This window comes from Meriones unguiculatus, chromosome 4 (assembly GCF_030254825.1).
Source record: "Meriones unguiculatus strain TT.TT164.6M chromosome 4, Bangor_MerUng_6.1, whole genome shotgun sequence".
In the NCBI taxonomy this organism is placed as follows: Eukaryota; Metazoa; Chordata; class Mammalia; order Rodentia; family Muridae; genus Meriones; species Meriones unguiculatus.
In genome coordinates this window covers 113,249,321-113,532,875 of record NC_083352.1, presented here as the reverse complement: position 1 = coordinate 113,532,875, position 283,555 = coordinate 113,249,321, and the positions used below count along the sequence as shown (strand labels likewise).

The 283,555-nt window shown below is 49.5% G+C and overlaps 2 protein-coding genes and 2 long non-coding RNA genes across 16 annotated transcripts; 3 read left to right on the top strand and 1 right to left on the bottom strand.

The window, feature by feature from the left end:
* The first annotated feature begins 23,165 nt into the window (after positions 1-23,165).
* LOC132653526 (uncharacterized) lies at positions 23,166-27,943 on the top strand. Of its 2 annotated transcripts, none has more exons than XR_009591258.1 (4): positions 23,166-23,333; positions 23,544-23,606; positions 25,986-26,116; positions 27,349-27,943. It is a non-coding gene; the product is annotated as an uncharacterized LOC132653526 (long non-coding RNA). The 2 variants fall into 2 exon arrangements; XR_009591257.1 differs by having other exon boundaries at positions 23,167-23,333; positions 25,971-26,116.
* A 62,706-nt stretch (positions 27,944-90,649) lies between these two features.
* On the top strand, positions 90,650-169,237 carry Ncoa3 (nuclear receptor coactivator 3). Of its 3 annotated transcripts, none has more exons than XM_021637960.2 (23): positions 90,660-90,785; positions 127,943-128,020; positions 142,255-142,359; positions 142,575-142,747; positions 143,277-143,377; positions 144,879-145,053; positions 146,184-146,369; positions 146,477-146,578; positions 149,069-149,209; positions 149,463-149,610; positions 150,799-151,172; positions 151,335-152,203; positions 153,494-153,623; positions 155,228-155,422; positions 155,763-156,059; positions 156,308-156,434; positions 157,636-157,807; positions 161,279-161,572; positions 163,310-163,399; positions 164,052-164,268; positions 165,003-165,177; positions 165,664-165,802; positions 166,056-169,237. In XM_021637960.2, exons 3-23 carry the CDS (start codon positions 142,274-142,276, stop codon positions 166,065-166,067), a joined length of 4,203 nt encoding a protein of 1,400 aa, XP_021493635.1. In that variant the 5' UTR covers positions 90,660-90,785; positions 127,943-128,020; positions 142,255-142,273; the 3' UTR covers positions 166,068-169,237. The 3 variants fall into 3 exon arrangements, with proteins under 3 accessions (XP_060238792.1, XP_021493635.1, XP_021493626.1); XM_021637951.2 differs by having other exon boundaries at positions 164,049-164,268; XM_060382809.1 differs by lacking the exon at positions 127,943-128,020 and having other exon boundaries at positions 90,650-90,785; positions 164,049-164,268.
* Positions 169,238-169,871: 634 nt separating this feature from the next.
* On the bottom strand, positions 169,872-243,318 carry Sulf2 (sulfatase 2). Of its 10 annotated transcripts, none has more exons than XM_021637995.2 (21): positions 243,138-243,318; positions 222,355-222,618; positions 208,753-208,992; positions 188,819-188,970; positions 188,115-188,284; positions 184,003-184,153; positions 182,274-182,449; positions 181,026-181,154; positions 179,923-179,979; positions 179,414-179,543; positions 178,363-178,570; positions 177,318-177,546; positions 177,136-177,232; positions 176,593-176,687; positions 175,738-175,797; positions 175,157-175,326; positions 174,784-174,926; positions 173,676-173,799; positions 171,850-171,883; positions 171,575-171,628; positions 169,872-170,763 (listed from the first exon to the last, which is right to left on the bottom strand). In XM_021637995.2, exons 2-21 carry the CDS (start codon positions 222,527-222,529, stop codon positions 170,733-170,735), a joined length of 2,625 nt encoding a protein of 874 aa, XP_021493670.1. In that variant the 5' UTR covers positions 222,530-222,618; positions 243,138-243,318; the 3' UTR covers positions 169,872-170,732. The 10 variants fall into 10 exon arrangements, with proteins under 10 accessions (XP_021493670.1, XP_021493662.1, XP_021493645.1 ...); XM_021637987.2 differs by lacking the exon at positions 243,138-243,318 and adding an exon at positions 242,713-242,986; XM_021637970.2 differs by lacking the exon at positions 243,138-243,318 and adding an exon at positions 242,582-242,718.
* Positions 212,218-216,866, top strand: LOC132653737 (uncharacterized). Its single transcript, XR_009591574.1, has 3 exons — positions 212,218-212,816; positions 213,227-213,353; positions 213,631-216,866. It is a non-coding gene; the product is annotated as an uncharacterized LOC132653737 (long non-coding RNA).
* Positions 243,319-283,555: the final 40,237 nt, after the last annotated feature.

Sequence of the window (283,555 nt, the reverse complement as noted above, 5' to 3'; positions counted from 1 at the left end):
GAAATAAACACCTTTCTTTAGGGGCTGGAGGTGCCGCAGCCAGACACCAGGAGGCGGACCCAGGAAGCAATAAAGTCCCCCTCGGCTCCTGAAATTAGGACTCGGTCCTGCCTCCCTGCGCCATTCCTCAAAGAAATTGAAGAGCTGAGCTGACCGCTTGCTCTCCCTGCCCCCCAAGGACAACGGATGCCCGGCAAGCCAACATGCATTCTCCCTGACTGGGGATTGGCTATCAGGCTCCAGACCCAGCCAGGAATCCAAACACTACTGCGGAGCAGACCCTGGCTTTGGAAAGGGATTTTGTTGTTTTAACCAGCTGAGGCCAATATGCTGGGAGGACACCTCCAGAACCACTAGGCCTGACGAAGGCATTCAGGTCTGGCCTCACCCAGAGGGAGGGCTCAGCTCTTACTGGGGAGGGAAACCTCCTGGGAGCAAATGGGGAGCCTGAGGCCTGGTTTATCGGGGCACACTCTCCCGACTCTACCATGGCCCATAGAAAATATTGCTTTAGGGAGAATGATACACAAGGCTGCTGTTGGGCACCTAACTTCACAACTGGAAAAGGAAATACATGCACAGCCTGGGCACTCAAGGATAGTCCCCGATTAAAGCTTGTTGCATAAGCAATTGCAGCACACACACTCACCCTTTCCCTCCCTCGCTCCCTCCCTCTTTCTCTTTCTCTGCCTCTGATCACTTGAACTGTTTTCTGGGGCAAAGAGCAGGAAGCTGCCGACCTATTGGAGCAGCTTTGTTTGAGGAATGCTGCTTGCCATTCAGGCTTGTCTGGGGTTATCTGGGAAATGTAACTGGGCTGCAGACAGAGACAAAGGTAGGGTGCAGACGGGATTCTGGGAAGGACACAGATTGAGGAGGAAGCCTGAGGCCCGCCTACCAACCGAGGCTGATCTTGGGCTTAATGGAATGTGGCTGGCTGATAGGCAAGAAATACAGAAGGCCTCTTAAAGCTTCGGTGGCCACATTTTCTTCGGAAGTGGCTAAATTCATCAGGGCAGGGACTGGTTACAGACCTTGAACTGGGCCCGGGGAAGAGGTGTGCGGTGCTCAAGGTCACACAACTAGCAGGTGCTGTGGTGTGACTTCCACCCCACTAGTAACCCTGGATCGCTTTGGCCTCTGGACAAAGACAGAGAGACACGAGGCCACACTGAGGCGATCTTCTCCCAGCAGCAAAGGCCCTTTATCTTTATCTTAAGAGACCCACCCTTAGGTGGGTTTTGAATTGAGCCACAGAGCTGGGAGACATCGGATTCAACTGCTGAAACCTTCCATTACAGATGAGGCCGGGGAAGCCCCCTTTCCCATCCCAAACCCGCCTGCCGCCTCAAATGAGGCTTTTATAGTTCTTAAAAATCTGTGCATTCTGAAAGACGCAATTTTGTCCCCTAACCTGGGTGACAACTGGAGACTTATGGGCTGTCACAACTGGAGAAGAGCTGGCTGCTGACATCCAGAGAGTAAAAGCCAGAGATATCGTAAAAACACTGCAGGATGCCCCCCCACACACACACACACACACTGCCAGGAATTTTAAAATCCAGAATGTAAGCTGTGCTGAAGTTGGAGTCTTTGGCAATGGAAGGGGAAGGGGAAAAGAAAACAATTAGGAGGCTCTGCACAGAAAAGCAGACACAGGCCTAAACAAGCAGGCTCCTCGATGATATTACTAAGTAATGAGCTAATAAAATTACACTAAAACACGTCTCTTTCGATAGGCCTGATGGTGCGGGCCTGTAATCCCAGCTACTGGGTGGTGCCAGGGGCTGCGTTAGGAGGATGAAAAGTCCAAGGCTAGCCCTGAGCTTCATGGAGGATGAGTTCAAGGCCAGCCTGGGCAACTTAGTGAGACCCTGTCTCAGGATAAAAAGTAAAAAGAAGCTTAGGCATGAAGCTCAGGGCTGTGGCCCTTGCAAGGTCAGAATCTGGCTTCCAGGAAGCAGCAAAGTGTGAAGGTGGCTAGCCTTAGAGCGAAGGAAGGGCTGGTCCAGCTTCCCTCCCCTGCGCCTCACTTAGCAGAGGCCAGGCCTCCCTGAGATGGTTCTCAGAGCCTCTGGCCAGCAGCCAGGCAGCAGCAGGAGGAGCAGCCTCAGCAAGCTGCATCCCAAGATAGCTTAGGCAGCAACTAGGAGACAGACGCCCTGGACTTATCTGTCTTGGGCAAGCGGGCAAGCAGCAGGCTTCTTGTCCATTATGTGAAATGATGGGGATTGAGGCAGGGGTGAGGGTGGTGTTTAAAATGTCTTGGTTTTGTGTTGTTTCTGTTTGGCCAATTAGAACAGGAGCCAACCTTGGGGGACAATGACAGCACGGCTCACCTCTAAGGATGAAGCTGACAGCATCCTGTTACAGCCACAAAGAGGCAGGCAGAATTTGTGTCTCTGTAGGACAAGATGTCCGCCCCGGGAGGAGCGTACTGGTGTGTGCGAGCGCGCGCGGGGGTGTGTGTGTGTGTGTGTGCGTGTGCGTGTGTGTGTGTGCGTGTGTGTGTGTGTGTGTGCGTGTGCGAGTGTGTGTGTGCGTGTGTGAGTGTGTGTGGTTTTTCTTCTTTCTAGAAAGGGCTAGCAGAATTAGACTTGTGGCAAGAGAGAAAATACAAAGGGTTGGGGCAAAGGGCAGATGGAAGGATGAACAGCCTGTGCCCCATCAGACAGATGGCCGACGGCACAGGGGTGGATGGGGTGGGGGTGCGCCACAGGGTCAAAACAAAGTCAGAAGAAAGGCAAGTCAATCTTACCCAACCTGCTTTTCTGCTGTCCCTGCTGCATTACTGTTTGTCTCTCCCTCCCACTAGGTTTTCAGTGGAGGAAAGCGTTTGCTTCCCAAAGCTTTCCTGACTGTCACATCCAGGAGCTGAGGACGCAGATGCTCCAGGGATCTAATCAGGGGAGTCTAGGGATACTGTGTATCACATCCTACACTGCACAGGAGGGCCTACCAGACAGCAGCCAGCTTCAGTGTCGGCAAGCAGGACTGAGGCTGGGAGTCCTATGCTGATTTTAGGCCCTTCTCTTCCCAGTCCTTCACCATGCTGCCCCAAAGTGAACCCAGTGCTGGTCCTAGATTATTAGAGCTCTGTGAACCATCACCTAGCCAACCAGGCGCAGTGGCACAGGCCTGTAATCCCAGCAGTCAGGGAGGCAGAGGCAGGCAGATCAGTGTGAAGTCAAGGCCAGCCTGGTCCACACAACAGGCAGGCAGCCAAGGTTACACAGAGAAACCCTGTCTAAAAAAAAAAAAAAAGCCATGGGGGTGTAACAGGTATACAATACAATAGGGTGAGGCATAGTAACCCACACCTTTAATCTCGGCAGTCAGGAGGCAGGCAGACCTCTGTGAGTTCCCAAGCTAGACTGGTGTACACTGAAAGTTTCAGGGACAACCAGGGCTACATAGAGAGGCCCTGTCTCGAAAATAAATAAATCATGAATGAACGAGACACCTGCCAGTCTCCTACCAAAACCTCTGCTCCTGTCCTTGCAGATGCTGAGAACACACATACACACACATACACACAAACCAGGATATCAGCAATCCCTGTCTAGGTCCTGTGTCCTCCTTACAGCTGACCACCATCCTCACCAACTCAGTACCCATTCCCATCTCTGGTTTCCGCCCCTTCCGGGCCTCACTCCACTCTGCATGCCCATCTGTCCTGTCCACCTGCTAGCTCATGCAGCCCCCTCCTCCGGCCTTTGCACTTGGTCTCCAGCTCTGCTTTGTAACCTCCTCCCCTCAGCCCACCTCTCTGCTTCCCCAACCCACCTAACACTAAGCCATTTCCTCCTCAGGGCCTCAACATGTCTGCCTCGTCTTTCCGGCTTCTGAAAGGACTCCTCCAAATCCTGGTGTGGTGCAGCATGTCTGTAATACCTTCATTTCATTTGGAAGGCTGAGTTCAAGGCCAGCCTGGGCTAGAGAGCAAGTTCCTGTCTCCAAACCCAAAGGCTGAGGGTGCGGCTCAATGGTTGGGCAGGCAGTGGGCTCTCTCATGAGCACAGCAAAAAGCAAAAACAAGAAAGGATTCCCAGCAGACAGACACCAGGGTCTGCCCCTCTGCCCCGGCTACGCCAGGGCAGGCCAGGGCCCCATTTCTCTCTCGAATTGTTCACCCTTTCTTCCCCACATCAAGGAGCAGACTGGTGCAGTGGTTGTGTGGCTGCCAGCACCAGACTGATGGGTGTGAATCCCGGCTGCTCCACTCAGCAGCTGCAAGGCCTTGCCCGGCGTGCCCAGATTCCCTCACCTACACAGGGGAGTGAGTGGTCACAGCTTGCACCTAGAAGCAATGGGACTGTGGCACAAAGCCAGCCCAGGTCCAGTTTCCTAGCCTGTTCAATCTCTTTTTTCTTTTGCTTTTTTTTTTTTTTTTTTTTTTTTTTTTGAGACAGGGTTTCTCTGTGTAGCCTTGGCTGTCCTGGAACTCACTATGTTAGTTAGACCAGGCTGGCCTTGAACTCACAGAGATCTACCTGCCCGTGTCTCCTGAGTGCTGGGATTGATTAAAGGCGGGCCACCGACCCCTGACCCTCTCATTCATATTCTTAAACTTGAGCATCCAAAGTCAACACTGACCCAAGGATCTTCCCTCTGCAGGTCTCAGATACTGGACAGCCCGTCCCCTGTCACCACCCCAACCTGTCTCCACCCATGTGGTGTCCCGTCCTTCCCACCGTCTGAACACGATGAAACTGGGACTCGTGCAGGCAGGCTCTGGGGTCAGCCTCATACAGAGAGGCTCAGTTTCCCTCTTTACTGCCTATGGGAATTTAAGCCTATGGGGAGGCCATTCCCAGGAAAACCCTAGGTTCAAGGCCAGCCTGGGCTCCACAGTAAGGTAGAGGCTGTAGTCCCCTCCCCACAGTTGCTGTCACATGAATACATACATGCTCATTAGATGTGAGACTTGTTTTTCTCTTTCCTTAAAACCTTTTCATGTAATCCTTTTACTCATAGCCAGAGAAGATTTTAACTGCCTGCATCTAACCTCTCCCGGCTAGAGGACAGACGCTTGGGAGTCTGTGTGCAGCCACAGATCTGCTCAGCATGCCCCAGCCTGTTCAGTGCCAGGCCTGCTGTCTGTTCATTCCACCTGGAGGAAGCTGACAGCCAAACAAAAGAGGCAATGAAGGAATAAAGAAATCCACATACAAGGTAAAACATCAGATTGTGGCAGGCCACTGTAAAGAGGGGCAGGGGACAGGGACAGAGGGATGACATGGGGACTGAGAGGGGGTCCGCTCCAGAAAGGTAGGATTGTTTCTAAGACTGTTTCTAAGCTCCGGGACACGGGAGCTTAAAATGGACACAGGAAACACAGACAAAGGCCCTGAGTCAGGCCTGAGCTTGGCAGCTTGGCTGTCAGTGAGTGAGTGAGGCTCTGAGATCCTCGCAATCATCATGCCAGCCAGCCATCCGTGACTCAGTCAAAATACCCTGGAACATTCTTTCTTTCCCTCCCCACTCTCCTCCACATCCCCATCTCCACCACCCCTGATTCTACTGCCAATGAAAATCCCATGAAAGATAAATCAAAGGGCTAGGGATAGAGCTGAGTACTGGAGAGTTGGGCCAGCATGCGCAGAGAGAGGTCCTGCCCACAGCGCATAAGCCAGATGTGGTGTTAAATGCTTTTAATCCTAGCACTTAGTGGGGGGGGTGGGGAGGAGATTCAGAAGGATCTGGTATTCAGTCGTCCTGGCTAAACTGTGGGTTCAACACCAACCTGGGCCATGTGAGACCCTGCCAAAGAAGGAAGAAGAGGAGGGAGAGACAGCCAGGGATGGCCATGTATACACACAGGGATTAAGCATTTCCTCAGGCCTGGCTCTGGATCTTTCCGACCAGCTGCAGAATCTCAAGTAATGTCCGTGGCTCATGCGGGAACACAAGTACCAGAGAGTCATCCGGAAGATGAGACAGATAACAGAATGCAAGCATCTGTCTTCTCCAAGCCCAGCCCTGAGCTATGCTCCTACACAGACAGTCACTGCCTTGCTGACACCCTCACAGCTCCCTACAACTCCAGTGACTAGATGATGAGCTCAGTGAGGCAGGCTTCCCCTGCCTCCAAGCCTCATCTTCCTGCTCCTTCACTCCCAGGGAGCCGGATGGCACTTCTACTCCCAGAGGTGCCACCAGGCTGGGTCCTGTCCTCTCGGGTCCTCCTGATGAACAAAAACCCAGATCTCCAGTCGAGAGCCCTTCCTACCCAATTCCCACCTGGAAGACTTCTTGGTTCCAGAAACCTACGGTGAGAAACACATGGCCTTGCCGGTGCGATCTCTCAAAGCGCCTAGTTACTGGGGCCTGACAGCGAGCAAGTCACTGCCAGCTCCCTCCTGCGTGCCAAGCAGCGACTCTGGTCCAGGCTCCCCCCTACCTGACTGCTCCAAACTCACCCCTCACCCTTTCAGGCAAGCCTCAGATTCCTGTGATCCCCCACCGCCGAGGCTTCAGCAGGCCCCAGAGCCCTGCTTCCTAAGGGGGCCATGGATTCCTCCTACCTGCTGGTGTGTACTCCCTCACTCTCCTCTGAGCCATCTGGGGACACTGCTTTGCGGTTCATCCAGGCCAGCTGCCTTGGGGATCCTATGCACAAGGTGACACAGGTCGCCTGCCTGCTCAGGACCTCCAAGGCAATCAGGCTTGATGGTGCTTCCAGTTCCTTAAGAGGATGAGGCAAGGATGACAACCAAAGGCCCAGGCTACAGAGTGAGATCCTGTCTCTGAAGAGAAACGGGGTTCAGAGTGGCATGAGGGGGCACACACCTGTGACCCCTGCACTCAGAAAGGGGAGGAAAAAGGATCCGTTCAAGTTGCTCCAAGGATCCATGAGTTCAAGGCCAGCCTGGGCTGTATGAGACTGTCTCGGGGCTGGAGAAATGCTTTGGGCTGCTGCTGTGTGCCGTTAGGAGGCCAGGCACCCGCAGAGACAGGAGGCCCATAGCATCTAAAATATCTACCCGAGGGACAGAAGTAGCTCGGTGGTTGCAAGCATTGCTGCTCCGACACCCACATGGTAGCTCACAACCTTCTGTAATTCCAGTTCCCAGGGACCCGGCACCATCTTTTGGCAAGCCTGAACATGAGGCAAGCAGTGGCAGGTGCACACATGCCACACATGCATGCAGGCAAACACTCTTACACATGAAATAAATATATAAGGCAGTTGTGCCCGGAAAACATGCTGAAGAGGCAGAGGCAGAAGGGTAAGTGTGAGACCAGCCTGGGCTAAAGAGTGAGCTCCAGACCAACCCCCTTGGTTGACCCTGTCTCAAAATAAATCTTTGCCAGGCATGGTGGTGCTTACCTTTAATCTCAGCACTCAGGAGGCAGAGGCAGACGGACCTCTGTGAATTTGAGGCTAGCCTGGTCTACATAACAAATTCCAGGCCAAGCTGAGCTACATAGTAAGACCCTGTCTCTCAAAAACAAACAACCAACCAAACCAAACCAAATCAAACCAAACCCTCTAGGGCTATTTTCACAAACACTTGCACCTGTCATTTTGGGAGGTTTTGCCCTCATCGCCTCTCCCTAAGCTCAGGTTGGCCGGCACTTGCCTGCCTCCTACTGAGCTCCCAGCCTCCCGAGAAGAACCCACTTCAGGCCTGAAGTACCCTCTGTGCCCTCCCACAACCACATTTCCACAAGTTGGGACCCAGCTTTCTCAGACACGCTTGTGCATTTCCATCGAGGGCCCAGCGCGCTCTCTGAGCATCGCTCGGCGCTTATTTTGAATCTGTGCGCAAAAGCGCAGACTTGCTGGCATAGTAGTTGATCAACAAATATTTGTCCACGAGCAGCCTTTCCCTTGAATAAAGTTTCTATGCAAGCTGTCAGTCCAGCAAGCCAAGCATGGCGCCTCCTGGCACCTTCTGGCTTAGAGATGACTGAACCATCCAAGATTTTCTCTCCTACACAGCACATCTCTCTGTGACCTGTTGGTTTACGTCAGTCACTCTAACCACTCTGGCCTTTTCTGAGATCCCCAAAATGGAGCAAATAGTTCCCATCACATTAAAATCTTTTTTCATTGGCACCACTTCTTCTGCTTCGGTTCCAGGACCAAATACCACCTCCTCTTGGGAGGCCTCTGGGATCACAGCACAGGGAGTTTCATTTTTCTTCCCAGGGCTTGGTATCCTTTAAAATTGTCCTCGGAGGTTGCTTTCCCGGGAAGGAGCTTGATCATTCACAAACACTGCTATATCCCTGGAGTGTCCCACAGGCTAGGCAGGAGTCTCGAGGTCTGTTATTCCAAGTCAATACACGCAAATCTTTCTTAAGAGCTCTCTTGTCACTGAATACAGGTGACTTAATGTGGCTTGCTCAGTACTGAGGCAGCATCTCTGGCCTTTACCACTTCCCAAGGAAACAGCCTTGTTGTCATGACAACGCTACCATCCTCTTTCCCTTTAGGGATAGCTTGTCTTTGCTCACCATGTACCAGACACTTTTTTTTTTTTAAAATAGGGTCACCCTAGGTAGCCCACGCTGACCTACAACTCTGTGCTTCCCCAAAGCTGGTAAGGTGTGTCATCACCACACTTTACATGAGTTGTTTGTTTGTTTGTTTGTTCTTTAAACTATGTATCCCAAGCTGCTCTAGATCCGTAATCCTTCTCCCTCAACCTCCCAAGGGTTGGGATTTCACCACACCTGGTTTACTCATTTACATTTTTCTCTTTTGTTGCATTCATGTGTCCTACTCGGGTTATCAGGTTTGGCACCAAGTGCCTTCACCCACTAAGCCATCTCACCAACCATTATTTGTTTTTTTTAACCCTGTAACCCAGGCTGGTCTCCAACCTACAGTCCTCCTCGCTAAGCCTCCTGAGTGCTGGGATTAACCCATGGACATCTTGCAAATGAGTGAGGCGAACTGGCCTTCCAGGCTGGCACTATCTCAGCTCACAGGTAGATGACTGAAGGAACTTTATCTACCTGCAAAAAGGAAGGCAGTGCGCCCCAACAGTGGAGCGCTTCCCGGGCAGGCTCAAGGCCCTGGGTTCAGACCCCAGCACCAGGGAGTGAAAAAGCCATTGGTAAGAAAAACGAAGAGGACACCCTCTCCGCCTCTAAAACTCCAAGAAGCCACCTATGGGAAGAGGACCCAAAGTCACTCGCAGGAAGCCATTGGGAACCAAGCGAACATTCAAACCGAGAATACACCAACGACAAAATGGAGACCACGGCGGAGCAGCTTGATCACAACTCAGAGCCATTCCCATCCGGTTCCCCCTCCAAATACATCCAGGTTCCTTCCACCCCACTCTGGCAAGTGCCCAAACAAAACCCTTGATCCCGGCTCCAAGGCCTTCATCCTCCAGCCCTCTGACACCTACCTTCCCGACATCTTCCACCCCTGGCTCCTGCGACTCCGAAGCTCCATGGGCAGGGCCACACCAGCCCTAAGGCCTTAGTTATCTGTTCTGGGGTAGGAGGGAGCAGCCTCCCATCAGCCTCCAGGCCCCTGGCTCTTCCCATCCCCCACACCCTCCAGCTACTGGGAGCTTTAGAAATTTCAATTCTGACCAGGTCACTTCCCCTGTCCCCAACCCCCACCTCCAAAACCCCTAAAAGGTCTCCCTTTGTTCTCAGGCCACCGTCTCAAATTCTTCTCCCAGCCTTTGGAGGCTGCGAGGTTCCCTCTTCCCACTCTAGCGTCTAGCTCTGAGCTCAGGCCAGCCTGGAAGGCTCTGAAGCTGGGTGGTCAGGATTCCCATCCCTCTTCTGGAAGTTAACGTCTCTGAGCTTGTGAATTAGGGGCAAGGGTACCTTCCAGAACACAGACGGGATTAAATGGGTTCATGTCAAAGTGCTTCCTCGGCACAGCCCAGGAGCTGTTAGCCATTGTTCAGCCTTCAAAAACAATCACAAATTCATGACTTGAGGGCAGCGCTCCTCAGTCGATCTGACTGGATTGTTAACTGTCCTCTTGGTGTTTATGACAAACGTAAAATTAACACTTAGAGATGCCTAACAACGGAAAGGAAGTTCTGAGCAGTGATACAGCCCCGTGCATCCCAGTACCACACAGGAAAAGAAGGGATTTGAGTCCCAGCACTCACGTGGTGGCTCACATCTGTGTGGACTCCAGACCCTGGAGATCCAACGCCCTCTACTGGCCTCTGCACCAGGTGCACAAGATGTACATTCAGGCCGAACGCCCATAGGGATAACAAGAGATGTGTGAAAGGAAAGGAAAAAGAACCAGGGGACGGAGGCACATGCCTTTAGCTCCAGCACTTGGAGGCAGAGGGAGGAGGATCTCTGAGTTTGAGGTCAGACTAGTCTACAGAGCAAGTTCCAGGACAGCTAGGGCTCCAGAGACAAACCCTGTCTCCAAAAACCAAAAAAACAACAAAGAAAGAAAGAAAGAAAGAAAGGAGAAAAGGAAGGAAAAAAGCACATAAGTGACTTCTCACTTAATTCCTGGCTCAATTTTGTATTTCCCTGACACACAGTAGGTTCTTTAACACATGGCAGAGCACGGTAAAGTGCTTGCCATGAAAACCTGCTCTCTGGAACCACATGGTGGAAGGAGGGAAGTTTACCTCTAACCTCTACAATCATGCTGTGGCACCCTACTCCCCGACACACAAAAAAATGTAGTGAAAGGTCTGGCAATTGTGGTGACACACATCTGGAATGCAGGAAAATTAGGAGCTAGCCTGGGCTGCCCATAGGATTCCGGGCTATCCAGCGCGACAGAGAGCCTATCCCAAAAGGCAAGCAAAACAGAACAAATCTGGTGAATGTCAATGGCTGAAAGTACAAACTTTAGGATTCCCAGTTCCTTGATTTCCAGTCAAAAGTAGCAAAGTCATAGTGGGGCCGTGAGAAGACCAAGGCGTGGAGAACCTGCTCTAGCAAAGGCAGCAGCTGCTATGGGTGTGGACGACAACATGGGGGCACAGGAGGAGCCAACCAGAGGCATCAGGGTGTAAGCCACCGAAGAGCTGGCCACTCCCTGCCATCACAACAGCTCAAAGGAGAGAATGCTGAGCCCAGAGAAACCCAAAGAGAAAAATGCCCAAAGCTGACAACGAGCGAAGGTGCCCACAAAGGTGGAGGTGTCGCTCTGTAGACTCTAGGCCTTTCTGTCCTTGTCCCTTTCCGCTACTCAGCAGCCTCAGAACAGTGGCATCCCATGATGCTTCTGGTGCTGGCTCAGGCCTCCTCCATCCTGAGATCACACACCAGGGAACTGGAATCTCAGATTAAAAAAAAAAAAAAAAAAAAAAGCTGGGAGAGTACACCCTGTATCTTTTTGCTGCTGTTGTCGCTGTTATTTATCAAGACAGTATCCCTGGCTGTCCTGGAACTCACTCTGTAGCCTAGCCTGGCTTTGAACCCAGAGATCCGCCTGCCTCTGCCTCCAAAGTGCTGGGACTAAAGGCATGGGCCACACCACCACACCCCAGCTTCCACTCCTGAATCCTGCCGAACCCATCTTACAGAAGAGGAAAACTGAGGACTCACCATAACACTGGAAAAAGCTATAACATGTCTGCACGGTATAACAGTGTCCGGCTCTCTTCTGACAACACTGTTCAGGTCTATACAATTTGCAGCTCTGTAGTAAGTCGTCTGCTGCAAACTTTTCCTGGAGAGCTACAGCACGAATCTACTCTCCCTAGACAGGGAGCCCACAACAGACCAAACTACGGGTACCACGGATACCACCAAAGTCCAACGTGGTGATCCAGTGGGTTTTACTGGGGCTGCACACAGGAGCGGAAACACACCAACCAGCCAGCTTCATCACAGGGCAGTGTGACGTGTTATCCCAGCACTCAGAAGGCAGAGGCGGGTGGATGCCTGCATCACCGAGTGTCCACCCTGGCATGGGTGCCAACTCATCGAGCTCACTGCGCCGTTTGCCTGCAGGCGGCTCCACAGGCTGGAGAGTGGCCTATTCGGTGCCTCCGTTTGTCTAAACTGCCGCCAGGCAGCTCCGGTGGCTGCTGCTTCCTGCGGGTCTGGTCTCTGTCGCTTGACTCAGTCTGAGAGGGATTTCCAGCTTTCACGGCTTACCCTGGCAGGGAGAGCGGGGCCTAGTCGGTTTCAGGGACTTCCTGAAGTTATTTTGAGTTGTTTACCTTCCTACTTAAGCTTTCCTGCAGTTTCAATCTGGGCGGAAGCTGTTATACAACCCAAGGGTGACTAACTCCTCTTTGGCATCTCAGGGACTCTTAGAGCCCAGGATAACAACAGATGGCCTGTAGCAGAATTTAAAACAGATTCTGAGCCTTGTGGTGGTAGTGGTGACGGCACACGCCTTTAATCCCAGCACTCAGGAGGCAGAGGCAGGTGGAGCTCTTTGAGTTTGAGGCCAGCCTGGTTACAGAGCGAGTCCCAGAACAGCCAAAAGGCAAGTCCCAGAACAGCCAAAAGGCAAGGCTGTTCAAAGAAACCTTGCCTCAAAAAACTGAAAATTAAAAAAGAGAAATCTCAGCACTCGTGAGGTGGACAGAAAAGAATACTTTAAGGCCTTTGCTACATAGTGAGTTTAAGGCTAGCCTGGGCTACGTGAGACACTGTCTCAAGAAACTCTAGAAAATCATTGGTGTGGTGGTGGACACCTCTAATTCCAGTACTTGGGAGCACAGGCAGGTAGATCACTATAGAGTCAGGGCCAGCCTGGTCTACAAAACAAGTTCTAGTACAGCCCAGGCTACACAGTAAGACTATCTCAAAACAAAAAAAAAAAAAAAGAAAAATAGAAAATCAATTACTGACAGGATCTTGCCCCTTTGGGGGAGAGTTACAGAGAACAATATAAATTTTTCTTTTCTTAGCTGAGAGCATGGTGGTGCTTTTATTTTAATTTTTTTTTAAACTTTTTTATTTGAGACAGGGTTTCTCTGTGTAGCCTTGGTTGTCTAGGACTAGCTTTGCAGAGCAGGCTGGCCTCAAACTCATAGCAACCCACCTGCCTCTGCCTCCCTGAGGCCTGGGATTACAGGCTTACGCCACCAAGTGTGGCTAAAGGGACTCTGGTCTTTTCACACCCTCTCCAGAGCCCCCGGAATTAAACTGTCTTCAGCTGGCGGAATCACGCCCCTGCCAGAGCACGAATGAGGGAAACAGTCTGGTCTGCTGCTTTGGACAATCTGAAGCAGCCCACACCTGGGGTTAAAACAAAAGCATGTTTATATAACGTAACTGGTTTTTTTTAATATATATATTTTATTTATTATGTATACAATGTTCTATCTGCATATACACTTACATGCCAAAAGAAGACACTAGATCTTATTATAGATGGTTGTGAGCAACCATGTGGTTGCTGGGAATTGAACTCAGGACGTCTGGAAGAGCAGGCAGTGCTCTTAACCCCTGAGCCATCTCTCCAGCCCCGTAACTGGGTTTTTTAAGACACCAAAATTCTCACTACATGCGGAGCCGAGTGCTGCACACCTGTAATCCCAGGGCTCAGGGAGGCAGAGGTAAGTGCATCTCTGTGAGTTCAAGGCCAGCCTCGTCTACAAAGCTAGGCTGGCAAGCTGCTAACTGAGCCACCACTCCAGCTGTTTGTTTGTTCGTGTTTATGAGGTCTCTCATGGCTCGGGCTGGTCGCTGGTCGTGAGTTCCCTGTGTAGCTAAGGATGTCCTAGAACTTCAGCCTGCACCTATCAAGTGGTTGCTTGCGCTTGGAATCACAGGCTTGCTACAATCACACCCTACTCAAAAAGGTAGAGAGTCCGGAGCAGCTTCCGGAACCGAGCCGGCCTATATCCCCTTGACGCTGTGCCTGGGTTTCTAGATGGGCCTGTCCCTCAGTATGCCTGGAGCGTCCTTTCCTTAGATTGTTGGTGTCTGTGTCTGCCTGGCTCACTTCGCTTTCTGTACAGGTCTTTTCAAATCACCAACCTAGGCGGGTCTGCCTTGACCCATGACTTCTCTCTCTCTCTGTCCCCCCCCCCATGTATTTATTATTTATACTGCATTCTGCCTGCATGTGTGACTGCACGCCAGAAGAGGTCACCAAATCTCACTATAGATGGTCGTGAGCCACCATGTGGTTGCTGGGAATTGAACTCAGGACCTTTAGAAAAATAACCAGTATTTTAATCTCTGAGCCATCTCTCCATTCCCCTCTCCTTTTTTTTTTTTTTTTTAAATAGGGTTTCTTTACTTAGTTCTGGCTGTCCTAGAACTCATTATGTAGACCAGGCTGGCACAGGCTGCAGGTTAGTTCACCTCTGCCTCCCAAGCGCTAAAATTAAAGGTGTGTGTCACAACAACCAGTGACCCATGAGTCTCTAATTCCATTGCTACTAGAGGCCAAACTGTCACCTCCCTCCCCTTTAAAAATAAATAAGTAGGAACTGGAGAGATGACTCAGTAGTTAAGAGCACTGCCTGCTCTTCCAGAGGTCCTGAGTTCAATTCCCAGGAACCACACGTGGCTCACAACCATCTATAATGAGATCTGATGCCCTCTTCTGGCATACAGTTGTTCATGCAGATAGAGCACTCATATACATTAAATAAACAAATGTTTAAGAATAAATAAATAAACACTAAAAATGTTGAGAGTGGCTTGTAGTGGCCCCTGCTGTAATACTGAGGCAAAAAGATTATGGCCTTTGCTACATGATGAGTTTAAGGCTAGCCTGGGCTACACGAGACACTGTCTCAAGAAACACTAGAAAATCATTGGTGTATAAGCTCAGTGTAAGCCCAGGCTACATAACTAGTTCCAGGCCAGCCTGGGCTACAAGTAAAACCCTGACTAAAAAAATCAATTACTTAAGGCCAGCAAGGTGGTTCAGTGGGTAGATTCCAATAAAGAAATGAAGACATTGTATGATTTGTTTGCTTTTTTAACTAATGTATGAAAACGCCAAAATCCCAACCCTCTCCTACCCAGGGATGACCTTTTTTGGAAGCAGAGCTGTTATGTAAGTAATGAAGTTAAAACAGGACTGTGGGTCCTACCCCAATGGGAGCATCTATTTTTGTTTGCTCGAGTATAATATTTCTTTTTTAATTGTGTGAGATTGGGTGTGGACAGGTATGTCTTCCATCCAAGTTCTAACTGGGCCTGACCCTGCTTAGCTTACAAGACCAGGCACATTCACTGTGGTGTGGAATGAGGCAGTGTTTACATGTAGATGCCCGGAATCTGAGACCCCAGAGCCGTGAACCCTGATGTGGGTGCTGGGTTTGAATGCAGGTCTGAAAGAGCAGCGAGCTCTCTTATCCACTGAGCTATCTTTCCAGCCCCTGAAAACCTTGTCTATCTATGTATCATCTATCTATCTATCTATCTATCTATCTATCTATCTATCTATCCATCCATCTATCTGTTGTTTTTTGAGACAGGGTTTCTCTATGTAGCCCTTAGCTGTCCTGGAATTCACTCTGTAGACCAGGGTATCCTCCAACCAAGAGATCTGCCTGCCTCTGAGCACTGAGATTAAAAGCGTGTGCCACCACTACCCAGCTCTGAACATACCTTTCAGAGGGGCATTTTGCCCTTGAAATTTTGAAACAGGGTCTTGCTCTGCAGCCCAGGCTGGCTCTAAACTGGCAATCCTCCCACCTTACCTCTGCAGTGCAGCTGTGAGCTGGAAAATTTGACCAAGAAAGACATGTGGAAGGCCAAGGCCTTGGAGGGAGGACCATGGAGATACGACAGGAAAGGCCAGGGAAGGCTGGCACTTAAAGGTAACCCTGGTTTCCAACTCTGCAGCCTCTGCAGTGGTGAGACAGCCCCTCCCAGGCTTGTATTTCTTGGTGTTTATTCCTCCCAACCAAATCTGGAGAACAAGTCTCTTGAGGTCAAGGTATCCCCCTCATGCTTTCATCACAAGGGCTGGCATTTATTTGCTCGTTGGAGACCTGTCTATTGAGGGCCTACTGGAATGGGCCCTGTCGTCAATCACTGGAGACAGGAAGCTAGACCAAACTATTGGCTTCTGAAGCCTGTGTTCTGCTGAGGGGCAGCAGCAGGTCACCTGTCAACTGGTGCTGAGCTGGAGGGAGCAAGACAGCAGGAAGGCAGGGTCAACTGGGACTGGGCAACACTGACAATGATAGGGGTGGAATGAGACAAGCTGGAAGGTTTGATGGTGCCTAGGGAACTGTATACCAACTTGGGCAGGGGTTGGGTGGGTGCCTCCTGGGGCCCGTGGCAGTGTCTGGAGGTCCTGGGGAATGGAGTTTGCTTTCACCTAGTAGACGACTGCCAAGAGCACACCTCGATGCCATGTCTAGAACAGCGTCCCATTCTCAGGATCCTCAGGAGGACGGAAGACCTCATGTCCAGCCACTGCACGACTGTTGTGGGAACTGTGGGAATGGAAAGGGCCCAGTCCTGGGACCTGCTGTGTCCTGGAAGGAAACTGGGAAAAGACCACAGCGTGTCAAGGAAGGGAGAACAGGAAGAGATCTCAAGCCAGAGTTTGGTTCTAGCCCAGTGTGGTAGCACATGCCTGCAATCCCAGCAAGTGGGGGTCCAGCCTGGTGTGGTGGCATCCACTCAGGTTGTCATAATTGCTTCTAAGCCAGGTCTAGGGGATGTGATGCCCTCTTCTGGCCTCCACGGGCACTGCACTCACATACACTTCCACACTTCCTCCTCCATATTGATATGCATACACAAAAGCTTTTAGCCAGGTGCTGTAAAATGATAAAATCTTGAGAAGGAGAATAAAAAATCCCTCCAAATTAGAGGTACAGCTCACTTCTTAAGAGTCTTTAGCTACCATACCCACAGCTCTGATTTTGATCCTAGCACTTTGGAGGAGGGTGAGAAGGATCAGGAATTCAAGGTTATTCTTGGAGATCAGTAAGTTGGAGGTCAGCCTGGTCTATAGAAAACACAAACAAGGAGCTAGAGAGATGGCGCGTGCCTGTGTTGCTCTTTTTCCTTGTTTGTTGTTTCTTTTAGTTTTTGATACAAGGTCTTTCTGTGTAGCCCTGGCTGTCCTGGAACTTGCTCTGTAGACCAGGCTGGCCTCCAACTCCAAGATCCACCTGTCTCTGCTTCTCCGGTGCAGGCAGTAAAGTATGTGCCACCTCTGCCCATCTGCTTTCTTTTTCTTTTTAAAATTAGTTTACTATTACTTATGTGGGTGTTTTGCCTACATGTAAGGCTATGCGTGCCTGGTGTCCCCGGAGGCCAGAAGAAAGGGTGTCAAATTGTCTAGTACTGGAGTTACAGTTATAGTTGAAAGCCACGATGTGGGAGGTAGGAATCGAACCCAGTTCATCTGGATGAGCCAACAATGCTTTTAACTGCTGAGCCATTTCTTTAGCCCTACTTGTGGCTTTTGCGGAGGACCCAGGTTTGATTCCTTTGGCTGACCTCTGGCCAACAGGCCTCCACATACAGACACACACACACACACACACACACACACGAGTGTTCCTGTTTTATTCTGGACTAGAACAGAAATCCCGAAGGCTCTCAGCAGAGGAGACATGGAGGCAGTGCTTGACTGTGTCAGAGGCTGAATCTGCCCAGAAAGAGGCGGAGCAGGTTGCAGGGAGCAGCAGCAGTGGGGATCACAGCTGGAACACTCCAGGCCTGAGATGAACAGATTCTAGACTAGGGTGGAAAAATATGACGATGGCTAGAACTGATAGGTTCTGGATTGTTTAGAAATCCAGCTGACAGAGTCAGGGAGGGAGAGAGGCAGAGGAGACAAGACGCCTTCTGAGGTCCCCCTCGGGCTGATGGGAACTTCGGTTGGTGCCAGCTGAAGCATGGGTAGTGGTGGGGTCTGGGTGGCACTAGCATCCAGTGGCTACAGAAGCCATGACTGGAGGTGACATCACCCACAGCTGGGAGTGTGGTGGGGACTCAGTTCGGATGCCAGTCCGTAAGAAATACAGATGAGAGAACTGTGTCATGGTGGCACACGACGCCTTTAATCCCAGCACTCAGGAGGCAGAGGCAGGCAGGTCTCTGTGAGTTCGAGGCCAGACTGGTCTACAGAGCTAGTTCCAGGACAGCCAGGGCCACACAGAGAAACCCTGTTTCGGGGTAAGGGTGAGATGGGGGGGGGGGGGGTGAGGGGTGGGGGGAGAGACAAGACAGGGGTGGGGTGGGGGAGTGATGGCTGGAAGTTTTCAGAAAAGTGAGTGGAGAACCAGGCCAGAGGGGCACCTGACTACCCTGAGGGGGTAGGGGATGGGGAGTGTGAAGGAAGAAGTGATTGACCAAATCAAGGTTCCAGACAGATCAAGTTGGCTAAAGCCTGAGAACTGACCAGTTAGCCATGATGGTGACAGGAGAGGGACCCAGTGATGTCCTCAGAAGATGGCCACTTCAGGTCACCACGTGAAGGGAGCAGGGGAAGTCTGTGCCTGGCTGGGGCATCTTCTGCTGTGACTTTGAGCAGGTTCCTGCCTGCCCTCAGTGACTCCCACGCTATTTGGGGCGGATGAGCTCATGGGAGATGAACTGTGAAGTGCTTTTTAAGGACCCAGTGACAGTTGGTCCCTGGGCATTTATGTAAAAACACCTCCAGTGACATATGGGTTCTTGAGGCCAAGAAGCTTCTGCTCGCACTTGCCTCAGAACAGATGGAGGCTTTCTAACTTCCGCCCTGCCACAAACAGTTGACCACTTCCCCCAAAGGCAGGCAGACACCCTAACAGTTAGAAAACATACTAGACAAATGCCTGGAGACAGAGCAAAGGAGACCAGGATAGATGGTTAGCAGTTCAGATGGTTGGGTGGGGCCGGGGTTGGCACAAGCTTGGAATCACAGCATCTGAGCAATTGAGGCACGAGAAGCAAAATCAGCTAGGTGGGGAGTCTGAGTACAGCCTGGGTTACAGAAGACAGGGGAGTCTGGTGATGGTGGTGCATTGGCTTTAATCCCGGGATTTAGAGGCAGAGGCAGAGGCAGAGGCAGAGGCAAAGGCGAGCAGATCTCTGAGTCCAAGGCCAGCCTGGTCTGCAGAGCAAGTTCCAGGACAGCCAGAGCTACACAGAGAAACCCTGTCTCAAGAAACAAAAGAGGAGGGGAGAGGTGGGGAGGGGAGAGGAGTGGAGGGAAGAGGAGAGGAAAGGAAGGGAAAGGAGACAAAAGAAGGAAGGAAGGAAGGAAGGAAGGAAGGAAGGAAGGAAGGAAGGAAGGAAGGAAGGAAGGAAGGTCGGTCCTGAGCAGACAAGTCTTTGGCTGAAAGCTGGAGTGATGAGCTGTGGTTTGCACAGATACCTGAGGGGGTGATACAGAGCATCTCTTCTAAGGTGATGCGTGCTCTTGCACTGCCAGGCAGCCTCTCCCAAACAAAGCTACACAGACTCCCCGTGAGGCTACGAAACAGGATGACAAGGGCAAGAAGCCTGGCCCCAAGCCTACTGGTCAAGCCTTCAGTAGAGGCTGCCACTTCTGTTGCTGCCAGTAAGAGTGTTTGCACACACTCTGGAAAGAGAAGAAACTCAGAACTTTGTGGCTGCTCAGCATCCTGATAAACAACAAACACACGGTTAAGTGAGACAGCTGCAGACACGCCCATGAACACACCCCTCAGGAGGCTGAGGCAGGCTGAACCAAAAAGCATGGTTTTGTTTTTGTTTTTTGTTTGTTTTCTATGCAGTGCTAGGGAACAAATGCAAAGCAAGCCAGCACTGAGCCACATCTTCATCTTCCACCAGCCTAACACACACACACCACACACACACACACACACACACACACACACACACACAATCTTCCCCAGGGTCAATGAGATAGTTCAGGAAGTAACCCGGTTTGCTGCCAAGCCTAAGGACCTGAAACCGGTGCCTGGACTCATGCTAGAAGCAGAGAAGGAGCTTCTAAAACTGTCCTCTGCCCTCCACATATATACATCGGAAAAGACATTTAAAATAAAATGGTTCTTTTTTTTTTTTTTTTTTTAGACTTTATAGCAGTTTATTGGTAGAGTGCTTGCTTACATGTAGCAGGCCCTGGGTTCAACTCCAGCCCCACAAAAAACAGGCATGGTGGTGCACCTCTATGATGGCGCACCTCTATGATGGCACACCTGCATGGTGGTGCACCTGTATGTCAACACGTTAGTGAAGGCAGTAGGTTCAGGAGTTCGAGGTCATCCTCAACTACTTAGTGAGTGTGAGACCAGGCTGGACATGAGACCCTTTCTCAAGATAAAATAAAAGTAAAGAAGGAAAGAAAAGGGGGCTGGAGAGATGGCTCAGCAGTTAAGATCACTGGCTGTTCCTCCAGAGGACCCAGGTTCAATTTCCAACACCTGCATGGCAGCTCACAACTGCAACTCCAGTTCTGGGATCTGACACCCTTACAGAGACAGACATGCAAGCAAACCGCAATCAACATTAAAATAAACAAATCACACACACACACACACACACACACACACAGACTCCCTTCAAGGGTTTGGAAATTCAGCTGGGTGGTAGAACACTACCTCAGAAGAACCCTGGGTTCAGTCCCCAAACTGCTTAAGACTCACGCTAAGACCATTGCCTTTCTGGGCCTACCCATCCAGAGCTAGTGTGTCTCAAAGCTGCTCTGTCTGCCAACTCCAGCCAGTTTCCTACTTGGCCAGACCGGTTTGAGAGCAACCCACTTAAAGTCATGAGTCTGGTGAGGACGACTGTCTCCCTATGGCTCACATCTGGGGTGCCACTGGCTGTGCCAACAGATGTCTCTGCTTGAACAACAGGTTTTTCAGGTGACTGCTCTGGGCAGGCTACAGCTGATGCTGGCTTCTCTTTAAACAGCAATTTAGCTTTTATTTCAATTCAATGACTCTATTACTAGATACAAGAAAAAAAGCACAGGGGTGGATTTTTTTTGTACTCTTATTAAACATAAATCACGCCAGGTGTGTGAATACATACCTGCAATGCCAGCACGGGGAGGCAGAGGTAGGAGGGGTCAAGAGTTGCCTTGATATGTAATGAGTAGGAGGCCAGCCTGGGATACATGAGACCAGTTTCAAAAATTAAAGATAAATAAGCGGGGTGGTGGTATCTCTAAGTTGAATGCCAGCCTGGCCTACAAGAGTGAGTTCCAGGATAGCCAGAGCTAGAGAGAGAGAAGGGGGAGGGGGACAGGAAGAGAGGGAGGAGGAGAGGGAGAGAGGGATAGGAAGAAGGAGGGGGAGAAAGAGAGGGGGAGAGGGAGAGAAAAGGAGAAGGAGAAAGAGGGAGAGGAAGAGAGGGAGAAGAAGAAGGAGAGAGAAGGGGAGGGAGAGAGGGAGGGGGAAGGGAGATAGCAGGAGAGAAAGGGAGGGAGAGAGAGAGAGAAGGAGAGAGAAGGAGAGGAAGAGAGAGAGGAAGGGAGAGAGGAAGGGAGAGGGAAGAAGAGGAGAGCGAGCAGCACTGGCTGCCTTTGCACAGGACTTGGGTTAAGACCCCAGCACCCACCTGGAGGCTCACAACCAACCATAACTCAAGTTCCAGGGGATCCTACACCCTCTACTGGCCTCTACAGGCACTAGGCAGACATGTGGTTCACTGACATACATTCAGACAAAACACACATAAATAAATAAATAAATAAATGAACAATTAATCTTACTCTGCATGCTCCAGTGCCTTGCTGTGGACATCATGGTGGAGCCCCTGCAGGGACCATCTGCAGGCCTGGGCAGATTCCCCACTGGCATGGCAGAGTCAAGTGAAGGGTTTGCTTGAGCCCTGCTGGAAAAAAAAAAAAAAAAGGATGCCCTCCACTAAGTTTCTCACTCAAAACAAGTTTAGTCTTGAACCGTGAGATTCAGAAGGCTAAGAGAGGGGAGAGGCAAAGGTCAAGGTCACTCCAGGCTACGTAATACAAGACCAGCCTAGGTTACATGGCAAGACCCTGTGCCCCACCAAAACAAGAAAAGGGTCTGGAGAGATGGAAAGGCCAGTTACATGCCTACTGAGCAAGCATGAGGATCTGAAGTAAGAGTCCTAGGTTCTCAGAAAACAAGGTGGCAGGCTGGGAAGATTGTCCAGGGTGCAGGGTCCTTGCTGTGCAGGCCTGAGGTCAGGCTCCCAGAATTCCAGGGCAAGCCACAGGGATGCAGGAGCACACGTGTGCATGGTCTCAGTGTCTCCACAGGAACCCCACCGCAAACCCGCCCACTAGCAAGCCTTGACCCTGTCTTAACTAGCCTTGACCCCACAAATTATGTGGACGGTAAGGACTGGCCCAGAAGGCTGCCCTCTGACCTCCACAGGTTCACCGTGGCATGCACACATCCCCATTCGTGGACACAAACAAGCACACTAAACAAATAAAAGAGGTGAGCAATCGAGGAAGACACTGGATGTTGACCTCTGACCCCCACCATGCGCACACACATCCACACATCCAGTATACATACACAAAACAAAACAAAAACTCAGGAGTAACTCAGGCCTGCTGGCGCAGCTACTGGGAGGGAAAGTTGGAGTAGCTGGGCTGGATGGTCTTCATTGGGTAAAGTCTCCACATTGGATGTCCTGAACTTTATACCCGGAATCTACAGGGTAGAAAGAAAGAACCAGCTCCAGAAAACTGTCCGCTGAGTGCCACACACTAGCCATGGGACACACAGACACACGCTAAACAAACAAACAGACAAATAAATAAAGGTTAAAAAAATTAAAAAGGCCAAGTGTGGTGGCCCACCTCTTTAATCCCAGCACCTGGCAGGCAGAGGCAGCTAGATCTCTGCGAGTTCAAGGCCAGCGTGGTGCGTTCCACGATAGCCAAGACCATGCAGAGAGACCCTGTCTCAGAAAGAGGGATGGGGGTTAGGCTGAAAGTCAGCTGCAGCGCACAGTGGCCTTGGCCCTGGGTTTGAAGCACAGGTCCCAAGGGCTGAGTGAATCATACAGGCAAAGCAGCCAACGTGTGGGTCTCGTCAATGATCTTCTACAAGCAAAAGGAAACCTATGTGATCTTATTTCCTTCCGGGTCCAGGAAGCCGGCTGTATCCAACACAGGCTAAAGGAACTCACTTTAGGACTGCATGGGCTTGTGGACTTTTCCCGGAAAGCGGGGACTATGGATACATGGCGCCCCCTGGTGGCCGGTCAGAGTTCTGCTCCTGGCAGGCCGGGCTCTTGTCTTGAGTCCTGCCCATTCTTGGGTCTCCTTGAGAACATGGAAAATATTATTCAGCCCATTCCATCCTCAGACAGAACGCAGGGTGTCGAAAGGAGGTGGGGACCGCAGAGCTGAGGAATGCAGAGGAAGGGCGTGGACAGGCCCTGGGGACTCCAGGGATCAGGACGTGGAAGGCGCACGGATGACCAGGCTCTCACCTTTGACCTTCCCTAGGAGCTTGCTGAGAAGCTGAGAAAGTCTGGCCCAAAGCTCGCCAGGAGCCTGGGAGGTTAGAAGTCCGGGAAGGCTGGTACCTCTTGGAAAGCTGGGTCGGCTTATCTAGTTCAGGTGTTCTTTGGGGGCTCACTGCGTGCTGGGTGATAGTCTCACTATTGGGGACATAGGAATAGACAGACTCCTCGCTTTGGGCGCTCCTGATTCCTGCCTCCCACTTTATTCCTTCTGATGATATTCCTGCCGTGATGCCCTTGGCCACCAGGCTCCAGAAGTGGAATAGATGTCCATTCGCCTGGTCTTGGATTTTGGCCCTGAAGAATGTGAGGTAAATGAATGTTTCCTACGCATTTAAAAGAGAAAGAGACCTTGGGCCAGGTGGTGGTGGTGGCGGTGCATGCCTTTAATCCCAGAGCTCAGTGGGAAGATGGAGGCGGATCTCTGTAAGTTCGAAACCAGCCTGGTCGAAAGAAAGAAAGAAAGAAAGAAAGAAAGAAAGAAAGAAAGAAAGAAAGAAAGAAAGAAAGAAAGAAAGAAAGAAAGAAAGAAAGCTCACCAGCTCAGCAGTCACGGTGGCTCACACTTATAATCACTTGTGGGTTGGCTGAATACACTTGGGAGGCTAAGGGTTGCAAAGTCTGAGGCCAAGCCTGGGCTGTATCGCAAGTCTCTGTCTAAAAAGACAAGGAAAAGAGAAAGAGAGGGAGGAGGTGAATGGTTCTCCAGAAATTGGAGGTTCAAGTCTCTCCTGTGCGAAGACACCAGCGAGGCTCTTTTAGGCTTTTTGAAATTTACTTTTTATGTTTATGAATGTTTTGTGTGTGTGCTTATCTGTGTACTACACGTGTGCCTGGCATCCAAGGAAGTCAGAAGAGAGTGTCGGATCCTGGAGCATGGAACTGGAGTTACAGACAGTTGTAAGCCACTGTGTGGCTGCCGGGAATTGAACCCTAAACCTCTACAAGAGCCACAAGTGCTCTTAACTGCTGAGCCAGATCCCAGCCCCCTTGGACTATGCCTCTTTTATTTTCTGATTTATTTATTTGTTTTCTTTTGTTTTTCTAGACAGGGTTTCTCTGTGTAGCCCTGGCCATCCTGGTGGACTATGCTCTTGATAGTAGAATGGGATCCGTTTTTTGTTTGTTTGTTTGTTTGTTTGTTTGTTCAGATCCAGGAAGCAGTTGTCCTATTGGTCATTCAAAAAAGTTTTTACTACAGCAGATGAGACAGTTTACTGTTTGGATGTGCCTGCTGCCAAGCCTGAGAACCTGAGTTCAATCCCTGGGCCCCACTGATAGGACAGATCCGACTCCCAGGCTACACACACACACACCATTAAAAAATAAAACAAAAAAACCATTTTACTACATTGAATCATTTTTTTTCTTTTTGTTTTGTTTTGTTTTGTTTTGTTTTGTTTTGTTTTTTCAAGATAGGACTTCTCTGTGTAGCCTTGGCTGTCCTGGACTCACTTTGTAGACCAGGGTGACCTTGAACTCACAGAGATTCTTCTGCCTCTGTCTCCCCGAGTGCTGAGATTACAGGCCTTACATTTTTAAATAAGGCCAGGAGTGATGATTGTTTAGCCCCCGCTTTTTTTTTTTTTTAAGATTTTGTTTATTTAATATGTGAGTTTTCTATCTGCATGTATACCTGCACGCCAGAAGAGGGCACCAGATTCCAGTCTTGTGGTTGTGGGCCACCATGTGGTTGCTGGGAATTGAACTCAGGACCTCTGGAAGATCAGGCAGTGCTCTTATCCACTGAGGGGGATCTCTGTGAGTTTGAGGCCAGCCTGGTCTACAAAGTGAGTCCAAGGACAACCAGGGCTACATAGAGAGACCCTGTCTCAAAATACATTCATTGCATTTTAGTTTAGGGTTTTATTTGTTTTAAACAGTAGTTCTCGGAAATATAAAAAGGAAAAAAAACAAAAGTCTTTTTTGTTCATTTTTAAATTTTTACTTAGTGTGTGTGTGTGTGTGTGTGTGGTGTGAGGGAATTCATGTCACAAAGCACTGATGAGCACATGACAGGTTTGTGGCTTTGGTTCTTTCCTTCCACATTCACGTGGATTCCAGGGGTCAGACTCAGGAGTTAACTTTACCCAGTGGTCCATCTCGCTGCCCTCACAGCTTAGTTCATCAAACCAGGAGGTGGGGACTAGTTTAATACAACTACAAGCCCCAGAGGGGCAGAGATAGGCACTGCCAGGGACCAGCTTCTCCTTCAGGAATCCCCAGGACCAGTGCTTGGATGCCTCCAGACGGAAGTCCTTGGTGGTCACCGGCTCCGATCCTCCCATAGTGTTAAGGTCTATGGCTTTGTACTTATGAAAAGCAGTAAACAGACACCTGTAATCCCAGCACTTGGGAGACTGAGGCAGGAGGATTGCTCTGAGTCTGAGACCAGCCGAGTCTGCCTAGCAAGACACTGTTTCAAACAAAGAGAGTCACAGAGGTGGCCTGCGGTAATCGAAGCACTCAGGAGGCCAAGGCAGGACAAGGCTGGCCTGGGAGACCGCAGTGACCCGTGTCTGAATAGTTTTGATATGGTTTGAATAGTCTGAATGGTTTGAATAGGTGTGGCCCCATAGACTCAGGAGTGTGAATGCTCCGCCCACAGGGAGGGGCACTGTCAGGAGGTGTGGCCCTGTTGGAGGAAGTTTCTCACTGTGCAGGTGGGCTTTGAGGTCTCCCCTGTCTAGGCTTCATCCAATGTAGGAGAGAGTCTCCTGGCTGCCTTTGGGTCAAGATGCAGAACTCTCCTCCAACACCATGTCTGCCTTCGCACTGCCGTGCTTCTGCCATGATGATAATGGACTGAAACTCTGAAACTGTAAGCCAGCCCCAGTTAAATGTTTTCCTTTTAAAGAGTTGCCCTGGTCATGGCGTCTCATTGCAGCAATGAAACCCTAACTTAGACACCTCATTCCAAAACAAGGAAAAAAAATGGTTCTTGGCCAGCCTGGGCGACATGAGTTCCTAAGGCTGGGCTAGTGCTGTGGCGCATGCTGCCCCCTAAAGGAAACCTCTTAAGGGGCTGTGGCCGACCTAAGGGGCCAGGAGGGAGGAGGAGGGCAGACGGGAAAGGAGAGCCTATGCCCACAACGGCAGCGTCCCGTCCACCAGACAGATCCGCACCGTGGACGATAGGACAGAGGGAGGTCTTCGTCATTTTGGGGGAGATCTTGCTAACTTTCCTTCCAAGAGCCTAGTTCAGTGCGTGCTTGTGACAATGGCCTGGCCCAAAGGTGCCACGTGAGATTCTGAAGCAGGATGGGTGACATCTGGCAGGCTTCGGCACTGTGGCGAAGAATAACCACCTCTGGCACATGCTGGTGGAGCTATCCAGGCCCCTGAGGCACCCAGGGTCACTTATTGTCCTTGGTGAGGGGAAAGGAGAGGCCCTAGATAACCGGGCTTTAATTAGCCCTCATGGCCCGAGATGATGTCAGAACAGCAGGTGCTCCTATGGGAGATCACCCAGTCTGGCCCTGTCTTATAGTTGGATATCAGCTAACACAGGGCCAGTGAGTGACCCTTTTTGGGCCCTTACTTTTAGCTCAGACTACTACTTTGAAATTCACTGTGTAGTTGAGGCTAGTCTCGAACTTGTGCCTCAGCCTCCCATGTACTTACAGACACAAATGGCATAGGGAGCAGATATACCGTGTCTAGGAGTGGTGGTTATCTAATTATTTACATTTGTCAGCAACACTCAAGAAACTAGGCTGGGCATGTGGCTTGTGGCATAGTGCTTGCCTGGCATGCACCAAGCCCTGGTTGTGTTCATCCCCAGCATGGCATAGACTGGGCATGGTGGCTGCCCCTGTGTAATCCTAGCAGCCAGGAGGTGGAGGGGTGAGGACAGAAGTTCAAGGTTGTCCTCTGCTGCTCTTTGTAGTAATTTCAAAGCCAGTTTGGGCTACATGAGACCTTGTCTCAGAAAAACCACATATTGCTCATCCAGAGGACCCAAGTTCCGTCCCCAGCAGCACATCAGGCAGCACATAGCAGCCGGTAAGTCTTAACTCCTGAGGATCTGATGCCATCTTCTGTCTTCCACAGATACCTTACCATCATAGAAAGCTTGACAACGGACCTCAGAAGAGGAAATGACACTTGCTTCATACTCCATCACTGACCAAGTGACCCTGTCCTGTCCTAGGACTCCAGCCCCTTACTTCTTCCATTGTCCCAAAGTGTGGTACTATCGAGGGCATGAGGTTCTTCTGCTCCCAGATAAACACCGGGGGAACCAGAAATGCCAAACACGCAGCTCGTCTCTTTCACAGAAGGGATGTGTGGTCCTGTTTTCCACTTAGAAGGCTGGGAGTGGACGTTGCTAATAGCCTGGTGATCTGAGCTATCTGCAGGGCCAGGCCATACCCAAATCCCCCAGAATGTTTATCCGAGACTCCTTCTCCTTAGACCTTTATCTTGGGCATTGTTTCTTGGCCAACAGAAGGCATCCTTATGGGAAATGTCACATGTACTTCGTAGGTCGGTGACCTCTACACTATCTGTAACCAAGATCACGCCAGATGGCCCTACACCGCCTTAAGCTTTATTGACGCACATTGGATTGAAAAAGTTGTTTCCAGAAAACTTTTTTTCACCCCAAAAGTTGCACTGTATTTAAATGCCTAAAAAAATAAATTGTCCGATGTCAGACTCTAGATGTTTGAACCAATACCAGCTACTGGGTTGATTTGGACCAATCTCCTTCTTGCCTCATGAGGATCAACACGCAGCTGGCCCCGGTGGTCACAGAGATCCCCTAGACCGTGCTGCCACCATCTGCCTAAGGGTGTGCTACTAGCAAGACAGGTTGCCAGAGGCTGGCTGGATACAGCTCTTCCCAAGCCCAAACTCAGTGGCGGCATGTCGGTCCTTCACACCCGAGTTTGGTGAGAAGGCCGCTTGGGGCTTTTTTCCAAGAATTGCTTGCTGGTCACTTGCCAGGCCCTGCCGCTGGCAGCTGGGAACCTCTGACTACCGGGTCCCCTTTCCGGGACTGATTTCTTGTTTCAGATTCCTTCCTTCCACAGAAAATAGTCATAGATGTCTGCCGGCACTCCCAAGAGGCTAGCCACCGAACAGACACACCCAGAACACAGAGGTCTCTAATCCATTTTGTGTGGGGAAAACCTCTTCCTGTTCCTCCTGCTGTCTTGCTTAGGACCTGTGGCATTCCTTTTAGGGTTGCTGCTGTGTCTTCTCTGCTGACAGGGGGTCACGAGGCTCTTGTGTTCCAGGCTCTCAGCTTCTTTCGGTGAGGTTTTTTTGTTTGTTTGTTTCTTTGTTTGTTTGTGTTTACATTTATTTCTTTAGGTATTTTAAGTATGAGTGCTCTCTCTGCCTGGACACCTGCACACCAGAAGAGGGCATCAGAGCTCATTATAGGCAGTTGTGAACCACCCTGGTTTGTTGCTGGAAATTGAACTCAGGACCTCAGGAAGAACAACCACTGACTGCTCTTAACTTCTGAGCCATCTCTCCAGTCCAGTTTTGTTTTGAATTTACATTTAGAGCCTGGAGAGATGGCTCGGCTGTTAAGAGCCCTGGATGTTCTTCCAGAGGACTCATATTTGATTCCTAGCCCCCCACAACCATCTGTAACTGCAGCTCCGGGGGATCCAGCGCCCCTTTCTGTCCTCACGGTGCTCTGCAAAGTGCTCATACACAAATTTTTCTTTCTCTCTCTCTTTTTTTTTTTTTTTGGTTTTTCAAGACGGGATTTGGAGCCCTGGCCATCCTGGACTCACTTTGTAGACCAGGCTGGCCTCAAACTCCAAGAGATCCATCTGTCTGTCTCCCAAGTGCTGGGATTAAAGGTGTGTGTTACACACTTGGCTTTTTTTTTTTTTTTTTTAATTTACATGTATGTGTGTCTGTGGAGGGGGGCATATGGACATGCCTGCAGGTACCTGCAGAGGCCACAGGAGGGTGATGGATCTCCTGGAGCTGGAATAACACACGTGTTGTGAGTCCCCTGATGTGGGTGCTGGGAGATGAACAGGCGTTCTCTGGAAGATCAGCAAGTACTCACTGAGGCATCTCTGCAGCCTCCACAAATACATACATACATACATACATACATTTATTTATTTATTTTCAAGACAGGGTTTCTCTGTGTAGCCTTGGCTGCTCTGTACTCCCTTTGTAGACGAGGCTCGGCTGCAATTCACAGAGATCCACCTGCCTCTGCCTCCCCAGAGTGCTGGGATCACAGGTGTGCACCACCACAATTGGCTTTGTTTGTTTTTGTTTTTTCAAGACAGTATTTCTCTGTGTAGTCCTGATTGTCCTGGAGCTCACTATGTAGACCTGGTTGGCCTCAAACCTGAAGACCTGCCTGCTTCTGCTTCCCAAGTGCTGGGATTAAAAGCCTGTGCCACCATCACCCAGCTATTTTTGTTATGTTTTTAAAAATCTCTTTCTCTGCATTGAAAAAAAAATATCTCTCTCTCTCTCTCTCTCTCTCTCTCTCTCTCTCTCTCTGTGTGTGTGTGTAGAAGCTTCCTCTTAGGAGAATTATACGAGAATGGAATTGGCTCAGGACCTCACAAAACCAAGTTCTCAGCACAAAGATTTATTTGCCCCAGAGGGCAGAGAATAAGAGACAAAGGCAGGAGATAGAGGGCAAGGAAGAAAGGGAAGGGAACAAGGGGAGGGGCAGGGGTATTTGTCCCAGAGTGGCACAAAGGACTGCCTCTGGATAGAGAGGAGACAGAAGTGTCCCATGGGAAGGTGGGGGCCTAGGGCCTACAATGTGGAGGGGAAACCCCGTGTTAGAATGAGGTACTTAACTTTAATTGGGCATGTTAATTAGCTGAGCCAAAGGGGGATTTTGATTGCTTAACTTCAATACTTTGATATTTGGTGCTCAACCTCAGGAGGAGGAAGTGGCCTAATAAGGAATAGACCTGGTGGCTAGCTTTAGGAATATAATCAAAGCTTTCAGCAAGGCAGAGGGCAAGGGGGACAAGCGCAAGGCCTGCCAGAGTCCCTCCAAGAGTCACATCCTTGGACCAGAGTTGTGAACTGGCATTCGGGTGCCGGAAACCGAACCTGTGTCCTCTGCAAGAGCAGTAGGTGCTCTTTTTTATATATAATTTATTTTTATTTTATGTCCATTGATGTTTGGCCTGCATGTATGTCCATATGAGGGTATCAGATCTTAGAGTTACAGACAGCTGTGAGCTGCCATGTGGATGCTAGAAATGAACCCAGGTCCTCTGGAAGATCCAGCCCCACCCCATAAATAAAACAACAGTGGGCCACCAAGATGGCTCAGTGGGTAAAGGGGCTTGCCACCAAACCTAACACATGAGTTCAGTCCCTGGGATTCACTTGCTGGTAGGGGAGAAGACACTGTCCTCTGCCCTCCATCTCTACATATGCATTCCATGACACGAACAGGTGTGCACTCATAAAAATTAGCAAATAGATAAAAACACAACAGGACCTTTACAACAAAATGGAAAAGAATTAGCAGAGAAAACTGACTTCCTCTCTGGCTGGCTGTGTTCTTTCCTTGTTTTTCCACTGAAAACCGCTTCTCTTGGTTTCTTGGGGGTGCTTCCTCTTTTTCTGGAGGCAAACACAACCCCTTGGGCCCTTACAAAAGGTGACATTCAGTAGCCACTCCCACCCCTGCCTGCCTTGTCTTCATTGGACCGTGTATCCTGGAGCTGGGTCCCTGGACCCGGACAGCCCTTCCTCCTTTCCGAGCAGAGCAGTTCCTGTGTTCGGTGGACTCCCTTCCCCACCCTACCCCTGGAAGTTTAGGTTGTTTCCCCCTGGTGATCACGGACGCCACAGACACTGCTGCACCCACTCTCCCACTGCAGTAGTTAGGTCAAAGCCAAATGCCTATCCTTGTGTCTCCCAGGTCACGCGCTCTTGAGGCAAGCAGATTCCATCACTGAGCCACACCCCAGCCCTGCTATTGTACAAACTTTGTTTTGTTTTAGTGTGTGTGTTTGAAAATTATATTTCTTTATTATGTGTGCATAATAAAGCCAGTGCTCTGGCTGCGTGTATGTCTGTGCACCAGATGTCATTACAGACAGACATGAGCCATCATTTGGTTGCTGGGAACTGAAGTTAGGATCTTTGGAAGAGCAGCCAATGCTCCTAACCTCTGATCTATCTCTCCAGCCCTCTCCCTTTTTTTTGTTTTTGTTTTTGTTTTTGTTTTTGTTGTTTGACACAGGGTTTCTCTGTATAACAGCCCAGCCTCAAACTCACAAAGACCCGCCTGCCTCTGCCAGGCTGTTTATTTTTTTAGAATTAATTAATTAATTAAGTTTGTTATTTAATTAGTTTGTTTGTTTTTAGACAAGGTTGCTTTGGTTAGTCCTAGCTGTCCTGGAACAATCACTTTAGACCAGGCTGACCTCAAACTCAGAAATATGCCTGCCTCTGCCTCTGGAGTACTGAGATTAAAGTCATGCACCACCTCCCCTGGCTGTTCATTCTTTGAGACAGGGTCTCCCCATATAGCCTGGTCCAGCCTAGAACTCACTCTGGAGACCAGACTGGCCTTGAACTTACAGAGATCCCCTTGCTTCTGCTCCCCTAATGCTGGAATCAAAGGTGTGCACCACCGTGGCCAGCTTACTGTGTGTTTTAAGATCTTTTACATTTGTTTTTGTTTGTATGCGTATGGGTATGTGCATTTGTGTAGGGACAGATGTGCCACGCGCTTGTGTGTGTGGAGATCAGAGGACAACTGACAGGAGTCTGTCCTTTCCTTCCACCACGTGGATCCGGGGGTTGGGGGGGAAACATCAGTCACAGAGATTGGCGGCAAGCATCTTTTACCCACCGAGCATCTCCCTGGCATCCACATATTTCTGATGCCCATTGGTAAATGACCTCCAGAGAGCTTGTGTCCTTTTGCCGTGACGATGGAAGGCAGTCTGTTTTCCTACAGACCCACTGATGGCTGGAAAAATATCATTTTGGTTATTGTTGAAACATTGCCTGTGCAGGAAATACAATTTAAGCATATTTTGCTTACTGATGGAGCACAGTCCTCTTCTGCCTTATTTGAGGAGGACAGTTCCAAATGAGGACAGACAGACTGGCATGGGGAGAAAAAAAAAAAAAAAAAAGAAGACAAGAAATTCTTGGAAACTAAAAATCAGATTGCAAAACTTGGTGTGGTATGAAGTGCCTGTAGTCCCAGCCATTCAGGGGCTTGACGCAGGAGGATCCCTTGAGGCCACAAGTTCAAGACCAGCCTCAGCAACACAGCAAGACCCTTTCTCAAAAATAAATAGACAAGCCAGACATGGTTCCATCATTTGGGGAGGCAGATTCAGGTGGATCTCTGTGAGTTCAAGGCCAGCCTGGTCTATAAAGGAAGTCCCAGGACAGCCAGGAGTGATATACAGGGAAACCTTGTTTTGGAAAAAAAATAAAATAAAATAAAAAAATAAATAGGCAAGGCATGATGGAACATTTTGTGTCTCCAACACAAGGGATATAAAGTCAGGAGTATCAGGAGTTCAAAGTCATCCTTGGCCCAACACGGTGGTGCATGCCTGTAATCCCAGCACTCAGGGAGTCAGAGGCAGGGGGATCTCCGTGAGTTCAAGGCCAGCCTGGTCTACAAAATGAGTTCCAGGGCAGCCAAGGCTACACAGTCTCCAAAACCAAAACAAATCAGAACAACAACAACAACAAAAAAATCAACCTTAGCTACTTGGCAAGTTCAAGGCTCCACAAGAGTCTGTTTCAAAAAAAAAAAAAGTGTGTGTGTGTGTGTGTGTGTGTAGTGATGATACGGGGAATAGGGGAATACAGCTAAAAAATTGTGTCTGAATAGCCTTGATAATAAACAAAGCTAGGTGCTAAATTATTTGGGAATATGTATGAAGCTATTTTTGTTGTTGTGAGCTAAAAGTGCTTCAGGGGGTCCATGTTGTTACAGGCATGTCACCCCAGAACTCAGGAGGCAGAGGCCAGAGGGCCCTGAGTTCACTGCACAATGAGACCCCGTCTTCCCTCCCCACCACAGCTGGAGGCGTGGAGGCTTGGAGGCTGGAGGCGTGGCTCAGCAGGCAGCACTAACTGGGTGTGTGTGAAACCCTGGGTTCCACCCCCTTCAGCGGCTCCGTAAAGTGACGCAGGCCTTTAATCCCAGCACTCAGGAGGCAGAGGCAGGCGGATCACTGAGTATGAGGCCAGCCTGGTCTACACAGGGAGTTCCAGGGCAGCCAGGGCCACACAGAGAAACCCTGTCTGGAACAATAAAAAACAAACACATCACCCAACAACAACAACAAAAGCGTGTTTGGGAACAGGGACGGTTATTCAGGAGCCTCCAGGTGAAGAGCCAGGTCTGTGTTTTTCTTGCCAGCCCAGTATCTCTTGCCCCGCTTGTTCAAACAGAATCCCAGGAGCCCACCATCCTCCATACACCTTCTTGGCAGCTGTGTGTTTTGGGAAATTTCTTTCTGGCCTCTAGTCTGAACACGCGACCCCAATCTGACCAATCAGAGCATAGATTTTCAGGACCGCCTTGATTTAGGAGAAGCTCTTTTGAGCCAATAAGAGGTTTCTGGAGCTTCTATTGGCTGAGGCTTTTGCTCTCTGTAGGTTGCTGACCTGGAGAAGGCATCCCTAACCCGCTGGTTGAGAGAGCTGCAGAGCCAAGCCAGGTAGGGAGAAACAGCCTGGAAGTCCCTGGGTTCAGGCAGGCCTTATAGATCCGTTTCTCTTCTCCAGTTTTTAGAAACATCATTTTGTGGAGGAGGTACACGTGGCGGTCACGTTACAACTTGCTGGTTCTGGGAGCTGAACTCTGGTTGTCAGGCCTGGTAGAGGGCGTCGTTATCGGCTGAGCCATCTCGCCTGCCCAGATTACTTCGTTTAATGTGCTTTGGGTTACCCTTAGATTTCTCGCAAGGGAATGTAAAAGCATTGAAGCAAAAATGCTCTGGTGAACCGGCTTCCAAGAAACGATCCGTCTGCTTAACCCTTTCGTTATAGCTGAGTGGTTGATAGCCTTTGGCTCCAAAGAGAACCGGATTCAAATCACAGTGCCACTGTGTACCAGCTGTGGGACCTGGGGGACACTGAAGCCCCCATATCGGATGATTGATCCCCTAGTCTATATTTGCTCAAGGTAGAAAGTCGTGGACTGACTAGTCGTGCGGACCAGTGAGAAAATAAATCCAGAATCGCAGTTCCCGCTGTAATCTGAGTGTAGCCAAAGTACCTGACTTCCAGTGTAGCTGTATTAAATAGTTTTATTATTTATTACTGTTCAGGGAAGGGGATTCAGGATCTACCAGGGGGACTCACACACGCTAGCCAAGCGCTGTCCACTGGGGCACTCACTCAGCTGAGGGTTAAGAACAATTCATTTTAGTAGTCGAGGGGGAGCCGGGTGGTGGTGGCCACGCCTGCCAGGGCTACACAGAGAAACCTTGTCCTGAAAAACAACAGCAAGAAAAAGTCCCGGGGATGAAACCCCGTTGCTAGGTGCTTGCCTAGTCCAGCAGGAAGCCCTGGATTTGATACCCAGCACAGTATAAACCAGACAGTGCGGTTCATGCCTGTTATCCCAGCACTAGGGAGGTGGAGGAAGGAGGATCAGTTCAGGGTTCAAGGCTACAAATACTAGCATTTAGGAAGCAGAGGCAGGTGGATCTGAGTTCAAGGCTAGTGTGGTCTATATAGCGAGTCCCAGGCCAGCCAGGGCTACATAGTAAGATGCTGACTGAAAAAAATAAAGCCTTTTAGAAAGCCAAGCTTGCAGATGTGTTATCCCAGCACTTGAGGCCAACCTGGGCTACGCAGAAAGACCCTCTGGGGCCATGGAACCACCTAAATAAGAATCTTGATAGACAAACTTGAATTTCTGTGTTTGTGAACTGACTCGTTTATTTGCACCGACCTTGAGCCTGTCAACATGGAAGAACGATGCTTGGGTTTAAATTTTACCTCTGCCTGGTGCATCTTGGTCAAGCAGCTTAACCCTAGTGAGTCCAGTTTAGGGATGAGGAGGAGGTTAACGGCTGCTTCAGAGTGTAGCTCAGCGTGGTGGCCAGCAGCTAAGTTCGCGGTCAGCCTGGACTAAATAGTGCCGGGTTAGCCGGGGCTAAGGTAAAACAACAACAAAAAACTGTAAAACAGTAAAAACTACTACAACAAGAGGGTGTCAGGAGGGAGGAGGGTTGCAAAGAATAAAGGAAATTTGAAACCCAAAGGTTTCTAGGGAAGAGAGCTCTATTAGGGCAGCAGGCAGTAGCTATTCTGGGTTGTTTGTCCTTCCCGCCCTCTTCTTGGATCAGACCCGAGCCACACTTTGCCTCTGGGATGTTCTTCCTCTGCTGCTGCTGCTGCTGCTGCTGGGCTGAGCTGAACTTGAACTGCTTCCGCTCTCCTTAAATATCCTTTCCTCTGGACAGGATGTTCCCAACCAGCCCAAGACACGGCGGCCCTGCTCAGCCCAGCTAACTTTAGGTTGCTATTTACAGCCAGAACTTGCCCTTTGCATGTCATCCTCCCCGAGTGCCCTCTCCAGGTGGGACTGTTCTTAGGTGATGAACCAGGATTGTGGGTTCCAATGCTTATGGGTCTGAGGCAGGAGGCTGACCTTAAATTTGAGGCCAGACTAAGCTACACAATAAGGCTGTTTTGTTTTTCTCAAGACAGGGTTTCTCTGTGGAGCCTTCACTATCCTTGGTCGCTTTATAGACCAGGCTGGCCTCGGACTTACAGAGATCTGCCTGACTCTGCCTCCCTGAGTGCTGAGGTTAAAGGCATGTGCCACCACCATGCTTGGCTAAGAGACTGTTTTTAAAAAGCCCAAACCGGAGGCTGGAGAGATGGCTGAGAGGTTAACATAGGATGCTCTTCCAGAGAACCCTGGGTTTGATTCCTAGCACCTGTACGGCAGCACATAGACTGTAACTCCAGTCCCAGGGTTCCAACACCCTCTCCTGGCCTCTGTGGGCACTACAGGCATATGTGCCCAGCCATACATTCAAGCAAATGCCTGTACACATAACACACACAAAACAAAACAACTGACCCTGGTTAGGCCTGGTGGCACTTGCCTGTAACCCTAGCACTTGGGAAGTGGAGGCAGCAGAGTTCGGAGTTCAAAGCCAGTCTTAGATACATACAGGTTTTAGGCCAGCCTGAACTACAAGAGATCCTGTCTTTAAAAACAACAACAAGGGCTGGAGGGATGGCTCAGAGGTTAAGAGTACTGGCTGCTCTTCCAGAGGTTCTGAGTTCAATTCCCAGCAACCACATGGTGGCTCACAACCATCTATAATGGGATCTGATGCTCTGTGCTGTCATGCATGTGTACATTCAGCTAAAGCTCTCATATACATAAATAAATAAATATATTTAAACAACAACAACACAAAATAAAAACATTGGCCTGTGTGATTGGAGGTGCAGGGCACACTGTAGTTTCTGACAGCGTGGGATCAAGAATCCTCTCCCCCCAAGGCTCCTTAGAGCCTTGGGCTCAAAGCACAGCAGTTTAAGATTCTGATCAGAACACAGTACCTATGTCCCAGCATTCCTTGCTGTCACTCATGCCTGCACTGAATAATGGCTGGGACACTACAGCCCTCTCACTGACCAGACCTGACTTATTTACATGCTGACAAACCTCTAACACTGGCAGCTTTGATTTTTAGTTCTTGGTGACTTCTGGGGTCTCCAAACTCCCATCAAGGCCATTTCAAATTAATAATGTCATGCCAGATAGCTTTCAGAACGCCCCCAAATGGCAAACCTCTGGCTCCAGACCCTTGGGGCAGGGGGGTTGCAAAGACAGCATGTGTCTATCAATCGCATAGGTAGATCATGTCCCCCTACAAGCAAGCCTAGGGGTCCCACTGGGCAGTATGTGTGATGGTAAGAGGTCCCAGTTGGCAGTATGTGTGATGGTAAGAGGGTCCTTACCAGATGTCTGTACCTTGATATGGGCCCTTCCAGCCCTAGGACCATAGAAAATAAATGTGTTCACTCACTCTCCCTCCCCCTCACTTCTCTTCCTTTTCTCCCTCCCCCCTCTCCTCTCTCTCTCTCTCTTACATACACTTATACACACACACACACACACACACACACACACACACACACAGCATACACTATGTAGCCCTAGCCAGCTTATATTCTCAGACTCTTTTATAGAGCCAAAATGGACCAAAGTTGAGGAGTTCCCTTAACATTTTAGGACAATGAGTCTTTATTCTCCTGTTGCTGTATCTGCAGATACAGGCTGGGAGCTCTGCTTCTATCTGCAGGTGATCTGGGCTGACCTGAACATTGCTAGTCCTTCTAGGGCTGGTGGCAAGGCCTACCCCGGGGCGTGTCCTTCCGAAGGTGACTGTGGCAGCTCCAGGAACAAAGTCAAATTATGTAAGCAGGGAGTGTGGGCGGATCTCAGTGGCTGGGCACTGACCTGGCATGTGCAAGGCCCTGGGTCCATGCCCAGCATCAAAAAGCCCAAAGCCAAAACAAACGAACATCAGGAACTGTGGGAGCATGGGGCAGGCTCTGCTCACAGGACATTTGTTAATATCGCATGGGCCAAAGCGAGCCACACAGCCAAGCTCAACACGGGTGGGAGGCAAAGTGCGTTCCTTCCTCAGCTGGAGAGTTACTTAGCATTTCCAGGGTTGGGGAGAAGCCACTGCATAACACTGCTGATAGCCTGAAAAATCTGTCTACCCCTCCAGATCAGCAGATGTAGGTTTCATCTGTTCTGAAAAGAATTACTGCATTTTATTTAGTTATTCTCTCTCTCTCTCTCTCTCTCTCTCTCTCTCTCTCTCGTGTGTGTGTGTGTGTGTGTGTGTGTGTGTGTGTGTGTGTGTGTGTGATGTCATGCATGTACAAGTCAGAGGATGACTGTCAAGAGTGTGTTTTAACTTCCACTACATGGGTCCCAGGGGTTGAATTCAGGTCCTCAGGCTGGGCAGCAAGTACCCACCGAGATAGCTTCTTAGCCGCTATCATTATTCTTGTGAGTACTTGCATAAAATTCTTCAGTGTAAACACGTCAAAGTTCGTGGATTGTTGCATCCTATGAATTAGCTAAGGATGCTTAGGATGGGTTAGATCAGGTCTTTTTTGTTTGTTTGTTTTTGTTTTGAGGCAGGGTTTCCTCTGTGTAGCCATGGCTATCCTGGAACTCACTCTGTAGACCAGGCTGGCCTCCAACCCCAGAGATCAACCTGCCTCTGTCTTCTGAGTGCTGGGATTAAAGGTGTGTGCCACCACCACCCAGCTAGGTCTTTTTCTTTAACTAATTCTGAGGCTGGAGATGGATCTAAGTTTGTGGAGTGCTTTTTTTAATTTTTATTTTTGTTTGGTTTGTTTCTTGTTTTTGTTTTTGTGACAGAGTTTCTCTGTGTAGCCTTGGCTGTCCTGGGCTTGCTTTGTAGACCAGGCTGACCTCAAATTCACAGAGATCTGCCTGCCTCTGCCTCCAGTGTGCTGGGATTACTTACAGCCGTGCACCACTGCTCCTGGCAGTGGAGTGCTTTCTTAGCAGGCATGGAGTCCTGGGTTGGATCCCAAGCCTCATGGAAACTGGATATAGTGGCACATCCTTGTAACCCTAGCACTTTTGAAGGAGGAGGCAGGGGCATCACAAGTTTAAGGTCATTCTCAGCTACATAGGGATTCTGAGCAGCCTGGCCTACATGAGACTATCTCAGACAGAAAACACAACTATGATATAAATTATCCCAGAAAAAAAATCTGGAATAAACATCCCAATACATATGTTCTGTTTTCTATCTTAAGGGTCAGCAAGCTGAGGCTTACAGGCTAAACCCAGCGAGGTACAAACTAGTATAGATAAAGTTATATTAAAACTCAGCTGAACTCAGTTACTTGCGTAATATATCACTGCTGCTTTGCCCTATCTCAGAAAAGTTGAATCATGGACACAGAAACCCAGTGGCCTACAAAGACTAAACTGTAGACCTTTAGAGAGAGAGAGAGAGAGAGAGAGAGAGAGAGAGAGAGAGAGAGTTTGCTAGCCTCTGCTTCATACCTTGGAAAACCCCATTATGCTTTTGTGTTTGCTTTTTGAGACAGGGTCTCACTTCATAGCCCTGCCTGGCTTGCCACTTGCTATGTGGACCAGGGTGATCTGTATCTACCTCTGCCTCCCCAGTGCTGGAATCAAAGGTGAATGCCACTATGTCTGGCATGAGGAAAAGGATATGGATATATTTTTTTAATAGTTAATGTGACCGAAGGCATTGGAGAGATTGCTCAGCGGTTAACAGCACTGGCCACCCACTGGTGGCAATGGTGCTGGCATCAGCAGCGCACGCCTGTAATCCCAGCACTTAGGAGGCACAGGCAGGTGGATCTCTGAGTTCGAGGCCAGCCTGGTCTACAGAGTGAGTACTAGGCCAGCCAGGGCTATATAGAGAAATCCCATCTCAAAACAAAAACAAAACAATAAACAATAAAAACAACAACAACAAAACAAAAAGCACTGACTGCTCTTCCAGAGGACCTGGGTTTGACTCTGAGCACTCACCTAGTGGCTAACGCTAACAAAACATCTGTAACTTCAGTTGCAGGGGATCCAGTGCCCTCTTCTGGCCTCCATGGGCCCCCAAAACACATGTTGTGGTACACAGGCATACATGAAAGCAAAACATCTATACACATAAAGTAAATGAAAATACAACAACAAAACCCCTTACATTAGCTGGGTCTACCTGCCCACACCTTTAATCCCAGCACTTGGGAGGCAGAGGCAGGTGGATCATTGTGAGTTCAAGGCCAGCTTGGTCTACCCAGGAGACCCAGGGCTACCCAGAGAAACCCCTGTCTGAAAAAACAAAAACAAAAACAAAAGAGGGGGCTGGAGCGATGGCTCAGAGGTTAGGCACACTAGCTGCTCTCCCTGAGTTCAATTCCCAGCAACCACATGGTGGCTCGTGACCATCTATAATGGGATCTGATGCCCTCTTTTGTCTGAAGCTCTCTTCTGTCATGAAAGAACATTGTATAGATGTATGAAAAATTTGAAGCATGAATAAATATGTTGACACAGCAGCAACTACATTAGATGTAACACTGAGTCCCTGAAAACAAAAATCATTAAAAATAAATAAATAAATTGAGTATAGTGGAGCTGGGCACCCACGCCTGTAATTCCAGCACTCAGGAGGCAGAGGAAGGTGGATCTCTGTGAGTTTGAGGCCATCCTGGTCTACAAAGGGAGTCCATGACAGCCAAGGTACACAGAGAAACCTCATCTTAAAAAATAAATAAATAAATAAATAAATAAATAAGATTGAGGATGGTTGTCTAAACCCATCCCAGCACCTTGGCTGCTAAAACAGTAGAATCTTGAGCTGGCGCACGCTTTGGCTGCACAGTGAGACAGAAACAGAACAGCACAGAATGAAGCCTGTTTCTGACCTCCTGTCACCCAGGTGCGGTCACGCTAATCTGTACTGTCAGCACAGCTCAACACACGAACACACTTTCTTTATTTAATCTTCTTGATGTTGGGTATTTTACAAGTCTGGCTAGGCTGTCCTTACCCGAAGATCTTCCTGCCTCAGCGGCTGAGGTCTGGGATCATCACACCCTAAACTGGTGCTGAGGATTAAGCCAAAACTGCCAGGCACATGCTGTACAGCCAAGCTGTTCTCACCTTGGCTCTGAATGACTTATTTATTTTTATTTCATATGCATTGGTGTTTTGCCTGCATGTCTGTCTGTCTGTCTGTAAGGGTCCCCTGGAATTACAGACAGTTGTGAACTGCCATGTGGGAATTGAACATGCGTCCTCTAGGATCAGGGTCCAGTGTTCCTAACCTCTGAGCCATCTGTCCAGCCCCTCTCTCCTGCTCTTTATTTATTTATTTTATTCTTCTCACTTGGCAAATGTGGCGGTGCACCCCTTAAATCCCAGCACTTGGGAGGCAGAAGCAGCCTGAGCTCATTGAGTTCCAGGCAAGCTAGGGCTACATAGATACTGTCAAAACAAACAAACAAATAAACAAAAAAAGCAGCAGCAACAACAAAACCAAACCACACAAACACACACAAATAAAACCCACAGGAAATCAACAAGAAAAAATAAACCAAACAGTGCTGATATAGTTTAGCGGCAAGGCACTTGCCTAGTTCATTTAACAATGTCTCGTATGAGCCCAGCACTTGGGGAGGCTGAGGTGGGCAGGTCTCTGTGAGTTCGAGGCCAGCCTGGTCTGCAGAGTGAGTTCCAGGACAGGCGAGGCTACAAAGAAAAACCCTGTCTCAAAACAACAACAGGGCTGGAGAGATGGCTCAGAGGCTAAGAACACTGGCTAATCTTCCAAAGATCCTGAGTTCAAATCCCAGCAACCAAGTGGTGGCTCATAACCATCTATATAATGAGATCTGGTGCCCTCTTCTGGCCTACAGGCACACATGCAGACAGAATACTGTATAAATAATAAATCTAAGCTGGGTGCGGTGCACACATGCCTTTAATTCCAGCACTTGGGAGGCAGAGGCAGGTGGATCTCTGTGAGTTCGAGGCCAGCCTGTTCTACAAAGAGAGTTCCAAGACAGTCAGGGTTATTACATAGAGAAACCAATAAATAAGTAATGAATAATAAATATTAAAAAGAAAACAATGACAACAACAACAAAAAAAAACAACAAAAACCCAACACAACAATATCTTGTATGTACACAAAATAATGAAATAGCCAGGTGTGGTGGTAGACACCTGTAATCCCAGCCAGTGAGACCTGAGAGGCAGAGGCCAGAGGGTCAGATCAAAGTCAGTCTCTCGACTACCTAGAGAATTTAAGGGCTGGATTGTAAGAAATCTTGTCTCAAAATCACAAGTAAATAAATCATTCAGTGAGGCCAGGATAGACACCTGCTTTGTGAACCTGGCAAACTGATTGAGCCTGGAACCCATGTAAAGGTTGAAGGAGAAAACTGACTCCACAGAGTTGTCCTTTGACCTCCATATTCATTCACTGGCGTGTGCCTGTGTTTAGAAGCCACAGGTCATCTGATATCTTCCTTATCTGCTGTAAGGCCATTTCCTTTCTCTCCTTGCACAATGTGTTTTCCAAGGAATCGAACTCATGTCTTCAGGCATGGCAGCAAGTGCCTTTTACCAGGCCTGTCAACCTTTCTTTTTGAGACAGGGTCTCTCACTGAGCCTGGAGCATGCTGATTGGCTGGACTGGCTGGCCATGAGTCCCAGGAATTCTCTTGTCCAGCCTCCTCCACACCTACCTTCTCACTGGGGTTAGATACACACTGCCGCACTTGGCTTCTTACCTGTGTGCTGGGGGCTCGGACTTGGGTCCTCCTGATGGCAGGGCAAGCACTTTACTGCCTGAGCTGTCTCCTTAGCCCTGGATATTTTGTATCATTCTGTTATCTTAGTTAGGGTTTCATTGCTGTGAAGAGACACCATGTGCACGGCAGATCTTATAAACGAAAACATGTGATTGGGGTTGGCTTGTGGCTCAGAACTTTAGTCCATTCTCATCAAGGTTGGAAGCAGGGTGGCATGCAAGTAGGCATGGTGCTGGAGGAGCCAAGAGTTCTATATCTTCATCTGCAGGCAGTGGGAGGAGACGGTGCCTCACATTGGGTGTAGCTCAAGCATATATAACCTCAAAGCCTGCCTCCACAGTGACACACTTGCCTCGCCTCCAACAAGGCCACGCCTCCTAATAGTGCCACTCCCTATGGCCAAGCATTCAAGCACATGAGTCTATAGGGGACATTCCTATCCAAACCACCACATCTGTCTTTTTTTCTGAAGGCTCATAACAACAACAACAAAAAAGATAATGCAGGTGTTTGCAAACAAAATCCTGTCAGCTGGTACCCTTCACACCTGTGTAGACAATCTGAGCCCCTGAATGAAGAAGCCACCTTCAAACAGGTGTCATGCATCAGACCACTTAGTGGCTACTTGGGTCACTGAGGTGGCTTCTGGGGTCCCTCAGGACCTGGCCCTGCCTGATAAGGACACTCTGGCTTGTTCTGAATTTAACTATGAGGAGGGACAGGAGAATGGGAGGCAGAGGAGATAAATGAGAGAAGTCACTTAACAGCCAGTTAACTGACAGCCCAAACCAGAGAAGACTTTCTCACACTCCTTCACTCAGGGTGCACATGCCTGTCATCCTGGTACCTGGGAGGCTGAGCCAGGAGGATCGTGAGTGCCAGGCTAGTCTATGTTACAGACCAAGACAAAACAAAACAGACCACCTCAAAACAAAACAAGGGGGTTGGCTCAGTTGGTAAAGTGCTCACCACACAAACTTGAGGATGTGAGTTCTAATCCCTGACACCCATGCCTAAGTGCCCTGGACAGCAAAGATAAGAGGATCCCTGGGGCTTTCTGGCCAATCCATGAACCTTAGGCTCGGCCAGAGACCCTGTCTCCGAAAATAAAGCTGAGGGCCTCGAGAGATGGCTCAGTGGGTAAGAGCACCAGCTTCTCTTGCGGAGGACTCTGGCTCGGTTTCCTACACCTACATGGCAGGTCACAACCATCCGGTAACTCCAGTTCCAGGGGATGGAATGTTCTCTTCTGACCTCTGAAAGCCTCAGGCGCACAAGTGATGCACAGACACACATGCCGGCAACACATGTATGAACACAAGATAGATAGATAGATAGATAGATAGATAAGGTGAAGAATGATTAAAGAAGTCACAGGCCAACAACCTTAGACTTCCATAAGCACACACTGCTCTGCACATAGTTATGTGTACACATTTACTCACAAACTAAATCATACCTTCTATTTAACTCCCATGATGAAGCCATGGTTGCCGTGACATCATGCTCACAGATCCAGCCAACCCAGAAGGAGCCAGTCCTTCTTCTGTGTACTGCCTGACCCATTCCCAAACTATCCCGGATTCATGCTAGCCCATCCCTGTCCCCTATGTAGGTTCAGCTTAAACTTGTGCTTTCTTTGCCCCAATTAAAACATAAAAATGGGGAAAAATATTCTTTAAAGCCTGGGCATGAGCCAGGTAGTGGTAGTGCAAACCTTTAATCCCAGGGAGGATTTCATCCTTTAATCCTAGGGAGGCAAAGGCAAAGAGCTCTGACTTCCAGGCCAGCCTGGTCTACAGAGTGGGTTCCAGGACAGCCAAGGCTGCACAGTGAGACCTTGTCTCAAAAAACAAAAAGCAAAACAGCAAACCTGGGCATGATGGCATACGCCAATAATCTCAGCATTTGGGAGGCTGAGCCTTGAAGAGCCTCAAGGCTAGCCTGAGCTACATATCCAGTACCAGGCCAGCCAGGGCAATCTACCTAGGGAGAGCCTGTCCCAAAACAAAATAAAAACAAAACAAAATGTTTGTTAAGATTGGGTGATGCCACACGTGGTAGAATGCTCATCTACCACATATGAAGTCCTGAGACCAATCTGTGTGTGTATGTGGTGTATGTGTGTGGTAGGTGTGTGTTTGTATACATATGGGAGCATCTGTGTCCCATAGTGCACCTCTCAGGGTCAGGAAAGCTTTCAGGAGCTGGTTTTCTCCTTCCACCATGTGGGATCCTGGGACTGAACTCACATTATCAGGCTTGGTGGCAAGTGCCTGTGCCTGATGAACCGTCTCGCCAGACTCCAGCACAGACCTTCTTCAAAAAGCTCTTAGACACGGGAGGCAGACTTCCTGTTTTCCTCTTTGTGAGACAGGGCCTCGTGTAGCTCGGGCTAGCCTCAGACTCCTGCTTCTACCTCCCAAAGGCTGGGATGAACCGCCATGGGTGCACCGCCATGTCTGACTTCATTCATTTTGTCTATCCTTGAGATAGGCTCTTACTTTGAAGTGAGGCTGGCCTGCAACTCCAGAAGAGACTCTGTCTGGGGTTCCCAGTGCAGGAACTCTCCAGTCCAGAGTCCTCACACCTGGCTGGCAGCCATATTTCCCCTTGCTATGTAGCCCTGCTGAAGGAGTGGTAGGAACCTCTGTTGGCCCCAGACCCTTTTCTGGCTAGAATTTCCGACAGTTCAATACACCCCTCTATTTCAGAGATACTGTGGTTTCTAACAGCCTGTAGCCTTTGGGGGGCCCCTCTTCTTCCTGGGTGCCGAGCCTTTTTCACTTCCTCAAACCCCACCAAGCCCTTTTCTGGTTTTGTTCTGGCCTAGTCAAAACTCACAGATCTCTGAGTTCAAAGCTGGCCAGGGCTATATGATGAGACCCTGGGCCCTGACACACACTCAGCCTGGTCCTTCACCATCCCAGAGTGCAGTCTTGGGATCCAGGTTTTTCAAGCTCCAGCTGGTTGTGTTGCAGCCCAGAGTGAGGGCCAGGGCAGAGCAAGCTTCTTGCCATCCCTGCTTCTGCAGTGCCAAGGACCCCAATCAGTTCAGTTCCTCAGCGGACCATAGTGTCAGTCCTACGGTGACCAGGTTCTCGGGGCTTGCAGTATGAACAGCTCTTTCGACTGTGAACAATGAACATGGCTGAAGGAGCCAGGGACATTTGTTCCGGCCCAAGAACAGCCTTTCTCTGACCTGCCGGTCAGAGATGCAAACCCTAACACTTAACCAGGCCTGCTGTTGCTGGCCTGTAAGCTCAGCTCTTGAGAGGTACAGGGAGGAGCATCAAGAGTTTAAGGCCAGCCTCAGCTATGTGGAGAGTTGAAAGCCAACCTGGGCTACATGAGACTGTCTCAAAAAAAAAAAAAGAACGAGAAATAAAACAAGAAAGAGCATGGTGTGTCACCATGACTGAGCTCTAGTACACAGTACTGACGCTGTGAGAACCATTTCTGCTTTCTTTCCTTTTCATAAAGCAGGAACTACAAGCTGAGGCAGGAGGATTGCTGTGAGCTCAGGGCCAGTCTGGTCTACAAATTGAGTCCAGGACAGCCAAGGATACACAGAGATGCCCTGCCTCAAAAACAACAACAACAACAACAACAAAAAAAAAAAAAACAGAAAACAAAACAAAAGCGGGAACTACTAAAACTGGAAATGGCGAGAGCTTCTCTCTGTTCCACGACCCTGAGGGCCCCCAGCATGTCTTTCAAGCTTCCTTCCATCTTCAGTCAGCAGGGAGCACAGAGGTGGAGCCTGAGGGAAGCTGGGGTCTTGGGTGGGCTTTCTTCCTGAAGATTTCTGAGCAGGGACTCAACTGAAGCAGGTTCCTGAGAGACCTGGAGGGGGAGATGAGGAAGCCGGGTGGGGAAAGAGAGGAAGTCATCACGTGTGACAGCAACAGGGTGCAAAGCTGTGGGGACCTTTTTAGGCAGGTGATCTTAAGAAATGGCCTCATGGGGCTTGTGAGATGGTTCAGTGGTTAAGAACACTCGTTGCCTTTTCAGAGGACCCAGGTTCAATGGGCAGCACCCTCAGTGGAGGCGCACAATCCCCTGTGATGCCAGTGTCTTTTTTTGATGCTTTCTTCACCTCTGTGAACACGAAGAACCCATGGGGTACACACACACACGCTAAACACTCATACACAGAAAAGAAATACTTTTTTAAAAAAGAAAAGGGCAAATCTGGGGGTGGTGGCACAGGCCTGTAATCCCAACACTCTGGGAGGCAGAGGCAGGCAGATCTCTGGGAGTTCGAGGTCAGCCTGGTCTGCAGAGTGAGTCCAGGACAGCCAGGGCTACACAAAGGAACCCTGTCTTGGAAAAGAGAGAGAAGAGGAAAGAAGAATGGACCCCACATCCTATTGTTCTTGGTAAAGTCCATGCTTTCTTGAAAACATCCTCAGGTAGAGAATTCCAGGTGTACACATGAGCCTCCGGACCTATTGCTGACACTCAAGTTTAGGTGTGTGTGTGTGAATAAAACCTCGGGGTTTTATCATTTTTATAACAAAATCAATTCAGAACTCTCTCTCTGCCTCTCCACTCCTTTCTCTTATGTGAATGTTTTATTTGCATATGTCAGGGACCACCTGAGGGAACTCGCCAACTTCAGAGACCACCTGAAGGAGCTCACCAACTTGCCTCAACTTGCCCGTTCCCTTACCTGCAGTAAACATACTGCTTGGAGATGTCAGAGACCACCTGTAGAAACTCATCAACCTGTCTCAACTTGCCTGTTTCCTTACCTGCGGTAAACATACTGCTTGGTAACAGCAGAGATTTGCTGACAGAACCGTGGCTCATCACAAGATGTTTCAGGCCCCTGGCCGAGAAGAATTTGTAATTTTTCACCCACCCTACTTCCTCATCCTGAACCCTATATAAAAGCTGATTCTGCTCAGTAAAGTTGGTCCTTGACAAGCACCTGTTTGCTTGGACTCATTTCTTTCTCTCAGCCCATCTTTTCACAGGATCGGATTCTCTTCTACCCCCGCTAATAACAGGCTCCGCTGGCCGGAGCATGCATATATGTAGATGTATCACATGTGTGTCTGAAGCCCTCAGAGGCCAAAAGAAGGCAGAGTCCTCTGGAACTGGAACCACAAACAGTTGTGAGATTCCATATGGGTGCTGGGACTAGAACCCGGGTCCTCTGGAAGAATAGCCCAGGCTCCAGGGCTCTTAACTGCTGAGCCATCTCTCCGGTCACACCGTGCATCTCATAATAGCCAGAATTCTTTTGTTATTGTTGATGCTTGTTTTTCAAGACATGGTTTCTCTATGTAACAGTCCTGGCTGTCCTGAAACTCTCTTTGTAGACCAGTCACCTGCCCCTGCCTCCCAAGGGCCGGGATTAAAGACGTGAGCCACCCTGCCCGGCTAGCCAGAATTCTCAGATCTGCAGTTGAGCTCAACACCCTGAAGCTTCAGCAAAATATTCTTTGTAGTTTTAGCCTTTTGGCAGAAAATGGGCTTGGTGTGCCTCCAGGAGCCGCTCTGCTTGCCCTCTTGTGGGGTTGGGGCTCACCACGAAATGCCTACTGTGTCTGCAGGGATGTGATCAGCCTTCTGCACTGGGTGCTGGAAGCTCCCCCTACTGGAGCCTGGCTGGCAGAGAACGGACATGCGCGGCACTGAAGACCACGGCTTCTGTCTGGCTCTCTACAGGAGAGAGCCGTGCCCATGAGCAAGACTTTCCGAGCCTCTGGGCCTGTGTTTCTCTCTGGAAATTACTTCTTTGGTGTTTGTTTCTCAGTTTCTCTCTTAACCTAGCCATCACCCAAATAATTGCGATTCTGTTACATTACTGGTTTAACAAGCATCATGGCAAAATCCTAAGCAGTTTTAGCTCTATTTTTCTAACTCTCTAAGCTGATCTGGCTTCCCCTCAGAGTAAATTCCCGAGATACTTGCACTTTATAGCTTTTTCTGCTTCAGCTCCTCTCTTGGATCTCTCTTGGACTTTTGCCCTTGAGTGAATCCCCTACTTCCTCCTCTGACTCCTCCTCCCCTGGGCGGAAAGTTATCCCTTTTCTCTACCCTGCTCAGCAATTGTCTGCCAGCTGCCTTATTGACATACCAGGGGACAGCTGGGAAGCAGTGTTTTTTGTTGTTGTTTTAAAATTTATTTATTATATATACAATGTCTGTCTGCATGTACAGCTATATGACAGAAGAGGGCACCAGATCTCATTATGGATGGTTGTGGGCCACTGTGTGCTTGCTGGGAATTGAACTCAGGACCTCTGGATGAGCAGCCAGTGTTCTTAACCTCTGAGCCATCTCTCCAGCCCTGGAGAGCAGTGTTTATACAATATAGGGACAGGAGAGTCTCAGAACAAGGATTGTAATCAGATATGGAGATACAGAAACCAGCATTTGACTTACACAATAACCTTATGCCTACAGGGCGGTGGTGGCACATGCCTTTAATTCCAGCACTTGGGAGGTCGGGGTAGGTTGATCTCTGAGTTGGAGAATTACCAGTGGAGTTGGTTTACAGATGGAGTTCCAGGATAGCCAGAACTACACAGAGAAATTCTCTCTCAAAAACAAAACAAAACAAACAAAAAGTTGTTCAGAGATATATCCACACAAATGAACAACAGCAAAAAAGAAAAATAATGGTAGACCTTCTCCTTGTACATGTGTGCACACACCTGCATACTCAGGAGCACACAGGCATACCACACATACACAATCTAAAATACCTTAGTGATAGCACAGAGAGGGAGCTGGGTGTGGTGGAACACGCCTTTAACCCCAGCACTTGAGAGGCAGAGACAGGTGGATCTCTGAGTTCAAGGCCAGCCTGGTCTGCAAATGGAATCCAGGACAGCCAGGGCTACACAGAGGAACCCTGTCTCAAAAAAACCAAAAGCCAAACCAAAACAACCAACCAAACAAACAGAAAAAAAAAGAAGCATAGAGAGGGTGGTCTGGAAAAAGGGTCAGTGGATAAAGGAGCTTGCTGCCAAGTTGATGACAAGTTCAAGTCCTAGGACCTACATGGTGGAAGGAAAGAAGTGACTTCTGCAAGTGGTCCTTAGACCCCCACATGCTAATGAAAGTACCCACCCCACCCCCACTAAATAAATGAATGAAAACATCAAGTGCTTGCTACATGAGCATGAGGGACTGAGTTCAGATTCTCGGCCGTCTAAGAAACTGGGCATGGTGGCTTGTGTTTGTAATCCCAGGGGAGGAGGAGACTGGAGGATGGATCCCGGGGTTTTACTGGCCAGCTAGTATAGCCAAACTGGTGAGCCCCAGGTTCACTGAAAGACGCTGTATCAAACTAAATAAAATAAAATTAGATTTTAAAGTGAAACACAATATAGAAAGATGTTGGATGTTGACCTCTGACCTCCACACCCATACCTATAACACACACACACACACTCACACACAGAGAGAGAAAGACAGACAAACAGACAGACAGAGAGACCTGGCCTCTCCATATTCAAGCCAGTGTCTCTTGGAGTTATCCTTCCTGTGTTGTCCTGAGCAGGGCCAGTGGCTGAGGACGTAGCCACCAGGGCCTCCAATTTGAAAGCCTTTTCTTCTACTCAGTTTAGTGGTTTAGTTTCTCTTTGATGCAGGAGGGCTATGATTACATTTCCATAGAGGCTGTGTTAATTAATGGTGGCGATAAGATTTAATGAAAGAGGGAATTAGGATCCAGCCCCTGGCTGCTTTTAAGGAAGGCCGTGCTAACAGGTAATAATGGCTGACAGGGAGCTCTGTGCTCCCCGGTTGCATGCCACCTACGCTACACCCTGACAGCTCCCTGGAGACTGTTCTGTGCAGCCAGTGCTTGCTCCTTCCCAGTGTTCACGGCCTCTCTGTGATGCTCTGAGTACAAACCCCAGCGGTCCAACACCAAGAAATAGACTCAGAGGAAGCAGGGTATGATTGTCATCCCAGTACTCAAAAGGCAGAGTTTGAGGCTAACCCGGTCTACATACAGAGTTCTAGGCCAGCCAGGGTTTCAAAGGGAGACTTTATGTCCAAAACAAAAACAGACAAACAACTCCCCAAAATGTCAAGTATGGTGGTACGCACATTTAATCCCAGCGCTGGGAAGGCAGAGGTAGGAGGACCTCTTTGAGTTCTAGGCCAGCCTAGTCTATATAGCAAATTCCAGGACACCCTGGGCTATAGACAGAGACTTTGTCTCAAAAAAAGCAGAATGGAAATTAGGACCAGTTTAGGGATGGACATGGCTGTACAGGCCTATAGTCCTAGCACTTGAGTGGTGGAGGCAGGAGGCTAGGGAATTCAAAGTCATTCTCAGCTATATAGAAAGTCAGAAGCCAGGCCCTGCCTCCAGAAAACAGACAAAATATGAACCTAGCCTGGAGAATATAGCATATGTGACATTATATATATGCACATTTGTCTGTTATCTATTAGCTGTATTAGTATTATCCATGGCCTAGGCACTCACTATGTGAGGTGTGAGGTGGGCTAGACTAGAACTCATGACAATCCTCCTGCCTCAGCCTCCTAAAAGCTGTGATTACAGGCATGAGCCACCCCATCTAGATATGCTATATGATATATGATTTATTATGTACATGTATGTGTACCGTGCACACATAGGCTGAACATTTCTACTTCCCGTTGAATTATATATGTATATATGGACTCCACATATGATGTTTGTTACATATAACATACCACGTGTCATATAGATAGTATTAGCACCTACCCCACTGACTAATGGGAGAGCTGAAGGGAGAAAGTTCAGTAAATGACTGAGAGTCTGGCTGGTTAGCTTGGGTGGTTAGAACATGATGCTAACAGGGACAACACGCAGTTGATTTTGTCTGCACGACTTCTTGGTTTTTGGGAGCTCTGACTTCGTCCTGACAGATTGATCGCAGAAACGTCTGTCTGTCCTTTCCTCCTTTCTAACACAGTACAAACCCCAAAACCGATCAACTGGAATTCCAGTTCTCAGCAGGGAGAGGAAGGAAGATCATCATACTAGCCTCAGCTACATGGCAGGTTTGAAGCCAGCCTGGGCTGCATAGAGAGACCTTGTCTCAAAAAGAAAAGGAGAATTGGTCTTAATGCTCTGCTTAAGCGAATTAAAGAATTTATAACCAGCACATGGCATTCATCTTAAATGATGGCAGTCATTTGTAATCCCAGCACATAGGAGGCTGAAGTTTGAAACCAGCCTGTTCTGCATAGTGAATTCTGGGCTGGCATGAACTGCAAAGTGAGATTCTGTGTCAAAAAAAAAATATATTAAAGGCTGAAAAAATTTAATATGACACCATATATGAATATATGTGTACACATACTATATTATATATAGACATGTGTGTGTGTGTGTGTGTGTTTTCAAGAGTCAGAGCGTGCATGTGCAAGTCAGAGGATAACTTGCAGAAGTCAGGGCTCTCTCTCCATCATTAGGAGATCAAACTTGGACCGACGGGGCTGTGAACAGCCATTTTTTGCTGGCCCACGTTATAAATTTTAATATGCTTTCTAGCATCAAAAATAGAACCGCTCTTCTAACCCATAGAAGCACTGTTCGACCTCCGAGCCTTCACGTCTTATTTTTCCGGTAAAGCTGAAGGTTTCTCAGAGCTGTTACTGCCTGTCAGTCCTCTCTGTCTGAGAAACCCTGGGGTGGGCCTCCTAGCATTTTGTTTTCACTTCATCGCTGACAAGCAGAATCAGATCAGGCTAAACTTCCTGTGGAAGAATTCACAGAAAAGTTATTTATGGCTACTTCATCTTCCGGCTCTGAGACAGTGACCGGGGTTAAAGTTGGAGGGGTGCGGAAGTGGAGAGAGAAAAAAAAAAAGGCGCGGTCAGGGCGCAGCTGCCTAGATGAGCTGCTTAAATTGCAGGCCGGGTGGCATATTATATTTAGTGAGTATTGCACTAATGCATTTATTAATGTATGTGAACGTGCTTTCGCCCACACGCACGCTAGCGTGCAAGTAGCCGTCAGGAAGCTTGTGGAAGTCAGTTCTCTGCTTATACCATGTGGTCCCAGGGACTGAACTCAGCTGGTCAGGTTTGGCCACAAGCATCTTTACCCGCTTAACCAACTTCCTGGCCCAATGCCTAATATTTGAAAATCTGCCAGAAAATGAGGGAAGAAAGAAAAATGTCTCCCATTTGTTGTGAGATAAGAGTCTTATGGAGCCCAGACTGCTTTCTTTGTTTTTGTTTTCCGAGTCAAGGTTTCTCTGTGTAGCCTTGGCTGTCCTGAACTCCCTTTGTAGACCAGGCTGGCTTTGAACTCACAGCAATCCACCTGCCTCTGCCTCCCTGAGTGCTGGGATTACAGGCGTGCACCCCCAGCCCCGGCCGGGAAGGAAAACCTGGAGCTTCCAGCAGGGAGACCTCTATCTCTCCAGCCTATGTCTGCACTGCAGGAACCCTGATCAACGCACTTGCTCGTAAGTAGCAAGGGGGTTCCAGTCTCATTTGCTCACCTCACTAATCCAGTTTCTTCCTAAAATTTATCGCCACCAGGAGCCTGGGCATTTAAGCTCTGCAGGTAGAATCTTTACGGCTGGTAGCCAAATTAAAGTCAGCCTTGATGAACCGTGGGAGCCCTAAATTCCACACGGTAGATGACTTTACAAGAGAAGAGGCATTTGGGGGGTGTGGAAGTAGCTCAGCTATAGATGCCCACCTCGAGCGCACTCGGCCGTGAGTTTGATCTCCAGCCTGGTGGTGCGCACCTGGGATCCCAGCACCAGGGAGGTATGGAGCAGGAGGATCAGAAATCCAGTGTGTCATCTTCAGCAGCACAGAGTCGGAGGCCAGCCTTTGCTACACGTGGCAACCTGCCATTAAAAGGCGCGGGGGGGGGGGGAGCGTACAAAAGCACAGACATGAGCACATCTGGGCTTGGGGGTGCAGGCCTGTCATCTTAGCGCTCAGGAAGCTGAGGCAGGAGGACAGCTAGTCCTAGACTAGTGAGAGCCTGTCTCAATAAGATAAAATATACAGAGTCCTAGACACACAGGGGAGAGAGCCAGGGGAAGGCAGAAGTTAAGGCTAGGGTGAGGAATCAATATACTCAGACTACCAGCAATTCTGGCAAACCCCAGAGACGGGTGACCCGGAGGATTCTTCCCCAGGGCCTTTAAACAGTGCTGTCCTGAAGACACCTTCATTTCTGCCTTTTGTCTTCAGAACTGCAGAAGGACTTAATTCTGTTGTTTAAAGCTATCAGGTTTAAGGTCAGCTATTATCTGAGCTCCAGGGGAACCCATCCACTCACAGAGAGAGAGAGAGAGGAGAGAGAAATGAAAATTAAAGCCACATTATTTTAACCAGTTTGACATAGATCAGAAGGTCTGATAGCAGCGAGCCAGCCAGTGTTCTGAGAAGCCCGAGACCTTCTTTCTCTGCGGGCAGGAAGATATGTAAATTGATGTAATCGTCGTGGAGTCAATATGACAAATTCTGCCAAAATGACAAATGAAATTTCCTTCTGACTCAACAGTTCTGCTTCTAGGATTTGCCCAATACATGAAAAAAAAAAAAAAAAAAGCATCCATGGAATCTGCTCACTCATACCTGTAATCCCAGCAGGGTCACTAGTCTGAGACCATTCAGGGGTTACATAGCAAAGATGGGGGTGAGCGTGGAGGAGGGGTTGTGGGCAGGAGCACATTGAGAGGCTGAGGCAGGAGGTTTGCAGCAAATTCAAGTCTAACCTGGACTACATAGTGAGTTCCAAGCTCATCTGAGCTATACACATCTGGGGCCTACCTGGAAGAAAGGAAGAGGAGGGGCAGTTTGGTAACCCGCACCCAGGATCCTAGCACTCCAGAGCCAGAGGCAAGAAGAGCAGAAATCCTAGGTCATGGGGTATTACTACTTGTGGAGGTCCTGTCTGGCTTGGAACTCTACTGTGTAGACCAGGTTGGTTTTAAAATCAGAGATCCACCTGCCCTCACCTCCTGGGATTGACCACCACACCTGGCTATGCTGCATTCCCTAAGAAGGTGTCTCCTTTCCTGACCCTCTGGGCATTTTCACTCTTTTCTCTGAAGACTCTGCTTCTGTCACACAGCTGCTCCGAGACCTCTGTGCTCAACCTGCCAGCTTTCTTGGACTTGAATTTCAAAGATGTGGCCTTCTCTCTTCTCCTTCTCCACCTGCCTCGTCCTGGCAGCTGCCAAGATTCACAGCGTGCCTGCCTTCCAGACTCTCCCTGACTCTAACAAAGTGCTTCTCAACTCCTTCCACATTTCTTTTAAAAATTATTTTATCAGCTGGGTGTGGTGGTGCATGCCTGTGATCCCAGCACTCAGGGAGGCAGAGGCAGGTTGTGAGTTTAAGGCCAGCCTGGTCTACAAAGTGAGTCCAGGACAGCCAAGGCTACACAGAGAAACCTTGTGTCAAAAAAAAATATTATCAATTAGACTAAAAACTCATGAAAGGATCTCCAGATTCCATGGTAGCATGAAGACACGAGTTCAGATCACTTGATCCCAGCACTGGGGAGGCAGGAGCAAGAAGATTTTTGGGTGACAGGAACTCCACAAACAAACAAAAGAGCCAACCAACCAGGGAGCTTGCTTAAGACTGAAGCATCAACCAAGGACCATGCATGAGCTAGACCTAGGTCCCCTACAAAGATGTAGCAGATGGGCAGCTTAGGCTTCATGTGGATATGGTACTCTCGCAAGGAAAGTGGGGACTGCATTGGACAAGAACTCATCAGCTTTTAGATCACTTGCCCCTGGTGGGACTGCCTTGACAGGCCCAAGGGTAGAGGACATGTTCAATCCTGATGCAACTTGAGCTGGGGTGGATGGGAAAGGGAGTCCCACTTTTCTGAGGAAAAGGGGATGGGTCTAGGGAGAGAGGGTGGGACTGGGAGGGGAGGAGGTAAGGGGCTGCAGGGATGTAAAGTAAATAAAATAAGCAAGAAAAAAAATTAAGAAAAAGATTCTGAAAAAAAAAAGTGTTTCCTATGAACCTAATAAATGAGCCTTATTCATTTGTAAAAAAAAAAAAAAAAAAGAAAGAAAAATATTTTGGGGTTTACCGGCCAGCTAGTTTAGCCTAATCGATGAGCTCCAAGTTCAGTGAGAAAACCTTTACGCACACACACAGGACACACACAGACATATATACTACAAAGAAGGAGAAGGAAGGAAGACAGGGAAAGAGACAGAGAGAGAGAGAGAGTCAGTCTAGTAGAAGGGATGGGAGTGGAAACAGATTGGCCTTGGCCAGTTTGGGCCACATCGCTCTGTGAAAGAGACAAGGGTGAAGCAAGCATAGGGGTTGGGACAGGAAGTAGAATTGGCACTTCACACTTGAACTGGGACTGAGAGGGGTTAGCTCCTAAAAAAGAAAAGTGGCTAGGCATGGCGGCCCACACCTTCAGTCCCAGCACCCAGGAGGCAGAGGCAGGCAGACTTCTGTGAGTTCAAGGCCAGCTTAGTTTACACCTGGAGTTCAGCCTAGGCATAGTTGTCACTAGTTGCACGGTGAGACCCATTCTTTAAAAAAGAAGAGGAGGAGGAAGAGGGAAAATTCTTGTTTCAAAGAATGGTCAATGGAGGTGGGGGAATCCAGTTCTTGGATTTAGGCATCACAGTGGCCAGAGGCCTTGATGTGATCAAAGAGGTGGCTTTGAGGAAAGACAGAAAAATCCATTCTCTTTTGGGAGTCTAACTGACTCCCATTTAAGTCAACAACTTTATTAATTTATTGGGCATTTGATATGTCCCAGAGTAGTGCTCAGTGCTGTAGGGACTTGTGAGAATAAAAACTCACTGGATTAGCCCATTCATTTTCAAAGGCTTAAGTTTTGTTTTGTTTTTTGTTTTGTTTTCTGTGCAGGTTTAAAAGACCTTAAAAGTTCCACTTCTTCAAAATCAAATTACACATGCCTAATTAGAGTAGCTATAATCCTGCTAAACCCTTGCAATTTCTCAGAGAATCAGAAGCCAGCACAGCGAGACTCACCTCAACCCCCAGGCTACATGGGTGTTTGGCTGACTCCGACCTCAACCAGCTACAATGGGAACGTGCCATGTGCCATGCCAGGAGCCGCCCCTGGTGACTGCTTGAATAGCTGGACCCCAAACTGTGTACGTCAGACTGGAGACAGAGTCACTGTTCAAAGGAGGGGTGCCAACCACTAGTTAATTATTTTCCCATGGGCTTTTCAAACCAACACAATCAACTTTGTATTTCTTTATTTTTCCTTCTTGCAGCTTCTTAATGTGAAAAATGAAACAAAACTCCTTTTGTCCCAATTTTTTGGTCTGCGGGCACTTTTGAAGTGGTTTTGTGTTTTGTTTTTCTTAGGTTTTGTTGAGACAGGGTCCCACTACGTAGCCCTAGCTGGCCTAGAACTCAAGATGTAAGCCAGGCTGGCCTCGAACTCACAGATACCTGCCCGCCTCTGTATTGTTTTTTGGTTTGGGCTTAGGTTTTCCAGGACAGGGTTTCTCTGTGTAGCTTTGGGTGTCCTGGACTTCCTTTGTAGACCAGGCTGCCTTGGAACTCACAGAAATCTGCCTGCCTCTGCCTCCCAGAGTGCTGGGATTAAAGGTGTGTGCCACCACTCCTGGCTGGTTGTGAGTGTGTGTGTATGTATGTATGTATGTAAGTGTGTTTGTGCACATACATGGGAGTTGAGCACCCTATTTGTAACCCACAGCTCTAGCTGTGGGCGTGATGTTAAGTTGGTTATTTAATGTTCTGGAGTGTCTGTTTCTTTTCTTTTTAACTAAAACAAGCAAACCAAAAACAACAACAACAAAACATTTCGACACGCAGTGGTGGCACATGCCTTTAGTCCCAGCCCTTGGAAGGCAGAGGCAGTTGGATCTCCTCGAGTTCCGAGGCCAGCCTGGTCTAACAGAACAAGTTCAGGACAGCAAGTTCACGGAAAAGCTCTGTCTTGAAAAGCAAACCAGCCAACTGTTTCAGCTTTATAATTGCACTATCTTATGTGTATGGATGTTTTGCCTGCCTGTGTATATGTGTGTGTACTTGGGTTCTCACAAGAGCAGTGCGTATCCTTAAACTGATGCATCTTAGCCCTTGTTTTGTCTCAAGTAGCCATCCCTCGTGGTGAGTTTGCAGCCATTCTGTTCCTGGGGGCTGGGCTTGAGCACAGGTTATGCTAGGCTAGCTCTCTACCACATATGCTGTGTCCCAGCCCCATTAAATTTATTTTTCTAAATTCTATAAGTGTTTTGCCTACATGTATGTGCACTGCATGCATGCCTGGTGCCCGAGGAGGTCAGAAGAGTGTAATGGAACCGGAGTTACAGTTTGTGAGATAAGGTTTCTCCGTGTAGCCCTGGCTGTCCTGAGCTTTTGTAGACCAGGCTGGCCTTGAACTCACAGTGACCCACCTGCCTCTGCCTCCTGTGCTCTTAACTACTGAACAATCCCTTCAGCAACCCCTATTGTTTTTTTGTTCGAGCGTGCCAGGGTGTGTGTGTTTGTTTGTTGACCATAAAAAGAGGGTAGGGAGCTGGGGCGTGGTGGTGAATGAATGTTATCCTTGCACTCTGAAGCATGAGGCAGGAGGATCAAGAGTTATAGGCCAGCCTGGGCTACCTTGTGAGAGACCTTATCTCAAAACAAAGGGCTGAAGATATGCCTCCCCAGCTGAGCACTTAGCATGTGCTAGGGCTGGATTCAAGCTCCAGGATCACAGAACAAAACAAAGGAGAAGGGGTGTAACTCAGGTAGCCTGCCTGGTGAGCAAGCAAGAGGCACTGGCTGCCTCCTCCAGCATCTTCATGAGATAGTTATGGGGTGACTCATGGCTGTAACCCCAACAGTCTCCAGATTGGGTCTGGAGAATCAGAAATTCAAGGACAACTGCAGATACTTAGAGAATCTGAGGCCAGCCTTGGCTATAAGAGGTCCTTCCTCAAACAACAAATCAAAGAAAGAGAAGCCAAAGTGACATGGGGTACCAGCCTGTCTACCCAATGCAGCGGTACACAGCCCACCCTGCACGCCGGGGACATGACAAAGGAAGCAAAGGGTTGGTGGATTACTAGCAGACGTGTCAGTGTCAGAGTCTGGCCCACTCTAATTCCTTCAGTGTGACCTCTGCTGTCCCCTTAGATCACGTTTCTCCTTTACACCTGATGGAGCAGGAGAGCAGGGGACATACACAGCGAATTTATTTTGTGCGTTCTGACTGCAAATTTCATCTGAGAAAGCGGAAGAGAAAGATGCTGTGACAGGGAGCCTTGGAAGCCTTCTGGGCCACACAGGAGTGTCACAAAGGGCAAATCTTAGACTCTGGGGATACAAGACCACCCGGAGTCATTGGGCAACTGATAATTGTCTTTTCTTTCTTTTCCATTTCTTGAGACAGGGTTTCTCTGCCTGGCTGTCCTGAAACTCACTCTGTCAACCAGGCTGGCTTCAAACTCAGAGATCTGGCTGCCTCTACAAACAAAGGCTGGGATCAAAGGCGGGTGCCACCACACACAGCAACCATTGCTGATCTTAACCACCTCCATCATTTTATACTTTGTGGGGCAGGTGGCAGGGCCTCACTGTGTATCCCTGGCTGGCTCACTTTGAAGATCAGGGTGGCCTTGAATTCAGAGACCTAATTGTCCCTGCCTCCTAAGTGTTAAGACCAAAGGTGTGTGCTACCATGCCTGGTGTTTTAGATATTAAAAATCATTTTTACGTGTGTATGGTGGGGACATGTGTGGAAGTCAGAGGACAGCTTTTGGGAATTGGCTCTAAGTCCCCTCTTTCCATTGTGTGGGTTTCAGGAATTGAACATAGGTCCTTGGCCTTGTGCAACAAGTACATTTTCTGACTGAGCAATCTAACCAGCCACATTTTATACATTTTAAATTTTATTTATTTATTTATTGGGTGTTGGTCCTAGTTTCTAACTTTATTTTGTTTGTTTCTTATGCCTCTTTCTCCCTGCTCCACCCTAATCCTTTCCAACACCCAGTAGGAGAGAAAGGGTAGTGGGGAGAGGGGGTGGAGTTACTTTAGTTACTTCCTGCTGGTTAGGGTTGTAGGGTTCCTTGGAGAAAGTCCAATCTTCTTTTCAGGAGATCTCCAACTTCTCATCCAACTTAATCAACAGCAACCAGGAGCCTTCTTCTTTCCTGGAGCATCCAACATTCTGGGCTCTGGCCTTTATTCCCTCTCAGAGCCCTCAAAATTAAACTATCTTCAGCTGGGAAAGAGCCCCTCTCTGAGCCTGCAGGAGGCAAATAGTTTGCTGCTGTGGACCATCTGAATCAGTCCATATCTCACACCTGGGATCAAAACAAAACCGAGTTTACATCCATAACAATTTTTTCTTTCTTTTTTTTTTTTCTAGACAGGGTTTCTCTGTGTGGTCTTGGTTGTTCTGGACTCACTCTGTAGACCAAACTGGCCTTTCAAGATCTCACAGAGATCTGCCTGTCTCTTCCTCTCCAAGTGCTGGGATTACAGGAGCGAGCCACATCGTCTGGCGTTATGTTTTATTTTTATGCCTTAAACTTTTGCATGTGTGTTTATGGCGTGTGTAGGTGGTTCTCAGTATGCGTCATGGATGTGGCTGGGTGCATACGCAGGTGTGTGGAGGTCTGAGGGTGATGTCAAGCAAACATCTTCTTTTCCTCTCCTGTATTTAGGCAGGGTCTCTAACTTGAACCCAGAACTTGCTGACTCAGCTAGTCTTGTCACACAGCTTGTTCCGAGGATTCCCTGTCTCTGCCTCCCAAGTGCTGGGGTTGGAGACTGGCTGCCAGGCCCGCCTGGCATTTATGTAGTGCTGGGGACTCGAACCCCTGTCTTCATGATTGTGCAGCAAGTACTTTACTGGCTTAACTGTCTCCCCAGCACTGTTACGCTTTATTGTTATTATTATTATTTTAACTGAAGATACTCTTGCCGGTAGAAGCATCAGCTTTCTCAAAACCAAGTCCTTGCGTTGCAATTGCAGTCTTGGCATGCGCCTTTAATCCCAAATCTCAGCACTCAGGAGGCAGACGTAGGCAGAGCTCTGTGAGTTCAAAGCAACCAGGGCCACAGAGTGAGACCCTGTCTCTGTCTAAAACAAACAAACAAACAAACAAAAAGCCAGAAGAGAAAAACCAAGTTCTACCATGGCCCTAAGGCCAGTCTTGCACTTTCCTGACAGGGGAACTGTTTGAGACGCTGCTGCGTGCCAGCGGGGAAAGGGTTGGAGTGGGACAAAGTCCAGGATAAATTGGCTGAGGACCTGCCTTGCCCAGGGAAGGTGTAGGTTTCCAGCCCAGCCTTTCTGTCAAAGCTCATTTGCAAGCTTAAGCTGCTGGAATTGAACTCTGGGTTCAGATGAGTGGCAGAGAGAGAAAGGGCTGTTTGCACACTGTAATGTGTATCTAAACATTGTGACAAGGAGCAGGTGAAGGTCCCGCTGCTATTGACTAGGCGCCTCTGAAAGTGACTGCTGGCAGGAGAGTCTTTGCCACATGCCTGGAGCCTCCTCACAGGCTAATTGACTCATTTGGTCTTTTCTTCTTAAACCATGGGAGTGATGAAATGCTTCTTTTCCCCCCTTCCTTTCATGTTCTTTCTTAACATGCCAGGAAAAACAAAGCTGGCTTTCAAACCCTACTGCTCCTGTCAGCTGTTCAGCTCCAGCTAGGAATTAGCAAAAACAGCAAAACAACCAATTCAGAAATCTCTGTGATTTAGGAGAAACCAGACTCCGCTTCCCCGCCACCACCCCCTCCCTAACGCAGAGACTGTGCTGAGATCTGGTTAATGAAGGAAGTGGCTACCGGTGAGCTAGGTGTGCTGGCTTATGCCTGTAATCCCGACCCCCAACACCACATAAATGCCAGGCAGGCCTGGCAGCCAGTCTCCAACCCCAGCACGTGGGAGGTGGAGACAGGGGATCCCCAGAGCAAGGTGGCTGGAGAGACTAGCTGAATCAGCAAGTTCTGGGTTCAAGTCAGAGACCCTGCCTAAATACAGGAGAGGGAATGTATGTGGGGCAGGAGGGTTGTCACAGGTTGGAGGCCATCCTGGACTACATAGGGGAATCCCAGAGTAAGAGAGTGTCTCAAAATGAAAGAAAAAAACGCTTCATCATTTATCGGCTACCCATTGCATTCTATGTGTATGTACTGTCTCACTTCCTGCTCTGAGGAAGGGTCACACAGCACATGAATGAAGTTGGGCTTAGAGCAGTTGCCATGTGAGGCAAAGGAGGCTCTGTTTGCTCCCCAGCGGCCCTGTGCCTTCCCCAGATTGGATCAACTCTATGATGTGATCATAAGGTATCCTGGGACTTTATGTCACCACACTTCTTATACTTCTTGTTTTTTTTTTTTTTTTTTTTGAGACAAGGCTCCCCTCCCACTCACACAATTCCCCAAGACAGGGTTTCTCTGTGTAGCCCGGCTGTCCTGGAACTCATTCTGTAGACCAGGCTGGCTTTGAACTCAGAGATCTGCCTGCCTCTGCCTCCTGAGTGAAGGGATTAAAAGCAAGTGCCACCACCTGGCTGAGACAAGGCTGTTGTAGCCCAGCCTGATCCGAACTCTCTGTGTAGCCAAGGCTATACCTGAACTTCTGATCATCCTGCTTCCCAAGTGCTGGGATTGCTGGTGTGCTCTCCTACCCGTGGCGCTGTGCTTCCGGGGGAACCCAGGGCCAGCACGCTAAGTGAGAACCTTAGCTGAGCAGTAGCCCCCCCCCCACAGTGTTTTATTCCTACAGGTTAACTGTTACAGCCTTTCTAGAGGCATAATGTATACTATCTGTCATCTTCTTAGGGTGCCAGAATGTGTGGGGATCCTCACTGTTCTTGCTACTCAAATTCCCAAATTCCCTCTATCCAAAAACAAAGGTGCCTTACCAAAATAGCAAGGAGGCCCACCTGGATGGTATATAGCCTTAGATCGTTAGGGCTCAGAAGACTGAGGAAGGAGAATTTTGGTTTGGAGGCCAGTCTAAGTAGCCTGTTGGTATGATGTTTTTATGGAATGTATACAATTTACCCTTGTTCATTCAAATGCTGACTTCTCTACCCCACTATTGATTTCAAACAGGACATTGCATTGTGCTGTTTATTCTAAGCATCATCAGTCTCAAGTTTGTGTAAACATGCCACCATTTGTTCTCTGTATTGTCAATAAAAAAACCAGCCAATGCTGAGCAATGGAGAGAATAGGGTGGGACATCCTGGTCCAGAGGGGAGGAGAAAGAAGTGAGTGGGAAGAGAGTAGGAGGAGAGAGATCTGAGAGTAGAGGACCTGAATACACCAGGAGAGATGAGCCAGAACCAAGATATGATTAAAAAACAAGTATAATGTGAGATATCGGAATGGGAGGAAGCTATGCAGACTTGGAGGTTTAGGATGGAGTAATTATTGCCCAGTATTGTGCTGTAGGTTAATTAAATAAAGCCTAGTCTCTGTGTGGTGATACAGTTGGTTTAGGAATAACCACTGTTTAACTAAAAGACAAGTCAATAATAAATATTATTATTTCAACAACAGTAGCCAGACCCAGACTCAACAAATCAACAAACAAAAAACCAAGAAGCCGGGATGCACAGGTGGTCAGCCTAGGCCTTTAATCCCAACCCTGGGGAGACAGAGCAGGTCAGCCAGGGATACACTGTGAGACCCTGCCTCAAGACAAAGCAAACCAAAACAGACAAACAGAATCCCATGAGGTTTAGGAAATAAGCAATAGAGTAACAAGCATGGCTGACTTGTACACATGTACAAGTTAACCTTCAGGCTGTAGGTGAAATTTAGCAGCAGAATATGCTTCCAGCATGCTCAGGGCCCTGGGCTCCATTTTTGGGGGAATAATTTATTTATTTTTATTTTATGTACATTGGTGTTTTGCTTACATGTATTTGCCTATGAGGGTGTTGGATCCCCTGGAACGAGAGTTACAGACTGTTTTGAGCTACCATGTGGTTGTGGTTGCTCAAGAACCCAGATCTAGAAGAGGAGGCAGTGCTCTTAACTGCTAGGCCATTCCCTTACCCCACCCAACCCCTTTTCTTTTTCAAGACAGGGTTTCTCTGTGTAGCCCCAGCTGTAGGATTAAAGGTGTGCACCACCACCACCTGGCTTTTTCTTTCTTTTTTTTTTTTAACTAAGATTTATTTTTATTTTGTAAGTGTTTTGGTTGGGCAGTGCTGGCACTCAGAAGGAGAGGCATTGGATATACTCAATGCCTCTGAGTTTGAGGTCAGCCTGGTCTACAGAGTGAGCTCCAGGATAGCCAGGGCTCCCCAGAGAAACTCTGTCTTGAAAAATCAATCAATCAATCAATCAATCAACCAGTGTTTTGCCTACGTCTACCTATTTACATCACATGTATGCCTGGTGCCCAAAGAGGCCAGAAGAGAGCATCAGATCCCCTGCAACTGAAGTTAAAGACAGTTGTCAGCTGATGTGTGGGTGCTGGGACTCAAACTCAGGTCCTCTGTAACAGCAGCCAGTATTCTCAACTCTTGTGCCACCTCTCCAACTCCTGGGTTCCATTCTTAGCATGTGTGAGAGGAAGAGAGACAGAGACAGCACACAACCCTTTCTCAGAGTCCATCAACACTTGTGAAAGCTGTTCTTCTCTGCTTTGTCCAAGTCTTCAGAGACTCAACAAAACATGAGTGACTCCTGCTTGAAATCCCAGCATATAAGAGGTGGAAGTGGGAGAATCAGGATCAATACAAGTTCAAGGCCAACCTAAGTCTGTATAATGAAGCCTTGACTAAAAGAAGAAAAGTTGGACCCAATGCTGGGCATTTGGGAGGGCAGTCTGGCCTGCACCATGAGCCCCTGTCACTAACTAATGAAGACTAAGAAATCCCTTTCCTATCAGAGAGTTAGGAGACTCTGGAGGTCTATGGCATCCTAGCAGTGTCTAAACAAAATCTCCTTTGGTGTGTGTGCCAGAAGAGAAATCTGGGGCCTCCTGCCTCCTCCTTTCTCCTCCCCTGCCACCACTCTAAGCAAACAAGCAAGAGGCCCCCAGGGACAGAGGAGGGCTGTCAATCAAGGGGCTGCTGGCTGGCTGGCAACTTGAGCAAGAGATAAATGCCTATTATGCAAAAGCTGAAGCCGGGGCTTTACTTGCCACAGTAGCTCTAATAGAAGGTTCAACCCAGGAGGGGAGGGGAGCGGGAAGGAAGGGGGAGGGGACAGCAGTTCTCCCAAGGCGGAACTACCAAGGGCCGGTAGCCTCACTTGTCAAGCAGGCAAGAGCAGGCCAGTTTCCTTTCATTTTGACACAGGGTCTCTCTATGTAGGCCTGGTTGTCCTGGAATTCACCAAGACCAGGCTGGCCTGGAATTCCTGGAGATGCCCGCTGCCTCTGCTTCCCTAGTGCTGGGATCAACGGTGTTGAAGTTGAAATCTCGGGCCCTTCATGCCTTAACAAAAGCTGTCTGTGCAGCCCACCAGCCATACTCTTCTCCTTTTATTCATCAAAAGTCACACGGCTCCCTTGTTCAGGAGAGAGCTCACCTTATTTGTAATCAGTCCAAGCATCATTTATGGAACAAAGTAAAACTCCACCTAAATATTATTGTATGTGTGTGTGTGTGTGTGTGTGTGTTTTATGTGTGTGTGTTTTATGTGTGTGTTGTCTTTGGGATAGATGAGATGTGTGTGTATGTGGGTCTTGTGGAGTGTGTGGTTTGTGTGAGTGTGTGTGTGGGGGGTGTATGAGTGTGGCGAGTATATACAGCATGTGAGAGTATGTGCGTGGAGTCTGTGTGGTGTGTTGGGGCCTGTGTGTGTGTGTCTGATGTTTGTGTGTGGTGTCTGTGGGGGGGTTTGTGTGTATGTGTGTCTGGTTTGTGTGTGTATGTGTGTGGTACTAGAGAAAGAGCCCTACAACCCATAGTTCTTAGAGTTAGAGCGAAGCTGACCAAACACTCCAAAATTTGGCTTCCGGTTAGCTGAGTCATCAGTGGACAGTATTTCCTTAGCCTCAGAGTTAGTTACACACAGCATGTGACCAAGGGAGGCAAGGAGGGAAACAAACTCACTTTTTCTCTCTCTTTCTCTCACACACAGACACAGACACAGGAACTCTCTGACATTTGCATTTATTTAGTCAGTTAGCTATTTGTGTATGTACATCTGTGTGTGTGTGTGTGTGTTCAAAGACTAACTTTTCAGGAACTAGGTCTTCCCTGACAGCATGTGGGTCCCCGAGATGGAACTCAGACTGTCAGGCTAGAGAGCTGGCTCCTTTATCTGCTGAAACAGCACGCTGGCTTCCTTTCTCTTTAACTTTCCCTTTTCCTCTCTCCCCACCCCCCTTCCTCCATCTCCTTTCCTCTCTTCTTTCTTTTTTTTTTTTCTTGGACTAGGGACTTAAGGCTGGCCTTCAATTAATCAGGTAGCTAAGGATGACCTTGAATTCCTGACCTTGCCTCCACCTTCCTGGAGCTAGTAACACAGGCTTTCTCTGTCACACCTGGTTCCAGGGAGTGGTACCTGATAGGCTGCGGCCCAGCCCTACCATACTTTCTCTTTCCCTTTTTCTTTGTTTGTTTTGTTTTTGAGACTGGGTCTCTCTGTGTAGAGTTAGTTGGCTGTCCTGGAACTCACTATGCAGACCAGGCTGGCCTCAAACTCCCAAATGCTGGTATTAAAGACAACACCACCAAAAAACACCACCAGCAAAAACACTGTTAAGGAGAAATGTGCTAGTATGCATGGCTCAGAAGTGCAGAATTGAGCTCCTTGTGTTTTGGTGTGGTATCCAGCACCTTTAATCTGACACTCCAGAGGCCGAGGCAGGCGGATCTCTGTGAGTTGGAGGCCAGTGTGGTCTACAGAGCAAGTTCCAGGAGAGCCAAGGCTACACAAAGAAACCCTGTGTCAGACAAAACAAAACAAACAACAACAAAAAGTTCGGTACTGGGAGGTGGATGCAGGAGGGCCAGAAGTTCACCCTCAGATGTCTCTGCCATTTGAGGGCAGCCTGGCATACACAAAACCCCCTCTCTAAAACCAAATCCACCCAGCAAAAGCACTTGACCTAGATTACAAGTGCATCTCTGGAACAATCACTGTGCCAAAAAAGGAGTGTGAAACTCTTAATTGGTCAGGGCAAAATCTCTCCAGCCCATTGAACCCAAAGGTGAGGTTATTTTCTGAGCCAAACAGAAGAAGAGTGTAGATGAGGGAGTTGGGGTAAAGTGGCACACGTCTTTGATCCCAGAAGCAAGTGGACTTCTGAGTTTGAGGCGAGCTGGGCCTACATGGTGACTTTAAGGACAGACAGAGCTACATGGCGAGAGCCTGCCCGGATAACAAACAGACTGGAAAGAGTGTAGGTGAGGGCCTGGAGTTAACGGCTCAGTGGCTCTGGCCGGAAGACCCAGGTTCGGTTCCCCGCACCCACACTGTTTGTAATTCCAGTTCCAGGGGATCTAAAAGTGCCTGATAGTACCAAGTACACACGAGCTGCACAGATATACAAGCAGGCAAAACACTCATAAAACAAATAGATCTAAAGGAAGGAAGGAAGGAAAAAGATATGGGGGAGGGGCCAGCAGGATGGCTCAGTGAGTGGGTAAAAGCACTTGTCACCAGCCTGACAACAGGAATTCTACCTTTGTGATCCACAAGGTTTGGAAGGACAAAACTGAAGCCTGAAGCTTTTCCCTAACTCATATGGACACCCTCTTTTTCTAAAAATTTTATTTATTTATTTATATATGAGTGCTCTATCTGCATGTACACCTGCACGACAGAAGAGGGCATCAGACCACATTATAGATGGCTGTGAGCCATCATGTGGTTGCTGGGAACTGAACTCAGGACCTCTGGAAGAGCAGAGCTGTGCTCTTAACCGCTGAGCCATCTCTCCAGCCCAATGGACACCCTCTTGAGCACATGAACAAGATAAAAAGTGATAAAGTTGAGAGAGGGTGTGTGTCTGTGTGTGTGTAAACTTCAATGCCAGCAGCTTGGATTTTGAATGACCAAATGGCCATCTGCCAATCCCAGCATGCTTTGTGGCTGGGCAGCAGAGTTTCTTGGGACTCTTTTGGTCCCACCATTGATTCCTGTAGGGTGGTGACACTTGTTCTCTGCAGTTTGTCTTTTACTCCTGATCCACAGAGGCAACTTGCTTCTGAGTCACGAGGGGAGGGAGGGAGGGAGGATCTGTAAGATGCCGATTCTGGCTTCAGGAAGGTCCGTGCACTTTTCCAGGCCTCCCTCTGGGCAGCAAGAGGTCAGAGTGTTTCCCGACATTGTCTCAGCCTCCCGGGAAACCACCATTGAGGAAGACGGGCACAGCTCTTCTCTTTTCTCTTTTCCCAAGACAGTTCTCACTGTGTAGTCCTGATTGTCCTGGAACCAGCTATATAGACCCAGATGAACTCGAACCCACAGAGATGAGGCACAGCCAGCCTCTTTCCCTTTTATTTATGATCTGCATGTATGTATAGGTACACTACCTGGAGCTGAAGCTGTAGGGAGTTGTGGGTGGCCGTGTGATGCTGGGAACTGAACTCGGGTCCTCTGCAAGAGCAGCCAGTGCCTGTTACCACTGAGCTATGATCTTTCTGATTTTTGCTAGCTTGTTGATGTTTTGATATAGAGTTTTGCTGCAATCTCCCCCCTTGCCTTTGCACTCTGAATGCTGAAGTTGTAAGTATGCATTATTAACCTCTGCTAAAGTTTCTTCTCAAAAGAAATTTAAGCCTGCATGCTTGGAGCTGGGCTTTGTGGGAAGGGTTGAGGGAGCGGAGGCATTTAAGCCAAAAAGTGAGTTCATTTGAATATATTAAGACAGTCCTCACTGTCTTGGAACTCACTCTGTAGACCAGGCTGGCCTCAAATTAAAGTCATGTCACCACATCCGGCCAGAAAAAAATAAAAATAAAATAAATATTAACAAGGTTATTTGAGGCCACGACAAAAACCCTAAAGGCCGGGCAGGGAGTGCTGGTGCAAGCCTCTAATCCCAGGGCTTGGAGGTAGAGGCAGAGGTAGGTGGATCTGTATGAGTTTCTGGACAGCGTGGTCTACACAGTAAAGCTGCAGGCCAGCCAGGGCTACCTAATGAAACCCCATCCCAAAAGAGAATAAAAAGATCCTAAAGGCAGGCTGCCAGGCTATAGCTTGGTAGTAAGTTGTTTGCCCAGCAGAGAAAAAGACCTAGAAAAAGTATTTCTGGTGCTGGAGTTGGGGTGGGGCACGGGGAGGGAGATGGAAGGAAGGACAGAGAGCAGAGAGAGGGAAGAAGAGAGAGGTGCAGGGAGGAGGGAGAGAGAGAGAGATCATGTGTGTGAGCCAAATTGTGCCAGTGTGTGTCCTGGATTTGACTCAGTCAAATCCAGCTCATTACCAGTGTGTGTGTGTGTATTGCTGGACACTGAACCCGGGGGGAATTCAGCCCTGCTAGGCAGGTGTCCTACCGCTAAACTACAACTCCAGCAACCAAGTAGTTTGTTTTTCTTTTTTTTTTTTAATTGAAAAAAAAATTTGAGACAACCTTTCCTATATCCCTATGGGCCTTTGAAGTAGCCTCTGCCTCCACCTCCAGCGCCTTGTACTACCCACATGGGTGTGCGAGCTGCAGGGGACGGAACCTGGAGCTCAACTTGCAACAGCCTCAACAACACACAGAAGGAAAAAAAATGTTGAGTCCAGTTTGGTGGTGCACACCTGTAATCTTACCACTTGCGAGGTAGAGGCGAGGAGGATTGGGAGTTTGGGACAACCTGGCCTGCATAAGTTTGGAGCTACCTGAGATTTCTGTCTTAACAAAAACAGAAGGGGTGGGAAGCCCTGAGATAGTAGTGAATCCTTATGCAACTGAAGAAAACAGTCCCTTTACACCCAGTAGGAGCATTATGCAAAAGAAACTGCAGCAAACTGTGGAGTGCCATTGAGTCCCATCCCACTGATAATTGTGTGTTTTAAAGTCTGCCATTTTGCCACATGTGGTTTGGTGCACCAGCGTCCACCGTAAGGGGGGTTTAGAATGGGACCCACATCTGATACAAACATGTTTCCCCATCTCACGGGCTTGCTGTCTGGCCCTCCCCCTGGCCTCTGAGGACCTATAATCTGTCCACATGGGGGGGGCAGAGAGGCGGTGCTGAGGGAGGTACTGGAGAGAAGGTCCAGCTGGTAAGAGCACCGGCTGCACAGCCCTGAGCACCTTCAATGGGATTTCAGCACCTATGTAAAAAGCTGGGTGTGACCATGTACCCACTGTAACCCCAGCGCTGTGGGGTCCGGGAGACAGGAGCATTGCTAGGGCTTCCCAGGTGGCTGGCCACCAGTTTCACTCCAGGTTCAGTGATAGACCCTGCCTGAAAGGGAAAAAGTGGAGAGTGATAGAGCAGGACACAGGGTCTCCTCTGACCTCAGAGAGAACACTCATACAGATTCAGATCTATACATGCATGCCACACCAACACCCGAAACCCTGCACCCACAATACACAGCTCCACATGGTGTCACACATCTGCAATCCTTTGCACTTAGGAAGCTGATATAGGGGGACTGCTCTGCATTTGAGGTGAGCCTGGACTATTCAGCTTGAGCCTATCTTAAAACAAAAACAAACAAACAAAAAACAAAACGAAACAGTGTCCAGGTATATGATACAGCCCTGTAATTCCAGCACTGAGGAGGTGGAACCCAGTAGGATCAAGAGTTCAAGGCCATCCAAGCAGTGGTGGTGCGTGCCTTTTCAGAAGGCAGAGACAGGCAGATCTCTGGGAGTTTGAGGCCAGCCTGGACTATAGAGTGAGTTCCAGGACAGTCAGGAATACACAGAAACCCAGCCTCAGGAGTTTAAGGCCATCCTTGGCTACACATCAAGAGGCCAGACTGGGCTACACAATGAGACCCTGCCTCATAAAACCAAAAACAAGGCCAGGTGTGGTAGCACACGCCTTTGGTCCCAGCTCTCAGGGAGACAGAGGCAGGGGGATTTCTGTGAGTTCAAGGCAACCTGGTCTACAAATTGAGTCCAGGACAGCTAAGGCTGCACAAAGAAACCCTATCACAGAGAAATCCTATCTCAAACAACAACAAAAATCCCAAAAACTAAATAACAAAATCCCACCGAAACCAAGAGCCATTCATGCAAGCAGAAACACACAGCGTGTGGCCTTTTGTGTGTAATTGTTCTGCAGGCTAAATCCAGGGCCTCCTGTATGCTCACATCATGCTCCAGCCCAGAACGTACCCAATTCCGAGTAAGTAACCTTTGAGTATTATCCCTGTTGGGACCAATGAAAATGATGATGATGATGTGCACAGCAGATTTTATATGAAAGAGGTTTATTAGATGGAGACGAAGAGAGAGAGGGAGAGAGCGAGACATGATGGGGGAAGGGGGGTCACCCCGACAGAGAAAGAGAGGGCAAGAGAGTAGAGGGCAAGCACCAAGGGAGAGACAAAGTGGTGGGTTGATCCTTTTAAAGACTTAACCACGCCTGCCAGGTGTGGCTACCTGGCTGGCGATACATGATGACATCATAGGTTGCTAGGCAACCCAGAAGCACGCTGCCTAAATACCAACAATCCCTAGTAGGCCACATAGTCACCAAGACATTCATCCAGATTGTTGTCCATTCTATAACCCTTTTGATTGCTGGGTAGCCTACCACTGTAGGGATGTACATTTTGTGGAATTACTTCCTCATTTGGGCTTGTGCTAGCTTCTGGCACTACCTCTTTCTGTGGAAAACAATTTTCTTGGATCTCAGCTAGGCCCAGCTTTCTTGTTTATTTCTTTGACACTGTGTCTTCCATGTAGCCCTGGCTCAACTAGAACTGCCTAGGTAGACCAGGCTGGCCTCAAGTTTACAGAGATCTGCCTGCCTCTGCCTCCTGAGTGCTGGGGTTCAAGGTGCACAGGGCTTGGTTGGAGCTGGAGATGGACGCTAGGGCTTCATGTACGCCCAAGAAGCAGACTGCTAACCGAGCTACAGCTTAAAGTTTTTATATTCTTTTAAATATTTCTTTATATTATTTTATGTATGCGAGCGCTTTTTTTTATTTGTTTGTTTGTTTTTCAAGACAAGGATTCTCTGTGTAGCCTTAGCTGCCCTGGACTGGCTTTGTAGAACTTGAACTCACAGAGATCTCCCTGCCTCTGTCTCCGGAGTGCTGGGAGTATATGAATGTCTTGCTTGCAAGCATGTCCACATGAACCATGTACATGCTTGGTGCTGGTGGAGGACAAATGGGCTGTCCAGTTACAAATGGAACTCCAGTTACAGCTGGTTGTGAGCCGCCATGTGAATGCTGGGGAACAAACCAGTCCCCTCTGCAAAAACAAGTGCTCTTAGCTGCTACAGAGCATCTTTCAGCCCCTCCCAACTCCCCTCTTAGGGCAAACTTTAATGGAAGGAAGGAACTGGGTTTTGTTTTGTTTTCTGTACTAGGAATGCACCAAGGGCCTCCTGAATGCTAAGTAAGCACTCTCCACCAGCCTTTTCGGGTGGGGCTTGAATGAATATGCCAAACTGGCCTTGAATTTGAGATAATCCTCCCATCTCAGCCTTCCTAGTGACTTGGATTATAGGCAAGCACGAACGCCCCACAAGTTCCTTTTCTGCCCTTACGTGGGGTTTTCAGATGTGTCACGAGGTCAGGTATATGATGGGAACAGCCAGGTCCGCAAGAGACTGTGTGAGTCCCGGGGATTTGGTGTGGTCTTGATTTCACTGGCATGAATGTTCCACTGTGACCCAAGCTCCCTATGAAGCTTGCCTCTTCCATCTCTCCTAGGCTGGTTTACCTACTCAGTACCCTCTCTTTTAAACAGGTTTTACCCGGGAGCCACCGCAGGTGCAAGTACTCCAATTGCTCTTATTAATTATTAGTATTATTAGTAGTAAAAACTTCTGGAGCCGGTTGTGGTGGCACACACCTATAATCCCAGCACTTGGAAGGCAGAGGCAGGCAGATCACTGTCATCTCAAGGCCAGCCTGGTCTACAAAGTTAGTCCAGGACAGCCAAGACTACACAGAGAAACCCTGTCTCAAAAAACCAAAGGGGAAATAAAAAAGAAAGAAAGAAAAGAAAAACTTCTGGACTCTTGAGGTAGCTGAGCAGGTAAACACTTGCTGCCAAGCTGGAGGACCCCAGGTTCAACCCCTGAGACCTGTAAAGTAAAAGGAGGGAACCAAGTCCCACAAGTTGCCCTGTGACCTCCGCAAGTGAGGGGCACATATACTCATTAAATAAATAAACAAGTGCAAAGAGAAAAACCACCCCTTTCCCTATTACTCTTATTCACACTCAGTTCCCTACTTTAGGGCCTGAACCCTATTGTTTGTTTCAAACTTCCTCTCTTCAAGATAAGGCCTGTTTTTTTCCCCTGGGCTCCAGGAGCCACACCTACAGGGAGTTGATCCAGGCAAGCCCAGTATTGTTCCGCTGCTCTGATAAGCCTTCCTCACCGAGAACCGCGCCTCTTTACCTGTCTTTGGGATGACCTGAGCTCTGCTTGGGTTTCGGTCTCGGGGCGGCAGCATGGTTTCTGTGAACAGTTAGTTAATAACCGGTGTACTTCCTGGGCAGCTTTGTAGCTAGTGATGATGGAGGCTCCCCAACGTTGGAGCCTGACCCGTTGTCACGCGGAGGTTTTCTCAGTCTGCTTATCCTGGGACAGAGGTTTTTGAAACCAGGACTCTGGCATGCAACTTGGAGTTCCTTGATTGGGCTAGACTGGCCAGCCAGTGATCCCCCCCCCCCCAATCTATCTGTTTCTGTGTCCCCATGGTGGGCGCTGCAGATCATAACTCAGGGCCTCAAGCTGGCTTACTGTGCTGACAGAACCATGCCCTCACCTGTTTTTGAGTGGGTGTCTCACTTGTGGCCTTGACTGGCCTGAAACTCACTATGTAGAATAGGCTGACTTTTGTATTCGAAGCCATCCTCCTGCTTCTGCCTCCAGAGTGGATAGAGTCAGAGTGAGTGGGCCATCTTGGTGCTAAAGTATTGCTTTAAAGATCTATCTATCTATCTATTTATTTATTTTCCAAGACAGGCTTTCTGGGCCTGGAGAGATGGCTCAGAGGTTAAGAACACTGGCTGTTCTTCCAAAGGACCTGAGTGCAATTCCCAGCAACCACATAACCATCTCTAGTGAGATCTGGTGGCCTCTTCTGGTGCTCAGGTACACACATAGGCAGAATGCTGTATAAACAAACAAACAAATAAGACAGGGTTTCTTTGTGTAACATAACAACCCTGGCTGTTGAAAGGGACCTGGCTGTCCTGAAACTCACTCTGTAAACCAGGCTGGCCTCAAACTCTGCCTTTGCCTCTCAGTTACTGGGATCAAAAGTGTATACCACCATGCCCAGCTCATTGATTTTCAAGACAGGGTCTCTCTGTACAGCCTTGGCTGTCTTGGAACTCATTATGTAGACTAGGTTGACTTCAAACACAAAGATAGACCCACCTTCCCTCCTGACCAAAGACATATACCACCACACCCAGATTTTTTTTTTAATTTTGTTTAATGTGTCAGTGTTTTGTCTGCATATGTATCTGTGCACCATGTGTGTGCAGTGCTCATGGAGACCAGAAGAGGGCGTCGGTTCCCCAGGAACTGGAGTTACAAACAGTTGTGAGTCACCAAGGTGCTGGGAATTGAACCCTGGTCTTCTGTAAGAACACCTAGTGCTCTTAACCTCTGAGCCATCTCTTCAGCTCCCTGAAGAATTTTAAAGTAAGTTATTAATGCTATGTCTCACAAAAACCGACATCTCCACTTTTCCAGGTTCAAGGGCTCAAATCTCTACTTTTCTTACTCAGAACATTTATTTTGTCACAGGTTTTTCCATGTCCTGAATTCATCCTTGTCTTTTTCCTTCCCTTTCTCCCCTGTGTGTGTGTGAGAGAGAGAGAGAGAGAGACAGTTTGAAGTTTTCACAGTGTAGCTCAGGCTAGCCTCAAACCCTCAAACTTACTGTTTGGTGTACCTCAGACTTTCTTTAAACTCTTGGCAAGCTCCTCAGTTTCCCCAGTGCTCTAAGCTACCACTTCCCCAGGCCATCCTTTGGTCTTTTACACTACCTTTGGCCACACCCATCAGCCACTTCCTACCCAGTGCTCCCCTCCTGACCCCCACTTCAGGCTTTTGAAACTGATCTTTGAGAACTGCAAGTCAAATCATGACAGCCCCCTAAATACACACCCAGTGGCCTTTGCTTAGAGTAAATTGCACGCACCTTTTACAAGGGACCTGCAAGAACCTGCACGCCTTGCCCCCCCCCAAACTCTGCCCCTCACACTGCAGGCTCTCCCAGACTTGCTCGTCACCCCCACCCTGGACTCTGCCTATCCTCGGATCTAAAGCGTTCCCAGAACTACCTGGAGATGGGATGTCAGGTGAAAACAAACAGGAGGAGGAAGTATGGCGAAGGTATGTCTTCACCTAAGAGAAAATAGAGAGAGAGGCTCTTCACTCAGATTTAATTAGAACCTCTCCACCTCTCCGAAAGGATTCGGAGCTAGAGGGAACCGCTTGCCTCCAGGAAGGGAAATGCCAGATGGATGGGGGGAAAGTGGAAGGAAAATTTCTCACCTTAAGCCGTGCATTCCTTCTGACTCTTGACCCACCAGAGGCAAAGTGAGAAACCAGAGGGGATCCAGCCTATTTTAGGAAAGCGGCCAGCCGTCCTTACTCAGTCTTAGCGCTTTCTTTAGAGGCAGTAATTATCTCTCTCTCGTTGCCGGCTAACGTTTTCCGGTCTGCCCTCTCCTGAGGGCTCCATCACAACCTCCCTGAGAACACAAGTGCCCTGGGGTGGTTTACCTGGAGTTACCCAGAGAGCCCCGGGCCTAGCCCAGGTTCTAAGTGCTAAAAGCGAGAAAAATATTTGCTGCATGAATAGGGACAAGGTGCAAAGGACTATGGGGTAAACACCGTCCCCAGGGGGATTCAGGAACCTCCCCCCTTGGAATCTCTAGGAACTCATTGCTGATAAATTCACTTTTTTCTTTTTGGAGCAGGGAGGGGGCATGGTTTCCTATAGCCCCAGACTGGCCTCAACTCACCGCAATCCTCCTGCCTCAGCATCTCAAAGACTACATTTCAGGGACTACAGGCATAAGCCTCTATAGCCCACTAGTCATTTCCTTTCCTTTCCTTCTTTCTCCTGTGTGTATATGTGCATGTTTGAGGGCAGCCTGGGTAACGAGAGCCTGCCCAAAAAATAAATTTAAAAGGCCCCCCAGGAAACCCATCCTTTCTTAGTAGAAAGCTGAGCCGCCATCTCCTGTGTGACATGGCTCCCGCACTAGCTATGTTTTGCACAGGTCAGAGAACAGCATTCCGGTGTGGGTGCTTTCTCTTTCCCACGTGTGTTCTGGGGATGGGAAAAACAGTAAGTGTCTTTCCGTATCAGGTCACCCGGCTGTCTTCGTTCATTCCTTTATTTTATGAAGATTTTTTTATCTGTGTGTTTATGTACACTTGTGTATCCAGGTCCTTGCTTGATGTGCGTCTTCGTTCTGTGGCTTTTGTTGAAGTTTTTGGGAGCCACCAGGTGGTTTTCCAAATGCCTACACTTCTCCCAGCATCCCACAATGTCCCGTGTCCTCTGTTCGTTCTGGGCATTTGTGCTAATAAGAGATGGTAGCTTGGTGACCTGGTTAGGAAAGGAGGAAGGGGCGCATTATTATTATTATTTTTTCCCCTGAGATAGGGTTTCTCTGTGTAGCCCTGGCTGTAGATCTACCAGGCTGGCCTTCCCTTGTTCCAGGTGACCTTGAATTCCTATTCTTCCTGCCTCCACCCCTGGAGTGCTAAAATGATAGTTGTGGACAACCACACCCTCTTGGCATGGTGCTGATGAATTGATGGAGCTCAGGGCCTCATGTTCGCTAGACTCTACCAGCTGCGTGACATCCGCGGACTTTTTCCTCCTCTCATCTTCTTTTTGAGACAGGGCCTCGCTTACGTAGGCCTGGCTGGTCTGCCAGGTGCTCACAGAGATCCACCTGCCTCTGCCTGCCAAGTGCAGGGAATAAAGGTGTTCGGTACCACACCCTGCGTCCCACCCTTTTTTTGAGACAGCGTATTGTATAAATTGGGTTGAATGCTCACCAGATAGCCTAATGCACCTTGAATTCTAGGCCGTCTTCCTGCCTCAGCCTGCAGAGAGCTGCGACTGTGAGCTAATGTCGCCACACCCCCTGCTTTGTGGCTTTGAGGCTAGGTACCCCTGGCCCTGAACTAAGCCTCTTAAACGCCCCTCACAGGCTCTTGTCGCTCTTGTTCATTCATTTGCTTTGGAAAGTCTGTTCCTACCTTGATGGAACTTTGGGAGATAATCTGTCTTGGTCCTCATTGTCAGCAGGGTTCTCAACCTGTGGGACCCCGTTGGAGGTAAAATGACCTTTTCATCCGGGTCCCCTAAGACCATCAGAAAACACATGTATTTACTTTACCATTCGTAACAGCAGCAAAATTATAAAGTAGCAACAAAGGGGGTGGGGAGGGGCGATGGCCCATGCCTGTAATCCCGGCACTCTGGGAGGCAGAGGTAGGCGGATCTCTGGGAATTCGAGACCAGCTAGGTCTACAAACACAGAGAAACTCAGTCTCGAAGGAAAACAAACAAACAAACAAAAACAATAAAAAAGCAACAAAAATAATTTTATGGTTGGAGGTCACCATGAAAGACCAAAAGATAAGCAGCGATTGTTAACACTATGTAGAGTAGGCGAGGTATAGCAAGAGCTACCTCGCTGCATTCTTTCCCACCTTCCGGTTCCGGGTGGGTACATGATTCGGCTCACAATCTGCCTTCCCGCCTTCCCTGTTCTGGGTACGTGACTTAACTACGGCTTTGTTCAAACCACCCAATCAGACCCCTGTAACTATGCTTCTCGCTTCTGTAACCGCGCCTCCTGCTCCCGAGCCCTATAAAAACCCGTCACCCCAACCAAGAGGCGCGCAAGTCCTCCGATAGGCTTGGTCGCCCCGGGTACCCGTGTATCAAAATAAACCTCTTGCGGCTTGCATCTGAAGGCTGGTCTCGCTGTTCCTTGGGAAGCGGGGTCTCCCCGTCTAGATAGGCTCCTGGGAGTCTTTCAACCACAGCGTGAGGAATTGCATTAGAGGGTCGCAGCTTTAGGAAGGCTGAGAAACACTGCCCTAAATCCTTGAAGTTAAAGGACTTCCTCCACCGGGAATTAGCAATGGAACCCAGGGCCTTGTGCAAGCGAGGCAAGGTGTCCACCAGGGACACGTACCCAGCTCTTCATAGATGGCTTTTAGACAGGCATCCTAGCATCTGAAAGCTAGGGCTCACCCTACCTCTTCTCAGCCTGCGCAGGCAGGGTTGCCATCTCCAAGGATGGGAGCCCAAGGTCTCCCTCCCATCCCGGGCTAGGGTTTGCATAACCACCCAAGCCCCTGCCTTCCAGAGCCGGGGCTCCTCCCTTTCTGGGAGCCTTCACACAAACAGGCTTGGTTCTCGGTTCCATTTTTTGTGTTTTTGACTTCTGGGGGGGTTTCCCTTACTTTCTTGTGAACTCAGTTATTCATTTGAAAGAACAGTTGTTGTCCTTTTACCTAGAATTTCCACTCGTCTGCGTGGGGGGCAGAGCGTTCAAGGGTTGTCTAGTCTGAGGTGTTGCGGGAAATGGCCGCCCCGTCTCTCAGGATTACGCTTCATCTGGGGCTCTTTGCACCACTTGGCATCTCTGCAGAGTCTCGGGTGTTTCTTAACAGGTGACCCCAGGCTCTCCTGTCTCCTGATGCCCTGCATCTCCTCAGCTCCGGGTCCTTTAACGAACCAGCTGATTCATCTCAAATTGGAAATCAGACGGGTCAACCTGGTTCCTGTTTGGTCAGATATTTTTGGGCCCAGCTCTCTTATAAATCACTGGCCAGCCGGTGCCTTGGCTGTCCCTGGGGTGACACCCAGGCCTGACCCAATCATCGGTAGTCTGAGCAGAAGTAGGCAGTCACGTGATTCCGGAGACAGTGACTTCTGCCCTTCCTGTGGAAGGCGGTGTGGGTGGGGCAGGCTCCCGGACTGATGGGTACAGACACAGACTCGAAAAAGGCTCCACAAAGCACTTGATTGACAACAGCCAGAGGGCTTTTTTTTTTTTTTTCCCCAGCTAAATTCTTAACTTGGCTTCTACGTTCAGCCCTGGCATTGACACCGTCTGCCTGTCTCAACATATCCTCTCCTCCTGCGTGCCTTCTCTGTAATTAATAAATAATGGGAAAAGGATTTATCCTCTGAAATAATTTCACTGTCTTCACTTTAAGAATTCAACTTTCCACATTGTTTTTTTTTTTTTTTTTTTTTTTGTTGTTGTTGTTGTTGTTCCTTTTTGAAAGGAACTGTGTGATTCTAGGTCAGAACACCTTTAAGAAGCAGAGCCTCTGCCGACGAGAAGTCGGGACTCCCGAAGCTGCTCAGCCTGTGAGAAGCTCCTCACAGCTGAAAAGCAGCGAGGGCCGAGCGGTGTGTGGAGGGTGAGGCCTGTGGTACAGAATCTGCGTGTGTGTGGAGGGTGGGAGAGTGTGCCTATAATCCACTTGGTAGGTGGAGGCAGCAGGAGGCTGAGGTGAGGCTCTATCTCACCAAACAAAGGGAATTATATATGTATGTTCTTTAGGAATACATATGGTCTTTGATGCACAGTGACTATGATATCTGGGCTTTAGAATGGCGTGAAAGTGGTACAAGTTCGCCAGTGCTTTGTGTTTTTTTTTTTTTTACAATGATAAATTTAATTTTTATGTATTTATTTTTATGTGTATGGATGTTTTGTCTGTGTGTATGTCATGGTTTAAATGACCATAAGCTCCTCTATTTTGAAGGCTTGGTCCCAGCTGGTAGAACTGTTTGGGAAGGATTCTGAGATGCGCCCTTGTCGAAGGAGGTGTGTCACTGGTGTCCTGCTTTGAGGTTTCAAAAGAGTCTTGGCGCTTCCAGTGCTCCTCCTCCGCTTCCAGTGCTTCCCCTCCGGCTTGTGCCTGTGGGTCCTGATGTGAGCTCTCAGCTGTCCCTTTGCTCCATCACCACGGACCGTAAACCTTTGAAACCATAAGGCGAATTTGACTCTGTCTTTCACCAGTTTTGTTCATCATGGTGGCTTATGACAGCCATAGGAGAGTAGCTAAGACAGAAATCTATATACCAGCTGTGTGTGCCTGGTGCCCAAAGAGGCCCAAGAGGATATAGGGATCTCCTGGGACTGGAGTTACAGATAGTTGTGGGGTGCTGTATGGGTGAGGGGAGTCAAACCTTGATCCTCTCCAAGATCAGCAACTATTCTTAACCACTGAGCCATTTTTTTCCAGCCTCAACAACTCTACTTAGGTATTTGGGGTGTGTGTGTGTGTGTGTGTTTGAGACAAGCTCTCACTAAAGACTCTAGTCTGGAACTAGATACATGTAATCCAGGCTGGACTCAAACCTGAGGCTATCCTTGCAGCTCAGCCAGTCGAGCTTTTGGATTACAGTAGTGTGAACAGGAGCTACAGTGCTGTGAGTATTCACCACACACTGGAGGCCAGCGAGGGTGGGCCACAGGGTGTTGAAAAGAACAGTACAGATGTCTCACAGAGATTCTCTTGAACAAATCAAAAGCAACACAACAAAGGTTTTTTTTGTTGTTTCCTTTTGGTTTTTTAAGACAGGATTTCTCTCTGTAGCTTGGGCTGTCCTGGACTTGATCTGTGAGACTTGTGGTTGCGGGGAGTTGAACTCAGGACCTCTGGAAGAACAGGCAGTACTCTTAACCTCCGCGCCATCTCTCCAGGACCTCCCTACCCCCACTACCCTTAATCCCCCAGACTCAGGGTAGCCTTGAACTCACAGAGGTGTGTCAGCCTCTGCCTCCCAGAGTACTGGGATTACAGGCATGTACCGTGGGCCCAGTGCTCTCTTTCTTTTTTTTAAAGAGTATATTAGAATCTAAATCAAGATAGAGGGCTCCCTGGGGCAGAAAGTTCACTTAGTTTTTGTCTTTGATTGTTTTGTTTTTCCAACAATATATACATGTTCCTTGTTTTTTGTTTGTTTGTTTTGTTTTTGGTTTTGGTTTTTTTTCAAGACAAGGTTTCCTTGTACTCACTCTGTAGACCAGGCTGGCCTCAAACTCACAAGATCTGCCTACCCCTGCCCCTCTGAGTGCTGGGATTACAGGTGTGTGCCACAGTGCCCAGCTGATCCACCCAATATTTTTATGGATTATTTGGGAATTTCACACCATTTGTCCTGATCACACTTGCTTCCCGTTCCTCCCAGGTCCACCCTCCCATCCTTGTGCCCTCCCTCCAAAAAAGTAAGAAAAAAGATAAAATAAGCCAAGCCCAGTTTGTATTATCTATGTATTTATTGGGGCATGGTCAAATTCCCAGTGACTAGCACCCTAAAGAAAGCCGAGTCCCTCCCTCACCCCCCTACTCTGCCCTACCCCCACCCCACCCCATCCCTGCCACAAGCTATCAGCTGTGAAGAGCTACGCTTCAGCATCCCTATAAACTATTTTAAGGACTTTCTTCAGTGGCGTCTTGAAGCCGCTGTCTTGACTCTTCCATTTTTGGGGGAGGGAAGGGAGGGTTGTCACAGAGAAGCCTTCTGTGTCTCTCATGCTCAACTGTGGTCTGCAGTCATAGATACCAGTGCAAAAGAAGCTTCCTGGCCCATAACAGCCAGCAGCAGCACAGACTATGGACCTCAACATGGCCACACACACACACACACACACACACACACAGGCACATACACAGGCACCACCTCAGCCCATGGACAGCAACAGCCTCAGGTGGCAGTACAGGCCATGCACACCAACATGGGCTCCACTGGCGATAAGGACCACGGACACCAGTGTGGCCCCAGGTGGCACCTGAGACCAAGGAGGGGTCACTTAGTTTTTATCCTAAGGTGGGTGGAACTATGTCTCATTCCCTCTCACAGGCTGAGTCCAGTTGGGGGGTTATCTGCCAGCAACCCCAGGTCATCAAGTTCTGGGAAAGGGGGCTTTGTGTAACAAGTTTGCCAGGGGAGAGAAAGATTATAAGATTTGCAAAGAAGTTTTACAAGGTGGAAGAGATTTATAGAATCTTGGCCCTTGGCGACCTAACCACCTCTGAAAGAAAAAAACAAACAAACAATAAACAAACATTTCTCAGGGATGTTAACACAAGGACCTGAGTTCAGATCTCCAGCACCCACATAAAAAGCTGGATGGAAGTTGGCATTCAGCCTCTGTAACCAGCACTGGAGGGAAAAGAAGGTCATAGACAGGTAGATTCTGGGAGAGCACTGGTCTGCCAGGCTGGCTAGATCTATGCTTTTACAGCTCAGGGAGGGCCTGTCTTATAAAATGAAGGTTGAGAGTGATTAAAAAAAAAATGAGGCACAGGCCTTGATCTCTGGCCTCCTTGTACACCTACATACACATGTGCACATAATACTCACACACACACACACACACACACACACACACACACACACACACACACAGCTTTTAATTCCAGCATTAGATAGAATGCAGAAGACAGCAGGAATTTAAGGCTAGCCTCAGAAAGAGATGGAGGCCAACCTGGGCTACTTGCCAGCCTGTCTCAAAACAAACAGCAACCAACCACCACCAGGAGGAAATGGCTTTTAGGAGAGAGGAACAAGGAAATTCTGTGTAATCGAAAGAAAGGTGAGCACTCTGGGTGACTGAGAAGACACAAGGACATCACAATGTAGCAGCTATGCAGTCCCAGGGTCACAGCAGCTGCTCCTAAAGCCAGGCTGGCTTTCCCAGCTACCCACAAGGAAGGCCGCTCCTAGCTTCGGTCCTGTTGCTGTGCTGAAGCACTTAGAATAAAGTTCCCCTGCTATGGGCCAGGCATGCTGGTGCGTGTCAGGAGGCAGAGGTAATAGCCAGGGCTACATGGTAAGACCCTCTCTCCCTTCTAAAAATTATTACCTTTTATCTCATGTGCATTGGTGTTTTGCCTGCATGGATGTCTGTGCGGGGGTCCTCTGCATGTCAGATCCCCTGTAACTGGAGTTACAGATGGTTGGGAGCTATCATGTGGGTGCTGGAAATTGTACCCAAGTTGTCTGGGAGAGTAGCTAAAGCATCTCCCCAGCTTTGAGACCCTGTCTTAAAAACAAACCCTCCACAGGCATACCCACAGTCCAACCCTAGTCTACCCAGTTTCCCATGGAGACTCTCTTTTCAAGTGATACTAGAATGTGTCAAGTTAACAGTTAAGACTAATCTGCACAAAGCCACTTGTGGGAGTGCACACACACGGAGGCAGGCTGTACAGACATGGAGCACACCTGAAGAGACAGAAAGACAGTCATATGGTATCCCTGAAGACAGAAAGATGAGGATGGGAAGGGGATCTCTTCCCTTTTTGGACTGTTTGCATTGTTCCCATCGTTACTTCTAGTCTTCTGGCGCTGGGAATTGAAGCCAGGCCCTGGTGCAGACTCTGCCACTCTTACCCCCTTCTCATTGTTATCTTGTTTTGACACAGGGTCTGATGGAGACAGGTTGGCCACAAACTCACTGCATAACAGAGGCTGGCCTTGATCCTCCTGCCTCCACCTCCCTCTCAAATGCTAGAATTAGAAGCATGTTGCCCCATTCTGGGATAACACTTTGTAAAATTTGCTTCTGACCTCTGCTACATTGTTGTCTTCTTTCTTTCTTTCTTTCTTTCTTTCTTTCTTTCTTTCTTTCTTTCTTTCTTTCTTTCTTTCTTTTTTTGAGACAGGGTTTTTCTGTGTAGCCTTGGCTCTCCTAGAACTAGCTCTGTAGACCAGGCTGGCCTTTAAACTCATAGAAATCTACTTTCCTCTGCCTTCCAAGTGCTCTGATTAATGGCTTGTGACACCACTGCCTGGCTACATTGTTGGTGTGGTTTCCAGCTCCTGGATTTGCTGTTGGAAGGTGGTGTGGGACTGTTAGGAGGTAGAGCCTAGTGGAAGAAAGCCAGGTCCCTGGGGACATGCTAGTGAAGGGGATGCTGAGACCTCCAGTTGCTATGAGGTAGGGCAAACTGCTCTGTCATGTACTTCTGTCTTGGCCACTGTTTGGCCACAAAAGCAATGCAGACAAATGACCATGGGCTGAGCCTCTGAAACTGTGAGCCAAAAGAAACTGTTCCTTCTTTTAACCTTTTCCCTCACTACGTAGCTTAAGCTAGACTTGACCTCATTGTAGTACTCAAAGAGGCCTTAAACTCCTATCTTAGCCTCCTATCTTGGCCTCCAGAGTGCTGAGACCAAAGGCCTGTGCTACCATGCCTACTGAAGTTTTTATTTCACATGAGTGTGCATGCAGGAGAATGTGCACATGTTTGCTCCTGGGCTTGAGGGTCATGCAGAGGTTGATGTTGGAAGGTGTCCTCCATTGCTTCCCCACCCTTTGGTTGCTGCTGTTTGGTTTTTGTTTTCTTTGTGGAGCCCTAGCTGTCTTGGACCTCAAATTCAGAGATCCACCTGCCTCTGCCTCCCGAGTGCTGGATCGAAGTGTGTGGCACCAATGACCCTAGTTTGTTTTGAGATAAGATCTCACCATCTAGCTGTCTGCTCTCACTAGGTGGACCAGGCTGGCCTGAAACTTAAGAGAGCTGCCCGCCTCTTCTTCCTTAGTGCTGGGATTAAAGACATGTTACCATCTCAGGTTCCCCGCCTTACTTTATGAGATAGAAGCACATTGATTCAGCTAGACTGGCCAGTCGGTCATCCTCAGGGCTTCCTGTCTCTGCCTCTGCAGTGCAGGGATCACAGGTATGCACTGCTGAACTCTTTATGCAGGTGCTGGGGTTTGAATTGAGGTCTGAATGCTTGTATGGCAAGCACTTTACTGAAGAAGCCATTCCCCCCCCCCCCTTTTTTTTTAATAGGATGTTGTACAGTTCAGTCTGGTCTGGAACTTACAATGCTACTGAGGATGAATGAATGCCTCCTGCTTCCATCTTCCAAGTGCTAGGATTATGGCATGTGAATCCAGAGCTGGCCAGTCCCCTTGAGTATATCCAGCCCTGGAATTGCTGGGTCATATGGCGACCCTGCATTTACCATCCAAAGTACAGCTCAGACATTCATCTTGCAAAATGGCTTCATGCCACATTTTACAGTTCCACCAGTAATGCATGAAACTTCCACATTTTCCACAATCTAGCAGCACATTTTTATTTTATTTATTTATTTATTTGAGACATCCTACAATGGGCGCCGTTTTAGTTTTCTCTTCTTGTTGCTGTGATAAAATACTCTGACAAAAGCAATTAAAGGATGAAGTTTTTTATTTTGGCTCACAGTTCAAGGGGAAGCTCATAGTCTTTCAGGGGGAAGTGGAGGTTCTGCAACAGATCCTGGCCCATCCCGTCCAAACTCAGGAAGCAAAAAGCAATGAAGGAGCACTACTGTTCATCTCCTTTTCTGTATTTATAGGATCCCTCTGGGGAACGGTGCCACTCTGGATAAGCGGGTCATCCCACCTCGGTTAACACAGTCAGGACAACCCTCCCAGGCAGGCCCAGAGGTCCACCTCCCGAGGGAGTCTAGATTCCTGTCAAGTTGACAGTGAACACTAACCATCATGCTTGGGAGAGAGAGGCAGGCAGATCTTTGTGACTTTGGGGCCAGCCTAGTCTACATGGTGAGCCCCAGGCCATCCAGAGCTAGTGAGAAACTTGTCTCAAAAGACAGAACAATGCAAATTAAACAACAACAACAACAACAACAAAAAAAAACCAAAAACCAAAAAACAAAACACTTAACCATCACTGGTACTTTTAGAATATTTCATAGGGAGTGATTCCCCACTTCCTGCAAATACACTTAATCTCTCTCAGGAAAGCTGGGTGACTTGGTTTATGCCTGTAATCCCAACCCTGAGGAAACAGAAACCGGAGAATTGCCATGAGTTTGAGGCCAGTTTGGGCTACATAGTACTAAGTTCCTGTTCAACTTGGCTACAGAGAGAAACCTTGTATCATTAAGAAAAACACAAACAAGCAGACCAGAAACCAAAAAGCAAGCCAGGCATGGTGGCACTTGGAAGGTTGAGGCAGGTTAAGGGGGGAGGGAATACAAGGTCATTTTCAGCTATGTAGAAAATTCTAGGCCAGCCTGGGCTACAAGAGAAGCTGTTTTAAATAAATTGAATGAAAACAACAACAACAAACCCCGAACAAACAAGAAAAACAAAGTTTTAGAGAAGAGAAAAACAACAGCCAACCAGACAGGAGTTGGCTTTCCAATTTAGCCAGCTAGGGAGAGCCACTCGCAGGTCACAGGCAGGGCAAGTTGGCTGCAGGGAGCTCCAGGCCAGTTGCAATTGGCTGCCAGGCCGTCCATGACACACACACACAAAATCACAGGTCGTCAGAGCCGATTTTTAAAGAAGGACGGGGAGCGGCCAGTTTGGCTGCTCTTGAGGACTGGCGCTTCTCAGACGTGTTTCCCCAACTCTAAATGAAACAGAGTCTCCACCGGCCCTAGACCGCCTCCGTCTGTCCCCGGCTTGCTCCCTCTAAGCCAGGATCCCCGCACGGCTGTGAAGCGGTTCAGACAACAGCCTGGGGGGAGGTGGGCCGGTGCCAGCGCACTTTCAGCCCCGGTCTTTTCAAGCGGGGTTCTTAGACATGCGCAGTACTCCGGCCCGAGTCGCTCAGTTTCAACTGCGGGGAAACTTCAGACTGTAACGACTGCCGTGAGGCAAGATGGAAGGGAAACGGGGGGGTGGGGGGGGAATCACACCTTCGCTTAGTAACGCCTGCTAGCCCCAAGCCTGGAACCGGCACATGTAATTGTAGCTTAGTCAGCGCACACTTCAGGCTTGATGCGGTTCTTGGGTCTCCGTTGAACCGTGTCTCCAGCTGTTGCTGCTATTAATCAGGTGAGGCGCAGAAAACTCAAGAAACCAGCCATTATCGCCCAGCTCTGAAAGCAGCAGAGCAGGCTTAGCCTGTCGACGGGGTTAAGGGCTAAAAATCGTTATTTGTTTATTCATTTAACCAATCAATTAGTGATACCCGAGGACTCCATCATGCCTCAACCTCACTGAGCTACATTCTCAGCCCACTTTTTAATTTAATTTTATTATTTGCTTTTTTGAAAAGTTGAGAAAAGATTTTGCTAAGTTGGCCGGCTGGTCTTGAACGTGTGATAATCCTGCCTCAGGCTCCCAAATACCAGGGATCTAGCACTACAGTTTTTTTTTTCTTTTTTCCCCCCCTCTTTTCCTCAGTGCTTGAGATTAAGCCTATGGCTTTGTGCATACTAGGCAAATGCCGTCTCACTGAGCTATCTTCCCCTCAGCCTATAGCAACAGCATAAAAGAGAGGATGAATTGGGGTACATACAGGGACAGTCTTTGGGATCCAGGCACAGAGGCTCACCCCAGCCATGAGGAGGCAGGGCCAGGAGGAACACTGGGGGGTTCAGGCAAACCTGGACTACTTAGCAAATTCTTAGACAGCCTGTGCTAAAGAGTGAGACCAGACCCTGTAACAGTCAAACTGAAGGGAAGCAGAGCCCCTGGGCCAGATCACTCAACCAAGAGGCATTCAGTCACCTGCTCACCTGAAAGCCCAAGGCAGAAACATTCACTTGCGCTCCTGCATTCCAGTGCATCTGGAGATGGCCAGGTGGCCGGGTTTCCCGGATTCCCGCTACCGTGAGATACCAGGGATTGTTTGTTTGAGCTAGGGAGAGTGGGATATTGAGAGAGAAACAAACAAACAAACAAACAAACAAACAAACAAACAAACAAAAAACGTGTGTGTGTTGGGGGCAGGGGCAGTATAGTATCCCTCCTGACTGATTCCAATGCTGACTGCATTTGAAGCTTAATTGTGAGTTGACGGGATGTTTCAGCTGTGACAGCCACCTGGTGACCACAAGACTTTAGGCTACAGTAGGAACACCAGCATGCCGTGATGGGCGGGGACCATTTTAACACTCTCAAACTCCATCAGCAGGCTCTGTAGCAGGCTGCCTTTAGAATTGTTGTCTGCTTTTATTTATTTATTTATTTTATTTTGTTTTTTCAAGACAGGGTTTCTCTGTGTAGCCCAGGCTGTCCTGGAACTCACTCTGTAGACCAGGATGGCCTAGAACTCAGGAATCTGCTTGCCTCTGCCTCCTGAATGCTGGGATTAAAGACATGGGCCATTACTGCATGGCCCTGTTGCTACTCTTGATTTTAGCAAAAAGGCCAAGAACTGAGCTACAGGAATGTTCCATGAGATGGTTAAATGTCTTTGTTGCTTGTGCATTGGTGGAGAGGTACAAACTGGAAGAGCCTGAGAGTCTTGGCCAGGTATATATCCTCAGTCAAGTGACTGATTTGTTCAAAGCCTCCATTTACTCATCTGTGAAATGGGGGTAATCAGCATTCATGCAATGATTAAATGGATGGGGATGGGATGAAGAATTACAAACAATTCTTGAAAAGCTGAGTGTGCTGCTTCCCTTCAGATCCCAGGAGGACTGCTGTTTGAGACCGGCTTGGGCTGTAGTATAAGACCCTGCCTCAAAAAACAAACAAACAAACAAACAAACAATACAAAACAAAACAAAAAAACCCCACAAAAACCTCATTAGGAAAACAAAAATAAAATCCCAAAGTACTTGAAACATTTAAGTGCTCTTTAGGTGCTGTCCTCCCTTCTTTTATTTTTCTTTTCTTTCTTTATTTTGAGGCAGGGTTTCTCTGCATAGCCCTCCCTGTCCTGGACTTTGTAGACCAGGCTGGCCTCAGGCTCACAGAGATCCGCCTGCCTCTGCCTCCCCAAGCGCTGGGATTACAGGCTTGCGCCACTGCACCCAGCTGACTACCTTCCCTTCTTGACCTGAGTCCCACAACACCCAGCTCTCCTCCTTTGGAAATGTTCGAGTGTACAGAAAACTCGAGAGTCTGTGAGAAACTTGGGTTGCGGGTACAGCTCAATGCTAGAGTACTTAGCTTGCGGAAAGCTCCAGGTTCAATCCCAGCACCCAAAGCAGCAAGACCAAACTAAACATACTGAGCGCTTTTTGTTCTTCACATATAGAGCATGAAATATGACCAGTAGAATACCTTCCTCTTTGAAATTTGAACTAATTTTCCTCCCTCCCTCCTTTCTTCCCTTTCTCTCTTTCTTCCTTCCAATAGGGTCTTACTGTGTAGCATGCTTGGCCTGGCACTCCTGACAAGCCTGCTGCCTCAGCCTCCGGAGTCCTGGGATTACAGGGCACCACGTGCAGGCTGGCCTGGAATTTCAGGCGTACTGGAGGATAACCTTGAACTCCTTATCTTCCTTTTACCTCCCAACTGCAAGGATTAGAGGTGTGTCCTAGCAGGCCTGGCTCTAATGCTAATCTTGTCAGGCAAGTAAGCGTCGGGGCACTCAAAGGACAGGAATGTGCAAGGAGGCTGTTCATAGGGCTGGCAGCTGCTGGAGACTCCTGCCTGGGCCCTCAGCCCCTGTCAGCTTCAGTTCCCTCTGTGGATTCTCATAGTGGGAGAGCTGGGGCCGGGAAGGAGGAAGTAGGAGCTGTCCGCCATGGTAAGCCCTTCTCACCTGTGCTTCCTTGGAAACAGTCTTAGAATCAACCGTAATTCAAAGAAGGGGTCACAAGTCAACCCCTTCTTGGAGGAGTGGTCTGGGCAAAGGAGGAGGAGGGTAGGCATCTTCGCCGGCCTGCCGGATGCTACTGCGTAGTGCAAGACCACCCACATATCCCAAAGTAGCATGTCTGGCTTCTATTTGGATCTTCTTCAGACACACTTGAATATGTATTTTTCATTGTCCATGTCAGTTACACTTGGAATATATACATATCTATGATGTGTATAAATATGTATACATTTCAGTATAATACTGCACTTGAATCAATAATTATCTTTTAACGTACTTTTATTATATTATTACAAAATTATTATTATTATAAATTTTAAGAGAGGGTTTTTTTGTGCAGCCCTGGCTGTCCTGAACCCCTTTTGTAGACCATGATGGCCTTCAGCTCACAGAGATCTGCCTACCTCTGCCTCCTGAGTGCTGGGATTAAGGGTGTGCACCACCACCTGACCGGCGTGGGAAATCCTGGCAGTGACGTGGGGGGAGGGGGGGAGCTAGGGTAGGGTTAATTTTACTCACTTGAAGACATATCCCAAGATGTCTATTTTATCCTACGAACCCACTAACTCCAAATTTCTTTCAAAGTCCATTTTACATAAAAACTATCCAAAAGCCAGGAACGCTGATGCCACGCCTTTAACCCAGCACTAGGGAGGCAGAGGCAGCCTGGTCTACATTTATTGCATTTGCCTTTGACCTTTATTTATTTATTTATTTTGGTCAGATTTAAACATTTTTTCATAATTTTTTTTTTTTTTTTTTTTTTAAGTCCAGGCTGGCCTTAAATCCCTGTTTTGGCGGATGGCTTTGAATTTTTGTTTTTTCTACCTCTACATGGTGTTCTGCGTTTGTTTTTTAGTTTCTTTTTCCTGTTACATTCAGGTCACTTATTTTGGTTTGTATTGGCAAGAACATTATCTAGCTAGCCTTCTCCTCCCTGCATCTCATCCTATCAGGAGATAGGTAGTGACAATTTGAGCCACTTTCTTGGTGACAGCAAGTTTACGGCAGGCACACTCGGGTAAGGTTGTGTCTCTTGGTTCTCTCCACTGTAACGCGACTGTTTCCTGGTGTAAATCACGATGCCAGAGACCACACCTGGGGACTGAACACCTTGAACACCTTGTGACCCAAAACTCTTTCAACCAGTGACTTAGCAGGACTCTTGACCTTAGTTTGCTCGTCTGAAAAGTAAGGACGACGCCCCCTCAGCTGCTGATCTTGTGGACCCGTGCTTGGCGCACAATGAACACTCCGTAGATGTCAGGAATTCCAGGATGGAGCCAAGCACGCGGGAAAACTAATGCAAGACGCCCGTTCCAGCTCTTGGGAGGGCTGACAGGGGCTCATGCCGCGTGGCCACGCCCCTCGTCGCGCGCACGGCCCCCTGGGACCCGTAGTGCTGGGCGTGGCCGCGGAACTACAAATCCCAGCGGCCCCCGCGCCGCAGCTTCAGCGGCAGCCGCCTTAGCTCCTCAGAGCGCCGGCGGCGGGCTCAGCGGAGTCGGTGTCGGCGGCTGGGGCTGAGCTGTGAGTTTCCGATCGAGAGCAGCATTGGGGAAGATGGCGGCTAGCGGTGAGTAGAGAGAAAGGCAGCAGCGGACGACGGGCGAAGCCGGCGGCATGGCCTGGGGCGGGGGTCTCTGGGTCGCCAGCAACGGGCGGCGCAGGCGACAGGGATCGGGGCGGGTGGCACTGGGCTCCGGGGCCCGCGCAGGGTCGCGAGGAGTTCGCGGCCGCGGCCTCTGCCGCTGGAGCTCCCCCCGCGGAGTCCCGCGGTGGTCGGAGCGGCTCAGCGCAGCCTGCCCTTCCCGCCGCCGCCGCCGCCGCCGCCCCGGCGGGGCGGACGCGGGCGGCTCCTCGGGCAGGAGCTGCGGCTCCGCTGCGCGGCGAGCTGCGAGCGGGCGCGGCGGACGCGGAGTCTGCGGTGCGCGCCCGGGGACGCGTGGGGCGAGCGCGGGGTGTGTGCCTGGCGAGGGCAGGGTCCGGCGTGTGCGTGTGTGTGTGCGCGCGGAGGGGACGTGGGGTCCGCGGGATGTGCCAGGTGTGTGGTGCGGCTCCGGAGCCCGGGAGGTGTGTGGGGCTGGCTGCGGGGCGAGTGCGGAGTCTGCAGGGTTGGGTGCGGGGCGTGGGAGAGGAGTGCGGTGTGCGAGGTGTGCGCCGGGCGAAGGGAGGTGTGAGAAATGAGTGCGGGATCGGTGGTCCGTGTGGGGCGAGCGCGGGGCGGGTGATGCTCTGCGGATGGAGAGTTGGGAGTGTTTCTGGCGTGGTGCGGGGTCTGCTGTCCGGGTGGGGTGAGTGTGGGGTCTGCCCTGTGTGCGGCGTGGATGCGGGCTCTGCCGCCTGGTATCGCCTATCACCGGGATCACTTTCACCTTCCGAAATCCCTCGCCTCGCTTCGTCCATTGATTCTGTTTGCAATAGTTGAAACAACCGAGCCGCACAGCCTGGGAGAGAAGTGGGAGGCAGCGTTACTTCGTAGACAGTTTGAGGTTGTCCAGGGTGGAAAAGTTAACCAGAAGAGTAGCTGGGAGAGGCCAGAGCATCTTGGGCCCACGGAACAGGAGCCTAGAACTCTAGAACTCCACACTGTATGGCAGGGAAGGTTGTAGACAGTCTTGAAGTCGGGAAACTTTACCCCCTCCCAAATGCGAAGACTTCCCTTTTTTTTTTTTTTTTTTTTTTTTGCAGTTTCTGAATAGCGCTTCAAAGCCAACTTGTTTTTGTAATTAAGCTTGTGCGGTTTAAAAAAAAAACACAAAAAAACAAAACAAACAAACAAACAAAAAAAAACCCCAGGAAGGCGAGCCCCCTGTCTGCTGCAGGGCCAAGAGGACCGAGTACTGTGTCTGGGTTGCTGTGGCCCCAGATATAAACGCTCGCCCTCGGATTGGCTGGCCGATCTCTGCCTCGAGAAAGCCTCAGCGTTTGTTTCTGCAGGTTGTTGCAGAAATGAGATGCTGGAGCCAGGGCTGTGTGGATTCCAGTTCTTCAGCAGTACTGCTGTGGACTAACACGGCAGTGCAAACGTTTATGTTCATTTGTTCTTTTGAAAAGTTAAATGACTAGCATTATTTTTTTAGCATGGGTTTTTCCACGTCTCATACCCAACTGAGAAGGTATAAAAACACCGAAAAAGGAATCTTTTGCATTCTAGAGCCTCTCTGAGGCAGTGACTGTTAGCATATCTTGGAGTATGTGTGGCTTTGGGATTAAAGACTTTAACATTTTTCCTTCCTTCCTTCCTTCCTTCCTTCCTTCCTTCCTTCCTTCCTTCCTTCTTTCTTCCTCTTTTATTTCTTTCTTTTCCTCCTTTTTTTATTTTATTTTTTAGAGACAGGTTTTTCTGTGTAGCTTTGGCTGTCCTGGACTCGATTTGAAGATCAGCTGGCTTTGAATTTTACAGTGATCCTCCTGCCTCTGCCTCCCTGAGTGCTGGGATTATAGGCAAGGGCCACCACACCCTGCTAAGACTTTAATATTTTCATTTGAAATAAACCCCAGTTAATATGTACTGAAAGCAAGAACAGGGAGAAATGAGGTGGGATCGTGTTTTGCTATCTTAAAACCTGTAGGAGCTGGAGAGATGGCTCCCACCTGAGGACCTGGAGTTGAGTCCCAGCATTCAGCAACCGTCTGTAGCTCCAATTCCTGGGATCAGTCGCCCTCTTCTGGTGTCTGTGAGCATCAGGCGTCCACCTGGTGCATGGATTTACATAAATTAAAATAAATCTTGGTAACTGTTAGAAAGGCTTTTTGAATTAAGTGCTTCTGTTGTTTGATGTACTAAAAACCTTAAAGAAATAACAGTTTGTGGGATGTAGAACCCTGAGGCTTGATTGTAAGGCGAAGCCTCTGTTTGTAACCTGTAAAATGATACCTACCACTGTAGCTCCTGTGTCACTGGGATTTACTTCAGGTTCTGAATGTAAATGAGCAGCAATCTAAACTGCCTGTGATCCTAAATTATAGGGTATTTTATATGTTGATAGAAAAGACTTAATTGTTCAATCAGCATTAAAAAACTCTAGCTTTTGGCATATAGGAAGAAGTGCATTTCCTAGTTGGGAATTGTGGACTGGGTTGGAGGCTATAATTGTAAGCAGTTACAGGGAATGTTTCTATTGGAAAACAGCCTTTAACTGAAGAGGTCTTCAAAGCACTAACTTCAGCATATAATCAACAAGATTGTATATATGTGTTTTTTAAAGATTATTTTATTTTATATGTGTATTTTGCCTGCATGTACACACTTGTTGCCTGAAAAGGTCAGAAGAGGGTGTCAGATCCCCTGGAACTGGATTTAAGGTTGTTTTGTGAGCTGGGCATGGTGGCATACGCCTTTAACACTAGCACTCAGGAGGCAGAGGCAGGTGGATCTCTGAGGCCAGCCTTGTCTACAGAGTGAGCTCCAGGACAGCCAGGGCTACACAGTGAAACCCTGTCTTGAAAAACAAAAACAAAACAAACAAATGAAAAAAGTTTGTGAGCCACCGTGAGACTGTTGGCAATCAAACCTGGGTGCTCTGCAGGGACAGCCAGTTCTCTTAATCACTGAGCCACCTCTCCAGCCCCCCAAATTTCCATGTGTAGGGTGCACCACATCTGTGCCTGGTGTCTGTGTAGGCCAGAAGAGGGTGTTAGATTCCTTGGAACTGAGTTACAAATAGTGAGGTGCCATGTAGTTGCTGGGATTTAAACCCTGGTTCTCTGAAAGTGTAGCAAATGCTTTTAACCACTGAGCCATCTTTCCATCCCCTGTGTTTTGTTTGGTCTTGAACTCATGGTCTGCCTTGCCTCACCCTCCCAAGTGCAGGTATGATGTCTTATCTAGCTAGGATTACCACTTTTTGTAAGTCTTTGAATCATTAAATTAATTAGTTTAGGATAGCTACTGTATCTGTAGCCTAGATAGGCCTTGATTGAGCTCAGCCTCCTGCGTCAGCTGCTCAGGTGAGACTGTAGGCATATTCCACTTTGTTTTGCTAGAATGGTTTTTAAAAATTACGACAGGGGAGTTGGAGAGATGGCTTAGTAGTTAGGAGTACTTGCAGCTTTTCCAGAGGGCCCAGTTTGGTTCCCAGTACCCACATGGCAGCTCACAACCTATTGAAACTTCAGCTCCATGGCATCCAGTGCCCTTCTCAGTCTTCCCCAGGCTCCTTCACATGCTGCACATACATACATGTAGCAAACAGTCATACACATAAAAGAAAAATAACATTTGCACAATTCTGATAGTTCATTAAACTGATTTGATGGGCACCGGAGAGGAGGCTTAGTGGTGAAGAGAGCTTGCAGCTTTTCCAGAGGACTTGGGTTTGGTTCCCAGCACCATTAAGGCAGCTCATCCGTCTGTCGCTTCAGTTCCAGGGGATCTCTTGCTCTCTTTTAGCCTCCATAGTTTCTTGCATTCATGTGGTGGACATAAATTCACGAAGGCACACATACATTAGGACATGATCTTAGAAAACAACAACCCAGGAATGATAATAGAGCTGGGTTTAAATTTATATAGCTTTATGTGTGTAAATATTTGCCTGCATATATATCTGTGTACCATATGTGTGCTTGGTGCCTGAGGAGGATTCCAATCCCCTGGGCCTGCAGTTATAGACAGTTGTGAGCTGCCATGTGGTTGCTTGGATCCGTGAGTGCTCTGCAAGAGCAGCCAGCACTCTTAATCCCTGAGCCATTTCTCCAGCCCTATGTCTACATTTTTTTGAGTGCTAGACCAAACCTATGCTGTACCCACTGATCCACACTCCTAGCCAATCTCATTATGCTTTGAAAGTGATTTTAGGGTGCATTTTCCCTGGTATAAAAATTTCTGTGGGCACCTCCACCCTCTTGGGAAGGAAGGAGGGCCGTGGATCTTCTTTCTGTGAGATGTGTGAACAAAATACTTCTTTGAGATGATCACTTATAACGAGTGTTTATTTTGGGTGCTGGGCTGGAATCCCGAGGCAAGGCCGCATGCATGCTAGGCAAGTGCTCTGCCACTAAAGTGCATCCCCAGCCCATTCATTCCTTTTTTATATTTTTTCCCCTTACAATAGAGAACAGAGTAGCTTTTAATTCAGATCTATTTGTAAGTCATTTTATTACTTTATGAATATTTTGTCTCCATGCATGTTATGTATCACAATGCCTGCTGTGGTCAGAAGAGGCTGCTTGATCCTCTGGGAGTGGAGTTACAGATGGTTGTGGCTGCCTCTGTGCAGGTGCTGGGAATTGAACCGAGATCCCCTGCAAGAGTAACAAGCGCTCCTAACCACTGCGCCAACTCTCCAGCCCCAACAACTAAATTTTTTTTTTTTTTTTTTAATGTGTGTGTGCGTCCGTGTGTTCATGTGCACCACTTATATTTGCCAAGAAGTCCATTTTGGCCCATTGGAAAATAAGGTTTCTTGCTATGTCAGGGACGTCCTACTAATGAAAAAGTAACTTACAAAATCAGTCTTGGGTAGAGAGGTAGCTCCGTGGGTGAAGGTGCTTGGGCAACCTGGCGGCCTGATTTCGGTTCCTGCACCTCATTATTGGATCAGACTCCTGAAAGTCTGTGCGTATGCGCAGACACACAGCACAGCCATCCAGTCTTCGGTGCCGTAGCCGTGTGATGCTAGAATAGCTCCTGTGAAGTTGAAAACTCCTTCTTGAGAATAATTTTAAAGTCTCTTTTAGTTTGGGTAATAGGGTTGGATGAAACATGTCCTGTCTCTAATTGGTTGTTGATGTAAATGGCTTTAGGGTTTCTTTTTTGCATTTTAAAAGTCTGTGATTTTAATTCTCTGCCAGAGGATGTACTTTTGAAACTTTTAATTTGTTGGAAGTTTAGAATGACTATTGCCTTGGGTGACAGTTTGTCCACATAGCAAACTGGCCACAATTTAATACCCTCCTTACTCTGCCGATGCTGCCTGGGATTGGAAAAACAGGAGTTCGTGTTGCCCCTCATCCACTGAGAAGGGCTTGCTGCCGCAGCCGGGATTGCCCTGCCGTGAGCACACACAGTAGCACGGCACAGGCTCTTTGCTGTGTGGATTGGCTAGGGGCTCCCGGAGCCAAACATTAGCGCTGGAGCTGAACGTTCGCTTTTCCCGTGGTAAATTGAAAGGCTGTGACTGTTGCGGTGCAGGGAGTTCTGAGGTGGAGTGCTGCTGCCAAATGTGGCTCTCTCTGAGTGCCTTCTAGGATGGGAGGGGCCTGGGAGGGGGCGCTCAGCGGTTAGTGTGGAGGAGGGGCTCTGTGGACCCTAAGCGGGCTTAGTTAATGTTTGTTAGGTAAATATATATCCATTGTTTTCTGAGAGGATGTCTGGGGATTCTTTTGGGCCAAGGATACATTTTATCCATAGCAAACCTGTTTTCAAACCCCCAACAAATGATGGAATTGACTCGATTTAATCACTTTTCCTTTTCCCATCTCTGTTGGAAAGTTGTTAAAGAACAGGAAAATGGCCAAAGGATGCTCAGCAGGAGTGAGGCCAGTTCACCACACACTAGATAATCTTCTTAGCCTGCGAATGCAGCATAAGAATGCAGTTGCCAATTTGTCAGCATTCATTTAGCTTGGTAGGAATTGCTGTCTAGGTCAGTTTACAGTGGGGCAGTAATAAAGGCATATTTAACTAATCATACCTTAGTCACGTGGGGAAGGAGTCTCACCTGACTGACCAGCCATGTCTTGAAAAGAAATGTTCTCAGAGCAAAATGGACTAGTGTCCTTCCCCAGTTTGTTAGGAACACCTGTGTCCTGTTTTTCCTTCTCTGCTAATATTTGTGTTGATGGATTCAAGAAGAGCTGTGGCTTCTTGGTAGACTCTTCTATACTGCTGTTGTGTTGACAGGTCAGATTTCCTTGCTTAGAGGTTGCTATGAGGGCTGAAACGTCACTGTACTACTGAATTAATTTTTGGTTATCCATGGAATGGTGGGAAGAGAACCCTGGCCCTGGGTTGGAGTGGTGATGGATGGTGGATGGGAAGGCTGCAGAGGGCTTCACTGTCCTCAGGTGGGTGAGCCTGATGGTTGGTTGAATGTTAATTGATAGGTTAAATCCCATTATACTAAACTCCAGGGGACTGGCTGCATTATTTTGTTGTACCAGAGTAAGGATTTATTAGATATTGGTCCTTTTGTGTTGCTATAAGGCTAAGGTATGTTGAAAATTTTCTGTTTATTTTACCAATTTGACAAGTTGTTACTCACAAACCTTCCATTTTTACTGCTTTTGGACAAAGGGCGGAGAACCCACGGTCTTTTGGGGAGATAATTAACCACCTGTGTTTGAGTCCCTTCATTGAGCTAGCTCAGCAACCTATCTAGTAAGATTTTACTGAATGTTGCATATTCAAATGTGATCAGAGGAAATGAGACTCCAGGTTGTCAGGCGATTGCTGGTAATCTAGTCTGTTCTTGGAAACTTAAGACTAATAAATGCCCTTTTTTTTCTGGTATAAAATGTCTTAAGAAGGGACATCCTGGCCCTTTTCAGAGTTTGAGACATTTAGATCTCTCATTAGGGTAGTTCTCCCCTTTTAACATTTGATGGTGATATCCCAGTCTTTACAGTTGACAAATTTGATACAAAGTTGTTTTTCAGAAGCTGGTTTAATTTATCTATGAGAAAAAGTCTATCCTGTATTTAGTCAGAAGTATGCTTTATCTCCTGTTATGTTCATTTTACTGGCGTTTTACCAAACTAAAGCTATTTGTAGCTCACCATACCCAAGGTTGGTGACTTTTAGTTTGCTTAGAGTTTTGGTTGGTTTAGCAAGACATTTTCGAAAGCATTCTTTTCAGTAGATGGTCCATGAAGGAGGGAAATCTGAAAGAGGGATTTCAAAGCAACCCAAGCAGCATTTGAAAGTCTCTGGTCTTGAGAATAATGACTGGCGGGCAGGCAGGAAGCCTGCAGCTGTGCTGTGGCATTGTTCCTCCATTGCTGGCATGTGAGACCTCCACTACAATAGAGGAGAAAGCCTGGAGAGGGAGAGAAAGGCAGCCCTAGGAAAAGGGGAGCTTTCAGCGTGAACACTGTGTAACCGAAATCCAAGACTGAGTTATTTTACTTAAGAGCAATTGTTTCTCATAATCTGTCCCAAACTGACATTTTTATAATGAAAGTTAAATGCTATTGTAAGAGCAGCAGGATCTTTTACTCAGTTTCAAAACAGCTGAAAAAGATACATGTTAAGAAAGCCTGGAAGTGGTTTCCCTCTTCTGCTGTCTGGGCAATATTGTTTGTTGCTTTGAGGAGAGTTCTGGTGTGAAGAGTTCAATACTTTGTAAGCTTAGGGCACTCTCTTTCTAGGGCTGGTTTATTTCATTTTTGTTTGAGACTTGGATACCTATGTAGCTGATGTGGCTTGAAATTCAGACTTCATACATGGGAACAGCCTGCCAGGTTTTCCCTTCTTATTTTTTATATTTGAGACACAGTCTTGCCAAGACCTGGCACTTGCTATGTAGAGTAGACGGACTTCCATCTTGTGGTCCTCCTGCCTCTGCCTCCCAAATGCTGGGATTACATGTGCACACCTCAGCTTCAGCTCTTTCTGTCAGATGATGTAAATGTGGCCACAGCTCTCCATGCTGACTTACTATGAAGATTTCCCAATAAGCTGTGGACTTAAATGGTGTGTGCTGTCCAGTGGGGGGACGGGAGTATGAGAAGAGACAGGTTCTAACACCTCGCTGTCACAAATGAAGCAATTACTGAATTAAAGTCACCCCGTGAAACAGCCTATGTACTTGATTCTGCTTCCTGATTAAAATTTGGCAATTCAAGTTGGAAATGTTTAAGAGAGTAGTATTTTCTGTAGATTGTATCTTTGTAAAAAAAAAAAAAAAGTTTGTATTGGATCTCCTGGAACTGGAGTTACAGATAGTTCTGAGCTACAGTGTGGGTGCTAGGAATTGAATCCAGGTCCCCTGGAAGAGCAACCAGTGCTCTTAACCTCTTGCTAAGGCATCTTTCCAGTTCCATGTAGACTGTGTCTTTTCACATCCTCTGTTTCAAGTTTGTTTGTCTGTTTTCTTGTGTATGTGTGTGTTTGTGTGTTTTCTTCTTTCTTTCCTTCCCTCCTTCCTTTTCCATTTCTTTTCCTTTGTCTTTTTTTTTTTTTTTTTTCTTTCAAGAGAGTGTTTCTTTGTGTGGTCTAGGCCGGCCTTGAACTCAGAGATCCACCTGTCTCTGCTTCTCTGCTGGGATCAAAGGGGTGCACCACTGCCTGACTCTGCTTTCTTTCTTTCTTTCTTTCTTTCTTTCTTTCTTTCTTTCTTTCTTTCTTTCTTCCTTCCTTCCTTCCTTCCTTCCTTCCTTCCTTTCTTCCTTTCTTTCTTTCTTTCTTTTTAAATTATTTTTAACTTTAAAAGATAGTGTTTATGTAGCTCTGGAACTAGAACAGGCTGGCGTTGATGTGCTTGCCTGGTGCTGATAGACGCTCCCTGCTGGCAGTTGTGTTTTGATGACACAACTCTTGTCCTAGCAAGTCTCCCCTGCTCTTGGAACCTGAGTGTGACAGCTACTAGGAAAGCCTAATTCCAATAGAGGTCAAGTCTCCACATCTTGCCTCCACCGGAGCATCAGTGGTACTCTTCCCATGATAGACCAGAGTATTTATTACCATGTTAACTTTACAAACTCATTTCATTAGTGGTGGTGCACACTTGTAATCCCAACATCCAGGGAGGCAGAGGCAGGCAGATCTCTGAGTTCTAGACCAGCCTGGTCTACAAAATGAGTCCAGCATAGCCAGGGCTACACAGAGAAACCCTGTCTTAAACAAACAAACAAACAAACAAACAAACAAACAAACAGGTAACAGGCAGGAGGATCTTTAGTTTAAGGCAGCCTGGGATGCTGTTCATTACAGTCCTGTCTGGGGGCCTGGTGAGGTCGCTCAGTGCACTTGCTGCTGGTTGCCAAGCCTGATGACCCCACGTGGTGGAAGGAGAGAACTGACATCAATAAGTTATCCTTTGACCTCCACTGTCTGCAGTGGAGTCCATCTGTCTGTCTCAAATTTAATAAGTAAACAGTGGAAAGGAAGAGAGAGAGAGAAAAGACAGACCATACCTGGAAAAAACAAGACTGAAACACGAGTGGCTTAGTGTGCTGTGCTGTGTCTGTCGATCTCAAAGCCTTGACGTGACCCTCAGCCCTCTACCCCACCCCCACATTTTAGAAGGTTTCCACTTTTTTTGGTCTTTTTAAAAAATAATTTATTTATTTTGTGAGCTGCCATGTGGGTGGTGAGAATTGAACCTGGGTTCTTTGGAAGAGCAGACAGTGCTCTTGATCACTGAGCCATCTCCCCCCTCCCCCTTTTTCTTTTCAAGTCAGGGTTGCTCTGTGTAGCCTTGGCTGTCCTGGACTCACTTTTTAGACCAGGTTGGTCTCAAACCCACAAGGATCAGCCTGCTTCTGCCTTCCAGAACTCTGGGATTGCAGGTGTGCGCCACCACGCCCGCCTTCTCTCTCTTTTTTTTTTTAAAGGCATATTTTCACTTTAGCCCTGTTGGCCTTTAGTTCACAGTGATCTGCCTGCCTCTGTCTCCTGATTGCTGGGATTAAAGACTTCTGTTAAGTTATTTATTTTTAAAAGTGTGATTATAAGCAACTGCTAGGTAGTGATGGATGCTTGTAATCTCAGCCCTTAGGTAGGAGGATCAGGAGTTCAAGGTTATCTGTGCTTGTATAGCAAGTTTGAGGCCAACCTGGGCTATGTGAGACCTTCTAGCTCAAAACAACAACTAAACCCAAACAGGCAACAAAAAAGTGATTAAAATAGTTTGTTATATCTATCTGTCTGTCCATATTATAGGAATGAACCACCATACCTGGTTTACTTAATAAAATTTTAGTTTTGAGTAACTTGTTGCTAGTGTGTAAAAATGCAATAGGTTTATGTGTGTATTTATCAAATACTTTGTGATCTTATTAAGTTCATACTAGTTGCTTTTATGTAGTTGCTTTTTATGTAGTTGCTTTTATATATACTATATATTGTCATTTCTCATCAACCCTCCCAACCCCAAGTGAGGCTGAGATAGGACCTTGCTGTGTATCTTAAACTGGGCTAGAGCTTTGTTGTCTAACTAGACTGCCTAACGAATCCCAGATCCTCCTGCTTCCATCTCAGAGTGCTTGGATTACAGGTGTGCTCCCTGGGCTGGTTCCCCTTCGTAATTTCTCTTTGTGGTGGGATTGCTGGTGGTTGTTGAACAAAGGATGCCATGCAGGCAAGTGCTGTGCCTCCAAGCAGCATTCTTGGCCCAATTTGTGCCATCCTATCATGTTCAGCCGAGCACTTTGACATTCATACTGTTGCATAGACCACTTCTGTCTATTGCTAGGTATTCTCTGTATATGGCATTGCCTATTTACCACTCAAGGACCATTTTATGGTATCCAACTGTTATGAATAATGCTACTGTAAACATTTGAGTACAGTTTGGGAACATAAGGCTTCATTTTTCTGGGAGGTAGGATTGTTGATCTTATGGCAAATGTATGTTTAGCTATTTAAGAAACTATGAAACTGTTTGCAGAAGAGGCTGTGCCATGGTGTAGCCTGTTCAGTGTTCTCACCAGTATTTGATATTAATACTTGTTTAAGCTGTAGACATTCTGGTGGAGGTGTAGTCTGAATCTTATTGCAGTTTAATTTAAAATTAGTTTTACCTTTAGTGAAATGCTGTGCTCTTTTAAATTTTTTTTTCTTTCTTCCCTCCATTCCTCATCTCCTCCACCACCCGTGTGTGTGCGCGCGTGCGTGCGCGCGTGCGTGTGCCTATGTATGGAGGCCAGAGTTTAACCTTGGGTGTTGTTCCTTGGGAGCCACCCATCTGGTTTATTTATTGATTGATTTAATTTTTATGTGTGTGCTTGGCCCATGGCTGTGCTTCGGTACCAGCAGAGGCTAGCAGAGGTCAGGGCAAATTCCCTGAACTGGAGTTACAGGTGGTACCACGTAGGTGCTGGGAAACAAACCCAGGTCCTCTGCACGAGCAACACATGCTCTAACTTAACCCCTGAGCCACCTCTCCAGCTCCTCCATTCCCTATTATTGCCAAATAACTTTCAGTCCTATTTGTTCCTTATGTAATCTACAGATAAACTGCATTTCAGGTGTTAGGAGGGAAGGCTTTCTGGTTATCTACCCGGATCCATGAACTACCTAAGAAAGCAGAGATAGTGCTTCAGTTCACAGCTTGCTTGAAGTGCTGTGTCCTTCCCACACTCCAGTGAGCAGATCAGAATTGAGCAGAGAGCAGTCCAGGGCTTGACCCAAAGGCTTAGGCCAATAAGACAGACTGAGGCTGGCTAAAGGTTATGTGGCAATGAAAAATTAACCCACAGCCATTGGGATTAAGAATGTGTGTGGAGCCAGGTGCGCTGGCACATACCTTTAATCCCAGCACAAGTCCGGGACAGCCAAGGCTACATAGGGAAACCTATGTTTTTGTTTCTCCAGAAACAAAAAACAAAACAAACAAACAAACAAACTAAAAAGACTTACTGTTATGTGCATTGGTATTTGGCTTGCACGTGTGTCTGTGAACTGGAGTTACACACAGTTGGGAGCTGCCATGTGGGTGCTGAGAATTGATCCTGGGTCCTTTGGAAGAGCAGCCAGTGCTCCCAACCACTGAGCCAGCTCCACTTGTATAACTTTTTTTCCATATGTATTTAAAAATTTTTATTATTAGTTACATTTTATTAACTCTGTATCCCAGCTGTATCCTGCTCCCTCATTCCCTCCCAATCCCACCCTCCCTCCCTAAACTCCTCCCTGCCCCTTTCCAAGTCCACTGATTGGGGAGGACCTTCTCCTCTCATTTGTATAACTTTTATTCAAACCCTAAAATATTTATTTTTCCTACCATCAAGACTTAGTTTTTTTTTTTTTAAGAAAAAGCATACTAGATTTTGTTTTTGACAAGATCTCAGTATGTAGTATAGGCTAGCCTTGAACTTGCCATGCCCATTTGCTTCACCACCCGAGTGCCATAATTATAGGCATACCACCATGTCCAAAGGCTTTCTTTTATTTTTGAGATGGTCTTATTTTACAGCCTTGTTTGACCAAGCTGGCCTCTAACTCAAAGAGATCCACTTCCTCTTGAGCCCCGGGATTAAAAGTGTGTGCTATCCTTCCCTGTCTCAGATAATGTTAAAGGTTTATCTATGTGTCCTGTGTTAGTGTGGGTGTGTGTATGTATGTGGAGGTTAGTGGCCACCTTGCTTCAAGTAGGGTTCTTTGTTCTTGTCCACTGTACAAGCCTGACTAGCTGTTTCTAGCTTCCGGAGATTGTCCTGTCTTTGTCTTCCATCTTCCCATAGGAATGCCGGATCACATGCATGGCACAGTTGGCATGTAAGTAGCTTCTAAGGATTTGAACCCGGGTCCTCATACTTGCACGGCAGATTCTTTTCCTAGTCCACGTGAGATCTTAAGCATAAATTATTTTTATTACATTTGACCACTAAAAGTCAATTTTGAATGGTCTGGAACTTAATCTTTTTATCCCTTCAATAAAATGAATCAATCAGTCTTTGTCTGGCTCAGGACATAGCCTGGTTAGAGTTCTTGCTTAGCTAGTGGGAAGCCCTGGAATTGGTCCTCAGCACTTTATAAACAGAGCTTGGTGGGACAAGCTTTAATTCTAGCACACTGGGAGGTGGAATAAGGAGGGTCAATAGTTCAAGGTCATCCTCAGTACATAGTGAGAAAATTTGAAACCAGCCTGGCCTACAGGAGCCACTGTTTGAAAAGGGGGAAGATATCTCTGTCTATTTTCTCTCTTAATATAAATTAAAATGTAAAACCTTACATATGTTCTAGTGTGGTCTCAATGAGAAGGTGCTGAAAACCTGTCTGAAAACACTGGCTTTGCACATACCTCCCAGGAGTGACGTTCTCAGCCTGCCTCTGCTGTTAACGGTGAAACACTGTCTTGCCTATGAATTATTCCCTTAAAATCACCAAAACAAAACAAAACCCACACAATTTTTTACCAAATTTTTATTTTTTGAGTCAGAGTCACATGTTGAAGGCTTTCTCCTCCCAAGTTCTGGATTACAGCCGTAAACATGCCTGGATGTGTGGTGCTGGGAATCAAACCAAGGCTTCATGCTTGTCTAACAACACTCTGCCAAGAGAGCAGCATCCTATCTCCCCTCCCCCCCAGCGGTATTGTTTTCTTTTTAACGCTGAAACCACTTGCCCATCTTCAGTTCTAGGAATCAGACCCTTGGCACAGGCTAGGCATTTGCTCTGCCACTGAGCTATATGCCAGCCTTTAAAAATACGGGCTAGCAGGTCGTGGTGGTTCACGGCACCCAGCCCTATCCTGGCAGAGGAAGGTGGGTCACTGTGAGTTTGAGGCCAGCCTGGTTTACAAAGTCCAGGACAGCCAAGGCTATGCTGAGGAACTGTCTTGAAACAAACAAACGAACAAACAGAAAAGAAAGAAATACCGGCTATATAGATGTGTGGTCTGTATTTCTGCAAAGAGACGTGTACTCCTTCCCTTCCCCTCCCTTCCTTCTCTGATGAGATCTTGTTGGCCATGCTGGTCCTGATGTTGTCTCTTACCTGACCCTTGCACTACAGGCTCCCACCACTGCGCTGGTCCTCAGGTTTCTGGTTTCACTGGCTACTGACTGAGGTCAGCTTGCAACATATGCTAATGAGAAAGCCAGCATCTCAACATGTTCGTAGCATTGTAGTTTTTATATTAACTTACCGTACCCTTAAGTTTCCTGCCTGTCTCACTGGATGGGATGGGGACCCCCAGTTTATTTACTATTGCCATCACTTAAAGATTTGTATTTTAATTGTTTTTTATCCGAATCATTTCTGTCATACTGGAATTTTGGAACATTTTTTTTTTTCTGTTTGCATCTAAAAGAATACTTAACAAAACAGTGGAAATTTCCAGCTTTAAAAAAATTGGACTGGTCTAATAACTGCTTTGCAGGAAGAAAGAAATATGAAAAGGAAGCGCCGACGTTCTGGATGTCAGCCTGTGAAATTTTCCACTATTTCCCATAATAACATGCAGGCACACTTATATTCCTGATTCGGTGTGACTGCAGTTGCCTGACTGGAATTTGAAGCTCCTGTCAGTGAGGAAATGGCATCTGCCACTTGCATGAGCAGCGAGAAGCCACACATCCTGGGACTGCTTGCTCTAGGGTTGCCTGGGGAGGCTCGTCAGAAATGCTGAGCTTGGAAGTTATTTATGCATTTCACGATTCCAGAAGATTTCTGATTTTGATTATAGTGGATTTACACTGCATCTGATCCATTTTTCTATAGTTTTATGTAAATTTATAGGATTTTTTTTTCTTTTGTATAGAATACTCAGAGAAGTAAGCATAAAGGTTTGGTGCGATTTCATTTGGTGCTATTCAAGAACTATTCATTGAGTTACCTTGTTCAGGTCCCTGTTAGTGCTGTAGAAGATCAGCAGGCTTCATAATGAAATTAACCGTTCTTTAGACTCAGAGTCAAAGGGATCATCCCACTTGCCCAGCTTGCTTGGTTCTGTAAGTCAGCAAAGGTGAGTATGGAGGAGCATACTCACAGATACTCTGTAACCTAAGCCTGTCCTGCTTAGTCTCTTATATGTAGAGTGGCATTAAGGAAAGGCTAGTCAGGGTTTATGAATTAAACTTTTAAAAAAATTATTTTATTTTATGTGCATTGGTGTTTTACCTGCATATATGTGTGTGGGTATCAGACTTGGAGTCACAGACAGCTGTGAGCTGCCATGTGGGTGCTGGGAATTGAACCTGGGTCCTCTGGAGGAGCAGTCAGTGCTCTTAGCCGCTGAGTCATCTCTCCAGCCCCTGTGAGTTAAACTTAATTATTTACTTTTGAGAGATGGTGTCACTATATTAATAGCTCAGGTTGGCCTGATGCCCAGGCAGGGCTCAGAGGATTCAGCTACCTTAACCTAAGTCACTTGAACTGTTGCTTCACCATGCTGGCTGGCTTTAAGCCAAACTGTTTGTTTTTGGTTTTTGAGGCAGGGTAGCCCTGGTTGGCCTGGAGCTCACTTTTTAGACCAGGCTGACCTCTAATTCAGAGAGCATCCTGCCTCTGCTTCCCAAAGTGTTGGGATTAAAGTGGAGGGCCATCACTTCCTGGCTTAAACCAAACTTTAAAAAAAATTCTCTTTTCTTTTTGGGAGACAGGGTATAATTTTATAGCTGGGTTAGAATTTGTTATGAATCCCAGCTTGGCCCTTGGAACTCACAGAGCCACCTGCCTGTGCCGGAGTTTTGGGATTAAAGGTGGGTGCCAGTCTAGAGAACAACATTCAAAAATCTTTGTACTGTATATTTGAAAATGGAGCTAGGAGTGGTAGCTCAAACTGTAATCTTCAGCACTTGGGAGAGCAGAGGCAGGAGGATTAACATTGGTTTGAGGCCAGGCTAGTTTACACAGTAAGTTCCAGGATAGTAAAGGCTATTCAGAGATCTAGTCGCAACAAAATACAAAATACAAAGACAAACAAAACATTAAGGAACAGTTAAAACCTCGCCCTGCAAACTAAACTTTAAAACCACATGCACTTTTCTAGTGAAGAATTTGAGGGTGAGAGTGATAACAGATGTGCTTAATACTAGTCGCTTCCATTTATAAATACAGCCGTAGTAATGAACTGTTCTTTGGGCTGGAGTAACAGCCTCTATCCTGTCATCCTGTTCTCCCTGTTCAGTCTGTCCTCTCTTGGCTTCTGTGTATCTTCTGACCTCTTCATGACTTTCCTTCCCATCCCTCTCTGAATTTTCAACTATTTATCCCTTTCTTCTCACCCTAACTCCCTTCTGGCCTGCAGCCTTCCCTGTCAGCCTTCCAGCCCTGCCTCTGGCTGCTCACTGTGAACTGTGTCTTTACCTTTGGAAGCCTTTCTTGCTGAAAGTCTTCTGCCCTCAAACTGGCTGATCCCAGTAACTCCACAACCCCTTGGACTCAGCTCATTCTCTCTCTCCTGTGTGTGTGTGTGTGTGTGTGTGTGTGTGTGTGTGTGTGCGCTTGCCAGGGCTTTGTGCAGACTTGGTAAGTGTTCTGCTATTGAGCTTTATCCCTAACACTTGAGTTTACTTTTAGTTGGGTAGTTATATTACTTTCACTGAGAAAGTAACAGGTGAACAAAGAGTTAAGAGAGGAAGCCTAGGAGGAAGGATTTGGAAGGGGAAGCATTTTGTATAAGAGAGCCATTGGAGCAAAGGCCTCTTAGTGGAAGCATTTTTGTGTCCAGGTGAGTGCAGGGGTTTGAACCACAGGCCTTGTACATGCTGGGCAAGCACTCCAGGCCTGAGTTAGGCCTCCAGCATTTGCATTTTGAGATGGTCTTTCCATTATGTATCTCAGGCTCGCCTCAAACTTACTATCCTCTTGTCTCAGGCTTCCAAGTGCTGCTAACGGGCCTGCCCCACCACACCCAGCAAGACTTCTGCTTTCGTTTTGAGCAAAATTGGGAACCTTTGATTTTTTTATTTTCCTCTTAAAGCATTTCTTTTTTTAAAAAATTATAAAAGTAATTAATTTGTGTCTGTGGAAAACAGGAAGGTGCAAAGAAGAAAATAAGAATTATTAATAACTTCCTGTACAATTACAATTTTTTTCTGGGGCCTGGAGAGATTGTTCAGTGGTGATGGGCACTTACTCTGGCAAGGGAAAGTGGCACACACCTTTAACCCCAGCATGTAGGCTGCTTTCTTGATTTTGAGGTGGACCTGATTTACATTGAATTCCAGGAGCTCCAGGACTACATGGAAAGACCCTGTCTTAAACAGAAAGAAGGAAAAAAAAAGCACTTATTACTTTGGCAGAGGACCCAGGTCTGGCTTTCATCCCCACTTGGGTGACTCACAACCACCTGTGCCTCAGTTCTAAGGGATAGGGTGCGCTCTTCTGTCCTCTGTGGCACTGTGTGCACATAGTGACGTAAGCCCACGCAGGCACTCACACATAGGTTACCAAACATTTACAACTTTATGTGTGTGCACACACATGTGAGCGCACCCATGCTCTCATACATATGCATGTGTGCCTGTCATAGTGTGTGTATGGAGGTTAGAAGACAATGTGTGAGAGTCTGTTCTCTGCTGTGTGAATTCCAGGTGCCTGCTTGCTGACAAGCTCTTTGCTCAGCTGCTCATCCCTCCAGGCTAAGTTCTCTTTTGTTTTTGTTTTTTGAGACAGGGTTTCCCTGTGTAGTCCTGGCTGACCTGGAACTCACAGAGATCTGCCTGCCTCTGCCTCCTGAGTGCTGGGATTAAAGGCTTGTGCCACCACCGCCTGGCACCAAATGCTCATTATTTCAATAAAGAGTTATTGGTTTCTTGATGTCTGTAGTATCACAAAGGCTTATTTTTAAGTAATGAATGTTGATTCTCTTCTAATGTGGTAGGTATAAAGATGTATAGACAGAGCAGCACATATTCAAATGTCTGTCTTCTTCCTGAATATGTAATGATAGAATGACTTAATGAAAACAAATTATTTTTAGGTATTTGGCATTATGGAGATTAAAGAAATTATGTGCTGTTAGATGATGGGGTCAGGGCACGCCTTTAATGTCAGCACTCCCAGGGAGGCAGAGGCAGGTGGATCGTTGTGAGTTCGATGCCAGCCTGGTCTACAAAGTGGGTCCAGGACAGCCAGGGCTACACTGAGAAACCCTACCCTGTCTTGAAAAGCCAAAAAAATTGATGTCCGTGGGCTTGAATATTTGTGAGATGAGGTTAGCCTTGTATTCTCGTGTAGGCTAGCCTTGAACTCTTGCTCTTCCTGCCTTTACCTCTCAGTGCTCAGAATGTAGGTGCATGCCACTATGTTTAGCTTTCTTCTTCAGGGTTGACTGAGATACAATGTCATGTAGGTCTGTAGTTTTATGTGTAGCTCACTCAGGTTGCCTGGAGGGCACTGACTTATGGGAGGCACCACCACACCTGTGGAACCGCTGCTTGGTATTGTCAAGCATTCCGATCCCCACTCCTCCCTTTTGCAAGGGTCTTTTTGAGCCTTGTATTCTGTCAGTATTCTTATTCTTCTTATTATTTTATTTTTATTTTGAGACAGGGTTTCCTGTGTAGCCCTGGCTGTCTGGAACTTGCTCTTTTGTAGACTATGCTGGCTGTGAACTCAGAGATCCACCTGCCTCTGCCTCCTGAGTACTAGGATCAAAGGTGTGCGCTACCACACCAGGGTCAGTATTCTGTTTTAAATCTCCCTTTCTTGCCCATAATCTACAACTTTTAAAAATTATTTTTTTTAAAAATTTTATTTGTCTGTCTGTCTGTGAGGGTGTCAGATCCACTGAACTGCAGTTGCAGACAGTTGTGAGCTGTCAGGTTGGTGCTAGAAATTGAACCCAGGCCCTCTGGAAGAGCAGCCAGTGCTGAGCTATAATTACTTTTTCTGTTATCTATAGGAGTATGTGTTTCCTCAGACTTTTAAATTTGCTTAATTCTCCACTTAAAACACTTTTAGTGTGTGTGCTCTGTGTGCATATGTTGCATTCATGTGTGCATACTCTTGCGTGAAGTGTTGTTCTTTGGAAAGATTACAGAACATAGCTGGGGCTGAAGCGCAGTAGGAGAGCCTTTGTCTTTATGTCAAGGCCCTGGGTTTGCTCTCCAGCACTGCCGTCCCCGAGACAATACAGAGTTAACTTGTGCTTATATTCAACATGGCCTAGCTATTCTAGCAAATAGCTGTATTTCAAAACAGAGAGGACAGAAATGCCTTATTTAGGTTACTTTTAGTTGATTTGATATGTCTTTTAAAAATGATTTATTTAATTTTATTACATATGCATTAGTGTGAAGGTGACATATCCCTTAGAATTGGGAATTGGCATTACAGACAGTTGTGAGCTGCCATGTGGGTGCTGGGAATTGAACCCGTGTCCTTTGGGAGCGCAGACAGTGCTCTGGAGCCATCTCTCCAGCCTTGATTTGACATGTCTTTAGGTCTAGGAATGCTATAGTATGTGATATTTAGGCATATCTTTAGATATATGTAATATTTTAGAAATATGTAATTTTAAATCATTTGGATTGGAGAGTAGTGGTGTTCTGTTTTTGCATTGTTGTGTTCAAAGAAGCCTGTGGGTCAGCTCTCTAACTACAGTTGTAAGGCCTTTGGAAAAGTGATTACTGGGCACATTGTGAGCTGACTTTAAAGATACATAATTTCCTGTCTCCTGAGAGAGGTTTTTTTTTTAAGCCATAAATAATAACTCACAAGTGAGTTTTGTTTGTAGAAACTGGGGGCCATCCCTGTTTATCTTGAGCACTTGCTCTGGCTGTTCACTTTTTCTAAACTTTTCTGTTGGCAAGATTTTTCTCTAATGGCTTGCCTCAGTTGCTGTGTTTTTAACTTTATTCTTGGCTTTCTTACTGTACACTTGTTGGGGAGAACGTTTTAACTTCTCTTTTTTTTACTTTTTTGATAAAAGGTTGCCTGGATCTTTCTGTGTAACTGGGGATGACCTTGAACTTTTTTTTAAAACATGTTTGTATTTTGTGTGTGTATATGCATGAATGTGCCATATTGTGTGTGGAGGACAGAGAGCAGCTTGTGGGAGTTAGTTCTCTTCCTCCGCCACGTGGGTCCTGGATTGAACTCAGGTGGTTAAACTTGGGCACGTGACCTTTACTTGCTGACTGTCTTGCTGGCCCAACCTTAAACTTCTCATTCTTTTGTCTCTGTCTGCTGAGCAATGGGAGTACGTGGTTGGTGCTGCCATGCCAGGGATGATGTATGGAAGGACTTCAGTGGTAGGAAAGCATTTTGCCATTGATTACATTCTCAGCTGTGGCTCAGCTTTGTTTTATCAAACCCCCTTTTCAACTTTTGAGACTATGCATTGATTCAGTTGTGAGTTTAAAAGAAATGTATTTTAAGACTTATTATAGCTGGGTGTGGTGGTGCTCATCTTTAATACCTGCACTTCGGAGGCAGAGGGAGGCTGATATAGTGAGTTGGAGGCTAGCCTGGCCTAAAGCGAGTTCCAAGATGCTCAGGACTACACACAGAGAAAGAAACTCCTTTGGGGGGAAAATAATAAAGCAAATAGTTGGCATAATGTTTCAAATACCTGTAATTCTAGAGCTCTGGAGGTGGACACAGGATCAGGAGTACCTGTGAGACTCTGACTCTATGAATGAATGAACGGACGAATGAACGAATGGAAGAAATGAAAGTAACAAGGCTTCTATAGGGCTGGAGAGATGGCTTGGCAGTTAAAATCACTTGTCTTGCAGGTTCCGTTCCTAGCACCCTCATGGTAGTTTACAATCTTTGTATCTCCAGCTCCAGGGAATCTGATGCCTCTTCTGACCTCCATGGGCTCCTAAATGCGTGGTGTATATATACTCGATCAGGCAAACAATAAAAATCTTTTAAAAAAGAACTAATAAATTTATGTTGTCCTAATTGTTCTTTGCATCTTTGTATAAAGCCATATATAAGCATATTCCTTCCTTTGCAGGAAGGGTTAGGGTCTATTTGGGCACATGAGAAAATAAACAAGAAAGCTAGATAACTACAAAAGAATCACTTCAAGGAGCAGTGAGAGAAATTTAACAAGGAAATGCAAGATAACTTTCCAAATAGTTGCTTCCGGATGAGGAAGGAGAGAGCGCTTGAGGCTGGTTCGTCAAGATTAGGATTTAAATATATTTCTGGGATATATTTTCAGCTAGTGAAACTGCTCTGCTTGTGTGTGTTAGTGGGACAGCTAGCAAGAGTCGATTCCCTTACTACGTGGGTTTCAGGGATGGAACTCATGTCAGGTTTGGTAGCAAGTGTCTTTACCTGCTGAGCCATCTTGCCAGGCTCATTTCCTTTATCTGGGCCTCTCCTTTCCCCTGTGGCTGGATGTTGCAAGAAATTTCAGGTGAAGAAACAAAAGCAGAAGGAATTTCTCTGTGTTTATCAACTCAGGTGTGCATGTGCATGCATTGTGGACACGTTCATCTATTCACACAGACACAGCACACAAATAAGTGTTTAAAAGTAAAAACAAGTTTAATCAGGTGCACGAACAGAGCATTCCTCAGAGAAGGTACACCCTAAGGCAGGAATGGTTTAGCCTGCATGTATGAATGTGTACCTGTTGCATGCCTGGTGCCCTCAGAGGTCAGAAGAGGGTGTCAGATCCCCCGGAACTGGAGTTAAGATGGTTGTAAGCCATCATGGGGCACTGGGAATTTAACCTGGATCCTCTACAGTAACTGCAGAGCCATCTCTCCAGTCCCGGAATCATACCTTTTATCTTCAAACTCTGTGGGTTATATTAAGGAAGTCTCTCTTAATTTTAGTCATGGTCTGTTAGGGCTGGCACTGTTTCTAGAAATACTGTGACGTGCTGGGCCAGTGGACATGTGTATGATACTAGCACCAGGAGCTAGAGGAGGGAGGGTTAGGAGCTTAGGGTCGGCTTTGTCTGTCGTAAGCTCAAACCTAGTCCGGAGTACTGAGTAGTGTGTCTCCAAAAGAGAAAACTATCTCAGATGCTCTGAATTTAATTACAGAATGGGCCAGAGTGTGAGAGGGCACGATAAGGGAACCTAATGAGATAATTGCTGTGGTCTGGAACCTTGATTTGAATGCTACCACAGGGCCCTTTTTATACAAAAACCATTTGTGCTGTCAGCAGCTGCCAGTAGAGAAACAGTTCTTGTTAAAGACCACCCTCCTATCTTATGGCTTCTCTGTTTCATTATTGTACCCTTCTTATCTATAGCCAACATATTTACTTTGCTTTTCCTCCCCAAAATGGTCTTAGATCCAATTTTCATGTGCCACCTAGCCACAGCACCTAGCCACACTGCTGGTGGTATGGTAGCTTGTTCTGAGACCTGGTCTTGCCTTTCCTGGCTGGCATCTGCAATGGTCCAAGAAACCCTTCTTTTAGTTAAAAAAAGTATTTTTAATGTATATTATTTATGTGTGTGTGTGTGCTTTTCCTACATGCATATTTGTGAACCACATGTGTGTCTGGTGCCCAGGAAGGCCAGAAGAGGACGTCAGATCTCCTGAGACATGCCATGCGTGCTCTTGGACAGGAAGAACAGAGAGGGTTGGTGAGAAAGAGGCTGAGATACTGTGCAAAGGCTATGGCTGAGAGAGAAGCTGCCGCCAAGTCTGGGGACTTAAGCCTCAATTCATGCCTCTGTGCAGCACGCTGTTTGACTCAGTGTGGAGTCTCAGCAAGGGGATGGAGGTTTTCATTTTTTTGAAAATTCCTTGTCTATGTTTGGATGTTTTGCCTTTATGTTTGTCTGTGCACCACTTGTGTGCCTGGTACCCGAGGAGGCCATAGAAAGTGCTGGGATTATAGTTAGTTGTAAGATGGTATTTGGATGCCGAGGCTGACACCTGGGCCCCCTGGAAGAGCAGTAGCCAGTGTTTTCAGTCTCTAAAGCCAGTGGTTCTCAAGCTTCCTAGTGCTAGACCCTAATATAGTTCCTCATGTTGTGGGGACCCCCAACCATAAAGTGTTTTTGCTACGTCATAACTGTAATTTTCCTAGTTATGAACCGTAATGTTGATGTGCAGGATATCTGATATGTGATCCCAAAGGGGTCATGATCCGCAGGTTCAGAACTGCTACTCTGTGTCATCTTTCTAACCCCACAAGAATTTATTTATTAAATAAATTAATTAAAAAATCTTTTGAGACAGGGCTTCTCTGTGAAAGCCTGGCTGTTCTGCCACTCACTCTGTAGACTGGGGTGGTCTCCAACTAAGATCCCCTGGTCTCTCTGCCTCCCAAGTCCTGGGATTAAAGGTGTGTGACACCACTGCCCCGGTGGGAATTGAATTTGAAAAACAACCTCTAGCTAGGCACGGTGGTGTACCTATCCAGTACTCATGAGGCAGAAACAAGCAGATCTCTGTGAGTTCTAAGTCATCCTGAGCTACAGAGCGAGTTCCAGGCTAGCCATGATTAATAGTGAGAGCTTATCTCAAAAAAAAAAAAAAGATATTAGTAAGTTATCATGGAAATGCTTACTAAATTAGTGTTAATTTTCTGGAGTTGCTTGTAATGCACAAAAAGAAATATCAAAGGGTAAAGACTTATAAAGTTTATATCTGTTCTCTATAGATAATAGAAAGTGTTAAAGAAAAAAATGAAGGTATGTAATTTTAGTGTATTCTCTTTTGGCCTTTTAAATACCAGTTCTCAGTATATAGCCTAGGCTGGTCCTAGAGTCTCAGTCCTCACCGCTCAACCTTTCAGTGTGGGACTGCAGTCTCTGTGATTGGCATAAGAATTTTTATGTCCAAATTTTATAATATGTTGTGAACCTTTTAGAAACTATATAGTATTTTATGGTATGGGTGTATATAAGTCAATCAATTTTATAATTATTTTGGCAATATAGCATTGCTGTCTTTTTCTTAGTATGGAACTTTTTTGCCAGGTGTGACTCCTTTAGTCCCAGCACTTTGAGGCCAGTATAGTCTACATAGAGAGTTCCGGGCAGCCAAAGGCTATAGAGTGACCCTGTCTCAAAAAAACAGCAACAAAAACCTGCATAGTATCTTATTATGAGGACCTGATCGGCCTGCAACCCGCCATGCAGGCTAGCTTGACTATGTGTGCATGACATGCATGTGGAGGTCATGAGGAGACCTCTCTTTCCTTGTCTGTCCAGGGGCTTTAAAACTAGGTGGGCAGTTTTAGAGTGAAATCCCTTTACCCATGGTGTCATTTCATCACCCCCTATGTTTTTGTAAACTAATGATAAATGGGGTGGAGTAGGGGAGAGTGAACAAATAGATTCATATCAATCAAAATGGAGAAAACATGTATAGCCAGGCATGGTGGCACCCACCTTCAGTCCCAGTGCTTGAGGGGCACAGCCAGAAGGATATCTGTTTGAGTCTGAGGCCAGCCTGGTGAGTTCCAGGATAGCCAGGGCTATACCCCCCCAAAAAATGCACCTTCATGCTTTTATCAGCATTTATAATAATTTTGAATGGTCATGTGGTTATTGAGTTCTCAGCCTCTATGTAGATGGAGTGTAGTGATTTCAGTTTATATGCTCTTACATTAGGGTGGACCTAGAGGATATTTTTAAGCATAACATGATATCTTCTTTTGCTTTTTGGGACAGTCTCACATTGACGTCCAAGACAGACCGGGGTTCACACTGTAGCTCAGGCTGTCTGGCTTTAGACTCCCCTTCCATAGCCCCCAGATATGGGGATTCTGAGCAGATCCTCTGTCAGAAGGGACAGGAGTTGAAAATTTCTTTCCTTTCCTGTAAAATTTTTGAATTAGACATGGTTAACAATCCCTTTGAGGACTGGAGAGATGGCTCAGAGGTTAAGACCACTCACTGGCTGCTCTTCCAGAGGATCTGGGTTCAATTCCCAGCATCCACATGGCAACTCACAACATTCTGTAACTCCAGTGTCAGAGGATCCAACACGCTCACAGAGACATACATGCAAAATATCAATTCACATGAAATAAAAACAAACTAAACCCAATCCTTTTGACTGTGTACAAGTGATGTTCATCTTATTGAAGAAGTAGATATGCGATTACTGCTTTGTACTTAGGTTGGTGAAAACATTAACTGTTCGGGGCATACAGCTTTTCAGCAAGATTTTGGTGGCTATGTTGTTCAGTATCTGGTTGGTGCTGAGTTTGTGCTGACTGCTGTGATAGTAAAATGACTCCTCCCAGTTTTCCTAAAGCTGCTGGAGGGAAATGTGGACAGTTCCCTGAGTGTAGCAGGGTTTGGTCTGCGCAAACAGTCATAAGTGCACTTTTATGTTTAGGGTTGAAATCAGCCTCCCTTTGTGTTCTCTTCATTAAGTGCCCTCCGGAAGGTAATGTCTTTCCCCACTGCAGTGTCCTGCCCCTGTGTGGCCCTTCTCTCTCTCCTTTGATGCACTGCGTACCCCAGGGCTAGCGTCCTACTGTCTGTCAGACTGCCTCAGGCTTCTCAGTGCTGGGATTACCACTGTGCTGCCATGCCTGGGTGATTTAAAGAACAATAAAACAGCACGGATTGTATTGAAAAATTTAAACTTTATTTTTCAAAATGAAATGAATTAGATATTTATTTTTCACATTTAGCAAATAAAGAGAAATAAGAGTAATTTTTGCCAGACCTAATGCATGGGTGTGAAGCTAATTTGTGTTTTCTCTGGAGAATAAACAGGAAGGTTGAGGTAGAGACTTCTTAAAAGAAACGGTGTCTCTGCCTCACTGTGGGTGATGGTCGAGGTTTTCTGTTTTAAAAATCCTTATGCTCTGGGTTGGTCCTTTTGCTGAGGATGAGGCACTTTTGTGGAAGCGTTGCCATGGTGACTGCCTTCCAAGTGCTGCCTCAAGGTCACTCATCACTCTTTGCACTGAGTACTCAGATTTTGTAGATCAAATAACGTTAATTATTATGTCGACTTACTGGAGCATTTCTAGAAAACGTAGCCAGTACTTTGAACGTTGAATTTTAACCTGCCAGATTAGGTTAGTGGCAAATCTGTAAAACCATAGATCGTAATAGCTTGTTCTAAAAATGCAACACCTTAACTTGATTGCATTTGGAACATCTGAGCACACCTCCTGGGGTATTTGTTTATTCACCAGTGTGATAGCAGAGATGCTGTAGTATTTCTTTTCTATGGTTTCTATGCGGTTTGGTTGCCCATGCTTTCTCCAAACTCAGTTTTGGAGACCTATTGTCCATTTGGCTTCTGTGTCATGGGCTCTTTGTCTCATGCTCCTGTTAATTTTTCTTGTCTTCAATTTCTAAATTGTAATCTTTTAGTTATGGATGTCATGTATAATATGGTTTATGGAGCTGTTTCTTGGCGAAGGAAAACATGAAAAGAAACGTCCCCTCACATTAGTCTTTCTTGTGGGTGTTGTTCTGGGCATGGAGAAATCAGCCATGTGCTTCCATTAGTGCTGGAAGGTGACTTTGAGATCAGAGCTGAGACCGCTTCCCGTACAAAGGAAACAGACAGTAAATGCCGTTCACATACCTGGCTGACTCTGTGGTTTGTTTTTTGTTTTTTTGGTTTTTTTTTTTTTTTTTTTTTTGGTTGTTAGCTAACTACACTCTTACTGGTAGCTGTGCTTTCAGAAGGATTTGTTTTCACAGGGCTGTGTCATCTCTGTGTTTGCAGAGCTCACTCCCATGCAGTAGTACCTGGTCAAGATATTTCACATTGAACTCTTAGTGAAAGAGATCTGTAGATAGTGTTATAAATATTCCATGGAGCATGCTAATGAATGTCTCCTTTCTCCCATGTTTATGAAGCAATGCATTCTCATACGATTATTTTGCTAAGTTGGAAAAGTGGAGTTGATTTAAATCCATCCAAGCTGTTAGGGCTGTGGGATGGCTAAGTGGGTCGAGGCATCTGCTGCCAAGCATGACTGATTGGGCTTGGTCCCCACATGACGGAAAGAAAGAACTGCCTCTCATGTGTGGTTGTCCTGGTCTCCGAGTACATGTCTCCCAAATACATGAATGAATGAATGAATGAATGGAATTAAAACAAACCAAAACAAAACCAAGTAAATTGTGGTATGGGGTCATATGATCTAGAAGAGAGAATACTGGACAGGCCAGGGTCTTGTACTGACCCTTCTTGTGTCTCTTGTTGTGGGAACCTGCTTAAGTAACTGCACTTCATTTTCCTATAACGCATGGTGGTCCTATGCCCATTGAGACTTTGCAGGGTCATTAGTTTGTGTAGTAAAATTTGGATTATCTTCAATTGTGGAGAACTGCCTTCTATACAATGTAGAGTGCTAAATCTTCCAAACGGATTAGTCTCATAGTGTCTGACAACTTATTTTATGTGTTCTTGGTAGTTAGGGCGATTTTGTTTTTTAGGTGCATTTAGGGAGAGCAAGTAAAGGCAAGTAAAGGCTGAGTGTGGCTGGCCATGTAGCAAATAGCAGGTTGTTTTTCTTTGGACTTTTGAGACTTACTGTGTAGCCCAGGCTGGCCTTGAATCAAGAGGCAGTCAGTATTGGGATTTATAGGTATGTACCACTTCACCACTTGGCTAATTAAATTAGCAGTTTGGAAAGTATTTTGTGACCAACTTCAAAAGATTAGAATTAGCTACAGAAATACAGAATCTGCATGTCTAATATTTAACCTATGCATAGGCATATATGCGCATATATGTGTGTCTGTCTGTCTGTCAGGCTCTCTATGCTTATCTGTGAGGCCATGAGGCAGGTTTAGGAAAATGCCTTTCCCTGTTGAGCAGTCTTCCCCAGAAGCTATTGAGTAAGAAACTAAAGCCAGGCTAAAGCCAGGCGTAGTTGTGCACACCTTTAATCCTACTATTCAGAAAGTGGGAGGCAGGAGGATCAGAAGTTCAAGGTAGTCCTTGTCTAATAGTAAGCTTTGCTTGAGGCAATCTAGTATAGATGAGAGGCTATAAAACAATAATGAAAGGGAAAAAAAGCTATTTTACAATTATTCCTTCCTCAGTATGTGTACCAACCATTCAATTATAAGATATTTCCAGGGTGGCCTTGAACTCATTATGTAGCCCAGGCCAGCCCCAAACTCAGACACCTGTCTTAACCTCACAGAGCACTGTTGTTACAGGCATGTTCCCATGCCTTGGCTTTCTTAACTAGATTCATGCATTGCAGTTTTAAAAACGCAGTGGATCGTTGTTTGCTTATTCTTCACATCTTTCCCAAAGATTTCCCCAAAGATTTGTATTTGTGTTTTGCGTGTGCACCGTATGCGTTCGGCACCCTCAGAAGCCAGAAGAGGGTTTTGGATCCCCTGGCACTGTAGTTACAGATGGTTTGAGGCATTGTGTGGTGCTAGGAATCTGAGTCTTCTGGAAGAGGAGCAGTGCTGTAAACTACTGAGCCATCCCTCCAGCTTCTAAGCCAGTCTGTGTGTCTGTCTGTCTGTCTTTCTCTTTTGCCTTCTTTCTTAGGAGAAAAAGTAAAACATTTCCACTCATCCTTTTTGAGTATGGAGTTCATGTGAGCGACAGGGACAAGTGAAGGCCGGAGGACAACGTTTGGAGTTTGGTGGCCCCGGCGTAACCCGGTGCCAGGGTCGGTAGCAGGCGCCTTTACCCACGGAGCCACCTCACATGCCCCTCATTCTTTTTCTATTTAAACTTTGGTGGGGTACAGTGTGGGGAAGGGAACCCATGGCTCTGGACATTCACCATATTGTCCCTCCTCCCATTTACTTACACAGTGCTGTGTGTTTATTGTGCTAGCTCTGTAGCTGAGCCCGCGCAAGAGGTGCAGAGACTGCCTTCAAGAAGGAAGGCATGGGACAGCAGATAAGTGCAAGAGGCAGCCTGGGTGCTTGCTTTATTCACAGCACTCCGAAGCTGAGGGACGAGGCGCACGAGGCAGCTGGTACATTCTGAGTTCCAGGACACACTTCCCTGCCGCTGCTCCTGGGCAAGGTCACCTGTGAGGAAAGCAGACCGAGATCAGAGTCAGTGCAGTATCTGGCTTTTTTTTTGCATTTAATTTTATGGCATGGGTATTTTGCCTGTATGTATGTCTGTGCAATAGGACTGGGTAGGGTATGAGTCCCTTGGAACTGCAGTTAAAGACAGTTGTAAGCTGCTCTGTGGGTGCTGGAAATGAAGCCTGGGTCCTCTGCAAGCACAGCTCCAGCCCTCAACTTGGTAGCTTTCATTGACTCTTTATTTGTTTAAGACGTTATGACAGGAGTTAAGAGAATTAACTTTTTAAAAATGCAAGTAGACTTTGGTCTAATTGGCTGCATAGCCAGACTGATTTAAATCTGCTTAGGATACCCTTGTTGAGCTATGCCATGGGAAGACAGATGGGATTTTAGCATATCTGAGAATGGCATTCGTCAGAATGCTTCATCAGCTGCTGGAGCTGACATGAGATTCTTTCCTAATAAGTTAGTGTGTTACTACTGCAGTTTTATGGTTTTGTAAACATTGTGTTATTGCCATATGATGGAGAGTTTAAGCTTTAAATACACTTTCTTTTTCTTTTTCTTCCCAGTTTCTGTCCTTACTGTCAGCATACTAAAGCCCCTTTGGTTTGCATTTTTTTCTCAGCATTTGGCATTGTTGATTAGTATGTTTTAGCCGATCTCTTCAGTGCATGTTAGTATTGGGCTCATTTTGTAGACCAGGCTAGCCTCACATTCATGGAGGTCCGCCTGCCTCTGCCTCCCTGAGAGTGCTGGGATCACAGGTGTTCCTCATCATGCCTGACTAAGTAGAAAATCTTAAGACAAGTGTAATGACACAGCTTATAATCTTAGCACTTTCCTGCAATTTCAGCACATGGGATCTAGGAAAAAATTTTTTCTAAAAAAGTTGTTAGGCTTACTCCAGCTTCTCTCTTTTTATCAATCAATCAGTCAGTCAGTCAATCAACCAACCAATTAATCAATCAGTTAACTTTGGTTTTCAAGACAGGGCTTCTCTCTGTAGCCCTGGCTATCCTAGAACTCACTATGTAGACCAGGCTAGCCTCAAACTCAGAGATTTACTTGCCTCTGCCTCTTGAGTGCTGGGATTAAAGGACCACCACTGCCCACCTATTTCATTAAAGATTCACTTTATTGTATTTTAGTTATGTGTATTGATATTTTACCTATATGTATGTCTGTGTACCAAGTGTGTGTGTGGTGGCTGGGGAGGTTAGGGTGTTAGGTATCCTGGAGCTGGAGACACAGACAGTTGTGACCTGTTGTGGGTGGTGGTTCTCAGCTAGTGCTCTCAGCTTGGAGCCATCTCCAGCCCCTTAAGAGTCAATTGAATCTGTGTTTACATGTATGCGTCTTGAGTGTCTGCCATGGGTGTGCAGACAGCAGAAGTCAGGGGATGCTTCTGCTTGGCATTATAACTAAAACAAATGCTTCTCCAGTGGATTCGGGGAGAAGATGACACATTGAAACTGCAGCTGTTACCCCCTGAATTTTGGTTGGTTGGCTAGGTAAGCACATGATGTTAGGAATGCACGATGGGCAAACTGTTCACCTTGCTCTAGAGAAGTGAAGATAGAGGAGGAGGCCAGCATAGTCCCATAGTGACCTAAAGACCTCCTTCCTGTTGCTGCCCTTAGAGCTTCACCACACCCCAGGATATAGGACACTCGGGGGCTGGCTGTGCTCTGTCACATGCTGTGGTGGGCCCACTGCAGGGCTGGGCCTGTTGCTCAGTCTCCCACTCAGTCTCGAGTGTCATGGAGAAAGGAGCAACCACAAACCCCGAGAGCAGCGTGTTGTGCTCCCAGTTCTTGGGAGTGCTTTCTCACCACAGCCACGAATAGCTCTCAGAGTCCAGGGCCGCCTCCCTGTTTGGAGACGTTTGACTTCCTTTTCCTAACATGAGATAGAGAGTCTTTTTGTTGATTATGTTACTAAGTTGTCAGAGAAAGCATGGGGCAGCCCAAAGATAAAGTTTTGTTCTCAATATATGTAGAAAAGAGAAATGATGTGCTTTTGGGTATTGGCAGGATGTTTTGCTCTGTCTTAGGTGGTTCTGGGTATGTAGCCCAGGCTGGCTTTGAACTTGCTGCAGCTCCTTGCCTGTTTTCAGAGGGCTGGGCTTACTGGGCAACAATGTGAATTTCTGCCTTTAGCATTTTTTATTTTTATTTTAAACTTTTTGTTTTGGTGTTTTATCTGCATGTATGTCTGTTTACCACCTGTGTTCCTGGTGTCTTCAGAGGCTAGAGGAGGCTGGAACTGGAGCTAGCAGACAATCGTTAGCCACCATGTTGGCGCTTTGAGCCCAGTCCTCTGGAAGAGCAGTAAATGCTCTTGACCCTGAGCCATCTATCTCCCCAAACCCCCTCTCCAATTTTTTTTTTTTTTAATTTAATAGCAGAACTTGGGTGTGATGTTATTGATGTTATGCACTTGGGAGGCTAAGGCAGGAGTATCATGAGGTCAAGGGCAGTCATAGCTAAGCAATGAGTTCAAGGACAGCCTGGTCTTCATAGTGAGACCTTGTTCTACATAAAGCAAGAGACACAAGACAATAGAAACACTGGGAATGCAGCTCAGAGGTAGAGCAGTTGTCAAGGCCCTGGGCCGCACTGCCAGCATGAAAAACAAAACAAAGACATTCAAGCCAGAATTAGTGGTGCACAGCAGATTCTAGATCCTAGGAACCTGAGGCAGGGGCATTTCCATTTTGAAGCTAGCCTGGAAGACAAAATGAGACCAAATCTCAAATCTAAAACTATAGGGAGGATTTGTAAGAAGTTGGGGAAGGGGCAAATATGATAAATATATTGTATACTTTTTTTTTTAAATTAAAAATAAAAAAGCACATTGACCAAGTAACCAAGAAAGCCACATGAGTGCTTTTGCTGATTACAGGTATCTGGAGCATCATAGTTTGTTGTTATTTGAAAAGTACAATGAGACACACAATCCTTTTATAGATGGCCATTATAGAAAATTACAGGAAGATGCAGGTTTCCTGACTCTGCCTGGCATGTTATCCAGTTCACTGAGCTGTGTAGGACACAGTTTCTACGGGCATGCAGTACTTAACGTTTCCTAGCTGGGCTACTGGTACATTCTACTTGCTGTTAATGTATACTTTGAGGGTTTTTAAGACATAGTAACATTTGCATAATGCTGAGAAGTAAAAATGTTTCCGAATAGGTTTTTATGAATTATTTTCTCATATAAGTTTTGGATTTTTATCCTGGTTTTGGGTGAAGGAACTGTGAGTCAAGTTGTGCCTCTGTGAGGGCTTATATCTTACTTTTGGCATTTAGACTTTAGGTTCAGATCATCTTATATTGCTAGTTCAGTGTACTTTGGTATCTGGCATTATCTGTATTGTTTCAAGCAGTTAAAATTTTTTTTTTTTTGCATGTTATCAGGAAGGGCCTTTTGGATATAATTTTTGACATGAACATTGTGAATACTGATTTACATTTCTGTGTTTGAATATTAAGGAATAGAATATTTTTTATCATAATGTTCCAGAGTCCCAGGATCTTGCCAGTCCTTTCTTGCCGAGATAACTGTGTGGAAATGGAGTCTATTTGATTATTAGTAAATACCCTTACTCTCTTCTCTCAGCCTCATGGCAGTCTTTGCCTGCAGCTGCAGTGGTAGGCATCGTTCAGGAAGTGACCTTGGCTTGTATTAATCAAATTCAGAACACACAAAAAAGAATCTTGCTAACATGCTGACTTGATGTAAAATTTTGTCGCATCCATTTTCCTTTGAAATGAGGCCATCTTGTAAAAAGAGAAGACTCTTCAAATTAAATGCGCGCGCGCGCGCGCGCGCGCACACACACACACACACACACACACACACACACACTGCCAGCAGGCTTCTGTAAGCCATGTTAAAGAGAACAAACTAGATGTATTTTAAAATTAGACTTTTATTCATAAATTTATATCATGGGGGTTTAGAAGTTACTAGTAGAAAATTACTTGTATCATTTTTTCTCAACCTGAAATTATAGTGTCATCATTGACTTTATTCCTGGTCTGAACATGTACACGCTGTTGCTCTGTAGACTCTCCGTGTAATGAAGACAGGATGCGGTGCTCTGGGCCGTTGCCAGTGTGCAGTAAGTGAGGTACTCTAGCATGTTGGTTACTCATTGCAGTTCAGAAATAGCCAGTATTTGATATTCTTGGTTTGGATAAAACCCATTATCCTGTATGGGATCGTTTTAGGAGCCAATGGTGGTGTCTGTGTGGTTCTCAAATCTAAACTTGCAAAACTGCTAGAATTCAACCAGTTGTATATCAGTGAGGAAAGCATTGCTGTCTGTAAATTGCCTTATCTATAGATTTAGCATTTAGTAGATCACTCTGGTAGGAGAGTGTGTGCTTCAAGGATTGGTGGCTCACACCTGTAATCTCAGCCCTTTGAGGCTGGGACAGGAGGATTACTGCTAGATTTTGGCCATTTGAGGCTGTAGAGAGACTGTCTTAAACTCCTCCCACAACCATCCCTTCAACAAAACAAAACAAAAAAAAAACAACCCAAAAAACCAACAACAATAAAAAACCCCCCCAAACCAAAATTGAAACAATAAACCCCAAACAGCCGTGGTAGCTTCAAGCTCTCAGTCTTCAATATCTTGCTGCCTCATTGCCCTGGGGAGAAAAGAAGGGTGGGAGGCAGAGAGAGAATGGCTGTGCCTGCTCTGCTTTCCATCTTGATCCTGCTCACTCTTAATACAGAATGCTGAGAACAGTAGTGAATGGATTAGTGTATTGATTTTTTTGCATTTGTAGGAAATTTATATAAAAGCAATCAGGAGGACAGCTCTGTCTATTGCCGGAAGGCTTTACTTTTGAGTTTGTTACACAGAGGGCTGCACTGGGTCCTGGAGGGTTGGAGACAAGAATACAGGGAAACAAATGCCCCTTAGAAGCTGGAGCTGTATTCTGTAGACTCCTCTTGTGAAGAGTATGGCACTCTGCAGTTTGTATCAGTGCCTGGAGGGAGTGGGCCCTAAACACTTTAATTGATGGCCTTTGTTATCGAGGTTCTTTTTAAAGCGTTTACTGGGAACTAACCGGGGATCGGCTCCTATCATCTGTAGGCTCTTAGTAGAAACAAGCCTCATGGAGGAAAATCTTAACCTACCCTGATTCTTTGTCTTCATCTCATTAGCAGCGATTGGTTTGTTGGATGCTACAAGATAAAGAAACCTTGTACGTGAAGGAGAAAGAGGACAATTACCAAATAATTTTCCTTCTCAAACACCAGTTTAAAATAAAATTGTCAGCTAAACTTAGGGTGTCCGCGGCCTTTTTTACCTTTCCCCCTCAGGAGACCGCAGAGGAAGGACAGCAGCAGTCCTGGGAGCCCCGAGTTAACGCTCTTGCAGCCTGAGGGTCAGCGCTGTCTCTGTTTGCTGATTGGCTGTTAAAAGGTGAAATTGAAACCACTGTAAACTTTTGACCCTGTAGCAGTTCCTGTGGAAAGCCTTCTACTGGTGGAGAATGCTCCCCTCCCACCCCCACTCCCACCCTTTTTTGCCTGTATTTATTTTGTGTGATCCTCCAGGGCTCTTACACAGCTTTTCAGAGGAGAGAGTGGGTGAGACAGAGGGAAGGGAAGACAGGGGAGAGGGAGGAAGAAGGAGCCGCAGAGCAAGCAGCTGCCAGCAGCTTGCTGACAAGCCTGCTTCCCTTCCATAAGCAGGTCCTGACTGACTTCAGCTCAGCCAGGAGAGGCCAGTTCAGAGGCCGATGTGCCTCTAGGATACTGTGTCTCTTTAGTCTCTCTGTGATTAGAAGCAGAATAGTGTGTCCCCACAACTTTTTAATTTTTTTGAGACAATGTCTCACCGTGTAACTGGCAGTCACGATGTTGGAATTAAAAAATAAGGCATGTGGCACCACACCCAACATTTTTTAAAATAGTTTTTTTTTTTTTTTATGTTTGGGTCAGCATGCACAGTACTGGGTTCCCTTCACTGTGGCATTTTCATGCCTGTACTCTTCTGTAACTCACTATCCTCCCCTACTGCCCTCCTCCATGTGCCCCCCCCATCCATGTATTCTGTGTTTGAGCAGAATGGATGGTATGGATGTGCTGAGCTAAAAAAACCTTCAGCAGCCTCTATGCATTTCATGTATGTGTCCTGTCTTCCATGTAATTTTTAGATGGCCACTATTATATAAAGTGTTATTGGAGTTGGGGAGATGGCTCAGTGGGTAAAGGTGCTTGCTGCCAAGACTGAGCTGAGCTGGGGCCCAGGAGGAGAGAGCAGATTTCTGAGAATTGTCCTTTGTCTCCTACATTTCTGTCATGGGGCTCAGGGACAAACACACACAGACAGTTGTCCTGATTTCCACATTCTCTCATGGAGTACAAGGACACACACACACAGAGAAATTCTTTCAAGTGTTTTAATTCCCTTTATCTTTTTGGTGGGTGGTGGTCTTGGGATTGAAACTAGGTTTTTGTGTATAAAAGGAACTTCTATTTGCCTGTTGTTGTCTGAGAGACTTACTGTCTTCTGCTGCTAACCTAGGCCTAGTTCTGGAAGCTTCTAGCCTCCATATAATCTAACCTAGGCCTAGAAGTTTCTGCCTCTGAGACTTCCTGATTAATAAGCTCACCCTTTCTTGTTGTTTTTTTTTTTTTTTTTTTTTTAATTCTGGGCTGGCTGACTCAACTCAGCTCTTCTGGTTCAAACAAGACTCCCAGCTGACTTATTCAATCTGGCTTCTCTCTCAGGCCCTGAATTGCTCTGTTTGGCCTCAAAGTAACTCCAGCCATCCGCTCTAATAATCTCCTGCCTCCTTCCCATTCTCTGGTTCATTCGGTCTTCACCTGAGTTCTCTCTCTCTGAAACCTGTGTGTTAGTGTCCTCACAAAAACTGTCTCCTTACTTTGCGTTGCCCTTTAAGTAGCTTCTCTTTCCTCTTTCTGCTCTTGTGAGTTGGGTGTATCCTACTTTTTGTCAAATCTTCTCTGATTTGTCACCCTTTCTGCCACTTAATTAGATATCACTTTCAAACATGGGTACTTTCTTTTACAAACTAACTTTACCTCCATTGTTTGAGATTAAAGGTGTGTACTATCAGGCCTGGACCTAAGGGTTTCTTTACCTAAAACTTGCTCTATACCGGGCTAGCTTTAACTCAGGTCTGCTTGCCTGTTTCCTGTATTCCAGCCGGATCGCACAGACCTAGAAGATCTTTGGATGTGCTCTCTTGCCAGAACAGCTATGTTCTGAATTAAAATTCCACTACTTTGTGGGTGATGGCAAGCCCTCACATTGAACTATGTCCCGACCCTGTTTTGTTTTTGGGAGAGGATTCGGTAGTGTAGCCCAGGCCGGCCTGGAACTAGCTATCTTCTGCCATAGCCTTTCTCGTTCTGGGATTGCAGATGCGTGTGCCTGTGCTTGTCTCTTGCAGTGTGAGGCATTAACACACGTTTGGATTATAAATCTAGGTAATATTTGCAGAGATTGCCTGATTTCATTAGCTATTTTTGGCAGAGATAAACAGTTTTGAATTTGTCTTAATTTCACATAGTGCTTCAGGGTTACTTGTTTTGTGGTGCTGATACCTCCCACTTTTGTTCATCTTTGCCTGCAGCACAGGCATTTGGTGCTCCTCAACTGCTTATTTCATGGGTATTCCCCACCCCCCTTTGGCTTTTCAACACAAGGTTTTTCTGTGTAGCCCTGGCTGTGTTGACAAGACTGGCCTAGAACTCAGAGATCTGCCTGCCTCTGTCCTGCCTCCCAAGTGCTGTGATAAAAGGTGTGCACCACCTCACCTGGTCCAAGGTCACTTCAGGAAGCTGGCTTTTCAAAGGCTGTTTTGGGAAGCCGAGGCTGTTGCTTTCATTGTGTCATTCAGGTTTTCAGGGCCGCTTTGTGTAGAGCTGAACTTATATTTGTATCACTTTAATGACTGTGTAGTAAAGATTTGAAGTTAGGTGCATCCTTCTGCATGTCCATCCGAGTGAGCGGTGGCGCGCAGTGTAAGCCCTGCTGTTCTGTGAAGACTACATAGTGAATGCTGTGCCTAACTTTTTTCTAAAATTTTCAAGTATTAGCATGGCAAAAAGGCATCTACTTGGATTCCCAGAGGAGGCTGTGTGCAGGTAGCTTTCTCATACCGAAGGGAGAGGTGGGGGCAATTTATATGGGACTAATACAAATGCTTAATTTGAAGAAAAGACAATAACTCCCCCCCCCCTTGTCCTTAGGATTAAAAGATTTGCCGAACACCGGAGTCAGAGATCGGTAAAAATAAGCTCCTCCGAACCTTACTGACTGGCCATCAGGTAATTGATGTACTTTCCTTGACTTGATCGCTGTAATTTTCTTTTTTACTTGAACTGCCTGAAGGCTCTACTTTCTGCTTTGTGGCTTCAACTTGCTTTGTGCTTAATGCAGTTCTTACAATGATGGCTGAGTGGACCTGGGCTGAGCACGTGGGTGTGTGTGTCTGTAGTATGCAGTCAGACACGCTGAAGTGGGGGGGGAGGAGGGAAACGGCCCTGCCTGCCTCTCTGTGAGTATTTTAAAGGTTTTTGGTTAAAACTGGAATCTGCCTGACTTGGCGGTGCATGCTTTAGTCCCTGAAGAGGCAGGCCAGCCAGGGCTACAAGGTGAACCTTGACTAAAAAACAAATTGGCATCAGCCCCAATCCCTGTTTGCTATTTTCCTCAGACTGCTTGTGCAGACAAATGGCATTTTATCTAGCTTGCTCTTACACTTTAATGTTACATCAGAATAGCAACAGGAGGATAGAAGAGCCGGCCTGATTGTCCAGAAAGCAGCAGTGCTTTACCCAGCGGAGTGTACTTACTATCCTGCCAGTTCTAGTTTAGCTGGTCCTGAGATCTGGGTCTTTGAATCCTATCCTGGCACATTTACCGAACAGGCCTTATCTGCTTTACTATTTTACTGTTTTGCTTTTGTTTCACTTCCTGTTTCTAATTTTAGCCTTCTCTAGGTCACCAGCATAGTAATTTCACACTTGCCTTTACTCACGTCTCCTTGGTGCTTCTGTTATCTGCTGTTTCTACCTATTTGTAATTTTGCTACAATTTTTTTTTATGTTCCTTTTCCTGTTTATAGAAAAAAGGGCCAGTAGTTGGGGTACTATGACCCAGTGTTACTGCCACCTGCTGATGGTGCTCAAGGCTTCATGTGTTTAAGCCATCACCCAAACACCGAAATTAGTTAGGGGCCTATCTATTGCTTATGCTAATGAATTGGTCCCGAGCTTGTCCTGCCCTTGTAGGTTCCCTCCTGGCTTTCGTTCTCCCTGGTCTTCTGGCCTGTTGGGTGCTGATGCCACCTACAGGTCTTTGCCCTGTTATTTGCTGCCCACTTGCCAGCTCTGGGAGAGTTCACAGATGCACCAGATGTGTGTTGTGCTGAGTAAAGCCCCAGGCCCTGGTGGCTCAGCCAACCAAGCTGCCAGTCAACACGAACCCTCACAATACAGTGGATACAGGGATACAGTGTGGGTACAATAGATATTTGTCTTTTTTAATATAACACTTGACTAAAATTCTAGTTCTAAAAGTTTGCCTGAGATAGTTATGGTACCTGCTGCCAAACCTGACAGTTTGAGTTTGTTCTCTGAGATCCACATGGTGAGAGATGTCCCCAAGTTGTCCTTTTTTTGACTTCCACACACGTTATGTCCCTTTCTCCATGCAAAGTAAATATTGGTAAATTCCGGTTAGAGTGAATCAGTGTGAGCAGCGATATCACTGCCTAGTGACCACGAGCTTGTGGGGGCTGTGTTTATCCCTGTCCTTCATTTTAATTTGAAAAATTGCTTTGATTATACACTGCCTTACTAAAACACAAGCCCCAGTGACGGGAGCTTATAAAAGATGCTGCCTTAAAGCCAAACAGTAACTGTTTGAAAGCTTATTTTGTTTTGGGTATATGGATCATTTAATCTTGCCAGTTGCTTGCCTCCATATAATAACTCTGTGAGCATGAAGCCAGAAAGCACAGATGGCCAGTTCTGTAGTAGAGAAGCTAGTGGAGTAGGGTTGTGGTCTTTCTGTAAGTTCAAAATGATCAGTTTGTACATGTTACAGATCTCAGGTTCTTACAACTGTAAGTTTTTGTGGTTGACAGATCTGGTTCTTCATGTAGATATTCTTGCCTGCTAATTACTTCTCCACATTGATAAAAATGCATGATTGCTAGTGAGATTAACAGATAACAGCCTCTTACTCTGTTGTCCAGGCTAGAGAAGATGATAGGCCCTTACTGTGTATCTCAGGCTGCCCTTGAACTCAGTGGTCCTCTTCCTTCAGCCCTTTGGGTATTGTTATTACAGGTGAATACCACAGTGTGGAATGCTAACATTACCTTTTAGAGGAGATGTTTTTGGGATAAGTCGGGATGCATAATCCTTTTTTTTGTGGTTTAGCCCATGCTGTAACACTAGCATTTGAGAGGGCTCAGGTGGATAATTGTAAATTCAAGGCCAGCCAGGTCTCTATGATGAGTTCCAGGCCAGCCAGGGACACAGACCTTATATGCAAAAAAAACCAAACCAAAAAAAACCCCTTCATCCTAAACTTAAATGAAGAGTTCAGTCTTCAGCTTGTCATTGACCTGCTATATTCCATACTTTCTATTTTCTATTTCTCTCCCACCAGGTGGTAGGATGAAGTTTGTTTGTTTCCTCTGAGACAGGGTTTTTCTGGGTAGTCCTGGCTGTCCTGGAACTCACTCTATAGACAAGGCTAGTCTGGAACCTACCGGGATCTGCTTGCCTCTGCCTCTTGAATGCTGGGATTTAAAGGTGTGTGCCACTATTGCCCAGAAGGTAGGATGGAGTTTTAGTAGATATGGTCATTACTGGGTATGTCAGGCTTCTCCCCCAAGTTAACAGCAACCACAGCAAAATTATACAATATATTCTAGTCATATATATTCCCCTTCCTGATCCGCTTTTAGTTTTCTTCCTCTTAAAAAGAAAACCAGAACAAAGAAAAAAAAATCTAGCCAGTTGTAACAGCAATTCTTTAACAGCATTAAGTGGCTGGCTTCTACGGAGGAAGAGGCTACGAGGAGGGGTGAAGTAGCTGGTATTGTGGCTTCAGCATCCAGCTCTTGTTTTCCTGTGCTGTTTGATGGGTTGGAGTGAACTGCATTTTCTTTCTGTTAGAGCTGAGCTCTTCCTTCTAGCCCGCTGTCTTTGAGGACTAAATGGGAGTAATAAATGGTAGGTATGTATCTGCACCTGAACTCAAACATTCCATGAACTGTTCATATCATGGGTCTTAACATTTTTTTAAAAGATTCATTCATTCATTCATTCATTCATTCATTCATCTACTTATTTATTTGTTTATTATGCAGAGTTCTGCCTGCATGTACACCTGCAGGACAGAATAGGACACCAGATCTCATTACAGATGAGATCTGAGCCACCATGTGATTGCTGGGAATTGAACTCAGGACCTTTGGAAGAGCAGTCAGTGAGTGCTCTTAACCTCTGAGCCATCTCTCCAGCCCCCGAGTTTTAAAATTTAAAACACTAAAATAAGCAATATTTTGTATGTTGTGTGTCATGATGTGTCTTTTTGAGCTTAAGATTTTTATTTTTTTCTGTTGTGTTTGTCCGTGAATGCTGTCCATTAACTTGCTCTTAAAACTTAAATCACCGCACATGTATGTATTCTTGAATATTTGTTCATCTCTAAACATTTAGTTATTTAATGTGTTATGGGGGATTTGTCTGTGCCCCATGTGCATGAAGGCCTGCAGAGGTCAGAAGAAGGCTGTTGCTCTCCTATAACTGGAGTTACAATTGGGTAGTTGTGAGCTGCCATATGTGTGCTGACAATTGAACCCCGGTCCTCTGCAAGAGCCAGGTCTCCAGTCTGTTGGTTAGCTTTAAAACAGTAGTAGTAGTAATAATAATAATAATAATAATAATAATAATAATAATAATAATAAATGATGGGTCTAATATATTTGACTTTTAAATTTAATAATGGCTTATAAGATTGAACTGTATTCTGCAAAATTAGTTTTTCTCATATATATTTGCATGGCTTCATTAAGATATTCAGATCTGGGTTTGGTATAAAGTTCTGTCGTTGCTGACGTAGCAGCACATTTTGTGCTCCACCCTCCAGTTCTGAGGATCAAGCCTTTCCTGGGCAAGCACTCTGCTGCTGAGCTGTACTCCCTTAGCCTTCACCTCAGTTTCTTTTTGACACAAGGCCTCATAGTTCATACTGACCTTCAGCTAGTTTATAGCTGGGCTGACCTTGAACTTCTGTTCCTCCTGCCTCCTAACTGCTGGGATTACAGGTGTGTGCCACCACACTTAGCTTACTTCAGCTTTCCAAAACCCTTAAAACCAGTTTTTACACTCAAGCTTATAACTGCAGTTTAAACTTTGCACTGTAATTTTGGTGAATCTTCTATTTAAGGCCAGTAAAGTGGTTTTGTTACAAATGGAAAAGCCACAACTATTTTGCTTGGAATGATGTCACTGCTTTTTTTTTTTTTTTAACCTTTTTAAAAAAGACTTTTAAATTTATTCTTTGAAAATATATTCTTTGCATATGCAGTGATTTTTGGTCATACATCTCCATCAACTCCTAATTGCCCTTAGATCTCCTAATACATCCCCTCCCAACCTCCTTTTTAATTTATTTATTTCACTATTATTGAGACACATTGTGATATAGGATGGCCTGTAACTCGCCATATAGCCTAGGCTGTCAGGGAATCTTGACAATGCTCCTGCCTGAGTTCTGGGGGTTGGGGTTGCAGGTGTGAGCCACTCCCCAACTCTCTCCCCCCCTACCCCCCCCCCAGTCCCAGCTCCAGGAGGTTGTCTTTCAGGAGAAGCGGGCTGCTCATAGTGATGGATAGATTTGGAATGGAGAGCGAAATTTGCTAAAGGAAGAGTGTTGCTCCATTTATTAATTTGTTTCAGTATTTTGAGTACAATGTTGACAATATTGTACTTTGGGGCCAGAAGGATGGCTTGGTGGGTAAAGGCCATACCACCTGAGTTCCATAAGCCCCCATAAAAAACCAGGTGCAATGGTGTGTACCTGTAATTCCAGCATTCCTAAGCTGACATGGCCGTGGAGACAGGAGAATCTTCCTGAAGCTCCAGGGACAGCCGGATGCAGAAGCAGAAACAGGAGACATTGCCCTAACACTGTGTGCCATGTTGTGCTGTAACATGTGCTGTGGCGTTTGTAACAGCCCCTTACACCCGAATAAATTAAATGATGGCAGCTTATGTAATTGTTTCTATTTTTTAGGCTTGTGAGATGCAGTTTTGGCTATGATGTCCTGGCTAGACTGGCACTTGCTCTGTAGCTCAGACTGGACTCTTGAACTTGGCAGTTTTCTGCCTGAGCTTCCCAAGTGCTGGGGTTATAAGTGTGAACTTCCACAGCTGACTGAGCATAGAGACCTACTGTACAGAATGCTTTCTAAAGAGAATCCCAGTCAAGAATTGTGTTTTGTTACTGAAGTCAGACTAGTAGTTGAGGCTGTTTCCTTTAAGTATGATGCTTTTGGAATATGTAATGAATACTTTAGAATTTATGTGTATTTTTTTGATACAAGGTCTTTCTATAATAGCCCAGCTTGTCCTCAAGCTCAGAATGTTTTTATCTCTTTATTCAAATGTGGTATCACTCCTGGAATGAAACATTTATCTTTTTAAGGCTTATTTATTTTATGATTATGAATATTTTGCCTGCGTGTGTGTGTGTGTGTGTGTGTGTGTGTGTGTACCCTGTGTGTGTCTGTTGGATGGGTCCCCTGGAATTGGGCTTACAGACAGCTCTAAGCCACCCACTGTGTACTGGGAAACGCACCCAGGTCCTCAGCAAGAGCAAGTGCTTTTACTCACTGAGCATCTCTCTAGCCTCAAATTCATATTTGTTTAAGAGCACCCATTTTTCTTTTCAACTGCTTAAAATTTTAGTTTTTGTTCATAAATGAGAGTTTTGTTTAGTATGGACAAATTAACAAAAAAATTAGATCAAGGACAGGAGTTAGCTCTTCTTGGTAGTTCAGATGGTAGAATTCTTGCTTTGCATGTCTGTGTGGGGCTCTGACTGAGTTCAACACACACACATACACACCAAATGAATACACATACAAAACAAGCCTTCAGGTCAGTGATGATATTCCTCTTTGAGTACCTAATTTTGAAAACTGAGAAATGTACTTGGCCTCAATATCAGCCTAACAGCTTAAAGAGTGAAATCATGTTACAGCTATTTTATCAATGGCTGTACCTTTTAGGGGCCAAACTTGTAATTACTTCTTACGATTCTTTGTTTCTAAATCTATTTTCAAAAGAATGTTAGGCTGGGCATGGTTGAACACTCTGTTAATCCCAGCACTCAGGAGGTAAAGGCTAGCCTGGTCTACATAGCAAGTTCCAGGCCAGCCAATGGTACATGTAGACCTTGTCTCAAAGGAAAACAAAGGTATAACACTGTTTAGAAGTTGATATTGAAAACCTGCACTTCTGACCTTGGATAGAAGTCGATGTGTGTGATCAGTGCTTGCAGCTGGTGGATTCAAAACTGCCTCTTGTAGGTCTTTGTGAGAAAGTATGTATCAGACAGGAATGCATGGCAGCTGACGCTGATCAAGGATAGCAGGAGCCTTATTCATTTTCACATTTTCAAACAACTTTTAAAGCTTTTCAAGTGCACACATGTTTAACATATGTTTCTAAGCTTTACATGTATTAGTTATCATTATATGAGGTTATATGAGAAACTCAACAAAAATTCTTAATGGGTTTGTATATTAAACACATTGTGAGTACCCAAGTATCTGAAGATGAAATAGGTTGTGTGATTCATTTCTGTGAAATTTTCTGTTTGGTCCACTTTTAAGAGCATTAGAGGAAAAACAACATATAAACACAGTGAGCTTTCATTGTCACCTGTAAGCCAGCCCTGCTTTAATTTCCATCTCCTGAAATGTGACCAGAATGTAGAAGAGGGAATTACAGGCATGAAGCCTGTAGATCAACTGTGGAAAGGTGTTCTGAAAGATGGCATGAGCAGATTTGAGATAATTTTTAATTTTGTTTCTTAGCTTTTAAAAGTGTGGTTGTGCTAATAGCTAAAAAGGGTGTTAGGGTAAGCATAGCAGTCCATACTGTGTTGGCAGGCTTATTCAGTAAAGGAACAGTCTCTATTGTTAGCATAGGCGTCACATGCCAGGACCGATTGGAGTCCCAGGACCATTGGTGTGCAGATCACAACTGGCTTGCTACAGGAGCAGGAGCATGCTCTGACTGCAGAAGATACACTTGCAATACACAGAGCAGTTCTACTGTCTTTGCACTTCTAGACGTGACTCTGCAGACTTTGCTTCTTAGGTCCTGGGAAGAAAGCTAAAGCTTAGTTATTTGTGTGTATGAGTTTTTATTTAGGTTTTTGATAAGTTGTTTTATGAAGAAATGTAAGAATCATGAGTCTCTTTTGGCAGTTAATAAGGAAACCATCTTACTAAGGATGCTGTATAGGGAAAGATACTTTTGGTTTAGTCATGTTAAATTGTCAGTGTCTTTACTTTTTTTTTTAATTGGGAGGCTTTCCTGGAACTTACTGTGTGGACTAAGCTGTCCTCAAACTCACAGAAATCTCCTCCCTGTGCCTTCCAAGTGCTGTGATTAAAGGCACCATTGTGCCTGGCTTTCTTTCTTCTTCTTCTTCTTCTTTGTCTTCTTTCTCTTCCTCCTCTTATTCTCTCTCTCTCTCTTTTTTTTTTTAAATGATTACCTCTGAGGAGCCTGGAGAGATGGTTCAATGGTTAAGAGCACTGACTACTCCTCCCAAAGACCTGGATTCAATTCCCAGTACACGTATGGTGGCTTACAAATCATTTGTAGCTACAGTCCTCCCCTGTCCCTGGCTCTGCATGCATATAGTACACAGACAATGCAAACAAAATATCCATGCATATTAAAAACAACAACAGAATCGACTGTGAGCATTAACCCCAGTTTTGTTTTGTTTTGTGTTCTGAGACAGGATCTCACTCTGTGGCCCTTACTGGTCAATCTGTAGAGCTGGCTGGCCTGCCTGTCCCTCCTGGGTGCTACGATTAAAATTACACACCAGCATTCCGGCCTCAAAGATCTGTTTTTTAAACAACATCGATAGGTGGCAGTGTTGTTGGGGAGCTAATTTGCAAAAGCCACACCTGCTGAATACTGAGTTGTAGCCGATCTTCACCACTTTGTGGTCTCTTTTTCTTCCCACCCTTTATTGCTATCCCCTTTTTGTCCCCTATAACTAGGTAGGAGAGAAAGGTTGAGAAGAAAGAGAGATATTGAGAGAGAGAGAGAGAGAGAGAGAGAGAGAGGGAGCCCTGAATCTAATTTCTTCTTGTTTGTTCTTTGCTTGTAGCTGATCTTTGCTGCTTTGTGGGTTCTTATTTTTAAGACCCATTATTACCCTGCCCCCCCCCCGCCCTGTTTCACCCTTATCACTAGATAAAACATAAGGTTAGAGGGGAGAGAGAGACAGAGACAGGGAGAGAGAGAGAGAGATCTAAATCTGATTTCTTTTCCTTTGTTTCTTCTTTGAGCAGGACTACTAACAAACTGCATCCAAACCCCTTAATGACCAACAACTACCAACCTCACCTATGAGGCTTTAGCATTTATATAACCCTGAAAAGTTCCCAGAATTCCAAACATCACACAATCACAGAAACTATCTGCTGCTAGCAAAACCATGCCTCTGCTAAAGCATGAGGCAAATCATAGTCAGCTGCTGTGGACAGTCTGAAGTGGTCCCACATGCCTACACGTGGGATTAAAAGAAAAGCACATTCTTATGTACTATTTCTGGTCTTTTTTTTTTAAGAAACAAAATTTCCAGAAATTGTCACCGCACTGAGTTAATTTTTGCTATATAAATAGGATTTTTAATTACTTTCACCTTGTAAAAATGGTGGCTTTCCATTTTTAGAAAATGTAATTGAAATTCAAAGTCGTAATTTGGTTTGATCCTGCTGGTATTGAAGTCAACTCTGAGATGAATTTGAGGCTTTTCCCTTGGTCTCGTTTGTCAGTATGCATCCGTGCTGAGTATGGGGATCAGCCTTCTCTAGGCGTTGACTTTAGATGCTCATCTGCTCATCAGCTCTGCTAGATCTCGTGGTGCTCAGATCTTGAGTATGTCTTTTTTTTACTCTTTGTGATTTGTGAAAGTTTATAATTTTATGTCCACAATTTCTGTGTGTGCACACGTGCATGTGCAGCTCTCTTTGACCATCAGTTCTTTCCTTATTAATCCTGAGCAGTTATTTTTTAATTTGATTAGCTTTTATTATATAGGTGTTGAATGCCTTATATTCAATTTCTTGACTATCTTAATTCAGTTTAAAAACATTGTGTGGGAAACAACTTTTTTTCCCCTTGTTTTTGAGACAGGGTCTTTCTTTGTAGCTGTGGATGGCCTGGAACTTGAAATGTGGGCCACCGATGGCCTTGAACTCAGAGGTCAGCCTGCCTTTGCCTCCTGAGTGCTGAGGTAGAAGGACTGCGTGACCACACCTGACTGGCTCCTGAGTTTGTGTTTGTTTAGTGTATTGGCTTGCCTGTGCCCGGGCACATATGTAGAGGTCACAGGACCGCTTTTAGGAGTGGGTTCTTTCTGTGAACCTGTGAGTCGGTTCTCTTTCCACCCTGTGATTTCTGGAGATTGAGCTTAAGTCATCAGGCTTGGTAGCCAGGTGCTTTTACCTATTTCTGCCATCTCACTGCAGTCTCTGCTCTCCCCACTTTGTTTTTTGAAACTGAGTCTTATATAGGCGTGAGGCTAGCTAATTAGTCTGGCCAGTGAGCCCCAGGTGCCTATTTGCCTGTTTGTCCCATCCCATGGTGTGTGTGTCTGTCTGTGTGTCTGTGTCTTCTCCTCTGTTCCTACCCCAAGCACGGGGAAGATTACTGGTCCACATCATTGCCCCTGGCTTTTATGTGGGCTGAGGTTTTGAGTTCAGGCAAATGGTTTACTGTCTGAGCCATCTACTCAGTACTGAAACACTTAAGATTTATTAACTTTTTGCTTTATGGGTGTTTTGCCTTCACATCATGTCTGTGCGTCATGTGAATGCCTGGTGCTTGTGGAGGTCAGAAGAGGGCTTCATATCCCCTGAAACTGGAGTTGTAAGCTGCCATGTGGGTTTTGGGAATTGAACCCAGGTCCTCTGGCAAAGCAACCAGTGATCCTAACTGAGCCATCTCTCCCAACTCCTGAAATACTTTAAAAAAAATTATTTATTTATTATGTATACAATATCTGCTTACATGTATGTAGGCCTTCTCATCAGAAGAGGGCACCAGGTCTCATTATAGATGGTTGTGAGCCACCATGTGGTTGCTGAGAATTGAACTCAGGACCTCTGGAAGAGCAGACAGTGCTCTTAACCTCTGAGTCATCGCTCCAGCCCCTGAAATACTTTTTTTTTTTTGTTTGTTTGTTTTTTTTTGAGACAGGGTTTCTCTGTGTAGCCCTGGTTGTCCTGTTATTCTCTCTCTAGACCAGGCTGGCTCCTGCCTCATAAGTGCAGGGATTAAAGGTGCACTCTACCACGCCCAGCTTAAAAAATACTTTTTTTTTTTTGAGTCACAAGAAATTCTTTAAGACTTATTTTACGTATATGAGTGCTCTATCTGCATGTATGCCTGCATACCAGAAGAGGGCACCAGATCTCATTATAGATATGGTGGCAAAGCCACCATGTGATTGCTGGGAATTGACCACAGGACCTTTGAAAGAGCAGGCAGGAAGAACCACTGAGCCATCTCTCCAGCCCCAAAATACTGGTTTTTAATTGAAACAGTGACTGACAGTCTATGGGTTTTCAAATTTGTATATTTAACAGACAGTGATTTGAGAGCAAGTTAGTTAAACATAGCACGTTAGGGCCAACATCTTACGGTATTGTCAGTGACGAAATCTGAGCTTCTGCCTGAAAGCATAGTGTTGATGAACTTGGTCCTCAGACCATGAGTGCCCTTTCACTGCTGAATGACTTTTGATCAGTAATTGGCGAGATGAATAAATGTAGATTAAGAATTTGTGCATAATGAGTTGGCACACACCTTTAATCCCAACACTGGGGTTCAAGGCCAGTCTGGTCTACAGAGTTAGTTCCAGGGCTACGCCTTGCCTCAGAGACAAACAAACAAACAAACAAACTAAAACACAAAAACAAACAAAAAATACTGTACAAAGAAATTTTATCTATTTGAAAATAAACATATCTAACTTGAAAGGTCAGCTTCACCCAGTGCTTGGCACTACAGAATCAGGCTCGGAAAAGCCCTGTGGTACAGTGAAGTCATGCCATGCATTTCAGTGGTGCAGCATGGAAGTTTCTTGATAGGATCCCTTCTGGTCTGATTGTCAGCTGCAGGCAACCAGAACGTGCTGTTTGAAAACGTGCCTCTTCGAGACAAATATTATTCTGAGACACAAACATGTCATGAAGAAGTAAGGGTGGTAGTGTTAGACCTGGCAGGGTACGGCTTAGCCCAGGTCTTGGGCAGTAGTGGGTAGGGGGAGACCTGTGGAGGTAAGCCCTTATTTCCCAGGCCTTTTTACCTCGTGGCCCTAACCAGCAAATGTTACAGTGTCTTATGTTCTTGGAGGGCTGAGAAGCTCTCCGTTCGCTGCTTGGAGGTGGTGTGACTTCTGGCATACATTCATTGTTTATTTGGTGATTGTGGGGAATAAATCGGGGTAAAGGAGATAAGAAACATGCCTTTTGTTGGTTATGGAGTCAGTTATAGCTCTACCATTCAGGATCTAGTTACGATGCTATTTAGCCACTTCCCTGTCTGTAAGACAGAACTAATCACATGCATTGGGTGGGGGCAATGATTGTGACTAACCACATTGAGAAGTTCACTGGCATGCTGCTGTCATCCACTCCCTCCTCTTTACTAAACCAGGCAGAGGGAAAGACTGAACCAGTCTGCTATTATCATTGGGTAACCTACCCCCTCTCATAAGGTTTCCTTAGGCTTTAAAATAACTTGCTCAAACAAAACACTAGCATTATTGATATTTTTCATTTAGTCATTTAAAAAAATTTGTAGACCTCTTTGTGCGAGCATGCCTCAGTCCATGTATGGAGTGCAGAACACGCATGTTTTCTTTCTAGCTTGTGGGTCTCAGCAATGGGTCTCTGGTTGCCAGGAACAGGCAAGCACCTCTGCCCTCAGAGCCCTTACCCTATTTCTTCCTTTTGGTTGAAGAGTGCTTGGGGCTAGTTTGCAGGCCTTTTTTCTTTTCTGAACCCTGAGATAACAAAAAAGGGAAGTTGGTTAAGGTTAAGCCATATAACAAACTTTAATGGTTTTTTTAGGCAGCAACTGTCAGTTTTTGTATTCAGGTACATTAAGTTGGTATTACTCCACTGATGTTGGTGAATATGTGAGCTTCAGCAGGGTCCAAGCTTGACTATGACCTATAGAAAGACGGGTAGTGTTTGTATATGTCTACATAGTCTCTTTCAGATTCTTGTTCATTTTGAGTTTTGTCACAGATGACCCTTCTGAGTGACACAGAAACAGATTAGATTTTGACAGTGGAAAGGTGTTGTGAACTCCATTCTGTACTGTTTGTGTTGTTTATGAACTACCTTATGTGCTGTGCACTGGCTTATGTTTCACAGCAAAACCAGGCCTAGTGTGCAGAGTACAGACCAAATTGTCTCTTCACAGACAGTCCACCACTTGAATTTACAGCTCAGCCCATGTTTAACATCAGGGCTAGAAGACGCTGTGTAGAATTCTGGAATAAATTAAGTAAAAATAGACATGCTAGTGCTCAGTGCTGCTCAGTTTGCTGCTTAGTTTAAAAATAATCTTTGAATGGAGCACATGAAGAGCCAGTTGGTAACGTGGCTAGATTTGTTGTAGTTCTGTCCTTGAAAGAACCAGACTTGTGATGCTTAGGGAGTCTTGTGAAAAGTGGAGGAAAGAGAAAAGGACCTGTGGGTGACAGGGTCTTCACAAGAAGACCAACAGGACCAACTAACCAGGGCCCAGAGTGGCTTGCTGAGACCGAAGCATCCACCAAGAACTGTGCCTAAGCTGGACCTAGACCTCTTACAAAGATGTAGCGGATGACAGCTTAAGTGGGTCCTCTAGTAAGGGAAGTGGGGACCGCATCGGACAAGGACTCACCAGCTTTTTTATCACTTCCCCCTGGCAGGACTGCTTTGTCAGGCCACAGGAGAAGAGGACATGCTCAGTCCTGCTGCAACTTGATGAGCTGGGGTGGATGGGAAAGGGAGCTCCCTTTTTCTGAGGAATAGGTGAGGGGTGATGGTTGAGAGAGGGAGGGTGGGACTAGGAGGGAAGGAGAAATGGGGTCCACAACCAGGATGTAATGTGAAAAAAAGTAAATTAATGAAAAGGAACCAGACTTGATGGTTTAGCCCATCTACATGATGCTGTAGTCTGACACTCCTGACTAACCATGTGATGGTTCCAAAGGTGTGTAGGACTGCAGATGTGAGGGCAATTGCTTATAGTCCCAGTGTGAAACAGAGGCAGGAGGATCAGGCACTCAGGGCCAGCTGAAACTACGGGTTCCAGGCCAGTCTGGGCCATGAGGCCCTATCTCAAAACAAACATGACCTACATAAGTTTGATCATGTGTGGGTTTTTAAAATTAGCTTTCTGGTAGTATTGTGCCACCTAGCGGACATATGTCTCGTAGGCAGAAATGCTAGATATATTTTAACATTGGGATTTGGGATTAGGCCATTGTTATGTTCGAGAGTTCACCACACATGAGAGTCTTAGTAATTGAGGCTTAATAGAACCCTCCCATATAAACTCAAGAAGAAATACCCTGTGCTTATTGTCTTAGTGTTTGAAACTTAACCATGATACATTATTTTTCCACCAGTCAGTATGTAAACAGTGATTATGGTGTGGCTTCTGGCAACCCCTGTCATGTACAAGTGTGTAAGGCTTTGCATCTATGCTTAACATAGAAGGCAGGGGAGTTTGACAGTCATGTTTATATAGTTTGGACCTAACAGTGGGATATTAGGTGGTAAATATTAGAGAAATGATCCGGGGGACAGAAATGCGACCTAGGAAGAGTTGTATCAAGATTGTATCAGAATTGTATCAAGATTGAAGTCTTGATAGTCTCTTACTAAATATAATTTATTTTTGTATATTTATATTTATGTAATTTTGTGATATGATTGTTGATATAGGGCCCGGAGTGGCCTGAAACTTGGTGTGTATAAATCCTTGCTTGCTCAGAATCCTGAATCTTCCTGTTTCAGCCTTTGGAGTGCTGGGGGAAAAGGCTCGTACCACCATGCCCAGCATGATTACAATGCAGCCGAGCTCTGAGCTTGCGTGAACATACCCATTCATAATCAAAATAGACTAAGAAAGTACTTCCGGACCTCAGAATACTATAAGACACCATCATAGAAAATGCATATTTTAGTGCTTTTATCCTGTTATCTCTTCTTTTGTAGTTGCTGATCTGCGGTCAAAATGAGTGGACTAGGTGAAAGCTCCTTGGATCCGCTGGCCACTGAATCCCGAAAACGCAAATTGCCTTGTGATCCTACAGGACAGGGGTAGGTGATTCGTCTCTGCTTCCAGATGAAGGAGCTGGGGTTGATCACAGTAGAGCTGAGTGAGGCTTTGGGAATTTCTAGTATATGCTTTGTGCCACCACATTTGAAAGTTCTTGTTTAGTTTGTTTCCACATGAAATTAATGCACAACATGGGGCAGGTTCTGCTCAATGCTTTCTTGAGAGGTGTGAGTCATGGCTTTCTCCCTCTTTCTAGTCTTGCCTACAGTGGTGAAAAGTGGAGACGGGAACAGGAGAGCAAATACATAGAAGAATTGGCTGAGCTCATATCCGCAAACCTTAGTGATATTGACAATTTCAACGTCAAACCAGATAAATGTGTGATTTTAAAGGAAACAGTGAGACAGATCCGTCAAATAAAAGAACAAGGTAAAACAAAGCCAGAAAAACACCCAAGACCTTGGAACTTCTAACATGTGTCATTTTGTATCAGGGAAACTGAGTAGGGCCTCACGCTAAGCAAGACTCTATCACGGAGCTCTACCCCAGAGTCCTGTGAGTTGGCCAGCTTTGCGTTTTAGGAAACAGCTGACAGAATTGGTGATGAGTGTTCCTCAGCACGCCAAATGCTGGTGGAGGGAAGCTGGGCTCTAAAGACCAGCGTGTTAGCAGGAAGTGGATGAGTGTGTCTTCACCCCCCCCCCCCCCCGAAAACCATGCAGTTTCATATTTTTAAGTTGTGGCATTCAGGAAGTGAGTGTTCTGCATGTATGTGGACATGCTCCTCCCTCCACTGTGTGTGTGTGTGTGTGTGTGTGTGTGTGTGTGTGTGAGTGAGTGTGTGAGTGTGAGTGTGTGTGTGTGTGTGAGAGAGTGTGTGTGTGTGAGTGTGTGTGTGTGTGAAGGTAAGGGCTGAGGGAGTGCTGCTTTACTGTGATGCTTTCGTCTGTGTCTTCAGGAAAAACTATTTCCAGTGATGATGATGTTCAGAAAGCTGATGTGTCTTCTACAGGACAGGGAGTCATCGATAAAGACTCGTTAGGACCGCTTCTACTACAGGTGGGTATAAGGATGGCAGTGTGCTGTGCTTGGTTGTTTTACCAAGTATATATTTATATAGGGTGGATACAGGGGATTTTGGAAATGAGAAAATAGCTTTTCTAACTGTCAAGGTGCAGAGCTTAGTATCTACAGCAATCACAAAATACCCCCTCTTGATACTATATATAACAGTGTATAAACACTGTATACAATCTGAAAATATAGGAGCTCTTTGTGATAGAGTAGCTGGTAATTTCACAGGTCAGTAGCAGCCTTCTGTGAATTTTCCCATGATTGCTTGCAGAGGACACCACAGTTTTACTTTTTCCTTTGTCCTGCTTGAGACCGAACCCAGGCCTCACACACGACAGGTGGCCACAGCAGGCAAGCATGTTACCACTGACATCCTCAACCTCAGCTCTGGTGCTGGGGAGGGGAGCCCAGGGCCTCATGCATGCTAGGCAAGTGCTCTGTGAGGGAGCTGCACCCCAGCTTGGGAGGCACTTTCACACATCAAACATGCATGTTTTAAAGTAATTACCTTGAGAAGAGCGGATTAGCCATGGCGCAGTGTCTACTTCAGGCCGGCAAGCGCTTCAGCAAGTTTACTTGACAGCTGGTCTTTCTTTCAGTGAGTCATTTCAACTACTTTAGTGTTCATTCATTTAAAATTCTTGTCCAGGAACAGTATGGCCAGTCCTATAGCTTAACTTGGGGTCAGGTGGAGAACTGGGGAGCACTAAGAATGTTTTTCTTTCTTTCTTTCTTTCTTTCTTTCTTTCTTTCTTTCTTTCTTTCTTTCTTTCTTTCTTTCTTTCTTTCCTTTCTTCTTTCCTTCCTTCCTTCCTTCCTTCCTTCCTTCCTTTCTTCCTTTTTTTTTTTTTTTTTTTTGAGACAGGGTGTAATGTTAGCCCAGGCTGGCTTTGAACCTGCTATGTAGTCTAGGGTAACCTCCATTCCTGCCTCCACCTCCTGAATGTTGGGGTTCAAGGTGTGTGCTATATCATTCCCTACTTGCCTTGCCTTTTTTTTTTAATTCTTTTTTATACCCTGAAATAATCATACTAATGTTAATAGAACCAATGGTTTGCAGTTCACTCTAATTGTTAGTCTAGGGTTTTCCCCCACTCTTCAAGAATGCTATAGTCTTAGTCTGCTAAGGCTGCAGTGACAGAATATCATGGAGGAGGTGTCTCAGACAACAGAAACTTAATTCTTCAGTTTTGAAGACTGGAGTCCAAGATCAGAGTGTCCAAGGGCAGGGTTGGTCTCTCCCTGAGTCCCCTCTCCTTGGTTTGCTACTGTGTCTTAACATGGCCTTTTCTCTGAGTATGCCTTTCTGGTGTCTTTTTAGTCTGTCCTTTTAAGCACTCCAGTTGTATTGAATTGGGTCCTCTTTAATATTATTGACTCCAAATATAACCGTAACCTAAATCCTTGCAAAAGTTGAGGAAGGGCTTTAGTGCTTTTGTGGTGATACAGTTTTCATAATAGGCTGTATTAACGCATCCCACTGTAGGCACTGGATGGTTTTCTGTTTGTGGTGAATCGAGACGGAAACATTGTATTTGTGTCAGAAAATGTCACCCAGTATCTGCAGTACAAGCAGGAGGACCTGGTTAACACAAGTGTCTACAGCATCTTACATGAGCAAGACCGGAAGGATTTCCTTAAACACTTACCCAAATCCACAGGTGAGCTTTTGTTTTGTTTTTGTTTGTTTGTTTATTTATTTTTTGTATTTTATTTGAGCCGGGTATCACTGTCTGTGTGGTCCAGGTTAGCTTTGAATTTATGATCTTCCTGTTTTTGTCTCATTGTCTTATGTGCTGGAATTATAGGTGTGTGCTACCACACCTATATATGCTACAGGTGTGCATATAAATGTGTGTTTTCTAAATTAAATTTTCTTAGTTATTTCTTAAGAAATTGAATGTGCTTTTTAGGAAGCCAGGAACTGAGATTTAACAAGTGATTGCCAGGAATATTTTCAATATGGCTTCAGCAGACTCAAAGTTTTCCATGAGGCCCAAATATTCAGGTGTCTCTGTTGTCGTTCTGAAGTGTTACATGCAGCTGTCACCATGGCCGGACTCTGTTCTGTTTCTATGTAAGGTCTCATGTATTGCCCAGGCTGCTGTCCGGTCTTTTTGTTTCAGCCTTCGTTGTAGCTGGATTAGCAGCATACCCTGCCACACTCAGTTTATAGCTTTGGTTCTTAAAGATTTCGTATCTATAAAAAAGCTCTATGTGTATGTACCTATGTGAATGTATGCCATGTGATTGCAGTGTTGTTGGAGGCCAGTAGAGGGTGTTAGGTCATCTGGAGCTGGAGTTAGGGGTGCTTGTGAGCTGCCTGGGAACAAACTGGTCCTTGGGAAGAGTGACAAGTGTTCCTAACCATTGAGCCATCCATCCAGCCCCTAGCTTTAGTTTTTCAATATTTTATATGATGAGTGTTTTGCTTGCATGTGTGTGTGTGTATCATATATATGCGTGTGCATTCTGTGTATATATGTGTATCATATGTATATGTGCACCGTGTGTGTGTGTCATATGTGTTCCCGAGGTCAAAGAGTCCATTAGATCCTTGGAACTGGAGTAATGGATGACTGTGAGACACCATGTGTGCTCTGGGAACTAACCCCAGGTTCTCTGGGAACTAACCCCAGGTCCTCTGGAAGAGCAACAAATGCTTTTTAGTGCTTATCCCCAACTCTGGGCCCGACCCTAGCTTGAACTCTTGTTAGTCTTTGACCGAGTTTTACCTGGTTTGTAAAAGAGAATTTCAATTTGTTTTCAAATTCTAATTTGTTTTTCAAAGTTAATGGAGTTTCTTGGACTAATGAGACCCAGAGACAAAAAAGCCATACATTTAATTGTCGTATGTTGATGAAAACACATGACATTTTGGAAGACATGAACACCAGCCCTGAAACGCGCCAGAGATACGAAACGATGCAGTGCTTTGCCCTGTCTCAGCCTCGAGCCATGCTGGAAGAAGGGGAAGGTAAGAGTCAGGCATGCACTCTGCCCACCTCACCCATGTCGGGTCCCCACCCACCTGTTGAAGACTGACAACTGAGTGTGACCCGACCTGGTAACCTTTCATTGTAGACTTGCAGTGCTGTATGATCTGTGTGGCACGCCGTGTGACTACAGGAGAGAGGGCCTTCCCGTCCAGTCCGGAGAGCTTTATCACCAGGCACGACCTTTCAGGTAAAGCCAGCCAACTGGAAAGGTTTCTGTGGGTTCTGTGTGCACATGAGTATGTGCACTTGGCACGAGGCACTTTTTCCGCCAGGGGCTCCAAGCATGGAGCATAGGCCATCAGCAAGCAGTTTTACCTGCTGAGCTGTCCTATAGTTTACTTTTTATTTTTTTAGCCTGTTTTTATTAAATGACCATAAAATTATTTCACTAAGACTCTTGGCAATTGAGTTGAATATATATGCCACTTAAAATTAAGAGATAAAGACACCTGTCCCTTTCTCCAAATAGCAAGTCTTTTTTTCTTTTCTTTCCTTTCCCTTCTTTTCCCTTTCCCCTTTTTTCCCTTTCCCCTTTTTTCCCTTTTCCCCTTTGCCTCCTTTTTTTCCCCTTTGCCCCTTCTTTTTCCCCTTTGCTCCTTCTTTTTCCCCTTTGCCCCTTCTTTTCCCCTTTCCCCCTTTCCTTTTTCCTTTCCTTTCTTTTCCTTTTTCCTTTTTTTCCCCTTTTTCCTTTCCTTTTCTTTTTTTCTTTTCTCTTCCATTCTCTTTTCTCTTCTCTTCTTCGAGACAGGGTTTCTCTGTGTAGCCCTTGCTGTCCTAGACTCACTTATAGCCCAGGCTTTCCTCAAACTCAGAGATCTGCCTGTCTCTGCTTCCCCAGTGCTGGAACTACCAGGCCAAATAGCATTTTCTAAAAACATTCATTGGGGACTGGAGAGATGGCTCAGCAGTTGAGAGCACTGACTGCTTTTCTAGAGGACCTGGGTTCATTTCCCAGCGCCCACATAGTGTCTCACAGCTGACTATAAACTCCAGTTCCAGGTGACCTGACACCTTCACACAGACATACATCCAGGCAAAACATCAATGTACATAAAATAAAAGTGAAATAAAAACATTCATTTATGGAACTAGAGAGATGGCTTAGTGGTTAAGAGTGCTTTATGCTTTTTCCAGAGGACTCAGGTTCAGTTTCCAGCACCCATGTAGAGCACATCTCAACCATCTGTACCTCCAGCTCCAGGGGATCCAGTGTCCCTTTTTGGTCTCTGGATACTTGTACAGATGTGGCAAACATTCACACATACGCATATATATGTACATATAAGAAATGAAAAATTTAAGAAATTTCAAAGAAAAATCCATTTACTTAAACACAGTGTGTACACCTGCCCATAGTACAGGTAGAAGTTCAGGGGACAAGGTAGAGAAGTTTGTGCTCTCCACCAGTCGGCCTAGATGTATGTCTGGGCACCACTGTGTGTCTGGCATCGCCTGAGACCATAAGAGGGCACTGGACCTCCTGAAGCTGGAGGTAACAGTGGTTGGGAGTTGCCAAGTGGGGGCTGCATCCTGTGCGAGCGAGCAGCCTGCACTTTCAACCTCTGAGCAATCTCTGCAGCCTGGAAAGTGATGCTTGTTTTGTTTTGGTTTTCTTCTACATTCCTTCATTCCTTCATTCCTGGTGGTGTTTTACAATGTAGCCCTTGCTGGCCTGGAACTCCTGTGTAGAATCCTGCTTCAGCCTCTCGATGCTGGGATCTCAGCTTTGATTTGCTAATTTTTTTCCTTTGATTTGCTAATTTTTTCCCCCAGAGTGGAGGACCAAACCTAGGGCACAGAGCTCTTCCACTGAGCTAAATCCCCAACCCCGATTTGCTGATTTTTGACCACAGAAATCCACCTTAATTGTTCCATGTGTGAGAGTGTTGTAGCTGCATGAACTTGTGTATAGTTGGCCATGAGCTGCCATGTGGGTGCTGGGAGTTGAACCTCGGTCCTCTGCAAGAGCAGCTGGTGATCTTAACTGCTGGGCCAACTTTGTAGCCCCTCTTCTTATCCCCTCCTGTTTTTAAAGTCTCATTGAACCTAATGTGGCTCTGCAGGCTGATTAGCCTGGGGTCCTCTTTCTTCTCTGTCCCCTCCGCTCTGAGATTACAAGTTTGTGCTTCTCCACTTAGCTGTCTTCATGGGTGCTGAGAATGATTTTGGGTTTCCATGGCAAGCGCATCAGTGACTGAGCTCTTTCCACAGCCCAGTGACGTACATTCTTATTTGTTGTTGATCTTTCAGAGTCAGCCTCTTGAGTGCTTGCCCTCACTCTTCCTGTCTTTCTCTGATGAGTTGGCAGCCTTATTTTCTCCTCTAAGTAACACTAAGTATGGCCAAATACAATTTCTTTAAGCTCTTTGGAGACTAGCATTTAAAAAACTGTCTCCCCCATGACTTTTCCCGAGAGTACTTGTTCATTCTAAAAGGTGCATGAAGAGCAGTGTAGCATGCCTCTTACCAAGAGCTGCGCCCACAGCCTCGTGGTGACAGTGTAGTCTCTCATTCCCCAGCGGGACTTGCAGACGGAGAGCAGCATCCTGCTGTGTGTGGAGGACAGAAGGCAGAGCTGAGATTATCTGCTTTATGTCACTCTCAAGTGCTCGCCAGCTGAGCAGCAGTAGGCACTTGTGGGCAGCATTAGAACCTCCTTTGTTTTTATCTTTGATAGGAAAGGTTGTCAATATAGATACAAACTCACTTAGATCATCCATGAGGCCTGGCTTTGAAGACACCATCCGAAGGTGTATCCAGAGGTTCTTCAGTCTGAATGACGGGCAGTCATGGTCCCAGAAGCGACACTATCAAGAAGGTAAAGTCATGTGGAATTGACCTTGGTGCTGGTACTATGATTCTGTAAAGCACACAACTGTGGGGTCAGCCCTTGTCTTGCTATTTGGTGGCTGTGGGAGAGGGAATGATTTTTGAGCATAGCTGTTCTATATGTTTGTGTATGTCCACATGGTTTACAAAGCTGTGTACATGCAGTGCGCTTCCTCCTCACCTGTTTCTGTGTGCATTGGTCTAGTCTCAGATACTAGTAACACCATGCTTTTCCCCGATAGCTTATATCCATGGCCATGCAGAGACCCCAGTGTATCGCTTCTCATTGGCGGATGGAACCATTGTGAGTGCGCAGACAAAAAGCAAGCTTTTCCGCAATCCTGTAACGAATGATCGTCATGGCTTCGTCTCAACCCACTTCCTTCAGAGGTGATGACACCAAGTGCACCACATCCGCAGGGTGCTTTGCTGTTGATATGCAGGGAGAAAAGTTGTTAAATTTGGTGAAGTAAACTTAGATTCCTAGAGTGTGTTTTCTTTGAGATTATATTTTTATCCAAAAGTTAGTATTTCCACTAAATAATTGCTTCCTGAGTAAGGCCAGGATATGTGTGGGGGATGAAGGTGAGGGGGTTGATCTGTTGGGAGAATAGTGGATACCTTGTTACTTTTAATTTCTAGTGATGTATTTACATTGCTTCCAGGGACTGATTTTAGAATAAAAAGGAAAATATGCATATAAAGGGTAGTAACCACTGATGTTATTAATGGTAAATGAAGTGCATAGGAAGAGGTTCTTCCACTGATTGTGTTGAGGAATTGACACATGCTTTCAGGCTAAGCACAGGTACGGGTCAACCGGAACGAGGCCTCAGAGGCTCCAGATCACACAGCTGTTAGAGCTGCTCAGTGCTGGTGTCAGTCATTTAGATTTCCTGGTTCCTTTAAAACTGTGGAGGATGCAGCTCATCTGGTTAAATGCTTGCCTTGCATGAAGCCTCAGGTTCAATTCCTTCCTAGCACAGTATAAACTGGGTGTGTATGGCCGTGCACTCCTATGCCTCTCAGCAGTTGGGAGGTGGAGGCAGGAAGGTAAGTTTAAAGAAACCTTAAACTTTAGTCCCAGTATTCATGAATTCAAGGTCAGCCGGGTAACTTAGTGAGACATTGTTTCAAAATAAACAGTGGATCAGAGTGCTAGCTTAGCGTGCGGGAGACTCTCAACTCCCAGTACTATACAAAACTAGGGAAGGGAGGGGCTGAGAGCACTTTTTCTTGCAGAAGATCTGATTCATAGCACCCATATGGTGGCTCACAACTACGAAACTCCAGTTTCAGGGGAATCTGATGTCTTCTGACCTCCACAGTGGGAGGCATGCCTATGAACACACCCACACATTGCAGGCAAAATACCAATACACATAAAATTAAATCTAAAAACTAAAAATGCAAGGCAGAGTATTGCTGGTGACTTGGTGATTAGCACCTAAGTTGGGCTAACCACTTGGTACTGGAGTGACACTTAGTGTATGCCCCTGGGCAGTTCTCTCCTGCTCTCTGCTTTCCCTTTATGCATTGCTGCGGTTTCTAAGTAAGAACTCCATGTGTTTCTTGCAGAGAGCAGAATGGATACAGACCAAACCCAAGTCCTGCAGGACAAGGCATTCGACCTGCAGCAGGGTGCGGCATGAGCATGTCTCCAAATCAGAGTGTACAGATGTTGGGCAACCGGACCTATGGCATGCCAGACCCTGGCAACCCGGGGCAGATGGCTGGAGCCAGGTACGGGCCTTCCAGTAATGTGGCCTCGCTGACCTCAGGACAGAGCCTGCAGTCACCGTCTTCCTACCAGAACAACAGCTATGGGCTCAGCATGAGCAGTCCCCCCCACGGCAGTCCTGGCCTTGGCCCCAACCAGCAAAACATCATGATCTCTCCTCGTAACCGCGGGAGCCCAAAGATGGCCTCACACCAGTTCTCTCCTGTTGCAGGTACTCACAGGAGCACTTTCTTTCGCTTAGGTTTTCTGTCATTCTTAGGTACCACTTTTCTGTCGCTTAGGTACCACTGTCATTTTTTTTGTAATAGGAGCTTTGAAGTTGTGTTTTCTTAGCTTGTTTGACAGTCTCTCTCCTGATCTTTTTTCACTGCAGGTGTACACTCTCCCATGGGATCCTCTGGCACTACGGGGAGTCACAGCTTTTCCAGCAGCTCTCTCAGTGCCTTGCAAGCCATCAGTGAGGGTGTGGGAACCTCTCTTTTATCTACTCTGTCTTCACCAGGTCCCAAATTGGATAACTCTCCCAATATGAATATAAATCAACCAAGTAAAATTAGCAGTCAGGATTCTAAAAGCCCCCTCGGCTTATACTGTGAACAGAATCCGGTGGAGAGTTCGGTGTGTCAGTCAAATAGCAGAGATCACCCCAGTGACAAAGAAAGCAAGGAGAACAGTGGGGAGGGGTCAGAGACTCAAAGGGGTCCCCTGGAGAGCAAAGGCCACAAGAAACTGCTGCAGCTACTCACATGCTCCTCTGACGACCGAGGCCATTCCTCCCTGGCCAGCTCTCCCCTGGATTCAAGCTGCAAAGACTCTTCCGTTAGTGTCAGCAGCCCCTCCGGAGTGTCCTCCTCAACCCCGGGAGCAGTGTCCTCCACCTCTAATGTGCATGGGTCTCTGCTGCAAGAGAAACACCGAATTTTGCACAAGTTGCTGCAGAACGGCAACTCACCAGCGGAGGTCGCCAAGATCACTGCAGAAGCCACTGGGAAAGACACCAGCAGTTCTACTTCCTGTGGAGAAGGGACTGTCAGGCAGGAGCAGTTGAGTCCTAAGAAGAAGGAGAATAATGCCCTTCTCAGGTACCTGCTGGACAGGGATGACCCCAGTGATGTGCTTGCCAAAGAGCTGCAGCCCCAAGCAGACAGAGGGGACAGTAAACTGGGTCAGTGCAGCAGCTCCACCAACCCTAGCTCCAGCCACGAGAAAGAGCCCAAAATTAAGACGGAGACAAGTGAGGAGGTAAAATGCTCTCTCTTTTCCAGCCAGCGTTTGTTTCTTCATGTTGTAAATGTCATGTGGTTACAGTATAAATCGTTAGGTTCTTTTTCTTTCTTTCTTTCTTTCTTTCTTTCTTTCTTTCTTTCTTTCTTTCTTTCTTTCTTTCTCTCTCTCTTTTTCTCTTTTTCTCTCTCTTTCTCTCTTACTTTCTCTTTCTTTCTTTCTTTCTTTCTTTCTTTCTTTCTTTCTTTCTTTCTTTCTCTCTCTCTCTTTCATTCTTTCTTTTTTTTTTTTTTGTTTTTTTTTTTTTTTTGTTTTTGTTTGAGACAGGGTTTCTGTGTAGCCTTGGCTATCTGCCCCAAACTCACAGATCTGCCTCTGCCGTCTGGGTACTGGGACTAAAGGTGTGTGCACCTGGCTTGTATTTATCATAGGTACTGTTCGTGGGTGTGTTGTGTGTTTGTGTGCTTATGAGAGAGTGTGTGTGATTATGGGGGTTAACGCATACTTGCCTTCCATTGTGGGACTGGAGGTTGAAGTCTGGTTGTCAGGTTTGTGCGGCAAGCATCTTTCCATGCAGAGCCATCTTGATGGCCCCATAAATAAGTTTTTAGTGGTCGGTTTGAAGTATTTTCATGGAAGTGGTTATGTTGGAATGAGCAGATTGGGTGGTTAAGGAAAAGTGTGAATTTAATAGCACAGTTTTTTTTCCCTCAAGGGTTAGAGTTCATGCATATGAACACACTCTACGAAAACATCTTGCCAACCCTAGTCTTTATTCTAGGGAGGATGAAAGACTAGAGCTTCACAGGGCTCAGGCCTCCTTTTGTCATGTCTGCATAGCAGGGTCCATCTCTACGACCCTGTGAATGCCTGCTAAACACTTAGAAAAGTTATTTGTGGATTCAGGTTTCTGCAGCTGAGGATGAATTCTTCCTCAGCTACTTGTTGTGGGAAAATGCCAGAGCAGAAAGTGTGGCATTGGCAGGGGAGTCTAGTGGTTCATAATAGTGGTCAACCCTGCAATGAGGGTGGAGATGAGGGAGGTCATGGGGAAGCGGCCTTTGACCCAGGCATTATTACTTCAGGTAACTGCAGTGGGTTTCTGTTGCTGCTGTTTGTTTTGTCGTTGATGTCTTGTTTCGAGAAGGAGAGAATCTCACTGTCTATTTCTGGCTGTCCTGGAACTCAGAGTACTGGGATTAAAAGTACGCACCACCATGCCTGACACTGCTGTTGCATTTGTTTGTTTTTGATTGATAGTTCAATGTGTTATTACAAGCAGAATAATTTTATAAGGTTTGTTTTCAGGTATCTGGAGACCTGGATAATCTAGATGCTATTCTTGGTGATTTGACTAGTTCTGACTTTTACAACAATCCTACAAATGGCAGCCACCCAGGGACCAAACAGCAGATGTTTGCAGGACCAAGTTCTCTGGGTAAGGAAGAACCGAAGTTTTTCTCTTGTGAGGAGTGAAGTTGGGCGGGAAGGGTTGAGACACAGTCTTTCTGAGGAGCCTAGGCTGGCCAGGGACTTAACCTCTTAACTCCATGCCCCAGGACTGACAGACACTCAGACATGTCCCACGTGCCCTGCCAGCTTTTGTTTGGAAACTTCTCCCCAGTTGCACTTTCTCTTACATCAAGACCAGGAATCAGCAGCGCTTGTAACTTCAGAACACATACTCTGCCTTTCCAGCTTCTTGCTCTCATTGATACTGTCTATGTTGTTATTTTCCTGCTCCCTCTTCCTATTTAAAAATGACATTTAATTTAATTTTGAATGTGTGTGCATGCACGCCTTTGCTGCAGCATATGGATGGTCAAAGGACAACATGTGGAAGCTGGAGCTCCCCTTCTACCATGTGGGTCCTGGTGGTGGGGTGAAAAGTAGATGGTCAGGCTTGGTAGCAGGTGTCCTGGCTGCTGTCTATCACACTGGTCTCTTTCATCTTTCCCCTTCTAATTGATGAGCCAGTAACCATGATACTTAGCGAATCTATACCTGGGCCTGGGGGTAGATATTTTTCTTAAACGTAAAGAATTGGATTAAAAGACCTAAAGTGGATTAAATACATGCCAGTTTTGGTGCTCAAAGAATTTTATTATTTAAACTTGAGAGGTTTCTCATTGTTCCTTGTTCTTTACACGAATGCTTCCCTCTTGTAGTATCTTTATTCATTATTTTATCAAGGGTGTGTTGTATTAGCTAAAAGAGAATAATTATAGTCATTTACTTTTACCCTCCTTTTTTCTCCACCTTCTTTTTTCTTTCTATCTTTTTCATCATTCTCTCTTCCTCCCCTTTTTCTTTTTTTGAGAAAGGGCAGTCCTGGCCTTGAAATCACAGATTCATTTGCCTCTGCCATTAGTGCTGAGACTAATGGCATAGCCACCACACCCACAAGTTACTTTCTTTTTCTTTCTTTTTTTTTTTTTTGAGACAGGGTCTCATTGTTTTCAAGTGTGCTATTTCCTAAACTGAAACGGATAGTCAGATTAGTGAAAGAGGTTGGAAAAAGACAAGAAAAAGATTGGGAAGAAAATTTACATTTATTCTCTATTTGATTGGAAGGCAGCTTAACTGATAATTTTTATTGTAAAATTGTAAGTGGAGCTATACTTCATAAGTACACATATGGAAGAATCTCTAGGAATTACAAACTTCGGTGCGTTTTCTCTCCATCTTCCCTCTTGCTTTGTGTGGCCAGGGATCTGTACCCAGGGCCTCACACTTGTTAAAACCATGAGCCACCGCGCCATGCTGCTCAGCCTGTGACTTGGCACTCTGAGGGGCTCATCGTGCAAGACTGTATTAGGCTGTAACATGCAGATGGTTGTTTGTACTTTATTTGGAATTTGGGCTTTCTTTCTTTTGGCATAACTATTTATTTTGTAAAAGAAAAAAGTAGGTTTTTTTGTTTGTTTGTTTTTTTAATGAGAAAGATGTTTTGTGTGGGGTTAGTGGTATTTGTTTCTTGCACTTATTTAAATATTGAGTCAGCAAAGAAAATAATGTGGTACACTTCTGTGTTTTCAACAGGTTTGCGAAGTCCACAGCCTGTGCAGCCTGTGCGTCCTCCATATAACCGAGCGGTGTCTCTAGATAGCCCCGCTTCTGTCGTCTCAGGTCCTCCAGTGAAGAATGTCAGTGCTTTCCCCATGCTACCAAAACAGCCCATACTGGCTGGGAATCCAAGAATGATGGATAGTCAGGAGAATTTTAGTGCCAATATGGGTAGGTTATTTCTGAGGGTAGTGATTTCCTTGAGAACTAATTTAAAATGCCAAAAAACATTTAAACATTGAAATCAAGAACTTTAATATCTTAAATTAATATATTGCTTTTTCCCAGGCTGTCTCTCCTTTGTTTTATGTTTTGATTATTTAAACTCTTTCTAACCTGTAATGAGTATGCGGGAGTAGAGATTTCTAGATACTGTCTTCATAGTTGGCCAGCCCTGCTCTAAGGAGGACAGTGCTGTCGCAGCCACTGTTGTATATAATGGTTCTCCCAAGGCAAGAAGGGCTTTTGTTATGCTTTGGTAAGACCTAATGAGCTCTACTGCCTATTTTAGGAGGACCAAACAGAAATGTTCCTGTGAACCCAGCTGCTTCTTCAGGAGACTGGGCCTTAGCTAACTCAAGGGCCAGCAGAATGGAACCTCTGGCTTCAAGTCCTCTGGGAAGAGCAGGAGGAGACTACAGTGCCACTTTACCAAGACCTGCCATGGGGGCCTCAGTGCCTACCTTGCCTCTTCGCTCTAATAGACTACCAGGCACAAGACCAACTTTGCAGTTGCAACAGCAGCAACAACAGCAGCAGCAGCAACAGCAGCAGCAGCAGCAACAGCAGCAGCAGATGCTTCAAATGAGTAAGCTGCCCCTTTCAATAAAAAATGAAAATTGCTTTCTTGGGGTGTGTTTCGGGGGGTACAAGACAAGGTTTCTCTGAAGTCTTGGCTGTATTGGAACTCACTCTGTAGACCAGGCTGGCCTTGAGAACCCACAGAGATCCACCTGCAGTTGTGTACCGCCAGCACCGGGCTGAAAAGAACATGTGTTATGGTCATTTTTACTGTTGGCTTCTTTGAAAATTCATCCTCTGGTTTTGTTCCCCCAGGAACTGGTGAGGTTCCCATGGGAATGGGGGTTAACCCCTATGGCCAAGCAGTACCATCTAATCAACCGAGTTCCTGGCCAGAGGGCATGCTGTCTATGGAACAAGGTCCTCATGGGACTCAAAATAGGTAGGCCTTTATTTTGTGCTGTGGGGAAGTGTTTGCATTGGATTGAAGAGTCTGAGCAGGAACAGTGCTGAAAGAGGATATGAGAAATGTTATAGCTGTTTGCCATCTGCTGGTGCAGTAAGCAGAGGCATCTGGAAGGGGAGGAAACAGACCTACAGCTCAGCCTTCAAGACTTCCAAAGGGCTTTTCTATGAGGCCATTGCCTTTCATAACAGCACTCTCCTGAGGAGATAAGCATCAGCAGCAGTTGGTAAAGACATGTTCTCACTGGTTTATAAGTGGCATTCAGATCCGGTGCCTCAATTTTTTTGGAAAAAAAAAAAATCTAAAAGATTTACTTATTTTTAAAAATGTGTATGAGTGTTCTGCCTTCATGTATGTCTGTGCATCATGTGTGTTCATGGAGGGCATCAGATACCTGGTAAGTGGAGTTACAACACTTTTTGTGAGCCTCCATGTGGGTGCTAGGAACTGAATCCATAACCCCTGAGGCTTCTCTCTTGCCCCTGAAAATTAGCTTTTAATAATCGATAATTATTTTGTAAAGTCATCTAAAACATTTCAGTGGTAAGGCTCAGAGTGAACTGTTGTATCTTTTAATTTTTTTTAACAAAAGAAAAGATTGTAGTTCATTCTGTATTTTTAATTTGTTTAATAACCGACCACTAAGCAATGTCCCCTGCGCACAACTTTTATTTATTATGTATACAGTGTTCTGCCTGCTTATACACCTGCACACCAGAAGAGGGCACCAGATCTCATTATAAATGGTTGTGAGCCACCATGTGGTTGCTGGGAATTGAACTCAGGACCTCTGGAAGAACAGCCAGTGCTCTTAACCTCCAAGCCATCTCTCCAGCCCAGCGCACAACTTTTTAAAAAGTTATGTTTCTGCAGAGGTCAGAGAACAGCTGAAACAGATGCATCATGTAGTGGTTATTTTTACTTTGGTGTCAGTGTGGACACTGTATAAGTCTCAGCTTTTAGCACTAAGCAGGAGAGATTGGTAGATGTGAGCTTGAAGTTAGGTTAAGGTTTTTAGCAAGACTCTCAGAAAACCTAAAAGCGTAAACAAAAATAATAATAACAAAAGAACACCATTAAATTTTTCCTTTTGCTTTCTTGTGGTCCTTGGTATGGAACATAGATCCTCATCAGCCCCAGTCCAGCAGCATTACAGCTGACTCAAGTCTCTCTCTAGGCCTCTTCTTAGAAATTCTCTGGATGATCTGCTTGGGCCGCCCTCTAACCCTGAAGGCCAGAGTGACGAGAGAGCTCTGCTGGACCAGCTGCACACACTCTTGAGCAACACGGATGCCACAGGCCTGGAGGAAATTGACAGGGCCCTGGGCATTCCTGAACTTGTGAGTCAGGTGAGCTGCAGTTAATGTGGAACTGGAAGAGTGTGCCAGTGAGTATGTTTTCATGTTCATGAAGGCAGACACAAGCTTCAAACAAGACTGTGCACCTTTGTATCACTTGTGAGAAGGTGTGCATAATTGTCTTTTGTTTTACTGCAGCCAAAGAAAAGATCTGATGAAATCACTGCACGGTTTTAAAAATACTGCTTACTTAAGTTTTTTTTAGTTCAACTTTAGTTTGTTTAAAAAATATTATTTTAGCCAGGTGGTGGTGCCATATGCCCTTAATCCCAGTACTGGGGAGGCAGCGGTAGACGGCTATGTGTGTCTGCATAGGGTGACACCTGGCCCTGTTGCTGAAGAGCAGCTGAACCTGGTCTGTTGTATTCCTCCCCACTTTCTGGCTATAAGTTTCTATCTAAAATCTGATAAAGGCACCCAGTGTGGTAGTGCTTGCCTTCAGTTCCAGCGCTGTGGGAGTCAGAAGTTGGCAGATCTCTTGAGTTCAAGGCAAGCCTGTTGTATAGAGCAGCAAGTTCTGGGCCTTCCAGAGTTACACAGTGCGACCCTATCTGAAAAACCCAAACAACAACAAAAACAAATTCTGACCAGTGGAAAGAATCTAGAGAACAGCCTTAAAACCCCCTATGAGTAGTAAAAGAGGGCATTGTTAGTAAGTTGTGGATATAAATTTAAAAATTTAAAACAGTGCATGTATAAACACCCAAGGGTGTCAGTTTTCATGGGCCTCACTCTGTGGAGCTCACTCTGTGTATCAGGCCACCCCCAGCCTTGTGGACTCTGCATGTGTGACTCATGTTCTAGTGGATGCTATCTAGCACTCAGCTAATGAGAATTTAGCATGTCTCTTTCTGTCGTAAAAGAAAAGTGAGGTATTTAGAGAGTGTGTCCTTGAAAGACCGAGAGTGACCCAGGTTATATGTCCCAGTTGCTCTGGAAGCTAAGTCAGGAAAAAAAAAATCACATGATCCAGGAATTAAAAGACTGGCCAGCATATGTTAATCCCACCAAGTGAGAGCAGTAAAGACTCTTCCCCAAGTTCTTTGGTTAGATTAAATAAGCTTTGTTTTCTTCCTGACAGGGCTGTTTCCCTAAAGTGGGGTTTGAAAAAAATAGCATTGAACAGAGGAGAAAGTGGGGTTTATATTAGCCTCAAAACTTCAAGGCAAGGGGGCTTTCAAGGCTTTTTAGTTATGTAGGAACAGGCAGAACATTTCGGAATTATTTGGCAGACTGTCTTATTGGGGTGGAGGTTAGGATAGAGGGTGTGGAACATGCCAAATTACCAAACAAAGGGTCAAGACATGGTCAAACCCAAGTTCTACAGGAACTTACTTTGACCTGCTGTTAATCTTAAAATGGAGTCAGGCTGGCCCATCACACCAGGACCTTGTCTCAGAAAGGAGTGTGGTAGTAGCTGATGTTCTGGATGAGTAGTTTCATTTCTTCCTCTCTCAGCATTGTTGTGCTGTGTGCCTTAGGCAAGTGACCACACCAATAACATATATTAAATATATTAAAAGGATATTTACTGATATGACAGGTAAAAGAAATTACTGGGACTCCTTGTTGGTATATAAGAATATTCAGGATCTCCTGGCATGCTGGTTCAGGCTGAGCTCTTTGGTTTCATGGAGGTATAGAGCTCATGCCCAATCCTTTCAGTACTTACATCTCCAGGCCGGCCATGTGCAGTGTGATAATCCTAAATGCTGGGTAGCACATGTTGCCAGCGGTTTGTCATACTCTTTCTGAGTGGCTCAGTTTTAGTTTTATTCTCAGTTTAAGAATGTTGCTGGGCATGGTGGCACACACCTTTAATCCTAGCACTGAGGAGGCTGATCTCTGAGTTCCAGGCCAGCCTGGTCTACAAAGTGAGTTCTAGAACATCCAGGGCCACATAGAGAAATCCTGTCTGAAAACCAAAACAAATCCATCCCCCCAAAACAAACAAACAAACAAACCTCATCAAATTCTTCAAAATTGTGTTTAAACCCACAGTAATTTAGGACAGTAAAATGCTGGGAAAATCCTAGAAGCTGAGTTGTTAGCTGCGAAGCAATTAAATGATGTATTTAATACATCTATAAAAATAGCCATAAATGACAAGGGACAAGGTGGTCAAACCACAGAATATTGCTCTCTTGTGCTGGCCCAAACTGGCACCAAGAGTTTGGTCCCTGAAACTCATATAAAGGCCACATGAAGATGGAAGGAGAGAACCAGTTCCACTAAGCTGTCTCTGACCTCCACCCATGCACTGTGGTACACATACACACAGCCTGCTCAGGCAACAACAATAAAAGTGAAATGAAAGTGTTACATAGTCAAGATAATAGGTATTTACAGTATGATGTCTGGATCAGAGAGGAGATAAGACCCAAACAGGAAATGTAGAAAATGCTAAATAAATAACTTCAGTAATGGAGAAATTGTCTAGGAGTGCAGGTGGCTCTTAACAGAGTGGCTGGCAGAGGCTGGATAAAGGAGCCTTGAATATCTGGCTAAACTTTGATTATACTATATTGACCAGAGGGTTAGGTTGGTTCTCAGAACCTTCTAAATCCTTCATTCATTTTAGTAGAGTGGGCAAGGAAAGGAAGCTAATGCATAGTCAGTGTGCCATATTCAACATAACATACAACTGCCTTATTAAAGATGTCAGTGTTTGTAGTGAGCAGGGTTGGAATGTCAAGACAAAGGAGAAGCACAAATGCCAGTTCCTATAAGAATCCTTGGGAGTCTTGGGATGGAATACGTAGATGGAAAGATGTGAACAGCAGGGGGCGACCTCGAGAAGTCTGCATGAATGGGTATACCCTTACATACAAGGAAGGGGTCCTGGGGAGCCAGGCACTGTGATACAAGGGGGGGGCTTAAGGAAAGCAGTTTTCTTGTGGGGAAATGGAGGAGTTGTAAAAGCTTGATTTCTGTTTCTGTATACTAAGTTTGAGGTGCTGGGGACACCCAGATAAATATGGATGTTAAGAATTCATTTCCATAAGCTAAATGAGTTCAGAGATGTTTGGGGTGGAAAGCATAATTTGATAGCTAATTATCCTTTATGTCTAAGAGCTCTCGGGAAGTATGGCAAGAGAAGAGGAAGACTGGAAAAACTTGTTTGTGTATGCAATGAAAGGAAAGGCTGGAGTAGGAGAGCAGGTACAGCAATGTGGGTGGCACAGCAGGGTTGCAGAACGAGGCTGATGACTGTGTTCTTGGATTTGGGGCCCAGGAGAAGGCAAAGGTGCACAGTGCACCTGAGACACTCTTCTGCCCTCCTTTGGAACACACCAGTTTTATTTTTTGTCATCCATTGCAGGTAGAGAATCGATGCCTGACCCCTAGCGCCGACCTCTTGAGGAATAGTGATGGGTGACCATCACTTCTTGCCTCGTTCGGAAAGTTTGCTTTTGGTTGCTCTCTCAGATGTAACTCACTATTCATTTGTGTTTGTTTAAGGGACAAGCTTTGGAGTCCAAACAGGATGTTTTTCAAGGGCAAGAAGCGGCAGTAATGATGGATCAGAAGGCAGCACTATATGGACAGACATACCCAGCCCAGGGTCCTCCAATGCAAGGAGGCTTTAACCTTCAGGGACAGTCACCATCTTTTAACTCCATGATGAGTCAGATAAGCCAGCAAGGCAGCTTTCCTCTCCAAGGCATGCATCCTAGAGCCAGCATCGTGAGACCAAGGACAAATGCCCCGAAGCAGCTGAGGATGCAGCTTCAGCAGAGGCTGCAGGGCCAGCAGGTAAGCCAGTTGAGTGGTTTTTAGGTTGTTTTTAGGGTTCCTGCCATTGGCTCTCCACTCTTTGCTAACTGAAGAAATTCCTTTCACTTCACTGTAAGATTTTGTTTATGCAGATAGTTCCTTGTTAAGGAGTGTGTGTTAAAATCAGATATCTTTCTATAAATACAGTCTGTGATACAACATTAGCAGTGGTAAAACAGGTCAATGGGAGCCGGGCATGGTGGTGTACACCTGTAATCCTAGCACTCTGGGAGGCAGAGACAGACAGATCTGAGTAGACCAGGCCAGCCTGGTCTACAAAGCAAGTCGGGACAGCCAAGGCTATACAGAGAAACCTTGTCTTGAAAACCAAAACCAAACCAAACCAAACCAAAAAAATAGCTCAGTGGGTAAAAGTACTTTCCCAAGCAAGCCAGGCAACCTGGGTTAAATCTTGGAGTCACTCCCTACTTAGTGTATATCCTTAATCCTAGCACTTGGGAGGGAGAGGCAGGTGAATTTCTGCGAGTTCTACAGGCTGGCCAGGACTACACAGTGAGACCCTGTTTCAGACAGAACAAAACAGGCTAAAACATCAAAATCAGCCGAGCACGGTGGTGCACGCAACAGCAACAACAAAAACACACGAGAAATCATGCTGGAGAAACAGCATGTCTTGCCAGTCCTTGGAAGGCATTTCCTGTATGATGACCAAATACTTAAACCTTGATTTCAGCTTTTTGTTTGCTAGGTGTCCAGGTGATAGGCTTTGAACTTGTAATCCTCCTGCCTCAACCTCACATACTGGCATTGCAGGCAAGTGCTACCACCCTTGTTGATTCAGCATTTTAATGGAAACCGCTTCTTGCTATTTTGTAAAGCTTTTAGTATTTAGGGGCTGAAGACATGCAGATATGTGGAGTTCCTGGCACCCACGTTGGGTAACTCACAGTGTAACTATAGTTCCAGGGGATCTACATCTTCTTCTTTCTGACCTGGAAAACTTCACTCGTGCACAAACTTACACACAGACACTTTTTAAGAATTAGCATTTTAAATAGACTTTCTCTTTCTTCTCAGTGTTTCCTTAATAATCCTTAGGTGTTTTAAACGTAATTGTTCCTGTGGTTGCACAAACTGTTTGTGCTTATGAATGGCAGCACTAGGTCACTAGTAGCCGAGAAGGGCAGGGCTGTTCCTCAAGTGGGCTTAGAACTGGGGAAGCTGTGTGCCTATGCTCATGGTACTGCTTCATATTTCTTTATGTTAAATGCTCATTATTGTCGGCTCATATGAAAGTTATTTGAGTGTGTGAACAAGCCCTCGAGAAACCTGACATTGTGGGTCCATTGAGCTCCTGTTGCATGGTGTTTGAGCTGCATAGTTATTCTTTGTGCCAAACAAAGCCTTACAGTTGGGGAAGGGCTTGTCAGCATTTCTTTGGCATGCTTTTTAAAGGTTTACTTTATTTTAAACAGTGTGTTTGCGTGCTTGTGAGCAAACATACACGTGTGCCTGCAGAGGCCAGAGGTGTGGGACTCGGAGAGCTGGAGGTAGTGGCGAGTGTGAGCCACCACGTAGGTGCTCCCAGCCGCTGAGCCATCTCTCAGAGTGTGAATGATGGCGCTCAGTTTAGATGAGGTGTCCCAGCTCAGTGGTTTGGAGAGATGGTCCCACTGGGTGGTGGTAGAAGTTTGCAGAGCTGATTGGGGCTCATTACCACACCCCACTTGACCCTGCTAACCCATCTGTGTTTAGTTTCTGAATCAGAGCCGGCAGGCACTTGAAATGAAGATGGAAAACCCCACTGGTGCTGCTGCTGTGATGAGGCCCATGATGCAGCCCCAGGTAAGTTCCTAACCGCTGTACATTCCCACCCAGGCCGGGCTCTGTCTGCTCCTCAGCCCAAGCTTATTAAACAAGCCAGAATAAGTCCTCTAAGGTTCTTGTAAGAATTGGTTCTAGCATATTCAATTTTTTTTTTTTTTTAATATTTATAAGTGTGTTACCTGCATATATATCTGTGCATCATAAGCATGCCTGATGCCCACGGAAGCCAGAAGAGGATGTGAGATCTCCTGGGACTAGAGTGACAGATGGCTGTGAGCTGCTGTGTGAGTGCTGGGAATTGAACTCAGGTCCTCTGGAAGAGCAGCCAGTGCTCTTAGCTTCTGAGCATTTCTACAGCCTTGTGTTTTCTCTTTCAGTCTTTCTCTGCTTTGTAAATGATAAAGGGTTGGGGAGAAGGGTTATGTCATTAAACCACCAGAAAACTTACCCAGATTGGTTCCCTTTGTGATGAGTTGCTGTACTGTGAGATAACCTGAGATTTTTGAGAATGTGTAAGTAGCAAATACGTGCTAACTGTGTAAAGAATCATTTTTGTATAATTTCCTTTGATTACAGAGAAGACACTCAGTGCTTCTCTCTTTGGTAGCACATGTATTGTGGGGCACAGTATGAAATTAAGTGTAATTGTGCATCTCTTGGCTATCAGCAGGCCTTCTTTAATGCCCAAATGGCTGCCCAGCAAAAACGAGAGCTGATGAACCATCACCTGCAACAGCAGAGAATGGCGATGATGATGTCACAGCCGCAGCCTCAGGCTTTCAGCCCACCTCCCAATGTCACGGCTTCCCCCAGCATGGATGGGGTTTTGGCAGGATCAGCAATGCCACAAGCCCCCCCACAACAATTTCCATATCCAGCAAACTATGGTAAGCCAGACAGAGTATGCCTTCCCGTAGTAATGCTATGAAGGCCACAAGTTCCACTAGGTTCGTGATGTGTGAGAACAAAATACTGCTCACTCTATCTTGTCAGGAAAACTAACAGGGCAGCAGAGAGCTGGACTGTGCCACAGTGATGGGGAGAGAGAGAGAGTGTGTGTGTGTGTGTGTTCTGTCACAGTTGGGCGATTTTTCTGCCCCAGCACCTTCCGCCTTACTTGAAAAAGATTACATAAGCCTTCCTCTGCCTGTTCTTTGTGATCTAGTGGCAAAGAATGCTGTGTTCTCTGGACACTCTAGACAGAGGGACAGAGCCCAAGTGTGGGCTTCTTGGTCTGTTTTCCTCAGTGACGTGGGCACTTACTGTGACTGTAGTAACAGCCCCACCTTTGAGGAGGTTCTGGGATAGACTGGGATAAAGGTGTCTTGCTTGGAGAGTGCCCAGCATGTAGCTTGCATTTCAGCATGTGGCCCTGCCCTCTGGAAAGGAGTCTTTCTCACAGGAGGTCATGGAACAGCTGCCTTCCAAGTTGCTTTAGATAGCATCTTTCTTTTTAAACCCATGGCTCTGTCATCCTGGTGAGAAGCAAGAACAACCAGAACAGCTACTTTGTACCCTTGGTGTCCTTTCCTCAACATCCTCTGCCATCCTAGGTGATGCTAGGATGCTGATATTCCCAGGATACAGAATTTGAACACAGATTTTTATTTACTTCTTCAAGGAATGGGACAACCACCAGATCCAGCCTTTGGTCGAGTATCCAGTCCTCCCAGTGCAATGATGTCATCAAGAATGGGGCCTTCCCAGAATGCTATGGTGCAGCATCCTCAGGCTGCCCCCATGTATCAGTCCTCAGAAATGAAGGGGTGGCCGTCAGGGAACCTGGCCAGGAACAGGTAAGGAGTGTGACTACTTTTGCATCCTCGTGCTGGAGCTGTGAGCCTGTTTCTCAGTCACACTTACTGGATGAAGAGAGATCACAAGGCTTGCCCTGAGTTAGAAGTGAGGCATATGGTTGTTTTGAGGTTATATCATGCCCGTATCTGTGAGCATACTGAGACCTGACAGTTGTGAAAAGTAGAAGGCAGGCAGGCTGACAAGTTTTTTTTCTCAGGCCGGGTGTGGTGTTGCATTTCCTTTAATCCCAGCACTTGGGAGGCAGAGGCAGGAGGATCTCTGTGAGTTGGGGGCCAGCTTGGTTTACATAGGGAACTCCAGGATAGCCAGAGGAACATAGAGAGACCTTGTCTCAAATGATAACAACAAAACAAAAAAATAAAAAGTTGTTTTCTGCTTAGGTAGGGGGACATTTGCTAACATTGTGACAGTCTGTGGTGTGTAGTCTGAATCGATTTGGAAGCAACATTACCCTTTCTTTGCAGCTCCTTTCCCCAGCAGCAGTTTGCCCCCCAGGGGAACCCTGCCGCCTACAATATGGTGCACATGAACAGCAGTGGTCACCTGGGACAGATGAACATGACCCCCATGCCCATGTCTGGCATGCCCATGGGTCCTGACCAGGTATGACATCTATTCTTACCTCTCTCCAAGTATTTTTCCTTCTTTGTTTACACCCAGAACCCTGACAGGCAGAGTGGTCTGTGGTGACACAAAAAGCAGTGTTTTGAAAAGCATTTGTTTGAAGGCCCTGAGCTGTTCCACATCTGTGTTGAAGTGGATTCGAAAGAGTCAGAGTCAGCCAGCGGTGTGTGGCAGCGTGTAGAGCTGTAGGATGGTGTTCTGCTGTGCTGAGCCTGTGTTCTTTTGTTAACAGAAATACTGCTGACACCTCCCCAGTGGGACCGATACGGAAGTCACTGTACAAATGGCCCTGCACATGGTCATCGGGAGGTAACTGGGTGTCACTGTCTAGGCACCCAGCTTGGAAGCAAGGGCCAGGCTGACCACCACTGGGTGTTCCGAGTGCTGCCATTTGAGCGGAACTGGGTCAAGCTGAAGCCCACTGTCTACCTGATTGATGCCCTGCCTCTGTGGCATGGTGTTCTGCCTCATGAGGACGTGATTCTGGAGATAGGGGTGTTAGTGGGCACCACTCTCTCGTGTCATTTCCTTCTGCCTCGCCAGCCAAAGTCTTCACATAAATCTAGGTGGCTAGGTTTCTGTCTTGCAGCACTGGACGAGGAGCACAGCCTGCCTTCAAGTGTTCTGTCAGCACGTAGCTCTGTGTTGCCCTTCTGTCCAGTGGAATCAGTGTTTCTGCTCTTGTCCTTTCCAGGTGTAGTCCCCAGAGTCTGTCCTTGATGAGGTCCCCACACCCTGAATTCTCAAGGATTTGTCATTAATGTTAAATGGCTTTGCAGAAGAAGGGAAAATGAGATGACAATATTGAATTTTCCCATGCTAACGTGCAGCCAAGTGCACTTTACTTAAGAAGTCACGGAGAAATGCAATATTCTTGAGGGCCTGAGGAATGGTGAACCACATTCCTGGTTTTTGTCTGCACTAGTCTGTCAGGACAAGAACATGATTCTTTTCTGTTTGTTTAAGTACTGGCGTCACCCTTTGCCTATATGGTAGAGCAATAATGCTTTGAAATAAACTTGTGAAACCCAAGGCCAGGTACTGCACTCTGGATCAGAAGCTCGCAGTGTCTCTGTGAATAGACTTCTTCTTTTGTAAATATGATCTTTTAAAATATTGTATTATGTGAAAATATGTACATACCTCTTTTTTTTGTAGGTCACAGCAGCTCATTTTTACAGAGTTTGTGAAGCTAAATATTTAACATTGTCAATTTCTGTAAGCTCCATGCAGTGAGGCCACAAGCAGAGGGGACACCTGAAATGCCAGAGCCTGGGGAGGAAGGGCAGCCTGAAGCGTTCCCCCCTTGCTTCGGAGGCCTCACTCTTCAGTCTCTTAATTTAAAGGCTTTTAAAAGTAATTATTTGTTTAGATGTAGGCATTTAAATTTTTAAAAAATTTCTTTACCAGAGAACTACGCACTTTGTTAATTTGGGGGGAAAGAATAGATAAGGGGAAATGAGCTTTAAAAAACAAAAACAAAAAAACCCAAGAATTAAAAAAACAAAACAAAACAAAAAAAGAAATGAAGCAAATTGATTTAAAAAAAGAATCTTGTGGTTTTTTTTAAAGCAGTCCATAAATTAAACAATAATAGTTTTGGAAAATTTGAGTATGTAGCTCATTCATCATTCTAGGGGTGATTTCTGTTGCTAGGACCTGAGCCCCACATTTAGATATTGAAGGCCCTGGGTCCTTGCTGTGTGGTCTGGTGTCTGCTCAGCTCTCCTGTTGTTCTGCTCATGGGGTCTCTTACTACCTCTCCACATCAGGGTGCTGAGCGCAGAACCAGGTCCGCCAGTGCTCTAGGCAGAGGGAGGGCCTCCACACCCTCTATAGCCCCTCCCCCCAGTTCTCTCAACTCTTCTAGTCAGTTTGGAGTAGTGGAAAACCAAGTGTAATGCCCTTTATTTGGGTTTTCTTCAGTCTGGACAGTTAAGTGGAATTGGGTTATTAGACTATCTGTAGCTTTCAGATCTCTGCCAGCCTAGGTGTCATTTTCTGAGAGCCAGTTAATTTTTAAAACCCACACAGTTAGCCAGTAGTTCTCCATCTCCTGGAGGGAGTATTACTTCATTCTGTGACCTGTCTATGAACAAGTGAAGCTTGCATTTCCAGAGCCACCTGTGTGGACTTGACTTCCGGCGTGTTTAGGTATGACGGGCTTCCCCTGTGACTGACCCACTGTTCCGGGTTGTAAATCCGTAAACTTCCATTGTATCCTTTGGTTTGCAGGTGACGCCTCAAGTCTGAGTTGGGCTGGGCTGAGCCTTCCTTGCTTAGACTGTGTGTGTAGGCTACAGTGGTGCTCCTGCCCCTTAACTTTTAAAGACATCTAAAACCCAACTTTGTGGTTCTTAGCGTCCCAACTCCAGGCTGACTGGTTGGCCACCTCCTTTTTGTATGGGGAGAAAATGAAGTTTATTATGTTTTTATATTTTCTACTTACTGATTTTTATTGGTGCAAATTCAAAATTGTGATTTTCTTTTAGTAGTCTTGAGGATAATTTGCTGTTTTTACCTGGATTGCCCTTTAATCTTTTTTGGATCATTCTCTTTGTATTCCTCTTGCCTACCTCACCTCCTCCCCCTCCCCAGCCCCTCTTTAAACCTAGGTGTCTTTGGGGCGAACAGTATAAAGTAATCTTTTCATCTGCTTTTATGATGTGAGACATTTCCAGTACCTACTTTTTTGCTGAATCCAAAGATATATAAATAAAAATATATTTTATGAAGATCAAAGTGATATTAAGGGAACATGTTTCTTCAAAAATAAATGAAGCTGTACTGTTGCTGTTGAGCGCTTTCTCTCTAAATTGTGCCCCCGCCATGAACAGCTCTACTCAGTTCGTCAGGGTTAAACAGGACACGAGTTGGGGCCATGCAGCAGTGGGTACTGTGGAAGATAATCGGCTTGATAAGCCCAGAAATGTCTTGGGTCTGCTGGACCATGCAGAGGGTCGCCAGCTCCCCACACGCCAGCCTAGTCCCTTTCTGTCTGTGGCGGCCGTGAGTTCTGTTTCCAAGTGGGGTGTTAGCAGGAGCAAACCTCTAGGCTACCTCAGACTGTGGGCCCCTCCACGAAGCCACAGGGGTCGTTTCACCTCCAGTGCAGGCGACTAAAAACAGGGCGGTGTTTTGTTTCTTTCTGCCTCCTCCCTTTTTCTCTTCCCTTTGAATACATGGAATTTTGAAGAAGATGGAAATGTCATTCTGAGAGCAGTAAATTCTCAGGAACTGACTGACACCACTGAGAACAAATTTGGGTTTAATCAAGATTATATTAAGTGTCACTTAAAATGAAGTCATTCTTTCATACTGCAAGGAATGGAAACCATGTGGGTGACTCAGCTGGAGCGAGCTTTGCCGACTGTCTGGATGCTCTTGTAAATAAAGGTTTCTATTTAAACCTCAGCCTAAGCATGCTTTTCCTCTCCTCCACACGCTCAGGACAGGGGCAAAAGGACAAGGAAGAAGGACAGCCAGTGTCCGTGAAGACTAAACAGTTCCTTCTCCTAGGAGCCTGAGCCCATCCGAGGCATTTGGAAACTGTGGGACCATTTAGTGTGGCGGGTCTCAACCTTCCTAATGAGGTGACCCCCAACCACAAAATCATTTTTGCTGCTACTTCATAACTGCATCTGTAATTTTGTGTTGTGGATACTAGTGTAAATATCTGTTTTCCGTGGCCTTAGGTGACTCCTGCGAAAGGGGATGTTGGACACCACTGGTTTAGACAAATGCAAGCACCCTCTGCTGAGTCCTGGGTTGGGTTGAGCCTTCCACCTCCACCCACCTAGCATTCTGGCAGCCGTGTGGACCAGGTCACCGTGCTTGGTCTAACAAAGGACTGACTGAGGTGAATGCCTCGCTGTTGAGAAGTCCCCGGGCTGGTGACTTACCTAGGAGGCCCTTGAAGCATGGTAGGCTTAGCATTAACGTACAACCCTCTGCTTCTCCAAACTTTCTTGGCTGAAGGTGTGCCCTTCCCAAAGGCATTGACATCTGGAGTGCTTAAAGAAAAAGTAAAAAAATAAAAGCCAGCAAAAAAGTCCCAAGGTAGCCTTTTACAAAAATTCAAAGATTTTTTTTTTTTTCATACCAATAGCTAGTCATTGGCTGGGGGTGGGAACACTGTAAGGTGGTACTTATACTACAAAATTTCTTTACAAATACAATGTCATTAAAACACAGGACACACATCAATGTGGGTATTCAGTACCTTAGAAAACATCAGTTCTGGGAATGATAACAAAGGAATGAATCCTGGGCAGGAACAGAAATGTCCACAACCTCAAGGGGTTTTCATTGACACTGGCCACAGCGTTTATTGACACTACGACTCTTTCGGATTAGTGAGATTCCCCTAAAAGGTCCCTGGGTTGGTTACACGTGAGCGGTCACAAATGTACAGTGAAGGCAGCTTGAGGCAGCCGGGTCATCCAGCCAGGTGAATGGGTCGATTTTTGTGCTATTGACTCCTTGTCGGACTTGCTGTTGGCAGCACCCGGGAGTTGCCCATCTCCGTGCTTTCTCCAAAGAACAAGAAGGTTAAGAACAAGCTTGTTTCCCTATATGATTGGGGGGAAATCCCAGCAATTTTCATCCCTGGAGGCAATGTCCATGGAAGTCAGTTCCTTTGTCCTTGTGAGCCTCTGAGAGCGTGGGCAGAGGTTCCATACATGAGAATGCCTTCTGTGCAGCTGGTGAGATTTGATCCAAAGCGAAGCAGGGCAGTAAAAAATGGGCCTTGGGAAGTCTGGGTGTTGTCCTCCAGGATTTCCTGTCCCAAGAGCAGGCCCTGCCTCCTGTCAGGCCTCCCAGTTGGAGCACTGGTGTGCTGTGGTTTTTGCATGGCCTGGGCAGCCACACAAGGCCTCTGGTTTGGGAGGTTCCTCCTTGTGGCCGATTAACCTTCCCAGCCTTCCCACAGCTGTCCCCTGCAGAACAAAGTACACTCTGAGCCTTCGGTTACCATGCTGACTTACCGTCAGCCCCGCACTGCTCGGTCTGTGGCTGGCAGAAGTGCCTAAGACCTGGGTAGAACTGTGGCTAAGGATTTGAGCTGCATGTTCGGGAAGCTGGCCGTGATCACTGTCCTCGTAAAGCTGCAGAGGTTGGCATGCGTGAAGAGGGAGGAGGGTAGGCCAGGGCGGGTTACTGCAATGTGGGGACAGATGAGCTGCCAGCATTAAAGTGAATTCTCAGACGTTTGCATTTTTGAAAGAATCTGGCAAAGCTGTATCTAGAGCCCTTGGGAACAGACTGGCTGCCCCCATTAGACATGAGGTGAACTGCAGGTTGCTGCAGTCTGCACATGGCAGTGACAGCCATTCTTTTGAGAATGGTTCATACTGTCAGCGCTTCTGCAGCCACATCCTTCAAGCTGCCTGGTAGCGGCATCCCCTACTTAGCCACCTCTCAGCTCTAAGTCATAGCTTACCGATTGTTACAGGGAGAACAACAATCTATTAGGATCAGCTATTAATGTGAAATACAAAATGTATTCATATCATAGGGAAAGCAGCTATGACTTTGTCCACTCTTAGCAGGGGAACAGAGGGCAATAAAGATAGGGCATGCATGAAGCCTTGGAGAAAGGAAACATCAGGGCTGGGGTGCTAGAGCTTTTGCCTGGCTTCAACTGCCAGTATTGGGAAAAACAAAAAGCCAGATAACAGCAGCAACAAAACCTGAAATTAGAAATTCCGAACCAATTCTGCTTATCCGCAAACTGGTTCTTTCACTTACAGTGATTTGGAAGAAGGTCTCTTCATATCTGGCCATTTTCGACGCTGAAACTGCCTAAATTTTCAGATGCCAAAAGGAAAATGTGTGTCAACCACCATCGAGGATATTTAGTTTTTCCCTCCCCCCTCAAGAACTATGCAAAGATGGCATCTGAGGCGGCAGCTATCACTTATGGCCTAGGTAGACAGTTTCTCAATAAATACAATCGTAAAAAACAGGCAGGACAGGTCAAGAGGGGGGAACTTAGCCCAAACTTTAGTAACAAAACCAAATACCTGTATTGCTCATAGCTTCCTCCATCTTTAAGCCCTAAGTGAGAGATGAACAGAACAGTTTAGGGTGATGGTACAAGCATCGGCAAGCTTTGTGGTCACCACGGAAGACAACCACCTTCGGCTTCTCATATATATGCCTGTGCCAGGATGCTGCTGGTGTTCCTTGCTCAGGCAGTGGATGAATGATGAAGACCTTTAGTCTGCTTGGTGGCCTTGTAGACTGCCTTCTGTTAACCCCAGTTAGCCACGGTATGCATGAGCCTTCATTCACAGTTGCCTTAGTGGTGGGAAAGCAGGCCCAGATGTGGGCACTAGTGCCACACAAGGCTCGGTGGGGGTGGGGGATGGATGTGGCTGCACTCTGAATCCCTGAGGATACAGTGGTGTAGCCAAGTGCATGCTCGTGGAGTCAGCCAGGGGGTTCACTGGGGTTAGTCACCTCAGGGCTGCCTTGAGAGTTCTCACACATCATCTGGCACCGTGCTTGGCACATTCCAGGAGATTGCACAACCATCACAAAGTAGCACTTGAGGGTAGGGTCAGGTGGTTTCTGTTGCTCCTCTGCAGCCACTCTGACCACCCCCCTCATCCCCCCCCCCCATCATGAAGCACACCGGCACACCTGGGCCTGTCTCAAGCTCCCACTTTCTGATAGGAACTAGAGGCATCTTAGTGCAAATGGGTAGGCGCTCCTAGGCATTCAGTGACCAAGGACTTTGAGGTTCCTGCTACACTTGGCTGTGCCTAATAAGCACATAACTTCCTCCTCTGAAAACATCTAGCTGGCCAGATGTTTTGGGAGGCAGAGGCAGTCAGTTCTCTCTGAGGCCAGCCTAGTCTACAGAGTGAGTTCCAGGACAATCGCAAGGCTGCTCAGAGAGACCCTGTCTCAAAAAACAAAAACAGCTAGCTGGCATCCTGAGCTTAGAACTGCTGGTTTTACCCAGCTCGCCCCCAGATCCAGGGGTAGCCTGGGCCACCTCCTTTTCTGTTCTCACCTTGAATCACTATGTGTGACTTTAGCACTACACCTCAAATCCATCATCAACCCTCATTCTGCCTGGATATCCCTGTTGTATGCCACTGTTTACCGGATCCAGCCATTAGTAATGGCTGTCTTTTTTAATTTTTTTTGTTTATTTATTTTGGAACAGGGTTTCTCTGTGTAGCCTTGGCTCTCTTGGACTCGCTTTGTAGACCAGGCTGGCCACACGGAGATCCGCCTGCCTCTGCCTCCCAGAGTGCTGGGATCACAGGCGTGCGCCACTGCACCTGGCACTCACTTGTCTTTTTTTTTAAATGTGGACTTTCCCTGCTCAGGTAAACCCTTCCGTTAGCTCCCCAAACCGTCTCAAAGCCTAAACTTTTCTCTGTGGCCTGCAGAGCCTGCCTGTCACACGGTACTCTCCAGCACCCCTGTTCCAGCCACACTGGACATGTGTATGCTTCCTCCTCTGCAGTGGGTGGGTCTGTCCCAGAGCCCCAACGACGAGCACAGTGGCATTGCATGTTCCTGCCTCTTTTTGAGCCAGCAGCTTCCCTGCCTTTATCGACCCGAGCCCTGAGCACCCGCACATCTTGGCCATACATTTGCTGCCTAGGAACTCACAGGGTTGAATTCTTAGTAAATCCTGAAAGAATGGCAGGGAAGAAAAGGTAGAAGAGACGTTTGTGTTCAGGTTCTCGGCTCCGGGAAAGCCGGAAGGTGTTTGTGACTTCCCCATCATGTATCCTGACTCGTCCACCTCCCCGTATCCTGCTCTCACTTTTGGGGCAGCCCTGACTCGGGCTCTTCCCTGCAGGCCCCACGCCGGGCCCCTGCTCACCCAGGTCCATGTTTCGGGTTCGGGGGTTGCACTGCTTGTAGCCCTTGCAGCTCCTCAGCTCCGTGAGCTGCACGTGCAGCTGGTTGAGGACGTCTCTGTCCAGCGTGCTCACCGCGTTCATCAGCTGGTAGGAAAAGGGAGCAATCAGCAGGGAGCGTCCTGGGAGCCGGGGTGCCATGGGGGTGCTGTCCACCCCCACCCCCACTGCTGCAAGGGCCACAGTGCGCGGGCAGTCAGAGGATGCCTCAGATTCCCTGCCGGGTCCATCAGTAGGGATGGAAAGCCGGGAGATGACGAACCATGCCTGAACTTCTGCAGCTGCTGGGGAGGAGCCCTGTAAGCCTTGGGTTTGTCAGCACCCCTCTCTTCCCCTCAATGGGAAAGCAGCCACTTGGTGCAGAGGCGGGTCAGGGACCTTTCGGCCTCGCCTTGTCTGGCAGCTACTGAGGGTCACTACCTGACACTGTTGGCCACCCTCTTTACTAAAGGATGGGGGAGGGGGGTGAACACATCAGAGAAGTGACTGGCAGTCTGGGGCACTAGTACCACGGCTGCCGACATCCTGAAGTCAGGCTGCATGCATGGAGCTGCTCCAGGCTTTTTTGAGTGAAGCTGAATGGTTGGACATGACAGAGGTCACCCTCCAGAATGGCTAAGGTACAGTGGCTTGTCTTGCTCCGAGCCACTTCAGTCACATCTGTGCTGGGGTGGTTTACAACGGGGAAGCCGCGCACAGAGCTTGTCTTGGGCGCGTGCTGAGTGAATGTCAGGGCTGCCTGTCTGCACGGTCCACGCCAGCCTAAAAGTGTCCGGAACGTGGCCTGATCCTGTAGCTCCCTCCATTGCTCTGAGAGTTCACAGAAGTCACTGCCAAGCCCTGTAGCCAGTATGTGCCTGAGGCAGAGGGAAGGGCTCTACTATAGACCAGGCACAGGGTAACGGAGGGAGGCACATGTCGGCTGCCCAGAGTCCCGGACTCCAGGTGGCCTTGGAACGCAGGCTGCCATCTTTAGGGACCTGATGGGCCTTAGATCTGTTCTTCTGCAGGAGTGTGTGGGTCTAGATGGTGGTACCTGGAGCCCCACGCTCCCGTCTCCCCAGCCCGTACCTGGTAGGGGTCTGTACTGAGGTCGAAGTATTCTATGAAGCCGGTTGCAAATTCACAGAAGAGGAAGTTGTGGGTCTCGTTGATCGTCCTCAAACACCAGTATGTATTATTGTTGGCGCTGGTGCAGGCACAGAAGGGCCCCACTGCAGGGGGGGAGAAAGCGCGTTTCCAAGTGTACCCACAGAAAGAGGAGTCTGTCTGACGGCCTCCCTGACTGAGCTCTCAAATGCCAAGTGACAGGCTGATGTCCGGCAGTACAGCCCTCTGAAGCCTGGGGAAGGTAGGTGGCCATACCCAGGCCCTCCATCGCCTGCTTGCTCATCTACGCAGACCCCACCCCCGCCCCACCCCCTGCCTGCCCCTGCTTGCTCACGCGTCCAGAGAGGCGCCGTCTGCCAGTGGTGGTTGTCGTGGGTGAAGCACGTGAGGCCTGGCATGCTGCACGTGTCGTTGTTCTGCAGGCGCTTGAGCAGCTTGCGCAGCTTCTTCTTGCGTTTCTGCTCCCGCAGCAGCCATACCTTGTCCTTCTCCTGAAGACCCTTCCTGGGGCACAGAGGACCACACACACTTAGGGACCCCAGCCTCGCAGTTCACCCTAGTGGTTGGGCAGTCACCGAGGGCTCTAAGCCCCGCTACTGTCCAGGTCACAGCTAGGGCCAGGTGCCAGGGCCTTTATCCTCTAGCCTCCTGCGCCCCCTTCTTCCTCAGCAGCACAGAAGTGGGTGCCCAGCGCTTAGGGCACCATATCCAGCCGCTGTGGGGCCTCCAAAGATCTTGGTATGGACCTGGGGCCCTCCCCTCTAAGGACTGCACAGACCTCACCTCCGGGGAAAACCCAGCCCACCCTTCTTACTTTTCCTTCTATGTTTTAGCTACAGGCAGGCTAAAACATATAAGGCTCTCATATCTCTGAGAGCCTTGCACCTTACCCCTGTGGCCTGTCCCTACCCTTACCTGAAAGGGTGCAGGCTGGAGCCTTTGTGCTTGAGGCGGCCTTTGTGCTGGCTGTGGTAACTGCAACAGAGACCCCCCCAGGGCACCCCCAGGAGCCAGAGCTTTGCAGGATATCCCAGCAGGTATGTAGTGGGGCTTCCTGGGCTCCCACGTGTCACTGCTGTTTCCCGCTCTATCCTCTGCTGAGGGTACTATACCCCCCCAGCTTGCCAGCACCATGCTTGGCTTGGATGCCTGGGCCAGACTTTACAAGGCCAGGGTTGGTAGAATTTAACCTGGACCGGAGGCTGGGCCCCGCTTCAGGGGGTATCAGTTCTGGCCTCTGAAAGTTGATTCCCATCATGTCGCACACCTCATGCTTAGAGGGGGCTTTGGGGACCTGCATTTTACAAGGCCCGAGTCAGTTAAGGTGTTCAGGACTCCCTCAGTTTAAATCAAGTAAAATGCTGGCACCAGATTCCAGAGTCACACGTGCTACATGACTCCCATGCTGGAGAGTGATTTCAGAGAGAGTCCACTTGTTTCCGGGTGGGACGTTTCTGCGGGCAGGCAGGACCTGAGTGGCAGGGTGGACCTTGAGTCCTCAGCCCAGCAGTTCCCAAAGGCAGTGAGCAGGAGCCCCTGTCCCTGCCTGAGCCAGCTGTGCAAGGCAAGGTCCCTGAGTCCTGTTAAAGCTTCTCAAAGGCAGCTCAGTCTGGCCACCCTGAGCCAAAAGATGAGGGTTATTATTGACTCTTTACCTTGACAAATAAAGATACAACTGAAAAGCAGCAAAAGGGGTCAGTACCGAGAGGGCAGTTCGTGCCTGCAGACTGGTATTCAGGGGCTTGAGAGGGTCCTCTGCTGCCCCCTCACCTGATTTTATGGCAGTCACACTCTTCTGGCCGCTTCTTCTTCAGGTGACCTCTGACTTCCCTCAGGTTCTTGATTTTGTTCTGCAAGGTTTCAATCTGGGGGAGGAGGGAACGGGAGAAGCCTAGAGACCACGAGGCAACTGCGGGTCGGAAGGGTACAGCCACTCCTGTATTTGTGGTTCTGCCCATGGAAAGGGGGCTCCCTTCCCCTTGGCCAGGACCCCCTGAAGGACCAGGCTTCTCTGTCTGTCCCAGGGGAGAGTGCCAGCAGAGCCCACCGAGGCTGTGGGAAGGACGAACTCTATCGGAGGCGTCTTTCGGGGCTAAAGCACAATTCTGAGTTGTCCTCAGCCAGCTGATTCCGGGTTGGACCTGTGGCCGGCTACTAGATCGGACGACTCAGGTTCCTTTTCTGGGGTCACAGATTCTGGGGCGGGGGCACTCTTGCTTCTTCCCCTAAGCAGGTCCCCCTGCCCTCCCACCTTCCCTGTGGACGCTGCCACTAGCCCGTGTACCCCGACTGTGCTGCCCGAGGTGGCCGTACCTCATGGTCGATGTGCAGCTTGTGGTCTTTCCACGCCTGCAGGGACTTGTACAGGTCCAAGTCACACTGGACTGTGTCATTCTCGAGGATGTAGCACCTGCTCAAGGGATGGAGTCGTGAGTGGCCCTGAGGCGGGGAGAGGGGCCCAGCCCTTCGCCCCCGGCCTCCACCCCGCCTCTCACCGATGGGTCACTTTAATGGGATTGGGGGCAGAATAGTCTGGAAGGCCTCCAGTGCCACTGAAGCTGCCGCCGTCTTTGTCATCCTGGTCTTCTGGGGCCCCTGGCCAGTGCCGCTTGGTAAGGTTACGGGTCTGGGGCACATTATCCAGGCCTACATGGAATACCTCGCCATCCACTTCAATGGCCACGGAACGGATGGAGCGGTTACGGACATAGCTGGTCTTGTACTCTGTGGGCGTCAGAAGGGAGGATGGGTTAAAGGGGCTGGGACGGGCTGGCCAAGAAGTCCTGGTGATGGATCTTCAATCAAAAACACGTGAGTCTCAGCATTGCTTGATGTGTGGACTTGGGGGATCTCTTCTGGGGAGGGCCTTACACTGGGCAGGCTCAGCACCAAGTGATAGGCCGGTGACGGGGCTTTGCAGGTAAAGATGCTTTCGCACCAGAGTTCAATCCCTGTGGTCCAGGCGGTAAAAGGAGAGCACTGACTCCTGCAAGGTGGCCTCTGACCTCCACTTGTGTGGGCCGAGGGTGGATGTTAGGAGCAGGGAACTGTGCCAGTGTGTGTTCTGACAGCAGACTGTCACGTGGTCTGGTGGCCCGTCCCTCAAGTCACATCCAGACCCGACCACTTCCTCCTTTGACAGTAAGGCCTGTCCATACCGCCTGGCTTTTGTCAGGCCCCCAACTGTCCATCTGCTTCTCTCACCCTCAGAGTGGTTATTTGAGGGGGATCTGAGAATGCTGACCTCATCATCACCCCACTCTCCAGACCATTGATTGGGCCTACAGTGCCCGGCTGGGCCCGTGTGTGCTTGGCTTTTTGGTCCTTGTCCACACTTCCTCTCAGCCTCCTAGTGGCCTGTCTTAGTACTGCTGATCTCTCCAATCGTGGCTTACGAGGGGTCTGGCTTGCTGGGTGTCCCTTGCTCCTAGGACAACACCCAGGCCTGGACACAAGCGTCTGTGGAATTTTTGAGAGGTCACGTGGCCCGAGCCCTGGCTGCTCCCACTGCCCTAGTTTGGCCAGGGCCTTGACACTTACTTTTCTTGAAGAGCTTGCGGCGGCCAGCTGGCGGGAGGCCCAGTCTGTAGTCCCCGCCGCTGTCACAGCTGCAGGCCTCGCTGCTCTGGCCGTAGTACTTGGGCACCAGGTTGGAGAGGGCTCTGCCGTTGCCACCCCCGAAGCGGATGGGGCCCTTGCACTTGTGCAGCTTCAGCATCCCGGAGGCGTCCTCCACACACTGCCACTTCTGTGGGACACAGCGGGGCCTCAGGCAGCCTGCTCGCCACAGCCACCTCTCCTCTCCCTGCCCACGCTCAGCTTGGCCAATGCCACACCCCGGGTCACCTCTAAGCGCCTGCTCCTCTCTCCTGCCCACACATAGTTGGACCTTCCACGGGGTCCACCAAGACCCCTGGTGAAGTTGTTCCTGTCTGCCTGAGGCCATGTCCTCACGGGGGTTGATCAGCCTTCTTTTAGGGCTCAAGCTGGTAATCCTGGTCTAGTCTGCCCCTGCCTTCCCTTTGGCTCTCCTCAGCTGCTGGGTTTGCTCTCCCTCAGCCCCACACTCTCTTCCAGTACCTGTGGGTACTAACTTCAGTGCAACCCAAACTACAGCAGGAAGGGGGCGGGGCATGATCTTCACTTTGAGGGGAAGCACAGAGCGGGAGAGAGCCTTGCTTCAGGCCACACAGCTGGGGTGGGGTGGGGACACAACTGGAGCCCACTGCCCTTGACTGCTTTTCAAGCTCGTGCCCACCCTGCCCTCTCCAAACCAATCCTCTCACCCAGCAGCCAGGATCTGCTACGTCATAGCTTCCTGCTGCCCCCACACCCTTTGATTCGGCCACTCCTGCTTGTCTCATGAACCCACAGGCTATCTCTGCTCTCACTCCTTCCTTCCCGTTTCTCTGCCCCCCTGAGGCTCATGTCCAGTGAACTCTCCCTCCCCACTCTCTCCAGCCCACCTTGGAAAAAGCCGCCTCTGGACGCCAGCCCTTGCTCTCCCTGGACACAACCTGGATTATACTTTTTCTTAGCATTTCTCTTGTGATCAATGTCCTCTAAAAAAAGACGCGGACCATCTCCTCACCTGCCCCAGTTGCTCGCACGCCGTCTGGTACTCAGCGCGCTGACACAGGTCCTTCACGCGCTGGTACTTGGGCAGGAAGTTCTCCTCCTGAGCGTCCACTTTGTCACTATCCCTCTTGTGGAGCAGTTTGCTGAGGGAGACGTGGGGCTGGTTGAACTGGGGGTGGGGGAAGCCCTGGGGTGCTGGCCTAGGCTGTGGCCTCTGCACAGCTCTTATGGGTGTGTCTAGCTGCTGAGAGCACCCGGGTTTCAATGGGAAGCCTACAGGAGCTGTTTGTCCCCAGTGGCCTGAGTTGGAATTAAAGGAGCAATGAAGACATTGTTCAGGCTCTGCCAAGTATGTTGAAGGGGGCGGGGGCACGTGGCCTCCAGATTTGAATCCTGTATCAGTCACCTCATTGTGATGGGGGAGGGGGGCTTTGGACACACAGTCTCTGGGTCACCTGTCACCTATAATCTACCGACGGCTGCAGGAGCGCCTCACAGGGGGCCTCCCTGCCTACCACTCACCCTCTCTCCACCAGGAAGGAGTCTCGCCAGACCCTCAGCTTCTTTTTCAAGTGGAACCTAGAAAAGAGGCAGATCAGTCTCCTGTCTGCAGAGTCCCCATACTCCCAGACCTGTCTACAGGTGCTCCAGACCTTGGGCTGTGGGACATTGGAAATGTCCCAATGTCCCATGGGCAGGACAGCTTCTCCAAGATGGGGTCTGAATGCCTCTTTGAGGTTGAACTTACCCAGTTCCATGGACGTGTGTGTGTGTGTGTGTGTGTGTGTGTGTGTGTGTGTGTGTCTGCAGCTGTGATTTCTCCTGTCCCATCAGGGGAGGGTTTGTGTAACTGGAGCCTGTTTATATAAAGCATGCTGTCCTCTCCATTTCACAGATGGGGTCATTGAGAGTCAACATTCTACTCTGTACCCCAATTCTCAAGTGTCCTGCGCCCCTACACCCTGCACATGTCCCTTCCAGCTCCCTCAGTTGGAGGATGGACTGCCTTACAGGGCAGCCAGCCACACGCAGACCTCAGGGCTGGGCCTCCTGGGAGGTGAGCCCAGGAGGAAGGCTCAGAGCAAGCCCATGGATTACACCAAGCAGAAACCGGTTATCCAGTGGGCAGTTTCAGTGGTGCCCACTAGGGGTCACTCCTGCCTTTCTGGTCCCTCATCTCAACCTATTTTTCCCCCCATTGTTGCTCCTTTCTGCTGCCCAGGACACCTGGACCATGTCACAGTCACACCGCCCATCAGCGGGGCCATAAAAGCCATAGCTGACAGGACAGAGTCTGAATTCCTGATTATCATCTTTCCTTTCTAGGACTCAGAGAACCTAAGTCCCCTTGGCTGGGTTACTATGAGGGCCAACACGTTGGAATCTGGGGCACACAGGACAGTCCCCACGCCCCCGTGGTCGCACAGCTGCAGCTGTTACTCCAGGCTTTCCATCACTTTCGCTTTGGAAGGTCCTCAGTTCCAGATGGGAGGACAGAACCCCAGAGTGGGGCCCCTACGCCCTTAGTTCCTAACGCCAGCGGCCTTCCCCAGACCCCACGGTTGGCTGAGTTCGCCTTGGCTAGGGAGCCCTCCTTCCCTGGGTCTGTCCTGTTCCCTTCTCACCGGTTCACTGGTCGCTCGGAGTCCAGGAGCTTGAGGATGGACTTCCCATCCATGTCTGCGGGGATGTCCAGTCCGGCGATGTCCAGGATGGTGGGGGCCAGGTCAATGTTGAGGACGATGTGAGGGATCCTGGGGGGCGGGGGGAGCAGAAGCTTGGCCACCTGGATGGTAGCTTAGCTCGGGACAGAGGCAGCTGGAGGTGGAGGAAGCTTCCTCCCGCCACCCTGACCGAGGTCAGTTCCCGCTGGATGGTCCTTTGTTCTCCAAGGCACTGAGCGGACAAGGTGACCTGCTCTAAGGCTGACCTCCTCCGCCTCTTGCTGATCCCTGCTGGCTGGGCCTGCACACTCTGGCCTCAGCCCCTGCCATCCTCTGCCCAGAACGACCTTCCTGCAGGCAGTTGGGTGACACTTCTAGCTCTCGTCAAGGAGTCTGGCGATAAACCCCAGGCGCTTGGGGACCAAGCGTCTTAGTGATTGCTGGGTGACCCACTCAGTGGCCATCCATGGGAGAACAGAGCATGGTTAACTAGTGGGGTGGCAAGGGGTGATGGGGGATGGGTGGACACTCCAGTGGTTATGTGGACAGATGTTTAGCCCCATCTCACTGGAATTTTCTTTCTGCCTCTCTCTTGCTGGCAGATCTTGGAAGATGTGCTGTGCTGAGGGCTACTGCGAAAGTTCTAATCTCCCCCTCCCCCGCCCCTCAGCTGCTGCAGGGACAAGGCTGCCATCTCAAAGGTTAGGCCAAGGAGAATGGCTGAGGGCCATGGCTCCTGTGGTCTTCCAGGAAAGGGCAGAAGGGAGCTAGAGTGCTGCCACCAGGGTCAAGCTCGGCTGTTATCAGCCGATGATGGCTCTCTGCTTGAGCATGAGGTTGCTCCCCAACAGCCACCAGAGCCACCAGAGCAGTGACAGCCCAGCCGGGGGATAGGGGTGGGGGCATGAAGCACCTTCCCACGCATGGGGAACACCCAGGCTCTGGTATTTCCTGGCACAAACCCCCCACTGTGCTTTTTTTCCCAGGAGCTCACTGCTCCTGGCTTCTGCCTCAGAAGGGAGTCCGCCCTGGGTAACACATGGCTGCTTTAACCATTCTGCAGTCCTGCCTCCGGGGGTGGGGGTGAGGGTGGGGGTGGGGGTGGGAGGTTGTGTCTTGGACTTAGCTGAGCTTCAGACCTAGCGGAACCCAAGGCCTCCCCTCCCCGTGAGCCTGGGACCCGCCGCAGGGGGCGGGTGACGCACTTACAGCGAGCCAGCCTCTACGTTGGGACCCCTCACGTAGAACGGGACCCGGATGTCGAACTCGTAGGGCATGGACTTGCCCTTCACCAGGCCGAACTGGCCGATGTGGTAGCCGTGGTCGGCGGTGTACACGATGTAGGTGTTTTCCAACTCGCCCGTCTCCACCAGCATGTCGTAAATCTGCAAAAAGAGGCCAGACGGGAGGTGGCTGGCCTAGCGCTCGCACAGGGTAAGGAGCCGGAGGCTCACCACCCCTCCCCACAGAGTGGGGCAGAGCCACTTCTCTGCAAGGCCCATGCGACTGGACTCACTCCCCTCCTAACACCTCTCGCTGTCTGTCTCTCGTCCGTGGACAGTCCCCGCACTGAGGTGGACAGCCCACAGGGTGGGACTCCTGCTCTTTTGCTGGCCCACTTGCACCCTTAATAAATGAGGTCGCATGAATGAAGAATGAATGGCGAATGAATGAATGGGTGAATAAGTGAAGCGAGATGTGGCCAGAGCAGGAGTTTGTGACCTTCCTGTGGTGGTGAGCGTGTGAACGTCTGTGCTGCCCAGGGCGGCTGTGGAGCACGGGAACTGTGTCTGGGGTGACCAAGGAACGGAATTGGAATTTTACAGTATTTTAATGAATTTAAATTTAGATGGCTCTGGGTCCCTAGTAAGGGAGCTATTAGCCCACACACTGGAGTCTGATCCCTCGATACAAGAAGTGTGTGTGTGCGTGATGTGATATGTACAAGCACATTCGATCATATGTGTCTGTGAAAGTCACAGGACAACTTCTGGGAGTCAGCTCTCCCCAGCCTGGAGTCCTGGGGATTTTGACATATGCTTCACTCTGGGTGACCATTGACACACTGGGGGGGAAAAGCCAGTCCCCAAGGGCCGTATCTTATATGCTCCATTTGCGTGAAATGTCCAGAACAACAGAAAGAGCTCAGTCCCCGCTGAGACTCGGGGTGACAGCGAAGGGAAGGCGTTTTCCCCTCGGGGGACGGGATGATGAACATGTTCACGGCTGACAGCGTAATGGCTGTAGAGCTCGGAGTGAATGAGGGCTGTGGACGAGGCTTAGCTGGGTAGGGCAAGGCCCTGGGTTCAATCCCGGCAGCGTGTAAACCACGTGGTCCACGCCTGTAATCTTAGCACTTTCGAGGTGGAGGCAGGAAGACCAGGAATTCAAGGTCGTCCTCGGTGACAGAGTGAGTGCTGGGCTCCATGAAACTACCTCTAGAGCAAAACAAAGCAGCCATCGCACTACGCGCTGGAAGGGACTGAACTACGTTATAGCAGTTATAGCCATAACTGATGAGTTATAGCTCGATAAAGCTACTGAAATTGTGTGTGTTTGATTGTTTTGTTTTTAAAGCAACTGAAGCAATGGGTATGGTGGCTTTTGGATGTAACTCCAGAGCTCAGGAGATGGAGACAGGAGGCTGCCTGTATGTTAGAGGCCAGATTAGCTACTTAGTAAGTTCTAGACCAGCCTGGGTGACACAGATGAGAGACCCTACTCAGTTTGTTTTTTTTTTTTTAAAGAAATAAAAGCAGCAGGCCACCATGGTTTCATCAAGTAGCAAAGGCTTATGGGCAATTTTCATGAGGCAGAGGCCTCCCCCTGGATTGCTCCAAGCCCCCTTTCCCAGGCCCACATAGAGCTTGGACCTTTGACGTAGGTGCTTCCGGGCAGGGCGGAGGCCTGCTGGGGGGGGGCTGGGGGCGGGGCCTACCGTCTCCATGGAGTCGTCCACAGACATGAGGGTCTGCAGGCGCTTGCGCTGCAGCATGTTGGTGAACTCCATGTGGATGGGCTTCATGGGTCCCGTGTAGCGCATGATCCAGTGCTTGTCTGGGTTGGGAGCATAGTTGTAACTCGGCGTGCTGGTGACAAACACGGGCAGTCAAGAAGGGGGCCGAGGGCAGCTTGCCGCAGCCCGGGGCCGGTGACGGGAGCCGAGGGGCTCCGCCAAACCCTGTGCCTGCACTCCTCCCGACGTAGGGTGCAAATGGAGGTGGCGGAGCACTGAATGGACGAGTCCCCAAGTGCACAGAGCCAGCGGCTTAGCGGAGGCCCTCTCTGAGGACTTTCTGGTGCTCAGTCATTGACCCTTTAAAAGAGGTTCCAGCAGAGAACCTCCCGAAGCCCAGAGCCGCTGGGTCCCCGTCCCTGCCCTGCGCATGATGTATTCCTCAGCCCTCGGGGCACCCACGTGGCTGTCCCTCTGGTGGGGGGAGCTCTTTGCATTCGACCTTGGCTTGAGAGAGCAAGAAATGGATGAGGCACGTCACAGTTGCGTGTGCAGGGCCAACTAAGTCAGGAAGATCTTAAGTTCAAGGCTTGCTTGAACACAGGGAGACCCTCTCTGGGAAAACAAAACTAAGTACAAAGTATAAAACCAAAACCTAACCCACGGGAAGAGGCCATTGCTCCGCCGTCCACTGGGTCTCAAAACATGAGCACCTGGGCCCCTCGGATCCCATGCCTACCCCAAAAGCTGAACGTACAGCCGAGAGTGTGTCTTGCTTGAGACAGGCTTCCCAGAGTGGAATTGGGAGGGGGGAATAGGAGGCTGTGTGAGGCAGGTTTTCCTGTCAGAACAGCCAATACTTTTCCTGACACTGGCAGCGCACTGGCCCTACCTGGGGACCCCAGCACTCTGTCACGTCAGAGGGTCTTGTATGAAGATGGCGCCACGACAGCTTGTGGCAGACGGACAGATAGGAAACGGCTACTGTGTGCTCAGGGAGAGCCAGGGTCTCAAGGCTCCCCGGCTCAAGGCGGCCTCCTGCCGCTAAATCCTGCCCAGCCCACGCGCTCTTTGATTATGAGAAATGCCCGTGTCCCACGCAGCTGGCCCAGGGCATGACCTGCCTGTCGAACATTCTCAGAAACAAGCCTCCTTGTCTCAGGGAGCCAGGAGGCGCTGCCGGGGCTGTCGGGGGCGGTGGCGGAGCCACGCTGTCAGTGTGTGGGGAAGTAAGTCACTCGATGTGACTAGGACTGCAGGATACAATGGCCGCCCCTGACTCCAGCAGGAGTCGGGCTGGTGTCTGTCCTGTCTGGGAGCATCTTGCCTGGAGGGTGGTGCAGAAGGCCACTGGGAGGCAGTGAGTGACCTCCATTCACTTGGGGAGGCTGTATGGAGTCAGAAGCTGGAGAGCTGGGTCCTGGGGGGGACCTGTGCCAGCCAGCGAGCCGCCTGCCCCTGGCTGGGCTCCTCAGAACCTGGGAATTGTCTGGGTGTCCCGAGAGGGCCTGGGGCTGGCCATCCCCTTTCCTTACGCTAGGTGATGCTCAGAGGTGACCCCCCGTCATTTCGGCCAGGGGGACTTACACTGCATCTCGGAGCAGCAGGCTGTGTCCTGCCACCCAGCCTGTCAGCACACCCTCATGTTCACAGGTCTTGGGAGGCCTTGCCCTCAGATGTCACATGTTGGAAGCTGTTCTGGGGACGTGCACATGTCTGTGCGGGTCTGTGAGCGTGTGTACCCCTAGTCATGTGTGCATCTGTATGTGTGTGTGTATCTGTGTGTCTGCGTGTATGTGCCTGTGCAGGTTGTAACGTCTGTTTGCATGTGGGCTTTTTTTTTTTTTTTTTTTTTTTTTGCTGTGTGTCTGAATGTGTAGGTCAGCGTTGGTCTCTGTGTGAGCTCTTTTGTGCCTGTTGTGTGTGTCTGCATGCAGATGGAGTGTCTGGGGTACCTGTGTGCGTGTATCTGTGTGTGTCTGAACATGGATGTCTGTGTGACTGTGTGCATGCGCTGTGTGGCCCGTGTTCCGGTGTGTCTATGTTTCAGGGTCTGGAAGTGTGTCTGCAGGAGTGTGGCATGGTGAGGGGAGTGGTGAGCCTGGGGGGATTGAGAGGAGCGGACGGGGGGGGGGGGGCGGCGCTGGCACGAGCTCAGTAATGTCTGTCCAGGCGCAGGGATGAGGTGGGCTTGCTGACGGTGGGAGGTGTCTACGGAGGCCCTGCCTCCACCATCCACGCAGAACTCCGCCCCTCTTCACCTCTCCTTGAGGGCTGCTGTCTAACACCCTCCTGTGGAACCGTTAGGAGCTGCTGTCCTGTGGGGGGGCCCTCCGGGCAAGCAGCTGGGGGTCACACTTCATTGTGCAGGCGGCCTCAAACACCACACACTGGCTGGCAGGGACCCGGCGGGGGATGGGGTGCTGTTGGCTTCCCACCCTGGGAGAGGGGGCAGAGGGTGCTGGGGAGCTGGGCCGACAGGCCCACATTTGTAAGAGGCTGGATGTGCACTCAGGGTGCCCCGCTAATGCAGTTCATTGTCCTCTGTCAGCTCCTCCCTGAAGCCCGGGGAGCAGAAGGCTAACGCACCCTCTTATCCCTCTGACTGCTTCACACTGTCACAAAGTAATTAGAGCTGAGCTGGTGTGGGGGGGTGCACTCTGACTGTAATGAAAATTAAACACCCTGGATATTAAGGCAGAGTCCAAACTGCCCTGTCCTTGCCACCCCGGAATGTCACAGCAAGGGCTGCTGGGTGTCACCGCTGAGCCTGAGGTAGTTTAAGGCCGAGGAAAGCCAGAGAACTGTCCAGAAAGCCATACTAGCCAGTGGGGTAAGGACTGGGCAGTGAGATGAGAAGCCTAGTGGAGGCTGGAGTTGAATCCTGGCTCTGTCGTTTCACAGCTGGGTGACCCCGGGTACCTATTAGCTTTCTGTGTTTCTACATCTGCGACTCGCGAACTAACACTGAATGTTTGCATTCAAGGTGGCTCCGATGATCCCTCTTCTTGGTCATCATCCCCCCCAGTAGGCTTCTCTGATAGCACGGTGGTTGATACGTGTGCCCCTTCTGGGTAGAAAGGATGGTAGCATCCATCTTGACCTCTTTCCCTTTCTGTGTTACGGAGAGGCCCACACAACAGGAAGTAGGAGCTGGGTCAGGACCTCAGCTTCCCGCCCCAGGCTCCTAACACAGGGTCATGAGGTGGTGTGTGCTTGCTGTTTAATGGAGTCACTTGCTATGTGGCGACAGAACTGACACAACAGGGTCACCATGAAGATGGGAGGCCTGCCACGGCCAGCAGCTGACGGAGCTGCGAGCCCTGGAAATGTTTGCCGGCCCCTAGGCTGGACTCAGAACCACCCAGGGACTGGGAGGGTGTTCCAGGGTAGGAACCCGCTTCAGTGTGGGAAATACCACCACCCCACAGGCTGGGGCCCAGAACCTCATCAAAAGGAGAGAGCTGGGTGAGAACCAGCGTTCGTCTCTGTCCCCGACTGCAGGGGTCATGTGACCGGCTGCCTCCATGCTGGCCACCTCCTGTCATGATGGACTGAACCCTCAAACTGGGAACGAAAGTAAATTTTCCGAAGTTCCTTTTGTGGGTTCTGCCCAAGAAGAACAGGTTTCAATGCAGGCTATAAACACAGGCTCACAAAGGAACTTCGGGTGTGTGAAGACGCGGGATCCCAACCCAGGAACCATCCATCCGCTCACTATGGGCTGAGCCAGGCTGGCTGGCCCGTGTGCCAGAACCATAACTGATCAACAGCAGGACCCGGGATCTTTGTGTGCCTTACCAACTGAGCCATCTCTCCAGCTAGCTCCCCCATTCCCTGCTCTTGCTGTTTGTTTGTTTGTTTGTTTTTGAGACAGGGTCATATGTAGCCCAGGCTAGCCTCAGCTGCCCATGAGGCTGAGGTTGGCCTTTCACCCTTCACCCTCCCGTTTCTAGCTCCCAAGTGCTGGCAATGGTAACTTTTGGCTCCTTTAACCGGGAGGGTTATGGGGAAGGCCAACCAAATCACCGCTGTCTCACTGTCGCTAAGCCCTGACCCTCCCACACCCGGTACCATGCTGGGCTGAGGCTTACATGTGCTGTGATGCATTGGGGAAGAGGCGCGAGTACTGGGGGGCTGAGTCCTCGGGGCCGTGGGGAGCTGCGTGGCTGATGACCATGAGCACAGGCCTGTGTGGGTACATCTTCTTGGACGTGCGGAAGAAGCTCACGCTGTCATTGGTGATGAGATCCGTGAGGTAATCCTGAGGAAGGGAGAGATGAAGAGACGAAGAGACGGTGAGGGCTGGGTCACGCATGATGCTCCCTACGCGCCACGTGCTGTGCCAGGCATCGCGGACAGAGCTATGACGGCCAGGCCTGGATCACTGCCTACAGGGAGCTGATGGCATGGTAGACCGCTATCACAGCAACGGAAAAGGAACCAAGATGTGACGCTTGGTGGAGGAAGACAGGGTAGGAGAGAGTGGGGAACCCGGCGAGAGGGGCTGCAACCGCCCCCCACTCCGTGACAGACGGAAAAGATGACTGACAACAGCGCTGGGGTGTGTGGTCAGCCGAGAGTGGGCCTGTGTTTCCTTCTGTAATCTAGAGAGCGGGCCTGGCCACCAATAATCCCTCCCGAGAAAGGAAGGCGCGGGAAACCGGGCTTGGGGGCCCCTCTTGGGGGATGCTCCGGACCACGCACCTAATTAGGCGTGAGAGGCAACCCGGGGAGGTGCGGTAAGGGCAGGGCTCTCCAGCCGGGGTGCCGGGGCGGGGCGGGGCACACGGCTTACCGTGGAGTAGTCGGAGCCGTGCTTCTCCTTCACGCCATTCCGGCAGAGCGTGTAGTTATAGAAGCGGGAGTTTTTGAGGAGGCCGACCCACTCCTTCCAGCCGGGCGGCACGTACGAGCCGTTGTACTCATTGAGGTATTTTCCGAAGAAAGCTGGGAAGGGAGCAGGGGCTCGTGAGAGAGGAGCCGGACTTGGCCTTGGCATCACTCAGTCATGTTGACCAACACGAGCGTTCATGACCGGAGACCAACACTCTCCTCTGCCCTTTGGCCGAGAGGGGGAGCCCAGGGCCCCTTCTCACGGACATTCGCACGCACAAGGGAAAATGTATGGTAGGATTAACGGGGGAAATCAAGGAATTTTGAAATACAGCTATTGAAAGACTAAAATAATTTAGAGTGATAATATGTCCTCTAAAAATTAGTCATGCTGGACAGTGGTGGCACACGCCTTTAATCCCAGCCCTTGGGAGGCAGAGGCAGGCAGATCTGAGTTTGAGGCCAGCCTGGTCTACAGAGCAAGTTCCAGGACAGCCAGAGCTACACAGAGAAACCCTATCTTGAAAAGAAAAAAAAAAAAACAATCAAACAAAAAAGCCTGTGATTTCTGTGGATGATAAAGTCCTGGATTCTGGTTTGCGGCCCATGAGCATGGTGGAAGTTCCTGCTCTGTAGGCTAGTGAGAAGAAAGCCGCGCCCTTCTTGGGATGGTCTGAATGAGAACGGTGCCATTGGCTCCTGGGTTTGCACGATGATGGGTCAGTCCTCAGTTAGTGAACTGTTTGGGAAGATTAGAAGGTGTGCCCCAGCCGGGCAGTGGTGGTGCATGCCTTTAATAAAGGCAGAGACAGGCAGATCTCCGTGAGTTCAAGGCCAGCCGGGTCTACAGAACAAAGCTTCGGGACAGCCAGGGCTTTTCAGAGAAACCCTGACTCGGGGGGAAAAAATAGAAAAGAAAAGAAAAGAAAAGGCGTGTCCTTGTCAGAGGAGGTGTGCTGCTAGCAGTGGGCTTTAAGGTTTCAAAAGCCCATGCCAGGCCCAATCTTGTCCCCTAAGCCTGCTGCCCAGATATCAAGGTGTAACTCTTCCTCTTTGCTACTTCTCCAGCACACACCTGCCTGCCTACTGCCATGGCCCCCGCCAAGATGATAATGGACTAAGCCCCCGAAACTGTAACCCTGCCCCAGTTAAATGGTGTCTCTTCACAGCAATAGAACGGTGACTAAGGCACCCCTCGTTCAGGCCTATGGGTGCTCTGGAGTCTATATTCCACAGTCCTAGATAAATCAACAACACCCAAAAGTTGGTGGGGATGGGGACCCCCGGGGTTCCTGGAGATAGTCCCAACACTTTGGACTCTCTTTGGCACTGTCTGCCAGACTCGAACACTGGCTCTGATCCAGCCATCTGAAACTCGAGTATTCACGCCACAGGAAAGCATGCACATGCTCATCAGAGGTCACACAGGACACCCTGACGGCAGCACGCTCAGAGAGCAAACAGAGACCACTAAGATGTGCATTAGCGGGGGGCGTGCAGGGGAAACTCCGGAATATGTTTATACAATAGAAAATGACACAGGCTTGCACCACACTCAGGAGTGTGGGTGTGCGTGTTACCAGGCCGGGAGACAGACCAGACAGAAAGACGGCCTGTGAGACTCTTCAGGGGGCTGGAGACGGCTCAGAGGTTAAGAGCACACACTGTTCTTATAAAGAATCAGGATTTAGGTCCCACCACCTACTCTGGGTTGGTAAATAAATCTTAAAAAAGAGCTGATTTAATGACATTCAAAAGCTGGGCAGAAGAAATCTACCTTGCTGGTCATTGTGGGCCTCAGAGAGGGGCCCGGGGGCTTTATTTCTTGCACAAACATAGAGGCCCCACTGGTGGCCTCTGGAGCGGCCACCTGGCCACCATGCACTCCTGTCCTTGTCAACAATGCCACTGTTCACAAAACCACCCCAATCCAGATTTGATCAGGACAGACCTGGAGCTTCTCTCCGGGGATGAAGAGACAGGCTGTTTTGCTCAGAGGTCAGACCCTAGTCCTCTGTTTCCAGACAGAGGTTCCTGTCACCCCGCCACTATTGTGGCGAGCATAGGACCTTGACTGTCTGTGGTAGGAGGGTGGAGAACCCCAGAGCACACTGATCGGAGCTGTGCCCTATGACCAGCTGGTGCCCAGTGGGTGTTGGTGCAAAACTCGAGAAGAGAGAGGTAGGAAGTGAATGCGTATCACGGCAGACAGGGGCAAGTCAGGCTCCTGTGGGTCCGGAGGACGGTGTTGGGGACCTTTGAGAACAGAGCTGGGCAGCCTGCTGGCTCAGGGGTTAGGGGCTACAGCAGGGTGGGCGCCCTGGAGACCTGGCTGCTGGCTGGTGGAGAGGACCATCTCCTTGGAACGTGGGCCACTTGTACCAGAGTTCCTAAGGGATAAGTCAGAGGAGACAGGTCTTCTGAAGACCCCACAGTAGTACAGGGCCAGGGGCAGCCGCTCCTGAGGGGTGCAGAGGAAATGCTGCTTGGAAGGCTCTAGGCCCCAGAGAGAGGTGAAAACAGGAAGGAGGAGTCTTCTGTGGGAAGATGGGAGATGAGCAGATAGAACCTGCTGTGTGTGTGTGTGTGACTGGGAGGGCAGGCACAAGGTGATTCATCACCAGGAACTCCAGGTACCTAGCGCGAGATGTGATTAGGCAGCTGGTGCCTCACGAAACAGTGTTCCTGGCTGGGTGACAGAAGTGACCAAGACCTGAGGCAGGCGGATTTGACAGCGCTCCGGGAGAGCAAGAGGCCAGCCTTTTTCTTCCTACAGAGCTCGGCAAGGTCATTGCCAGAACGGCCAGCAGCAAGGTCAGGGCAGCCTGCGGCGATCAGTTCTCTAAGGTGGTCCTTCCATCCCGGCTGCCCTTGTCCCCAGACGATCCTGGTAACTCACAGAGGTGGCACTGCTAGCGTCATAAAGGCCGATTCCAGAGCTGCTGGATGGCGACCCCTCCTCCAACACCCGGGGGCAGCCTCCTAGCCACAAAGAACCTTCCAGAACAAAATGTCAGTGGTGCTCAAGAAAAGAAACCCTGACCTTATTTTAAAACTACCATCACGAGGCCCTGGGTTCTTTGGAATCATACTCTGAGGGCTGAAAGGGCTCTAGGAGTTCAAGGCTGCCTTAAACCAGAACTAATCATCCTCAGTGCTTTGGTGACCTCATGCTTCCCCATGGGTGACCCTGCCACTACCCTCTACTCCATGGCACTCCTACCTCTTCATGCCTTACTGTACCTCCTCCTTGGGGGGGGGGTTTCCATACAGCAGGGGCCAGCAGGTCCTTCTACAGGTTAGACCAGCTCTGTGAAAGTTACTCTTGTAGAAGAAGAGACACAGAAAAGACATCAATAAATGGATGTGGCTGTGTCCTAATATTTACAAGGAGAGAGAGAGGGCTGGATGTAGTCCACGGGTCATAGTCTGCTGACCACTGGCACCGGTAACTGGTGGGTTTGGAGGGACAAACTTGGAACTCAGGAGCCCACCACTTTTCTGGCTTCTCCTTGTGAGGGAGCTGTGGGTGGGGTGCAGTTTTTAAAAAGGAATTTTTAGCATGTATGTCTGTGTGTGTGTGTACTTCACCTGGAGCTTGGAACATGGCCAGGAAGCTCAAATGCCAGCAGGAAGAAGCCAGGCCCTTCCATGTTGCCTTGACCAGACACGCTGGCTCCTCTCACTGTTACTATTCTTTCTGTATTGGCTTAGAACTTCAGCAAGGAAGAAGGTAAGAGGATAGCATCCCCTCTCCCGCAGCTCTGGAATACTGGGGTGGGGAGGGGGGGTGTTGGAGAGAGGCTAGGTCTCGAGAGCATGCTACTCTTCCAGAAGACCGAAGTTTGGTCCTCAGCGCCCAAGCGGGCTGGCTCACAGCTGCATGAAACTTCTGCTCAGGAGATCTGGCGCCCTCTTATGGCCACCGCGGGCAATTGCATGCACACAGCACACATATTTACATACATATGTAAATAAAGTTTAAAAGTACAAATTTCAAACTTAAAAAATTACAATGAAAAATAAAATTAAAATGTAAAAAATATATATATGTATGGGGATGAAAAAAATTTCCCTTTGAAACCACTGAAGCAACCATGAGGGAAACAAGAAAACAGAACCAGTTATTGATAAAAACCTCGACGGCACAGGAATTGCTGGATGTGGGGTAAAAGTCCCAGGGCATGTATGGCTTCAGATCCAGTCATATCCTTACCTAGCTGGTTGGTCACCTACAGACTGCACCTACTGAGGAGGTGGTATTGGTTTGCGTCTAAACTGTCCCCCACAGGCTCAGGTGTTTGAGCATGTGGCGCCCAGCAGGTGGCGCTGTGTTAGAAGGTTGTGTAAACGTGGCAGCCTGCAGCCTAGCTAGGCAAGTGAGCCTCTGGGAGCAGGCTCGAAGGGGCTAGTCACTTCTAGTGTGATAGGCTGGGGTGTGTGTGTGTGTGTGTGTGTGTGTGTGTGTGAGAGAGAGAGAGAGAGAGAGAGAGAGAGAGAGATACTGTGCCAGGCAGGAACTGCAAGATGCAAACAAAGGTATAAAGGTCCTGTGGTAGGAGCAGGCTTGGGACCTTCGAGGAACCCAAGGAGGACAGAGAGGAAGGAAGGGAGGGAGGGAGGGAGGGAGGGAGGGAGGGAGGGAGGGAGGGAGGGAGGGAGGAGGTGATATCGCAGGAAAAGGGGCTGGATTCTGTGGCTCTTGGAAGCTACAATGAACAGCAAAGTGGCCAGAGTCTTACTGAGCCCACACCCACCAGGTGTAGTATGTCGTGTGTGGTGTGGGACATGTTCACAGCCTTAGCCATGCCCCAGAGGAACCCAGGACCACGGCTTGCTCAGGAAGCAGGGATCAGCCCCTCAGTGTGCGGATGAGTGACAACCAGAGAAAAGTGGCTGAGTCCCACGGTGGCGCTGGGTTCCTGAGCAGCTCTTCTGGGTCCCCAGCTGGGGAATCCCCAAAGATTGAGGCCAAGGTCTTTGTGACATGGGTGTACTCTGAATGCTCACAACTCAGCGCTTGGCCAGGCCAGGGTGCTCAGGGAGCAGTGCTCTTCCCTGCCTGTTCCTCCTCTGTATGAGGGTTCCTGTCATTGTCTCTCATCCTCTCTCCAGTCCTGGACCCTTACAAAACCCAGAAAGACCTTGTTATTATCCAGGCTCTACGAAGCCCCAGAAATCAGGGCTTCAGTCAGAGGCTTTTAGTGCCAAATTAGATTCTGAGCTCATTTGATTAGATTTCCCCAGGGCAGTTTTTAAAATGGTTATTCTGGCACCAGTAGAGGTGGGAGAAGCAGATTAGCGTGGGCCGGGGGCTGGGAGTTACAGGAGAGGGAGAGAGAGAGCGAGCTAGAGTGAGAGCCAAGATGGGAAGTGCAGCCCAGATTGTAGCTGAAGCTGGAAAGCTTGTACTCTCAGAGTAACAGTGGCTGAGAGGGTGCGTGAGGCTGGGGGCTGGGGGCTGGGGGCTGGGGCAGAACAATTTGGCAGCAGACTAACACTACGGCAGGTCAGGAAAGGCCAGAGACAACATGCAAGCAAGCTGATGCCCGTCTGCAGGAAGCGGGGCTGGACTGCCATCACCTGAGAGGGAGTGCAGCTAGCTGGTCGGGTGAGCCAGGCCCAGGTCCTACGCTAATGGTGGGGAAGTAATTTGCACGCCCTGTCCTGAAGGCGGCCTGTGAATCCCGACTCTGGAGATGCACTCAAGCTCAGCAGCCACGGGTCACTTATAAATGCCCTCCACCACAAGGCGGAGCCTGCCGCCACAATGCACACACTGACGGCGTGAAGGATAAACTGGCCAGGACATCAGGTCAAGTGTACCCTTTCCTCCACGGACTGCGGTTGACACAGGGCCACACAAGCCATTCGGTCCCTGAGTGGACGGCAGGGTGAGTGGTGGCGTGAGCTCCCACACGCAGTGACAGGGCAGTCACAGGTTTTAAAGAGAAGGTAGTCCCCAGAGGGAGCTCGGCGACAGAGGCGGCGCTCCAGGAAGACATAGCAGGCACAAGAAGCACACAGGGGACGCCACTATTCCTGAGGTGCCCCTGGGAGCTGGGGGAGCCTAGCTGAAGGCAACCCTGAATGACAGCGGTGAAGAAAAGCAGGCGTGGCCAAAATAGCGACCATGTATGACCTAGGAACCCAGGGACGGCTCACAGATTGTAGGGGTCTGTGGACGGTGTTGTGCAAACACTCTATACCTCTTCCCAAAGGAAGAGGCACTGTCCGGCAGAACCCTAAAAACTCCAAACAGGACGGCTGAGACGTCTCAGTGGGTAAAAGCATTTGTCACCAAGTCCAACAACAGGTCAATCCCTGGGACCCACGTGGTAGGAGAGGAGAGACTCCTGAAGCTGTCCTCTAACCTCTACAACATGCACAAGTATACACAAACACACACACACACACACACACACACACACACACACACACACGCTCGTTAAATAAATAAATAAACCCTAAGGACTTCAAATCCATCACCTCCCAAATCCTCACATTAAAGGAACTCAGGTGGAAATCCCATGGCATTAAAAGCTGTGTGCAAATCTTTTCTTCTTTCTTTACTTCCTGAAATAGGGCCTTGCTGTGTAGCTCAGGCTGGCTTAGAACACTTGATCCTCCTGCCTCAGCCTCCTGAGTGCTGGGATTACAGGTCTAAGCCACCGAGCCTGGCTCTTTCAGTCTCTTGACACCTCAGCCTCCTCTATAACGGAGAAAACAGTGTCCTCCTCTGGGCCTTGTGGATACCAGGAGCTCATTCCAACCCCTGATCGCTGTGAGACGCAGCTTTTCTAGACCACAGACCCACCTGCAGAGTCCAGGGTCCTTCAGCCCGGCCCCAGGTCCCACTTAAGTTGACACAGTGCTACGGTTGCTCCACTCTCTAGTCTGGGACACCATGACAGGGAAACAATTCTACTGGGGCACTTTGTCTCGAGCATTCCAGGCCCTGGGGGCTGAATGCAGTGGTGGTTCTGCCGTTCAGGTATGTTGCTTAAAACCACATGATACAAGTTCCTAAAGCTACAAACATCACCATGACAAACATCTGTTCCTCGTCCTATCGGCTTCTCTCTTGCCTCTTAGTACCTGTGCTAACTGACGCCAGGTGTGGGAACCCACTTCCGAGCTCACCTTCCTCTGAGGGGTGAGCCCCCAAGCTCTTCCCTGCCCTGCCCAGCCGTGTCATTTGGAGCAGGCAGGCTGGCTGGCAAGCGCCTCCTCTCCTGGCTGTCTCGCTCCACTTGTCTGCATTAAGGGCTGCTGGGGAGCCATTCGGCTGCCTGACGGAGGCCCAGGCCCTTCTGTTATCTCTCCCAGCCCTGAAACAAACGCAAATTGCCTCATAACAATGTACTTGTGGTCTGGAAAAGCTGAGTCTTGCAGCGACCAGGGAGAGACACGAGCTCGCTGGAAGGCATCGCTGTGGGTACGAGGGTCATGGAGGCAACAAACGGGAATGTCAGGACACATTTTGTTGTTGTTGTTGTGTGTGCTGTATGCATGTATGTGCACGTGTGTGTGCCGGTGTGTGTGCATGTGGCGGCCAGGGCTGACATGAGCTTTACCGTCATAGCTCTGTCCTTCTGATCCCTTGAGGCAGGGATTTTCACTACACCTAGTTTGGTTCACTGCGCTCACCAGCTGGTTAGCCTGGCCAGCTAGCAAGCTCCCAGGATCCTCCTGTCTGTGTTTCCCAGTGCTAGGACTGCAGGTGTGTGCTATCCTACATGGCTTTTTCTGTGTGTGCTGGGGATTCAAACTCAGGTCCTCACGCTGAGAGAGCAAGCGCTTTCCTTTCTAAGCATCTCTCTAACCCAGGGACTGTGAGTGCATGAGAGAGAGAGAGAGAGAGAGAGAGAGAGAGAGAGAGAGAGAGAGAGAGATCTGCTCCCCTTTTACCCTTGAGGCATGTGACAGAATGGGTAAGGGCATCGCCCCTCTGTTCCCTTTGGCAGAGATGGCCGAGCACACCAGGGTTCACTGTTGTGCAAGAGGCCAGGCACCTGCAGAAGCTGAGCTGGTGACAGATCCAGATGTGGCCTGCTGCAGGCCTGCCTGGAGGGCTCTCAGCCTACAGCATACAGACTGTTCCTCTGGCCCTGAGCCCTGGCCATCCGGGCAGAGCTGCCAAACAGGGCTGTTTCAAGGACAACAGCTCTCTTGGCCCGGGCCGATCCTACACCACCTCCGCCCACATCGAACATTCAACAAAACTGATAAATAACCACCGAGGAGTCAAAGTGTTCTGCTGAGTCACGCTGTGCGTGCGTGGTTGACATTTCATTATACGCTTATTTTCCTGTGTGGCAGTCCTCTTCCATATTGCGCAGCCAACACACCCGCGTTCACACAGTTTCCTCTTTCTTCCCTTCCTTTTCTGTAACCCTGGACCAACTCCGGTGCCTCCAGGCACCAAGGTCCCTGTTGTCGGCCAGCATGGCCTCCTGTCTCCAGGGAGACTGGAGAAGTCATACCTGACCTTGAGGTCAGAGACCTGAAAGCGGAAAAGGGTGCTGTGTCTTAAGAAGCCGCCAGGAGGCCGTTGCTCAGGAGCCGCACCCAAGTCTCTGGAGCGGCTCTTCTGAGCCTGTGTCCAGAGCTCAAGGGAGAGAGGGAAAAAGAAAGAGAGAGACAGAGAGAAGAGAGAGAACACGAACCCACCTCACCCATCCATCTCCAGACTTCAGCCTCTACTCTCATCTCCTCTGACAATCATCTGCAAACAGCCAGACGGACCCTCTGAACTCAAGACCATCGATTTCATTTCACTGACTTGTGCTCGGCTTATAGGGTTCAGATGTCCCAGACCTCTAACTTCTTTTGTTTTGTTGTTGTTGTTGTTTTGTTTTTCGAGACAGGGTTTCTCTGTGTAGAAACCCTGGCTGTCCTGAACTCGCTTTGTAGACCAGGCTGGCCTCGAACTCATGACCTCTAACTTCTTAAACACCCAAGACACCTGCACATGCTCCTCCCTCTGCCTCGGACACTCACCCCTCTTCTGGCCACTTGTGGACTGGCCCCTTCTCAGTGTGACACCTGACCCAAGGTACCCCTGCCTTTCCCTGTTTTCCTGCTTGTTTCTCCCCTGTGCCAAGGATGGAGGTCCAGGGGACGCAAGCCTGTCTGGACACTGTGGTCCCAGCCCAATACCCGCCAAGACTGGGTTGGTGATGAGCCAGCGGCTGACAGGATAGACCTGACTGAGGTGGTCAGGCAACACCGACCACACTGCCCGGCCCCTGGGCAAGGGCAGGGACCTTATCCCAAAAGCTTCCTAGGGGCTGGAGAGATGGCTCCATGGGTAGAGGCATCCTCTGCCAAACCCGATGGCCTGAGTCGAACCTCCAGGACCCACGTGGTGGAGGGAGTGAACTGGCATCTTCAGGGCGTCCCCTGTCCTCTGCTCACGTGCCGTGACACGCGCATACACAGTGTAACTAAGATGAGAACCAAAACAAACCAAATCCCAAAGGCTTTCTATTTTAGAATCTGTAAGAAAGGATTATGTGACAGGAACGGGGTGCTTGACGGGGAGGGATCTGTCAGCCCGATGCGGTCTGTGTGCAGAGTACCATGAACGTGAGCAGGGCCGGTAGGGGTGGCTCTACCTCCGTGGGGGCACTGATGAGGTTTTGTCTGTCAGGTTGTGGGCACGCGCTCCTGGCTCTGTTAGGTAGAGGCCAGGGAGACTACAAACACATCAGGAAAGAGCTCTCCACTAAGTTCCGGGGACTGCAGCTATACAACGGGACTGTCACCAGGATGGCCACGGTCGGCTCAGCAAAGAACAGCAAAGAAATCAGGGTCTTGACTCGTCTGTAGAAAGGGGCTGAACGCTTTGTCCTTGAAGAACTGAAAATGTTTGTCTGAAACCAGATGTGACTGGTCTTGGCCTAGAGAGTCCTGGGACAGGGGAAGGACTGTCGGACGGCCTGCCCAAAGAGACACACGTCTATTAGCAGAGACTGGTGATGGAGGAACCCAGCCAATGACAATAAACAACAGTCCCCGGGGGGATCGCGAAGGCCAGCGGCAAATGAGGTGGAATTCGGAAAGTCCAGCCTGCCGAAGCCAGAGCAGCCGGCTTCACACTCGAGGGACTCTCGGGACCAGGACGGGGCCATCACCCCACACGGCAACTTCTTGCTGCAGCTGTCGCCGCCTCGGCACGTGTTTTCTGGTTTTACAGACCCTCTGGTCCAAAGCACACTTATTTCCCTCCAAATTGGCTCATTTGACACTCCACAGGTGTTTGAGCATGGCCTTCCATCTAGGCCCAGCCTGCCCCTCCCCCGGCGCTGCGCTTAGAAGGGCCACACCCCGAAGCTCTCTGGGAGTCCTCAGACTGTCCCTGCAGCCTCACAGCTCTGGCCACAGCACAGGTCCCGGCCAGGATCCTCTCTGCCATCCCTCTAAGCTTCTCTGTCTGGAGGTGGCCGGAGTCCCCTCCTCAGCCCTCCTGCCTCCTCCCTTCAACCTCCAGTCCCTCCTCCATGCTGGCGGAGACGGTTTTAAGCCAGGAATTTAGTTCCGCCACGCGTTCGCAAAACCCACCATCAGCTGCCTGTCACACTTGAGCAAAACCCAGAGTCTGTGTCAGCCCTGCAGACTCCCGGGTGACAGTCTCCTACCAGCTCCCGACCTCATTCCTCTCTCTCCCCTCAGCCTGGTGGTGCCCTTTCTTGCCCCAGGACCCTGCCTGGTGTTTCTCTGGGGAAGACCATCTCTACCGAGGATGCTTTGGGACCGTTCTTCACCTCTGCCGGAAGTTGGCTGGGTCAGGCCTGTGAGGCCTCTCCTTCCTGACTTACTTTCTTTATGGTATTGTCAGCAACTTAGAATTCTCCCCCCCCCTGTGACTGAATCTGAACATCAGCTCAAGAGGTGGGGAAAGGGCTCTTGTGTTGTTTCTTCTGCATCCTGTGTCTAGACAACAGCCCTGTGAGCAATCCTGTGAGAATTCATGCTGGTTTATTTTAAGCTCTAGCCAGCCTTCCCTACAACCCTGAGGGAAGGCTACACACTCCAGGGACAGGACCTGGGACCCAGTCACCAATATTTGAAATAGCAGCTGTGGTATCAGACCTGCCATCAGCAGGGATTCGGCCTGGACACAGCGTGGCACGAGGCGCACACACCTCGCACAGGTTATAACCACTTTGGTGTAACCGACTTCCTCTGTGACTCTGGGTGTATGGACTGCACGTGACTTCTGATCGTGCTGTTACAGGAAGTAGGTAGGCCTCCCTAGTCCTCTCTTTCTTATGGGAGCCATTTTGGATAATGGCTTTACCTGCTTTTCAACAAATACCAAACAGAAGGCGAGCAGGGCCAACAGTTCAGACCCCACCTCTGGCACCTGTAGTTCTAGAAGCTTTTGAACTGGTGACTTTGACCTGCTGTCAACAGGGTTCCTGGGGGTGGGGGCTCCTGATCTTGAGCAGCAGAGACAGCTCCCCTCACTAAGCTGGGGGAGCTGTGGTCCCCGGGACCAGAGCCACAAGAGAAGGCAGCCTTTGACAAAGTCCAGCCTGCGCTAACAAATACCACCTGTGATGTACCACAGGCCTGAAGTCTGCAGGGTTTTGGCAGACAGACACCGCCTGGGCTGAGGAGGCAGAAGTATGGTAAATAAACCCTGGATCCCACAGTCTCGGGCTGGGCCAGGCTCTTCTGAGAATTACAGCCAGCTCCGTTTCACTCGAGGCTGCCGCTCTCAAGGTTACTGCCTGGCTCACTGTGTTTGAATGGTGAACTGCCAGAGTGCAGGATAAATCAACTTAAATCAACTCAGTTACATTCTGGATGCCGACATGGGAGTGTTCTGAAATGACAGATGAGTGGATGCAAAGAGGAGGAGGAGGAGATGCCCTTCCAAGGAGCAGCGGGTGAGGGAGCAGAGGGTCAGAGGCTGCAGAAAAGCCTCCCTGGTTCAGAGACGCTTCTGCTGCCTTCTTTCTTTCTTTCTTTCTTTCTTTCTTTCTTTCTTTCTTTCTCTCTCTCTCTCTTTCCTCCCCTCCCTCCCTCCCTCCTTCCTTCTTCCCTCCCTCCCCGCTTTCCCCTCTTTTGAGACAGGGCCCCTTGTAGCCCAGTCTAGCCTGGAAATAGCTGTGCCACTGATAATGACCTTGAACTCCTGATCCTCCTGCCCCTACCTTCTGAGTCCTGGGATTACAGGCATGTGCCAGCATGCCTGGTTTATGAGGTGCTACGGGCTGAATCCAGAGCCCTCCACATAGTTCCAACAGAGCCACGTCCTCAGCCCCAGCCCATCACTGGGTTTCTGTGGCAGACGCCTGTTTTCTGTCTCTGCCCAGCCTTCAAGGGCTTGTCTTGGGACAACTGGGACCAAACAGGGAGTGCTAACCTCTCCCCAAGGAAGGGGGGGGGGTGCTGGAGAGTTCTCAGCAGCAGGGGAATGGGGGAACTGTGTTTTAGACAGAGACAAGTACTGAGGTTCCAGGGCAGGAATGGCTAAGGCAGCTTACCGGGGCCGAGGGCTGAGCCCGTTCCTTCTAGACTACTTTTTTTTTTCCCTCCCTACCTGCTTGTTCCTAGTGGGACCGTTGCTATGGAGAGAGCTTGGGCTGTGGACAAACCCCAGGGCACCAGGCCAAAGCTGGGCTGTGGGTGCAGGGGACCTGGAGAGGGGGCTGCTTGAGTTTCTAACTGAACGCAGGCTTCAGCCTCCCCTGCCCGACTCGGGCAGCTGTAGCAAATGACAGAGCCCATTCATTCCCCACAAACCTAGTTAGCTGGGAGGGAGGCTCCTCGCACAGGGGGAGGCTCTAAGGCTCGTGGAATCACTATCAGGATAAACTGGCCTTGAACTCTCAAATCCTGCCTCAGCTTTCTGGGTGCTGGGAATGCAGCTGTGTAGGCCCACGGCTTTAGAGGCAGTGATGGCCAAACCCAGGGCTTCCGGATCACTAAGCAAGTGTTCTCCTGATGGAGCTGTATTGTGGGTCCTTTTCTGCTCCTTTCCTTTTAATGTGTGTATATGCATGCCTGTGTGTGTGTGTGTGCGCGCGCGCAGGTTGATGTCAGGTCTCCTCCTTGATCACTCTCCAACTCACAAACTGAGGTGTCTCTCACATTCACCCGGAGCTCACTAGTTCTACCAGCCTGCTCCTGAGCCTTGCCTATAGATGGGCTCATGTCCCCCGACTTTCCCAGGATGCTGGGGATCTGACCCCAGTCCTTCACTTCCCCTCTCAGCCACCTTCCCAGCCCTCCACCCTCACTGCACAAGTACAGACTTGTAAAGAAGGCCAGATGGGACAGAGGGGGCGGGGGCAGAAAAGCCACCCGGGGCTTTACAGCAAGACTGGAGATCTATCAAGCACAGGCAATTCACATCTCCTCGGGGACCGTGACACTAATCAGACCCCTCAAAGCGGCTCTCAGAGGCACCTCACCAATGGCCCCTCCCAATCATAACCAGTGTGTAAGCTTCCCTCATTTCCTCCCAAAAGGAATCCACAGTCGAAAAAAAAAATTTTTTCCCTATGCCCGTCACCTCCCGAAATCGAAAGACCGCTAGAACAGCAATCTCCAAGGAAAAGAAAAGCCGGGAGGTTGATAACAAAGGGAGGTTTCGATAGGACACTTCCCTCGCACATCCGTCAAGGAGACACGGGGTGGCAGTCAGGTGCCAGCAAGGAGGCAGATTCCCTGTCAGGATGCCAGCTCAGGCATGGTTACCAGCTCGGGCTGGTGGGCGCGTGACATTTGCAATTCAAATACGGGCTGCTACTGCCATCATGGATGGGATTTTTCAGAAAGAAGGACGAACTCTTGGAAAAGTTTTGCATTCAATTATAACATCCTTTCCTGTGAGGTCTAATGCTGGGAAATTTTGAGCATATTAGAACTCTGCCAAAAAAAAAACCCCACACACCAAAACCCCCAAAAAACAACCCGAGTGCGCTCTTTCTCACATACAGGCACAGTCACACTTCCTTATTTATATCAAAACACGCTCAGGTTCAAGACTCAGAACAAGAGCATAAAATAATGCAGGCAGACGCATGACTTGGCGGGAAGTGTGGAAGTCTTGTGGGCACATGGCAGCCTGGTCCTACCACTCCCCTTGCTCCAGGAAGCAGCCAGCCTCCTGCCTCTCCGCGTCCATGGACTTGACCCATAGGGGGTGCTGTGCTTCCTTGAGAAAAAGGCTTGCAACTGTGTGACCTGGAGCCTAACTGGGCTCCCTCCAACCTGGTGTGAGTTGGCCTCGTGCCTGCAGAGTTAAAACCCAGTGCGCAGGCGTGCAGGCATACAGCTATGGTCCCAGCACCGGGGAGGGACTAGTGGGGACACGGCAAGTTCAAGGCCAGCCTGCCTAAAAAGAAGACCTTGCCTCGGACATCAAACAAGAGAGGTAGCAGGCTTTGGGCTCGGAAGCCCTTCTCCTTCCATCCCACCTTTAGTGAAGTCAGGCATGAGGGTGGTCCTGGAAGGGAGCACAGCCGCCCGTGGGAGATGAACACGAGAGCCATACTGTGACATTCCAGATACGTGCCCTCATCCCCGGCCCCTGCGGTGATTGCTCTCAACTGCTGAGCCATTTTGGTTTTGGTCAGAGGCTCTCAACCTGTGCGTCATGACCCCTTTGACAAACCTCTGCCTCCAAAAATATTTACGTGACGGTTCCTAAGAGAAGCAAAATTACAGCTGTGAGGCAGCAACGAGATAATTGTATGGGTGGGTGGGATGACACGAGGAACTGTGTTAAAGGGTCACTCACGGCATTGGAAAGGTTGAGAACCACTGTTTTAAGTGGTTTCATGGAGCCCCGGCTAGTCTCAGACTTACTACATAGACAAGGACGAGCTTGAACGCCTGCTCCTCCTGCCTCCACCTCCTGTGAGATTACAGATGTGTGCCATCATGCTTAGCTCAGTGAAAAGACACTGACCTGGCATTGAGGTGGCAGGGGAAGCTGGACCTTCAGTGGGCTCTATGACCCAGGCACAGCCCAGACCACACACTCAGAGACAAGTGCCTCAAGGGAGGTCCCTACGGCTGGAACCCAGACCCCAGGGGGCAGATGGGGACTCCCGCTGTTACCCGTAAGGGTGAGGAGCAGGTGGGCGGGCGAGGTGCAGCTGGACGAGGGAAGAAGGGCGCTGTGTGTGTGTGCACACACTCGAGTGTGTCCGTGCGTGCTGGTGTGCGCTCAGGGGGAAAGGAAGCCGGCAGCAGACGAGCAGAAGGAAGGCCAAGGGCAGAGAAGGCTGCCATTGTGAAGGCAGGGACAGCTGCACCAGACAAGCGTCCAGGGCAGCTGAAGTCTCCCCTGTGTGTGCAGAAGGATGAAAGGGGAGAAGCGATGGATGTGGGGGGAGAGGAAGAGATGGGGCCCGCTGCTGTGGGGAGCCATCCACGCGCCCACCGTGGGCCGGGCTCCCTTGGGCCTGGGAGACACAGGAGGGAACTCAGCACAAACTTGGCAGTTCTAGAGGCCAGGCAGTCCCCAAGCCAGGTGGGAGAAAGGGCCAGAACAAGAGCTAGAGGCAGCAAGAACCAGGGCAGGGAGCATAGGCTGGGGGAGGGTAACAACACGGAAGACTGGACAAACAGGCAGATCCCTGCTGGGTGGAGTTAGGGCTCTGAGAGAATATGAGTAAGGAGATGACTGGGCTGTTCAGAAGGGTCCTCTGAGGAGAGGACATGGAACACAGACCCGAGGGAAAATAATACAAGCAAGCTATGAGTTTCGAAGGTGCCTCTGAAGCAGCGGTTCTCAACCTTCCTAACGCTGCGACCCTTGAAAACAGCTCCTCGTGCTGCGGTGACCCCCAACCATAAAATTACTGTTGTTGCTACTTCATAACTGTAATTTTGCTACTTTTATGAATCATAACGTAAATAGCTGTGCTCTGTGATGGTCTCAGGCAACCCCTCCCCAAGGGGTCATGACCCACAGGTTGAGAACCACTGCTGTAGAGGAAAAAGCCGTGACAAGGTCCTGAGGTGTGTGTCTAATCCACGGGAAGCAACAGGAAGGCGCCCCTGTGAGAGGGTTCCATGGGAGTGACCGACAGGGGTGGAGCAGGCCAAGAGAAGCTGGAAAGGAGGGGCAGCCCCTGGGGACCCTGTGGCAGCTGTGTGTGGGGTCCCCATCCCTAATGGGGGGGGCCTGTGTAGAAGGACAGCACAGGGGTTTTGACGAGACCGCACTGCTTGCTGTGGGGGGTGGGGCGGGTGGGAAAGGGTCAGGAAGGACAGAGCAGCCTGGGAGGAGGGACTCAGGAAGAATGATGGGTTTGTTGACGGACTGATGGTGACAGGAAGGGGAAAAAGTCAAGCACGGCTGAGTGAATGGGAAGTTGGAAGTGGCATGGGGGAGCCTGTTCCAAGCCCCAAAGAGGGGAGTGACAAAGCTTAAGAGGTCAGGCTGGGTGGGCATGGTAGGTTTGACATGTGGGGACCCCAGGAGAGATGTCAGTGGGCAGCTGGACATGGTCTGATGGGGCTAACGGCAGGACAGGGAGGTAGGAGAGAGGGGTGGTCACCTTCATGACTCAGGGCCCCTTCAGGGAAAGCAAGCCACAGGCACACGTCCACACACATGCCTGCCTTCACGTAGCAGTGACCGTCAGGGTGCCTGGTGCCGGCACCCCGCCCCCACATGAGGGCCCCTTGTCATGACCCCTTGGGGAGGGGTAGGTATCAGGGCACCTCGGCTACAGTGTGGTGGCCACCCACGGTGAGGGACAGAATCTAAGTCCTCAGCTGGTGTCCTTCCCTAGCTCTGCGTGAGAAGAGTGCCAAGAACTGGGGTGCACAGCACAGTCTGAAAACGGCACCCCACGGGGAGTCTAGAAAGAACCTGAACTTCTAATGAATGGCCTGTTCTCAGTTCCCCGGGGAACATTCCAGAACATGTAGGCGGGGTACAGAGGGTACACCACCATCTCCAGCGAAGTCTAGGGGGCAGGGAACCATGGGCTGTGGGCCTCAGATGACTGGCCGGAGGGAGAGGGCCTCAGCTGGCATCTAACTGGTAGAAAGTGCTGGAAAAGGCTCTTTATCCCCCACAGAGCGGAGTCAGGAAACCTGAGATTGGCACCCCAGTCCCTCTGGCTCTCCCACCTCCCCCTGCGTCCCATCAGGGATGCAGGGGCCAAGAACACGAGCACGCTCACGTCCCCCAGCGCAGCCAGGGCTCTTGATGGCTCTCGTGGGTCGAGGGGGCCAGGTACATGGGAAAACAACAAACGGGGTGTGCGTGCACACAGGAGCCATATCCAAAAACTTCCATCGACTGGTGGATATGCATTCTGCTGAAAGCCAGCACCCCTGGCTTCTCTCTACCCTTGTCTGTCCCTCACAAACAGGGACAGCGCAGATGAGGAAGCGGACGACGACTGACCAGCGTGCCCGCTGCTAATCTTTTAAGAGAGGCGGGATGTGAACTTAACTGACCACTGTGCGGGTGGCAAACAATAAGCCAGCGTCTGGGCCCAGTTCCCATTTTTTGTTTTGTTTTGTTTTTGAATCCCTTAGTGTTGGGAAATTACAGGTGTGCAGTCCTGGGCCAGCCAGCATTCTTTTCTTTCCCCTCCTGTCCCACTCCCTCCCTCCCTCCCTTCCTTTCTTCATCCTCTCCTGGCTATCCTCAAACTCAGTATGTAGTAGAGGCTGACTTTGAACTCCTGCTCCTCTGGCCTTCATCACAACGGGAGCTTGCAGTACCAAGCCTGGCTATAGCTTTTTTTTTTTTTTTTTTAATCTGGCTCCATTAGCAGCCAGATGCACTATGGGTTTTGGCATCCATCTCTCTCACCGTCTGGATTCAAGGGCATAACTAACAGAAATGGTTAAGAACGGTGGCTGTGATTGAGCGTCCCTACCCCCAGGATCTGTTTTCAGTGGTACAAGGACCTACCCAGAGTAAAGACTTCAGTTCCCAGGCTCCTTTGTAGCCACGTGTACCCACGCACGTTTCTCACCAATGGAAATAAGTGCCTGATCTGAGGACTAGCTCCCCGGTCAAGGCTACCCAGGCAGCAAAGGATGTAGACTGAGCCACAAGCAGCAGATACCGTCACTCCCTCGGCCAGACTTAACTCAGCTCACTTCCCTGGACAGTCACACGGATGTAGGGTTTGACCTGACTCATAACCAGGCTAGGACAACTGACTTTCTGTCCCTGGGGCTCACACGTGTACCCCCAAAACGAACACATGCCATACAAATATTGCTGATGAAGGGCATCCCCAGCCTGTATTTTATGTTTCATTTTGAGGTGACCTTGAACTGGCGATCCCCCTGCATCAGCATTCCAGCAGCTGGGATGACAAGCCTGGTTTGGCGACGGTCTACTTTGACAGTGGTTCCTTTTCTTTGCTGCTGCTCCCCGTGTGACTCTGACAGGGACTGTCACTCCATCACAAGCCCCCTACCATTGTGGGGTTAATAACTCCCCTTCTGTTTGACAGGCTGCCCCGACAGCTCTGAGTTCCCATGGCCTCAGTTTCTGTTTTGATCATGCCACGGACGTCTCATCTCACGACTCTGCCACCCTTTGTTGGGGTGTATGGTCTTTCTACCTTCCAGGCGACTGGCCTGATGAAGACTTTTGGGGGCCTCACTCATCTGTTTCCATATTTACATTTCAGCCAGCGCTGTCTAGGGCATGTGAGCCACACCTGGCCACAGAGACTTCTTTGGCCCCAAGGCCTTTGCGTTTTGTTTTGTTTTGTTTTTTAATTTGTATTTTTCAAAATTGAGAGATTTCACTTTAAAAAGTTTAAATGTAGAGACATTTGAGGGTTTTGGCTTTGAGTTGGTGCGGGTATCATTTCTAGCCTTAACTGGCAGTTGCATCTTCCAATAGGAGCTACCACCCTGCTATATCCCCGCCTATCCCAATTCCAGCACCGCCCGGGACCTCCCAACCACCTAAAGCACTGGCCCACGGAGACCTCTATCTGCTTTCTGCAGAGACCCAAACCCTCAGGGTCGGTGCCTCCACACTTAGGTGTGACGACTCGCCCATTGGGAGGGGCCAGTTTTTACAGCTGAACCGCTTCGGGGAGGAAACAGCTCCACCCACTCCCACCGGGCATCTGAGAGGCTGCTGAGCCCCATGGATGGTTACAGGGGAGCCTGGCCCTCCCTCACTCCCCCTCAAAACAATATCACGCCATTAAGAGAGGCAAGTCCCACATCTGAGCCATATTATCTGGTTTCACAACTGCCCAGGCTGCTTGCCAAGGTAGGGGAGTGTTTTTCTGTTTTTTGTTTTTTTTTTTTTTTAATTCAAGCAAGTTCAGTGAGTTGAGTCTGGAGGCTTTGGCAAGGGCGAGGTGGCTGGGCTGCCTCGACCTCAGGCACCAGCCCAGCGAGCGGCCTTCTGAACTCACCACAGTACCTCCGACACCTCCCACATCAATTTTAGGCAACAAGGACATCCTGCCACTGACACCCACAGCAGTTCGGTCAAAGGTCGCTCACCATGGCAACCCCTTCGTCATCCTGGTTACTCCCACAGTGGACTGCTGAGTCCCCCATGTCTGTCTGCTCCCCTCCGCCTCCAACCTCCATGTTCCGTAACCTTCGCTTCATGCGGAGGGTCTCGGTCAATGAAACCGTCCTGAACAGCTTTAAAAACAGAAGCCTCACCCCCATGCGGGGCTGGCTATCTTGTGACCTCCCTGTCAGAGAATCCACAATCTCCCCAGTCTCTCCACCTTCCAAAACCCCAGTGTCTTTGAAAAGGTCGCTTTCTGAACCCACTGTAGACACACCTGCTTTGTGCGCACAGAAACGGACGTGGAGCTTCGACTTATCTCGGGGACCCAGTGCAAAGCGGGCGTCACACCCTGAACTCACGGAGGGCCCAAGAGGCCACCTCCCCAGCCCGATCCTCACCTGTCCGGTAGCCCGTGCTGTTGAGGTACACAGCGAAGGTGCGGCTCTCGTGCTGCGCCTGCCAGGAGGGCGAGGAGCAGTTCTCGTTGTTGGTGTAGGTGTTGTGATTGTGGACGTACTTGCCGGTGAGGATGGAGGAGCGAGAGGGGCAGCACATGGGTGTGGTCACGAAGGCGTTGATGAAGTGGGCCCCGCCCTGCTCCATGATCCGCCTCGTCTTGTTCATCACCTGCATGGAGCCTGCAACACAGGGTAGCGGTGAGTCACGTGGCCCACGGGGGTGGGGGGACCATCTCAGGGGGCTTCCAGCCTTGAGCCTGGAGTGACAGGTAGGCCTAGGGAATCGATGGGTTGGCATGGGCCAGGACCACCCCCGCCCCAACCCAACAAGGCAGGCCCTGGTCTTGGTCCAGCCAGACACTCACACTGCGTACAGACCTGCTTTTTAATACCTTGCAGATTCAAACTCTATTCGGTACATAAACAGAGTGGCTTTTCTGTGGGGTGTTAATATACACAGATTTTTTTTTTTTTTTTTTAAGCAGTCACAAATGCAGACAGGATTAGGCTTTGTTTTGTTTGGAAGTTTCCCAAGAGCCCTAGCCGGTCTCTCCGACACTCGAGGCCCCATCCATGTTGCCTCCTTAATCCATCTGGAGTCCGTACCCCACCCTCCCCTCAAAGCCAACCTATCTGCCTAAGCCCATCTTTTCTGGAGAGCTCCTAGGCCTCTGATCCCCCTAAACCTGTGCTATTGGCCCTTATGCCCCACCAAGCAGTGGGGGTTCAGCCCTGGCTGTTCTGGTTCAGCAAAGGTGACACAGGAGAGAAGGAGATAAGTGTGTGTGAGGCCTACTGGATGGGGCCTGGGACCTCACTCGCAGCACACGGCATACAACGGCAGTGTGGAGAGACAGTGTCAAACTGCACGCTGAGGCAAACACGAATGACCTTCCCTTCCTTCGGTGGCCAGGGTAAGCTTCTCCTTTGGGGCAGGATCTCACTATGTAACCCAGGATGGCCTGGAACTCACAGACAACCACCTGCCTTTGCTTCTCAGGTACCATCATGTCCATCTCAATTCACATATCTCTATTTATTTATCTATTTATCGTGTGTGTGTAAACTCCTGCATGCCATGGCATGTATGCGGAGATCAAAAGGTTACTTGATGGGGCTGCTTCTCTCCTTCCACCAAGTGGGTCCTGGGAATCAAACTCAAGTTCTCAGGCTCTGAGGAGCCATCTTGCTGCCACCCCTCACAGTCCCTTTGAAACAGGGTCTCACTATCAGCAGAGGCTGGCCTCAAATTCTCCTGCCTCACCGCCTACACTTAAAATGGCTCCCCGAGGTGGGTCCTAAATCCACTGACAAGTACCCATGAGGAAGTCAGACGAGAAGACACCCCAAGGACACAGGTACCATCTCAATGACCCCCTGACTTTGGACTTCCGGCCTGGGGGAACCACAAAAAGAACACTTCTGTTGTTTTAGGCCCAGGGGTTCATAGTAACAAGTCAGGGACCTTGGCGGAAGCCTACACAGGGTTGGCAGGGCAGGTTCCTACCCTAGAGCTATGCTCCTGTCATCTCCCAGCAACTTCTTAGAGACAAGACAGCAGGGTCCATGACTGCCGTAATTACTAACACACGGGCTGGGCGTCTTGCTCTGCACACATGATATGCAAAGTTAGTTTTTAGGGTGTCCTTTTCTGAACAGGAAGTTTAGCTGAGACACTTGTTGACTGGTGAGGCCACACAGTGGGGGGAAGGTAGCAGATGAGAACTCAGACCCAGATTGTCCAGGGCAGGAGCAGGGCAGTGATGTCACCTTCACCAAGGCCTGGTGATGGCGTCCTGGGCAAGTGCGGAGTCCCCATGCCTTTGACCGACTCTTCGCTTCAACAAGGGCCCCTTGGGGACAGAAATGTTCTCTTATCATGACATCGATGGGGATGCCACCCCAGAGATGCCCATTTGGGTGGCACCGGGGGAATGTGCTGTCCACACCTGTTCATACACAGGGACAAGTGATCCTAACTGGCTTTCTCTCCTTGCAGCAAGAGTGGGCCTCTCCTTTGGGCGGCATGAGCCTGTTCATTATAACATGGCTCTGCCTGGTGGTATAGCACCAGATGCAGTTGTGATTACAACTGGGGAGGGGACAGAAGCCTAGAGTCTGGCAAATGCCACAGTGCAAGCCAGACTCTTCCACCCTGGATGCTGCCTGGCTGTCTGCTGATACCTAGCATGCCACACCCAGAGTCAAGCTCTGGAAGGCCCTCCTGCCCTTCAGCTACTCAGACAGCATCTGGCTGCTCCCAGGGCCAGCATCTGAACGCTGTACCATCTGCCCAGCCACTGCTTTCTGCAGCATACACACACCAGGGGACCTCTCGAGCTCCTTTCGGGCAGGCAAAAAAACCCTCTCCCCAGGACAAGGCCCACTGCTTGGTTGACACCCCCAAGGGGTCATTAAAGCACCACTTTCGCTTTAATCCCTCGTCACCATTTATGCAGCCGCAGGAAATCTACTTTGTCCTCACACCCACTAGGCGCCCCAGCTCTGTTCTTCCCTCTTTATGGAATATGATTCCCAGCACCCATGCAGCTGTACACAGACACATATAGACACAAATACAGACAGACAGGCAACACACACACACACACACACACACACACACTCACACACACACACACACTCACACTCACACACACACACACACACACATACACACACACATACACACACACACACACACACAGTTCTCCCAAAGGTTCCCAGTGGCACCATCTTGGCTATGTGCTCCCCTCCCTGGCCCACTGTTTGACACCTCTTCCTTGGTTTGGGCTGGTGGCCCCACACTGCTGTCTCCCACCTGCATCCTGTCTGTCGTCCCCACTGCCCGGGGGACCACCTCATAGTTGCTTCCGCATTCTTTTTCTTACATGGATCCCTTGTGCTATGGGGACAGACCCTCTACATGGTCGGAAGACCTCCAGGGATAGAACAGAACAGCTGGTGCCAGGTGTTCCGCCTCTCAACCTCTGGGCACCCAAGCTGGCTCCCCAAAGCCGTCAGAACCCCCTCTAGAGGCTCAGGAAAATACCTGAAGAGCCACAAAGCCAGGGCCGTCTCCGTTTTAGGGCTGAAAGCTCAGGCTTCCACCTCCTCCCCTGGGAGCGCCATGTCCTCACCCTGCTTGGCAGCTGCCACCGGGGGAAGAGCTGGGGGCAGTCGGTTACAGGAGTCTAGTTCTCAGGGCCAGAATGACAGCTGGGTCTGTGTGGAAAAGCACAACACACCGTGCCTCCCGTGCAGACAGTGACCCACTTTACTGAGAGGGCCCCAGTGTCGGGCTATAAAGCCCACTTCTGTAATGTGAAAACACATGACCTAATGGCTCAGAGGGCTAACAGCCCCTGGCCAGGAAGACGCAGCCACACACAGGGAAGGGGGCCAGCTTCACGTGAAGCAGCCAGCCAACCCAAACTTGGTGTGTCCAACACAAATCTGGGGACATAGAGACAAAAACAGGCTTGGTTTCTCCCTGTGACCAAACCTTCCCACCACACAGGGCCAGGGTGAAGTTAACCCGACATCTTTTGGTGTGATTCTGATGGGCAGACTCCCCTCCCCCACAGCGGGACTCAAACTTCAGGGCTCCAAACCCCCTGCCTGCCAGACATCCACACAGCCTGCAACTGCTCACCCTTCTTGTAAATGCTGCAAAGGGACCCCTAGCATACCACCTGTGTGATGCGTGCGTGTATATGTGTGTATGTGTGTCTGCTCATGCATGTGGGTTCTCAGGCACGCGGAAGTCTGAGATGAATGACTGGTGTCTCCCTCAATTGCTCCCCACCTTATCTTTTCACGCAGGGTCTCTCATTGAACTCAAAGATCACTGATTGTCTACTGAGCAATGGAGAATCTGCTGTCTCTGCTTCTCCTTCCCCTCCCTCCATCTTCCTGAACTAGGGTTCCAGACAGGAATAACTGTGCCACGCCTGCCTTTTCACATGGGCGCTTGGGATCTGAACTCGGGTCCTCAGGCTTAAATGGTAGGCACCTTACCAACTGAGCCATCTCCTTGGCTGTCTGTGTCCTTATTTGATAAAACCCTTCAATCTCTGCTCCGTGGAAGCAAAATCATGGATGGAATGCCCTCACTGCCTATTTCCAGTGCAATGGGTTTGCAAGCAGTAGAATCAAGGTGTCCTGGGCCGGGGTGGAGATCAGTTGGTAGAGAACTGAGCACGTGAAAGCCCTGTTCCACCTCCAGGCACAGCGACTCGTGCCTGGGATCTCCTCAGCTGAGGGAGGCCGGAAGCTCAGAGGCCACCCTCGGCTACGAAGGAAGTCCGCATACATGCACAGAACACCAGTGTTTGTTGATCTAGCACGTGGGATTGTCTGTCTCTGGCAGCACTGGTGTCAGAACATGCTGGATTGCTTGTGTTTATTTTTACAGCGTTGATGACAGAATTGAGGCCTTTGAACATTCTAGACAAGAGATCTGCACAGGGCCCCAGCCCCAGCTTCACTGGCTCTTGTAAAGACCTGAGTCAGAGCAACAGGTGTCTCTGGGGACTTATCAGGTATGGAGGACTGACTGCCTTCCCTTCCTATGTGTGCACACGTACAGGTGGACCCACCTGGGTGTGGAGGCCAGAGGTCTATGCTGGGAGTCCTCAGCCGCTCTCCAACTTGTCTCTCCTGGAACCCGGGGCTTGCCAATGTGGGTAGCTGGCCAAGTGAGCCCCGGGGAGCCTCTCGTCTCCTCCGCTCTCCAGCACTGCCTGGCTCTTAGGTATGTCCTGGGGATGGTCTTCATGCTTGTGTGCCGAACACAACTGAACCATCTTCCCTCCCCAGGGGCTTTCAGGACCGAAAACACGAGCCGACTCCTGCCATTCCTGGTGCTGAAACAGTTCCTGTCTGGTTCCTTCCCCAGAGGCCCGCTGCCCAGGGTAGGGGAGGGGCGCATGCCACCTCGTGGAATAAACTCCTGAGGCTCTCTGGGATGGATACTTAAGGAGACAATCCTGGCCTATGCTTGCTTGCTTTACATCGTGGGGAAACAGAGTTTTTGAGGGTGGGGCCGCCTTGGGAAAGTGGTGGGAGGTAGGCCAGTGTGGGGTACAAACACAGTCAGAGCCAGGAGCCTCAGAGTCTTGACGCTAATCTGCATGTGAGCAGCCCAGCTCTTGCCTGGACTGCTGTGGCGGGAGCTTACGTCATCTTCTGCGCTGTGTTCTCCCCTCCGCAGTCAGAGAGCAATTTCTAACAGATCAGGAACCCTCCTACAGATACCTGCCTCATTCAGAGTAAAAGGCAAAGTCCACTGTGCTGGCTGATTCTGTGTGTCAACTTGGCACGAAGCCTGAGTCAATAGAGAGGAAGGAGTCTCAGTTGAGGAAACGCCTCCACGAGATCCAGCGGCAAGGCATTTTCTCAATTCCTGATTGAAAGGGGGAGGGTCCAGCCCACTGTGGGTGGAGCCATCCCTGGGCTGGTGGTCCTGGGTTCTATAAGCAAGCAGCTGAGCAAGCCATGAGGAGCAAGCCAGTAAGCAGCACCCCTCCATGGTCTCTGCATCAATTCCTGCCTTCAGGTTCCCACCGGGCTCGAGTTCTTGTTCCCACTTCTGTTGGTGATGAACAGTGATGTGGGGGTATAAGCCAAATGAACCCTTTCCTCCACAACTTGCTTTTCACTTCCCCTCAGGACCTGTGCCCCAGCTGCCATCGATCCAACCCTCATCACATTCACGGTTCTTCAGACAGGATCTCCTCGGAGGCTCCCGCTGGCTGGCCCTAAGATCGCTGTATGCCCTACTTATCTCCACTGACTGGAGGAAGGGTTATCTTTGCCGAGTTACTTCAAAGTTTCCAAGCGCTGGCTCTCGGGCCTGAGCACAGGCTGACAGAGGGTGTGCCTCCACGCCCACGGCCTTCAGTCTCCGTTTTTATCCAGCGCAGAACGCTCCAGAGGGAACCTTTGGACAAGGACACCCCTCCCTGTGGAGACCACAGTCAGGCTGCCCAAGTGCTCAGGCCTGTCTTCCCAGTGTCTGAAGGACATGGCTTCCCACCCGGGATCGGAAAAAACAGGACATTTTCCTGGAATATCATGGTGGCGTCTAGGGCGCTTGACTTTTTGACATCCTCAATACAAATGCTTGCTCCTGATCATGAGCAGCTGTTGCTACCATGAAGGAGTCATGGTTCCAGGGGCTGCCAGGGTGGCTCAGTGGTTAAAGTGCCGGCCATTCAAGCATGAAGATCTGAGTTCCATTCCCACATAAAAAAAGCCAGGGTGGTGTTCCTATCATCTCAGCAATGGTGTGTGGTGGTAGAGGTGGTAGGAGGATCAGGAGTTCAGGCATCCTTAGCTGCATGGCAAGCTGGAGGCCTGCCTGGGCTATTCGAGTGACACAGCTTCAAAAAGCGAACCAACCAACCAGAGCAGAACCGGGGATGTGGGGCCGTGGTAAGGCACCATCCCCAGCATGTTCAAATCCCAGCATCACATGAGACACTGCTGAAGTGTTAAGGAAACTGAAGTGATGGCTAACTTTCTTGACGGGCCTGTGGGTACCGAGGGACCTCCTTCAGGACCACCCGCCCACTTGACATTTCCTGTCCAGCAATGGCCTGGACCGGGGCAGGCTGAGGCTAGAAAAGACCACAGCATGCACTTTCCACCTGACCAGTGCTACTCCTGAGAGGTACCAATAACCATGTGGAAGGGACCGTTTTCTTGCACCCAAAGACCCCAGAGTGCAGAAGGGGACGAAAGGCCGTAAGCCCAGGTCAAGGGCAAGAAGTGCCTGTGTCCTGACCTATCTTGAGGTCACAACATTGCTAGTGATGGTGGTGGTCATGCGGCAGCCTTTACCTAGCTTTGGGTGTTTCTGGAATGCCTACGTGGAAAAGGGATCTTCCTGTAGGTTGGCTTCCCCCAGAAACACCTATTTAACAACTACTTTGGGAAAGGAGATGTCCCAGAATAGCTCTGTCCCCAGCAGGGGGTGAGAGAGAGGCCTGGGGGACAAGCAGCAGCAGCAGCAGCAGCCGCAGCCAGAGGCAACATCTGGACAGAGCGGGGAAACTGGGGTTCATAGTGCACGAGATGCGGTCAGCTCCAGACTCTCAGGGGCCAGGTAAAAGCCACAGGATCCCGGGACCAGCATCTCCGATGTGGGCTCCCGGCTGATGGTTTTAAAGCGAACCCTTCTGACTGTGGAGAATTGCAAAATCAAGCTGGTGCTACACGCCCCCAAATCAATCAGGCAGATGCCCAGGAGACCCAGCTGAACTCAGCTGTTGAATACTAGGATGAAATCTGGAGGCATGCCGTCCATTTCTCCTTCATCATCTCCTGGCTCTGCTGTGGAGGCTTCTGGGAGAAAACCCCAACGGGTATCCATCAGTGGTAGAAGGAGACTGAAAGACCCCAGGAGGAGTACAGCAGGCAGCGTGTGAATGTGGAATTACGCATGACTGGTCCCTGCCCTCTGAGAGCCTGCTCACACGCGAACACTGATACAGAGCGATCTTGCCACACCAGGGACTATGTAAGGACATAGTGCCTGCTGGTGCTGCCCCACGTTTTGGGGGAGGGAGGCGTCACAGAGTCAGTTACTCGGTCACTGAGATCAACAGAGCTGCGAAGCAGGTTTGTCTGTGAGAAGCCCGCATCCTATCTGCGGCTGGCTAGTTTTATGTCAACTTAACACACGCTAGAGTCATTTGGGAAGAGGGAGCAGCAACTGAGAAAATACCCCCCACCAGACTGGCCTGTGAGCAAACCTGTGGAACGTTTTATGGACTGATGATTGATGTGGGAGGGCCCAGCCCACTGTGGGTGGTGTCATCCCTAGCTGGTAGTCCTGGTTCCTATAAGGCTGTAGGCTAAGCAAGCCGGGGAATCAAGCCAGTAAGCATCGTTCCTCCTTGACTTCTGCTTCAGTTCCTGCCTCTGCTTCCTGGAATGATGGACTACAAGCTTTAAGATGAAATAAACTCTTCCCTCCCCAAGCTGAATTTGGCTGAAGTGTTTTATTAGCACAGTGATAGAAAGTCTAGCTAAGGGGACTGGAGAGATGGCTCAGAGATTAAGAACACTGGCTGTTCTTCCAAAGGTCCTGAGTTCAATTCCCAGCAACCGCATGGTGGCTCCTAACCATCTATAATGAGATCTGGTGCCCTCTACTGGTGCGCAGGGACACATGCAGTCAGAACACTGTCTACATAATAAATAAGTAAATCTCCAGCTAAGATATCACTGCTCTTCCTCTAGCCCAGTCTTTGCACAAAGAACCACGACTGGTCTGACTCAGGTGGTCTGAGACCTTCCTCCCCCCCACCCCGCCCTCTGCACCAACTGCCTGCTGTAACTGCTCTGCCTAGCACAATGTATTGCCTACCCAGAAGCAGAACTGTGGTCCACCGGGGTCCTCCCTCAGCCACCTGCTCTGCATCGCCAGCACCCCATCTGATCAGCCCAACCTGGTCCCCCAGCTTCACCCTTTCATCCTCAAACCAGGCCCTCCTTGGCCACAATTAGGATCTCTGCAAGCAGGACTCCTGGTACCTGACCTGCTCCGGGCATGGCCATGGATCTTGGGCCTCACCCCAAGATCTTGACCCTCTTGCATGGCTCTCCTGGGTCCACACATTTCCCATGTCGTGTGCCCTTACTCCCCAGCCCGAACGGTAACCTCCAAGGTCCCGGTTGAGACTGCGTGCCACAGGGCCCTGCCCCTGCCGCCCTGCCCATGCGGGAAGCCACTCCCACTCACTGTTAGAGGTGCTGACCCTTGCCTTCGTCCTGTTTCGGCTCCCACCCCAGCTGCCCACCACCACCTGCTTCCCTTTCTTCCTTCTCAGTGGGTCTAACTCTGCCTCACAGTGGAGCTAGCCCACAATTGACTCTCTTGTGACTAGTATACAGCCAGCCCCGTCACCTCTGACCTCTGTATCCTTTTGTCCCCGGAGTGGCCAGCACCAACAAGCTCCTACACAACTCGTTTTGGCTCCTGGGAGGTCCTGGCAGGAGATCAGAGAAGGAAATCGAGGCTTGGATCTGAATTCTCCCCCTTCCTCCCTGTGGTGTGGGCAGAGGGCATGACAGTATCGGGTGGCTCCCCATCCAGGTTGCAGTGACTGCCCTGAGGGCACAGCACCATCCCTGGAGCTTTCTTCACACCTGTTCACACCCTCTCGAGGAAGCTAAGCCCTCCCTGACTTGACTGTGCAAGACTACCCAGGTCCCCTGTGACGGCCGAGGTGCGGTTCAAGGACTGGACCTAATTTACACTTTTATCCTCTTTGCCATTTACCCTTTGCTTCCCGTTGCCAGGCACGTGGCTGTGACAGCTGGAGCTCCGGCAGCTGTTCTGAAGCACAAGGTGGCCTTGAGGACAGATGTTACACAGCGGGGATACAGAGCGGAAAGCTGGAGACATCTAGCCAAGGGACACTTTGATGTTACCGCCCCGACGCGACACACCAACCTCCAGACATTTTTATGTGACGAAGACGTGATGCTTGCTAAGTTTCACTTTCTCTTCCAAGCAGCCAAGCCTGATTCCGGCGCTTTCTAGAATTCAAGTGAATCTGCCACCCCCTCTCCCTGCCCCCAACACCCATGTTGTTGAATAAAGCCGAAGTCTCCGAGGAATGCGCTTGGCAGTTTGAACCCAGGGCGGGCCATTCCCGAGATAACCTGCATCCACACGCCTGCCTTCCTTCCGCCCCGGTGAGTGGCAGCTGGAATGTTGAGAATGGATGTCAGTGTGGATAAAGTTGCCCTGAACGGCTGCCTGGAATCTGGGTGCGTCGTCCTGGGCTGCCTGCCATCTGGCCCCCACGAGAACTTGGGGTTTCCAAGCCATCTCTTGCTTGTTGGCCGGCAGCAAAGGGTGCAGTTTCCTCATTTCCCAGATGGAACATGGAAAATGGGGCTGCCAAGCCCCTCTTTCAAGGGCCTGCTTTGCACATGAAGTGGTCCTCAGCATCTCAGCCAGGAAGGTGCCCACAAGCTGAGGAGCTGACCCCGCCCCGCCTTCCTCATTATACGCCTGACCCCCAGAAATCAAGCCTCACTTTCAACTTCAGACTCCACCATGGCTGTCTATGGAGTGGCTCTTTCCTTGCCACATCTCGTGAGCACTGAGCACCCCCAATGACTTATCGCGACAGCTTTGCAGTCCCAGATCTCAGAGCTGGTCTCCACTGGTCTCCCTCCTGATCTTGCCAGCTCTGCCTCTCAGCCACCAGCACCTCCCTCCTGCACAACTGCAAAAGAGCATTCACTGGGCTCCTCCTGTACCAGGACAGTGTAGACTCCCCACCTGACACCTGCCTCTTTACGTGCTCAGCCACTTCTCCACATACCGAAGTGTAAATCAGACTGTTCCCCCTCTCTGCTCAGTGTTATCCTGGTCTCCTTCTTCCTCAGAGAGCTTATTTCCTCCCCCTGGTTCAGAGCCTCATGCCCTAGCATGACCCAAGCTAGCCTCCCTGGCCCTCAGACTTCCCACTTCCTGCCCTGGATCACGCTACTGCCACTCTGTCAGCCTGCTGCGAATGCCTCTGCCTCAGACCCTTTGCACCCACTGTTACTGCTGTTTGAATGTTCACAGGATTTCCCTTGATATGTTCCCTGGCCTTTCTGGATGCAACATCCCCTTAATCAATGAGATCACCCTGGATAAAGTTGCCGGGTCCCCTTCCCTCATTGCTTGACTTCTGTCCCTTGCTTTGTTCTTACTACTGTCGCATGCCATATGCTGGGTGAGTGGCTTTTTTGTTGTTGTTGTTTTAGATTTGGTCTTTTGAGACAGGATCTCTCTGTGTAGCCCTGACTGTCCTGGAACTCATTGTATAGAGCAGGCTGGCCTTGAACTCAGAGATCTGCCCACCTCTGCCTCCCAAGTGCTGGGATTAAAGGTGTGTGCCACTACTGTCTGGCTCATATGCTGTGTGTTTTCTGTGCTAGAATGCATGCCCCGAGTCAGGCTAGATTCTTCTTTGTTTGTTGCTCGGTACTGTTTGTCTAACAATAGGTACTCAGTGGATGATGACTCAAGGGGCAAGTGTGGTGCCCACATGTGGGAGAGTCCCGAGTGACCCTTGACTTGAAGGTCAGCTTTCCTTCAGGGAAGCCTGCCCAGCTCCCCTCAATCCCAGGCCAGGTCGTTGCCAGGCTTTGTAACGGCCACGCTGGCTGCACTGGGCTTCATCGGAAGTGCTCATACACACTTAATGAGCTGTCTGAAGACAGAGCCAGCTTGGAGGAAGGTAGGGGCGAGAGCCACATGTGACAGGTGACATCTGGAGGGGCACTCCTGGAGCCACGTGCGCCAGAAGCTCCAAAACACTTCAACTTTTTTATTTTCACACCCAAATTCCTGCTTCCCACACTGCTCCAGTTGTGTTCCAGGAAGTCACTTGTAATTGGAAGAGGCAAGACCGATGGGCTGGGTCTGTGCCTGTGTGATTTCGTGTTGTTTTTGAGACACAGTCTCTTTATGTAGCCCAGGCTGGCCTGGAACTTGTGATCCTCCTGCCCCCACCTCCTGAGTGCTGAGGTGACAGGCACACACTGCTATGTCTGCTTCACTCATGAGTTGTTGTGTCTGATGTGACGCCTGTCACCACAGCAGTGGCGCCTCTGACAGTACCACGTGGCTGACCTTTGCTACTTATAAGGCTACCTAACAGCTCTGGTTCAGACTATGAGTGACTCCCCCAGGGCTCTCAGAGACCAGCTGAGGCCTGGAGATATCCTGAAGTTGGCCTTTCTCTAATTGACTTGGCCAGTGCTGGCAGAACCCAGCATTCCCTCAGGTTCCCTGGCCACATCACGGCATGTGACAGGACTGTGCTGTCATGGCTAAGTCAATCCCGCTGTCCTGCTGATATTCTCATATGCCTTCAGCGACTGCCTCACTGCTCTACAGACAGACAAACCAGGCGCTCCCTCACAGAGAGGCTCTGAGAACCCAGCACCCAACACTCCCAAGTGACAACCAGGGAACGGCAGGCGTTCCAGAAAAGCAAGGTGAACAGAAACGGCAACCACGAGACAGAATGAGCCCCTCTTCTCACTGGGTCCTGATGAGAGTGGACAGCTGTCCCCACCTGGGACTGGAAGGAAGCTCAAGATTAGCTCTGCCGAGAGGCCTCTAGCCAAAGGCCCTCCGGAGCTGCCTCACAGACGAGCACAAAATAGCAGCCGATGAATTTTTCAGGACCACCCTCGGCTTGCCGGTGGTGGCCAACTGTGAGATAATGTGCCGGGCTTTTTGGGTGCATGCATTATTGATCCGGGTCTGTCTGGTTTATAAAAAGCCCGCCAGTTCCCCAACTACCTACATCTCACCCCATTCCTCACCGAGGCGCAGTTTTGTTTGCCTAGGATACGGTGTGGAAGGAGGAGACAGGCTGGTGGGCATCGTTCTCTGTCATCCAGGGCTGCGGGCGGGAGCTGTCACGGCCCGGAATCCGTGAGGGTGTCCTGTCCCCGCTGACTGGCTCTCTGAAATTTACATTTCAGAACACTCACTCTTGGGAGCAAAGATGCGCAGCTGCGGATCCTGCCAGGGACGGTGCTTGCGACAGTTAAGCATCAACGTGGACACTCTCTGGACAGCCCCACCACCCATCCCGGGAACCGGCTGAGCAGAACAGGGGTGAAGGCCACTGGTTCTAGGTTCCAATCCTGTTTCAACACACATTAGCTGTGCAACCCAGACACATGGTTTAATGTCTCTGTGCCTCAGTTTCTCCACTGGTAAGATGCCGGGGGTGGAGGTGGGGGTGGGGATGGGTCTCGATTTACAGTCAGCCGTGGTTTATTCTCCCTGCTTCATCTCATCCATGGATCCCTGATTTGTTTGCTTTTACTGGTTTGAGAAGAGTCGGGTCCAAGGTTGTGATGTGACTCTCTCTTAGCTGGGTCACACAGCTGGGAGCAAAGGCATTGTCCTGAAAGTCTGAATTTACTCACTGCTGGTTCAGGTCCCGAGCCCGTGCACCCACCTATATACAGCTTGGCCTCTGGCCAACTGAGTCTGAGCCTTCTCCATCTTGCTCCCAGGGGAGCCCTCTGTTCCTGCTCTTGCCCCTGATCTCATCAGCACAGCAGAGGGTTCCTGTGGGATTTCAAGGGAGGCCACAGCCCCCCCAACCTGTTTCACTAAGAATGACACTCAATCTGGGTGTGGTGTCTCATGCCTGTCACTCCAATACTCAGGTAGCTGTGGCAGGAGGATCCTGGGTTCAAGGCCAACCTGGGCTATGGCAAGATTTTGTCTCAAAACAATCCCCCCAATCCAATATCCCTCTGTTCCCTAGCTGTGGCCATATGCTTCTTGGGCCTGGTCCCAGCGGCTCTACTTTGCTTTTCATCAATGTTGCACCCTTTGTCAGCATGGTGTTCCCTCTGCCAGCAGCCGCCCCCCCCCCCCGCACCCTCCGGACCTCACAGAACAAACACTTGCTGTTTTTGTTAAACTGAGAGGCCGTGTGGGGTGCCTTGGGTGCCCTGACCCCAGTGCCAGCCTCCAGAGTCAGCTCGGCCACTCACCCAGCTCCACGTCCTGGTCATCCGTGAGCACCAAGATGATGTTGGGCCGGATGTTCCTCCGGTCCCTCTGGAAGCGGCCCTTCAGACGGGGGTGAGACAGGAAAGCTGAGCTGCCAGCCAGCAGGGAGAGGAGAGCGGTGGACAGCAGCCATAGTGGCAGGCCCGGAGGTGCCATTGGCGTGGCTGGCTGCTCCGCTTCTTCCCGGAGGCAGAGGCTGAGGTGGTGTCTTGTGGCTGGGATTCCTTTCCCTCTCCCCTCAGGATCTGAAGGATGAAAGGTGGGAGTCAGTGCTGACATCACAGTTGCCCCTGCTGGGCTGGCATGCTGCCTTGCACAAGGAAGGGCCAGTGTGGGCCCACGGTCTGGAATGGCGTGAACACAGCACGGCTAAGCTAGAGAAGTGTTTGCAATTGACTCAGGGGCAGCAGAACTGTCCACAGGGGCGCCCCTGGAGGATAGTGGAGATGCCCTAACAGACAAGAGCCTGGCTCTGACTACCTGCCTACACGGACACAGAAGGTGACAAGCCTCACCCTCAGCCCCACCCTTCCCTTCCAGGCCCAGTAGCAGATGGTTTGGGTCACTGGGATGCTTTGGGCTGTGTGGCCATAGGTTCCTCACCCCTCTTCGACTGTTGTCCTCACACACAAATAGAGGAACCCCAGTTTCTCCTCGGCCAAGCTAAAGGGCCGTGTGTGCAAGGCCCTTGTCCCCCATCCCACAGCTGGGCGAAAGGGTTTCTGTCAGACTGAACTTGCAGAGTAAACACAATAAAAAGGCAAGGGGGAGGGACTGTCAGTTCCACATTGGCCTCAGTCAACCTTGACCCCAGATGGACTATCTCCAGCAAAGGTGGGTGAGGGAGGTGTGGGTGAGGGAGGTGGGGATGGGGTTGTGCTGCCTGCGGTGGCATTCATCGTCATCATCTCCTCACCTGCCCTAGAGCTGTAAAAGTACCCCAGGGCGTTTCATCCCTCAGGCCAGCTGGAGGGAACTTCCTAAAAGCAGATCACCTGACTCAGCAGGGCCCTGACTGTGGTGACAGTGACTCAAATCATAGGGCCCAAAGTGGGGGAGGAGCCCCTGCTTCTGGTGGCGCCTGCTCAAGGCCCTGGCTGGTCTCAGTTGCAAGCTCCCTTGCTCCGACCTTCTCCTTTTACCACAACCTCTCACCTACCTCTTCCCTTTCCCCCCAAATGCTCTCCCACCCCCACTGGCTTCTTTCTGGACAGGATGGGCCATTTCTACCCCGAGACTTTTTGACACTGGCCTTTTGTAATCACTGTAAGCATTTTGCCTTAGTAGGATGGGCTCAGTCTGCCCTGCCAAGTCTAGGCACTGATGTCACCTCCTCAGACAGGCTCGCTCTGGCCCCCATCCAAGCGCTCGATGTTTTATCACCTGTTCGACTTCCCTCAATCAATCACCACCTCACCTCGAAAGGATCTGATTTACTTCACCCATCCACACACAGCCCCACCCCCATCCCCCACACGGGAGGGGCAGAGGGGCTTGTGTTGTCACAGCTCTGGTCCCCTGTGCCTTGGGCAGTGCCTGATGAAAAGAAATAGGAACTAGAGGAGCGGAGAGTCTGAGAAACTGTGAGTTCTGCACACTGGGGGAAGGTAGGCTCTACATGGCACACCCTGGGTCACCCCTATGCTTCTCCAGACACTTCTGAGGGTCGTGGCCCCTGCCAGGAGGAACTAGCTACACTGGTTCTCTGGATGGTGCCATCATTAAAGAGGCTCCGGGGAGGCTCACCCTCTTTTTGTTTTCCAGAAAGGGTTTCTCGATGTAGCCTTGACTATCCTAGAACTCACTCTGTAGACCCGGCTGGACTCGAACTCAGAGCTCCACCTGCCCCTGCCTCCCAAGTGCTGAGACCAAAGGCATGCACCACCACTCCCAGCCTCTTGATCTCCTCGCATGGCCCAGGGCCTGCTTCTACCTCTGGAAGCCATCTGAGTACTCAGTTCCCCATCTGCTGCCACAGTTCCGATGGGGCCACATGGGGCCCTCCCTCCTCTTGTCCCTGCTGAGCTGGCGGAGGTCTCCTGACCCCTATGCCCATGGCCACCTTCCCCACTGTGCTGTGACTACCTAGTTCCAACCCAGGTGCTGACGGGGGCAGTGTCCACAGAGCTGGGGAGAGAGTCATGGCACCAGGCCATTGAGGACACAGTCGGAAGCCTGGCATGCCCGCTGAAGGTGACACCCAAGAGGGCAGACACTGGCTACCTCGGCCCCCTGCCAGGTTAAAACCCACATCTGCCTCCAGACAGAGCCCATGCGGTGGCCTTTCTGATCGAACTTGAGCAACAGCTAAGACTTTCGAGTTCCTTGTCTAGTCCCTTAAGACTGCTGTGCCTCAGTTTCCCCATCCGATAACTGGGGGTGAGAGATGAAACAGATCACCCAGAGGTTGAAGCAGAGCTTTCACACTGTCGTGTGGACAATCTCTGGGCAGTGACCATTCTTCCCTCCTGCTGAGTTTCTGCAGCCCCTTCTACGATCCCCCACATGGGCTCACCTCTTCTGCCCATGACAGCCAAGAAGACAGACTGTCCCCACTGGCACCCAGAGAGGACAGCAGTGAGCATTTGAACCTTGCCCTCCTGACTGCCTGGTGCTTCTCTTCACCCCAAAACTCTACCCAGGGTGTTCACGTGCTAGACAAGCTTGCAACTGGGCTGCACCCTTCATCTTCAGCCTCATTTTAAAAGACCAACACAAGACAGGTGAGGTGGCACGTGTTTGTCATCACGGCACTCAGAAGGCTGAAGCAGGAGGATCACGAGTTTGAAGACCGTCTGAGCCACAGTATCCACCACAACATATAAGCAAATCCACATTGCTGAAATGGAAACCTCTTTTCCAAGTGTGACCTGCAGGAAGCCATTCCTTTCCTGTGGAGCGGCTCACACAGAGCTAAGGAAAGCCGACTGTTGCCCTGCTTTTCCCACCAGGGCCCTTCGGAACATTCTGTTCCCCCGAGTGAAGACACCAGCTGGTGCCGGAAGAAGCCAACATGCATCGCCACCTAGTCTGGAGGGAACAGAAGTCTGCACACAAACAGAAAAATCCAATCACTACTCCAAATCCTACTCCAAATCGGGGTCATCCTCCAAAGGACACTTATCAAGAGGTCCAGAGCCCCTGCAGAAGCACCAGTGTAGGTGCACTGACGGTCCCAGAAATACACCTGCGTGCGTCTACAGGAAGGGGGACAGTTCTGAGGGAGTTCCCACAGGTTGCCTCACAGGGCCTCCGGTGGCAGCGTTCCAGCCAGGATTCTTGTGAGCAAACGCTCCTGAGATCCCAGCCTGTAATGCCCAGGGGGCCCCCACTCTGAGCACTTCACAGCTATCAGCCCATCTGACAAGCAGAACTGCCCCTGACGTCACACCCACTCTATGGATGAGGAAAGGAAGACACCTGGGATCCTAAAATCACTTTCCCAGGACTGCAGGTTCCGGGCAGACAAGGTTCAAACCCAGACTGGATTTGGCTGGTGTGATGGAACCCCAAAAGCAGGTTTTGTAAGTTGGTTCCTGAGAGGCTTCCAACCTTAGTGTCTTCTGCCCCAAAAGGCAGCAAGCAGACAGGTACCCTCCCAGAGCCTTCAGCGGTCAGTATGTCGGTCTGTGTGGACAGGGAGGAGGCAGAGGTCATCCACTGGGCCCCAAACCCAGCTATGGCTCTGCGGCTGGTAAATGGGTCCTTCCTCCCACCGGATGGAGGCTGAGTTCTGAAACCCAGAGCTGTGGCATGAGAGGGGCTAATTATCAGCCAGAACCATCGGTGGACCGATTTTTAATGAATCCCTTCCCCGCCCTGGCCCAGCCCCGATGGCTTCTTCTGGCCCTGTGCCAGCTTCTCTCTGGACACAGAAGATATCAACGATGACACGAGAAATTCTGCATTTCCCCTTTTTGGTAGAAGACTCAAAAACAGTGGCACAGAATGCCTCTGAATCTTGTTCTGTCTCCGAGCGACCTGATTATCCCTGTGCACACCATCTCTCCCCTCAGCTCATTTCAAAGCCTGCCCAGCACGTTCTCTTCCCACTGGCCTTGGCAAAGGCTCCCTAGAGCCTAGCAAAATATCTCTGGAGACACCTTAGGTCCCGATCCAGATCCACGTGACACTCTATATGAGCAGGTCATGGTGTGGTTGCAGACCCCTGGCCCCCAGATTGCAGCCATGGGGGATTCTCAGGGTCTCACTCAGGATGCCTAGAAAGGCCTAGAAGGGCTTTTCCTCAGAGGGTTTCCAAGTCCTACGAGAAGGGTACAGAAGTGCAGGAAGGACCATTCGGCTGTCAGGGTGGGAGAAGATGCAAGGTCAGAGTGGAGGAGGGTCTAGTCTGGGAGAACACCGCACGAGAGGTAGAGAAAAGTGTGGGTGCACCGAGACTCCGGTGAGTTGGGAGCAGAGCCCCGCCACAGACTGGGGCCTCCTGGATATGAAGTAAGATGTTCAGTGGCAGGATGGTTCCCCTCCCCCACACTCCCAGGGCGGCAACACAGCCCCCTAGTGGGTTCCACTCTCTCCAGATGTTGTTTTTTCTCACTAAGCAGCCAGAATTCCACTAAACAAAAGGCCAGCGCCTGTTCTTACTGAAAAGTCTTCAAGGATTCTGCCCCACCCAGGGTAAAACCCTGAAGTTCCCCAACTGAGACAAGCAGCCACACAGGCTGACCTTGGTCTGTGACCTTCTTTCCAGCCTCTCCCCCTCTGACATTTGGCTCTGGCCCCATGGCCTCTGTACACGCCAGGACCTTTGCACTGATGTTCATCTTCCCAGCCCCTCCCTCCCTTTCTCCGGGCCTTTGCTCACATTCCACCTTTACACACTGAGATTGAAGCACCGGCCACCTCAGCTGCTCGCTATTCCACCTGCCAGAAAGTCACCTCCCTGAAGGCACAGCCCTCTCTCAGTCAGCTTCATCCCCTTCTGTGTCCCCAACACCAGCGGGCGCTCAGGTTCTTTCCTGACGGAGCATAGCGTGCTCTCCCACCTGTCCCCTGGTAAGGGCCCTCCATTGTGCCCAGAGGCCACTTTGGCTCAGTGTGGCTGCTGCAGCGAGGGCCATGGGCCTGGGCGGAGCCTGTGAGGACCTCCTCTCTTGGGCTCCAGTGGCTGGCCCAAGGTAGACATGTGAAACAGGTCTGACTAATGAAAAAGTGGGAGTCTGGGAGCCCGCAAATGCCCTGCTCTGGGTGCTATGTGTGTGTGTGTGTGTTACACATGGGCTGAACGGCACCCAGAGAGGATTTTGGTGATAACGCGTAAGATGAAGGTGTACCCTGTACTCAGCCAGGGACTAGTCAGGGCTGTTGTCCAGAAGGGAGGATACCCCCAACACATAACCCTCTGAAAGAATATCAAGGGGTAACTAAAGTGTTCTGGTGCGTGCCAGGGGCTCTGCGCAGTCCTAGGCACCCAGCCTTTGTTAACTCAGCCACATTTACAACAGCAGCGAGTTTCAAGGCCCAGAAGAGGAAGCTGAGGGGGGTCAAGGGGACCCAGGAGGGGGCGTGTAGGGAGAGTGCCAGGGAGGTACCTTCCCAGCAGGTCTCTAGGAAGCAAGCCCTGCGTCTCTACTAAGAGCCACAGCTCTGTCCATAGGTGCCTTCCCCTCATATGAGGGAGAAGCCAGGGTGCACCCAGACATCCTGACCTCAGGCCCTGCCCTTGCAACCCCCACACCCATTCAGAAGCTAAGACCAATACCCAGGACTGAAGTTTAGCCACCAGAGAGACTACTGGTGGGGGTAGTCAGGGAAGGCTGCCTGGAGGAGGGTGGGAAGTGTCAGGTCTGAGCTGCTCAATAGGAACAAAGGCTAGAGAGGTCTTGGGGCTCCGGGATAGCTTGAAGAAATGGTAGAGGGTGTGGCCTCGGGCAGAAAGGGGAAAAAGCAGAGTGGGAGGACGGTCCCGTGGCCAGGTAGTTGCCTAGTTGGAGGCACATGTTAAGTCCTCCACCCTGCTGGCATCTCTTTGCTTCCTGGGTGCAGGCTCCCTCCAGGACTCTCTGGCCTCTAAGGGAACTTCTGTGGCTCATAGGACAGTTTCCTGTGTCCTCCCTTTAGGTGGAGGACCTGGCCAGAAGGCAGCATCAGGGTGGCCAGGTCCTCCACCTAAAGGGAGGACACGGGAAACTGACACATGAAACTGAAGGTCCCTTTGAGGCCACCCAGCAACACCACCCAGTTTTCATTTGAGCACCCCTTTAGTCCATATTGTTTAGGCTCAGCTTCAGAAGTCTAAGGTTAGACCATGAGAGCAAGACCTGAGCCAAGCAGGGTCCTTCAATCCTCCTACCTCAGTGATTCACTAATCAGAATGGCAGCACTTAGGTCTAACTGGTCAGGGAGAGGAGACCATACTTTGCAAGTGACAGACGACAGAGGACATCCCATTCTCCGAAAACAGAGGGACTCTGTCACCATCTTGCCATCACAGAAAACCAACACAGAGAGAGGCCAGTTCTGAGAAGTGGCGTGGACCCAGTGACATCAGAAGCCTGGTTCTAGCTAAGGATGAAGGGAAAAGGCTGTCTTCTGGGTTCCGTCTTTCAGGCCTCGTAGATTCCACCTCCCTCTTGAGCTGTGAGCTGTTCTCTGTTTTCTTAAGGTCAGCTTCTTCACCGTCCCTTTTGGGACTTGAGTCAAACTCATTTCTTTTGGAGACTCTCCGCCCTGTTTGTGGCCATGGCTGGCAAGGCTCCAGGGCCGTGACTCGGGCTATCTGCTGGTTGCTGAGTAAACCTGCAAGTGGCCTGTGTCTGGTGGACTCAGGGTGGGGCCAAGAGAGGGCTCCAAAGCTACTGTCTAGCGGCAGGGGAGTTGCCTGCTCCCTTCCTTGGCCCTGCACTCCTGCCATTCATTCTCCTGATGGGTGTGTGATGCAGCCAGGCTGGTCCGAGGGCAGAGGACACGAGCCTTGCCTCTCCATGGAGGGTGTAGAGGTCACAGTACGGATGAACACGGGGCTCTACAGCCCTGCTCAAAAAACACATAGCATTAGGGGCCCCTCAGGCCATCAGCTCAGTGAACTGAGCTGAACTTCTGACCGTTTGAGCCCTAGGATTGTAGACATGCACCCCCACACCCTGTTTCCGAAGGGCTGGGGTTGGACCCCAGGGATCTATGGATGCTGGGCAGGGCTCCACCAACCAAGCTGCACCCCTAGACCTCGTTTCTGTTTTTTTAGAAGAAGGAGGAGGACCTCACTGCGTGGTCCTGCCCGGTCTGGAATTCCCTACACAGACCTGGCTGTGACTTGCTTGCCTGTGCCACCCATGACAGGACGGTGGCTAGGATGACAGGCTCTCCTGACAACGAACCTTCCTAGTTAGGTCTGGGAAAGACAGAAATATTTTTATATCCAAAGGTCAAGAAAACACTAATTTCTTCCCATTGCTTTTGTTTCAAACGCTTCTTCCTTGTTCGTAAGGCACAGGACACTCAGACAACCACACACTGGGGAGGGGACGTGGGGAGGCAGCCCTAGGAAGGCCCGCCTTGCAAGAAGTTTGGGCACTATTTCGTCATTTTGGGAAAAAGCCTCCTGTCTGCTGTGGCCTTTGTCTAAAGGGGGGACATGGGCACAGATGAAAGACCTAGGGGCCGGAAGATGGCTCAAGGGCATAAAGAACATGCTACTCTCCCAGAGGACTTGAATTCGATTCCCAGCACCCATGCTGGGCAGCTCCTGAGGGATCCTATGCCTTAGGCTTCTGCAGGTGCTGTATTCACATACATAACCACCCCCCCCAAATACAAATGATTAAAATTAAATATTTAGCAAAGAGGGATACGATCTAGACATAGGAGATGGGCACAGGAAAAAGCCAGTGGATTCTATACCCACAATCAATGAGGCCCCTGCGAAGCTTGGCTGGTGAGCTTCGAGTGAATCTTTAGGACCACCGGATCTTTTCCTAAACACCTGCTATGTATGTGCTGGCCACTGTTTGGGAGCCACAGGGACTATGAGGCATGGCTGGCTCCAGACACTGGCATTCTGGTGCGGACAGCAGAGGATGAACCAATGAAGAATTTTCAGACTGACAGCTCTGAGGGAATCTGTCAGGGGGTGACGCCAGAGAGTCAATCAGAGGAGGCCTCTGGGAGGAGGTGACATGGGGCTGAGATTGGAAGGGCAATGAGAAGCTGGTTACAGCTGATGCTGACTCTCTCCTTCCTTCCCTCCCTCCTCTCACGTTGCTGGGGACTAACCATCGGGCCTTGGGTTTCCTAGGCAATACTCATGAGACGACTTCTAAGCCAAGAAAAGGGTACACGAAAGGGCTGGCAGGATGTCTCAGTGGCAAAGGCACTTACTACAAAAGCCGGTCAGCCTGGGCTCTGATCCTGGAACCCACACGAAGGCAGGAGAACCAGGCCTACAAGGTGTCACCTGACTTCCGCACGCATGCCGCAGCACCCATTCCCCCACGCACACCACACGCAGGGCTGCTGATAAAGGCAGAGGCCCCGTTATGGGATTAAGCACCAAAAGCTCAAATGGCAGAAGCATGCAGGAGGGTGGCTGGCTGTCCAGCCGAGAGTGCACACAGCCGGACCCTGGCCCATGCCTGGGGGCAGCCACGCCTGCTGTCCTTCCTGGGTGTTTCGGGGAACTGGGATCAGATGTAGACATTCCCACCTCTGTCCTTTGTTCTTTCCTCTCAGCTGAGGACAAAAGCTTCCTTGGCAGGAGTTACAGTTATTTCTGTAAGAGGCCCGGAGCCAAAAGCAATAAAGCCCAACTTGAACAGAGTCGTTATTCATGCCTTAATTGCGGGCTGGTGTTCAGTGGGGACCGTCCCGGCCTCTCTCGCCATCGCTAAGCCCCACACTCACCCTGCCCCGTGCGTGCCCTATGCCCCGCACAGGGGCTTCTGGCTGTGGGGATTGTTGTGTTCTTCATGAAGACCATCCAGGAGCACTAGGGCATTTCTGACTGCCGGGATTAATAGCCCAGCCATTTCTTCTCCTTCTGCCCGATGCCTGGCTGAGCGTGCCATCCCGAGCCAACATAAACAGTCCAGTGCTTCTGGTCACCCCAGGGACTGGGACACACAGGTGGGGCGGACACCTGACATCCCTGCGACCAAATAACCAGCTAAACAGGGGACGGAGAGCTAATAGGTGGGCCCCACTTTCTGCCCTGTGTGCCTCATGGGCTAATGAAGGTCTGGGAGGAGGCTGTGGATCCTGTGAGCTGAGGCTATCGCTCTCAGACTGTGAGGCATCAACCTGGGCCCATCCTGGGGCTGGAAGAAAGGCAACTGAGCAGCCCAGGTTCAAACAAGGCTGGGCGGGGGCGGGGGGGGGGCGGGAGTGTCCTGCATCTAGGGTGCTGGGGGATAAGGGAGGATGACAGGTTTTCTTCATTTTCTAGACAAGAACACTGAGATTTGGCAGGAAGAGGGGAACTGACTCTGCCCTATAGAGAGGTGCCTCAGGACAGGGTCTGGGAACAGGAAAAGCTGCCACAGATGTGTTGGCCTTTAAAAAAACTCCATCCTTCGAGATACCAGCTGCCCCACCCAGGCAACGGCCACACAGACTTCTCATTTTTCCCGTCTGAGAAGCACCCACTCCCCTTCCTTCTTTAGTAAAACAGTACCCCATATTTTCTTTAGGGGATACTCTCTCCTACCAAGGGAAACCATGTGACCTAGGCTAGCCAATGAGACTCTTCCTGAGCTCAGGCTTCCCAGATAGCTCAAGGCTAGGGCCCCAGCAGGGGTGAGTGGTCTCCTTGAGGCCCGCAACTGCTCTGAGACACCCCCCCTCCACCCCCCTACAGACTTCCAGACCCTGTCCTGTCCTGTCCTCTCCTCCTAAGCCCAGCCCTCCTACAGACCCCTGAGCCTTCCAGTGCCCTCTGGATGAATCCGGTTTCTGAGGCAAGCATTGGGGCGGGTGAGCTGTTACTTCCGCAGACTCTGCCCAGCAGCCACACCCCAGGAAAAGGTGTGCCTTTTCACCCTGTTCTGACCTAGAGAAACTGGCCACCCTGACGAAGGACCAGTGTGCGGCTTAAGGCTGGACAGTGCTCATTTCTGCTGCTTTTGAAGCCAGACTATGTGGGGAACAGCGCACAGGGACATGGGATTCAGCACGGCCAAGGAAAGCATGCCTGTGTGGGCAGCTAGGTATAGCCAGTTTGGACTTCCCAACTGGGGTCATTCAAAACAGACCAACGGCAACCCGGAAGCTCAGCGATAGAGATGGAAAGATGACCAAGCTCAGAGAACTACCCATGCAGAAGCTTTTCACAGAGTACCTGCCTCCGTTTCCCCCTCCTGCTTCTAAAGATTTGTGGGATGGCTAAGCGTCAAGCAACAAGTAGAGGGCAGCTTTACTTTAATTATTATAGATAGATAGATAGATAGATAGATATTTTGAAATGGGGTCTCATGTAGCCCAGGCTAAGCCTCAAGCTTAATATGTAGTCAAGGATGACCTTGAACTCCTGATCTTACGGCCTCCACATCCCGAGGGCTAGGATTACAGGTGTGTGCTACCTGCCAGGTGTAAGATTTTACTATCCCTACAAACTTATTACTCTGTGTGGTCCCTGGAGTGTCACAGCAGGGTGCTAACATCTGTGTGGGCCTCTAACTGGGAGGAGTAGGCCTGATCCTGGGCGCCAGCTCCCTCTCCTCCTCCCCCAGGCTTTGTTTCCAGAGGAGGCCTGCTCCAAGGTTCCACCAACCAGGGAGGGCAGAACAGAGGCAGCTGGGCTCAGTCACAGCCTTCGGCTAGGGCCAAGAGGCAGCCAGGTGTCCTGACAGGGCCCACACTGAACCCCAGGCCTCGAGTTTCAGAAGACACTGAAAACTGTAACTTTTAAAATATGCATGTAATTCTAGCACTTGGGAGGACCCCCCCCCAACAATCTAGTAACTGATTTTTCAAAAAGGTTCAAAGTAACACATGGGTGGGGGAAAAAAAGGCAAAGCTTCCAAGAGCCAAACCCAGGGCCTGGGTAGGCAGCCTGGAAGGACTTAAATATTCTCCTTTTCTTGTTTTTCAGACAGGGCCCTGACCTCTCAGGCCTCCTGTATGCTGGGTTTGCAGGCAAGAGCCCCTCACACATAGAGCAGGGTACTGCCACAGCAGAAAAGCATCCTGGGTCCACCGGATGCCCAGCCAGTGCTGGGATGGGCTTAGATGCTGGGAGGGCGAGGGGAGGGGAGGAGAGAGAGGCCTCAGTCCTGACTCTCACTCCACCTGTCTCAAAGGTGAACTTTCACTTCCCAGGTGGCCCAAGAGTGACCAGCCACCGTGGGAACAGGCCCTGAGCGGTCACCTTCCAGCAAGGGCAAAGGCTGCATTCCTTTCAGCCCCCCTCCCCAGGCCTCCTTCCTGGGCTCCTGCAGGGTTGGGCCAAGCTCTAACAAGACCTTGACCTGGCTTACTTTTTAGTAAGGGGAGAGGAAACAAACAAAAAAAAACCATAAAACCAAGTAAGTGCAGAGGAAATGGTGTCTGTCACCCTAGAGCTGAGAACGAAGGAGCCAGATGTTAAGTTATGGAGGAAAAGCAGGTAAGTAAGAAGAGCAAGTGCCAAGGCCCTGGGGTTGGAGAAAGCTTTACAGTATCTAAGAAGAGAGAAAAAGTGGCCACTGTATGGGGAGTAGGGGAAGGGAAGGGCCAGGCAACAAGCTTGGGAGGCTTGGAGGTAGATGGGGTGGCCGCAGCGGTGGGGGTGAGGCAGACAGGACAGGGCTGCAGTGCGACGACCCTGGACTTTATTACTGGAATGACAGGCCTGGACATAGGCTCTTTCAGGATACATGCCACCTTTAAGAGCCCCGTTGGGACTTGGCTGAAGGCGGCACACCCGAGCAAGCCTTCCGTCCTGCTTTTGTGGTTCCCAAGAGCGTAGAACACTGGCATTCCCTGGGCAGCATCTTGAGGTCTGGACTGTGACCCCAAAGGCATGTGGCTCAGACACTGGGAGATTCTGAGACCTCCTTTCCTAACCATCTGCCTGTGCTCAGTGACAGCTGCCCACCCAGGGCCACCCTGGGTTTTCCAGACAGGCTCCAGGTCCTGAGCTCGGCTTCTTTCCTGGGCTGGTGCTGATGGGGCCTGGAAGAGGAGACAGGATGGGGCCGGGAGTGGACATGGGAGAGCAGAGCCCTAAGCCTGATGATGCCTTCCTTGTTGTCCCACTGAGCTGCGCTCACCTGTCCCAGGGAGACCAATGGCTTCCCTAGACACCTTCCCTAGAGGCACAGCCAACCTTGCTCCAAAAACTAAGAAAGGATTCTTGGGTATGAGCAGGCATAGCTGCCCCAGTGATCACTGCACGCCAGCTTTTCAAGCCCAGGGATTGACTTAGTTCCCACAGCTCCTTGAGGAGCAGGCTGGTATGGCTGTTCCGGTTTCCATCAGAGGCAACAGAGGGAAAGAGTGGCTCGCCCATCTACCCTCCCGTGCCACGCTGGACGAGGCATTCTGATTGGAGCCGTTGCCTTTGAATGTGACACTATGGTCACTGGGACAGCTCTTCAACCCCTGCTCCAGCTCAACCCCGGGAAAAGCCAGGGATCCCAAGATCAACCAGGGAACACCCTGCCTGTGGCAAAGGCTGGGCCTGTTTTGCTGGCTGCACTGAGTGCCACAGCAGGGTGGTGCGGGGGACAGGAGCTAAGGTTATCTTTGGGGTAGATGTCTCTAGTTCAAAGAACCCCTCCAAGTCAGCATTGCTGTAAGCCAGTATTCACAGGAGGTCTGTCTTTCCTTGCCTGAGGGGGCACCCAGGGACTATGTGAAGACATCTGAACTGCCATATGACTGACTGGAGTGCTGGGGTGGGGGAGAGCTGGGAGGTGGAGGGCTGTAAGGGGGTACAGGTTTATGAGGGGGGATTGAAGGGCTACTGGGCTATTTATGACACATACCCATTTCCAACACAACTTTGTGGAGAGGGCACTTTTTATTTTGGGGGACTGAATATCATTTAGCCCATACTGGCTTCAAACTCCCTATTTTTAAGCTCCACATCCCCCTGCTTCAGCCTCCAGAGTGCTAGGATCACAAGCGTGCACCAGGAGGCCTAAGTTTGGGATTATTTCCTAAATTCTGTCAGACACTGCTGCAGACGAGAAAGCTGCTGGCAGCTTCCAGAGCCGAGAAGCGGCCTGTTGCCCACAAACAAGATCACTTTTGAATGGTTTTTACCCTACACTGGAATAAACCAAAGGAGGACCAAAATCTGTTTCACTTGGGAAATTTGTTCACCATTTTATAAAAATGCCACTGTTTTATGGGTATGTGGCATAGGTGCATGTATGTTTGTGAGCGCAGAGACCAGAGGCGGACACTGGCTTTTTTTCTTTTCTTTTTTTTTTTTTTTTTGAGAGGTGGCCTCTTAAGGAGCCTGGAGCTCAAAAATTTGGCTAGACTAAGATGGCCGGCACGGCTCAGGTGTCCTCCTGATTTCACCTCTGCAGTGCTGGGCTTGTATGCGCTGCAGCTACGCCTTGGTCTTTACACAGGTGCAGGGATCTCAGCTCTTTGCGCTTTCTCAGCGTGCACAGTACCCACGGAATAAAGTCTCCCCAGCTGCTAGAAAATGTTTATGGCCATGTTGGCCAAACACCCACCTGCCCTGGCTGCTATGAGGTGCCCCTCCCCACAATGAAGGCACCTGTACAAATCCCGCCCAGGCGCTGGGCCGCAGCGTGTTCACTGTGCTTAGTTATCAGCCACTCTGCCTTTGTTTTCCCTTTTGCTTCTAATCAGGCCATTTCGCTGATGGCTGTGTAGATAGGGTATCTGTGACTGGCTTCCAGGTAAACCTCCCCTCAAAACAGAAAGCGTTTGATCTGCTGGTTTGAGAATCATTGAGCTACCACCATCGACAAAACCCCATTTATCCTCTCCTCCTTCCTGTGTCTGGTTTAGAATCCAGTACAACACCCAGCCAGGGGCCGAAGAGACACGGAGCAAAGCCTGCGGCAGGGTGAGTTTTCCAAAGGATTTTGTTCTTTGGAAAATAAGAGATAGAAAGATGATCTGTCCTTTATCCCTACTTTGAAAGGAGATTTGATGATTGGAGCTGTGGCAGCCCCACTGAAACCAAGAGACAAGAAGGTCAAAGACATGGTAGGGACAGAGGGGCAGTGGATAGTAGGATTCTGGGATTTTTATAACATCACTACACGACCAGACTTGGATTCTCCCCTACTTTGAACTTTCTGTTATGTGAGAAACAGAAACTTCGATCGCCTAGAACGCTAAGCCAGGAATTCCATTTCACTGTAAGTAAGTAAAGCATCACGAGCCACGTTCAAATGATTAGACTCTGAGCTATCATTACAACCTCGGTCAGCTTCCCTGTTCTCGGAAGCCTCCAACTTAGCGGCTGGTCTTCCGAAGCCTGCGGATGGCATGGGTCTCCAGGGCCAACCGTCAGGCAGTGGCCACCAGGTACAGATTTCTCCGGGACGTCTCTAGGCTATTCGCTCAGATCCCCACCTCTCTGGCTATGAGACTCCTGCTGGGGTCCCAGCCATGAGGCAACAAAAAGAGCTGTCAGCAACACACTTTCCAGACACATCTGGCACCCACCTGGCCAAACACATCTCATGTCCCTGCTCACGGTCTCCAGCATATGGCCTCAGCCTCCCCTACCCCCTGGCCCCACAGGCATGCTTGGCTTAAGGATTCGAGTCTGGGCTGGAATGGAGGGCTGTCTCCAGTGGGGCCCCGTATGTTTAGGGGGCCACATCTTTCACAACATGCAGCTCTTAGTCTGGGGCCCCTGCTACTGGGCCCATGTATGTTTTGCAATCCTGTTGAAGAGTAGGAATGTAAAACACTGGTTTGTGAGACTCTAGCAACGTGCTAGGCTCTGCTGCAGAGGAGGCTTGGAAGGCTGGAGCAATAGCTCTTGACTCAGGAGGCACTGTGCCACCTGCCAGGGTGGAGATGACCCACCACCCTCAGGGAATTCCCAGAAGGCCTCTGCTGCAGCTATGACTTCTCTCTGCCAATCACTCGGCAGTGCAGAACCACGGGAAGCTCAGCCAGCACCTTCTAGTGCTCCTAGGAATGTCAGAGGGGAGCAGTGGGGTGTCCAAAAATATTCATCAGACAGGTATGTGACAGCCCCTGGGGACAGGGGACCACACCAGTGAGTGAAAAATGAGTTCCCCCTTGTAAGAGTGTCCAGCCCCACAGCTTTAAAATACCTGGGAAGCATCATGGCCCCCAAATTCAGCCTCAGCGGACTACAGCCTCACACAGCTGAGACGAGGGACAAGTGCAGGGAACTGGAGAACAGTCGGGCTCAATTTTCCTTAACCTTCCCTAACACCCTGTCCCAGGCCGCCTGGTCACCACACTCAGCCCTGCGGTCCTTCTTTGGAGAGGGACCCTCCTGAACAGGAGGAGATGCTAAGAAGCACCAGTGGCTTCTACCCACAGATGTCATATTTGTCTCCATCAATACTGCAGGTTCCCTAGCCAGCATGGGCACCCCGGTTTGAGAATCAACAGCTCTTCCTTATTCTGGACCCTGGAGGCACTCAGGTCCTCCTGGCCCCACACCCCAAATCTCTCTGTACTGCACCAACCCAAACCATCATTCTGATTCTGCCCTGTGGCCGCTCTCCACTCCCCCAGGGACCACTGATGGCCCTCAGCCTGGGTCCCCACTTCTCACCATCAAGCCTAACACAGACGGCTCCTCTCTGACGGCTTCCTGTGCTTCCCAGGCCATTTAAAATAAAGTCTGAATGTCACAGCTCACTCCGCTGGGCCTGTGTGTCCCGAGCAAGCACTCCTCTGTACCGCAGGGCCCTTGCACGGGCTGTTCCTGCCACCTCAAAATGCTTTTTCCTCAGCTTTTCCCAAGGCCAACCTCTTCCTACACCTCAGGCCATGGCTCAGAGGTCTCCTCTGGACCATCTTGCCTCACCGACTTGGCACTTGTGAAGGTGTCTTGTGTTTCATTACTGTTTTGGGAGCCTGTTACGAACGGCCTTGACCATGGCCTTGTTCACTGCTTGGTCAGGTTCTATTTTGCTGGGCTATGTCCTCAGGCAGCACCTGGCTCTTGTTGACAGGAGTCCATCTGACTTTTGCTGTACTGGGACCCACGAGATATCAGGGCCTCTGAGGTATTGAGAGCTGTACTGGGACCCATGAGGTACTTGAGCCCTTTTGGCACTGGGCCCCGAGTGGTAGTAGGATCGTGTAGTCACAGGACCTGTACAATACCGAGAGGGTTGTCGTGTTCAAGGCAAGGGTATGCTCCGTATCTCTGTTCTCATCTAGAGCACCCTCTACATACCGCCATCGCCACAGGTAGGCAAGGCCCTCCTCCCAAGCCTTTTGCTGACTTGAACACAGGCAGGGTACCCTGCTCCCTCTCTAGGACTTTTTTTTTTCTTCTAAACGAACACTTTAAGAGGACTTCCACCATGGAGGGACAGGTAAATTTAGCCCTTAGAAAGCCCCAAAACAAAGCCAGGCTGCAGCTTTAGCTACTGAAGCAGCTAAGTTAGGTTCTGGTTTCCAAGGACCCTCTGGAAAGGGGAGGGTGGGGTGGTGGGCCCTGTGGCTCTCACCTCAGCCAGGACGTGGACCGTGGCTGCCATTACAGGTGCCTCCTTGCTTCCCAAGGCTTACTTTTTTCCAGGAGACGCCCCGCTTGTGGGCCCCAACAGTCATGCCCTGTCATTCACTTTCTACCTCAGCCAGCACACACAGGTCAGTGGGAGGGCAGCTGGGGGCTTAGGGGGTACTGTCACTGCAAAGAGACTGGCTTCTGCTCTGGGGCTGTGACCTCAGGGGTGAGAGGGCAGCCACCTGGTGGCATCGTCTGGGCATCTCCATTAGGATAACAGCCCAGGTTCAACTGGGACTGGTGCTAACTAAGCATTTGGGGCTGATGATCTCACTCCGGTCCACAGCCTAGGGGAGGGAGTGAGGACTGACCCTCAACACTTGTTGGATGAGAACGCAGAGGCACAGAACGGTTGAGTCACACGCCCCCATGTCATTGCCGGGCAGGTGGCCAGGCAGACCGGCTGTCTTAGACACCCAGCCTGGGGCTGCCAGAGACTGCAGCTTTAGTGCTGAGGAAGGCACAGAGGCAGAGGGCAGAGCAGAGACGGAAGAATGGCGTCTACGGCAAATGCTGAGCCCCGATCCGGTGGTGCCTGGTGCCAGGGCTGCCTTAGGGTGTGGGGGGAGAGAGCTGTGAGAGGAATTGGGCATTTTTCCTTTGCCTCCCATTGATTTCAGAGCCTCCTTTTCAACAGCTCTCGAGAGAAAGGGTCCTGATTGTAGCCCTTCTAAGAAAACACCCCTAACCCACATTCCATCTGCAACTGCACTCAGCAGCTGCCAGCAGATGTGGTGATACAGTTCTGGCTTCCTGCCCATGAACTGCAGGGTCTGTAACCCCAGCGCCCAACTGCAGCCAGCCACTGCCTCTTCCCCTCTAGGCTCCAAGTGAGGTCTAGTTCCCTAGCAACCACCCCAATTAGGCAATCATGCCATTTATCAGGATGCCAATTAATTATAATGATCTTAATGATCTCCCAATTAGATAGCGCCTTGAAGCCGGCTGGATCATGGGCATCTGCTGGGGTCCCCACCAGGCCAGCCCCTGCGGCTGGCCCTAGCCAGACTGTCCTGGCTGGCAGGTCACTGTGGAAAGGCTCACTTTCCTGTCCACCGACACACAGAGCCTAACCTGAAACCAAGTGCCTGGGAGCCCCTCTGAGGCCAATCCATCACCAGCCACAAGGGGGTCTCACTCCTACAGTGCCCTACCTTGTTCCCTGTGCTTTGTAAAATCCTAATCTCAGCATGCTCCACCCCCCCACCCCCACCCCTCAATGGCCACATTTGAGAGAACCTTTGCATCTAGACCAGGAAGAGGGAGACGAACAATGGGGAACACAGAAGGGGAAAAAAAAAACAAACAAAAAAACCCAAAACAAACAAACAAACAAAAAAACCCAACAATACAAACCAGGACACCTCCCCAGACCTACTCAAAACAGCAGAGGTTCTTGGAGAAGGGAAAGGATTAAGACCGGCTTCTAACTTCCACAGCTTTACTGTCCCACTGGTCAGGTCTTTCTCACCAACGTCGCCTTTGGAAACCAAGTTCCTAGAGGAAGAGGGGCTGGGCTCTGGGAGGATTTGTGTAGACATGTGACTTATTACGGCTAAGGGCCTGACCCGAACAACACTTCCTGCCCCTTATCTTTGAGGTGAAGGGGAACCTTCTTTGAACTGGTCAGAAAGGCAGGAAGGGCCTCAGGCCTTCAGAGAATGCAGACTCTTACAAATAGATAATGACTGTGTGATAATCTCCCCCGATGACCCAGGGGCCAGAAGCCACCAAAGCCAGACACAGGAGAGGGACTCAGTTCCCAAGTCAAAAGGGATTTGGAACATCAGGTGTGAAATCGCACACGGGATGGGGGTCCCTGAACAAGCCTGTGTGCAAGCCTGTGTGGACCCGGGACACTCGCAGGCACACAGGCTGCACATGGGTGCCCGCAGCTGCTCCCTCAGCCTTGACTCAGCATCCTTCCACGCTTAAGTCTGAAAACCCAACATGCTATTAAGGTTTCAAAAAAATGCCATAAATTCAAATAAAAAACCCTCAAGAGGGTTACACAAAGTCCAAAGCCACAGTGCCCTCTGCCAGGGCTGAGACGGCGGGTCCAACACGCCATGGGCCAAGCCAGCACCAACCCTCAGCAAACTGCTGATTTCAACACTAGTCCACACAGAAACAGGTTGTTTTGATTTCCCTGGGGACCAGCCAGGCTGGGTGGAGCATCTGGGTGGGGAGGGGTCTTCAGGGAGCTCCCACCCCCTTTTAACCAACGGTTGTATCTGAGTAGATCCCCCTCTGGGCTAGGAGCTGGGCTGGGTCAACGCTGAGAGGTGAACAATTTCAGCGGAGAGAGAAAACCCAGGGTGTCCCCGGTGAAAGCCAGTGTCACCTGCTCTCTGTCACCTCCAGAGTAGCCTGGGGGTGCACCGTGGGAAAAAGAGCAGGGACAGATGGAGAGGGGAGAGGGCGGGCGTCCCCACAGACACAGCAAATATCCAGATTCAAATGTAAGCTGAATGTAATTACTTGGTTAATTAAATATTGACTTTTTAACTCAAAAAGTGATTAAAACAAGCTGCAGGAGAGCCGGTCCTGAAGGGGTGGGGCGGCTCAGAACTTTCAGGAAGGGGGGCGGGGGTCCCCACAGACACGCTCTGTGCAGCGCATCCTACCCTGTGGGGTGTGGGGCGACAGGGCTCTCTGGGTCCCCTCCAGGCAGAGGCCACTGAAAAGCGGGTGGCTCCTTCCATCTGCCGACTCTGAGCCTCCTCTCGCCACCAGCCGCCCTCGCAGGGACTCATACTGCCATCCACGCTTCCCTGGGTGACACTCCGTGCCTGGCACGTTCAGAGCTCCATAAACGCTTGTCGAATGAATGAATGAACTACTACTCTAAATGAAGTGGCAGTCCCCGCTGCAGCGTCCCCCCTTCCGCCCCCCGGCTTCGGGAGCCCGCGGCGGGGCGGACGCAGGTCTGCAGGGCGATGGATTCTGACCTGGCGCGGGAGAAGTTTTCCGATTTCATTTGTCCTCCTTTCCGCGAGTTCCCAGTCCCCGCTTGCTCGGGTCCTGCCCGGACAAGCCACACGTGGTCTGCCTTCTAGCTGGCCCTCTGGGTCTAAACCCCGAGGGGTCAACCGGGACACGCTCCTGCAGCCCGCGGGGCCAGGCGCCTTTCCCCGGGAGCCACAGGGGCGCGGGAAGTCCTCCCCAAGCCGCCAAGCCTTGCAGACAGGGTCAAACCGGTCGGTCCCCCGAGGCCGGCCGGTGCCGAAGCCTCTGGGTGCCACCCTCCCGGGGCCGGGCTGCAGGGACCGGCTGGGCTCACCTGAGCCGTGCTCGCCCCGGAATCCGCGATCCGGGCCCGGCCCGGCGCCCCGCTCACCGCACGGCCCCCGCGGCCTTACCGTGCCTCTGCCGCAGCCGGGCCGAGCCGCGGGGCGCAGGGGACTCCGTGTTGCCGCTGCTCCCGCCGCCGCCGCCGCCGCGGCATCCCGGCTTCTGCTCCGCCCCGCCCCGGCCTCCGCGCGCGCCACAACCCAGAACCCGGCCTCCTCGCACCCCGCCGGGGACCCCGCGATTCGGCCATCGCGCCTCACCTCCGGCTCCACGGCCGCCCCGCGCCCCGGCCCGAAGTCCCGGCGGCTCCCGGCCTGCTGCCTGCGGAGCCGGTGGCCGGCCGCGCTCCCGCCGCCGAGCGCGCACCCTCGCGGGCCCCGGGCGCACTCACCCGCACCCGCTCCCGCTCGCCCCGGGCGCGGAGTTGAAACCGATGTGCGCTGAGCAGGGAGCTGCCGGCGAGCCGGGACCGCGCGTGCGTGTGTGCGCGCGTGTGTGCCGCTCGGCCCGGGGACGCATCTCCTAGTCCAGCAGACACCGGCGCGAAGTCGCGAGGGCCATGGATCAGGCCCCGGAGCTGGCGCGCGGAGAACCCAGCCTCTTTCCGCTTTCTCGTCCTCCTCCCTCCCAGCAGCGAGGAGCCAAGTGTTCCCTGAGGCGTGCGACAGCCTCGGCCCGGCGCTGCCCCTCGTAATGACACGTTAATAAATGTTTTCTTTTATCCGCTTTCACAGGGGCTCGCCCTGGTTTGCAAACACCCGGCTGCCTCTGCTGAAAGCCCCGCGCTCGCCTCTAAACACACACGCACACACTTGCCATTGGAGACGCCGGCTCGGGCCGATCCCCAAGCTAGATCGCAGGAGGAACTGCCCACGCGCTCGGGATCTGCCCACGCGCCTCCGAAGCTCTCTGAGAAATTAACTTGAGCACAAGCGAAAGCAGAAGCGTTGCCCAGACATGGGCCGGGAGTGGGAAAGAAAGGAGAGGCCGGTTCCCCTGGTAAAAGGGAAAATCGTCTCCAGGTGGTGCTGTCTGCGCGGTTTCTGCCGTCCCGAAGCCGCCGGAGGCCTGAGGGGCCCTGGCTGCCTGGGGTGGGTGAAGAGCCACCACAGAGCTCTCCAGTAGATTGAGAAAGGAAAGCTGTTTGTGCTAAGGGATGATCGACCCTGCGGTGCAACAGCTCTGGGCTCGGAGGGAAATGTAACCCTGAAAGTCCTCCATGGTGTTCGTCCATTTATAGATACTGAAACCGAGACAGCGGTTAAGTTATTGGCCCAAGGTCAGACAATTGGATCAGGATCTGAACACCGGAGGCCGAGCTCCGGAGTTATAGCTGAGGCTCCATCTGAGTTATATCCAGGCTGCACTTATTTTCAAAGTCCTCCTTTCCCCGACCCAGGAAGAGGAACTAAAATCAGAGCTTTGGTGTTCATCTAAAATTCAAATGGATCGTCTTGACTGGTTTGGAGGCTGCTGACACCTCCGTACTTTCTGAAGCTGCTTTTCCAAGCCAGGGGACATCCTCCTTTTCCCAGGGTTATTGTTGGGTCAGGAGGGGCAGCACCCCTGCAGGGCTGTCCCCAGATGGATAGCCAGGAAGGGGTCATGCTCCCCGCAGCTCTGATCAGTGGATTCCTGGGCCTGTCAGACCGCTCCTGTAATGGAGGGATTCTGAGAACTGCCGCTAGAGAATTTAAAAAATTAAAACAAGAAAAAAAAAAATCAAAACAAGAAACAAAGGTAGCGTGGTGGCGCACACCTGCAATCCCAGCACTCAAGAGGCAGCGGCAGATTGGTCAGAAATTCAAGGTCACCCTCCTCTGCTCAGTCTGAGATCAGCTGGAAGTCCAGGAGACCCTAGTTAAACAACAACAACAACAACAACAACAACAAAAGAGCTGGGCCTGGTGGTGGTGGCGGGGCACGCCTGTAATCCCAACCCTTAGGAAGGCAGAGGCGGGTGGATCTCATCCAGTTTGAGGCCAGCCTGGTCTACAAAGGTATCCAGGACAGCCAACGCTATACAGAGAAACCCTGTCTTGAAAAACCAACCAACCAACCAAACAAACAAACAAACAGGAAAAAAAAAAATCTTAGAAAACAGAAAGGTAAAATGGGCAGACGAGCAGGTGTGATCAGTTTTGAAGTCACAGACAATTCTTTGTACAGTCAGCTGAGACAGTATTATTATGGTGACTCACACCTGTGACCCCAGCACTCTGAAGGCTGAGGCAGGAGGGTCACCAAAACTGACCATAGGGTGAGACTGCCTCAGAGGCCTCGAAAAACAACGACGAAGCATCAAGGTGATCTTTTTGTATTCTTTTTTTTCTCTCTCTCTCTCTCTCTGCCACATGTAATTCCATATTTACAACATGGCTCACCTTGAACCCCACCGATGCTCCGGCAGGTTCCGTGGCTATCTGAAGAGTGTCTGCATCTGGCCATCGCATGAAATATATGTTCACAACCGTTAGAGAACAAAGATTGCTCAGAAAGATTAGGGACTTGTCCATTGCCGGACGTGGAGGGGCGGGTGGTTTTCAGTCCCTGTGTTGTCCTCCAGTTCCCTTCCCTGTCCCCTCCCCCTCCCCCAACCCTGTGAGGCTTCGCCTGGCTTTGGACCCAACTTTGGACCCCAGCGCAGCAGTGATTCCCTAACAGGACCCCAGGGGAGTCTGGGGGCAGGAGAGGGAGGGGGGCTCAGGGATGGGACCTGTATCCTGTTTGCTTTGAGGTGCTGGAGAATGAGAAGTTTGGGGATTTACACCAGAAAGTCAGTTCGAGAACCACAGTATGACCACGCCCTTGCACTTCAGAGGGGTGGCTGTCTGCAGATGGGTGTGTCCACCAGAAATTCCAGGAAAGAGGGCAGTTTGCAGTCACCCTGAGGGGACTGGGCACTGGAGGAAGAGGGCTTCACGTGGTTTCACTTATATTTTTTCTTTCTGCTGTTGCAACGGACAGATCTAAGGCCAAGACTGCGAAGTCAGCACGGGACCCCTTCTCTTTCTTTACTGGCGAGGGGCTAGAGCTTAAGGACAAGTGCGTGTGCAGGTGTGGCTCAGGAAATCACTCATCAACTAAACACACCTGGAGGGAGGGCCTGCAAAGTCTCCAGCCACAGGTCTTCTTGTAATTCCTCGTGGACCCCTAACCCTGCTGGTCCGGGCCTCAGCCTGTTGCCCAGGCTCCTTCCAGGCAGAGGAGGACCACTGGCCCACTCAAAAGCTCCTGTGGTCTATCTGAAGATGAGTCAGATATCCCCGAGCCTGGGGGAGGCCTGGTCTCTTCCACAACTCAACTCTAGCCTGGGTGGGCTGCACAGAGTCCTCAGGACCTGATCTCCAGCTCCCACCTTTCTCAGCTCATGGTCTAGGCCAGCCTTTCTTTGTTGTGCCCCTGATGAGATCCATCACTGCAAAGGCCCAGCTGGACAACAGTTGAGCCATGGAAGCTCGAGGCTATCAGGCAACACCCTTCCCCCCCCAACCCCTCCCCCATGCCTTGCTTTTCCCCTCTAGGAGCCCCTCGGTGGCTTGCTATACAGGGCATGGTGGGTCCTCCTTATCCTAAGGAGTCCTTTCCATTGTCACTTCCTTGACTCTCCTGCAATGGCGGGAACCCCAAAATCTCTTTCTGAGCCTTCCTGCATCCCGGCCCTCGGGTTGAAACACAGTCAGATTGTCTAAGCTCTTTTTTGGCCGCATCTGGGCAGAGTCGATGGTATTTTATGAGGGTTATAAAAGACAACCTTTTAACATGTCTCAAACAAATTGGCGTGTAAAGGAGAAACAGTAAACGAAGGCACAGGGCTGCAGACTGGGGGCTCTGGCTGAGGCCCCACGCTCTGGGGGCACAGGCGGCTTTAATAATGCATGTAAACTTGGCTGTGACTTTCCCATCCAGGAGACGCCTTCGACCCCTCTCTGGGTAGAGATTAAACTTCCGGGCTGCAAAGGAGAGACGGGCTCTCCGGGGGTTTTTAAAATACAAGTTCCAGTATCTTGCACAACAATATGAATTTTGTGGTTAATTCTGCTTCGGTCTTAGAACCCAAGCTGTCTTGTCAGGAGAAATGCCCTGGTATTAGGGAGAAACTGTTTATATATCTTCAGATATTGTGATAATGGGAGCAGCTCTGTACGCCCCTATTAAAACAGAACGCTAATTGTATTTCTCGTGGCCTCCCTGGGCCAGCACACGGTCACAGGCAGGCTTTACTTCAGCAAAACACAGCTATCTTTGCATCGCCACAGCCGTCTCCCCCCTTTAATTACATGTAATTGTATAGTCTAATTTATTCTAACGCCTGACGCCTAAAAGTGCACATTTAGGAATCCAGGGCCACTTTGAGAGGGAGGAGAATTATAAACCACTGTAATTGCCAAGAGCGATCTCAAAGAATGATGGTGTTTACTGTGAATTCTTACCAGGGAAAAGGGGGACAGTCCCCAGTTAACACACTCTCCAAAGACCACAGGTCATTGTGACAGCTGGACTCATTGTTTGATGTTATATCATTGTCTCTCCTGGAGAAACAGACAAGAAAGGTTAAGCGTGTGAATCTGTGTCACCTGCGTGGCTCTGGTAAGTGCGGGAACATGGACAGTGTGAGGACAGGTGGAGGTGACAATGAAAGCAGCCACGAGGCCCCGGGCAGAGGAGAGGTCTCTCTGTGGACAAGGCAGAACAAAGGGATTTTTCTTTTGCTTTTCAAGTTTTTTTTTTTTTTTTTAAATTATCTACACAGAAATCTGTGTGTCTGTGTGTAGGTGTGTGTACATGTGTGCAATGCCCTCAGCATCCAGAAGAGGGCGTGAAATCACACTGACCAAGGGCACCAGGTTCCCTGGAGCTGGGGTTACAACAAGCAGTTATGAGCGGCCACACAGACGTGGGTCCTGGGAACCCAACTTTGGTCATCTGCAAAGATGGTGTGTGTTCTTAACCCCTGAGCCATCTCTCCAGCCCTGGGGTCTTTGTTTCCTTGAGAAGAAAAGCACAATCCATTTGTTCCTAAGTGCTATTCGATCTAGGGCTGTCTCTGGGACAGCGTATCGAGTATTGTGATCGAATTCCAGAAAAATCACTCCTGAGCTTTGATTATAGTTCATGGGTTGTGATTAACGGATGGTGGGACAATGGCTCGATGCTGCTTGAGGGCTCACAGAGTCTAACTACCCCTGCTCAGCCACCCTGACCAGCAGGTGGTTCCCTCGCTGTCTCCCCCTCCCCCACCCCATTCACTTTTCTCATTTAAGACTGGAGACTGGGCTAGGGAGATAGAAACCTTGGTTGGAAAAGCGCTTTCCTTGCAAGCCTGAGTTTAGCCTCCACAATCTATGTAAAAAGGAGCTGGGGGGGGGGGTCGATAGAGCTGGGGGGGTAATCAGGGAGGACACCTGACCTTAATCTCTGACCTCTGTTTTCTCTAGTAAATGGTTACCCGTGTCTCTTGATTCTCTTTCTACGGTGACGTTATCAAACAGAAACTCTGGAAGGACCACCCGGTGGACTCATTTGAACCCTCCACCCTGGGCCACAGTTGATCCTGTTTACCGCGTGGGCTTCTTTTTGGTGGTGGTGTTGCTTCTGGGTTCCTTGGCAGGAGGCTGCAGACACGGTGACGCCCTCGCCCCTCAGGACTGGAGCGGGCATCTCTGAGCGGTATGCTGCTTTTCCAGATGGCCTTCCCATCATTATGTCATCTAAGGAAATTAACAGTAATTCTGTAATCGCTCCCAGCTTGCTCCCATTAGCAGAGCCACAGAAGTAGTTTTTTCTTTGTTTCTCAAGCCCTCTCCTCCTGCCTCAGGGCCTTTGCACTTGCTCTGCCCTTTCCCTAGAAAACTGCAAGTTTCACCCTACCATCCCAGGGTACATGTCTGTCATCACGGAGTTCAGGTCAGATGTCACCTCCCTACGGCTCTCTCCTGTATGTTCTACCTACAGACACTTCTTGACTACTCTTCATGTGTCTCCCCATACCGTCATCTCCCTATACTATGCCGCCATCTGATCCCCCCTCACCTCCACCGTCAGTCGGCCTGGAAGTCTCTACATAGACCAGGCTGGCCTTGAACTCACAGAAATCCACCTGCCTCTGCCTCATGAATGCCAGGAAGAAGGGCACGTGCCGCCACACCTGGCTGAGAGGCTGTTTTTATTTGGGGCCTGTGGACACTGGTCCTGTTGCCCTCCCCTGACAGCAGCAGGCGGAGGCAGAGGCCGTGTCTGTCACCGGTACAGTTTAGCGTCCAGAAGACCATCTCCCGCACAGTAATCCATACATTCTTGGTAAATGAACGGATATCCGGTAGGTGACGCTTGCAAACAGAAGCGGTGGTGAAAATGATCGGGATCCCAGTCTTTTGGGACAGTATCTGAAGTTCCAGCACCACAAGCTGTTACTCACCAGCTCTGTGTCACCATGGACTTTGATTTTCTGCCAATGAGACAGGGTCTGTGTCCACCATCTACAGTCACGCGCTGAATGGTGTCTGGCTTACAACGGCAGCCTCCCTTGAACTTAAAATAGTTATTTCTTTGTTTGTTTTGTTTATTTAATGTGTGTGTGTGTGTGTGTGTGTGTTATGTATGTGGATAAGAGAGGGCAACTTTCAGAAGTCCATTTTCTCCTTCCACCATGAGAGATCCACCAGGGATCCAACTCAGGTTCTCCGGCTTAGCAGCAAGCGCCTTGGTCTGGGAGAACCATGTCACTGGCCTCATTTAACAAACAGGAGAGATGGCCCTGATTGGAAGCCCAGCTGGCAGCTCACTCCTTGCTCACGCTGAACTGCCTCCTGGCAGTACCTTCCTGAAAATACTTCATGGCTGCCTGGGTGTGCCACCCTGCGGGCCACATGCTGCCATGTGACTGACCAGCCAGCTCCACCTTTGGCCCAGAGAAGGCTTTGCCTGCTTACAGCCTGCATCTGGTATGATGGGCCAGAGCCCGTGGTTAAATATCTTGATTCTCAGCCTTGACGCTTTAGTTTGGAGGCTCCTCTGGAGCTGAGACCTGGCAGCTTGTGGAGGAGGGGACAGAGATCTCTCTCCCAGTGGGATGAGCAACCCAATAGCTAGACTCTATGCTGTCCACAGGTCTGGTGTGAACTTTGCCTCAGCCCTGGCCTCTAAACAGTGGGTGTTTGACACTGGCTGCTCAGAGGCAGGAACATAGAGGGTTTCAGCTTAGGTTGTCATGAACTTATGTTTCAGCATAAGTTAGGGGGTGGGGAGCTGGCTCTGTGGGCAAATTCCCTGCTGTTCAAGCCCAAAGACTTCAGCACCCATGGGAGACACTGGGTGTGGCTGTGTGGGCGCCTGTAACCCCAGGGCTGTGAGGGCGGAGACAGGAGGACTGTTGGGCTTGTCTGTTCACTCACAGACCCTTTCTCAAGGGAATAAAGCAGAGTGATGGATCAGGAGACCTGCCGTCCTCCTCTGGCCTGGGTGTGCATATCAGATACACCCCTGCACACACAGCACACGTATCACACACATAGGCCTGCACATAACACACACACACACACACACACACACACACACATACACACAGAGGGAGGGAGGGAGGGAGGGAGGGAGATGACTTAGTAAAGGCAAGAACAGTGTTGGAAGTTTGGACATGAAAATAGTTGGGAGAGTGCATTTGTGAGATGGGCCTGTGTGTGTGTGTGTGTGTGTGTGTGTGTGTGGCGGGGTAGTGGTGGTGGGTGGGGATTGGAAGTAGGAGAGAAGTCTTCCCAGCAGCGGATTTTCCAATGGCAGAGGAAGGGCCCTGTTTTCTCTGGGAAAATGCTCTCTTCTCCACTTGCCAACCCCGGCCCCCCTGGTGGGAGAACTGTGAGCCCTGACAGTTTCTTTTGACTCCCAACGGTGTTGGAACAAGTAAAGCGCCTAGGTGTATCCTAAGGATCTTTCCAGAGATGAGCAGCTAAGCGGGGCAAGAGCACTTCAGCCCACAGGCCACCAACCAGGATGGGGTGAAAGGGGAAAGGAACCTTGTTGTCTGTCCCTGTGTATTTCCTGACTGCGAGCAACCCCTGCTGCCTTGATGGACTCTGAGCTGAAATGCCCCTTTAAAAGGGGGTTGGAGCCCAGAGCCACAGGCATATTCCTTCTTTCCCTCTCCCCCATCTTTGCCTCTCTCCTCTCTGGCTGCCTTGTCTGATGATGGATTCAACCCCCTGGAACCATGAGCCAAAATAAGCCCATCTCCTTAAAGTTGTCTTCTCTGGTGCTCTGTCACAGTGATGAAAAGCCACCTGGGTCCCCATGCTCCAGCATTGGGTCTGGGACTCAGGGTTGGCTAATTCACACATTCTGTGTCTTGGAACAGGCATGACGAGGCATTGGTCAGGCATGAGCACATGATACGTTGGTGGGCCAATGGGATCAGGTCAGGGATTTTCTTTTGAGCTCTTGAAGGAGGACAGCTTCTTCTCCTAGGAGACTGGTGAGCTGCTGGAGGCCAAAATGGGCAGGGAATGAAAGCAGGCAGCTTGGAGTGGGGAAACAGGATTCTAAAGCGACCCCCTGAGATTCCTAATTCCACTGTCCCCTTGGGTGTGGGCAGGACAATGCGGATAATGGTTTCACCTCAGGATGAGGCTGAGACAAAGGGATTTGGCTCCCAAGTCAGCTAATAGAATTTACTGGATGGAAGATTGTCCTGCTTGAGTCCAGTTAATCAGGCACAAGCCTTCAGGGAGTCGGGTACTTTTTTAGAGTAATGTTCTCTAGCTGGTCTTAAAGGGAGGGTAAATTGTCCTCTTCTGGAGGCCACATGGTGCAGATTGCCCTGACTGACTACAAAAACTCAGAATCTTGGGCTGGGCCGTCACTCAGTCGGTAGAGTTCTTGCCAAACACGCGTGGAACTCTGGGCTTCGATCCCAGGACAGTTTGAGGCCAGGAGTTAGGGTGCATGGTTGTCATTCTAGTGTTAGGGAGGTAAGGCAGGAATTCAAGATTGTTTGAAGCCAGCCTGGGTGATGTGAGACTCCCAGAAATGAAAGCCCTCCTTATAACCACAGGGAACTGGATTCTAGGGAGCTGCAGTCACAGCCATGCCCGCTCTCAGCCCGAGGCCTCCATTTCATCCTGCTGTGACACTGAGCAGAGGACCGGGAAGTCCATGGCCAGACTTCTAACTCCTGGGAACTGTGGGGGAAATAAATAACACTGTTTTATACTGTGTGTGGCAACTTGCGCCATGCCTGGGAGGAAATGCAGCTGTGAGCACCTAGCTCATGCTGCGCCTGAAGCCAACGCTCTCACACGTGGACCTTCAGTCATGTCAGCCTGCAAAGTATTTCTCCTCCTCTGCCTCCTCCTCTCCTCCTACTCTTTAAACTTGTTTCTTTTAAAAACGTATTATTAATTATTTTATCTTCACTGTGTGTATGCTACCCATAGGGTGCTAGAGAATAGTTGGTAGGCGTTTTCTCCTTCCCCCTTGTGATCTTGGATTTGAACTCAGGCTATCAGGCTTGTCCCCAAATGCTTTCACCCACAGACCTCTTGTAAGCCTTGTTTCTTGGCAGATTTCCAGGACTGCATCCCTTGGATGGACCTATTTCCTGTGCCTGATCTATAGAGTTACTTACTGGGCCTGGGGTCCTCTCTGGTCCCAGGACTGAGCTGTGAGCTGTGAGACTGACATGTCAGGTGTCCCTACCCAGCAGCTCTTAGGCTACACAGTCTGTCTACATCCTCTGATTCTTCCTGGTACCTCTCCTGGGGCGCTTCAGGGCATGATGTGGTGGTTATTGGAGGGAGACTGACACACACTTTCCACGAAGGATAAGTAGTAAATAGTTATGTATTGCAAGCTGCAGATGGTCTTTGTACATATCCCTTTTCTGTTTGGCACCCATTTAAAAATGGCAGCGCCATTCTTAGACTCCGAGCCACAGCGAGCAGACTAAACTACATCCGGCCTGTGGGCTGCTGGCTTCGCTCTGTCCTGGAATACAGACTGGAGCCCAATTCTTGTGCTTGCACCTCAGCTCCGGCCCTGATCATGTGAAGCCCTGAACAAGGACCTGAGGTACATTCCTTATGTGGAAAGGGGGTTCTGAGAGAACCCACCCCTTGAGCGATTATGAGATCAAATGGACTCATCAATGCTGTGGCCATGTTTGGCCAGAGAAGGGGCTTCCAATTATTCTCAGCAGGGTCTTTAACAGCTGTCTCTTTTCCACCTTGCAAACTCTCAGCCAGCAGAGACAGTCTCCTGGCTCTCCTGGGTCTGCTGGCTCTCCTGGGTCTGCTGGGTCAGGTCGTAGGAGGAGACCTCTGGGTTTCTCCAAATCTCTGTATCCATCTAGAATGACTCCTACATCAACTGGCACCTATTATAGATAATGGATGGGGGCTCCCCTTCACCCAGCCCTGCGGAGTCCTGGGTCCCTCATAGTGGCACTGAGAGGGAGATGGTATCTCACTGGGGGCCTGACAGAGCACAATGAGGCAAGATGGGCTCAGCTCCATCCCCTATCCTACTGTGCTGGCAGAACTGCACAACCCCACCTTCATGCCAGCCCAGATCCTGGCAATGTGATCTGAGTTGGAAATCATCTTTGATGTAAATAATTAAGGTGAGCTCAGCTTGAGCCCTGATCTCATTGCCAATGTCTGAAGAAGAAAAAGAAGAAGAAGAAAAGAAGAAGAGGAGGAGGAGAAGGACCTTGGGAGGGAATGAGGGAGGGGGCTACCGCTGGGATACAAAGTAAATAACCTGTGATTAATATAAAAAATAAAAATTATTAAAAAAAAAAAAAGAAGAGGAGGACCTAGAGACCTAGAAAAGGCAGGAAGGCTCCTTCCTGAAGCCTCAAAGGGAGCTGGTGCTCACTACAGCTTCTCTGGGGACTCTGGTCCCTGGAAGAGTGAGGCGTGACAAGCCTTTCTGCACTGGAGGGCAACTAGGGTTAGTGTTGGGGCATCAGTGGGTGTTGAGGGGCCTCAGCAGGGGGCCTGTGTGGGTCCAAAACCAACGCACAGACATCCTTTGCTAGAGCAGGGACTCTAGCTGAGAACATTCAGCAAGGCTGAACAGGACTCAGTGGCTGGCCGTGTTAGGCTCTGTGTAACCCCAAGGCTTTGGATGCAATAGACCAAGAAGACTACAGCCCCTGAGACCCACTCAGCACCGAAGGCTGATCTGACAGGATCCCCCACTTTTCTCCTTGTCCTCCTTGGAGCAGGATCTTGTCTTATCATGTGGGTCTGGCCTCCGGGGGTACCTTGCACTCAGGCCCACCCTGGCTGGCCCCGTGAACACGAGTGGTGACTTATCATTTGGGCTTACTTTCGGTTGGCAGTGGCTGTGTCTGGTGTTGGTGCCCACAAGGGCTGGGCAGCCAACCAAAACTGTATCAGAGGCTCCTGGGACAAGCCAGACTCAGCCCACTCAGTCCTCAACACCTTGGAGAAATGAGCGTGAGGATGAGAATGGCCCTGGTCTCTCACGGTAGCTGCAAACAGAAAACTGGCCATGGCTGGTTAAAGCAGGGATGGCTTTGCTCCTAGATGCTGAGAAGTCCAGGGTCTGGCTTAGCCATGTAGACACAGTGCCTGCGGTTGCATTGCACTGACCCCTGACAACACATCAAGGCCATCATGTCCACCAGAGTTCTAGAATATACTTCAGTCCTCCAAAGACAGTGTGCTACATAGAAAATGGCATAGACTTCCCTCCCAGCCTTCTGCCTCCTGGAGGCCCTAAGGCCGGGCTGTGCTTCAGTCAAAGTGTATTCCTGTGGCCAAGCAAGGCAGCAGAGTGAGTCCTCAACATCCGGGCTCAGCCTCATAGACCGACATGGTGGTCGTGGTGTATGGTCACAGTCCATGCGGTTAGCTGAAGACTGCCTGCAAGATCCAAGTCCCGCTCCGACCTTTCCATTGAAGCGGGAAACAGTTTGCTCACCCAGCAAAGATCACCTGTGCCGTCGTGGTTGTAGGATCCACCCTGGGATCCATCTTCCAGCTGTGTGACTGACCTTGGCCCTCCACTTCTCCCTCTATAAATGCCTCTCAAAGCTGCCTCTTCCTTTGTTACCTCTGGGATTGCCCAGCAGATCAAATAGGCCTGTAGCATACCACAGAAGGACTAGCCAAGGGGCGGCCTTCCCTTCATCCACCGGAATCCACATCAGCAGCAGGTTCCCTGTGGCAAAGGAAGATAGAACTCGTGTGGCTTGCCAGCAGCTGCATTCCTGCAGGTTCATAAGGATGCTGAAGCCCGGCTCTGGCCTTCCCTGTTATCGCCGACTCTTTAGGCAGTTAGTGAATTGAGAGCCATCTCAGGCCTTCAACGGCTCCCACCCGCGGCGAGCCATTAGCGGACACTGTGAAGATCAGTGGCCACAGGCTGTCGGCCTCTACCAGTGTGGAGACAGCAGCAAAGACCTCTGAGCACGCATTGTTCTTGGGTGACCCTCAGACGGCACAGATCCCACAGCCTTCACTTCAGAGCAGGATGTCAGAGGGGGCGGGGCCTTCTAGTGCCCAGAGGCTGCCTGCCTGTGGAGCTTTTAGGAAGGGGCTTTGATTGGGTGGTGGCCAGGGCAGGCAGAGCTGTGCATGACTCTGACACTTATTCGTTTGCCAGATCTCTTATAACTGAGTACTGGGGTACTGGGGGGGCACGAAAGGCTTCAGACTCCCAGCCCCCCCCCCAACTCCTCCCACCCCCTTGCAGTCTAGTAGGTCACAAGATTCTGAAAGCACACAAAAGAAGCCCTCGGCCACTCTGGGCTTTCCCCCTTGCTGGGAGAAACGTGAGTTTGTTGGGGCATTCCACCGCCAGCTCAAGGTGGGTGACTTGTTTGTATTTCTCAACATGACTCCGGGCCTGCAGCTTCAGAATCCCTGAGCAACGCATGATAAAGGCAGTCTTGGGTCCCACAACAGACTTGCTTGGTGATGCTTGGCACGCAAAAGAGGAGACTCCTCTCTCAGGGCACCTGTGGCTGTGCGGAGGCACACACAGCTATTGACACTGCGGGCAGACGGAGAGGTTCCAGGGCCTGTGTTAGGGAGGGCCTCTGGGATGGCCCTGTGACTATGGTTCCCAGGATAAAAGACTGGGCTACAGAGTTGGGCTTGAGGCTGGCTTAACTCATCACTCCACACACAGCTCAGCTGCCTGTTTTGCCACAATCTGCCAGGGGCTGTGGCTTCATTCTCGAGTCACTTTCTCTCTCAATCACAAACACGACTTGAAGCGAGCAATACTGAAGTTTTCCCCTCGGGACAGTTAGCCTTCTTAGGCCTTGCATCCGTACCTGGGGCCCTCACAGCAGCCAGGGGAAAGCTAGATGAGAGTGACATAGTTATCAAGATGGCTCTGGGCTGGGGACCTTGCCTTGATGGTGCCCCCTGAACCTCGGGGCTGCATGGGAACAAGAGCATGGTTAGTGTTCTGTTGAGCCAGGAGGCACATGGGTGTACTAGTAGGCCGTCTCTTGGCAGGGCTGTGGGGTACCAGGATGCCTTTAGACAAGTGGGGGTGACAGCGAGAACAGCTGTGGCCACCATGCTCTGCCCTGAGGGCTCTGGTGCAGAGTGGGTGTCCAGGCAACCCCCTCCTCTGAGCACAGGCCCCGAGCCTAAGACTCGGCCGTCCTGGGAACGTAGAGCCATCTATGTCCTGCCTTGCAGCAGGCTTGCCTCTGAGCTCAGCAGGGCGTGGCCACCTCACCGAGTCAGTTTTCTGCCAAACCTGTCTGTTCCAGTTGTGCTCAGAGCGGCAAGCACCTCGCAAAGGAGCGAGCCTGGGGATGACTGCAGCTTGATGACAGAGGAGCCGCTGGGTGTGTGCGACAAGCCGGATCGGCGAGAAAGATTTGACAGAGCAGAAACATCTGGAACAGCACAGCCCAGCACCGTCACGACAGGGCACAGGCAGTGACGGTGTACCAAATGCAGCTATTGGGTCGAGGCTGACTTTCCAAGCTGTTTAATTTTCATTAAGTGATCGCAGACAGGGGCGTGTGGTTCAGCCTCGGGAGAACTTTGAAGTGGAGTCTGAGCCGTTCTTTGTGCGGGTCTGCTTTTCCAGCCGGACATTTCTGAGGTGTGAAGGCAGAGCATGTGCACCGGGGCACAGCTTAGCGTTAGGGCGCTCGCCCAGCACGTGCTGCATCCTGGGTTCTACCATCCACACCAGCAGCCAAATCAGCGGTTGGGGCCAGGCCTCATCTGAGGACCGCAGAGACAAGCTACGGCTACTGGAGACCTTTAACTTTTTCACTTGCTAAATGTGGAAGTGATATTTTGGAGGTGTCTTGGATTAAAAAATAAAATAACTACATTGTGCTTATCGGCGAATTGGTTTCTTTTCTTCCTTTTTTCTTTAGACAAGGTTTCACAGTGTAGCTTGGCTGGCCTGGAGCTAGCCACGTAGACCAGCTTGGACTGAAACTCACTCAGAGATCCGCCAGCCTCTGCCACCGAGTGCTGAGATTAAAGGTGTGTGCCATCACTTCTGGTTCCTATGGGGAAATATAAAGGTGCACGTGCTGGCATCACATTTCTGTGCACTGTATTGACTGGCATCGCATTTCTACTGAATGATGCTCTTTCTACACAGAGAGTCAGTTGCCTGGCTATCTGCCCGGGTGTCACATGCATGCCTGGCACCTGTGGAGGCCAGAAGAGGGTGTCAGACCACTTAGATTGTGAGCTGCCATGTGGATTCTGGGATTCGAATCTGGATCCTCCCGGAGAGCGGCCACTGTTCTTAACCACTGGCCCATCTCTCCGGCCCGTTTCCACATTTAATACAAAGGCTTTGCTACCTCTGCTGTGGTGTTTCAGATGAAATCCTGAGCTCCCTGGACCGCCCATCCATTGTCTGAGAGGAGCAGTGCTTTTGGGGGACAGAGGCGCCCTGTCTTATTGTCTGGGATGTTGCTGTTTTCCTCTTCCAGCTACCCAGAGACAGAGCACAGCCAGTGACCAGCACTCGTGATCAGTGCCCGTTAGTACCCTGGACCCCAGCCCTACCGTCCAGCAGTTGCTGCTTTGGTGAGCTGATCCTACTCAGCCCAACCCAACTCGCCCAGGAGATGAGCTTCCCAGCAGTCCATCCGTCCTCACCTTAGTGAGGGGTAAGAACATGCCTGAAGCCTGGGGACTGCAGTCCCAGCACATAGCCAGCGTCAGGAGCCCCGATGAATTGTGCTCACCAACAGGCAGGTAGTTGTGCAATCACCCTTGAGGCTAAGGAAGAGAGATTTTGTAGGCCTTGGAGACGTGGCTTTGTGCTCGGCAGCTTTGCTTCTAATGGCTCTCAAGAGACAGGCTGTCAAATGCCAATTATCCCTAAAGGGAGTGGAGAGCGCTGTGGTTGGAGGGGCAGCCTTCACTCCTCCTGCAACATGCCAGTGTAGCAGCCCTGCCAGGTGGGCAGACTCAGACAGAAGACGCCAGCTTCAAACCCCAGGTCAGACACGCTGACTCTTCTCTTCCTGCTAGATTTCCCCTCAAGATTGTAGCCTACTTGCTTCAATTTATTCGGCTTCCTGACGCTGCTGTGGGCAGTGTGTCTTGGGATAGAGTGGCACATTTGCAGAGTGCTTTTTCCTCTGTCTCCTCTTGGATCCTCAGGCCCAGAAGCAGGCACAGTCCTTGTTCTGTTGGCAGAGGGTAGACCTCACTCCTGTAAGATCTCGCCTTCCCCCTTCTCTCTCCTTCTGGCTGTTTGTCTTCCTCTTTGGGGGCAATGGCTGTTTCGTTCCCGGGAGGCAGGTAGTAGATGGGATGGCGGCAGCTCTAGTCCGTTCCTACTCTGCGTCCTGCTTACACAGTCCTCAGATGGCCAATAGTCACGCAGGGCTATTGCAGAACATGCTGAGGGATCAGCGAGGTTGGATGAGACCTTTGGTGGGTGAGCGAAAAGCCAGTCTGAAGAGCAGGAAGCTTCGCCAAGAACCCGGAAGCCTCCATCTGCCAGTGTCCCAGCCTCACTCTTGGACAATTTATTCAACTAACACATAGGGAGGAAGTTCTACGCATGGGGTATGCGAGAATCACAGATGTTGTGTACACAGAATCCACAATCAAGAGGCAGTGACAGGGAGTGAACAGTTAAATGAATGACACAAGTTCAGATCACCTGAGGTGTGACATGAAGTGTATTGATGGACCAGTGAAGGGGAGGGACTGGGGTTTCGGAGAGATGGTCCTCTACAAAGAGACAATGTCTTAGTTGAGATTTGAGTGAAGAGAGGGAATCTACTAAGGAAAACAAAACAAAACTAGTGAGGACCTATTTTTATTTACTACAATCCTGGACATCCTAGCCTAAGCAATTAGGCAAGAAAAAGAAATAAATGGCATGTAGAATGGACAAGAAGAAGTGAAATAGTGTGTCTGTTCTTCCATGATACGATTTTATACACAGAAAAAAACCCCTTTCATTCCATTTATTAAAACAGACAAATTTATTACAGCTAAGAAATAAATTCAGTAAAATTACAAAGTATAGGGGCTGGAGAGATGGCTCAGAGGTTAAGAGCACTGGCTGCTCTTCCAGAGGTCCTGAGTTCAGTTCCCAGCAACCACATGGAGGCTCACAACCATCTATAGTGAGATCTAGTGCCCTCTTCTGGGGTGCAGGTGTACATGCAGGCAGAATACAAAATAAATAAATCTTTTAAAAAACTGCAGAATACAGAATCAATACACTCCCCCCCCCCCAAAAAAAAAAAAAAAAAAAACACAACAGCTCACAAGGGAAATGAAGAAAACAGTTCTGTTTATAATAACTCCCACAAGCATAAAACACTGACAGAAAATTTCTAAGGAGGGAAAGATTTCTGCACTACAAAAACTGTACAGAGAGAGGCTAAAGACACACAGACACACAGACCCACAGACACACACACAGACAGTCCAACATTCTCTCACGCATAGGAGGAACCAGCACACACACAAAGCTCGCACTTCCCAAATTAGGGTACACGTTCAGAACATACCCCACCCCAAACCACGATGCACTTTGCAGAAACGGAAACCAAAACTCATCCTAAAATTTACACAGAGTCTCCTGAAAACTCCCACAAAGCCAAACTTAAAAAGAAGAAAGAAAGCTGAAGGCCCCATGCCTCTCTGTATTTTAACTCTGTAGTGCTAGGTAGGTTAGGCTTTGAGGACACAAGAAAATGTTGCCGGGTGAGAATGTCACTGTTTGGTCTCACAGGTGTCTCCCTCCCATCCCCCACATCTAGAAATGGACTCACACCAGACTACAGGAGGGGTAAGAAAAGCCAGTGTTCCTCAGGAACCCTTGAAACCAGCTCCCATCCCGTCGTCAAATGAGTCATTTCCCTTACGCCTGGCAGAAGGGACACAGGGCTCCACTCAGACACACCCATGGTTGTGTATCAAAGGCCACGCCTGCCTCCAGGCTCCCTCAGTCCCTACTCACAAGTACTTGTTATACATTTCAAAGTCTGTGCTAGCCTCCCCAGGCTTTCAGCCTCCCCAGGCTTCCCTCCTTCCCACAGCCATTTGTCCTCTTTATAAAGGCAAGGCAAGTCTCCCCCCCCCCCATTTTCTCTATTTCCCTCTCTTTCCTCCTATCTCTCTACCTCTTGAAATGCTCCCTTCTCCCCCCTCCAGCTTTTTCCCCTTCTATCTTGCGAAAAGGGCCTCGGTCAGTCTGCTTTATTTTTTCTCTGATCTGGATTCTTCTAGAATCCTCCGGATATTTCCTCAATTGTGCACAATGAAAACCTACTGTGCCCCGTCACATGCATCTGGTGCCAAAACCAGAAGGGGCACAAGTGGGCCCAGTTCCGAGGGCCCTGTCTTAACAGAGCCAAGCTGCTGGTGCTGACTCTCCTAAAGGATGGATTATTTGTTTCTGCTGGCTTCTGCCATCCACCAACTTCAACGCCAAATTCCAGATTCCCCCCTTTCAGCCATTTCTCCTCCACCTACTGGAACCACTTGTCTGTCCCTGACTACTCACTGTCCTGGTGGATGCTACCTCTGAGCTGCATGCTCAGTGGGTCACTTGGCTACAAAGTTGCCTGTGTTGTGTCAGGCAGCCTCTCTCGCCCCAGAGGCAGACTGGGAGACCACAGGACGGGAAGGTCTCCAGGGCCCTCCACTCTTAACTTCTTTACTCATCCGCTCTTGGAAAGGGCTATCGAGTCGGCCCACCCCACCCACCTCTTACGGTTTCAGCTCCGGGAAGGACTGACACTCCCTGTGGTAGCCTATGCTCAAGGCATGTGCTAGTGCTAGCTCAGCACGTGTTTGCTGAATATCCAACAGACACATGGATGAGAACAGAGAACGCACCTGTTTCTGACACCCCACTTTGGCATATAGTAAGGCTCAGTAAATATCTGCGGAATGAATGAATGAACGAACGAATGAAATCTCTCAGGGCCCACGAGTTCCTCTTCACTGTCTCCAGAATCCTCCATTTCCTCTTATCTGTCTCCTCTTGGGTGGATTTGTCTCATGCCCTCCCCAGGGCTGCTGTCGCAGCTCCTCCTGCCTGTGGACATCTCGGGCCATCTGGCAAGGGCCTCCTTCAACTGTGGGCTATGGTGCCTCCTCTGATTGGTTTGCTGTCTATGCATGGCCCTGTTGGAAACAGGTTCCCACGAAGCCAGACAGGTTGTAAATCTAGAAGTCAGTTGTCTCCTGCTTGCCCAGCGCTAAAAACAGCCCGGCCCCCCTGATGGCTGCACCTGTGGATGGAGGAGACAGATATTTTTAGCAGGTGGCAGACGGCACTGGAGCCCAGATCAGCACTTCCTGCAGAGGTCGGAGCCTCCAGTCAGCTCTGAGTGACTCTTCGATGTCTCCTCAGGTCAGCATCACCTCAGCTGCCCAGGATGGCAGGGACCAGCTGCTCTGAGGATGCCCTCAGATTGCCTGGATGTCCTAGGAAGGAGCCTCTGTGGCTGTTGACCCCATGATTCCATGTGGCCCTAACCCCTTTCACCTGTCCATCTGCAGAGTACTCGATCCCGCCAGAGCCCGGCTCTGTCCTACCCCTACAGCCAGGTTAGTGTGCTAGACATGCCCTGTCACATTGTGGACCTGAAAGACCAACTTTCCCACTCATGGCTGGGCTTCTTAGTTCTTCTGGGTGGCCTCTGTGTCCCTCCCGTGCCATAGTGTCAGGGAAACCAGTGACCTCTACCATCTTAAAGACTACGTTTCCCAGTCTGCCTTGTGTTTAAAATGTAGCCAATGGAGTAGAAGCATTGTCTCTTTTTCTATTTTCATTGGCTGGGAAGGAACAAGGGTCCAGTATCTAGGGGGAAAGACAACAGTACCAAAACTCACAGTCTAGGACCTCGATTTCCCTGTCTATAAGCAGGAGAGTAATTATGCCCACGTGCTCTGGGTTTTGGAAGCTGGGATTCTTTGAAGTAGAAAATTCAACACCAGTGGTCTAAGGCAGCCGTAGAATTAGTTATCGGCTTTGAGAACTGGGAAAAAATGTGTGTAGGGAGCCTGACCCATAAATACAAGACCAAGTGAGGTGCTAGCCTACAAGAAGGCGGTTTCCAACGTCCCCGTGCTAGCTGCTGTGTTCTTTCCCCGGCAAGATTCCTTGCATCTCCGCCGGCTCCCTCTGCTTGTCTTTAACCTTCCCAAATTCCAAGTTCCATCGTCCCAGAGTGGCTGCCTACTACTGACTCTGCAGCGACACAGGGGGTGTGACTTTACCGAAGTCCTGGTTCCCAGGAAGCTGCCAGCTCCAGCTTCAGGATGTGTTGCTTAGCAACCCCATCTGTCCCCCCAACCCACCTCCTTGCAATTCTCTAAGTACCCATGCGTTCCCAGCCTTATTTCAACCTTAGGCCGCATGTTCCAAGCCCTGGAGCTTCATGGGGTCATCTCCCCAGACTGTGAGAGGTCCTGTCCACGAGCAGCCTACATCCCAGTTGTAGGGGGTTCTTCCTACCTGCTCTGTGGTGGTCCTCCTGTGGATGCTTCCTGGCTGGTGGTCAGTACACACTACCTCATCAATAGGCCTAGGAGGTCATGGGAAGGGCTCCCACTGCCTTCCCAGTTCATAGCCAAGAAGGTTGGGGCTCAGTCAGGAGACAGGACTTGGTGGTTGGGAATGGGGGTGGGGATGGGGATGGGGATGGGGATGGGGATGGGGATGGGGCTTGTAGTCTCTGGGCTGCATCTGGGGCCCACACTTCCAACAACAGCTCCCTGTTTGCCAAATGAAAATTTTTCTCTGGCCGCATTTCTTCTTTCCCTGTGTTCCCTCATCCCTTGGATGATGGTTTGTTGGGTGCTTTTTTTCCTTTAAGTAAGTTGTTTTTGTTGTCACCAAGCCACTTCTATTGAAAGGAAAAGTCCGTCCCCAGGGTAAATAGGAAGCCAGTGGCCTGCTGCTCTGAGGTAAATATAGAAATGAAAACAGTTGGCCTAAACAGAGGGGCTGCACTTGCAAGAAGCCCAGGCTGTCCTTTCCCTCCTCAAGAGTGCAATATGCTCAGCTTGACAGTGTTAAAGGTTCTTTAGTATCAAACTGAGGCATTCCCTCTGAGGCACAAGAATGAATTAGAGGTCCTCTCAAGCTTGTTATTTGGGTGCCTGGAGCAAGGCAGGGAATGGGGTGGGGTAGGGGACAGGAGCACACGGGGAGGAGAGGAGGCAGGGAATGCTTGGACCGCTCACAGAGAGAAGCGCTCGGGGAAGGAGGGTGGTGGAGGCTGGTAAGGAGGGGCTGGCTCCTGCAGGATGGTGCCCAGCTGCCTAGGACTGCATTTCCTCACTTGTATGGCCGTGTGGCATCTGGCCCCCCCTCCCAGCAGATATGTGGCTGAGCTCTTGGGATACCAGGAGACCCAGAGGACCCTCGTGTTAAGCCCACCTGTCCATCCCTCGGCAGGGACTGCTGGCTAGCTCTGTGACAGGGATGCAGCATGGACTGTGGCTGCAGCCCTAGTCCCCTGGGAAGTGCTCTGGATCTGATTTCAGAGCCCTTGTCAGCCTGGAGGAGCACAGTGACACCCTGCCCTCCCTGCATCCATGCCTGCTGCCCCTGACTGAACCCATCGACTTCCTGTCCCTCAGCTTCTTCCTTGTCAGCAATTTGCACATTTCAGGCCCATAGCAGAAAGGCCAGTAGGTGTTGGAGGCCCTTGATGGGCAACCTGAAGCTCTGTCTTCCAACTGCACCAAGACAAAGTCCTTAAGTCATATGTCCGTCCCTATGGGCTCTCAGGGAGAGCAAGAAGAAAGGGGGAGGTGTTGCCACACTGAGGACTGTCCCCACCCCCCATGCTGAGAACAGGAGGATGGGGTCCTGCCTGCCCCAACCTGACCATTTGTTAGGGTCAGGAGAGTGGGAGCAGGCCCCCAAAATGCCCGACCACAATCAGAGCTGAAGGTGTGGCCAATGGCAGTTGTAGAGAGCCAGCTGGGATGCTGACTGTGTGTCTGTGGTGTGTGCATTTACGTGTATATGCACATGCGTGTGTGTGTGTGTGTGTGTGCATGTGTTGGGGTACATATGTATGTAGAGGTCAGAGCTTAACATGAGGTTTCTTCCTCTTGCTTGCCACCTTTTTTTTTTTTTGTTGTTGTTTTTGAGTCAGAGTCCCTCACTGAACCCAGCGCTTACCCTGGCCAGCAGGCCCCAGGGATCCTCTTGTCTCTGCCTCTCCAGTGCTGGGACTACAGGCTTGTGCTACCAGGCCTGGCTTCCTTTCATGGACCCTGGGGAATCCAAACTCAGGCATGAAGAGCCATCTTCCCAGCATCTGCTCCCGGGTTTTTAAGTTTCTTTTAAAATTTTTATTTATTTTAGTGTATATGTGTGTGCACACATGTACACACCATGGCACACATGTGGAGGCCAGAGGATAACCTCAGGGAGTTGGTTTCCTCTTTCTACCATGTAGGTCCTGGAGACTGAACTTCGCACCTTCACCCAGCAAGCCAACTAGCTGATGCAACCCTTCCCTCCCTTAAAACAAAACAAAACAGGTGGATATCCTTTGAGTTCAAGAGAAATCTTCACCAAATTTCAAACTATCTGTACAGGCTGTACCTAAAAGCGAGTGAGTGCTAAAAATGTAGCCACGCAGGAAGGGCTGTCTCTAAAGAGGTGGTCATTTACCCAGGTGGACACATTTGTGAAAACTCATTGAACTGGGCCCCTGTTTTATTGGAAGGGTCCCAGGTGGGGCCTTGGTGTGTGGGGGGGATGTGTTTGTAGGTCCAGTGCACAAGCCTGCTCTGTGTGTGTTGCTGGGCTGGCATGTGATCTACGCACCCTCCTGAGCGCTTTGGCTCCTCTCTCACTTGTAACCCCTGATCCCTCGTGAATGCTGGGTGGTGGCTGTCACATGGCACAGGTAATGAAGTGAAGACAAAAGGTCTCCCTGTGCTCGGTACAGAAGTCTTACTCCCTCTGAGAAAAGTTTTTTTTTTTTTTTTTCTCCTTCTGGGTTTGTTGTTGCTTCTTCCTTTTAAAGCTGGGTCTCCTATAGCCCAACCTAATCTCACACTTGCTAGGTAGTCTAAGATGTCGATGACCTTGCACTTCTGATCCTCCTGCCTTCAGCTGGGCTTGTAGGCTTACACCGCAGCACCCAGTTCTATGCAGTACTCCAGCCTGAACCCCCGTGCGTGCCCGGCAATTGTCTACCGGCTGAGCCTCCTTCTCAGCCCTGCTTTTTTTTTTTTTTTTTTTGTCTTTAAGGATAGGGTCTTTCTCACTCTTTAGCCCAGAGTAACGTTGAACTCAAGGCAATTCTTCTACCTCAGCTCCCTCGTACTGGGGTGACAGGCATGCGCCACCACACCCAGCTCCAGCATGGTTGGTTTCAACCTCATCACCCTTTTGGCTGACAGGGCTTCGCCAAATGCAGGAACTTTAGGCACACGCTGCCACCCCTGGCCAGAAGCAATTTTCTTACCAATAGTTTTGATCTGAGGGTGATCCAGAATGTCTATGGTCACTCCTAGAAGTCACAGTGAAAACAAGGACTTCTAGGAAGCTGCAAATGGGAGAACAGTTGCCTAGGAAACCGTGGGGCCATGGCCAAAGCCATGGTGAGCTCAGAAGAGAAATTTAGGGTTTGTGGTGATTCCAGGGATCTGCCCAGTATTCCCACCCTCCCAGCAAGGTAAAGTTCTCTTTTCTTTCCTCTCCTCCGTCTTTCCTTACTTTCTCTCTTCCTTCCTTCCTTCCTTCCTTCCTTCCTTCCTTCCTTCCTTCCTTCCTTCCTTCCTTCCTTCCCTCCCTCCCTCCTTCCCTCCTTCCTTCCTTTCTTTTGACACAGGTTTTCAAGTCTCTAAAGGTTGGCCTTAAACTCGCCAAGTTGCTGAGGATGACCTTGAACTCTTGATTCTGCTTCCTGTTCCTCTCTAGCGCTGGATGACAGACATGTGCCACCATGCCAGGATTATGCTGAAGGAGATTTTGTAAATGTCAGGCTCTACCAGCTGAGCCACACACACACGTTTCCTAGTGGCAACATGTAGCTGCTTTGTGTCTGGGTTATGCAGAGCAGAAATGAAATTGTAGAAGAGTGGTTTTATGCCTGAAGTCCTATTGTAACTGAAGAAATCTGAGCTCCTGGTTCCCTTGGAGGCCATCTAGGGGGCGGGGGTTGGGGGGGAGTGCAGAGTGCAGAGGTCAAGAAAGGCCTGCCTGGGAAGTTGTTGCCCAGAGCAACAACGTGGGGGTGGGGGGGAGGGGAGTGGGAGGAACCAGCCTAGCCACTGTCTTTGGAGGCCCTGAGTAAGCCAGGACAAGTCAGGAAAATCAGGAAACCAGCCACTCAGAACTGGAGTCAACACCCTTAGGGGCTGGTAGCTCACTTTTGGAAAATTTCTTTCCCTCCTCAGTGGGTAGCAAGTATTGTGTAGGACAGATAATAGAAGTACCCAGCTCATACGTGTGTTTGAGCCAGCCCTACGTGTGTGCACTGAACCTGCCCTCGGAGAAGTCACATCACAGCACAGACTATCAGGATCCCTGCGGGACAGGCCCACCCTCCTTTCTAAGACACAGGAGCCCGGGTCACCCGGAAGCCTTTTGTCCATCCCAGCCCTTTCAAGTATTTCTCGCACACTGGTTTTTTTTTTTGTTTTGTTTTTTGTTTTTAAATGAGTTAGACTCTTTGAAAGGGGACTGGCCTGTGTTGGCAGGTTTCAGTTTCATCTCGCTCCTACTCTGCCTGGTAACAGAAGCCCCAAATCACGGGAAAGCAACAGCAGGCATCTGGAAAAGATTGATGTGTGTGTGGTTTTAATCACCAGGAGAAAACCCAGCGGGGAGTCAGCCAGCTGAACTGTGAGTTTGAGGGACGAGGCCAGCAGCCTGGGATGGACGATTCAGGGGTCCCAGGAGCAGCCTTCCCCAGAGACCTCTGGGCAGGTTCTGGGGGAGCAGCCAGCCAGGGCTGGGCCAGTTTAGGAAGTTTGTGCCTGAGAAATTGTCACTCCCACACCAAGAATAAAAACACCATTTCCAGTACCCTGGTTTCTTCTTCTTCCTCTTTTTTTTCCCCACCCGTCCTCTTTTCTCTCTGGTTTTTGCCTGGGTGGAAAAAAAAGTGTTGTGATTTCTGAAGACATCTTCTTTCCCATCCTTCCCTGTGAACTGCCGAGCAAAGAATTAATTTAGGTTTTTGCAGTGTCTGGGCCTCTCTCATTAAATGAATCCCATTGTCTCTTGGAAGCCCAGGCAAGTTAGTTTAATGATGCCTCACTCCTTCCATTCCTGAGCGAACATCCCGTGTGCCTTCTGGCTCTTTCTACTATGGTTTTCTTGGCAGCTTTTCAGTTTCCATTTGGTTGTGCAGTGCTCCAAGCACCTCCCTCATCAGCCCCACCCACACTCTAGTCAGAGAGCCTTTCTTCTGCACCCCTTTCTGATGCCCTGTGGGGTGTGCTCACACCACTTTCATGGTTGCTGTTCCTACCCAAAGTGTGACTGTACCCAGCCAGACCACTGGGATTGTTAAAAGACTACGTGGAGATGGCTTCCTTGTGTCCTTGTCAAAGGCCCATGCTGGGATAGGGTGCGCTGGTTGTAGAGAGAACAAGCCATTCCCCTGCCTGAAGTCTGAATAAAAGAGCACACAGACACTTGTCCCCACTAAAGGAACATGCAAGGAAGAGTCCCAAAGAGTCCTGTCATTCTCTGGATGAGGTAGTGGGCAGAGGTAAGAATTTCACATCCCTTAGCAGCTGAGAAGATTTAAATGATGACAGAAGCTGGTTTTACATTGAAAAAAGAAATCCATAAAAAAAACCTCTGCAGGCTGGATCTCATTGCATCTCCGACTGCACTGAGAGTGCTTCATGGACATGTGTCTGTCCCTTGCCTCCTGAGTCCATAAGCTCAGGGGATCTGGGTCTGTGGGAAAGTGAGCTGGGGCAGGAGGAGCTCATGGGAATTTGGGTCAACCGTTAGGAACCCCCTTTTCCTGAACTGATGCTCAGATTAGGGGAAGATGGGGACCATTCTGGAGGCTTGTTGGGGAGCAGAGAGCAGGTTGTGTCTCGGGGTGGGGATGCTGCAAGAAGGTAGTGAGAGCTGGACCGTGGATCATGCCAGGGATATGCTTCAAGACACAGGAGTGTTCACTGGGTGTGGCCTTGTGTCAGTCGGCTTCTGCTGTGTAACAAAGACCCCTACCCTTCAAAAGTTAGTGGCTTAAACAAACCTTTGTTGTCTTTAGTTTCTGAGGGTTGGACTTCTGGGCACTTGCCGAATGGCTTGGGGTTCCAGATCCATTGCAGGCTAGTATCAGGGACCAGCTGTGAGCCTTGAGGGGCATTCCTGTAAGGGACGGGAAAGGTCAGACTCTGGGCTGGCTCCCACTTTCCCTTCCTTACCACATGTGCCTCCCCACCCCATGCACATCGAGTTTGCACTGTGTGGGAAGAGACATGGAGTCCAAGGCAGGGGGATCCCTGAAGGCCAGCTGCCACCAGCCGCTCTCTCTCTCTCGTATTGAAAAGGTATTTAGAGGGGCTGAGAAGACAGCAACGTTTGAGGGTTTCAGTTCCAGAACCCACATAAAAAAGCTGGGTGTGGTGACATGCATCTGTAGCCCCAGTGCTGGGGATGTGGAGACAGGAGGATGATCCCTGGGGCTCACTGGCCAGCCAGTCTTGCCTAACTGGTCAGCTTTCAGGCCAACGAGAAACCCATCTCAAAGGGGATGGACTGCATTTCTGAGGCTGACACCGGAGAGGACAGAGAATATGGGGAAATGGTTCTGGAATGTCTGCTTCCCCATCTCGAGTGTCCCTGCAAGCTTCGGTTGGTACCACATGACACTCAGTTGCTGTTGTTTTTAATTTTCTTCTCTTCAGGGCAGGAGACAAAGCCTCATTAACATGATGCATTGAAGCAGCAAGCAAAGCGACGGTTAAATGACCTGAGAGGCTGTGTTTGCAGCCAAACAGGGTGGCGCAGCTACCCGAGCCTTGAGGCTTGGAGGGGCCAGGAGCAGCATATGGGGCCCTGGCTGAGCGTCGGTAGAGGAAGGGACCTGACAGCAGCTCTGAGTAATGAGGATTGCTGCTGCACCTACCCTGTGGCCTAGCATCAAGGGACAGCTAAAGTGACTCTTCAGTCCTGTTGCCGTGATTTCCAATCAGGATTTCCAGATCCTTGGGAGATAAAGGAGGAAGTCTTCAGAGCTCACCTTCCAGGACAAGGAGGGTGACAGTTAGATAAGGCTGTGCCCCATGCTAATTGTATATTAACAGAGTGGGTTTTTAGGGTGCGCCTTGCCCTAGGAGACCCCATCTTACAAACAGCTTTGGACTCCATCTTGACAGGGGTGGATGACTGTAGCCCCAGGTGGACCTACCACCCACCCAGCACAGACCGACGTGTGACTTACTCCTGGGAACAGAAAGAGAGCTGCCTCACAAATTTTGTTAGGGTGAACTGAGACCGTAGGGGTGTGTGTGAGTGTAGGCTGTATTGAGATCATACCAGAGAAGTCCAGACACACTAGAGGAAGGAAAATATGACTCCTTCTCTGGATGCCATAAGGTCATGTCACCTGACAGTGCAATGACATGGCCCCATGCCAACCTGCCTTCAATACCCAGCGTGTTCCTCGAGGACCAACAAGTGGAGGGCTCCCTGACCATCCTGAGTCAGATTTGCTCAGTCCCCTGATCCTGGTGCAGCCCCACTTGACTGCCTGCCTGTCCACCTGTCACTCATTTGGAGCTGAACTCACCGCTTTCTTCTCTGGACCTAGGTTTGCTCTTTCACTTCACAACTGGACAGCTTCTCTCCCCAAACCCTGACTTTAGCAGTGGTGGGCCCTTCCCAAGGCCGGTGTGGTGTGCTATCATATTGTATCTGTCTTCTCTCTCTCTCTCTCTCTCTCTCTCTCTCTCTCTATCTATCTAATATATACATACATATGTGCTCTATCTGCATACATTCTTGCATAACAGAATTGGGTATCGGATCCCATTATAGATGGTTCTGAGCCACCACGTGGTTGCCGGGAATTGAACTCAGGACCTCTGGAAGAACAGCCAGTGCTCTTAACCACCAAGCCACCTCTCCAGCCTGTGGTATCTTATCAGTACAGACTCTTTAGAAGACCACTTCTAAAGCATCTTGAACTCTGCTGCATCCTCTTTAACTTGTATTCTCTCTCTAAAGATGCATATAGGTAGATACAGGTACATCTCCGATGTGCCTTGTACTGCGTGATATGAAACTTAATGTTAGTAATTAAGACCAGAATAAAAGAATCTGCATTTGCCTCACCAGGTTACCGAGCTAGGTGGATTGTGACAAACGACTGTCCTTGAAATAGCTAAATTTTGTGACTTTATGGTTATTCAGTGATAACTGGCATATGGTACTCGCAGTAGTAAGTCATGGAAGGCCATTCTGCAAGGTCATGGCTGAGCAAGCTGTAGGGCTATCCAGGGGATAGTGCTCCTGAGAAGGCGGATGCTGAGTGTGTAGCAGTTTTGCAAATCAGCAGCGTACCTGGGTAGAGTGGACAGTGAGCCTCAGTGGGGTCCGGTCAGGGAGTCAGGGCCGGATGGCATGGGAAGGTTTAACAGGAGGCCTGTGCCTGCCATGTGGAAAGTGGCCTGCAGGGGGTGAGGTGGAGACAAAATGGTACCCAGCTCCACCTCCCAAGTGATGGAACTGTAGTGAGGTATTATGTTCTTGTCTCCTTTAGCAAATATTGGCTGAGCAGTTATTGGGTGCCAGGTACCTTCTAGACACAGGATACAGCAAAGAGCACCCCCCCCACTCCCAGTACTGAGGTCAGAGCTCAGAGCCTTGTACATCCTGGGTGATCCCTCTACCTCTGGGCTGTGCCCCTGAATTTGCAGTAAGAGAGGTCACAATACAGATATACACACACACACATATACATATATACATACATACACTCGCATCCCGCACGTGTGTGTGTGTGTGTGTGTGTGTGTGTGTGTGTGTGTGTGCTGGCTTTGGGGACTAGGCCTGGAACTGTGGTGGAGGAAGACAAAGTATAAAGTATATACAAAGTATAAAGTTCGTACAAAGTATAAGGATTAATAAGAAGGTGAGGAACCGACCCTAGGGGACCTCTGCGGTGAGTTTGCAGCCTGGCCTCTGCAAGGACTGTCCAGGTCTTGAATGGCTGGTAGGGTAAATGGCTGGTATGGTAAATAGGGGTGGGGGAGCTAGACTGGAGGGAAGAACAGAGAGGGGATGGAGTCAAGGGGAGGACTTGGTGGCCACTGTGGGGCTCGGGTTCTTTCCAAGAACCCGGGAATGGAAGAGATGGCGTCCTAGCAAGATAGCAATCCCTGAGGTGGAGGGAACTGGTTCTGTCTGGGTGTGTTCCAGGCTGAGGCAGTTACCTTGCTCTGCCTTGGGGCACATGCAGGGCTTGGGGCGTAGGTGAGCAGGGGAATGGGCAGACAGGGCTTCCAGCCCAGTTGGAGGGTGGGAGACGTCTTGACATGGGAGAGAGGTGGGAGGGAGAGGAAGGGCTGCCCCTGAGGCTGGCTGAGGCTACTGGAGCTGGCCCACTGGGTGGGAGAGCTGTACCTAGGCCTAGACACATTGCACGTCTCTCCCGGGCATGCGCAGAGCACCACAGCACCCGGACCTGCACCCAGTGCCTACTGCTTGGTAGCAGGTGTGTCTCTAAACAGGTGCAGTTTGCCAGCCTGCCAGCGGCTCATTCTTCTGCCTCCCGCCCTCGGCTCCTGCCTACAGCCAAGAGAGCGGTCCCCAGGATCTCCCCAGCAGAGCTCCTGAAGGCAGTGAGAGTCTTAGTTCATACAGTCAAGTGTGGGTCTGGAGGCAGGAGGCGGTCCACGTCATGGAGGGGCTCTTAGAGGACCACAGAGGGTCAGAGCGAGAAGAGACAGCTGACGGGCACAGAGGCTTGGATTAGGACAGGCCCAGAGTGGACAGAGCCTGTGATGGTTTGATTTTGATGGGTAAGTTGGCGGGATCTGGAACTACCTGAGAGTTGCATCCCGATGTGGAATTGCCTAGAGCAGTCTGGGCGTGATTGTGAGGGCTTTTCCTTAATTGAGTTGATTGTGGTGGGAAGGCCTGCCCTGTACGTGGGCAGCACTGTCTCGTAGGCGGGATGAAGAGGGGAGAGCTGAGGGCAAGTAGTCATTGCTCTCTGCTTCTTGACCGGATGCCCCCGTCCCGGCACCTGCTGCCGTGGATTCTCTACCGGGACTGGACTGCACCTGGGACTGTGAGCTGAAAAAAGCTTCCTCCCTTAAGTTGCTTTTGTCTGGGTGCTTCATCACAGCGACAGGAAAGAAACCAAGACCTAAGACCTAAGACAGGCAGACAAAATAACAGGGTTACACACACAGATAGGCTGGGGTGTGCGGCTGGCTTTGAGGATAAGGCCAGGAGCTGTGGCATGGGCATGGCCCCCAGAGGTTACAGAAGGTCAGGAGACAGACCCCCCCCCCCCCAGAGAGTCCCAGGAGGAACAGAGCCCGTAAACCTATTCTAAACATCAGGGTTCTGTAGGTAGTGGCAGGCCGCCTGAATGTCATAGCACCGCAGCTGCGGGAACCCAACATAGGCACCTTCTGTATTCTGCCCCACAGCCGTGGAGCTGGCCCCTAAGTGCCACTCTCCGTGTGCTTTGCCCTCTGACTCAGTTTTGCCCAGTCCGTGGCTAGGGCACAAAGATACCCTAAAGGGTCATCCGGCTGCTTGGGCTGGGCAGGACAGTTTGGCTGAGTGGCCAGGCTCTCGCTGTCCTGTCACGGTGAATTCGCAGTGACATCCCCATTCTGTTATGTTCCTGTGTTGGTATGCCCCTTCAGCTGTTTCTTTATTAAATGACCCATTTGGATGGCACACTGCTGCCTTTTGGGATAGACTGCTAAGGCTGAGAACACTGGGGCAGGGGGCATAGTTTCAGAACCTGGGAACTTCGAAATGTCCCCATGGCCCAGAGTCAAGGGCAGGGCCCTTGTGATGACTCACAAATGAGACCGTGCTGTGAACACCCGAGTTCTCAGTGAGTTTTGGGGTCAGGGGTTGCCCCTCAGCTGGCAGGTCGGGGTGCTGATGTTATCCCTCTCCCCTCAGAGCAAATATCAGGGTGTCACCAGAGCTGTTAGGTTGGGGCCTGGACCCTGGCAGTCCTAAGAGACCAGGCTGGGCCCGTCATCCCTGATACTCCAATCAGAGAAGCAGGTCCCAGTGAAAAGCAGAGAAAAGAGCTCTACCTTTGGCTTCCTGACCTGAGGTTTAGGTTTGGATAGAGGGCAAGGGGTCCTCACAGCTCAGCAGTCCTGGTTAAAGCGTACGTGGTCCTCCCATTGCTGGCCCCATCTCTGTCTCAGCTTCAGGCCCTCAGGTGCATCCTGCAACCCCCCAGCAGTGTGTGGACTTTTTTCCTGAAAGTTCCTCTGGCTGGGACCAGGCTGCAGCCTTCTTCATCCTGCGTGGGACTCCTGGAGAGATTTTAACTTCTTGGGGGTTCGTTGTCTCTGACAGGCAGAGGGAGGAACACAGAGTCTCTTCCTAAAATATCTCCTCTCCTGTCAGGACAGTTACAAGGGCACTAGTCTGTTCGCAGCATGTCCACCGGGCAGCGAGATCACAGAGCATCCTGGCCATCATCGGCCCCAACAAGGCCGATTTTCTCACTGCCCTTTTCAGACTTGCGCTGGGCTCCTTTTCCAGCCCATGAGAGATGGATGGTTTCATTACTCGCAGCGCGCAGCAATAAATCTCGAGGTTGCAGTGGAGGCGAGCTCCTTCCCCACGTTACCTCCCCTGTCCTGCGATTCATCACACTTAATCTTTCCTTTATCTGAAGCTGGGGGCTGGGGAGGAGCAGAGGCCTGGGGACCGAGGGGGTGTCACTCCTCAGAGGCCGAGGGGAAGGGACTGTCTGTGGACAGAGTCCCAGCTCCGGGTGGGCTGGAGCAGTGGCCGCCTCAGTGTAAGGGAAGGCAAATATAAGCATGAAAGGTAAGTTTAAGTAAAGGGGGACCTCCATGTTTGGTCAGTTGCTGAGAAATCTCCCAGAGAAGAAGGGGAGAAAGCTGAGAAGGGGAGTCAGACAGAAAAGAAGCAGCCAGAAAGTTCTCTGCCAGGGGAGCGTTGAAGACTCTAATTCACGATGAAATGTGTTCTTGTTTGTGTACAATTAATTTTCCTCCCAAATGAAGGGCTTTGTCTCTCCCTCTGAGTTTCAATAGTGACTGCGCAATTAAGGCAGCGCGTGCGTCTCTCCTCGGAGAGGGGCAGCTTGGTGCTAGCATGGTGGGAAGCAAATGTTGCTTGGATTGGTTCCTGGCTCTAAGGAAATTAAAAGGAAAACACAAAGGGTGGAAGAAAACACCTCCAAATAGAGACTTGGCGACGGCTGGGATGATGTCACTGGCAAAATGCGAGCAGGAAGTCCTGAGAATGGAGGCCAGGGACTCCTGCTCTCTTGCTGGGGGACTTGGAGGAGTGCTCAGGGATTCCCACAAGTTTTGGAAACTAGAATGATCAGTTCAGTTGCCTTGGGCCCAGGAGGGGGGTGCATTCGAGTGAAGCAGAGTAGCCTGTTTCTCAGTGCAAGTGTGGTTTCTATCTGCCTAGTTACACTCAGACAAATACTTAGTCGCTCCGAGGGGTTGATGCTCTTATAGCTGTTCCTTGGAACTTAAGGAACTTTTTCATTTTCTTTCCCCATTTCTCAAGTGTGCATGCGTGTGCCCCTGTGTGGACTTGAGGACCTGACGTTAGGGATCTGCCTCGATTGCTCTTCCACTTTATCCACTGAGGCATTTTCTCAAGCCTAGACCTCACTGGTAGGGCTGGGTCTTGCTAGCCAGCTTGCTCTGGGACACACCACCATCACCACCACCAGCACCACCACCACGCTTTCAGAAGCTGCAGTTATAGGAAGGTCATCATCCCCGCCTGGTACTTACATGGGTTTCTGGGTGTCAGGAGTCTGGTCTTCGTGTCTGTGTCACAAGCACTTTTAAATGCTGAGCCATCCCCCACGCTCTGTGGAACTCTGGACGCAACTATTTATTTTAGGATCTGTGTGTGTTCCTATGTGTGTGTGTGTGTGTGTGTGTGTGTGTGTGTGTGTGTGTGTGCATAGCTGCATGTATGCCCACCAGAGAGGCCAGAAGTGAGCATCAGCTCCCTAGAAGCTGGAGTTACAGGCTTTGGTGAGCCACCTGAAATGGGTCCTGGAAATCAGGACTCCCTGATAGAGCAGTTAACTGCTGAGCCATCCTCTCTTTAGCTGTTGACTGAACCTGTTTGTGTCTTATGGATATATATATATATATTAAATATATATTAAATAAATATATATATATAAAATATATATATATATATATTTTTTTAATGTCCTTACTGTTTTGTTTTGAGACAGAGGCGGGTGCCACTCAGGCTGGCCTCACAACAGTCATCTTCTGGCTTCCCTGGCTGGTGGCAGAACCCATCGCTCCGTGCTCCTGGTGCGTCCTCCACCTTCCAGCCTTCCACGTGTGTGGGCTCTCCTCGCGCTTCAAGCCTCTCCAGGCTCGTCCTCATGCCCGAGAGCTTGTGTGTAACGGAAGCTTTGGTTTCTTTGTGAGCTCAGTTACGTTAGGTAAATATGTTTTCGTGTTAATCCCAAGGGTGAGGTTTTAGTTAGAGTCTGTCCACACCTGTTCTCTCTGTGGAGCGTGGCTTTTGCCGGCTGGGAACGGCCTTCCGCGTGTGGCACGGAGCGGGGCGTGGTCCAGGACTCTGAGAGTATGACTAGGAGAGCCCCAAAAGAGAAGAGGCACTGGCGTGCGGTGTTGGCGTGAGCCGTGGAGCAGTTTGGAGAGAACAGAGACGGTGCGGTGTGGTGGTTGGAGCAGACGGGCGGAGAGGAGCGCTTTGGGGTGCAGCAGCATGGAGGAGCCTGCTGGCTGCATCTGCGGTTGACGGAGATTGGTGCCGAGCCCTAAAAGAGCCCCTTGACCCTAACTAGCCTGGAGAAGGAAAGGGGGGTCTGGGCCCCATGTAAGGGTTGGGAGGTTACGGCCTAAACACCCCCAAGAAAGTAGAGTTTACAAAGAGAAACTCTTTGCTCTAGCTCGTGCGAGGCTAGCTGCCTGTCAGTCTCAGCTACAGATAGGAAGTCCCTTGTTGCGTGTTAAGTAATACGACCACGGGCATCGCATCAGGTGGCAGAGCTCCAAGGGACCCATTCAGTCAGGAGGAGATAACAAAACCCGTAAAGGGTGACTTTTCAGAGATGCATGTGGCCACTGAGCACAGGCCCAGAGGCGCAAGCAAAACACCACTCGACGGCCTACCCCCAGGAGCAGATGCCAGAGACAAACATCAGAGGTTCCCGGGGCCCCAGAAGACGCCCTGCGTCACTGTGGTACTTCAGGAGGCAACACCATATGAACGGACGATTTCAGTGTCTTTGGAGGCTAGCCTGTACCCACACGGTCCCACAGACTCGTGATCTGGGAGGCTCAGCAGCGTCACCCTGGCTAGTCCTTGGGTGGGAGGATGCAAACCTGAACTTACCCTTTGACCAGGATCCCTCTGGAAGGATAGAACAGCTTCATTCACAGTAGGCCTGACTGGACCCATGACAAGCCTATCAACCCAAGAGTAGCTAAACACAGTGGGAGAGGAGGCTGGCAACTGCAACAAAAAGGAAAGGTTGCTGAGGAAATCCGGGTGGAGGGGGCCCAAGCCTATTATGCAAAACGAAGAAGCCAGACACAATGTAGCATTTCACTCGCCTGTGATTCCAGAACATTCAAAATTAAAGTGACGACAGATAGTGGTTTTCAGGGGGCTGGGGGGAGGGGCTGGGGGAGAGGATTGTATTTTCTCGGGTGACGGCATCTTTCGGATGGTGACTGTCATGGTGGTTATGAGGTTTCCTACACTTGTCAAAACACATCAAAACGCTCACTTACTGTCGCTGACTTTCACTGTCTGCAATTAAATTCCCATAAAGCTTATTTTTAAAAGCAGCTTTATGTCACTAACATTAATGGCAAATCGCTGCTCACTGCCAAAATAGCAGGCAACTGTAAAAACAAATACATATATTTTAAAAGGGTCGGGGAAAGAAAACAGACAGCCCAGCTGTTGCGTGCGCCCCCGTGCCCCAGCCTGTCTGCGTAAGCCCCAAGACTCCGGCTGGGGAGGGGGGTCCCATCCTCGGAGCCTTCCCACCGGGCCGAAGACCACCCGAGCTGACTGAGGATCGTAAGGAGGAGGATGTTTGGAGTGGACACAGCATCCATTCGGTCGCTCTGTGACCATGCCAACCGATGGCAGCCGACGACCAGGGGCTGTGTTTACCGAGTGAGGACTCATCTGTGGTCTGTGGGAAGACCAGTGAGCGCTTCCTGTCTTCTGGACTTGGCACCTACTATCCCCCTGGCTGGGGTCTCTTTTCCTTCAGCTCTTTCCTTAGCCAATGACTTCTTACCCTTGGGGCGGGGGTCTCACCTTAAAAGTTATCTCTTCAGATGGGCCTTTCCTGACACCCTCCCCAACCCCCCCAGATTTTGCAGTTCGGCCCACCCTTGACCCGGCAGCCCTCGGTCGCAGTTCTTATTCTTTTCAAAGCATTTAAATAAGGAGCTCGGTGCCTGAGCGAACCTGCATGTACTTGTCCCTGTCTCTGAGTGACCGGAGGCTCTAGCAGGTTGGAGGCAGGCAGGTCTAGACTGCCCAGTGGTTTCCCCATAGTCTGCAGGGGGATCTGTCACCTGGCAGGCTGCTTCGGTTTTTTCTTGGCTGCACAATCAATTACCGTGAACTTGGCATGCGTGGTGCCTGTGGGTCAGGACTCAAGGTTGGAGTCTCAAAGGCTTCCATCAAAGGGTTGCGGGGGGTTGGGGGGATGGCTCAGTGGGTAGTGTTTTCAGTTGCAAGCAGGTGGGTCCTGGTTTGGGAAAAGCTGGGCCTGGCAGTATGACCCTGTGACCCCAGCACTGTGGAGAGCAGAGATGGGCAGATGTCAGGGCTGTGCTGGCAGGACCATCCAGCCAAACCCATGAGCCACAGGTTCATTGAAGAGACTCTGTCCCAATAAGGAGGACAGCGACAGAGGAAGACACTCAGACTTCTGACCACGTGTGCCTGTGTAGGTGAACACACCTGCTCACATGTGCATGCACATGCACAGATCTTGTGTGCACGAACCTTGTGTACACACACAAAGATGGCAGGTGAGATGTGGCGTGTTCCTCTTCCACACTCCCAGAACTGCAGAACTCTGCAGCCACAGCATGTGTATGTGGGGGCTGGGCGTGCGTGCATGGGTATGCATGTATATGCATCAGTGTGCGTGCGTGTGTGTGTGTATGTGTGTGTGTGTGTGTGTGTGTGTTCAGGGGATGGGTAGATACGTGGGGTGGAGTGTGGGGGTATTCAGGAGTGGGTGTGGGGAGGCCTCTTTAGCTTCAAGACTCTCCCTTCGGGGAAGTCTTGGATTCTCTTTTAAGCATTCGCTGATTAGGCTTGGTATACACAACTTAATCTCTCCATTAATTAACTCAGGACCAACTGTTTGAAGAACCTTAATTACATCTCCCCAAATCCCTTGACCTTTGCCCTATCACGTGATCAACTCATGGGCTTTAAATCCTACTCGAGGCACAAGCCCCACCTCCACATAAGGGGGAGAAATCTTGGGGTCTTCTGTAGAGTGAAGCCTATCATGCCGGCTCTCAGTGTCCTCTTAGGATAGACGACACCCGTGTTTCCTGTGTGCCTTCCTCCGCTCATTGGGTGTCCTGTGCCAGGAATTCTTTCCCTCTGAGACTGGCTTAGAGGCCCCCCGCCATTCGTGACTTGCTTTGTCTCAGTCTAACTTCTCCTCTCCCGCCAGCATGTCTCAGGTATGAAGGCCCTCAGACGTGGCTGTGTATTTGGACACATGGAGTCATGTAGAAGCTGCTCACTCTGAAGATACCTTCTGGGATCCTCCCCTTCTCTTTCTCTGCCTCCAGATATAACTAATATGAACAGATAGGCAAGTGAACCAGTGTGCGCCCTTGTGTCTTTGAATTCCTGGAGTCCCATCATCCTATAAACACGAAATGCCCGCCAGACAAGCAGGCACATGCCTACTGCTGGCTCAGCCCTCTGATAACACCCTCTGTTTTGCTTTCTGCTTGTGGAGGCTTCTAAAGAGACATCCGTTGAAGTTGCCGTGACCAGGAGTCCTGATGGAGCTGTGTGTAACAGTCCGTGTGACAGCAGTCATCCTGCCGGGGGCGAAGAACCCAGGATTTGCCCCTAGGGTTAGTGTCTCCATCTGGAAACCCACAGACGTGTGTATCTTTGTCCCTTCCTCTGCCGGGAGGCTTTGGAAATCACCAGAGTGTCTGACGCCCTGGGACTGGGGCTCCTGAGCACTCTCCCCATCCCTAGCGGCCAGGGTTCCTTCTGGTTCTGTCTCCAGAGCCCACAGGGCAGCTGGCTTTCAACAGAACTCTGCTGTGGTCAAGATATTCCCTGTCCTCTGCCCAGGTAGGGTAGGTAGAGATCCAGGCCCTCTGGCTTGCAGGATGGCCACAGTATCTCTGATTAGATTCCGGCCTGGAATTGTCCCTGTGGCTGAGGCGGAGGCTGGGAACCCATTCATGCTGTCCCTGGGAGCCAGCTGAAAGCTTGGCAGGCGTGCAGACAGGACTCCCCGTTGTTGCAGGGCCTTTGCCTGTGTGTGCAGCAGGCTGCATCTCTGCAGTCTGTGCATGCTCGTGCTGCAGTACCAGTACACAGAGGAAGACCAGTTAACCAAGAGATCCGGAGACCTTGTTCCTGTCATGTGACAGGCTGTATCATGGAGTTTGCACCATATGGTCAAGTGGATTAGCAAGATAGGTAATCTCTCTCTCATGCTATGGATGTTCAGGCTAGCACTCAGCCTTTTGGAGAAGATCAACTACAGTATCTGTTCTTATCAATTTTGTATTTAAAAAAAATTTTAAAGATTTTATTATGTATACAATGTCCTATCTGAATGTACACCTGCATGCCAGATCTCATTATAGATAGTTGTGAGCCACGTGGTTGCTGGGAATTGAACTCAGGACCTCTAGAAGAGAAGCTGGTGCTCTTAACCTCTGAGCCATCTCTCCAGTCCCCCTAACAATTTTTAATTATGTGCATTCCTGTGTGTGAGTGTGTGTAAGTATGTACATGAGAGCGTAGTGACCGGAAGTGGGTGTTAGATACTCCTGGAGCTGGAATTTTAGGAGGTAGTGTGAGCTGCCAGATGTGTGTGCTGGGAACTGAACGTGGGTCCTCTGCAAGGGCCATGCATGCTCCTAACTGCCGGGCCATTTCTCCTGCCCTTCTCTGCCATTCTTTATTGTTTTCCGCGGCGCTGACATTATTATTTTCATACTAATAAAGCTGGAGTGGATTGAATCAGATGACTCAGACAGGAGACAGGTGCTGTGACAAGGATAAGCCTTCAACTCTTTGTCCTGTGGAAGTCCCCTCACACTGAGACGGCGGGGGTGGAGGGGCACACCACCACCCCTTTAAGTGGATAACAGATGAATAAATTCCGGGGCCTTCACCTGTTACCCACTAAGACATTCCGTTAAAACAAAAACAAAATACAGAGAGCGGCATGGGGCAGACGGCTTACTGTGAGCCTCTCCTAGCTGAAGCAAGCTCAGCGCTGAGTTTCAATATGCTGCGCACGCGATCAGCAAGGACTGGGGGACTGATACTGAGCAAACACCTAAATAAGCCCTCACTTTGCCCGTTCTTAGCTAACGCAGCCCGCACCCACCTCCGAGGTCACACGGGGGCGGCCGCCTTGCTGATGGAGCCTCTGCGGTGAGGAGGTTCTGATAATGGTTGCCTGGTTACCCGGCAGACACCCGAAGGTCACTTTCGCTTAAAACACCGCAGCTGTAAGATCTGATGGGAGACTGAAAATGGGACAAAGGGCAGGCGCCTCTGTCTGTACGCTGTGACTGCTGCGCTCGGCCCCTGAACCTTTGAACCATTCTGGACTCTGCTCCATTCTGCTCAGGGAAACACTTTGTTTAAGGTAGCACTTGAGGTGAGGGTGGCCCGCCTGCTGTCAGAGCAGAGAAGTGATTCTCATTTTTACATAACATCTCCATCCTCATTTCCCCCCTCCACCGCTCCAGCATGCACAGGGCCTGCCTCATCATAAGCCCCAGACCCATCTACGAGGCCAGCGTGTGGCCTCGAGACGATGGTACCGGCTGCAAGAGCCGCTCAGCTACTCCTGGGTAAAACCTGCTCCTGAGTGGCAGGCAAACTGGAGACCGGGGTGGGGTGTCTGCAAGCAGATGGGGTCTTGCGCTCTGGTGGTGTATCTGCATGCCGGTCTGGGGGGTATAGCGATGAACTCAGCACTAAGGATGGGTTTTGCATCCTTTGCGTTCCCAAAGTCAGAAGCTTTGGTTGGGGCCCCCTGCACCTGATTTCACTGTATTGACCCCCAGTGGCTTTGCTGCCTCATGAAGGGCTCTTTGCTGGAATGGAAAGGGACCCTGGTGTAGGAGAAGACTGGGTAAACCTGCCTCAACCCGGGGCTTGGAGTCTGGCATGACAAGGATGGATCTTCAAGGAGGCAAGACTTAGCTGAGACTGACAAGGAACCAGCTTCCTAAGGGAACCTGAGTGAAAGGTCACGTTGAGGCATCCCAGAGCAGGAAACAGCATGTGCAAAGGTCCTGGGGTGCCGGGGAGCCTGATATGTCCCGATGGAGGGGAGCAGAAGTGTTATGATGGAGGAGTGGTTGGAGTGGGGTCTTGCTCTAGGGGCCTGGATGCAGGGCATCAGGATGTGTGGGGGACACAGGGGCTGCTGAGGCAGCCTCTGGGGTGAGAAGGAGGTGGCTGCAAACATTGTTATGTCGCCGCATGGTGCTGAAATTATTAAAGTCGTCGGGAGGATAAACAGTCCTGGCTTCGACTGTGCATCCAGAAGAGTTAACTATTTCCTTACATAACATGGCGGTCACAAGGAGTCCAAAGGGGTGGGGGCGGGGCACAGGGATTACAGAAAGTTAGGAAAACAGCAACGGGGACACTGTGGACAATTAAGGGTGACAAGTGGTGGCCACATTTCCGGGAGGCTCGTTCCTCAGCCTGTCACCTTCCCCGGCTGCACCGAGAGACCTGCTGAAGGTTCCCTTAATTAAATCTTATTCGTGATGAAGAGGAGCTACGTCTGTTCCCTCGGCCTCCGTGCTTACCCACTCAGCAACGTTGCCCGTGAGCAACGCTTCTCTATGCAGAGGAGCTGCAATTGTCCCGCCTTCCCTCTCCCACCCAAGGAGGAGCTGTCACCTGAGCCTCCTCAGGTCATCCATCGCCCTTGAAGGATAGACCCTGAGGCTTCGCCTGAAGATTATGGCTCCTGAGAAAGAATAAAACGCACCAGCACCGCCATTCCCTGCCAGGACCAGCTGTCCTCCTGCAGCGTCTAGAGCCTGCCCATTGCCTGCTGGTGACCTCTGCCCCCAGTGTGGCCCTTTCTTCCTGATGCTTCTGGAGCCGTACTGATGACACCTCCTCTCTCGGCGCCTCTGAGGCCCTGAAAGAACTCTTGGACTTGGTACCATCCCCTTCCCTTCCACGCCCCTGTGAGTAACCTGCCATGCTGGCTGCCGGCCCCACTGTGGGGAAGGAGGCTCTGAGTTCAAGGTCCCTGGCAGGTAAAGGGCACAGCTTCAGACTGACAGACGTCCTCTCCCTCCTGCACCCACTGCCCAAGTCAGGAAAATCGGAGCTTGGTGCTGTTCGTGAAGGAACAGGTGGTGTGTGAGCCTGTCTGTGTGCCAAGTCCTGATCTGTGTCCCTGTGAATAAGAAGCCACTTACGAGTGTCAGGCAAGCAGGGCCCGGCCCTCCTCTGGCCTTTGACCTTGACTCAGCTTTTGTGGAGTCTTGTGGGGGTGACACGGCAGAGCCCACATAGTCAGATCAGCACCATGGGGGGGTGGTATGGAGAGGGTGTGGTCCCCCTCCCCAACAAGGCATTCTGTGTTGATAGAGTGAGGGCTGCCCAGGGATCCATGAGATCAGTGTTGACCAGGAGAGCTGGGTGAGGGGCCTGGGAATTTAGGTCAGAGACTTCAATCAGAAGATGAAAGCCACCAGGCGCAGCCTACACATTCCACCGCGCACACACTCCACTCTGTCCCTAGCGAATGGGCCTCAAGTCAGCGGATGAAGTTATGTGACTCCTTCTTGTGGCCAACACCTGCTTTGGGAACTGGTCTTTTGGGAACAGACCTCTGCCCTGTGCCCCCGGGGTTGACACTTGGCAGTGTCATGTCCCTGTAGGGGAACCTGGATCTGGTTGCATCCGAGATTCACCCTGAGAATGAGAAACGAGTGCAGACAGTCCGCGTCCAGGCTCCCCAGGGCACCATACACACCTCAGGACAGTGCATGGAAAGATGGCCAAGTCAGGCCACTGTTGCTAGCCTCTCTTGTCTCCTGTCCCCTCACTGGCTCAGTCCCTTTGCAGGTTCCTTTCCTCTGGCCTCCAGGTTGTGACATCTGGCCTGTGTGACATGCAGGATCCTTTGACCAGAGACTATGAAAGCCACGTAGGATAGCTGGGGGTGCGGTAGTGGGGGTGGGGTTGGGTGGGGGGCAGGTCTTCCTACACTAAACGGCCTCACAGCCCTTCCCCTCTGCTTTGATGGGCTCTGGGTAGGACCCTGAAGTTGAGGTCCGCAGCGCTGGGTG

Coding starts and splice junctions, on each gene's coding strand:
- Ncoa3 (XM_060382809.1), top strand. CDS start 142,274: ATGAGTGGACTAGGTGAAAGCTCCTTGGATCCGCTGGCCACTGAATCC. Junction 149,611..150,798: donor TCAACCCACTTCCTTCAGAG/GTGATGACACCA, acceptor TGTTTCTTGCAG/AGAGCAGAATGGATACAGAC. Junction 156,435..157,635: donor CCTCATGGGACTCAAAATAG/GTAGGCCTTTAT, acceptor GTCTCTCTCTAG/GCCTCTTCTTAGAAATTCTC.
- Sulf2 (XM_021637995.2), bottom strand. CDS start 222,529: ATGGCACCTCCGGGCCTGCCACTATGGCTGCTGTCCACCGCTCTCCTC. Junction 184,154..188,114: donor CCCAATGCATCACAGCACAT/GTAAGCCTCAGC, acceptor GTTTGTCACCAG/CACGCCGAGTTACAACTATG. Junction 174,927..175,156: donor GACGGCGCCTCTCTGGACGC/GTGAGCAAGCAG, acceptor CCCCCCCTGCAG/TGGGGCCCTTCTGTGCCTGC.